Source organism: Chionomys nivalis, chromosome 7 (genome assembly GCF_950005125.1).
Source record: "Chionomys nivalis chromosome 7, mChiNiv1.1, whole genome shotgun sequence".
Lineage (NCBI taxonomy): Eukaryota > Metazoa > Chordata > Mammalia > Rodentia > Cricetidae > Chionomys > Chionomys nivalis.
Window position 1 is genome coordinate 410170 of NC_080092.1, and position 239466 is coordinate 649635.

Below are 239466 nucleotides of genomic sequence, written 5' to 3' on the forward strand. Positions count from 1 at the left end.
AAGTTCGTCCTCAGGGTTAGGGACATCACTTAGGTGTTGATTATAATTGTATAGGGTTGGGGGTTGGAAGGGAAATTTTATAGGTTTGGTAATCTCTTTGAAATAAAGGGGGGAATTGGATGGGATAATAAATTAGTATGAGCTTACTCACACTAATAATAATAGTGAGTAATAGAGTGAATACTTGTGAGTTATTTATAGGCAATAACATTGGTATAGATTCTTGTATATTGATGCAAAGTTAAATTATATTGAATATTGTATGCATGCATGCTTCTACCTCTGCTTAAAACATTTTCATATATTGATACATATTTATCATATTGCAATGTACATTTCTACCTCTGATCAAGATACTTATACATTGTTTGCAATGTGAGATCATTGTTCTCACTTGTTGCACATTTGTTTATTGTATAATATTCTAATATGAAGTCCTAGTCTTTAAGTTATATAGGTATTAAGAATTATAGATCAATAGTCATCTATGTTTGTCATACTTAAAGTTAGACTAATCAGGTTCTTTAGATACATAGAGATTATATTCTGCATAAATAAGTAATCTTCAACCACTCCAAAGAGCTGTAGAATATGGCATTTAAAAAACTTACGGTTCTGTTGAAGTGAGACAGGGTTGCTCCTGGCAGCACCGATCTATTCCCAAGAGAATGTTGAGCACCAAAGACACTCCACTTGGTGCTTGTTTTCTTCTTGGCAAAACTGGCGTTTGGGCAAAGAACTGCCCATGCCTCAACCACTGACAAGATATATAGTATCCGGAAGTGTATAAGCAGCACTGTCAAATCTTGCCAAGACAGGGTAAGATGGTTTTGAAAAATGTCCTGCCTCTATCAGTTATTCTAGTCCTTAACCAAAGTTGGTTGCTTCAATGTTGCAAATGAGTCTTTGGGTGATTGCCCAGGTAGCCAGTTGTCTCTGTCACTTGTTGCACATTTGGGAAGTTGCTTGATTGCACTTCCTACTCACCCATGTAATATTATTTTCCTTCTCGGATCTTCCATGGGGTTGAAGACTAGATAGTTGTAGTTACTTTCCTCTCATGACTTAGCAAAGTTATTTATTTATACAAAACTTAAACTAGTTAGGATAGGATATTATTGTATATAATTTTGTATTAGGTGTAGAACTCTCTTATTTAAACAAAATGGGAGGTGCTGTAGGAAGTCTTACAGCCAGTGGTTACCCACCCACTGGGGCATGGCCTCATATACTATATAAACTGATGTAGAACATGCGTCTACTCTCTTTTTCCAGTTGCTGGATTCAGTTTCTGTTCTCCATTCAAGCAGATGATTCTGATTTGTGAGTTTACCCCTAAATAAAAAGCCATCTATTTCTCAATTCTGAGCTAGTGTGGAATTTCTTTTAAGCATCCTTCCACATAGATTAAAGGAGTAAAGATAATAAAATAACTATTAAAAATAATAGAGTAAAAAAGATAAGTCACATAAAAATGGAAAATACAGAGTCTGGATTATGTGTATTATTATATTTTCTTGGATTTTTTTACTGTTAATGGGTTAACTCCTGAAAAACATTTGATTCTGGGGGCTGCTAAGCTAAAAAACATTCTAAAGGTATCTTGACTTCAAAATTTGAGTCTAAGGATATGTTACTTTGGAAAAGAAGTTATGTTTTTGTTTTCCCAGAGGATGGGAACCTGTGGATTCCTTCCAGACTAATGTGGTTTAATGGAACAAGATCCCCCTGAAAGGTCTCCATGAACCCTAAAATACTTTACCCAAAAAATAGAAAGCGGTTGGAACAAAACTATGCCCAAATTCCCAAAATGATTGCTTATAAATTTTCTTTCATTTAAAAGGGATTGGGTATAAATGATTAATGATCACAGTTAATGTCTTTCTTTAAAATGCGGGGATGACTATGATACAAAAATGAATATTTTACATTAGTATGGATCTTGGTTTCTGGATAAAAACTTAAGGTCAATTTTGTTATATGTATATTTCTACTCTTGTTTGAGGTATTATGTTTATACAGCTCATTTAAAATGTAATGCATAAGCCAGGCGGTGGTGGCACATGCCTTTAATCCCAGCACTCGGGAGGCAGAGGCAGGCAGATCTCCAGGAGTTCGAGGCCAGCCTGGTCTACAAGAGCTAGTTCCGGGATGGGCACCAAAGCTACAGAGAAACCCTGTCTTGAAAAACCAAAAAAAAAATGTAATGCATAGTTAAAATTACAAATTAATAGATTGTCATAATAGTCAAACTTACACTAGTTATTTTAGTTAGCTTTTATAGATATACGGAGATATATTTCAATACTTCAAAGACCTACAGAATATGGCATTTTAAAGGTTTTAAGAACTTAGACTTTTCTTGACAGTGAGACATGTCTGCTTCTGGCAACATCAAATACTTTAGAGAGGTTGATGGGAATTGAAGAAACTCATTATGGAATTTGCCTTCAATGTAACAAGGCTAGTCATTCAGGTGAGAAACTGCTCTTGACTTGATGTTTGATGGTATGCTGTATAAACTGGACATGCAGGACCCACAGAAAAATGACTGCTGAACCTGTCAAAAGAAGGGTTCCTGCTTCATGAAAGAATCTGCCAGACATTCTGCAGGACACAGAAGAAAGTGACTGACAAACTGCCAATAGAGGCAAAACAGTCTTTCAAATTTCCTGCTTCAAGGAAAAGTTTGCCAGATACTATGGGCCTGTAGGCTGAAGATGGATGCCCAACAGTACAGAAGAACTTTGGGTGACTATACAGGCAGTGAGATGTCTTTGTCAATTCTAGAGTTTTGGAAGTTGCTTACAATGCACTTCCTGTTTACTTAAGTAATATTATATCCTTCTGGGGTCGTTGATGGAGTTGAAGATAGTTATATTTTTCCTTAGTTATGATAAAAGATAAATTATATATGAAAGTTTAGACTCACAAAGATAAAATAGATGATAGACTATTTCTTTAATATTGCCAGATACAAATAAGACTAAATATTGTCACTGTAATTCTTGATTGGTTCCTGTTTTGTTATATGTAATTTTACTATGTTAATGTTAAAACCTTCCTTTTTATTTAGACAGAAAAGGGGAGATGATATGGAATTCTCCTCTGTATGCCGTGAATATGGTTTATTACCATTGGTTAGTAAAGAAGCTGCTTTGGCCTATCACAGGGCAGAATAGAGCTAAGTGGGAAACCTAAACTGAATACAGGGAGAAAGAAGGCAGAGTCAAGCAGATGTCGTGTAGTCACCTAAGAATCAAGATGTGAGGTAACAAACCACAAGCCTCATGGTTACTTTTAGATTTAAGAGTTAGGAAGAAATACGCCTGAGCTGTTGACTGATCATTATTGTAATTAATATAGTTTTTTTGTGATGATTTGAGTCTGGGTGGTCAGAAAACAAAAGTGCAGTCTCCATTTACACACTATCAAGAGAGTAACATGGTAAACACAGAATGGGAGGAAATAGTTACAAATTATTGATAATGTGATCATGGTGGCACTTGGGAAGCTAAGGCAGGAGGATCAAGCATTTGAGGCCGTCCTTGACTATGGTGAGTTTGAGATCAGTCTGGACTTTTTGAGACACTATACACAATATACAAACAGGTAAATAAAATCTGATAATCATAGCCCCAATTTTTAAAAAAAGTGGTGCTCATCTTTCCAGCAAGATAGAAATGGATATTTACATGCAGTTAGTGCCTTGAATAAATGCTCCATTGGATAGGAAGTAAGTGACTGAGCTCCTCCTATGCTGCCATGGCACTGGGAGTGCCTTCTCAGGAAGGGAGATGTTTATTTAAAATTGAATGTCTGGAGGGACCTGTTTCTCTGCTCTGCTTACTGTTCCCATAGAGACAAGCTGGGGCAAGCCATGAAAGTGTAGAGGGAAACAGCTGTGGGCACAGACAAGACGCTGAGCCTTGAGTCCACCAAATATTTGGTCACCCAATGATAACCAGTGTTTTTAACAGAATGACTGTTATATAGAGAAAAAGGAAGAAAGAAAACAAAAGCAGAAGGAAGGAAGGAAGGAAGGAAGGAAGGAAGGAAGGAAGGAAGGAAGGAAGGAAGGAAGGAAGGAAGGGCTGACCTAACCAGTTTTGCTTTACTTTGGTAGGAAAATAAAGAATGGAATGAGGTGGGCATGGTGGTACATGCCTCTAATTCCAGCACTTAGAAGTTGGAGGCAGGAGGATCAGGAGAAAAAGAAGAAATGAAGATAAATCCGACAATTAAGTGCAGATTTGGCATGATCACTCTGCCCAGTATGTCCAAGATCCAATCATCCTCTGTAAGGCATTGAAGGAGACCTTTGGTTTGGATGAAATACTTAAGAATATAATACTCCAACTTGTAGAACATTTAAATTTTAATTGTGTTGCACATGCCTTAGCCTGTGTATGGAAGTCAGAGGATAATTTTCTGGAGACAGTTCTCTCCTTCTACCATGTGGGTGCCAGGATCAAAGATCAAACTCAAATCTTTCCATAAACTGTCACTTATTTTCTATCCATTTTAGTTAATCATTAGAACCCATGTTTGTGTATGTCATTTTTGCCTGGGGAATGGCTAGTTCTTATAAATGTGCTGTTTATACTTGAGCCTCAGATTTAATTTAACATCTGTTCAAGAGAACCAATAAGCAGACAATATTGAAAACATATAGGTAGAGGGAGGGAGGGAGGAAGGGAGGGAGGGAGGGAGGGAGGGAGGGAGGGAGGGAGGGAGGGAGGGAGGGAGGAAGGGAGGGAAAACATGGAGAGGCCCAGAGATGTGCTGGAGGCATCCAAATGGCAACAGATGTTAAGAATTTTGGGTGCCACTCTTTAATCCCTGCACTGGGAAGGCAGAGGCAGGGGGACTATCTAAGTTCAAGGATAGCCTAGTCTTCAGAGTGAGTTCCAGGACAGCCAGAGCTACGCAGAAAACCAATGGGGGGAAAGGAATCTTGAGTGCAAGATACAGAAATTCAAATCAACCTAATTTATTTCCTGGCTCTAACATATCTGGTGGCAGAGGCGACTTTAGTCACAAGCCAAGGACTCAAAGGCCTCCAGCATTCCATTCTCCTTTTGCCTCTGTTAGGTGAAATCTAGAAAGGAACTTGGTTTTGTTTCTGTGGCTTTTGCTATTGTTGTTTTGTTTTGTTATTTGAGACAGGCATCTGTGAGCTGCCCTGAGGAACAAGCACTGAATGATGGTTTTCTGCAAGAGGACAGACTGTTCCCAACCACAGCTCCATCTTCTCAGCTCCAGTTCATTTATTTATTTATTTTGTTTCTTTATTTACGTTCTCAATTAAGGAACCCAGGACATTGCATTTAAGGAAAGTGCTCTGCCTCTGAGCTACATTTCCAGTTCCTCAGCAAAGTTTATTAGCACATCAGTTTGAGCTGATGTCTTGGATGTATTACTACCTCCCTCCCACAATGCTGACCTTTTATGGCAACTTGACACAAGTTATAGTCACTTGGGGAGGAAAAAACTCAATTGAGAAACTTTCCACACAAATTTGGCCAGCCTGTGGAGGCATTTTCTTAACTGATGTGATAGGACCAGCTCATTGTGTACCCGTAGACAGGCATCCCTGTGTGGTATATGTTAGTATTCAGGCATTTGCACTGGCCTGCTTTTGGGGCCTGAAGGTTACATCCTCAGGGCAGCCACTAAGAGCATCTTCTGTGCACACTCACCATGCTCTCTTTTAATAGGTGGGCCTTGCCCACCTCCAGTTTCTTTCTTTATCTCTCCCTTGTTGTGATGAGCTGTGGGCAGGCCTGCTTTTTGTCCCGCCTAGCTCCCGCATGCTGGCTAGCTTTACCCAAAATAATTACATGGAAACTGTATTCATTTAAACACTGCCTGGCCCATTATATCTAGCCTCTTCTTGGCTAACTCTCATATCTTGATTAACCCATTTCTATTAATGTGTGTAGCACCATGAGGTGGTGGCTTACCAGGAAGATTCTAACCTGCATCCATCTTGGAGAGAAGAGTTATGGCATCTGACTCTGCCTTCTACCCAGCATCCTGTTCTGTTTATTCCACCTATTTCATTTTCTGTCCTGTCAAAGGGCCAAGGCAGTCTCTTTATTAACCAATGAAAATAACACATAGACAGAAGGCCCACCTATATCACTCCCTGTATCTTCTCTGCCTGTCTCTCTGTTTCTCCCTCTTTCCCTCTTTCTCCCTCTCTGCCACTCCTGTCCCCAGATGCCAGTCTCCCCTCTCCCCTCCCACCCTTTTCCATTCCCTTTCCCTTAATATTTAAAAAAAAAAAAAGCCTCCATGTCTTTCTCTCTCATGCCACTTTTTGGTGAATTACAACATTGGTTTCCTGACCAGGAAAGACTCTCTTGGCACTTCCTCCCACCAGCCGGTAGTTTGAGACACACCAGGACCCTGGAACCTGGTCCACATAAGACAGCCTTGCTTCTCCAATTGGATCTAACACTGGCATGACTTTTCTCCACCTCTGGCCATTTTTCATGAGTGAGGACTTTTCTCTCCAGTATGGTTTCTCACCTTTTGGTCTTGTCAAGTCGTAATACCAGGCAACCACGCTCTCTCAGGCTCAGAGTCTTTTGCCCCAGATCTGTAAGTTTGATGAAGAAAACACAAAGCAGCCTGCACCTTCTCAAAATTGACCCTCTCTTGTAAACAGAGACTGCTCATTTGTTCCCTGACTTCCCAGACCCGAATAATCCCAGAGAAACTATATTAATTACTCTATCTGGCCTATTAGCTCAGGCTTCTTATTAACTAACTCTTACATCTTAAATTAACCCATTTCTTTTAATCTGTGTATTGCCACAATACTGTGGCCTACCGGTAAGATTTTTTGAAGTCTTTCTCCTTCGCCTACTCTCTCTATATATCTCTTCCATGGCTTTACTCTCCCAAGCCATTGACCCAAAAAGTTTTATTCATCAACCAACAAAAGCAACACATATACAGAAGGATATCCCACACAATTCTCTGAATTCCGGGGACACTACGAATCACAGACCTTTGGGTCTCACTTATCTGCCTCACTCATGGGAACTTTGGCATCGTCTATACCTCCAGCTTTTGCACTCAGTGCCCAACTTAAGGGCTTCTAAACTCATCTGCCTCTGTAGTAAGATCTGACCCAAATATCCCTTACATATTACTTTTTGATCTGCTCTCTTCCACCTGCAACAAATCTGCTTTCTCATTTACTGGCAGCTTTGCCTTCCATTCAATACTGGCAATTAGGTCTCTGGCCGGGTTATCCACCTCTGATCGTTCCCCTGGTCTCTCTCTCTCTCTCTCTCTCTCTCTCTCCCTCCCTCCCCCCCCCCCGCCTTTTTCTTCTCTTCTGCCCCTCCTGTCCCCAGAGGCCAAGTCCCCTCCCAGTCCCACCCTTTTCCATTCCCTTTTCCTTAAAAGAAAAACCCTCCACATGCGCTCTGTCACATGTGCTCTGTCACATGGTGTCTTTCCCTCTCTCACTGCCTTTTTACAATTACAGCAGTATAAGAATGAAGACTGAGCAAGCCATGCGTGGCAAGCTAGTAAGCCTTATTCCTTTATTCTTCCATGGCTACTGATTGCATCAGTTCTTGCCTCCAGGTTACCTGGAAGTGTAGGATGAAATAAATCCTCTCCTACCTAAGAGGTTATAGCTTTTGGTTATGACCTTCACAACAACAGTAGAAACCCTAACTCAGCCAGTCTGTGAGCTCTGTGTGAGTAGAGACCCTGACTGTTTTTACTCCAGTATTCTTTTTGTCTAAAAACACTGCTAATCCAGGAAGGCTGGTCCCAGAGAGAGAGAGAGAGAGAGAGAGACATGGACAGTAGAGTAGTGAAGGATGGGGGAGTTGCTGTCACTCAGTGTGTGTCCTGGGTACCAAGCTAAGTGTTGTTCATGCACTGACCAACTTGATACCATGTCATCATCCCAAGAGGTAAATAATTAAGTATATTAAGCCTCTCCAGCATTAGGATTAAAGGTATACATTTCATTCCTGACTTTGAATAGTTGTTGATATCAAAGTTTAGTGGAAAGACCATTTGCCAAAAACCACAGAATGATCAGGATTCTCACTCAGCCTTGTGTATTACAGAGCTTATACAGAAAAGGGCTCCACCTGTGGGTTCTAGTGGGAAGCCAGAGCTCCAGGGGTTCAGAAATGTGTTTGGAAAAATTCTGTACAGAGCTAGAGAGATAGCACTTGCATCAGGCAACTTACAACTGTCTTTAACCTCAGTTCCAGGGGTTCTAATACTCCTTAATTCTGAGAACATCCCTCAATTCTGAGGACACCCACACTCATGTGCACCTATGCACACGTGTGTGCATGTACACACACACAAAATTCAAAATATTTTTTTCTTAAGACAAAAGAGCATTCTAGAAAGCTAGTGATGCAGTGAGGTTCCAGGCAGGGATCCAGCCACTACATTGTGTGCTGGGTTCAAGGTTGGTATTGCCACAAAACATTGTGAAACCTTGACTAAGTCTTTCTTAGCCTCTGATGCACCATCTCTCTCTCTCTCTCTCTCTCTCTCTCTCTCTCTCTCTCTCTCTCTAATATATAATATAGATATAATCTATATATATAAAATATAGATATAATCTATCTATCTCACAAGTATAACTGACCCAGGAACAAAAAAGGGAAGTTCTTTTGCTGTTCAGAGACAGGCTTTCAGGCAGCCCACCCAGGTGAAAACAAGCATGAACCTGAAGTCCTGGTCCTCCAGCTTCCACTTCTGAAGTGGAAGATAAAACATCACAGGTCTGTATATGTCTCCACCATCACACTTTTAGAGAGTGTTGAGGATCAAACCCAGGGCTTCTGGTAGGCTGCAGAAGTTCTTTCCCCACCTACCTTACCCCCAGCACAAGAAAGAAAAACTCTTACTGGGTAACAGGCTAGGAAAGCTTGTATAAATTTTGAAGAAGAAGGGTAAATCAACTTTACCCACCATGGAAAAGTCCTTATTCTGTGAATCTGGTAGTTCATTCCAACCACTACACAGGTAGAAGTCAATAGAGGTATGTAGGAAGGAACCAATAGGGAATTACCCTTCCCAGAACTTTAAGGAGAGTTACAGGCCTATCATAGATAAGCAGCCTTGACTAAGATCTCAGAGCAGACTAGTGTTAGGAGACATAGCTCTGTGTACAGCATCACAGGAGGTTCTGAAGAGAACAGACCATTTAATTCCCAAAATATCAGGAGAGATATCATATCATAGCCACTGGCTACCACACTGATTGGGGCTTTGAAGAGAGTGTACCTTCCCTTCAATTCCAGAGGACAAAGGGAGTTTCTGAGTCTTACAGTTTTTGAGGGACACAAGGACAAGCTTTGTACCATGTAAGCTATCTAGCCCAGCCCTATGTGCTAGGAATCACAAGGCAGGAAGGCATTAGATAAGCCAAGTTGTAGTTCAAGGCTGTCCTTGTTCTAGGTATCAGGGAGGTTGGAAAGTTCACAGCTGCCAGCAGGAGGGTGCGAACTGAACCCTTTTATAAGACTCATGAGACCACAGCTTACTTTATTAACTGTGTCCAGAAAAAAAGGCTGCAGAGGGCCTGGCCTGATTTCTGGGAAGGGAGAAAGGTAGTCAGAGTCTGCAGTCTAACACAAAGGGCATAGATGTGCGTAGTCTAGCTGGCATCATCACACTGTCTGGGTCCAGTTGTGTGGCCTTGGGCAGGCCATCCTCCCCTCCTGAAGCTTGTTGTCCTCTTCTTTCCCATAAGTCTCCTGGGCTCTTGTGAGGATCAAGTGGAATGCTCTCCACGAAATGCTTCCTAGGAGCCATCTTCAAACCTAATAGCCACTCCTTTTCCAGCGTGACCAATAACGTCGGTGGCTATTTTCTTCCTCAATAAGTCTAGGAAGAATGTGAAATTCTCAGGATTCTGGATAATCCCTTTGAATCAGCAATCACTTTACCTACAGAGTCCTCCCTCCCTGACCCTGCACTGTGCCACCTTTGCAAAAGTTGCACATGTCCTCAGAAAAGTTGCTACTTCCAAAAGCTGCTGCCCATCCTTGTAAATTTCCACCTACAGGAGGATTTTCCCCGTTCTCAAGCCTCTACCGGAAAGGAAACCACTAAGCCTTGGCTAGAGGACATTAAACTCCTTTGAGCCCAGCCCACAGCTCTGTTGGGCTGTTTTCCTCTAACAGCTAGCATTTCAGCAAGAGTTACCACAAGAATTCCTTAATCTCTAATTCACTTGATAAGTAAGGCTTTAAATGAGTTTCTTGCTCATCTAGCTGAAAACGGCTAGAGGAAAAGTCGCGGGGATCATTTTACCTGGAGGACCCATTTGTCTCCTCTGAAGGATTAATACAAATATCTACCTTAAAAATAAATAAAACCAACACCTAAACAGAACAAAATCCAAGTGCACTCTAAACATCCTTCTTGACATTTAAATGTTCTCTATTCTGGATGGGGAGTGAAGAGTTCCCAGGCAGTACTACCAAGCAGTCCCTCATGGCACGATGCAGGTGAGCTCAGCCTTTCTTGGGGCCAGGTATAATACCAACCTTCCTCTGTGGTGACATGACTAATCCATGTGGTGGCCATGACTAATCACCTGGAACACCTCAGGATCAGGGGTCCCTGGTCCCTGGGAGAGAGTCCCAGATTCCTTGAGAAGCTCCAGAGAGTGCTTGTATGTGTAAGAGGCTTGAGGAAGGACTCTTGGAATCAACATTGCAGGAAAGGAGGAAGATGGACTTCTAAGAAGCCTCAACAGAGCCTTCACCATCCCTGGGAAGTTCCATGTTAAGAAAATCCTATATAACTGACCCAAGTGCCAACTGACTCCAAGAGGAACCAGGCACCGAGAGGAGATGTCCCTAAGAAGCTGACATGACATTGGCCTTAGGGGTGGACCAGGATGATGTATCTCTGTTTGGAAGCTTTCTTTCCCCCTTCTCAACTCCCCCAAGATAGAGGAGGAGTCCAATCTGACCCCAGAAGGTTTAAGAATTGACGAAGTGGCCATGAACTAGCCCTAAAAAATTGTCCAGACAAGGGACTGCACCAAGAAGGGGAAGGAAGGGAGAGGGAGGGAATGTGATGTGGAAGGGGTACACAAAGAAGAAAATTTGGGAGAGGAAAGAGGAAAGAAGAAAAGAAGGAAAGGAGGGAAGAAGGGAGGAAAGGAGGGACGAGGGAAAGGAGGCAGGAAGAGAGGAAGACAGAAAACAAAGAGAGGAAAAGGAGAGCTAGAGAAAAAGAGATGGGGATGAGAGGAAGAAAGAAAGAGAGAGAGGGGGGTTCAGGGTGTCTAGGTGTGGTCAGTGGCCTTGGCTCAGTCAATTGTTCCCAGTGCCTCACACCTCCAGGCTCACTCTTCTTTCTTCATGGCTGTCCATCACTCAGCTGTGTTATGGATCAGGAATATGTGCACACCAGAGAGGGCCCCAATCCACATATCTTGCTTTTCTTTTTATTACTTTTGTCATATTGGCTAGAAAAAATAATAATCGCTGAGTAATTATTGTATGTATTTTTCCTAGAAAAACCATATAACCAGAAGGTAGGCATCAACAAACATTTTAAAGTGCAGGACAAAGCACCTCATGTGTCTGAACTTAGGTGGAGCCTCTCAACTCTTGATTTGGCTCTATTTCCAGATATGGGTGTCAATGACATCTGTTGACACTGAAATAAGCTGTCACACCCATAGACACATCAGGTCCCACATGAATGAAACTTCCTTTCTCTTGCTTGGAGTGTTCTGGTACACACAGTTTTATACCCATAAGTATATAGCTGGATGACTTAGGCTACTGCGTGACAATAAAGCAAAAGATAAGAGACCAATCATAAAATTCTCATGAGCCCACGGACTCAGGTTCCATGAAATTCACTGTCATTTCTTCCATCTGAAATTATCAGTGGCCATGATCTTCTACTGGTGTCTGAAGATCATAATTCCAGTAGTAAGGAATCACACCAGTTTGACTTCATTTCAACACCATCTCTGTCCTGCCTTAGTTGGAATAAAGCTGATGGACTATGAAAGAATGTGTTCATACAGTTGATGCTTCATATATGCAACTAACATCCATGGATTCAAACAATTATTGCAAATATTGGAAAATATAGTAACATCTAAACTCAATATGCAAAAACTTATTCCTTAGATAATATAATATAACTATTTATGGGACTGGATAGATGGCTCCATGGTTAAGAGTTCACACTGCTCTTGCAAGGGCTTGAGTTTGGCTCCCGGCACCCATATCAAGTTGTTAACAACCACCTGTAACTCCAGTTCCACAGGATATAATGCCCTTTTATGGCCTCCATGGGTACCCACATGCATGTGCATGCTCAGGGGTGGGGGTGCCATTTACATGTCATCAACCATTTTGAGCATTAGAAGTTATGTAGAGATGGCTTAAGTAGGCCCTGTCTAACCCAGGGTCCACCAGCCTCATGCATACCAGGATAGCTATGGCTGTCACCTGACACTCTGTGCATAGTAGTGACATATAGCAATGTCAAAAGATTAGACAGGGCTTCAGAGATGGCTCAGGGGTAGAGTGTTTGCTTCATAAGCATGAGGACTGGAGTTTCAGCCCCAGCACCCGTGTAAAAAGCCAGGTGTGGTAGGAGGTGCTTGGCACTGGGGAGGATAAAACAGTTGGACCCTGGGTTTGTTGACCAGTTGGCCTAGTCTACTTGGTAAGTTCCAAGCCAGTGGGAGACTCTGTCTCAAAAAACAACTGGATGTTTCCTGAGGAACAATACCTGAGGTTGATCTCAGTCCTCCACATGAATACAGGTGCACCTCTGCATACGAGAATATGTACCTCTGCCCCCACAAAGCTGGGTACCCTTGAAAAGTATCTGCGGATGTGGGTAGGCTTTACATAAATGCTTTTTTATGGTTTACACATAAGACACTTTTAGTGTCCTTGGACATTGTTTTCTGTAAGGACCTACCAGGTAGATGAAGAGGGACACTATATACTAATATAACTGTCCCAGCTTAGTCTGACCTAAAGAACAGTTCCAGGAAACTAGAGTCAGGGGACTATGGAGGGAGAATAAATACATTGGCAAACTTATGGAAGCTATGCTACCACATCTTGGACAGCTAGGACTGGGTCTCACCAGAGTGCCCTGGGAACTATGCAGAACAGAATACGCCTTCAGTGTGTCCACAGCAGACGTGGGTAATCCACTGCTCCCACCACTCACTGGCCAAGGGCTAAAACATCCCCATTTCCAGAAATGGGTGTGCACATAGCTGAGACGACTCTTACAAAGATCTTCACGGACCCAACGACAGGGAGTAAGAGATGTCCCTGGCAATATGAAAGGCATTGTTTCGTGGCACCTCCTCCTAGCTGCCCATTCACAGCAGCACAGATGCTTAGTTAAAAATGTCAGTCATGGGTTGGAGAGATGGCTCAACAGATTAAAGCACTGGCTGCTCTTCCAGAGGACCAGAGTTCAATTCCCAGCACCCACATGGCAGCTCACAACTGTCTGTAACTCCAGTTCCAGGGAATGTTACACCCTTACATGGACACACATGCAAATAAAATAAAAATAAACGAATCATTTAAAACTTCTTTTTATGTCAATCTTGATACCTGTCTTATTTCGGGTTTCCACTGCTGTGAAGAGACACCATGACCATGGGAACTATAAGGAAAAGACTTCATTGGGGCTCGCTTACAGTTTCAGAAGTTCAGTCCTTTATCATCATAGTGGGGAGCATGGAGGCATGCAGGGAAACATGATGCTGGAGAAGTGGCTGAGAATCCTACATCTTGCAGGCAACAGGAAATGGTGTAAAAGTCACACTGTGGGAAGGTTAAGAAAAAGAAACCTCAAAGCCGCTCTCACAGTGACACACTTCCTCCAACAAGGCCACACCTCCTAACAGTGCCACTTCCGTTGGGGGCCATTTTCTTTCAAACCACCACAGTGCACAATCCTGAAGAACTGAGTTAGATCCCTACAACCCACATAAAGGAGGAAGGAGACAAGGGACTCCACAAAGTTATCCTCTGCCCTCCACATGTTCACCATGGAGTACCAACAGTTCTCTATCTGTGGGCTGCATAGCAATAATCCTGTATAGCAGATATTTACATTACAATTAACAGTAGCAAAATTGTAGTTATGAAGTAGCAACAAAATAATTTTATGGTTGGGGTTCACCACAACATTCGGAACTATATTAAAAGGTCACAGTATTAGAAGGTTGGGAACCACTGGCATACATCCATATCATGTGCACACACACAAGTACTAATTTTAAAAAAACATAAATCAACTCAACACCAGGGAATGGAGGCAGAGTCAGAAGTTCAAGGTCATCCTTAGCTACATGGTAAGTTTCAGGTCAGCCTGAACTAATTTCTTTGAAAGAACATATGTGTTTGAGAGTAAGACATGTGGCATGTCTCAAAAACCTCAGCTCCTTTTCAATACTCCGTGGGAAGAGACACCATTGTTCATTTGTCTTGGACAAACTCCTAGGATTGGGTGACAGCACCAGAGACATAAATATGTGACTGGATAAGCATTGCAGAGCTGTGTTCAAAAGCAGCCCTACCAGGCCACACAGTGGCTTGCTCACAGTATCCTTGACAACACTTAGGATTGTTGGCCTTTCCTCCTCGACATTTATTTATTCTGAGAGGGAGCATGTGCCCATGTCACAGTGTGCACATGGGCATCAGAGGATAATATCTAAGGATTTGTTCTCTCTTCCCACCACATGGATGGGATCTAGAGTCCAAACTCAGGTTCTCAGGCTTGGTGGCAAACGCCATCACACACTGAGCCATCTCATCAGCTGCTTTTATTTGAGTATTTCTGATCCTGTGCAGTTTTTGTCTAGTGCAAACAAAGCCACAAGAAATGTCTTCATAAATAAATTCTTTTGTATTAGCTACTAATAGCTCTATAACATACACTGAGGACAAGAGCAAATAAGTTAAAGGGCGAGGAAGGTTTATTTGCTCTCATCTAACAGTCTCTGGGAGGTGGTGCCAGTTTGCTCACCTGCCAGTTAGCTTTGGCGTTGCCTGACTTCTACATCCTCACCAACAGTGCTCAATGTGAACGAATGCTTTACCTGCCTATGTTCAAGTTCTTATTATTTAAAGTGTAACTTTCCTAAGGAGATGTAAAAGAAATGTCTATTCAGCCCAAAGAGTGAAGAAGGCAGACCAGTTTGTTGAGTCACTGAGTTTACTAGGGTCACTCACAGGAGCGTGGGTGACTCAAGGCAGCTGCACAACCGCCAAGTCCCACCCCTCTGTCACGTTTTTTAACCTTTGATATATTTTAGCAGTTTCAAGATTCATTGTAGCGGGAGAAGATATAACTGCTTATTTTGTTGCCATGGCTGCAGTCTTCTGTAATAGGGCCCTGTTTCATGATGGTGATAATCATGACATACCCACAGGAAACAGTCACACTATGATTGTCCTGGATGGCTCTGAGCTCCTGGCTCGGGATTACCTGATTACTTAGAGCATATGATTACATACAGAGTAGTTGGTACTACAGACATGCTACCACATTCAACAAAATGTGGAAAATTTGAGCTGTATCTATTTTTGGTGAGCATAGTGATGGATGTCAATTGATGCATGATAATTACAATCCGTCCATTCTGCTTTGCTCTGGATTCCTCACTAGTACACTCAGGAGTGTCGTTATCACCTTCAGAATGCAGTTAGTCCTCTAGTGTTCAGAGCTGCTCACCAGGCATTCAGGTACCATGGTTTCACAGAATAGAAAGGCCTGACTGAAAGGGACCTTTCTAAGGTTACAGAACAGATCTACCCAATGTACTCTAAAATGAGAATAGACTCCTCTAAAGTTTCGATTCTAAGTGTCTTCCTCCATTGTTTTCTACCTTTTATATTGTGGCAAAGTTTCTCACTTGAACTCAGAGCTTGTTGATTTGGCTGGTCTAGTTAGACACATTGCCCCAGGGATCCTCCTAGTCAAGTGTTGAGATTAGGGAAAGCCCAAACCAGCATTTACATGGGTGATGAGATTCTAAACTCAGCTCTTCAGACATCTGCGGCAAGCATTTTACTTTTGAGCCATTCCTCTACGTTGATTTCAAACCTTTGAAACTGCTACTCACTTAAGAAATATCTGGAGAGCATTTACCTTGATGCACAACTGTCACCCCAGCATTTAGGAGGTTAAAGAAAGGAACACTAATTCAAAGTCACCCTGTGTCCTACAGAGAAACTTTTAAAAAGGAACAAAGCCAACCTTAGGAAGAACATACATGTATCTTCCTTTAGACACATTTAATAGAAAACAAAACAGAATTCGACCAGTATGGTAGCACTCATTGGTAAAATCCCAGCACTCTGACACAGAGGAAGGAAGACTGTTAGGTCAATGCTAGCCTGGGCTACAGAATGAATGTCCAGCCGGGCGGTGGTGGCGCACGCCTTTAATCCCAGCACTCGGGAGGCAGAGGCAGGCGGATCTCTGTGAATTCGAGACCAGCCTGGTCTACAAGAGCTAGTTCCAGGACAGGCTCCAAAACCACAGAGAAACCCTGTCTCGAAAAACCAAAAAAAAAAAAAAAAAGAATGTCCAGACAACCTGAACTACACAATGAGGCTGAAAAACAAACCAATGATTTCTTTTTAATAAAATCTATACTTCTTATTACATTTCAATTCCTTGAAAATATGCTGACTGGCATCCACTAATAAATAGACTTGCGTTATTGGATTGTCCATAATTTTAAGGGTCCAGTTTTAGAATCTAGGTCAAGATTGCTTCTTATTTAACAGTGTCTTTGGCCTTCCTGGAGAGCCAGCTGCAGGCATACTACCTCACACCGTTTTGAACGTATTATTCCCATGTTCTTTTTTCTACTTATAACACCACATGTTATTCCTTTATCCGTTATTTCCAGGAATAGCTCGGGGACTCCAAATGTACTTGGTATTAATGCTAGTGTAGAGAGCAGGCTTTGAAGAAACACGGCCTGGGTTTAGGTATCACCTCCACCATCTGCAGGTCATCTTAACGAAAGCTTGTTCACCATTGAAAACTCAAGTTTCCTCCTCTGTAAAATGGGCACCTGAGCGTGTAAAGTTCCTAGTGAGTGTCCTTAGACTACCAGCAGCCAATCATAGCATCCGGGAACACGATAGAAAAACCAACTTTCTGTCCTCGACTCAAAAAGACCCAAGAGTGGGTCAGAGCCATCTGTTCTAACTCTACTTCCAGGTAACTCTGATGGGAGCAGAGAAGCCAGCACCTTAACCTCCGGGACCGCAGCAGCTCCCGCGGGCAACGCTCAGGAACTGACTCGGCCCTGGCTCCGCCCTCTTTCCCTATGCAGGGCCCGCCTCATACGCTCGTTGATTGGTGAATTCTCTGGTGGCGATTCGCCAATCACCCGACCTCAGACACAGAAACAGTTGAGGTTGCGCCTGAAGAGAGCAGTGCTCCTATTGGTTAGAAGTCTCGCCGCCGCGCCGGGCGTAAGCACGGCAGACGCGTGACGCCGGTAGCAGTTGAAAAATGGCGAGTGTTACTGAACTGAAAGCTGGTGAGTTCGCCGAGGGGACGCTCGCCAGCGGGAAGCGTCGCGCCTTCCGTCTGTGATAGGGATGGGACGGAAGGAGAGCGCGCGGGACACCGGCTCGGCCTTTCCGGGATCGTTCTGAGGTGGCGGGGCCCGCCGGGGGGCGGGGAGGCGGAATCGACCGCTGCGCATGTGCTGTGGGAGGGCCAGGCGACCTGGAGGAAGGAACTGAATCTTTCTTTAGTCCCCGAGAGGGCTGCAGGTCTGTTCCTACGGACGCCTGGACATCCATCTGAACCCCGCTGAGCCGCCAGCGCCAAGTCAAGGCCTTGTGTTCAGGGCTGACCATTGACAACACCACAGTCACGTTTGGTAACACAGTTCTTAACGATTTGTACATAGGTCCTCCTGGTCCTTCGAGATAAACCTGAGGCAGAGTTGCCCATCCTGGCTGTTCTTCGGGATTTTTCCGAAGAGCTTTTCCAAAGTGGTTATGTGCAGGACCCTGGGTTCCATCCCCAGGACTGCAAAAAACAAAGAGTAAGCATCAATAACACGTGTATCCTATCAGCTCTGGTAGTTACAGTTATTGTTTGCGTTGTAATTGTAGTTAAGGCTTAGGGTGTGATCCTCTCTTTCAGACACAACTCATCCATGTTGATTCCATCTAACAAACCCCGTTCTCTATATTGGGAATTTGAGGTGCCGAGAGGTAAAATATTTCATCCAAGATAATTTAGGTAGAAATAGACTGGCGTGGAACTCCCATAAGGTGCAGTAGCATCTTAATCACCGAGCCATTCTGCTTCACAATGAATAAAACCAGTCCTGAGTTTCAAATAATTCAGAGACAAAGCCAGTGATAGTGGAAATTTGGAGATGACCAAGTAGAGTAGCTTGGAGACTATAATTTAGTAACCATTGGCAAAATATGTGTTGGTGGCATTGTGCAAAACTAGACATGCCTCAGGCCCCAGGAGGATATATAACGCGTGTGATATTGTATAAACTTCTCAAAGGACTTGAAGATAATCCGGTGGGAAATAAGTAAGATTAAGACCAGCTCCCAACATGGGGAGATGGTCCAGAGGTTAAGAGCACTGGCTGTTCTTCCAGAGGTCCAAGTTCAATTCCCAGCAACCACATGGTGGCTCACAACCATCTCTGGTGCCCTCTTCTGGCCTGCAGGGATACCTGCAGGCAGAACACTGAATACATAATAAATAAATAAATAAATAATCTTTAAAAAAAAAAAAAAGACCGGCAGCCGAGCAGTGGTGGCGCACACCTTTAATCCCAGCACTTGGGAGGCAGAGGCAGGCAGCTCTCTGTGAGTTCAAGGCCAGCCTGGTCTACAAGAACTAGTTCTAGGACGGTGGCCTCTATAGACTTGGGGTTTCTTCTTTATGTTTGTTTTTCTGTATTCTCGAGCTCTTGATATGCTTTGTGTCCAAGAGAAATGTAATGAAAACTTGGTCCCTAATCGATGATCTTATATTTTATGGGCCTTTTACTCATGTAAAACACTCTTCCATCTCACCTAGATCTTCTTTCTGAGAGGTAGAGTTCATTACCACCGAGAAGGCAACCAAGGCATGAGTTAGGAATCTGCCACCAAGTCATGAAGGACATGCTAAGTTTTCCAGTGCCAGCTTCATTACTTTTTATTTTCTGCTGAGTATGAGGCTGTACTGTGTGTTCTTCATAGTAATTGGAACAGGATGCTTGCCAGTAGAAAAGAATCTCTCCATTTAATTTCCAAAGATGGAACTAGAGAACAGGGGTTGTCTTACGATCTTAAGAGTATGATAAAGCTTTCCTTTTATGGGCCTGTTACAAAGTAAATTTGTTGATAACTGCAGTTAGTGCACCTGTAGAAAGGCTGAAGGAATGAATGCATTAAAAAAAAGAGAGAAGGAAGATGGAAAGTCTATCAGTGTGTATCTTTAAATCACAAAACAAAAGAGAAGAAAGATGGAAAGTCTATCAGTGCATATCTTTAAATCACAAAACAAAAGAGAAGGAAGATGGAAAGTCTATCAGTGTATATCTTTAAATCACAAAAGAGAAGGAAGATGGAAAGTCTATCAGTGTGTATCTTTAAACAAAAGAGAAGGAAGATGGAAAGTCTATCAGTGTGTATCTTTAAATCACAAAACAAAAGAGAAGGAAGATGGAGAGTCTATCAGTGTGTATCTTTAAATCACATGACCAAGGATGTTGCTATTTACCAGAGCTTAGGAATAATACTGATTGGACCTAAATGGATAAGCTGTCTTATGAATTTTTATTGTTGTGGCATAATAATGCTTTTGCCACTGGCAGAGCATAGTGTTCTGTTAAACTACACTTTTTAGCTGGATGGTGATGACACACACCTATAATCCCAGCACTTAGGAGGCAGAGGCAGGCAGATCTCTATGAATTGGAGGCCAGCCTGGTCTACAAAGGGAATTCCAGGACAGCCAGGGCTACACAGAGAAGCTGTATCTCAAAAAATAAAACAGAAAACGAACTACCTTTTTTTTCACCAATAGTGTAAGGCACTATAGATATTATACATTTGTAACATTTAGTGAGCTCTTGTTATATTCTAGGTATTATATTGATTCTTCAGAACTGTCATGTAGTCACAAAAGACTGTTTGAAATGGGAAGGATCTGGATGGTAACATTTTTTTAAAATTGATTCTTTGTGGTTTCACATCATGCATCCTGATCCCATTCATCTCCACATCCCTTCACATCCACTCTCTGCCACTGCAACCTTCCCCTCCCCCCAACATAATATTTAAAAGAAAAACAAACTAATAATACCAAAAAAAAAAAGTCTTGGCATACATCTTTACTTGTAAGTGTTCATTGCAGTGAATCATTGGTCTGGTTCTAAGCCCCTGGTTTGGCTACTTTTGGTACTGAACCCTCACTGGAACTCCTCTTTAGTATCCTGTTGTTATCCTGTGTCATGGAGATCCTGTAGCTTTGGATCTGCAGGTCCGGCCCCTTCACATGTTCCAGCAGTTTATAGATGGGGGGGATGTTGGGTTAAGTCATGTTGGGTTAGCCCTGGTTCTGGGCTGGGTGGTAGCAGGGTTGACTCTGACTCCTTAAGTTAACAGTGGTATGTAGTGGGAGCTGCGGGCTGCGTTCCTGCCACCTGGCTCCCGGCCGCCTGGCTAGCTTATGCCCCGAAATAACAACAGACAAACTGTATTCTTTTAAACACTGCTTGGCCCATTAGCTCTAGCCTTTACTGGCTAATTTTCATATCCCGATCAACCCATCTCTAATAATCTGTGTAGCACCAGTCTTACCGGGAAAGATTCAGCATGTCTGACCTGGCGACTTGCTTCATCGCTTCTGCCCTGGAGAGCAGCGGCAGGGCGTCTGTCTGAGGTGTCTTACCTCACTTCCTTTTCCTTCCAGCATTCTGTTCTGTTTACTCCACCCACCTAAAGGCTGGCCTATCAAATGGGCCAAGGCAATTTCTTTATTAGCCAATGACCTTCCTCCATCAGTGGTATAGCCCCTTATTAGAGTCTCATTACATTTCCTTTTTTTAAGATTTATTTTTTTGTGTGCGTCTTTCTCTGTCTCTCTCTCTCTCTCTCTGTGTACATGTATACAGGAGTGCAGTTGCCTGTGGAGGCCAGCAGAAGAGGGCATCAAATGGTTGTGGGTACTCATATGGGTACCAGGAAGTAAACTGAAGTCCTCTGCAAGAACAATATGCATTCTTAACTACTAAGCCATCTCTTCAGCACCTTGTATTACATTTCTAACCAGACTTGAAATTTTAAAATCCTACTGTTGGGCTAGGGATGTTGGTTCCCTGTCATGCGTGAGGCCCTGGGTATGATCCCCAGCAACACATACGTTGGGGCTGGTCGTGTACATCTGTAATCTCAGCACAGCCCACAGGAGGATCAGAAATTTAGGGTCATGTTCAGCCTACATCAGAGTTTAAAGTTAGCTTGGGTTATAGTCTAGGTATGAGGCCTAAGCTGGTCTGACTTCCCAGCCTCCCAAGTACTGGAATTACAGGAATGTGCAACATTCCCAGTTCTAGTTCCCTTAAAGCAGAACAGAACCAAAACCCACAACACTTTTTTTTTTATTAAGAATCAACTGTGATTCTAAGACAGCCAAGGTTACAGAGAAACCATGTCTGGAAACAAACAAAAGTCAGTTATGGATTTCAGTCAGCTGGATGTGTGGTGGCATACTCGAGAAAGGCAGGCGGATCTCTGTTAGTTCCAGGCCAGCCAGGGCTGCATAGAGAGACCCTATCATGGAAAACAAAACCAAGTCAGCTATGGATGTCAGAAGTTTTTCTCTGTCGACAATAATGATATATTCCTTCTTTCTCTGGAGGATAGTTGTTTTCCATAGTCATCTTTCCCGACTAAAGGTCATAGTAGTGTCTGTTTCCCCTATAAATAGACAAACACTTGAACATCTGTGGGAGACTCAGGTAAACAAACTTTATTCTGTTCACTCTTTCCCCCCCATCAAACTCAGTCCCTAACTAAAGATGCATCATGAGTAAACTTGAATTTGCACAAATACATTGAGAGTGGATTATACTTTGAGGACTTTAATCTTTACAAATAGAGCTTATGATATTGAAATTGTTTATCTTTCTCTTTAAGAGCTATATTTGTGTCCTTTTTATTCTTTAACACATACCTGAATTTTCAACAGTTTGTAACAGAACCATTTATATTTTCCATTTAACAGTTTTAAAGGACACCTTGGAAAAAAGGGGAGTGTTAGGACATTTAAAAGCAAGGATCCGTGCTGAAGTTTTCAGTGCCTTGGATGATGATCATGAACCCCGACCATCATTGTCTCATGAAAACCTTCTAATTAATGAATTAATTAGAGAGTATTTGGAATTCAACAAATATAAGTACACAGCCTCTGTCCTCATAGCAGGTAAGTGGTTATTCATCCTTGAGGAAAACCTCTGCTTTATCCTTTTCTAATTCTCAGAAAACAGCCTGAATACACACACACACACACACACACACACACACACACATAATTTTATTACTCTGTCATGCAAGTGACTGAACACATAGCATCCTGTGGTTTCTTGTCATAGCATTAGCAAGTTTTGGTGAGCTTTATGCTGTCGGGGAAAGTAAGAGCTAGGACCTTCTACTGCAGGTTCTCCATGTAATATTATGCATACATGCTCATAGAGGATATGATTTTGATATGTTGAAGGTTCTCTAAAGATCTAGTATCAGTTTCTATTTCTCTCAGATTATCATAGCTGGCTGTATAATACCATCAACTCTCCAGAGGGGAATTTTTTTTTTTTTTTTTTTTTTTTTGAAAATGCCATCACCTAGGTGTGTATCATCCCTAGGATGAAATAGTAACAGTGCTGTCTTTGATATCGAGTGTTTTAGATTGGTTTTGTTGCTAATGCGTATAATCGCAGAAACTCAAGGAGCTGAAGCAGGAGGACACTGCTTCAAAATGAAAACCAGAAGAACACTGGGGCTGCAGCTCAGTGTGAGGCCAGAGGCTGATTCCCAGCACCGGGGAGGGGGGAGAAAAGAAGAGAGACCGGGTTTCTGCTCATTAGGTTTGCCTTTTCCATCATGCCATACAAGTGAAGGCCTATGGGACTTGCCTTTTGATGCTGCCTCACGTCACCTGGTACAACACACGAGAGCTTCAGTCATGTTGACTTCTACCCTGCAAATGGGGTAATGCTGTGGCTGTGCCATTTTTTTCTGCTCTCATAGACAGTTTGGTTGTTTATACTTTCTGGCAGAAGTGAATCAAATCCTCAAAAACATTTATATGAAGTTTTTGTGTGACCTTCATTTTATTTTTGTAAATAAATAACTAAAGATGAAACTTCCATGTAGTCTGGGAAGTGAGTGCTTCCCTCCAGGTAATAACTGCCACTGCTTTTGTGTGACTATTGTCCACTGTCTATCAGGGAGGTGGTGGCTCACATGTGTAGTCCCAGCGATCAGGAAGCAAGGGCAGAAGAATTAAGGCCAGTCTAGGTCCCATAGTGAATTTGAGACCAGTCTGTGCTAGAGTAAGACTCAGTCTAATAGTTTTTAATTTTAATTTTAGAATTACTGTCCCTAAGTGGATATCTATTTTTATGAGCTATTTATTATTATCTTGTGTTTAATGTATAGGCATCTTAGGAAACTTACTGAAGTCCAGCATTGTAATTTTAGATTCAGAAACCATATTACCAATCACAAATTGGGGATATAAAAAGTGAGTATGTGTTAGCTTTAATTAAGTTCTACATTTCCTTGCATTGGAGTTTGTTGACATAAAGTCATATGCAGTTTGATCTGTGTTGGTATGTGCTGTCAGCATTCTACCAAAGTCTGAGAAATGTATGTACCTAGGAGATATGGTTATTATCAAAATTAAGTTTGCCTTTTAGATTAATAGACTCAGTGCTTTTCTGAATTCTTTTCCCTCCAGAATCTGGTCAACCTGTAGTTCCATTGGACAGACAGTTTCTCATCCGTGAACTGAATGCCTTTGAAGAATCAAAGGATAACTCAATGTAAGAAGTTTTTAAAAGAGGTTTGCAGATGTTGCATTCAGTGCTACCTATGATTCATTTTAATCCAGCAGGAACTTATTGGGGTTTACTGTAAGTTACACACTATATGAGGTCCAAGCAGTATGGCAGCAGGTCAGTCACCTGAGGTCTCTGCTGCAGCTGAGCTTTTTGTGTCTTCAGAGAACTGAATACCTAGCCAATCACCATGCCTGCCTGCCTGCCTGCCTCTCTTCCTTCTTTCTTTTCTTTTTCTTTCTTTCTTTCTTGAGGGCTTTTTCCTCAATTTGTTTCTTTTGGTGGTGGTAATTAAACCAGAGCCTTACCTGCTCATGGTGCAGCACACCCTGTACCCTGAGCAGTCTCCTTGGCCTGACCCTCTGTTTTCTGTTTAAACTTAAAAAAAAGTGTGTTTATGTGGATGGGTGTTTTGTCTGCATGCATGCTGCTTACCACATACATGTGGCCTTGGAGCTGGACTTACAGGTGGCTGTAAGCCACCAAGTGAATGCTGGGCATTGAGACTGGTCCTCCGGAAGAACAGCCAGTGCTCGTAATTGCTAAGCACGCCACCTCTCCAGCTCCCCCTTCAGCCTTCTTACTTCTAAGGATGATTTTTCTTGGCCTCCTGATCTTTTTTCTTCTTCCTGAGGCTTTGTTCTTTAAGTTGCTTTCTTCTTCATATTTAACTCTTTCTCATTGCTTTTGTCACTCCAATGTAGAAACAGACTCGGATCTCTTCTCTAAAAATGAAAAAAAGAAGAAAAAACAAAGCCTTCCTATCAACTTCCTCTCACCCTACTACTGCATTATATTCTTTAATTGCGAGGTCTGCCCTCTGCGTTCATGTTACCATCCCTCTCTCTTCTGCTATCTTCAGTGCTCCTTCTCATTTATACTCATCATTTCTTAGTTCTTTCCCTGTGTTTAATACTTTCTACATTTTACCATAGAGTCCCTAACTGGCTTATTAGTTTGTACCTAGTGCCAGAGTACATGGCTCAACACAACTTTACTAGCTGGAAATTTCTTTGAAAACTCATGTTTTCTTTCTAAAAGCTTGTTGAATTTTTTCATTTGTTTTTATGGTATAATTATGTTTGTTTTACCATAAGTGGTTTTATATAATATGCCATTTAAACTAACACTCCCTCAGTGTTGTCCTACCCCTAGAGCCAAGTGTATGCCTGTTTTTGCAACATGTAATACTGACTTCTCCACGCTGTTTCCTGTCCTGTTTCTTGTGCTTCTTCACTGTTGTAAGGGTTCCCGGTGGTAGTCTTGCTTTCTTCATTGACTCCTTTAAATCATCAAGTATTCAGCAGTTTCTGTCTTCTGCTTTTATTTCTACACCCCTCCCCACCATATTCTTGAGTCTCTAGGGAGGTCTGTATGGGGCAAATGTGCTAATTTTCCTGAGTTGGGGCTCATGTGGTGTCCAGAAGACAAGGGCACTCTTTGTGCTTTCTCACACCTTCCTCATAAGCTGCTCATGAGCTGCTCAGGTTTTGTTGGTTTTTTGTTTTCGTTTTCTTTTTTCTCAAGACAGGTTTTCTCTTTGTAACAGCCCTGGCTGTTCTGGAACTTGGCTTGTAGACCAGTCTGCCCTTGAACTCACTGACTTCTGAGTGCCTGGCTGCTGCTCAGATTTTAAAGGCAGAGTCCACAGGCAGTTTAAAGGGAACTCTTTCTCTGGCTAGTCCTTCACCCGTACTATTGATTCTGCCTCTGGGTATCACTGCCCTGTGCCATGCTGTTCACATTGTTAAGGAGCCACCTGACTAGTTTATCACCAGTCGCTTTTTCTTTTTTTTTTTTTTTTTTTTTTTTTTTTTTTTTTTTGGTTTTTCGAGACAGGGTTTCTCTGTGTTTTTGGAGCCTGTCCTGGAACTAGCTCTTGTAGACCAGGCTGGTCTCGAACTCACAGAGATCCGCCTGCCTCTGCCTCCCGAGTGCTGGGATTAAAGGCGTGCGCCACCACCGCCCGGCCTCACCAGTCGCTTTTTCAAGCTGATTTTATCCTGCCCTCTATCTTTCTTTCTTTCTTTCTTTCTTTCTTTCTTTCTTTCTTTCTTTCTTTCTTTCTTTTTTTTTTTTAATGGAGAGAACAAACTGTTTAATGAACAATGGCCATTTTAGGAAAATATTACCTCTTGATATGCAGAAAACAGGAAGTGATCTCTAACCTCTATCCTAAGGCAGCTACTGCATCATTTAAAGACACTTAATAAACATCCATTATATACATGAGCAAGTCACAACCTGTAGCATGGCTTCCAGCTCCAGTGGCTTTACCCACCTCACTGGCACACAGCTCATTGCAGCTTCATGGTTCTTTGCCTTGGCAGCAATTGTTCCCTCTTCTGGAAGCTGGAGATCTCTCTTCTTTCTCAACTTCTGTGGGATCACCTTTCATCTTCTTGGCCCTGTTTAGATGCTCCCGCAGGAGTTGGGAAGGAGAAAGAAGTTACCCACAGGTTTTTGACTGTATTTTGTTCTCATTGCAATGGATTTCAGTTACCAAGAAAACTGAGGCGGGCGGTGGTGGCGCACACCTTTAATCCCAGCACTCGGGAGGCAGAGGCAGTTGGATCTCTGTGAGTTGGAGGCCAGCTTGGTCTACAAGAGCTAGTTCCAGGACAGGAACCAAAAAGCTACGGAGAAACCCTGTCTCGAAATTAAAAAAAAAAAAAAGAAAGAAAGAAAGAAAGAAAGAAAGAAAGAAAGAAAGAAAGAAAGAAAGAAAGAAAACTGATTATCTGCATAAAATCCAGGTGACCTGGAGAAGGAGAAAAGAAAGTATTTCGTAGTTCTACAGTTTCATGTTTTCTTCTCTTTATACTTGTCTTTGTGCTGATATGATATGACTACGAAGGGTTTCAACAGCAATCTTAAACAGACTACAAAGGAATATAATGGTTGTTATACTACATGTTAAATAAATGATTCAAGTAAGTGCAGAGTATTACTATAGTGGACTGTTACTATAATATTGTATATTTAGAAACTTCCAATTGCACTTTGATGTGTTTTGCATTGAGCATCCAAATGCTGTGTTGCTTTGAGCTGGACAGGTGAGCCAGGCTGGCCTTGAACTCAGAGATTATTGCCTCTGCCTCCCAATTGCTGGGATTAAAGGCATGTGCCACCACCACCCGGCCTTGAAGGGAAAGCTTTAAGGCACTAAGTGTGAGTGATGACAGCAAGCTGACTGCTTGCATATACTTAGTTTGTGTCTTAACATCAAGTGGCATGAGCCCTTAGAGAGGAACAATGGCCTGAGTGAGGTGAAATCTCTTAAGGTGTCATGGTGAAAGTATTGGTGTTTTGCTACGAAACGTGTAGATGGCAGAGAAAACTGTAATGTTGTCTCCATCTGCCCACTGACACCTCTCCCCAAAGGGGACCCAGTGAACATTTTTCCCTTGCATTATTCAGATCCAAGCTCACCACTTAGAGCACAACTGTGTGTATTTTCCTCCACTTAATGAGAGAATGTATTGAATATATACATCTCTTTTTCGAACACATTCCTCTTATTTGGGGGGTATTTTGTTTTTGGGTTTTTGTTGTTGTTGTCGCTGTTGTTGTTATCTACACAGAATATGAAGGTGTCTATTGAAGGCTGTCTCCCTCTGCTTCCTTTTCTTATCATGTCTTCCCCTTTTGTTGTAAACAACTCTCATGTTCTTGGGTCACTGTGGATTCCTGCATCCATGAGGTATTTTCCAGCATTTTACTATTCTGCCAAAACCTATCTGACACCTGCTATCATGTGGGATACTGCTGGAGATGTGGCGGCACACTGTTTTCTGAAGTGTTCCCAGATGCTCACAAAAGACCCTCTTGGTCATTCTTGATGTACATATACAAAGCATGTGCCCCAAGAAATCCTGCCACAGAAAAGAGCCTTTGTCATCTAACCTGGTAACCAGATTTATTGGGTGAAGAAATCTTTAAGGGGGCATAGTCCTCCTTTTTCCAGAGATAGTGGCCATGGGTGCAATAATCACTGTATTTGAGTGTTAAGCAAAACAGTGGGCAATGCTTTATACATTTGGACAGTTTTTGAAATGTGTGAAAAAAGTCTCTAAGAGTAGCTTAGTCAGTGTTCTATTGCTTTGAAGAGGCATACAGCAACTCTTACAAAGGGAAGCATTTAATTGGGGCTGAATTACCATTCCAGAGGTTTAGTCCATTTTCATCATGGTAGGAAGCATGGCAGACATGGCGCTGGAGAGGTAGCTGAAAGTTCTATATCTGGATCTGCAGGTAGCAGGAAGTGAGGAGACACTGGAACTGGCTTGGTTTTTGGAACCCCAAAGCCTATCCCCAGTGACATACTTCCTCCAACATGGCCATACCTCCTAATGTCTCTCATGTGTCACCACCCCCTAATTACCGAACATTCAATTATATGAGCCTATGGGGGCCATTCCTTTTTAGACTACCACAATAGCAAAGGGTGGTGAGCAGTTGGGTAGGAGGTCATTCAAGCAGAAGGCATTGTTTGCAGTTAGCAGTGTTGGGAGCTCTTAGATTTTTCCTAGCCTTTTAGTAGCCTCTGAGACAGTTGCCTCAGATGAGCTAGTTAAAGAGGAAACTGATGACCAGCTTTATTTCCAGAATGGAGCGTCTTGCTGCTGTTGGACTCTAGCATCCAAACACCAGAAGGAGTCGCCCCCAGAGACCACTTCATACACCACAGCCGATGCAAAAACATGAGGATTTTATTAATTCTGTCATGACAGGGTCCCCCAGCATTCAGGAAGCCGAGGGACCTCAAATAGCTGGTACAGTCTACTTTTAAAGGGGCCGCAGAAGCAAGGGGGGTTGTTCTTTGACTATTATGATTGGCTTATTTGTAAGGGCTATTACCAATAATTGACTGAAGAGCTGTTGCCAGATCAGGTGAGGTAAGAGGTCATTTTGACCCCGTTTCCCAGGGGACTGAACCAAAACATACGTGTATGGGTAATTGTTCAGGAACTGAGTACGTGCTAGTGTAGCTGTTAGGTCCTTGGTTCCCAGGGGAGGAGGGGAAGCACTATGGCACAGAGGCTGAGAGGATTCAGAATTGTCAAAATGGCTTCAGAATTGTCTTAAAGTCTTACATTCCCTTCTCTTATTTGGTCAAATATCTCAATCTTGAGATATTAGTAAATTTGGGGGACTAATTGGATCTGTACACAGAAATTAACAAACCAATGTTATAGGCCCATCATAGATCAATAGAGGGCATCAGGTCCTGTTGTTCTGGGACTTGGGAGAGTTAGGTTTGTCCCCAATTACAAGACGTATGAGAGCTGATATGGTTGAAACTGCCAGATGAGGCTATTTCCTCGTACTAGGGAGGTCCTGCTGACAGGCATAGCCAGCAAGATTGTGTCAAGATGGGGTCAGTACTATTCAGCAGAGAAAAGGTTCCCACTATCAGATTAAACAGTCGCTGACCTGTATTAGCTTGCCAGCAGTGAAGCAGGGGTTGCAGAAGGGTTCTTAGCACTAGGAGTGGGGCCTAGGGCCCTGGCAAGGGGAACTACCTCAGCAGGGGCTGGCTGGCCCTGGTCAGGAATACCGGGTTGGGCCCTAGTACTATGGCCATTGGAGGTGCTACAGCAACTCACAGGGCAGACAGAATCCCTATGTCTTTTCTTCCTGAATCATACAACCATAAACCCCAAGTATTGCCTGTCCTCAGTGAAAGTGATTGTGATTTCAGATTTTTTTCTGGTGTGGTACGGGTGAGAGAGACTAAGTTCTTTTTGTTAACCCTCAACCAGGAGACATTGACGTTGGTTTTACATCCCCAGGCAGCACAGTAAAATACTTTAGGCCCCCCATACTGCAGAGTTTGCTTTTTCCCTCAGACAAATATTCAGAATATTTGCATACAGGATAAAGGTTTCCGGGGCTTTGCTCAGTATCCTCCCAAGAGTCTTTTGCTAAAACACACAGGTCAAAAGTTAGCTGGGGGAACCAGGTATTTAGGGGATGAACTCCATAAGGCTCGCCCAGTATCAAAGTTAGTCAGGGTCCAGGTTAAGTCCTGAGGTATAAACATCAGGGCAAAGATCAGCAAGCCTGGCAGAATCAGGCCTCCTTGAGAGGATTTTGGGTATGCTGAAACTTTTATTTGAAAGGTCCTGGGTCATCCTGTGGAGGTGCAGGCTTGACGTGAGATGCATGGATCCAGGCTGCAATACCGTCCACTTTGAGGGCAGTAGGTGTAGGGTCCCTTTCAGCGAGGTTCAAGGTTTTGGGACCGGTGTCTCCGAACGTACACAGAATCGCCAACCTGGAACAGGTGTGAGATTTCCGGGTGCCCGGGCTGGTTTTGGGAGGTGCCAGCAAGGAAGCAGGGAGAGTAGCTTAGTCCAGCGGGCAGCAGCAGAGATAGCTAGGGCCCCTTTAGGGAGGGTCAAGTCCGGCTGGCAGCAGCAGGCTCGGGTCAACTAAATACTATTTCATGCCCCAAGTCCTTCCCGACACCCGTGGAGACAGTCCCGCTGTTTGCCCCTGGGAGACAAGTGGGGGAGATGTCACAGGTCCCTGTGCTCCACATGGAGCATTGTTTTGGGGAAGTATCTATGTTCTGAACCCCCGTGTCCAAATATTTTCTCCAGGGGAAAATCTTCTGCCAGCCTCCAGGGGCAGCTGTGGGGGATCTCGGATATCCCAGGAGGCTAGCCCTGCCACTAGTTGACAGAAATCAGGGGTGAGGGCAGGGGTATCAAAGCAAGGGCTTGAGGAGGCGTGGATTGCAGGTCTGAGCAGGCAGCTGCTGTTCTGGCTGTGGGGTGCTGCAGCTTTCCTCATGTCCCTCCGGATATACCCCAGGCGTCAATTCTGGAACGACTGCGAGATTTCCAGGTGTCAGGGTGGCCAGGGGTCTCTATGCCTGGGCTCGGAGATCTGGAGAGCGTTTAACCGCGCATGCAGATCGGGTTTGGGAGCAAATGGGTCATGAGGGGCCTTAGAAAACCAAGGGGGGGAGGTCCCCTATATTGGATCTTATAGGGGGTTAGTCCAAGCTGAGGCGGGATGTTTCGCACACAGAACAGGGCTAGGGGAAGGAGCTGTACCCAGTCTCTAGTGCCAGATTCCAAAGGCTAATCTGGTTTTATTTATCCTTTTTACCTGTCCTGAACTCTGGGGTCTGTATGCACAATGTAATTTTCCCCAGTCTTACCTATGCCCTGACTTTTCTGAGCAACAAGGCAGTTTTACCATCAACCTCGATTACCTTGAGCAGGCCAAACCTCGAGAAGATTTTTTTCTGCCATCCGACTGCTGTCCCTTTAAGTAGGCTGCCCAGCTCATTCACCATTGCTGCCCTGCCTTCTTACCAGCGTGTGCCACCAAAACCGGCTCTGCTTGGGCATTGCTGTACCCCAAGTTTCCCACAGCTGCGGTCTGGGAGCTGGGGGCAGTTGTTCTCTGAAACTTGCAAGCAGCTCGGGAAGGCTGTTTGGAATTGGACTCCGGCATCTCCAGGGCCCTCCTCGCTTCAGTCAGTCGCTACCTGCCAGGGCAGGCGGCTGTAAGCAGAGTTCCCAGGCTTGGGCTGTGACCAAGGCAGCAGGAAGGAGGATTCAGCTGGCAGTGGCTGCAAAGCCTTCCTCAGCAAGGTGGACATGGCAAAGGCAGAGAGCAGCCTGCTATTTATTACAGCCCTGGAGAACAGTAGGGGAAGTCAAAGTCTCCAACAGGTCTTTTTTTAATAAGAACGTGGGACACTCAGTCCTTGTGTCCATGGTCAAATGCTTTAGACATAGCGAGGGGGAACTCTTCCCCATTTCCCCCGTATACCCCAGAATCAGACACTTGGGTGCACAGCGTAAGGTGGGCAGAGCGCTGCTTCAGTACCCGGATGTGCTCGGCGCCGTTCTACCCGCTTCTGCTCAGCAGCTGCTTTGGGAAGTGTCTCGAGCCCAAAGTCCTGTAGGTCCACTCCTCCTCACTAAAGTCCGCATTTGGCCACTCAGGGGCTGCTCTGTCTGAGGTGCGCAGTCTCTGCAGCTGTCGTCTTCTGTTGCCTCCCTAAAATTACCCTTTACTAAGTCCTGGAGGGAGCATCTCTGCAGCCCCTCCATTCTCTGCAACTTGCTGTCTGATGCAGACTGGCCTATAAAAGACATCACTACATCGGCTTGGCGATCTGCTGCCGTGGGATCAAAATGGGTGTACATCCTGTACCCCTCCAATAGTCTTTCTAAAAATCCTGTAGGAGTACTATCAGACCTTTGTACTATTGCTCTTAACTTAGCCAAATTAGCAAATTAGTGGGGTGCTTTGCAACCCCCCCCCTTTTTTTAGACCCGCCAATTGGACTCTGGCAGTAAAGACGGAGCTGCTCCCTACCAGCTGGAGTATTGAAGTCCAATCCTCTATCTTGTCCGGTGATTGGGTTGGCCTGCTGTCAGCTCCTGGGACATTCTTTTGAGCTTCAAAGAGAACTCACTGCTTTTCCTCTGTGGTTAGGAGCACCTGTAAAAGCTGCTGGCAATCACCCAAGTGGGCTGATGGGTAACCAGAACAGATTCTATAAACCCGGTCCGGCCTGAGGGTCCCGAGAAAAGGAAGGGTTGTAAGTAAAGATTAGAGGCAGAAAAAGGCAGTATTGTAATTGGCCTGCTACTGAGCGAAGAGGAAATGCTTGGGAAGTCACTCTCATCCTTCCCCTGTCCCAGCATAGACGCTGAGTACTGAAGTTTTCAGGGCTAGGGCCCGACCAGCAGGGCTCCTCAGGAATGAAGTGCTTCCTCCGGGGAAGGAGAAGGGAGAAGTCTGCCATGCTTGGCTGAATATCAGGAAGAACCTGGATTCTGGGTTTCTTTCACTCCTATACAGAAAAGAGAGAAGACAAAGGGCTCAGGGAGGGGCAGCCACTGCCTCCTCCAGCAGTGGGGCTGCTTTTGGAATCAAGGGAACTGATGATGGCCAGGGGGTCGGTGCCAGGTTCTGAATTCCTGCAGGTGGATTTTAACAAAGACAAAGCAACATACAAAAATACAAAGAGACAGACATAAACTCAAAACCAGAAGCTGGTGCTCTCACCACCACTCTGATGTAGAACTGAAAATACATAAGAACAAAAAGACAGACATAGCAGAAGCCACGCGGTAGCAGATCCAAAAATACTAATGGAGGATCACATCTCCCCTGGAGATTAGGGCAACCTGGTCGCCCCTCCCTCCAAAAAACGCCCATGAAACGTCTTTCAGGGCTAAGGCAAGGGATCTCAGGACAAGTCTGCCTCCTCCCTTAGCCCCGTTTCAATACAGACCCTGCGGAAGTACAATTTTCAGATTACTAATTTACAATTACACAGAAACAGAAACACAATACACAAACAGACAGACATAAAAATGAGCTCGTTTCTTTATACCTCCAACTGGGTCTAGAGCGTGTCTGGGAGTGATTCGATTCCCGGTCAGGGAACCAAATGTTGGACTCTAGCGTCCAAACACCAGAAGGAGTCGCCCCCAGAGACCACTTCATACACCACAGCCGATGCAAAAACATGAGGATTTTATTAATTCTGTCATGACAGGGTCCCCCAGCATTCAGGAAGCCGAGGGACCTCGAATAGCTGGTATAGTCTACTTTTAAAGGGGCCGCAGAAGCAAGGGGGGTTGTTCTTTGACTATTATGATTGGCTTATTTGTAAGGGCTATTACCAATAATTGACTGGAGAGCTGTTGCCAGATCAGGTGAGGTAAGAGGTCATTTTGACCCCATTTCCCAGGGGACTGAACCAAAACATACGTATTTGGGTAATTGTTCAGGAACTGAGTATGTGCGAGTGTAGCTGTCAGGTCCTTGGTTCCCAGGGGAGGAGGGGAAGCACTATGGCACAGAGGCTGAGAGGATTCAGAATTGTCAAAATGGCTTCAGAATTGTCTTAAAGTCTTACATCGCTCTTTGGGAATTGGGGGGTATACGTGCTGAAGATCAGACTTGGGGTTTTGCACATGATACGTGAGTGCTTTCCCACTTGGCAACAACCCTTGCTATACTTTTCTGTATATGACCTTTTAAAGCTTATTTTTGCAAAGACACTTTACTGTCTATGAAATTGTAGGCTAGATGTGCTAATTATGTATTATCTAAAGCAGTTTAAGATATCTGACACTTAAAATTTCCTAAATCTCGAGCCTTTAGCAGTCTTTCAAACAAGTTGACTGTAAGGGACAGGCATGAAGTGTATCCTGATATGATTTCCTACAGCACTCCACTGAGCCTGTGCTGCTCCTTGGCCTGGAGGAGCTGCTGAAATTCTCAGTCATGTGCTCCTGTCCCACACATTACTCCAGAACTCACTGTATCAGGAGTATTGGGAACTGTACTCACCTGAGTGTTTACCCAGATTTCTTGAGATTTCAGGCTTCTAGAGCCTTAACTGAGGCCATGGGATCTGCTTCAGACTGTCTAAGCGCTTCACACATGTGCCTGTCTGTGGGACTGCCTGAACGTTCTTAGGCTGTGCCTCCCACAGGAAGTGATACAAGAAAGCAAGTAAGGGCTAGAGAGATGGCTCAGTGGTTAAGAGTATTACCTGCTCTTCCAAAGGTCCTGAGTTCAATTCCCAGCAACCACATGGTGGCTCACAACCATCTGTAATGAGATCTGGTGCCCTCTTCTGGCCTGCAGGCATACATGTAGACAGAATATTGTATATATAATAAACAAATAAATATTAAAAGAAAGGAAGAAAGAAAGAAAGAAAGTAATAGGCCCTTGTCCTTACCACCTGTCCCATTGGTAGAAGTAAGTGAGGTTCAGTAAACTATAAGGGGTTTAGACTCTGTTTTCAATAGGCATACCATACTTTGAACCATTATACCAATTGGGCAGGAGATGGATATCTCAAAAGTAAATGTATTTACTTGTATTTTCAGGGGTGAGATTGGAAGCAAAGGGACTTTGACTTCTGTGCTGTCAGCAGACCAGCCTTCAGGATTAACAGGACTCTAGGTGACATATTTTAAGGAAAAGCACAAAAAGGAGTTGGTTATGTGTGTAAATGTCGTTTACACACATAACCCCTGAGAGACACTAGCACATTACTGAGGCCTGGTTTTCTCATTAATAAGTTGGTTGTAGTAGAGTGATGGGTAAGAGGGAACCACAAAGCAACCTTTTAGATATTAGTTACTGCGCAGCTCACCTATAACCAAAATTTAATGTGCCTTTTACTGTGTGCAAGGTGCACAGCTAGAAGCTTGACATTGTGAACTCATTCACAGCATACCAAAGGGACTGCTCAAACCCTTTGAGGGAGAGAAACATCTGTGAGGTTCAGGAAACTTAAGATCTTCCAAGGTCTGCAGCTGGCTGTTGGCAAAGCAGGAAATCAATTTTAGGTTCTAGGAAGGTTTTAGGCTGGATTTGGAGTTGACAAGGAGAATTCCAGTGGGTTGATTGTAATTTTATTTCAATTTAGATGATTTTAATGGTATTAATGTGTTTTCTGGGGGTTTACAAATTCTCAAGAGCCATGCGGTTACTGAAGTGGTGCACATCTTTAATCTCAGCACTCAGGAGACAAAGGCAGATGGATGTCTTAAATTTAGGGCCAATCTGGTCTAAGAGTTCCAGGGTATCCAGAGAAACTCCATCTCGAAAACAAAAACTTCTCAATTTAATTGGTAGTTTTAAACTGAGAGTGACCATTTGCCACTTGGATAATAATCCTGTGTCTTTTGCGATCTAGTGAGTTAAAGGGGGCAGCTTCAGTGTCAGAGTTACCTTTAAAGCAAATGTCTTAAGCTTTTTCTACTTATGGGAAATGAATTGATTTTGGTTTTGCCTTCTTCCTGAAATAGTCCTCTGTTATATGGAATTTTAGCCCATTTCTTGCGTGGTCCTCCAGATGGCATCCAGAATGTGCTTCTGACTGAGTCGACACTCCAGCCTCCAAACAGGCATCCCAGCTGGAAGCCCAGCAGAAAACCAAAGGGTAGGTGTTTCCAACGTTCTCCCTTAACTTCATTGACTTTGTTCTCCTCTGGAGCCTTTGAGTCCTAACTTAATTACACTATGTCTAGTCCAGTGTTCGCCTGTAATACTTAGCCTCCAGAGAGCTACCTGCTTTGGGGAAAGAAAATCTTGACTAGGCAAAGTGATACAATTTCAAAGCCAAGGTCTTGAAAGAAACCCCGACTTTCACATCAGTGGGATCTTTGGAACTGCCTGGCTTACCACACTGTATAGTTTTCCTTGAAATCAAGAAGTCTTTCCCCCCACACACACACACCTCCCACCTTTCCCAGACTGAAAAATAGAAGGCAAGATTACTACTGTGCAGAGAAGCCATGTCTGTGTGTGCCATTACATTTTCAGGGACTTTCTGTGGTAGATAAGTTACCTACAGATAACAGATTATTTTTCAAAATACTTTTGGTACAGGCTCTCACTCTAGTTCTGGCTGTCCCTGAGCTTACATCAGTCTTTTTCTTTAACCTCTTAATACCAGGATTAAGTGCAAAAGCCTCCATACCTTGCTCAGAATGCTCACCTTTAAAATGAGCTTTCAGAGTAAAGCATGTGATTCGGGCTTGTAATCTAGGCAGTGAAGATATTGAATTCAAGGCCAGCCTGGACTACATAGCAAGACCCTGTCTTCAAAAGTAAAACATAAAGAAGATAGGAATAATAAAGCTAAATGAATTTTTGGTTGATTTGATCACATTGATAGCAGGTTCTGAGTTGGTTGTTTGAACTGAGTGCATTGTAACTGGGTGTTTTCCCATGTGGTAGAGTTGACACTCTTTCTCAAAGGGTAGTGGTTACAAGTGGGGTTTAGGCCATTATATGAGAGTTGAAATAAATTCATAAGGAGTGCCCAGGATGCAAATTGCTCTGTGAAGTTTTTCTTTTTTCTTTTCCTTTGTTTAGCTTTTTTCCTGATCATTGTCCATAACAACTTGTAACCAACATTCTAAACAAAAGAAAATATCCATAGTCCATTTTTTGGGAATGTGGTCATAGTTTTTCAGGCTACTCCCTGCTGAATTGGGGTGCTGATAATATTATGGGGACCTAAAGAAAATTTAGAATTATAATCAAGTCGTGACTGGAGTGTCCTGCGAGGCTTAGTCATTTCAGCCAGCGGTCTGACTCCTCTCAACAGTCTTGACTGTTCTGGATGTAGGACTCAGGCATCTGGGCCATCTGGTCCTATTAGAGATTTCTCAGGGGGTTGTCCTTGATCAAACCTTATTTTTCTTAGCCCAGAATAAATCTATAGGCTCTCATTTTCTGTAGAAACAAAAACAAAACCTCTTCTCCAAAGAAACATATCTTTTGACTTTTTCGGTGAGGAGCCACATCTTGCTTGCCTTCCTGTGAAGTTATTTCTAAGTCTCTGTGACCAACACTGCCATGTGAGTGACTTGCTGCCTCTTAGCTTCTGAAAGCGACATACTTGTGAATCAGAATAAGGTTATCTGTGCCTTGACTAGTTCTGTTCTCTCTGTTGTGAAACTGAGCTGACTGGGTTGGACAGACAATCGTTCTACTAACTTCCAGAGACTCAAGGTTAGGAGAATAGTTACTCAGTGCAGGCCAAGGTTGAGCACAAGGCTACCATCCAGGCACAGCCAGAGCATGAGTGTAGGAGCTTTCCATGCTCATGCTAGAAATCGCTAAGGCTCAGACACTAGGGCAGAATACTATTTTACAAATACTTAGAATGCAGAATAAGCAACTAACCATGTCAGTGCATGTAGAAACCTCTGAAATTCTCCATTTCCCTTTAACAGTCTCTCTATCCTGCCCATCCTAACTTCCCAGATTCCCTCTCTTCCATGGAAGATGGTCCTGTTGACCTTTTATTAGTCTTTAGGGACTAATTCTGTGTGTTTAAGAATCTGCATGTGTGTTACCTTGCAGTGTGCTTATGGGATGGGGGTTGAGTCTCTGTAGTGTGGTATTGCCACAGATGTATTTTTACTGATGAACTGGGCTAAGGTTTTGTTTTTAAATTGTGTAAGGTTGTGTCTTTGTCCGTACATACAAGTATCTCTCCTGTGGAAGTTCCTAAATCAGAATTCCTGGTTCACAGACAACATGGGTGTATTTAAACATATAATCCATATTATTTAGTCCCCTAAAAAGGCTTTACTAGTTTTTACACTTAAAGAATGCATGACAGTACTCAGTTCTTGTCCCTGGTGGTTACTGATGACACATTAATACCTGTTAACATAATAACCACAAGATACTGAATTAGTCTCTTGAAGAAAAATAATGTTTTGAGAAGTAACTTCTGGTTTTTAAATGTGTTAGAACTTCCTTAATACTAATGTAATGGTAGTAGAGAGTTGAAAGTGAGGAGAGGAGTCATTAACCAGGCTCGGTTCTTCTGGTCACCTTCCTCTACTGGGAGGGAGGGAGGAGGCAGGCAAGCTGGGAATCGAGACATGCTTTGATGTGTAATAGTGTAGCTACAGTTGGTAAAGTGGCTTTGGGCACCTGCTCTGTATAGAAAGCTCCAGAGGAAGCTCTTGAGTGAGGGGAGCTACAGAGCTACAGGGACAGTGATTTTATGATTTCTTTCTTTCTTTCTTTCTTTTTTTTTTGTTGTTGTTGTTGATTGTTTTTTGAGATGGGTTCTCAGTGTAACCCAAGCTGGCCTGGAACTAGCTCTGTAGCCCAGGCTGGCCTTGAACTCAGAAATCCACCTGGCTCTGCCTCCAAAGTGCTAGGATTAAAGACTTGTATCACCATTTCTGGTTTGCAAATTATTTTCTTTTCTTTTTTTTTTTTTAAATATTTTATTTATTTATTATGAATACAATTTTTGTCTGTGTGTATGCCTGCAAGCCAGAAGAGGGCATCAGACCTCATTACAGATAGCTGTGAGCCACCATGTGGTTGCTGGGAATTGAACTCAGGACCTTTGGAAGAACAGGCAATGCTCTTAACCGCTGAGCCATCTCTCCAGCCCCCTGCAAATTATTTTCTTAACACATTGACCTTTGTGTTCAATGCCTTGAGACGAGCCCTCAGCCGTAGATCATCTGTAACATGGTTGCTCTCTAAGTCCAACCTGACTGCACTTGACAGCTCCTCTTGCTTAAATGGAGGGTAAGATGTTGTCGAGGCTCACATAGGTACCCACCCTCAGAGGAGAGCCCGTCACCTAGTCCTGTGGTAAGTAGATGTGATCTTTGAGACAGAGTAGGTTTCGTTCTAAATAAAAGTTGAAGTTTTTATGACAGAAAAGCCATCTCAGTTCTGCTTTAATGTACATCTGTCAGTGTACTTTAAAGTGCAAAAATAACATAGTTTGGACCAAGGAGGTGGCTTAGTAGGTGGGAGACATTTACTGTCAAACCCAACAACCTGACAGCTTCAGACCCTCACAACAGAAAAAAGGAACCAACTTCTAAAAGTTGTCCATTGAAGCCAGCACTGGTGGCGCACGCCTTTAGTCCCAGCATTCGGGAGGCAGAGGCAGGCGGATCTCTGTGAGTTGGAGTCCAGCCTGGTCTACAGAGTGAGTTCCAGGACAGCCAGGACTGTTACACAGAGAAACCCTGTCTCCAAAAGCCAAAAAAAAAAAGTTGTCTTTTGATTTCCATGTATACTTTTGATTTCCATGTATACCTGCGTTGGCCTGTGTGTACACACTCACATGTATGCATATGTGCACACGCACACAAAGAAAGAAATTTAATTTTAAAAGGCCCTTCATTTTTTAATTTAAATTTTAATTTTATCTGTTTTTTTTCTTTTTTTTTTTTTTAAGACGGTGTTTTTCCATGTAGTCCAGGCTGGCCTCACACTGGTGACAATCCTCTTGCCTCAGCTGGGATTATAGGCATATGCCACTACACATGACTCAGACATTTTTTTTTTAAATAAAGTTTTATTTTATTTTTATTTATTTATTTATTGTGGGGGTATTTGCCTGCTGTGTGTCTATGTATCATGTACATGCCTGGTACCCAAGGAGGCCAGAAGAGGACATCAGATTTCCTTGAATTAGACTTACAGACCAGTTCATTGTGCGCTGCCATGTGGGTGCTAGAAACTGAACCTGGTTCCTCTACAAGAGCAGTAATTGCTATTAACTACTGAACCATCTCTGTAACTTGGCATGTGTGCCTCTAGCTCCAGCATTGGTGGAGCAGAGACAGACAGATCTCCATGTTGATCAGAGTGGCCCTGACTTGTATTTATCCTTCTACCCCAGCCTCCCAAGTTCTGGGATTACAGGTGTGTCTCCCTATACCTAGTTTATCTTTGGATTTTATTTTATTTAGTTATCATTTATTACACTTATATGTATGTTTGTGCACACATGGACCATAGTACATATGTGGACATCAGAGAGCAACTGATAGGAGTCAGTTCTGTAAATTTCAGGGATCAAAGTTGGAGATCAGACTTTGTGGCAAGCCTCTTCACCCACTGAGCCATCTTGCGGGCTTTAAAAGCACTTTCCACAATTCCCTGAATAGTGTTACAGTGTTGATACAAAGATATAAACTGTACTCCTTTTTTGTTCCACATGAGGGCTTAGCTAGCAGGCAGTCACAGTAGCTTTGTTCAGTCGCTGGGACACACATGGTGGAAGGAGAGAACTGCGTCCCTCAAGTTGTCCTCTGACCTGCACACACATGCCTGTCAGTCCTCACCCCCACAAGTCAATATATGTTATAAGAAAAACTCATAAAATACTAATATATTGCCCTAAAATAGATAGAGGTGTGTTTGCCTGTCTGCCTGTTTTGGAGTATTAACACCGATATATTCTCTCTAGATGACTACCCGAGGAAGGACACGGTCCTGAGCACCACGACTGAAGAGCTGCATGCTGCTGCACAAGCAGTCAGTAGATGACTCTGATCTCAGCTGTGTATGCGGAGAAGTCAACTTATTATTCCCAGTACCGTTAATTAGACCACCAGTGTTTGTAAACGTTTGAGCTTCTACAAACATTCAGCCTCAAATTTTACTGTATCTGTGAAAAGCTAATCCGTGCTAAAATCCACTGGAGAAAAATATGTATTGTTTTTAGGATTGTTTTTTGTTTTGTTTTTTTACTTTTTTGTTTTTTTGAGTCAGGGTTTTTTTTTTTGTTTTTTTGTTTTTTTTTTTTGTATAGCCTTGGCTGTCCTAGAACTTACACTATAGCCCAGGCTGTCCTCAAACTCACAGAGATCTGCCTGCCAAGTGCTGGAATTAAAGGTGTGCACCACTACTGCCAGGGCAGGATGTATTTTTTATAGTTCTTAAGTTTGAGAAAACTGAAAGGTACTTTGTTCTTTATTCTTTGTCCCTTTTCCCTTTTTTAAAGGCCATCACCAAGGGCTGTGGATGTGCTTCCAGGGAAGCACTTGCCTCGCATGTGTAAGGTCCTGAGTTTAGTCCTCACACTGAGAAAAAGAAAACACAAGTACAGATCTTTGTCTGTATGCTCTGTTCATTAAACTTCCTTCAGTTAGAATTATATAGACCTGTGGAAAAACTCATGTTTTTGAAAAAATATTTAAAGGACATAAAACCAAAATTTACTCCTTTAAAGTTTGATATTTAAGAAATATCTGAATCACTGTCTGCCCCAGCTAGTTTTGTCTCAGCTTGACACAAGTTAGAGTCATCTGGGAAGAGGAACTCTCAGTTGAGAAATCTTCCTTCATCAGATTGGCTTATGGGCAAGCCCGTAGTCCATTTTATCAATGATCGATGTGAGAGGGTCCAGCCCATTGTGGGTGGTTGGTCCTGGGTTCAGTAAGAAAGGCCGAGCAGGCCTTGTTGAGCAAGTGTCTGTGGTGTTCTACCCTGACTTCTTCAGTGGTAGCTTGTGATATGGAACTGTATGCTGAAATAAACCCTCTCCTTCCCAAGTTGCTTATGGTCCTGGTCTTTACAATATTAATGAAAACCCTGAGACACTTTAATATTGATCTTTAAATTAACAATGTTCTTTTCCCAAGAACAGTGTGGCTTCTACTAGGGAATTTAATGAAAAGGTAACAGGGGAAATAATTCTTTTAATTTTGTTTTAGTGAAACAGGGTTATTTTATTCTATAAAGAATGTAAGGACAAGGCTTTGGGAGAATTGCCATGTAGGAACTTTAATGGAGCTGTTACCAGAGCTCCCTGTGCAACTTCCTCCTGCACACAGTGACGGTAGAGACTATCTTTTGCTTACATGGACTCTTGAGAGACTTAGTAAACAGGAATTTTGATTCTTAAGATAGGAAGATCATAAGAACTGCTACTGTTCTGCCTCTGCTGTTTATCAAGGAGATTTTTCTAGTGTAGGTAGCTACAGCCTTATTTCATGGAACACAGTTGTCCCATCAATGGTTCCTTACTGTCAAGAATCACACAGCATAGAGTTGCACAGTTTTATTACAGATAAACTAGCATGGGGGACAGAACTTAACAATGCATAGCCAAGTATGTGCCACAGGAAGAGAGCTGAGGGTTACTGTCAGTGGCATTGGAGACTTGGAATGTTACCAGTTTGAGTTGTATTTGGTGATACTAGTCATGCACTGCTCAAAGATGGATTCATAACATTCCTGTTAATGCAGAACATGATGAAGGAAACCCCTTTAAATGGTCTTCACCACTCTAAAGTTCTTAGAAGCCCTGTTGGATAAAGGGGATCCATAAATGCAGTTTTACAAGAACCCATTTCCATTTTTTCTTTTCAGTGTAAAAATAGAAATGTATTTAAAGTACATTTCCTGTTGATCATTCTTACTGTACTTTGAACAGAGAGAATAAGCTGATATTGTACTTGTAAGCACAGTAAAAAAGAACAGCCTGTTAACATTGGCAAGCTAAGGGTGGATTGCTGGCACATAAAGGCTGCCTGCTCCTATAATGTGTGTATCAAAAAGGGATCTAGAGCAGTACAGAGCCATGCAGACAGCAGCCCAGGACTAGTGCTGACCCCCATTCCTGATGCGGACTTTGTTTCTCTCTTGTTTTATCAGAGAACATGGGACACAGTTCTGTTTTAGAGTAGCAGAGTAGGCACCGTCACCAAAAACTGATGACTTCCAGTGATCATTTAATATACTGACAGTTGAAATCTAAAATGCATGAAATACCTGGTGTTAAAAGTAATGGCTTTGTGGGAGCCCAGGTAGTTTGGATGCTCACCTTAATAGACCTGGATGGAGGTGGGTGGTCCTTGGACCTCTCACAGGGCAGAGAAACCTGCTTGCTTTGGGCTGAGGAGGGAGGAAGACTTGATTGGGGGAGGGGGAGGGAATGGGAGGTGGTAGCGGGGAAGAGGCAGAAATCTTTAATAATTAAATAAATTAATTAATATAAAAAAATTAGAGTCCTTTAAATTGGAGTGTGTTATGTCCATATTCTGTTGAATTGGCTGAATCAAGGCTTACAATGGCTGGGTCTTCTGTTTTGTTGTCTTTGTCAATTTTACAGCCTTGAAATGCCATTTCTATGGTGCCTGTTCTGCAGTTTTGGTTTTCCAAGAAGATAATTATTTCAGTGGTAACTTGGAGATTTTCCTTGGTTGCATGAATCACCTCCAGTATTTCTCACAAATTCACTGTTTTTCTCTTTTTAAGGTTTTATTTTTATGTAAAGGGGTTTTTCCTACTTGTATATCTGTGTACCGTGTGCATACAGTGCCCTCAGAGGCCAGAAGAGGGTGTCATATCCCCTGGAACTGTAATAACAGGAAGTTGTAAGCCAACATGTGGTACTGGGAACTGAACCCAAGTCCTCTGCAAGAGCATCCAGTTTTCTTAACCTCTGAGCCATCTCTCCAGCCCCAAAATTAACTCTTCCTTAACACTTCACTGTTAGAATATGTGCTTGTGTGTACCATTTCTTCCATAGACTGAGTCTTGCAAGCACAGCCTTCTTAGAGATTTAGAGAATGTTTTCAATAGGATTTGTGGTCAATTCAGTATGGGCAAGACAGAACATTTAACAAGTGTTTTGGCAACTGTAGCTTTTGTTAGCAGGTCAGACCGGGTTCTTACAGTTCTTGGGGCAGCCCTTACTAATCAGGCTGGTAGAACTGCCAGGGGTTCTGTGGAGGCCTTATTTCTGGGTATGTGCATGTTACTATGGTGATTGTTGTAGTCAAGGTCATAGCTGAGTCTGTAACCCTTCTGCTGTTTATACAGACCAAGGCTTTGCAGCTTTGGAGATAGTAGAACTTTATTTATTGTAGAGTTCTTCTCTGTCTTACAGAGAGTTTCTGAATGAATTAATCTTAGACCCAACAATGTAGCTGTGACCAAAGCTGCATGGGCTTCTTGGTCTTCCTGCGGTCACTTGTCTCTGTTACTCTCGGGGGAGAGATTAAACATTGTATCTGACTTTTGAAATCATATTTAATTGGTAGGGAGTGCAGTATGTCATCCTCAAAGTTATTTCTAAATTGGTTAATTTATTAGAAGATTTTACAGAAATACGGGTTGTGTTATTTTTGCTCTTTATAGGATTTTTTTTTTTTTTTTAGGTTTTTTGAGGCAGGGTTTCTCTGTAGCTTTGGAGCCTGTCCTTTGGAGCTCTTGTAGACCAGGATGACCTCGAACTCACAGAGATCTGCCTGCCTACCTCTGCCTTCTGAGTGTGGAGACCAAAGGCATGCACCACCATCATCTGACAAGGATTTTTGATATTTCTTTTAAAAATACTTTTTAGGTGTGCATGTGTGTACACGTGTGTGTGTGTATAGGTGTTCATGTATGTAGGTAGGCATGTGTATGCATGTGTGTGCACATGTGTGTGTATAGGTGTTCATGTATGTAGGTAGGCATGTGTATGCATGTGTGTAGGTGCAGGGGTGCTGGGTCCCCCTGGAGCTTGAGGCACAGGTAATTGTGAGCAGCAACCAATCCTGAGCTTTCTTTCCAATCCCTCAGTATTTTCTTCTCTCTCTGTCTTTGGCTATCTCTGTCTCTCTCTCTTTCTTTGGATAGGATGTCTCTGTTGGCTCTGGCTGTCCTGGAACCCACTTTGTAGACTGGCCTCAGACTCACAGAGATCCTCCTGCTCCTGCCTCCCATGTGCTAGGAGTAAACCCTGTGTCAGAACACCAGGCTCCTCTGCATTTTTTTTTTTTTTTTTTTTTTTTTTTTTTTTTTTTTTGGTTTTTCGAGACAGGGTTTCTCTGTGGTTTTGGAGCCTGTCCTGGAACTAGCTCTGTAGACCAGGCTGGTCTCGAACTCACAGAGATCCGCCTGCCTCTGCCTCCCGAGTGCTGGGATTAAAGGCGTGCTCCACCACCGCCCGGCCCTCTGCATTTTCTTTATCAGCAGTTTTTGTTTTGTGTTTTAGAATTGTTTTCCCTCTTTGGATCTGGTCTTCAAGTGTCGTCACTCTGACCTCTGGATAGCTGTTTTTCCTGTTCGTATACACACGGTTTCTCCTCTTAGCAGTCTTTGTTATCTTTGCTCTCAGAAAGTGTGGGCTGTGCTTTCCACATGGGAGCAGGTGCAGGTCTCTGGACTCCAGGTGTTGATCACAACCTGTGTTCAGAGTGCATCTTCCTCAGCTAGAAGCACTGCAAGCTCATTTAGGCCACCAATGCCTGAAGCTGCACACACCCTCATTTCCGCTTCTAAATCTGCACTGACTATAGTTATGAATTTCATTATGTTCTGTGTGTGAATGCTCCCAGAGGACTTGGTTAATATTCAGAGGTGTCAGCTATGAATGCTGTACTGCCTCAGGAATTGCAGTTATGTAGGGCCAGACTAAGGGAAAATGTTGGTGTTTATAATTTTGGATATTGATGTAAAATTATCAAAATGGAAGATAAACAGAATTGTCACATGCATTCCTATGTTTTATTCTAACCGGTCTATGCCAAGGCAATGTTTTAATCTCAGTGACTGCTTAGTGAGAGTCAGCTTAGCTCTGTAGAGGCTTCATGTCACCATCTTGTCATCCAGAGGGACCCTGAAACAAGGGTAACTGGAGCTGGCTCACTGGGCAGCTGGGGACTAAAGGCAGGACTGGCGCATGTGTGCACTTGGTATGCCACTATGGGGGTCAGTGTCACAGCCTGGAGGACCTGATATGTTTGAAAAAAAAGGAAAACTGTCGATTTTTAATATTTTTCTTTCCATATATATTTAAAATGTATTACCATTTTTGTTTTTTAATTATCCAAATAAAGATTTTGTATTTCCTTTTTTATGTATATGAGTGCTCTATCGACTTTATGCCAGAAGAGGGCATCAGATTTCACTATAGATAGTTGTGAACCACCATCTGGTTGCTGGGAATTGAACTCAGGACCTCTGGAAGAGTAGCCAGTGCTCTTAACCACTAAGCCATATATATATATATATATATATATATATATATATATTTCCCCCCCAAATCAGGGTTTCTGTAGCTTTGGAACCTGTCCTAGAACTACCTCTTATAGACCAGGCTGGCCTCGAACTCACAGAGATCCACTTACCTCCCAAGTGCTGGGAGTAAAGGCGTGCGCCGCCACCACCACCTGACCAGGTTCTTAAAAGCTAAGGAAGAGCCAGGTCATGGTGAGGTATACCTGTATGATGTGGGATTCCCCTCTCTATGCTTTGACTACCATTGGTTAATCTGTCTTGGGCCTGGCAGGGCAAAATAGAGGTAGGCGGGGAAAACTAAACTGAATGCTGGGAGAAAGAAGGCAGAGTCAGAGAGACACCATGGAGCCACCAGAAGGGAAAAGACGTGAACTGACAACTGGAACCTTGCCAGTAGGCCATGAACCTCATAGTAAAATATGATAGAAGTGGGTTAACTAAAGCTTTAAGAGCTAGCTAGCAATATGCTTAAGTGATTGGCCAAGCAGTGGTTTAAGTAATATAGTTTCTGAGTGATTATTTTGTGGTATGGGCAGCTGGGAACAAACAAGCAGCCTCCTACTACAGACAAGCAGCCTCTGCTCAACACCTGTAATCCAGCCAAGTACTTGGTGGCCCACGCAGGAAGATTGGTAATTCTAGGCCAGCCCCTGGCTGTGTAGCCAGACCCTGTGTCCAAAAGAGAATCAAGGGGCTAGAAAGATGGCTAAGTGCTTAGCAGTTTTTGATCCTTTAGAGGATCTGATGCCCTCCTCTGAGCTCTCTGAGCACCTGCACTCACAGACTCATACCCATACATGCATATAATTGAAAATAAACTAAAGGTCTCTAAAGCAAACAAACAGCAAGAAGCAACAAACAAAGAATTGAAGACAATCTACTGTTGCCGTCTCTTCACGTGGGATTTATGAACACTATCAGTTGATTACTTCTGTGGCTTTTTAATATATTTTGTAGGCTGGAACATTTCAAGACAAGGTGTCACCATGTAGACCAGGCTTGCCTAGAACTTTTGGATGTGCCTCTGCCTTCCAGAGTGCCTTGCTAAGCTGGGACATTTAAAACTCCCAAGAAAGGAAAAGCAGAATAAATCACAAGCCCAGAAGACCCATCAGGCTGCCCTTAGAAACAGTAGGGACACCTCACTTGGTGTTGGGAGAAGTTACCTTCTAGAAATACAAGAGAGGTTTATGGGAAAATTTGAATTCACACAAAAATTGGATGGTAACAGAACCAGATGGCTATAGGAGACTTGGTTATCCAAAATTTGGGTGAACAAAAGTACCTATCAAGTCCGGGGCTGGCTTCTGAAGATTGTAAATTTAAGCCTCGCATGTATGTTTGTGTAGAGTAAACAGATAGCTTTATAATTATGTGCAAGAACACGTTTGTATATGACTTGCATGTCTGGCTGATTATGTAAACTCGATAGTTCCTTTAGGAAAAAGCCAAGTGTCTGGAGTTCTGACAGTTGAGAATGTGCCTTTAAAGGCATCTGGAAGACTGCTTCCCAGACACTTGGCATTTGATGTTTGTAGCAATCATCCTGTGCATGAAATGCTTCGAATAAAGTGAAACCAAACTTCCTGGAGATGGCTCAGTCTGGGAAAGTGCTTCCTATGCAAGCATGAAGACCCGGAATTCAGGTTCCCAGATACCCAGCATCTACATAAAGAACTGGACACAGCTGCAGGTTCCTGCTATCACAAAGATGTAGAGGTGGAGACAAACATGAGCCTCATTGGCCAATTAGGTGAGCTCTGGGTTCAATGAGGGACCCTGTATCAAAAAGTGAGATTCTGAGTGTGGTGGCATATACTTCTGTCCTAGTACTCTGGAGGTTAGAGACAGGCAGATACCTAAGTTTGAGCCCAGCCTGCTCTGCGTAGCAACTTCTAAGCCAGTCAGGGCTAGTAGTGAAACCTTGTCTCAAAAAAAAAAAAAAAAAAAAAATGTTTTGTTATGTACAGCTTTTAAGTGCCTGGCTAAATGAAATGAAACCCCCACTGTCTGAGTGTGTATTGGAGCTGCAATTGTTAGAGAGGAAGAGCCTGCTCTGGCACCCAACAAAGCATGGTGATGCGAGTTTGCCATAGCAGTACAGGAGAGCAGCTGCTGTGCCCGACACCTGCCCCATCCTTTTCCCTGGGCACCACATGGCTTGAGTCATTTGCACCTTGTAGGATTGGCAGTGTGCCGTGAAGTTTCTCCCACATCTTTCTGTCTTGTTAGCTCTTTATAATGCAGAATCCCGCCTCTTTTAGTTACTTGTCTACCTATTAGAAAGTGGCCTGGCTTCCTGGTACTCGCAGTTAATAAAGCTGCTGAACCTGACACACGATCAGTTTTAAAGGTGTGGGCTACTTGGTGAGACCCTGTCTCAAAAGCACAATAACAAAATGCCCTGGAAATGCCATGTGTAGGAAGGACTGTGTGGAGGTAAGTTCGTCTCCTTTGGGTAAATTCCCAAGAAGAATTTGCTGGTGAGTGTCTTAGTTACTTTTTTATTGCTGTGACAAAATATCATTACTAAGATATTACTAACATAACATAATAAAGAACTTATTGGGCCCTTACAGTTATAGAGGGCTAGCTAGAATCCATAACTGTCATGTTGGGGAGCATGGTACCATGCAGGCAGGCGTGGTTCTGGAGCAGTAACTGAAATCACAAGCATGAGACAAAGAGTACTGATTGGAAATGGCCTGAGCTGCAGAAACCTCAAAGCCTACCCCGGTAACACACGTCCTCCAACAAGGCCACAGCTCCTAAAGCTTCCTAGTTCTACCATCTGGGAACCAAGCCTGTGGGGGCATTCTTATTCAAATCACCGTACAGATTAGTTTTATAAAAATACTAAAACTACTGAGAATTATGAATTCCCAATAGAGACATCTATAGTTACAGGACGTGAGTAAGAGGGAGCGGCACAGGGGGTGCAGTCTTGTGTCTGGAGACTCAGTGGGTCATCTCAAGGACCAGTACTTGTGCATGTGACAGTTCCCACTGTTCTGTGCTTGTGAGTAAAGATGGTTCTTCATGAGGAGGCACATCTTACGTCACACTGATCTATTTCTGTGTGCCTGTCTGTGTGCACACGTGTGCATGCATGCCTGTTCACTTGTGCATTTGAGGCCAGAGGAGATATCAGGTGTCCTGTCACTGCTTTATTCCCTTGAGATAGGCTCGCAGTGAACTTGCTGGAGCTAGGCTGGTAGCCAGCAAGTCCCAGTGAGTCTCCTGTCTCCATCTCCCACAACACAGATGTTATGGGTATGTGTGGCCGTGCCCAGCCTTTTTACGTGAATGCTGAGGACTCAGACTCTGGTCCTCATACTTGTGCAGTGAGCCATATCCTCAGCCCTGCTGCTGTACTTTTAAATAATTAAGTCTTGAAGCACATACAGGAGTCAGCCACGCTTGCATATAATTCCTAAAGCCAGAGGCTTTTAGAAGCCAGTAGCTATTTAAAACCAATCCCAACACTCATGAGGCAGAGGCAGGTGGATCTGTATGAGTTTGAGGCCAGGATGGCCTACATAGTGAGTTCCAAACCAGCCAGGGCTAGCTACACAGTAAGACCCTGTCTATAAAAAACGACTCCAAAGAGAAACTTCTCCTCTGTCATCTTGTCTTGTGAGTTTATGGAAACTCCCATTAAACTGCCCTTCACAGAGAAACTTACAATTTATTTGATATCACCCAGTCAAAGGAGCATTTTGTAAAGTGACTTTTCTCCTCTTCTTAAAATAAGTGACCTTTTCAACCACAAGAAACAAAACATAAGCCTCTACAGTTACTCCTAGAACAGGGTCCTTCCAAAAACTTCAGATATCTGAACTTCTCACAGTGGACAGATATTTATTGAGTGACTGTTAAATGAACATATTGTCCCTGGGTACTGCTCAAGCCTGCCAGGAGGGCATGGATGGTTTATACAAGGCCAGCACTGTCGTTAACAACCCAGCAGGATAGAGAAGGAGAGAGCTTGGTGTTTGCCTTTCCTGAAGCAATGGAATGTAAGGACGTGGGTCACCCCAGAGGTTCTTGGTTAGTACTTAGCAGAGCTGAGATCAGGCTTCTGGGCCTCAGTGGCAGAGTACTTGCCTAGTGTGGGCAAGACTTGGGATTTAAACTCCACCCCTGCGGGAAAGACATAAATGGAGCTGGGGAGATGGCTCAGTCAATAAAGTACTTGCCACTCAAGCATGAAGACCTGATCTCCAGCACCCGTATAAAAAGCTGAATATGGCAGTGCACACCTTTAATCCCAGCACTTGGGAGGCAGAGAAAGGGGAATCCGTGGGCTTGCTGGCTCTCTGGCCTAGCAGTGTAGCAGAATCAACACACTCCAGGCTCAATGAGGGACGCCAGCTCAAAAGCTAAAATGAAGATGTGACTGGTGAGAACACCCAATGTTGACTTTCAGCCTCCACACACAAGAACATGTGTTTACACAGACAGGCACCGCCACCACCACTTCTTGCTATGAATGGACTCAGCCAGCCCAGATGTGAATCTCAGCTCTTCCATTAACCTTGCTACATTGGCCAGATGACTTGCCTTTCTCAAACCTATATCCTCAGCAGCAGATCCTGGGGAGCCTACTTCATGCCATCATTCTGGTCACTATGTGTGAAGAAGACAGTGAAATTTCCATTTCCTTTGGCAGAGGTGGTGAGACAAGAATGAGGGCCTGAATTCCATCTCTAGCACTGATGGAAAGAGACAAGGGTGCCCTGAGTGCCTGTCACAGCAAGCTACAGCTGAGCAGCCAAGCCTATCTCAAAAACACAGTAAAAATAACAGCAAAAACAATGTCAGAGGTGGTGGTGCACACGCTGAACCCCAGCACTTGGAAGGCAGGCTGATTTCTGTGAGTTTGCTGCCAGATCAACCAGATCTACATAGACCCTGTGGCGGATGGCTCCTGAGAACTGACATCTGTGATTGAATTGTGCACACATACCACATACACAACACAGTGTGCAGTTTTAAAACCCTTTTTATTACATGTACTAACTTATCAGGGGTGGAGTTGTGCCAGTGTTACACATGAAAGTCAGAATATTGTGTCCCAGTCAGTTGGTTCTCTCCTCCCACCATGCAGGTCCTAAGGGTGGAACTCAAGTGGTCAGGCTTAGGCAGCAAATACTTTACCCATACAGCCATTTTATTGGCCCAGTCTCTCCTTAATAATGAAATAATTTTCATTTCAAAATTGGCACAGTCCTTTAAAAATCAGCTGTGCCCCTTGGAAGTGACTGTTGGGGTCTGCTGCAGAACAGCCAGCTCTGGACTGGTTCCAGAGTGGGTAGGTGCAGGTGGGCCCCGGGCTTTCCCTTCCATTCCTCCTGAGCTCAGCGCAGGGACCGTTTCCATTCCTTTTACAGCAGCTGTAAAGAGCTTTGGGGAAGCAGCCTCGTCCATCATCCCGAGGGCTCCTCCCCCACCTCCACAGAGGGCCAGCCAAGCAGCTGTTCTTGGCTCTGTTCTATGTAGCCCTACAGGGCAGGGGGATAGCGGTGGGGATGGGGAAGACCAGGATCCAGATGTTTTCAAGGACGAGAAGCAGATGGACTGGTGTTGAAGGTATGCAGAAGGGGTCTAGAGGGACTGAGACACAGATCACTGTGCAAAGCCAATGGGAGGCTGCCTGGCCTTCTGTATCCCACAGCCAGCTCCCTGCTACTTTGCTGGGCTTCCTAGGCCCACAAAGTTGCAGTGTGTTAATTTCACACTGTTTCAAGGACTGCTTATGAAAAATAGGAAGGAACTGGCATTCTCCCTTTTTTACAGACAGGGACCCTGAGACAGAGAAGGTTCAGTTACTTGCCCTTGGTCCTGCTGCTATTAGGAGGCTCAGCAGACGTCCATGAAAACAACGCTGCCCAGAGGCCTCTCTTGGCCTTGTGGCCAGTTCCCTGATTGTTCCCCAGAGTAGACATTGATATTAAAAGGTCCTGAGCGTGCTGTGGACCCTCAGGGGACTCAGTCTTTTGGCCTGCAAAATGGGGCCACTGAGCACCGAGGGACTGGAGTAGGCTTGGCAAGGGTCATCCTCCAGTTCGAAGCACCGACTGCACGCGGGCCTGAAGCTCATTGTCTGAGAACTGGGGTTCCCCAGCGCCCCGCGGACTCAGCAGGCATCTTCACTGGACCATATTTAGTCAGGGGGAGCCAGAGCCCCGCTGGTATGCCGCGCTGGGAATTCCTCCGCGAGAATCGCGCCTTCCCTTTTTGGGTTGTCCGCCCAGCCCGGCCCCGGAGGGAGGACTAGCCTGGGACCTAGAGGGTCCGCACGCAGGGAGCTAGGCGTCCCCAGTTTGGAGTGGGGCCAGTCCTGCCTCGACTTCCTTTTATGGCCTGAGTGTGTGTGCATGTGGCAGGAGAGAGGAGAGAGAGGAGAGAGAGGAGAGAGAGAGAGAGAGAGAGAGAGAGAGAGAGAGAGAGAGAGAGAGAGAGAGAGAGAGAGAGAGAGAGAGAGAGAGAGATAGTTTAGGGGCATACAAGAGACAGAAGAAAAACTGGTCAGATAAAAGAGACAGGGGCCTAGATCCACACAGGACCAAGGGAGAAAGATTGTGACCTCTGAGTGGAAAGACCCCTTGGTGAAGGGGGGACAGCTGGGAACTTACAGGATCCAGAAAGTCCCCCACATTCTCTTAGGAGCATAACACAACTCTTCTAAATGCCATTATTCACCCTTCCCCAGCAGCACCCCACTTTTCGGCTGCGGACAGTAGGGCGTTGTCGGTTCCAAGCACCCCGGGGTTATATTTAATTTTGGTTATAGCGTGAATGGAGTTGCAGAGAACAAGTTATGAAAAGCAAAAGTTTCCCCTTTCCACACATTCCTAGCAGTCACAAGAGGGTGTGCCTTGCACTTCGAGGAGTTCAAAAAGTCCCCTTTCCCTGCCGGCCCAGTGGCGGGTGAAAGAAGTGGGGATGAGGGAGAGAGGGAAGTGTCAGGTTCCCAGTATGATCAGGAAAAGGTTAAAGTACAGCTGGAATGGACCTAGTGGAGAAATTCTCAAATTTCCCTACAGACGCTGCGTACCCGATCCCTTTTTTCTAGGGACCCAGGATCTGGGTGACTGCTGGGAGCCTGGGTTGAGGCTGCAGGCCAGTGCGCTGGCAGCGCCGCTGCACCCCTGCCAGGTGGTTCCCGGCGGCTCTGTTCCTCACCTGCAGGGGGCGCCGCGAAGGGCAGAGGACTCTAGGACTCTCCCACCCCTCCCGGCGGCCGCCTCCCCTTTTCACCCTCGGGGAGAGCCGGCTCTATAAAGCCAGGCGTCAGAGGCACACAGGGAGATTTGGACCGCCCCAGCCTGGGACCAGCGCCAGATCCGAGCTCTCCATCCTGTCCTACCGGTAGCCCCCAGTAACAGATCTGTAAGTAGAACTGGTCCCATGGGGGCAAGTCTGGGTGGTGGTCTTGAGTGGCCTCTAGAACATCCTGGGAGTGGGAATGGGAAGTGGGAAGAAACAAGGCACTGGGTCATCCTAGACCTTCCATGATTTCTCTCGGAAACCAGCATCCCTAAGGCTGCTGATGAGCGGTACCACATGGGCAAGTGGGGGTACCAATTAAAGGTCTGGTGGCTAGGCCCAATTCCAGGTATGCTAGAGTCTAAAAAATAAAATAGCCTCCTTTAGCACCAGTGGTGATAGAGCTCTGTGGTTCCTGGGTTCAAACCAGGAAGCAGACCCCCAGGTTATTTTGACTAAGAAGGTCATGAGATGGATAACCCGCTGACCATTGTACAAAGTAACCCAGAAATATTGGTGAGAGTTTTGGGCACAGGCTGTATGCAAAGTGTTTTCCATCCACTTAGGTGGGTGGCTGATGGTAGTCCGTGGCTAGACAAGGCAGCTTGTTGTAAGTTAAGGTTCATTTCTTTCAGCTCTGATCCCTTCCAGAACCCAGACCCTAGACCCTGAGAATTAATAAAGGAGTTCTTCCAGGTTGATGTTAGGGCCCCAGATGCCCAGGTGCATGCTGAGGCTCCATTCACAGCTGCCACCCACAGGTGCGCCAAGTGAGCTGGCACTGGGGTTTGGGGCTTCTCAATGGGAAGGCGGAGGAACTTGCAGGAGAAATTTCAGCTGTTCAGGTTCAGAATTGGAGGGTCTTGCCATGTGCGGAAAGCACCCTTCAAAGCTATGCCTGTCAGATAACAAGAGAAGGGTTAGAAAGCCAGCGCTAGGCTGCTTTGGTTCTGCCACTAAGAACTGAGAGTTGCCGCTGTGCTTGTTGGGAAAGAAGGGAAGTTGGGCTGTGTTTAGTGAACGGCCGGTCTGCCTCTGACTCGCTTTGCTTCCTTTGGTGAAGGTTCTTGTTTACTTCAAGATGCTATTTTCGACTTGGCTTAAAGAAAAAGAGCTTGACCATGCAGGTCTGAAAGTCCGTGCAGGTGGCAGGGAACACTTTCCGTTCTATGCTATTGCTGATGGCACACTTACAAGTCAGGTACTTTTAACAGTATTTAAATGGAATTGAGTTCTTTTAATCATTACATGCACCTCATCACAAAGACACTGTGAGCCTGTTTAGTATATAACACAGCTGAAACTCCGTGAGGTTAAATAATTTCCTCAGGGTCACACAACCAGTCAGTACTTGTGAGCCCATTTCCTAGTTTGTCTGATGCCAAGTTCATACCTTGACCCTGGCATCTTTTCTCTTTACTGAAACAAAAATTTGTTGATTTCATGTTTCTGGTGGATCCATTACTTTAAGCAAAAGAAACACTTAGGACTCTTCGAAGAAGACTTAAAATGACGTTTTACAAATTTAAAGACTGCTCCCGAGTGGGATAAGGTTGTGGTGGGAGTCCCTAAGGCTGGGGGTGCTTCCATTCCAAGATCCCAGAACATATGCCTGTGCTGAGCCACCCTGGAGAAACCTGTGGGTTTGCTTCATAAACATCATGGATTTTATTATCATATCTGAAATAGAGCCGCTTTTCCGTACAAGGTAGTCACTATGGATTTATCATTGCTTTTCTGTGGAGGCTGGGCTGGAAGCAGACATGCCCATGTATGGTAGTGTTTTCCATGAGGCCATCGCCAGCCCCCCTGGCCGTCGCTCAGCCTTGCATTGCAGCCTGGCTAACTTGGGCTCTGGGGACTTCTCTGCCTTTCCCCTGCAGGGAATAGGGGACACTTGGAAGGCACTGAGGGTTTTTTTCCCTATCCCTTCTTATGTGGAAGTTTAATTTTCTGGTGGAAATTATCTCCTTTCTTCCATGCATCTAAGCAGAAACTTAATGAATCACAAAGTAATTTTGAAACAAGATATAGATTATACTTTTAGAAAACTATGTCCCATGTCAAATAATCAAAGTCAGAAGGTACATTATTGTGCTCGGTATGGTGGCTCATGTCTCCAATACTAGCACTTGGGAGGCTGAGGCAAGAGAATTAAAGAGAGTTTGAGGCTAGCCTGGGCTACATAGGAAGTTCAGGCCATCCTGGACTACACTGGGAAACACTGTCTCAGAAAAAGGAGAAAAGAATAAGATCCAGCCTAAATGGTGCATAATTGTGATCCCAGCATCTGGGAGGTAAGTCAGGAGGATCAGAAGTTCAAGGTCATCCTCACCTACACAGCCTGGGTTACCCGGAGATCTTATCTAAAAAAAAAATTTTGTTGCTCATGGTCTTCCTGATTGTTTTCCCATCTGCAAAGTGGGACTGGTAAAAATAGCCAGTGTGTTACAGTGTGTTAACCCTTTGTAGCACTTGCCTGGTCCTCACAGAAGTAGAAGATCACTTTGCTAGCATACACGAGGACCTGGTTCAGTCTCCAGGGTTGCAACAAAAGAGAAAGAAAAAAAAAAAAAACAAATTTGAGTCTTCACAGTAGCCGTTGGAACAAATACTAATAGTCTTCATTTCATTCTATAAATGTGGGCTTTGAAAATCTTGCTCTATCTATAAAAGATGGGAGCCTACAAACCAAGATTCTTGTGACTCCAGACCCTAAGGGTTACCCTTTTGGGAGCATTGATAGATGCTTCATTTGAAGGGTTTAACTCAAGGCTGACTCTTGCAAATTTAAGCAGCTGGTCATTTATAACAATATGACTGGAGATATTTCGGAGTGTGCTCTGTGTGCCACAGCTGGTATCAATAAACCAGAAAGTCCTAAGTGTGGTCTGTCCCTACAGCAGAAACTGACCTATAATTTCCCTTTGTGTAAATCTTTTGCAAACCCAGTTCCTCGTTGATCTCTGAGCAGTGACTGGGAACCTGTGCGGTCACCAGCACACTGCTGACCACTTCTACTAGCTCATCTGTGATCGCTCTTCACCTTTAGAGTCTCCTTGGATTCCCGTACCCAGGAGAAGGCTGCCTGTCTCTCACAGTGGCCGCTTTGCTTCCTGATTCTCTTTCTGTCACCATGACATTTAGTCACATTGACCTCAAGACCTCGAGGACCAGGGAGCACAGAGTCATAGAAAGGCAGGCAAGATTTTTTTTTGGATTTTTTTTTTTTCCGAGACAGGGTTTCTCCGTAGCTTTTGGTTCCTGTCCTGGAACTAGCTCTTGTAGACCAGGCTGGCCTCAAACTCACAGAGATCCGCCTGCCTCTGCCTCCCGAGTGCTGGGATTAAAGGCGTGCGCCACCACCGCCTGGCTAGGCAAGAATTTTGTTGTTGTTTTTGTTTTTAGTTTTTAGTTTTTGAGACAGGGTTTCTCAGTAGCTATGGAGTCAGTCTAGGAACTCGCTCTGTAGACCAGGTTGACCTTGAACTCACAAAGATCCTCCTGCCTCTGCCTCCCAAGTGCTGGGATTAAAGGCGTGTGCCACCACTGCCTGTGAGCAAGCAAGAATTTGAAGGCATTTCTGTCTCTGTCAAACCACAGAGGAAACCACCCAGTATTCTAGCAGGGGCGAGTCACCCTGCTGTGGCTTACTGGAGCTTCAGAGACTCAGCTTCATCAGAATGGCTGACAGAGGGTAAGGGCCTGGCCTGTTCCACTCATACCCATTTGAACTTGCCCTCTGTGCTATGAGTCCCTACAGATGAATCCAGGGCACTGTGAACTGAATGTTTGTTTTTAACAGCATCCGTACTAAACACAGGCCTTCTTTCCTGTCACTATCCCTAAGTCACGCAGCACAAGGACTATCTCATCTCTTTGGAAGACACCTGGGGGGTTGCTCAAGGTACTATGCAAACAGTACATCTTTCTATGGCAGAGACTTCAGCGTCTGTGAATTGTAATATCCAAAGAAGTTCTGAAACGGAGCAGCATGCAGTCAATGACAGAGAGCCTCAGAAGTGTCTGAGACACCAACGGGCATCCTAGCCATTCCTCTGACTCCAGATAACCCTCTGTACCACTCTCCATTCTGCCTATCTCTACATGCACCCCTAAGAAATAGTCTTACTTGTCATTCTAAAATTATTCTAAGTCACATTTCCCTTTTTGTTCAAATCCTGGAATTCTACAAAACATTTTTCACCTTATCACAAATCTTCACTATCTTTTCTATATCCTTATATCATTGTATGCTTTTTATCTGCTGCATAGTATTCTGTTATATAGATGAACATCTTACCAAGTATATACTCTTACTAAAATATGCTGGCTCCATTCCACCATGTATAAACCCATGTATGGGTTGGCTGTTGCTTATCAGAAATGCCTAGAACCAGAATGTTCCAGATTTTTATTTTTGATTTTGGATATTTACATATACATAATGAGATATTCTGGAAATGAGACCCAACTCTGAGCACTAATCTTTTTATTTTTGTTTTGGGTTTTTTGTTCTTGTTTTTAGACAAGGTCTCTCTATGTAGTCCTGACTTTCCTAGAACTCTCTGTAGATCAGGCTGCCTTTGAACTAGCAGCGATCCTCCTGCTTCTGCCTCCCACATGCTGAGATTGAAGGTGTGTGCCACTACATCCAGCTGTGAGCACAAATCTTGATGTTTCATCTTTGTTTTATGCAGATGACTGGACAGTCATTGTATGCGATGGGATTTTGTTGTTGTTGCTTTGTTTTGTTTTGTATTTTGAGACAGAGTTTCTCTGTGTAACAGCTCTGGCTGTCCTGGAACTCTCTTTGTAAACCAGGCTGGCCTCAAACTCAGAGATCGTCCTGCCTCTGCCTTCTGAGTGCTGGGATTAAAGATGCGCTCCACAACTGCCCAGGTTGTATGTGGTGTTTTTTAATTCATTTTAATTGTGGCCTTTTAAATGAAGTCACATGTGAACTTTCCCAATTATATAATATTGACCCTAAAAAAGCTGTGAGCTTTGGAATCTTTGGGGTTATATTCTTGGCTTGTACACTCTCTTTCTGGATAATCATATGAGTTTGCAGCAAAGAAGTGAATAGACAGCACACTGGGAATCAACAGCCGTCTCTAAATGGTCCTGGAAAGGGACTGCAGATGTCTGCCAGGACCAGCTAGGCCTGTGTCTCAACATCTATTTTAAGCATTTTTTTTTATAGTTTAATGTATTTTAATATCAAACTTACAGGAACAGCACAGAAGACAGACAACATTAAAAACATGTACTTGCATGTAGGACAACTCAGTTAGAAAAGTATAGTGAATGATGGTATCTACTGTATGATAAAAATGCTACAAACACCATTTAGTTGCCGTCAATAAGAAATTTACTTATTTTAAAAAAATCCAAATGCTGGCATTGTCCAGAAAATTTTAACAGGTTTATTTATAATTGTTATAAAGTTGAACTGTTGAAATGTGTTCACTGAAACATTTTGCTTGCATTAATGCTTTACATCTTGCATATATATTAAAAATTCACACACAAATGAAAATGGAAAAACTGCCAATACCTGATTTCTGTCCCCTATTTTTCCACTCGCAATCATATACTTAGGTACCTTTTGACCCCATGGAAAAGATATCTAACATTCAGAACTACTGATAACAGGAAGAAGAGGAAAAAAATTTTTTTGAGAATGAAATGTTTCCCCTCATAGTGGACTCTTAAGCACGTTCTCCGCGTATGCGGCGTGCTAGCTGGATATCTTTTGGCATAATTGTTACACGTTTGGCATGGAAAGCACACAGGTTGGTATCTTCAAAAAGGCCAACCAGATAGGCCTCACTTGCCTCCTGCAAAGCACCAATAGCTGCACTCTGGAAGCGCAGATCTGTTTTGAAGTCCTGAGCAATTTCTCGCACCAGACGCTGGAAGGGGAGTTTGCGGATCAGAAGTTCAGTGGATTTCTGATAGCGTCTGATTTCACGGAGTGCCACAGTACCAGGCCTGTAACGATGAGGTTTCTTCACCCCTCCAGTAGAGGGCGCACTCTTGCGAGCGGCTTTTGTAGCCAGTTGTTTCCTGGGTGCTTTACCACCGGTGGATTTACGGGCAGTCTGCTTTGTACGAGCCATGGTATGGGCACCTCCTTACTTACCCCCCTTCTCCTTCGGCTGGAGCTCAGCAAGCGAGAGGCGGCGCTGGGCTGGCGTTAGAGAGCGGCACGGTGGCGAATTTTAAGCATTTTTCTACTTAAGTTGTGAGATGCAAAGCACAGCGGGGACTCCGCGGGCCTAAAGGCCCTGAATAGGAGTAACCTCAGTTGTGAGTGTGTGTGTTGAGGGGAAACAGGAAAGAAGGGAGGGAGGGAGGGAGGGAGGGAGGGAGGGAGGGAGAGAGAGAGAGAGAGAGAGAGAGAGAGAGAGAGAGAGAGAGAGAGAGAGAGAGAGAGAGAGGTTCATGGTGGGTGTGTGTGCGCGCGCGCGTGCATGTAGAAGCCACAATGACTGACTGTTGTCCCTCAGGTACCATCCACCTGGCTTTTTTTTTTCTTTATTAAAGATTTCTGCCTCCTCCTCACTACCGCCTCCCATTTCCCTCCCCCTTCCCCAATCAAGTCCCCCTTCCTTGTCAGCCCTAAGATCAATCAGGGTTCCCTGCCCTGTGGGAAGTCCAAGGACCACCCACCTCCATCCCGGTCTAGTAAGGTGAGCATCCAAAGTGCCTAGGCTCCCACAAAGCCAGTACGTAGAGTAGGATCAAAAACCCATTGCCATTGTTCTTGAGTTCTCAGTAGTCCTCATTGTCCGCTATGTTCAGCGAGTTCGGTTTTATCCCATGCTTTTTCAGACCCAGGCCAGCAGGCCTTGGTGAGTTCCCGATAGAGCATCCCCACTGTCTCAGTTCCACCTGGCTTTGGAAACAGAGGCCCTCACAGCCTGGAACTTGCCAAGTAGGCTAGACTGGTGGGTCCCTGAACCCCCAGGATGTGTTTTTCCCCTCCACCCCACAGGCTAGATTATGAGTACATGCTACCACGTATAGCTTTTTCTTTCTTTTAAAGCATGGTCTCTAGAACTCTAAGTTTTCTTGTCTACACAGCAAGCCCTTTGCTCTCTCCCCAGACTTTTCTTCCCTTTCCTTCCCTCAGTCACTAAGCTCTCTGGAGGAAGAGATAGGTTCATTTCCCCTTAGCTATTGGAAAGAGCTTCTTTCTGAAGCAGGTTGAAAAGCAGTTTGGATTTCCAGGAGATGGAAGTGTCACCAAGCCTCTGTGAAGGACAGGTTCTTATTCTCTTTTTCCCTGGGGGGCTGATGGTGGGAACTGGGTGGCACTGGGACCAGGGAGAGAGGAAGAATGATGGCTAGATTTGGGGTCAATCCTTTTTTTTTTTTTTTAACTTTTTATGACCTTGGTTGTGGTAACAGGAAAATGGGGATATAAGTGATGTCCACTTCACAGAACCTTCATAAGATATCCAAAAGATGGATGTGGAACACACCTGGTCTGCTGGGCGGGAGATGTAATTCAGTAGATAGTGTGCTTGCCTAGCGTGTCCAAAGCTCTGCATTCCATCCTCAGAACCACATGAACCAGACATGGAAACACCTGGGACCCCCATCATTCAGTGGGAGGATCAAGAGTTGAAGGCTATCTTGGATTACATGAGTTTGAGGTTAGCCTGGGCTACATAAGACCCTATCTCAAGAAAAGGATGAGAGGGCTAAGTGATGATGATCACAACAGACTGCCACCCCAAAGGCCTCCTGGGACAGCACAGGCTTGAAGAATGAGTGTGCAGAGGACTCTCTCCCCTCTCTTGCTCACTGAGTGATTTCCTGGCCCCAAATGTGGCTTTGAACTAGAACTGACTGGCTTGCTGGAGCTGTTGTTCAGACTCCAAGAACTTACGTAAGAAATAATAATGCCTGTGGTGTTTAAAATCCAGGCAATATGTGGGACGGGGCAGGCATAGTGATTACACCTATACTCCCAGCACTTGGGAGGCTGAAGCAGGAGGATTGTTACTTTAAGACCGGCCTAGGCCAGAGTGGATGTAGCTCAATGGTAGAGCACTTACTGAGCATGTGCGAGTTCTGAGTTTGATCTCCAGCACCTCAAGCATCCACCAACTAAAAGGAATAATTGTAATACCTGGAATATAGCTCAGTTGGTAGAGTGCTTGCCTGGCATGCACAAACCCCCAAGTTTGATTCCCCAGCACCCCAGAACCTGAGTGTGATAACACACACCTGTAATGCCTGTACTCAGGAAAATTTTAAAATTATTTTCAGCTACATAATGATGAGACCAGCTTGGGCTACATGAGATCTTGTCTCCATAAAAAGATTTTGTTTATAACTGGGGATAGTTTCTCCTCTGGGACTGATATCTGGCAATCTCTGAACCTCCTTTTGATGTCATACCTGGGAGAGGGTGGATACCAGTATAGAGTGGGCCCTACTGAACTCTCTGTACAGGGCCAGAGAACCGGTCAGTGCCAAGGCCAATAGCAAAGAGGCTGAGAAAAATCACTCTAAATCACTAGTCAGAGCAGGGACAGGTCAAATGTCACTTCAGTCCCTCTTGCGGGGTCTCTGCTGCCATTGTGCTCCCTGGTCCCAGCTGTCATCTTGGTACTGGGATTTGAGCTAGGGCCTTGAGCATGCTAAGCAAGTGTTCCATCACTGTGCCACATCCCATCCATCACTGTACCACATTCCATCCATCACTGTACCACATCCCATCCATCACTGTACCACATCCCATCCATCACTGTGCCACATCCCATCCACCATCACTGTGCCACATCCCATCCATCACTGTGCCACATCCCATCCACCATCACTGTGCCACATCCCATTCATCACTGTACCACATCCCATCCATCACTGTGCCACATCCCATCCACCATCACTGTGCCACATCCCATTCATCACTGTACCACATCCCATCCATCACTGTGCCACATCCCATCCATCACTGTGCCACATCCCATCCATCATCACTGTACCACATCCCATCCATCACTGTACCACATCTCATCCATCATCACTGTACCACATCCCATTCATCATCACTGTGCCACATCCCATCCATCACTGTGCCACATCCCATCTGTCACTGTGCCACATCCCAGTCTCTTTGTTTGTTTTGAGACAGTCTCTCTTTGTAGCCCAGGCTTCCCTCAAATCTGCCTCCTCCATCATGGAACTACAGGTGTGTGCCCCTGTGCCTGGCTGGCAAGTCCTTCTGACAATAAATTGAGTTACCCTGAACTTCTAAGAACAGAGGCAGGATATGTTGTCTGCATGCTTGGAATTCTTTCTGCCTTCAGGTTCTCTGCCTACCTCCTCAAATTTCTAAACACACACACACACCACACACACACACACCAAACAAAAACTTTTTCTTCAGAGGCCACAACAACCAGCTAAAAGGACGGAAACCAACTTTGCCTCTGTGTGCCTCAGTTTCCTCGTTTGTAAACAAGTGTTTCTGATGCTAGGGATAAACCTAGGGTCTAGGGCATATTAGGCAAGTGTTCTGCCTTTAAATTGTCCTCTCTCACCTTAAATGTGTTTTTTGTATTGTGTTTTAGATGCTGGTGATGGGAACCCAGGGCCTGGAGCATACTAGGCAAGCACTCTGCCTCTAGGCTATATCCTAGCCATATCCTAGGGTTCTGTTTTTTTTTTTTTTTTTTTTTTTTTTGGTTTTTCGAGACAGGGTTTCTCTGTGGTTTTGGAGCCTGTCCTGGCACTAGCTCTTGTAGACCAGGCTGGTCTCGAACTCACAGAGATCCGCCTGCCTCTGCCTCCCAAGTGCTGGGATTAAAGGCGTGTGCCACCACCACCCGGCCTATCCTAGGGTTCTGTTATTTATTTATTTATTTACTTATGGGATTAAATGAGAGAGTAACTATCACTCCATATGGTTAGCAGATATTACTGGATCACTGGGGGCGTAGTGAACTCTTTCCATGGCTGTCCAGTGTTGATCTGGGAGCTCCTCTCTCCCCACAAGTTTTCTGATTATAAAATCTGCCATGAACTGGGATGTCCTCTCTAGACTCTGCTTTTTTTAGTGAAGGGCAAGGAATTTGTGGCACATACCTCTGTGTGTGTGTGTGTGTATGTGTGTGTGTTGTGGGGTTGCATGCAGGTGGGTGTGTGAGTATGTACACTGCAGCCCTGAAACAGGCTCTGACTGAACTGGAAGCTCCCTGTTTCTGTCGTCAAGCTGTCTGGACTTGCATGTCTCCCACCCCCTCAGGTACTGGGGTCATAATCACACATGGCAAGCCTTGCTTTTCATGTCAGTTAGGGAGATTCAAACTCAGGTCTGAGTGTTGTCAACTGTGCCCTGCCTGCTGGCTTCATCATTACTGCTGTTTGAAAAGCATCCTTGATCCTGTCTCGCCCCTCCTCCAACACCAAATATTCCTGGGCATCAGGATTCCAGGCTAGAAATCAGAATTTCAGCATCCCTGGCTTGGACCAAAGCAGTCTTGTGCTTCACACTGGCAAGGGCAACAAAACCTCAGGGAGCAGCCAGCTGCCCTCTCTCCTTTTTTGGCCAGAGACTCAATCTTTGCAGTTAATATTGTTTGCGCTTCTGAACCCTGGTTTAAATGATATCTCCATGTCTTTTCAATTTTTTTTGTTGAATGTTTTGTGATTTTTTTTAACTTTGATGCAATTTAAAAAGAGCTTGCTGCAGTTGAGGAAGAATGACACCCTACTCCTGCATACTACTGAGTGACTGGAACTCCTTTCAAAAGGGTCCTCATCTATTATAGCAAATGTGAAATACACTTCACACTGTTGAACCTTGTGCTTAATGTAAGTTTTGTTTTATTTTATTCTTCTTTTTTAAAATTAACAATGAACATTTATTTATGGGTGTATATGTGTATGTGCTCACACATGCCGGGGTGCATGTGTAGAAGCCAGGACAGCTTGCAAGAGTTGGTTTGCTCTTTTCTCTCTCTATATTACATATACAATATTCTGTCTGCGTGTATGCCTGCAGGCCAGAAGAGGGCACCAGACCTCAGTACAGATGGTTGTGAGCCACCATGTGGTTGCTGGGAATTGAACTCAGGACCTTTGGAAGAGCAGGCAGTGCTCTTAACCGCTGAGCCATCTCTCCAGCCCCGGTTTGCTCTTTCCGCCGCGTGGACCCTGAGGAGTGAACTCAGGTCGTCAGGTTTTGCGGCAACCACTTACTCCATGAACCATCTCTCAAGACCACCCTCCCTCAAGTGTTTTATTACTTTTTTATTTAAAAAACAAGACAAAAAACCACAAAACAACAGCAAAAAGATCTCATGTAGCCAAGGATGGCTTTGAACTTCCCAAGTAGCTGAGGATGACTTTGTTTTCATGGATTTACCTATTCTGGACATTTCTAATAATGTGTTCTTTCTTTAGCGTTGTCTTCAAATTCAGACGCACTGTAGCAGGTGCAACATCCTGTTCCTTTTTATGGCCTATTCCACTGCCTAGAGCTACCACATTTCATCTATTCTTCCGTCCGCTCTTGGGCATTGTGCTGTTCCTACTGTGGGGCTATTATAAACCTGCTAGGAGCATTTAGGACCACATTCTTAGATGCATTGATACATTCATTTATCTTACAAATGAAATTCCTGGATCATATGGTAGTTCTGTGTTTAATTATCAGAGGACCTGCCTTTTATTTTGTAGCAGGCAGTTAAGATTTAGTTACCTGTTAGCAAGGTGGTGATGGTGCACATATTTTATCCCAGCACCTGTGAGACAGAAGCAGGTGGATCTCTGAGTTCAAAGCCAGCCTGGTATACAGAGTCAGTTCCAGGGCAGTCAGGGCCACACAAACCCTACCTCAAAAAAACCAAAACGAAATAAAAAGAAAGTTTACATATCTTCCCATGCCAGCACTTTCAGACAAACTTCTTTTTTTTTATTGATTTTATTAAGCTATATATTTTTCTCTGCTCCTCTCCATTCCTCTCCCCTCCCCTTTTACCCTCTTCCATGGTCCCCATGCTCCCAATTTACTCAAGAGGTCTTGTCTTTTTCTATGTCCCATGTAGATTAGATCCATGTATGTCTCTCTTACGTTCCTCATTGTTGTCTAGGTTCTCTGGGGTCGTGATTTGTGGGTTGGTTTTCTTTGCTTTATGTCTAAAAGCCAACTATGAATGAGTACATATGATAATTGTCTTTCTGGGTCTGGGTTACCTCACTCAATATGATGTTTTCTAGATCCATCCATTTGCCTGCAAATTTCAAGATGTCATTATTTTTTGTGCTGTGTAGTATTCCATTGTTTAAATGTTCCACATTTTCCTTATCCATTCTTTGGTTGAGGGGCATTTAGGTTGTTTCCAGGTTCTGGCTATGACAAACAAAGCTGCTATAAACATAGTTGAGCACATGTCCTTGTGGTATGATTGAACATTGTTTGAGTATATATCCAAAAGTGGTATTGCTGGGTCTTGAGGAAGGTTGTTTCCTACTTTTCTGAGAAATCACCACACTGATATCCAAAGGGGTTGTACCAGTTTGTTTACATTCCCACCAGCAATGGAGGAGTGTTCCCTTTACCTCATGACCTCTCTAGCATAAGTTACCATCAGTGTTTTTTATCTTGGCCATTTTTACAGGTGTAAGATGGAATCTCAGAGTTGTTTTGATTTGCATTTCTCTAATGGCTAAGGATGTTGAGCTTTTCCTTAAGTGTCTTTCAGTCATTTTAGATTCCTCTGTTGAGAGTTCTCTGTGTAGGTCTGTACTCCATTTTTTTTATTGGATTATGTGATCTTTTGGTTTCCAATTTCTTGAGTCCTTTGTATATTTTGGAGAGTCTGATATGGGGTTAGTGAAGATCTTTTCCCATTCTGTAGGCTGTCGCTTTGTCTTGTTGACTGTATCCTTTGCTTTACAGAAGCTTCTCAGTTTCAGGCAGTCCCATTTATTAATTGTTTCTTCCAGTGTCTGTGCTGCTGGGGTTATATTTAGGAAGTGGTCATACAAACTTCTTAAGCACCAAGAAGCAGTTCACTGTGAAAAAAATGCCCTGGTTCACATATCTAGTCCCACACAGGTGGACATTTGAGATTCTTAGGTCATTCCTTCACTGAAGGGCCTTGGGCTTATCACCCTCTTTAATAACATCACCAATACTACAGGGAGGATTCTTAATATTTTGTGAGTATTTCCATACCCTTCACCCCTAGATGGGTGAGGTGAGGGCCTACTTGTCTCTAGGCTTTACTCTGACTTCATCTCTCCACTCGACAGGGGACCGTCAGCCACCATGGCACAGAAAGGACAACTCAGCGACGATGAGAAGTTCCTCTTTGTGGACAAAAACTTCATTAACAGCCCAATGGCCCAGGCCGACTGGGTGGCCAAGAAGCTGGTATGGGTCCCTTCAGAGAAGCAGGGCTTTGAGGCTGCCAGCGTCAAGGAGGAGAAAGGTGATGAGGTGATTGTGGAGCTGGTGGAAAATGGAAAGAAGATCACAGTGGGCAAAGATGACATCCAAAAAATGAATCCACCCAAGTTCTCCAAGGTAGAAGACATGGCGGAGCTGACGTGCCTCAATGAGGCCTCTGTGCTGCACAACTTGAGGGAGCGATACTTCTCGGGCCTAATCTATGTGAGTATCGTGGGGTCTGTGGAAGGAAGGGAGTTAGAACTGTGTTTGTGGGAGCTGGATGTGGTGCACATCTGTAATCATAGCGTCTGGGAGGCTGATGTGGAAGATTGGGAGTTCAAGGCCAGCCTGGGCTATATAGTGAGGCCCTGTCTCCAAAAACAGTGTTTGTTATGTGTGTATGAGGATCTGAGTTTGGATCCCCAGCACCCATGAAGTTGGGCTTGACAGCACTTGCCTGTAACCCCAGTGCTGGGAGGTACAGACTAGGGTTGCCAGGCAGTCAGGCTAGCTGAATTAATAAGGTCATTTAGTGGAAAAATAAGGCAGAAGAGCTGGAGAGATGGCTCAGAGGTTAAGAACACTGGCTGCTGCTCTTCCAGAGGACCTGAGTTCAATTCCCAGCAACCACATGGTGGCTCACAACCATCTATGATGAGATCTGGTGCCCTCTTCTAGTGTGTGTAAACTAAATAAATAAATCTTTAAAAAAAAAGGCAGAGAAGAAATGAGGAAGCCACCCATCATTAACCTCTGCATGAACACGCATGTTCATGCACAGGCATGTACATCATTAACCTCTGCATGAACATATACACACGTGTGCACCACATAAACACAAATGTTGTACTTAGGATGTAGGTCAAAATTCTACATATTTGACTACAAGCAGGGTTTACACTACAAAGTGGAGTCCCTCAGACTTGTTCACATCTCTTGTCCTTCCCTGCCTGGTTCAAGGTAAAGAACAGACTGTTGTAATCCAGAAGCCTCAGTTTTCCTGTCTTTAACATGGGAACTATCACCTTCCCCAAGAGTCCACATGGTCACACGCTCAGAGTGCTAAGGCACATGGCAGCACACCACGGGTGGTGAGGGTGTCGTTCCTGACCCTTTCTCCATCTTGGAATTAGGAAAAACTCCTTAGAAAGACTGGTGCCTCCCTGCCCTGATAACTAGATAGGGCACATGAGGATCTAAACAGGTTTTACGGAGGCCTCCGTGTCAGATGGGACTTAGGACTCTGAGGACACACTTGTAGTCACACTCTCCAACACGGCTGCCTCTGGGGACTTACCTCTTAACTATATTGAAATATGAGTTAATTTATTTATTGTTTATTTATTGGCTCATTGATTTTTTTTTTGAGACAGTTTTTTTGGTTTTTTTTTTTTTTTTGTATCCCAGGCTGTCCTGGAACTTGTCCAGTAGACTAGGCTGGCCTCAAACTCAGAGATCCACCTACCTCTGCCTCCCAAGTGATGGGATTCATTTTAAACATGAATATTTATGAGATTATTTTTTCTGCTATATCTTGGCCACATGTCATGAATTTAACAGCTCTTCTACCAGATGGCATAATTCTAAAATATTCTCACTATCACGTTCTAGCCTTAACTACCTAATGGGGGTGGTACCCGGAGGACCCAGGTTCCTTGTGGGCTGGACCAGATCCTCAGTACACAAAGGACTAGTTACTGCCTGGCAGTCAAAGACTCTTTTGTTCACCTTCATCTCTGAAGGTGCTGGTGAATCCTTTGGGATTCTCTGTTTCTCCAAATGTTCTTTTCTTCTCTGGACGGTGAAGGATCATGGAAGTCTGTACTGAGGCTCTTTCTAGAACGAGATCATGGATACTTAATGGCAGATGCCAGCAGTCTTGTTCTTGCTTTTGTGTCTGCTGTAACTGGCTATCACTGGTCATTTGTTGGGTCCCTCTCACATCCTCTGAAAAAGGATACTCCCATGACCTCAGCATCTCACTTCACCCCTTCAAGGCATCCAACCTTTCGCAATGTGGCAAAATATTGTCGCCTACAGATATGTTGGGCCAAGTTCATATCTGTTCTGGGACTCACATGGCCCATGGACTGCAAGTTAGGCATACCTATTACTGTTTGCCTCTTGAAATGACAAAAAGCTCCCTGTGGTCTGTAAAATAAATACCCTACATTTTTTTTTCTAAATTAGGGGTACTTGCTGAACAGAGCATTGGGCTCTAGGACTCCCCTCAAGATGTGTCCCCACTATGTGGGGACAGACATGGGCCTGCATGCTTCCTTCACCTCTCAGTCTTATGACATGGTGGAAATCAGGAGGCAACGGGCCTTGGGAAATTCCCGAGAGAAACAGATTAAAACCGACTGGATGCTTCAGAACCCTGTCACACTTCTTTGGGAGGATTAGATTCAATCCTCTTGACCGAAGAATGATACTGCTGCCAAGTATCATTCTGCTCAAATGAACCACTTCATAGAAACTTCTGTCTAGGATAAAATAAAAACAGTATGGGTCTGAGAGCCAGGAGTGACCGGACTCCTGCTGACTGGGTGTGCTCAGGAGGCTGTCTGATTTTTTTCCTTAATGATAGAGTTCTTCTACTGGACTCATCCTAACCAAGGGGCCTTTCAGAAGGCATTTAGAAGGTTCTAAGGGCTGGCCTGCCTCTTCTGAGACGGGTTCCTTGCACGACGGCTGCAGGGTGTAGAGCCTACCTGCTACATAGCTCTGCCTACTGGTCTGTCTCAGGCACCCTGGCTCTTCTGTACATTGTCACTGGCCGAGACCTCTCTGTAATTTCTCACAGAGGACATAGTCAGCTCTGTTCCAGGCATGGCGCTGGGGGATATGCGGGAGGGGGGTACAGGAGAGGCGGGACTCAACTGTGGGCCTATCATGTGCCAGGGACTTTCCTGAGTAGGAACGCTGGAAGAAGTCACTCCACAGTGCCTCAGAGCATTAAAGAAAAATGACGACTGCAGGCCACCTCTTGGGGAGCCTCATGAATTAATTCTTACAACCTTATGGCTTTAAAGATGATGCAAGGCTATCTACTCAAAACTTTATTGAAAACATGTATGTTGAGGCTGGGCAGGTAGCTTAGTGGGAAAAGTGCTTGCCACGCAAGCATGAGAACTTGAGTTCGGATCCTCAGTGCCCACATAAGAGGCTAGGTATGGCGGTGTACCTCTGCAACCCTAGCACAGGGTGGATAGAGACAGGTGGATCCCAGGACCTCACCGGGCTCCAGCCAGTGAGTCCCAGGCTCAACATTGATCTCTAGCCCTTACATACATGCACATATGTGTACACATGCACTCATACACATATGTTGCATACACCCCAAAAGAAAGGCATTTCAAAAAGCAAGAACCCTTCCCCACTTTTAACTCCCAATCCTTTATCTTGGGACAAATGTGATTGGCAGGGTCATCTGTGCAGATCGAGAGTCTAACAAACCAACTGTCCCACTCCCTGAACCTTACGCATCTTGCCCCCTTTGCCGGGCTGCATTGTGGTCTTCTACCTCTGTCAGTACCTCAGGCCTACCGATAGCTGAGGCCCACCGCTATTACAAAAGCTGTGGGAGGGACAGAGAGCCTTCCCTTTCATTCCAGTTTCTTATCCTTCACCCCCACCCTCAGAGAAACTGGCCCACCATTTGCTTGGAGACAGGATCTCACTACTTAGCTCAGGCTAGCCTCAAATTTGATTTCCTTCCATCTCACCATCTCAGTTTTCCCAGCTCTGGGATTATAGGTGTGATCCCACTATTTTTAATTTCTGGTTGTTTTGTTGTTGTTGTTATTTTTTAACAAGTCCTGGACACATTTTATACATTTTAGATAAATGCAGAACACACTCTGTTCCCTCAATGTGGCAGCACAGGCCATATTCTGCATATCCTTGTATCTGAGTGTGTACTCTTCATAGCAGAGTAGGGCCTCCTGTTGTGGCCCTGAACTGTACCAGCAAGACTACCCCCACTAACAGACTGCCCAGCAAGACTACCCCCACTAACACACTGCCCAGCTGTCATTGGCTCCAGCCACAGTAGAAGTACATTCTCGTGAAGTGTCTGTCTTCAGCATAGCTACTCAGAAAGTGCGGATGCCACAGAGAACCTTGTAGAAAATACAGGGTTCCAATTAGTCTCTGGAGGGAAGAAGAGGTTCACGGTTAGGCCATGCACACATCTAATGGGTTATGAGGCAAAGCTGAGATTGCCCCCTGGCATATGTCCGTCCCTCAGCTTCTTCCCCATCACTCCCAATCCTCTTTTCCTGAGGCCAAGGCTTTGGGAGCAGCTTCTGCTCTGTGCTCTGTGACTGACCATATAAAGCATGAGGAGCAGCCAGGCCTGCTTCCTAATACGGTCACAAAAAGGAGATCCTACTCCAGCTGGGACCTGCTGGTGGCATTGAGCTTTGAGATGCCTGACTGGGACACGGGAAGGGAGGTTATGTTAGGACCTCTGAACTCAAGCAAGCATCAGGAGAGGGACTATCCTGGACATGAGACCCTGGTTTGCGCTAGAGGATTTGCCAGCTGAGCAGTGAATTAAGTGCTTGCTGTGCAGTTGGGCTCCAAGCAGGAAATTGTTAGGTCTCAGACTCAGGACAACTGACTAGCCAAGGTGTGTATTTAACATATCAAGGCAGCCACTGTCCCTAGGCTCTCCCAGCATCTCCTGCTAAAGGGTCATCCCGGCTGGCTGGCCTGGAGTGCCTCCCCTACCCTAAACTCTCTAGCCCCTGAGCTTTGCTGCCCTTCCCCCGCCTGCTCTTTCCAAATGACCTAGACATTTTGGCTCCACGTACTTTTTGCCTCAAGGTCTCCTGGCTTCTTGCCTCCTCGTTCCTCTCTCTTGCTCCCCACTACCCTCTCACAGCCCAGTTCAGTCTGGACCCTTCCAGATTCCTCTGTCTGTTTTCTCCCTTGTACCTACAATAAACTACCTCAAACATACCCAGGAGCGGTCAGAATGATGTCATTTATGCCTGGGGTTTAGACTGGGGTAGGAGATGGTGGTAGTGTCCCATACATAAATGATGTCATTCTGTGGGCCTAGCTGATGATTTTCATTAAGATGATTAATTACTGACACTACTCTTTGAGAGCCTGGGTATGTCGGGGATAAGAAGGAACAGCCATGGCACAGAAGGCCCACTGAACACCTAGTGTGCAGTTCAAGGTCTCTAGGACGTACAGCAAAGGCAAGCTGCATCTACCCTTGGGGAGGCTTCAACTTAACCTTGGCAGTCATTTAGTAAGCATTTAATTAGTACCTACTACCTGCAAAGTCTTAGGTTGGGGCTGAAGAGGACAGAACAGGAGCTCAGGTGTGTAGAGGTGACTGCAGCTGGCCTTTTCAGGTCAGAGAATGCCCTGACCTGGGAGCCACTGAGCAGATCTCCCACTGTAAGCTGGAGGCTGTCCTGGCCCCTGCTGACCTCCACAGATGCCTCCTCCCTCTGACTGTTCCAGCTACAGCCCACATGCTGCTTGCCGCCTCCCCTCTGCCCTGATCCTTTAAGAGTCAGCACCCCAGGAATCGCTATGGTCACCCCAGCACTCCTCTTGCTCGGTGCAGGTCTCCTCTCACTGCTCTACTCTCTCCTGACCGGGAAGCACTTGGGCCTTTGAGGCCACTGTAGCCCCAGTAGTCTTTCCCTTCTCCTCACCGATCGTGCAACTGTGAAGAGCAGCACATGTCATTTGCTTTTGATTTTTGTTGTTATTTCTCACATTTATTCCTTGTCATTTCACCACCGCCTTTTCTTTTTTAAAGACAGGATCTCATGTAGCCCTGGTTGGCCTCAAAATTGCTTTATAGTTGAGGATGACTTTGAACTCCTGATGCTCTGAGTACTTTATGTGGGCTTTGAGCATTCTAGGAAAACACTCTATCATTGCCACGCCCCCAGCCTTTGTTCCCCTTCACTGTTGAACACGCGTATATAGTGAGATGCCTCCTCCCTACGCGGGTCAGCACCCATTGCTGCTGTTTGCAGTGGCTCCTCTGCTTTGAGATATGTGCCTCTCACTTGTCATTATTAAATTCCTAAATTATTAAATTACTTCTAAGACTTCTTCAATAAATAATAGCATCATTCAGTCACATTGCCCCCTTTTTATATAAGTTTAGGACAGTCCTACTGCCCACACGTTACTTCCTTCTCCTCAGGCTTTTGTGGTTAGCTATTTCACCACTGACTCTTTATGTTATAAATTAAAAACCACATTATCATTATTATTCATTTTGTTTTGTTTTATTGTTTGAGACAGGGTTTCTCTGTTTAGCCCTGGCTGTCCTGGAACTCACTCTATAGGCCAGGCTGGCCTTGAACTCAGAGAGCCACCTGCCTCTGCTCCTGAGTACTGGGATTAAAGGCATGTGCTACCATTGCCCACTGGTACTCTGTAAGTAGCAGTCTATATTTTAATCAAATAAAAAATAAAAATGAGATAGATAAAAAAGGAATTTGGGGATTGCTGGGAAGATGGCTCAGTTGGTAAAGTGCTTGCTATTCATTTATGAGGACCTGAGTTGAGTTCCCAGCACCCATGGAGAAAAGTTGGGTGTAGTGACCACACTCCTGTCACCCTGATGCTAGGAGGGCAGAGGCGGGAATCCTTGAGCTTATTGTTAGCCAGCCTAATCAAACTGGTGCGAGATCCCGTCGTAAACATTAAAGAGGAGGGAATTGGAGAAGATGCCCCATGTTGACTTGTGGCCTCCACATGCCTGCACACATGTACATGTGTACCCCACACATGAGCATGTGCAGACTGACATACAAGTTAAGTTCCTGAGGCTTAATGAGATAGAGGACAGTGGTGGGTTTGGGAGCCTAAAACTGGTTTAACTCAACCACACGTGGCTGGGAAACAACTCAATCTTGCTTTTTTCTTCCTTTTCCACAAGACTCCTGCTGAGTTTCTGAGAAGCCTCAGTTTCCCCCACTATGGCATGGGGCTGCTGACTGGGTGTGGGAGTTCTCCCACCCATCCAAAAGTCCAGAACTGAGCCTGGCTCTCTTTTGCAGACCTACTCCGGCCTCTTCTGTGTGGTGATCAACCCCTACAAGCAACTACCCATCTACTCTGAAAAGATCGTGGACATGTACAAGGGCAAGAAGAGGCACGAGATGCCACCCCACATCTACGCCATTGCTGACACAGCCTACAGAAGCATGCTACAAGGTGAGCCTGCCAGGCCTGAGAACCACCTCAGGGCTCAGCCTCAGTCCCCACCCCCACCTGTCTGAGTCCTCATCAGGAATGCGGAGTTTGGCAGGCAGGGCCATGACTAAAAAAGGGCAAAAACAAAAGGAACATCAGTCTACAGCAAGGAGGGGCGGGAATGCAGGGCTTGAGCAAATACGGGCATTGCCCTCTCTGACTTCTGCCATCCCCATGACTGTTCCAAGGCCCTGGCCTAGCCAGCTGCCAGAGAGGAAGAAGCTGGGGACAGGCTGTAGATAAGCTGTGGACCAGTCTCTATCCCTGGGGTTGTACTCAGATGTCTTCTGCACAGTCCCAACTTCCTTGTATGTGAAAGGGGCTAAGAGTCTCTGTGGCACTTCTTGTGTGAGCCTTGCTGTGCTGGCTTTACCAATGGAGGCCCTTTGTACACACACTCCGAGCTCAGCTGTGGCAGCTTGTGAGCCCTTTATCTGAAATGTTCTGGACCAGAGCCGCCTGTTCTTATCCCTCCCCCGATTTAGGAATATTTTCATGTATGTATGATGAGAATTTATGGGACTGGAATTCAATTCTAAAAACAATATTCATTCATGTTTCATTTCTACTTTATATAGTTTCAAGGTAATTTTTGACATTATTTTAAATAATTTTGTACATGAAGCAACATTTTGTCAAATGAAATTTCCCTTTGTGACTTTATGTATGGACTAAAGAAGTTTCAGATTTGGGGTTTTGGGGTTTGGGATTCTCAACCCAGTTGACACTTTTGAATGAGTGTTTCTGTTATGCCCAAATCCGCGAAGTCCCCCAAAAGCCAACAAGAAGACCAAGTCCCTATGTAAAAGCAAAGAGCCTTTATTTTATGCAAGTTTGCAAACTCAGTCGGTAGACCATGAGACTCTTAATCTCAGGGTCGTGGGTTCGAGCCCCACGTTGGGCGCCAAAATGTGGCGGCGTGAATGAATGCAGACAGATTATATAGATATATACAGCTTTAATAAGGAAATAGACTTACAGGACCACAGGTTCCCGCGGAGAACAGGAAAAGTGGAGCAAAAGAAAAAGGGCTGCTGGGATCACGCCCGGCAGATTTATCCGTAAACATTAGCCCGAGGCGAACACGCCCCCAATGGGTGGGGCTATATCCCTACATCAAGGTATGCATCCAAATAGACTAGGATCTCAAAAAGCCAGTATATGCAGTAAAGACAAACATATCCCAGTGCCATTATCATTGGCTTCTCTGTTCCGCCCTCATTGTCAGCCACGTTCAGAGAATTCAGTTTGATCACATGGTCGTTCAGTCCCAGTCCAGCTGGATTTGATGAGCTCCCATTAGATCAGGCACACTGTCTCAGTGGGTGGAACAACCCCTCGTGGTCCTGACTTACTAATAAATAAAATATTTGAAAATTCAGATAGTATCTAGAAGACGTATGTGAAACTTGGCTCCCAGGTTCATGCTACCTCATTATGAATTTGCAAATATTCTCAAATCTGAGCACACTGTCCTAAGCCTTTCATATGGATAGTACTAGGAGTGGTTCATGGACAGGAGGACAAGATGGAGAACACTTGTGCAGGCTAATAGCTGGAGACCACAGTTAACACAAGCAGGTGCAGCAACCGGGTAGGGCCTCATGGAACAGGACTGTGGAAGGACTGTCAACTCAAAGGGACACAGGTCTGAACTGAGGATTGAGAAGAGTTCTGTTGGCAATACTTAAAGGCAGGAATCCAAGAGTGCCTAGAAGATGGAGCTACCAGGTGGAAGCACCCCAGGCTATCAACAGTTTGCCAGACCTCAGCTGTAATAGGAACTTCACGTCCAGACATGAGCCTGCCATTCCCCCAAGGACCAGCAGGGGGAGCCCTGCAAATGATGGTGCTATCCAAAGTGGGAAAATCCCCACTAGGTCTTGGAGTTAGAATTCAGTCTGTGTTGTTTGTGGTCCCCTGGATGAAAGTGTATTTGGAAAGCAGCTCAAAAGCCTCTTTGGTGAACTGTACCGAGATTTGGTGTTCAGATTATTGGGCATGATTTTGGTTGAAAGTGACTCAACTAATTGAGTGGCTTAGCCATAGCAGTTTATGCGTCACATGATAATAAACCGCACTTCAATGGTCTCACGGCTGTTTGAATCAGGAACTTTCCTTAAGCCCCTGAGGGAACTGAGGCCCTTATCCTTGGGAAAGGACTTCCTTGGGGACCAGACACTCCACTACAATTTTTTTTGGAAGAGGGGGGATTGAGACAGGGTTTCTCTGATGTGTAGCCCTGGCTGATCTGACCTCGAACTCATGAAGAGCCACCTATCTCTGCCTTCAGAGTGCTAGGATTAAAGGCCTGTGCCACCATGCCTGCCCACTTCACTACATTTAAGAGTAATTTTCATTCCTCAAGGGACATGATGCATGTGCCACGTAGCATAATAACCTGCTTCCTAGTTGTATCCCTTTGTGTCTTGGTCTCACTATATGAGCCTGCTCCCCTCATATGCTCCTAAAAGGGAAGGTCCTGGTCTTTTACACTGTATCATTCTGATTTCTCTATACTTATTAACTGAATCTTGCCATTAATAGCCTCAGGCTCTAGATCTGGATTGTATGCTTTTCATCTTTGGGGTCAGATGTGTCCAGTTAGTAAATCTTTGGCCTTCCTGGATTTGGTGTAATCAGGACGGGACAATGGGATTCCCGTGTGCAGAGACATCAAGCTATGTGGTTCTACAGTGGTGGGGATTTTTTCCCAAAGAATTATTTTGTTTTGGGGGTGTGGTGCTGAGTATCAAACCCAGGGCCTCAGCTATGTCGGGCCAGTACTCTTAGCCCCGAGCTACACCCCCAGCCCTCTTCTCACTTTTCCTTTGAGATAAGGCCTCTCCAAGTTGCCCAACTGACCTTAAACACTCTGTATCCTAGACAGGCCCTGAACTTATAATCTTCCTGCCTTAGCCTTCTAAGTAACTGAGATTACAGGCCTATGTCACCAGGACCAGCACCTTAAAGATTTATAATTAAATTTTTTTAAAATATTTATTATGTATACAATATTCTGTCTTTGTGTATGCCTGCAGACCAGAAGAGGGCACCAGACCCCATTACAGATGGTTGTGAGCCACCATGTGGTTGCTGGGAATTAAACTCAGGACCTCTAGGAAGAGAGGCAATGCTCTTAACCTCTGAGCCACCTCTCCAGCCCCTATAATTAAAAACTTTAATTTATGTGTTTATTTGTGTGGTTTGTGCACGTGAGGGCAGGTGTCCATGGAGGCCAGAAGAGAGCGTCAGATCCCCTGGGGTTGGAGTTAGAAGTGCTTGGGAGCTGTGGGACGTGGTGATAGGAACTGAGCTTGGATCCTCAGCAAGAGCAGCAAATGCACAGTGATGAGCAATTTTTCAGGCCCCACTTGAAAGACTTTTTAAAGCTGCAAAGTACTCCATCAATACCCAAGTCTCCTCTACCAGTTAGCTTTTATTTATTCTGTTAGCCAAAAAAAACATGCTTCATGAACCTCCCTAAACCCCGGAAAAAACTCAGACCAGGCTGATCTCAAACCACAGAGATCCACCTGCCTCTTCCTCCCTCGTGCTGGGATTAAAGGCGTGTGCCACCACCATCCAGCTCTTGATGCTTTCTTTAGGGTCTTTTGCATGGGCTTCAAGAGGGACACTGAAATGGATTGTTGGATGTAAGAAGTTTACTTAAAGATATATTAGCACATGGACAAACAGACAGACAGCAGCATGACAAGGGCTCTGAGGAAACTTAAACCTCACCACTAGAGACGGTAGCATGGCAGGGGTTCTGGAGATGTATCTTCTTACAGGTCTCTGGAGAAGGTGAAGGGGGAGATTTTATAACTTGAGCAGGGAATTGAGTAAGGAAGCTAGCTACCATGACCTTTGGTATGTCTTGACATTGCAAACTCATCTCCAGAATGAAAAATCCAGGCATCTGAATTCTGGTAGCTAGACAGTCAGACAGGAAGGCTGTGTTGTGGCCTAAGCAGCTGTCTGGCCTAGATTCTAACATTTATTGTTGCTGTGGGCTTTTCCCCCTTCCAGTGCTGGGCTTTGAACCTGGATCTTATGCATGCTAGGTCAGTACTCTGTAACTGAGCCACATCCCAGCTCCATGGGGATGGTTGCTTCCTGCTTTTTATATGCAAGGTGTGTTCTCAATCTTTTATCAGAAACCTGGGGCAGACAGGACTCACTTATATTTAAAATTCAGTCCTGAAATTTTATGATGCATATACCATAATTTTATGCTAAATGAAAACAAAATTAAAATTTAAAGGGACATGTACCTTGTTGGTCTTGAGGAAACAGCAAATTTTACCTCATGGGTGTGTGTGTGTGTGTGTGTGCATGAGTGTGTATATGTGCATGTGTGTGCTTGCACAAGTGTCCCCTGATCATACATGCAAGGGGCAGGCACTATTGTCAACCCCCTTTTAGAGATGGGGCTTGAGATTCAGAGAAGTGAAGAACTTTCCAAAGACAGATAGTGTCAGACTGTTGAGCCTGGTGCCTGTGATTCCTAGGACCTCTAGAACTTGCCTGATCCAACAGTGGCACTGAGCTGTGCTTGGCCCCAGCTCAGAAAGGCCTTTTGTCCCTGTGGGTCTTGTTTCTTATCTAAGTGTTGAAGGCTGAACACTTAGGAGCCCAGAGTTGGACTCAGCAAATTACAGGTGAAGTGTGAGAAGGGTACACTAAGCCTTCTGACAGGACCCTGTGGGTGGTCACCAAGGGTCCCTGGGCTGAAGTAGGGGAGCTGTGAAAGGCAGATAAGATTTGACTCTAATATGATGAGTCTCAGGCCTCAGGAGGTGTGGAGCTGGCTTGTGTCATCACAAGTACCCTGTTCTCACTTCATCAGCACCAAGAGGACCCTGTCAAAGACTGAAAATAAAACAGCTGGGGCTCCCAGCTTAGCCCTCTCCAGGACTAAGATACGTCTGGACAGTAGGTGGGAAGCAGGTCTCTCTGTTCTGTGGTTGGTATGCCTTAGGGGAACTGGCCCATGCCTACCTGATCCCCACAGGCTGGTCTGTAGATGAGAGGAGAAAAGAACAGGCACTACCAAACCTGGGCCTGGACAGCTGGTAACAGCCTCTACGTGTGATAATTTTTAGGGCCTTTACATAACAAAAGACTTGCCTTAGAGCTGAGAGTGAAGCTTGGCGACTCAAGGCCATGTAATAGGTGATGCGCCAAAGAAGAAACTGGGCATTGAGGCAAAAGGGACAGGCATAGGTCATAGTCTTGGTTGTTATTTGTAAAAATTTTTAAAAACGTGTATGGGTGTTTTGCCTGAGTATATATCCATGTACCATATGCCTGGTGTTCACTAAATCCAGAATAAGGCACCAGAAACCTGGAACTGAAGTTACAGATAGTTGTAAACCACCATGTGGGTCCTGGGAGCTGAACAGGTCCTCTACAAGAGCAGCCAGTGCACTTAACTACGGAACCATCTCTCCAGGCCTATTTTTATTTTTGAGACACAATCTAGCTATAAGACTCTCTTGGCAATCAGAGTCTGCCTCAGCCTCCTTGGATACCCATTTGGGGTTTTAGATTTAATCTGTCCAGGATACTATAACAAAATGCCATTATGAGCAAAAGAAATTTACTTCCTGCAGTTCTGGAAGCTGGAAACCCAGATGAAGGCACACACAGGCTCATATTCCGGCGAGGGCCCATTTTCCATTCAGTCTGGTGAAGGCCTATTTTCTCTTCAAAGATGGCATCCCTGCTGTTGTGTCCAAGGGGAAATAAATTCCATTGAGCTTTTTTATTTTATAAAGATGACAGTCTCATCAGTGACCTCCCAAGGGCCCCACCTCACCTTAAGGTGGAGATTTGTAGGGAGACACAGAGACTCCAGCTATGGCACCTGATTAGAAGGGGTTGGCCATGGCCATGTACTCTGACCTCCTGATTCAGAGTCACTGCTGTCCATTAATACTTCTCTGGGTTACTAGTTTCATTCATTTACTCGCTCTTGCATGCATTCATGACAGAGTCACACTACGTAACCCAGAATGACCTAGAATGTAAAATCTCCCTGCCCTAGCCTCTCAAGGGCTAGAATTACAGACAGACATGGCCATGTCTGGCTCCAGATTCCTGTGCTCAGTGATGAAGATAGGGGAGTGGGAGGTAGCTCAGCCAGTACAGCAAGGACCTGAGTTTGAACTCCAGAGCACAGTGTGAAAAAAAGCAAGTGTGAGACCGTGTAATACCAGAGCTAGAGCAGGGCAGACAGGAGGATTTGTGATAGCCGGATCAGTGAGCTCCTCTTAAGGGTTTGTGAGAGACCCTGAGATAGACAGCACCTGAGGTTCAACAGCTCTGAGCCTTGCTGTGGGAAGCTTCAAGGCTTTCTCAATCTAGTCTCATAGAGGAGCTTTTCGTGCTTCTGAAAAGTCTAGGTTTGAATCTGTTTCTCCCATAAAGAAAGAGCTGTGCCTCACAGAGGCTGTTCAGGCTGCAGACCCTCCAGTGTCCGGCTGTTTGACTCAGAGTCAGCACCCCACAAACATGTCTCCAAGACAGGACCAGCTTCCAGGAAGGTTTGTGGCTATGCTTGGTTCTGTCTGGTTTGGACTGGCTAGTAGAATAAGGTGCTATAAAGAGACTGCGCTTTTGTTTCCCAGCCACCCAGACCTGAAACTATATTAATTACAACAGTGTTTGGCCTGTTAACTCAGGTTAATAAACTAGCTCTTACAACTTAAATTAACTTATAATTCTTGTCTGTGTTTAGCCACGTGACTTGGTGCCTTTTCTCAGTGCAGCATTCTCATCTTGCTTCCTCTGCATCTGGGTGACGACTGACTCTCTTTCTCTTCCCAGAATCCTCCTTGTCTGATTGCCTCGCCTACACTTCCTGCCTAGCTACTGGCCAATCAGTGTCTTATTAAACCAATATGAGTGACAAATCTTTACAGTTTACAAAAGCATTATCCCACAGCAGGGTACAGTGTCTGGTTGACTGAGTCTCTGAGCACAATTGCTCTTCACCTATCTAACTGCTTCCATAAACAAAGCAATATAATTTGTTGATTTACTCTATCCATCCCTCCTTCCATCCTTCTTTCCTTCTCCACCTCCATCCATCTTTGGTATATTGAGACAGGATCTCATTGTAATCCGGGTTGAAATTGTGATGTGTAACTTAGGTTAGCCTCCTGGGTGAGTTAGAGGTGACAAGAAAGAACTATTCAATGGAGGCTGGGAATTACAGCACCAGGGAGCCGGCAAGATCAGATTTTGGCAAGGAACTATGAGGGAAGACTTAGTGACTAGATTTCCCCATATAAGCAGAGATGGGACAAACTTTGCTGTCTGTAGCTTCTTATTGGGACAGGAGGCAGTTAAGACTCTTAAATTTATGAATAAATAGCAAATTCTGAATTGGAGAAGCAGGCTTGCCCAGGAGAGTAGCTTTGAGGTGCCCATACTGGTGTGTGGCAACATGTTCCTCATCCAGGGAGTTTGAAAAGTTTGTGGTCTGCCAGCTAATCATCTCAGCAGAGTTGCCTGAGGGCTTACCATGTGCCATAGCCCTTCCACACATACAGTCTAGTTGAGGGGCACCAGTCAACTAGTCCCACAGCGCCAAGAAGGGAGGTTCAGGAGCTGAATGATGCTACTAGCCTGGGGCCTCTCTCCTAAGCTAGGAGACAGTGGATGACTCCTGGGAAGTGACTGTGAACTTGAGCTGGGAGTGGCTCCTAGGGCTGGAGGCAGGAGATTGGGGTAAGAAATAGTTGCACCCCAAGAGGTCACTAGAGTCCCCTGCCCCAGGTGAGCCTCAATGGTTCGGTTCCAAGGGTTAGAAAATGCCTCCCTGGGCCCAATGCAAACCTATAGCCTACCTGAGTCTGCCAGAGAAAATGTGGAAGAGGGGAAGGCCAGGTCCACAGGGATCTAGGGTACAGTCAGGACTCTGAAGCTGTGGTTGAGTCCATATCTGGGTCTTAGGGTCTTTGTTGTCTGCTCCAGGTGGTATGAGGCTCACTCTGAGCCATGTCTGAAGCTTAGCTGCCAGCTGCCCTTGCGTCAGGGGAGACTCAGGACTGACAAGTTTGCACTAGTCTCACAAGAGTGTGTAGAACCTTCTGGAAGCCAACTTCTTAGAAGATATGAAGTAGAGAGTCACTTTCTTTGGGCCTGGAGTCCCCTCCCTCTCACATATCTACAGCAGGCTGGTACAAAAAGAAAGAGAGGCATGGAGCCTGGGATGCCTTTCCAGCTATTCTTGGCTTCCTCCTTTTATTGGTAGCCTGCAGGCTCAGTCTCAGCAATCAGCCAGCCAGAACTCCAGCTGGGAATCAACTGAAACAGTCTGGGTGGCTGGGAACCTCCAGGGAGTCCTGCCTGGCCTGCTATGCCTCACTGGGGGTGATCCAAGGGCCGTTATCCCATTCCCAAGCACATCCAAAGGCAAACCCCCAGCTCAGGTAGGAAAGGTAGACCAGGACAGACTGATGATGGGGGTGAGGTCCCATGTTGTAAGGAGGCCTCTAGTTAGTTCCTGGCTGCTTAGCCCCAAAATAATCACACAGAAATCATATTATTTGCAATACTGTTTGGTCAATAGCTTAAGCATATTTCTGGCTAACTCATATCCTAAACTAACCCGTTTCTATTAATTTGTGTATTGCTACGTGGCTGTGGCTTACCAGCTAAAGTTCTGGTGTCTTTCTCTGGCTGGGCTACATAACTTCTCCCTCACTCCGCCTCCTTTCTCCCAGAATTCAGTTTAGTTTTTCCTGCCTAGCTAAGTTCTGCCCTGCTATAGGTCCAAAGCAGTTTCTTTCTTTATTTTTTTTAAATAATTTATTTTATTTAACTTTATTTTATGTGCATGGGTGTGAAGTGTCAGATCCCTTGCAACTGGATCTTCAGACAGTTGTGAGCTGCCATGTGGGTGCTAGGAATTGAACCCAGGTCCTCTGGAAGAGCAGTCAGTGCTCTTAACCACTGAGCCATCTCTCCAGCCCCAGCAGTTTCTTTATTAACCAATGATATCCACAGCATACAGAGGGAACTCCCACATCAGTTCTAGGACCCAAAGCCCTCAGTTAGAAGCTGAGTTACAGTAAGGCTGTCATTGCCCACAGGTGCCAAGGCTATCTTCTTCCTGCCACTGAGCTATTTAAGTCAGGCCAGGGATGCTCTGCTCATCCCCATGTGACCTCCATCCCTTCTGCATGCCTACATACCCTAGATATAGTCCAATTGAAAACAAAGTCTAGAAAGTTTCTTGTCATTCTGGGGAGCCATGGTCCTGGGGTCTGTGCACTGGTGTTTGTCTTGGCTATAGGTGTGGCTATAGTCCTCAGTTAATTCTCTGCCCATCTGACTCTAGTCAGTCTTAGTCAGTGTTCTGACTACAGTAACTCTTATAAAACAAAGCATTTGAATGGGGCTTGTTTATAGTTTCAGAGGGTGAATCCATGATCATCATGGTGGGAAGCAGACAGGCATGGTGCTGGAATAGCAGCTGAGAACTTTACAGCCTGATCTGCAGGCAGAGAGAGACATTTGCCCTGGTATGAGCTTTTGAAACTTTAAAGCTACCCCCCCCCATACACTTCCTCCAACAAGACTACACTGACTGAAATCAGGTCACACCCACTCAAAAAAGGTCACACCCCCTAATCCTTCCCAAACAGTTCTACTAACTGGGGACTAAGCATTCAAATATATGAGCCTATAGGGACCATATTCATTAAAACTACCACAGATCCCACATTCTGCCGTTAGCTATATAGAAGCAAGGAACAGAGGCTTTCGTTGGCTTGTGTTTCCAGGGTCTAGTGTACAGCAGAGTTTAGACCTGGGGGTATAAGAAGTGTGGTGGCAGCGCCTGAAATCCCAACTCACAGGAGGTAAAAGCAGGAAGATTGTGAGTTTGAGGTCAGCCTGGGCTACATAACTGTCTCAAAAACAAACAAAAAGGAGGGGGTACAAAGTTAATTGTGTTTTTTAAAAGCTTTATTCTGGGGAGGGGGAAGGTGGCGCACGCCTTTAATCCCAGCACTTGGGAGGCAGAGACAAGTGGATCTCTGTGAGCCTGGTCTACAGAGAGAGTTCTAAGACAGCCAAGAATATGCACAGAGTAACCCTGTCTTGAAAAACCAAAGTAGATAAATGAATATGCAAGTCACAGGTCGTTAGTGCAGAATATGGAGCTGTCAGTATAACTTAGTTAGAATTTGTTATCCTTCTCCCCCCAAATCTTGTGCTCATTGAGGTAACTCCACATTCTCACCCAGCCCCAGGCAAGCAGTCAAGTTTGCCTGTTATGGACAAGTAAGGTGAAAAAGAAGAAAAAAAAAAAAAACGTGAATGAGTCACCTTCTGAGACCAGCTTCTTTCCCTTGGTGTAGTTGTCTCAAGATTCACGCCTGCTGGAGCATGTGTCCGTACTTCCCCTTTCATGGCTGGAGACTAGCCCATTGAGTGGACAGACCACATCTTCAAATCCAGCTATCAGACCATGGATATCTCCTTTGCCTCCTCTTTGAAGTGAATGTGAATATAATGCTATTTGTATATATATATTTTTTACCAACTTGGAAAAAAAAAGGACAACACTGTATGTCATATATGTTTTTCCAAAAATGTACTGAAAAACTAACAGGTTAAACAATGATCATGGGGAGGTTAGTTTCTACATTAGGGAGCCAGGGAGAACATGAAGCCTTTGCAGAATTAGGAAAAAACACTTCTTTCTCAAGATGCTTTTCTTCAATCTGCGGGCCATTTATTTTCATGAACATACAAATGTCCAATAATTTCCCCCTGTAGTCAGACAATGTGAAACTGGTACACTGTCCAGGGCAGCCCTGCAGGTGAGGTGTGCAATAGACAGACACTGCCCCAGCCATAGAGAGGTGTGGAGGCAGAGGTGGTACATACCTCCATGATCTGCTCAGAGTGCTGACTCTCAGATAAGATTTGAAAAGCTGATAGCAAGTACTCAAGTAAAAACTAGTATGTGAAAGTCCAGAGTAGCATTCCAAAGGTAGGAACAATCCACACTTTCGTCTGTGGATGAAGAAAATGTAGTCTATTATACAAGGGAGTATTACTTGGCTGCGAACAGAATAAAGTTGCAATATAATTACAAATCAGATAACCCTCCCAAACATGAAAGAAGCCAGGCACGAGAGGAGGTGCTGTGTGTCTCCACCTGTGTGAAATACCCAGAGTAGGTCAACATGTATGTGCGCACAGACACAGACTGAGCTCATGGGTACCGAGAGAGTGGGAATGGCTGATGGATGGTGATGGCTTGATGGGCACAGGGTTTTATTGGGGAATGACAGAATGTTCTGGAACTCTATAGAGGTGGTACTCATATGATGTGAACATCCTAAGTACCAAAAGGTACTTGTTTTGAGTTAGTTGTCTGTGAATTTCACAGCCGTGAATAACAAGGACCCAAGTGGACAAGGAGGTGTGTGGTGGGGCAAAAGGCCTTGCTCTCCCTCTAAAAATTTATAAATTACATTTATTGACTTCAAAGGACAACTTGTGGGAGTCAGTTCTCTCCTTCCACCATTTGGACCCCAAGTTTACTTAGGTCTTCAGGTTTGACACAAGCACCTTCACCCTCTGAGCCATCCCACCAAGCCCTCCCTGGTTCTCTCAAAGACTGGGCTTAGGGAGGAAACAGAAAGCCCCAGCCATGGAAAGTTCAGGCAACCTCCCTGGGTCAGTTGTGGAACTGACGCAAAGGAGCACTTCTTTTGCCCAGAGCTGTGCTTCCCACGCTTCTGGTTCCTATGGGAACATCCTGGGCCAGAGAGCTGCCAGCGGCCCACAGCACTAAGACTGCTCCTCCTCCTGGGAGCCTAGGAGCCTCTGACCTATAAATCTCTCCTGCTCAGGGCCTAGCTCTTGCCGGGTTGCTGAGAAAGCCTGGCTCCCTCCTCAGGTCAGATGGAAGAAGAGAACCCTGGTCTGCCATTGCTTGCTTAAAATAATGGAGGTCAGGGCTGGCTGGGCCACAGCTCTGAGAACAAAGTGGCTGCCTAGTGTATATGAGGCCCCATCCCCAGCGCTGCATAAATGGTGAGTGCTGGAGACCTGGAGTCTCAGAACTGAGGAGGTAGAGACAAGGGATCAGATATTCAGAGTCATCCTAGCTACACTGTGAATTTGAAGTTAACCTGGGTTATATGAGACCCTGTCAGGTCATCAGGTTGCAGAGACATTCTTGCTGTCTGGGTTCTAGTCACAGGGCTCTGGTTCCTCCAACCCTCACCTCAATCAGAATGTGTTGGGCTTCTTTCTTTTCCCTCGCTTCCTCCCCCCTCCCTCCCTTCTTTCTTTCTTTCTTTCTTTCTTTCTTTCTTTCTTTCTTTCCTTCTTTCTTTCTTTCTTTCTTTCTTTCTTTCTTTTATTATTTCTTTCTTTTCCTCCCTTTCCTCCCTCCCGCCCCCCGCTTTCTTTCAGACAGGTCTCACTGTGTAGCCCTAACTGGCCTGGCCTGGTACTCACTATGTAGCTAAGGATGGTCTTAAATTCCTGATTTCCTGCTCCCGTTATCCATCTATCCATCGTCTTATCTGTCCTCTGATCTGTCCATCTGTCTGTCCATCTATCCCATGATTCATTCAAAAAATATAACAGGGCATCAACTGTTTTGCTGGCAATGGAGGCATGGTGTCCCACAAACCAGCAGCTCTGTGGTAAACTGAGGCTGAGGGCCGCGGTGCAAGGAAGAGATGTGAGAGATGTTACCTCTGGCATTTCCCATCAGGTGTGACACTTAGATGTCTCTGCTCTTGGCTGTTGGTTACAGTGTTGGTTGCTGTTCCCATGTTCCTCATAGGTAGGGACAGCCGGGCCTTGGCTGGCTCTCTGGAACACTTTCTGAGTAGAAGCTGTCAACCATGCCTGCTTGATCTTTGGTCCATGATGTCCTCTGTATCAGAGGGTGGGGGTCTCTGGTACTACACACCAGGCACTGACCTTCAACTTCCAGAGAGCAGAGCCTACACAGGAGCTTACAGACATGTGGGGGAGGCAGAAGGACAGAAATCAGGGCTTAGAGGGAAGGGAGGGAGGCCTCTGTGCTACCCTCGCCCTAACCAAGTAGAAACTCTGTCTTACTAGGGCTGCTGTTGCTGTGATGACACATTCTGACCGAAACAACACGGGGAGGAACGTGTTTATCTGCTTATGCTTCCACATCGCTAAAGGAAGTCAGGGCAGGAATCTGCAGGCAGGAGCTGATGCAGAGACCATGGGGGGTGCTACTTGCTGGCTCACTCCTCATAGCTTGCTCAGGCTGCTCTCTTATATAGAATCCAGGACCATCAGCCTGGGTATGGGACCACCCAGAATGGGCCGGACCCTCCCACATCAATCATTAGTTAAGAAAATGTCTTACAGCTAAATCTTAGAGGCTTTTCCTCAATTGAGGTTCCCTCCTTTCTGATGAGTCTAGCTTGTGTCGAGTTGACATAAAAACAGCTAGCACAGCTTCCTAGGATGGCAGGGGTGACATGGAGACAGATGTCCCCCACCCCAGAAAAAGAGAGATGAGCTCTGGTACTTACAATCCAGGTCTGTCTTCCACAACACATCCCAGCTGATGGAGCTGATACGGCAAGCTCAGACACATACCCCAGGCCTCGGAGCAAAAAGACCTGTGGCCACAAGGGCACTTGGTCAGCATGAACTCAAAGTGTGCCCAGTCTATAACCTAATAAGGGCAGGGGAAGCTCTGGGTCTCCCAGAGTTGGTGTGACTGGGGGTGGGGGGGCGGTCCTGTGGCCTCCTAGGTGCATCAGGCTCAAGACTCTTTCAAGGCCCACTTCAGGGACTGTATCTGTCCTCATGGGTTCACTTTGGCCCCTGTGTTCTGAGCATCCAGTATAGCTGGCCTCTGGCCACCTCCAGTCTGGCCAGTGTGGAGGAGCTTGAGTCAGGTCCAGACCCTTAGATCCAGGGCTCAATCTAATTCACACTGTTTTCTCTCTATTTGCAGATCGTGAAGATCAGTCCATTCTGTGCACGTAAGTGAGGCTGCTCTTCCTTTGTTGTTTACTGAAGACAAAGATCACCAGCGTGGGGCCTTTGATGGTCACAGCTGAACGACCCAGTTCTACCCTGTCACAGGGCACACGTGCTGGAAACAAGTACACTTGAATGCTTAAGGGTGTCTGGAGTCATTCTATGTTTAATTATAATTCATTTAGTTCTTGTGCATGTGGGGGGTGCACAAGTGTTGAGGTACAGGTAGAGGTCAGAGGACAGCTTGCCGGAGTCATTTCTCTCCAACCATGTGGGTCCTGGGGATGGAATGCAAGGTATCAGGGTTGATTGCAGGTGCCTTTACCTTCTGGGCCAGCTCACCAGCCTGAGTAATAGTTACTTTTACTAGCACCGGGACTTAACGTCTCGTATAACCAACTGGAAACAGGAAAGATTTTTTGATGTGTTATGGTTTCAGAAGGTTTTGCTCACAGCCATTCAACCTCAAGTGCTAAGGGCAGAACATCAAAGTGGTTGGAGGGGGATGTGGGAGGTTCTTCTCTTGTCTTATTTTGTAACATTTATTTGTATAAGTGGTGTGTGTATGTGTGTGTGAGAGAGAGAGAACAACAGACCTTAGAGAGAACAAGAGAGAAAGGTGTCAGGAGACCTCTTTCTGAGGGATGAGGACGTAGGAAGCTCACACTGTGAAATCAATAGACACTTTGTATTTTGTAAATTAAGTTTTATTGAAGTACATCTGCAATCCACTTGCTTCCATAGCTGCTTTCTCATTGGAGTAGCCATGCCAAGTAGTTATAATGAGGCACCATAGGCTATCTTAACTTGCTTTCTAGTGCTGTGATAAAACACCATGCCAAAAGCAACATGAGAAAAATGGGTGTGTGTGTTTAGTTTATATCACACTCCATATCATAGTCCATCACCAGAGAAAATCAGGGCAGGAACCTAAGACAGGGACTGTTGCAGGCAGAGACCATAACCTAGCATGGCTTGCTCACTGCTTTCTTACCACCAGGACCACCGTCCTATCATGGCACCACCCACAATGGACTGGACCTTCCCACATCAGTTACCACTTAAGACAAGAATTAAGGAGACATTTTTTTCTCAGTCAAGAGTCCCTCTACCCAGATATATCTAGATTTGTGTCAAGTTGACAAAAACCAACCAGGATGCCCACAAAGCCTGAAATGACTGCTTTCTAGCCCTGTACAGAAGTGACTTGCCTACTCCACACCTAAATGGGGAGAAATATGGCAGGGCTTGTGGGTTAGTGTAAGGAGCAGTGATGGAGAACATGGTATAGATAGAGTGTGCAAGGGAGGGAGCGGCCATGGAGGAAAACCAGCTATGGCTGTGACAGTCACCATTCTGTGTGTTATGTCCTCTTGCTTAGCCTTCACAGTGGTCATATGGAGTGCTTGACTTATACCCATTTTGTAGGTAAAGGAGCAGAGGTACAGGAGGTTAAGTGACTTACCATAGGCCATGCAGATGACTGGTTGAGTGGGTATTTGAACTCAGACTGTCTGACCATGGAGCTCCTGTGACACTTAGCTAATGAGGGCTATAGGGGGAAAATACTTTGAGTCCAGGCAATATTTAAATAGGTACTGCCTAACTGGGCTTTCCGGGTTGTGTAGGAGCTGGACATGAATACCAGAGAACACAGCCAGCTTGCATTAGGGGTGGAACTTAGGAGGGGCTGTGAGTATACAGTCAATTTGGCTCCTTGTTGAGGCCAATAATAGCCTGGGATAACTCAGAGAGACATGACTGCCCTATAGTGTTAAAATCATGTAAGTGAGAATGTACAGTTCCATGATGAGAAGTCACTAAGAATTTCCAGAACATTCTGTCAGCACAGGGATTTTCTTAAAGTGGTTCCCATGAGCCTCTGCAGGTCACACACACCAAGGGTCATGACAAACCCAGTTCCATCTGGCTAAGCCAAGGGCCTCCAGAACCAGGGTAGGGGCTTAGATGGGGATAGCATTGTCACCCAGAGTTCCAGGGTCACCAAAGCAGAGAAAGGCATGTTTCTGGAGCCACCCAGAGCCTGCCAACTTCAGATGCCTGGAGCCTGTGACTTGGGCGTATTCTTTGGCAAAGCCATCTAAGAATTTATTTTTATCAGAGAAACTTGGAAATAGCTGAGCCTCGAGGACCACAGGAAGGGACGGGTTCCCAGAGTCTGTGCAGCTGGTACCCTCCTGATGTCAAAAGCAGAGAATGAAGGCCAGATGGGGAAGCATGAGGTGGTAGGACATGGACCTAAGATAGAATCGCGAGATCTGTGTTCTGGTCTCAGAATTTTCCCTCCCTGCCCTAACCAAGATCCTTCTCCTTCAGTTGAAAGGGAAGTTCATGCACTATTTTACAATTAGCTCCAATGAAGTAATTTGTACTATGGTGTACACAACTGAGTGGTTTAGTTCTTTGATTCATGACTTCAGTTTCAGAGTCCAAGGCTGGAATGTGCCTCTATCTTTCCCTTTCTCGTTTATCAAAATAAAAGAGTGGGAGGTGGGAAAATATGGGTTGTCTTATTATTTAGACCCGAGTTCAAATTTTATTACTCTTCTATTTTCTGTTCAGAGGGGTACCTAGAACTAGAGTACTTTACTTCAATGTCTCTACACCTCAGTTTCCCCAGGAAGATGAGAATAATCAGGAAGTTCTTTATTGGATGGCTGGGAGGATTAAAGGCCCTGAAGTGCGGGTACAAGTGAGCCCAGAGCAGGCGCTTAGTACACACCAGGGCCCTGGCTGCCCCTTGTCTGGCGCCAAAATATTAGTTCTCTTCTGTCCTTCCTGAGACAAAACAGCTGGTAAAAGAAACTCACTGATGCAAGGGTTTGCCAAGGCCCCAGCGTGAGGCTCTGACCTTTGTAGTGTGGTGACGTGGGGTGTGAGCCGGCTCCTCGAGTGGCACCCAAGGTCGGGAAGGCTACCTTGTTCTTTGTATGCTGTCCAGGACCCTCACCTAGATTCAGGTGCCACCCACACTCCGCGTGGGCCTTCTTCCCACCTCAATCAGCCTGGTCTATGCCAGGTGGCCCCAGATCCTGTCAACAATCAGTACTACTAGAGAGCAGAGCCTGTGTGGGAGAGCAGCAAGGCTGTGGGTGGCTCTTGAGCCAGGGACTCATGCGGACCTGACTTTCCCACAGTAACACAGATGCCATGGTTCCTGCCTCCATAAATAGAGGTGGTGGTGCCGAGAGGAAGATAAAGATTTGAGCACCCCAACCACATACATAATGTCAGTTCTGTTTTCCAAAGTTTAGGAAAATCAATAAGTTTGTCCTTTGGGAAAGGAGAGGGCAGCATGGACCCCACACCACTGTAACCATGCAGTTCATCTTGTCAGCTACACTGGGTCAGTCCTTGGCAGTGGGAACCTGCACCAATCATTTCTCATCTGCCACCAACAGGGAGAGCTCGAGCAAGCTAGTAGGCTGTGATTGTCAAAGGCCCGCCTCCTCGGACCCGCCTCCACCTGATAGGGACCACACCCAGACACACTACCAATGCATAACAGTTCTCATTCAAACTGTGCCCAGTTCAGGGGACAACAGGAAGCTGGCATGAGACATCATTTCTGGACAGCAGACTCTGTGGAGCCAGGCCAGATGCTCAGAGCAAGTGGTGGCTCTTTCTGCTCTCTTCTCTCCAGCCTGAGTGAAGCCACTGAGGCTCCCTTAGCAGAGAAAACCAATTTCTTTCCTTCTATTTAGGGAGAAGAGCAGAACTGTGCTCATCCGGGTCATTGGCTCTGCCCAGAGAATCCCCAAGCTGACTTTTGCATGGCTGAATTTTTTTCCAGACTTAAAAAGTCTGTCTTATATCATGAAGTATGAAGTGAGCTCAGAAAATGGGAGCATTTAAGCAAAGAAAGGAAAAATAAAATATCTGGATGGGAGATGACGTGGAAGAAAAGCGAACAGAGACCAGTTCTTTCTTCTCAGCAGACGTGGGGAGCCAGGCAGGGTACTGGAGTTTGTGGATGGAGAAGTCACTCTGCAGTGATCTGGTGGCTCAAGATGGCAGCCCTCACACTCTAAAGAGTCTTCCCTAGGCTAACAGTACCCCCCTCAACAGTGGGAAGTTATCAGCTATATACACGTTAGTATACATTATTCCAACCAAAGAAACCCTTTGGTACATGCCTAAGATTACCAGCGAGCTGCCTGGTATTCAAAGGATTCTGCTGAGGATAGAGGGCCTTGCTTTGGCTCAGTGACTCACTGGATAAGGAATCCTTTTTCTAGAATTTCTGCCATAGGCTGGAAGGTACTCTCTTTCTTCCTTGGAAGCCTCTTTCTTGTCCAATTCGCTAACAAAGTCTCTTAGCAACAGGGCTAAACAGACCAGAGTTTGACCTTTGTAGCAGAGTTCAGGTTCCTCTTTCTTCCTCTTCTGGGCTCTTCCTTGCAGTATTTCTAGAGGAGCACACTGGTTTGTAGGCCTGGGTCTACCTGGGTTCATTTGCTCAGGCGAAAAACCCAAGCTCAAGGCTGGAGAGGTGGCTCAGTGGGTAAGTGTTTGCTGTGCAAACTTGAGGACCCAAGCTCTCATTCCCAGGACCCATGTTAAAAACATTTAAGCAGAATAAATGCGCTTGTAAGCTCACAATGGGGGGACAGATAGGTGGAGCCTTGGGGTTCACTGCCCAGTCTAACTGGTGAGTTCCATTCAGAGGGAGACCTGTTTTTTTGTTTTTCTTTTCTTTTTTAAAGATGCTGGTAACTGAGGTTGATCTTTGGCTTCTATACATATGTGTGTAAACTTTCACCCAAAATATATGTGCACCTGCACACACAAACAGCCAGTTACTGCCCCTTGCAGGAGGAGCCTCAGTTTTCCCACTCCGGGAGTGGCGGTGATGACCATGAGGGTCCTGCCTGGCTTGTAGGGTCATCATACTCTTGTCTTTCAGAGGTGAGTCTGGAGCTGGGAAAACAGAGAACACGAAGAAAGTAATCCAGTACCTGGCTGTGGTGGCATCTTCCCACAAGGGCAAGAAAGACAGTAGCATCACGGTGAGTGACAAGTGCTTCAAGGCTGCACATTAGCTGACTTAGGAGAACATAACACCAGAGTGAGAATTCAGCCCCTGCACCCGGGCTGATCCTGCTGGGTGGGGCAAGCTGGTTCTGGGCCCCTCCCTTTGCCATGGCTACATGGTCCCAGCAGTCTCGCCTCCTCCGCTGAGATCTTCCATGAATACTTCTTAGCAGTGACCATGCTTTTGTGGGACTATCTTACAAACTCCAGTGTTCCTGGTCCCTGACCTTTGTCCCTATATGCCACAGCATATTTGGAGCCAGCAAATATGCCCTACACACTGTCCCTAGAGGGTAGGACTCGGTCTCAAATTAGAACAACCCCATATCCCACCTCCAGGTGACAAGAATGCTGGGGGTTGTCAGCATGGGTCCCTTGTCCATTATTGGCTGAGCCTCTCGCTGTGAGCCACACACCACAACACCACAAGGATGAGGCCCTGCAAGGACACGTGGTTACACTGAAGGGGGCAGAACCGAACCAAACCAAATCAAAACAAAACAAAATGAAAACCAACAACAACAAAATACTGAGCCCCCAGTAGGAAGGAAAAAGGTTTACAAAGAAAGGCAGAGGGAGTTTCTAGAATTTTCCATTGCTTCCCTTCCTCTCTTCCATTTGCATTTCTCATCTGTCCCCTATGGGACCCTGGGTCCTATCAGTACCTCTGTACGGACAGGGAGATGATGGGAAAGGCTTCTACCACACTGCATCTTGCTTCCTGTTCTTAGGGGATAACAGACTGTACAGCGGCCAGTGAACGTGGAGATCTCAGGGACCTGGGCTGGGTGCTGGCTATAGCCTGGGAACCTTTTCCCCTTAAACAAGCACAGGGCTATAGCCTGTTAGGGTTATGTGTAGGGAACACTGACCCAAGCTTGTGTGATAGAGAGAATCCCCCTTCTCCCCCACCTAGCCTTTTTCTATATAATAAAAACAAGACATAATAGTCAGGATGACTCAGCTTTATGAGGGCTGGACACCCTCTCCCTGTATATGCAGACACATATCTTCCCCCATCAGATCAGAGGCCAGTGCTTGGTCTCATAAACCAGATGTGGTGGTGCACACTATTATCCACTTGGGAGGTGAATGCAGGAGAACCAGAAGTCCAAGTTCATCTTCAGCTATCTAATAAGTTTGACACCAGCCTGGAATACATGATACCCTGTCAAAAAAAGGGAGGAGAGAGAGACGGAGAGAGGAAGGAGGGGAAAAAGAGGGAGGGATGGATGAAGGGAGGGAGGGAGGGAGGGAGGGAGGGAGGGAGGGAGGGAGGGAGGGAGGGAGGGAGGGAGACATCCACTGAGGCCAGCGATTAGGAAATGATGTCTGGCAGTTGTGATGGCGTGCTGTGAGTCTGTGATCCCAGAACTCGACAGAAGGATCTTGAGTTCAGAATTAGCCTGGCTATACAGTGTCTCAAAAGTACCAAGGGGACAAGGGAGGGAGAAAGGAGAGAAGGAGAGAGAGGAGAGAGCACAGTTGAAGTGAAGGAGCTGATCACTGTTGGCTAGGGCTGGTAGCAAGGAGAAGGAACCCAGCTCAGGGCTCCCATTGTGGGGTGGGCTTGGATGTGAAGGCAGAAGCACTGACGTCTGTTTCATGCTGTGCTGTCCCACTGCAGCAAGGCCCGTCTTTTGCCTACGTGAGTAACAGAGTTTTCCTGGTGTGATGGGAGGCACCGAGTGGATTAAGACCTGCATGCATCTGTTGCACCCACGGGCCCCCTAGTGGATGCAGGAGCAGGGCAAACCCCTGAGTTCCCAGGCCCAGACTGGTAGAGGCACCAAAATATCATGAGGTGCATGGGTAGGGGTGGGGGTGATGCTAGAGTGCAGAGTGGGGCATGTTAACTGCCCAGGGCTCCTGACAGAATCCCCAGGGCTGTACGCCAGCCTGGATGGATTGCCCAGTTCAGAATAAACCTCATCCCTTCCCCACAATGTGCCCGCCATCAGTCTCCTAACACACTGGAATGACCCATCCCATCTGTTGAGGATCTGACCGTTAGGTTCCAGAGTGGCCCTAGCTTGGTCAGTGGGAAACCCAGCCAGGGCAAAGCTACCTTCCCTGCTTTCCTGCACCTGTGTGTATTTGTGCATGTGTGTGCCGTGCGTGTTTCTTCTCCTGCATGCCAGTTGCCTCACCCAAGACATTTGAAACCATCTTGGGTTTGTGATGCACCAGCTTTGGTGGCTTGGTAAGGCCCCAGCTGTGCCACACACAACCTGGCCCTGCATGGACCTCTGCGTATGCGAACTGGACTTTGATGCAGAGCTTGTGGGGCTGGCAATGGGTCCCAGCCTAGAAAAGAATCTCCAGGATGTTCCATATCACCTAGTCTGTTGCAGGTAGATGCTGGGCCATACACTACTTTGTCTTGGACAAGAAGTTGGTTGTTATTTGACATAGGCTGTGTAACCTTTGCCAAGTCACCTAACGGTTCTAGGCCACAGTCTCATCATCAATTGGATGAGGTCTCTATGTTCGAAGCTCTCCTTGGAGAACTAGAAACCTCTTTGCAGAAGAGGGAGCTTTGTGTAGAACCTTTGTATCCCAAGTCTGCATAAGTAGATGCAATTACTCCAAGTTTCTTCCTACTAGCCAAGGAAAGTAGATGACTTTTCTTATCAATTTCTCCAGTGGGCCAGGTCCACTTGGTGCTGGGGTTTCCGTGGATATCAGACCTTCTACATCTTGTTTTGCAAGCTGCATTGCGGGGTGATGGTCAGGCAGCAGCAGCAGCCACTGCCTTCTGTGGCTTGGCGTCTTTTGCTTTCCTGGCATGGCTTACTTTGTCAGCCCTTTCCTTACCTCCATTAATCACATGACTGCATTTGCACACGGGAGTCTTGCAGAGGGGCCTGGCAGGCTGCACTCAGTCTCGGCTGCGTTTAATCTGCTAGACAGAGCTCGTGTAGTTTTGAGGCTTCATTCTGCAGTTGCTTAAAAGGATTTCTGGTGGGTTTTGAGCCTTCCAAAGTATCTTCCATAGGAAACATCAGAAGTCCAGGCCTGCCAGGTGAAATGCTGCAACTTTTAAAAGTTGGGCTTAAGCAGTTGGGAAGGTTGTAGTAGCTTAGCTTGCAGAAGGCAAGCCTGAACTGTGGTATTACCTGGACAGCAGGCAGGTTGTACACTGCGTGCTCCTAGGGGTGGCTTCATGGGGTTGTAAATATCCCAGCACTGTATGATATGACTTTTGTCTCTGGGGAGCAGACGTGTTCTCTGTCAGAAAACTTTTCTGAACAGATCCTGTACATCTGGAAGAGACATTTGGGGCCTAGGAGGGGCCGAGAACAAGACAAAGCCCATGACCAAAGGGCAGAGATTTGTGTCAGGCCTAGGCTGTGTTCCCCCATAACTAGATTAAATGAATTTTAGGGGGAGCTGGAAAAGCAGCTTCTACAGGCGAACCCAATCCTGGAGGCTTTCGGCAATGCAAAAACCGTCAAGAATGACAACTCCTCTCGTTTTGTAAGTAGCAGAGCGAATGGGATTTCCTGGGGCTGCTGTGGGTACCCTGATGTCACATATCCCCCAAGAACACAGACTGTAAGAGTTCAAAGGCCTTCTGGAACTAAAGGACTAGAGACAGTAGAGAATAACCACATCTGTTCCCACATCTGTTCCCCGCCTTTCTGTCCCACTCAATAATAACTGAGCATCCATTCTCAGTTAGCCATTAATTAACATCTGTGACTTATCTAACATTTACTGAGTAACTACTACATATTAGATACATGAAATACTCATTCATTCATTCAACAAAGTATGAATTGGACACCTACCTTATAACATACATCTGTCCTCTATCAAATACTGACTGGGCACTTATTGCATACAATCATTCTGTGGACACTTTTATGCAGACCATGCTCCCCTTTTCCATTTATTAAGCACATAGTATATATCTGGCACTGACCTAGGCACCAAGAATCACAGTGAATATTCTTGGTGTGACTCCAGACACAGGAAGGGGACCAGCAGTCAGTGATGTGGAGATGTCACTGTCTCGCGTACACTTTCCCGGGTCCCAAGGTTGTCTCCTTCCTTGCTCAAGACTAATGGGTTGAAGGATGCAGAGGAAGTATGGTAGAAGTCACAACAGACCAGAATTGTCCTAATCAACAAGGAAGCTGGGCCTCCATTAGGCAGTTTCCTTAGTGAGGGCAACGGAGGATGAGCCTGTCAAACAGAGTGATGGGGTACTCTGGGACAAGGACCCCTGGAAAGGTCCCTGAAGGGACCTCTAGAGAAGACTCAGCGGTCACAAGCACTTCATGTTCTTTCAGAGGACCAGAGTTCAGTTCCCAGAGTTCACATGGCAGCTCACAACTGCCAGTAACTCTAGCTCCAGAGGATTCAAGCCCCCAGGAGTACCCCCACATACTTCACATGTAGGTCCTTGGAGACATTTCCCTGCCCACCCAGAAGCTCCCCATGAACCTCACTGTGCCCCATTTTCATTGCAGCTGCTCATGCAATGCCAAGTAACTCTTACTGTCTCAGATTCTCATAAAACATCTTGTTGTCCTCCCTCTAATATGAAGGAGGAAGAAGAAGGCATCCAGAGTCAGGCCTGGTGGTACATGTCTGTAATCTCAGCACGAGTGACGTTAACCTGGGCTACCTAGCAAGACCCTGACTTGTTCATAAAACAAGTGGGGAGCCAGGAGGAGTTTCTCAGGGAGGGCTCTGGCTTAGCATCTATGAGGCCAGGGCTTCCGCTCACAGCATTAGCAGGAGCTCAGATAGCCCCTGCAAACAGTAGGACCTGAACCCACAAGAAAAATCAAGACATGGTAGCGTATGCTCATAGTCCCAACAGTGGGGAAGCAGAGAGTCCCTAGGACTGACTGAGCAGCCATCCTAGCCTGCTTGAAGAGCTCCAGGCTAGTGAGACACTCTGTCTGAGCAAACAAGGTGGACAGTAACTGAGAAATATAACACTTGATGTTGTCCCCTGGCATGTGCATCCAATCCCCCAGCCCCATACACATATACACAAAAAGCATTTCAGCCTAGTCCACTTAGTGTAGAAAAGCCTGTGACTGACAGCCACCTCTGGAAGCAGTGTTATGCCAGGCCACTTAACCTATGTCAGCCTCAGTTTCTCTTCCCCCTTGGGGACAGCCATGAGGAACTTACTTGTTTCATGAATAAATGATGTTCCCTGCATGGACTTGATTGGCCTGGGGGTGCTGCTTGCTGTGGCCCAGCAGCACTGTGGTGTGAGGTCTGTAGTGAGTCTGGGCCACTCCATCAACTTGTTCTCCTCTCGGCAGGGTAAGTTCATCCGCATCAACTTTGATGTTACTGGTTACATCGTGGGTGCCAACATCGAGACATGTATCCTTTGCTGAGCTGGGACCTCAAGAGGGTGAGGGGGCCCAGGAAAAAACACAAAATCTCCTCCCTCTCTGCAGATTTTTGAGTGCCTTCTGGAACAATCCTTCTTGTGTTTATCAGGAGGTGCTGTGGGATAGGGTTACATGTAAACCCTCAATGGCCTGTGTTGTACTCTTGACTGATCTCTCCTTCCCTGGGCCTGGTTACTCAGTTCTCTGAACCTTGTGGATGAGACAGAGGTGGTGTCTGGAGAATAGAATTAGAATAGATTATGTTCATCATGTTTTGGGCATGTGCTAGGACAGACTAGGGCCAGCTTGACGTCAGCTGTCATGCAGCCTTCCTCACCTCTTTGCTTGCCCAAGGCCAAACCCCTTGTCATTAGAGTTTATCTGAGATCAGCTACCCTGCACAGGCTCATGAGTCAGAAATAGCAGCCAACTCTGACAGCTCTTTGGTCTCATAACTTTCCAGGGAGCCTCTCTGGTCCTGGGGACACCTGCAGCAGCTGACTTGCCAAGGTGGGTTAGGGGTTAGGTTTTGGAAGCTTACACCCTGGCTAGCCCCAGAGCCCTTAACTCCTCCCCAACCAGATCTTTTGGAAAAGTCCCGGGCAATTCGTCAGGCCAGGGATGAGAGAACATTCCATATCTTTTACTATCTGATCGCTGGAGCCAAGGAAAAGATGAGAAGTAAGTGTTTACTTACCCCTGTGGTAGATTCAGGGTTAGGAACTGGGAAAGATCTGCTGCTGGGGAGGCAGGTATACAGTTCCTCACCTCCTTTGGTGTATTCAGTTGTCCGCACTAACTCTATAAAGTGGGAGACAGTTAAGCTGTCAGTCACACATGGGACCATTAACTGTTTAGGTCTAGTTACAATCTGTGATGACAATGACTTTGATGCCCATTTAGAAAACTTGCCAGGTGCCTGGTAGGGTGACACATTCCTTTAATCCCAACACTCAAGAGGCAGAGGCCAAGAGATTTTTATGGGTTTGAAGCCAGCCCAGTCTACATAATGAGACCCTGCCTTTAAAAAAACAAACAAAACAAAATAAAACAAAACTTTCAATTATATTTAGTTGTCATCTTTGGTTTGGTTTGGTTTTGAGATCAGTTCTTACTTTGTAGTCTAGGTGACCTAGAAATTGCTAAATTAACTAAATTCCAATTTAGTCTTGAATTTGTAATCCTTCTGCCTCAACTTCTCAAGTTCTGAGTTTATAGGCATGGGCCCAAAGCCTAGATTGTATTTTGAGTTTAGAAGGAATTTGAAGGGTCAGTGAATTCAGGGCTTTTTCTGTTTTGAGACAGGGTCTTATGTGGCCCAGGCTAGCCTCAAACTCACTGCATACCCAAGGTTAACCTTGAACTGATCTCCCTGGTCCACCCCACAAGTGTTGTGTTTACCTGCACACAACCTCCTCCACTCCCTCCTTCCTCATCCTTTCTTTTGACTCTGGGGATGGAGCCCAGGCTTTACACATACCAGGCAAGTTCTGTAAGTTGAGCTTCACCCCAACTAAACAGACTTTTTCTTTTTCTTTAAAAGGCCAAATAGCATATGCATCCTGTTGAACTCTGCCATTGCGCAGAGACAGCCACAGCAATGCATAAACCAGCAGAATAAATATGTTTCAATAAAAACTTTATATTTACAAGAACAGGAAACATACTTTAATTTGCCAACTTCTATTGTAAATTAATTTTTAGGAAAGAAAGAAAAAGATGCCAAGTTCAATTTATGTTGCCCATATACTCGTTGGAGCATGGTCAAATTCCCAGTGACCACCTACTTAAAGAAAACTAAGTCTTCCCCACCCTGTCCCCTACCAAAAGTCATCAACTGTGAAGAGCTACACTTCAGAATTCCTATCACAGGTTCCTAAGGGCTTCCTGTCTAGACTGTTTCTTTTCCTTTTGGGGGGGGTAGAGTAGGGTAGTTGTCACAGAAGCCTCAGAGTTGAGGAATCAAATTCTTAAAGAAACATCAAAAGTATAGCCAGAAAAGGGACACGTTGTGAATACATGTGGCTAGTGGAATCCACATTCTATGATTGGGATTAGGATTAGGTTAGAAAACTGATGGCAACAACAGAAACTTGTTTCCATCATGTTTTTGCCCCTTAGTTACTTTCGTTAAGATTAGCAAAAGGACTGGGGTGTGACACATGTCTGTCCTTTCAGCACTGGGAGGTGGAAGCAGTTTAGCTAGGCCAAGCCAGCATGGAGCCCTGAAAGAGGGAGGGAGGGAGAGAGGGAGGGAGGGAGGGAGGGAGGGAAGGAGGGAGGAGAGATGAAGGAAAGAGAAAAAGAAGAAGGAAGATAGGAGGAGGGAAAAGAAAATGAGAGGAGAAAGGAAAGGAAGTTGTGAAAGGGTTTCAGCCACTATAGGCGTTTGCACAGCCCTGTAATAGGGGATGTCGCCCTCATTCCCTTGTTTGTGAAGCTTGGCCTTCTGGAGCACCCACACCCCTATCTGTGACTCCTTTCCTTCCTTAAGGAGGTAAAACAGCCTAGAGAAATCATTGTTTCCCCAGTGTGAACTTTGGTGAATCGTGCGTCTGTGGCTGGGAGGTTAGGAGAAGGGATGGATATTGCTGTGTATTCCCTAGGAAGGAAGTTTAGCAACAGTGCCAAAGAAAAGAAAGGCCTCTTTCTCTCTGTCTGTCTCTCTGTCTCTCTGTCTCTCTCCCTCCCCCCCTCCATGCTTACAGTGCATACATGTGTCCTCATGTGTATGGAAGTGAGTGGTGGGTGGCACACCAGTAAACAGTGGGGGCCCTTGGCAGGGAGCTTGCCCAAGTTGTTTACCCTTCCTCCCTCTGGATCCCAGCTGCACTTTGCTCCATGCCCTGCCACAGGCTTTCCCACAGCTGGGGCCAGGGCAGCTGCGCCAGGGGCAGCTGGGCCAGGGAACAGGGGACAGTCTGGGGCCAACTGCATTTTTGTTTGTTTGTTTGTTTGTTATGCTTTATTTGAGTCAGGATCTTACTAAGTATCCCAGGCTAGGCGGAAGCTTACTTATAGCAACCCCCTGCTTTGGACTCTGAAGTACTAAGATTATAGGCATGCATACCACACCCAGCCGATTTGTATTATTGATGGCAGAGCTGGGGAGAAGGAAAGTTTAAGAGGTTGAAATGTTTATGAATCTCTCCAAACCATGGATAATGGTGTTGGCTAAGACCCAAGTCCTTGTGACCAGTCCCGTGTTTCTCTGAACCCGGAAACTTGAGTTACCTTGGCCTTGAGTACATTCAACTTTGGGCTCATCAAGTGACTTCAAGGTGACCTGACCCATAAAAGACTTTGGCTTAAAAAGAGAGCATCTCCCTGATTTTACTCCAAGTATCTTTAATTGTCTTGGCAAGGAACAGACATGTTGGAAGAGTAACAATGAGAAAAGAAAAAGAAAGGAAGAAAGTAAGGAGAGAGAGAGAGAGAGAGAAGCTAAAAATGGGCAGGATGAAAACCAAGTGGCAGCAAAGGAAATAGAGCAACTGAGTGTAACTGGGGTCAGAGAGATGGTGCACTGGGTAAAGCATTTGTATATGCGTCAAGACCCGAGTTCCAGATCTGTTGAACCCATGTAAAGGTTGGGAGTGTTTGGCAGTTACCTGTAATCCCAGTACTCACAGGGTGGAGACAAGATCCCCAGACTAGTTAGTCTAGCTGAATTTGTGAAGTCTAGGCTCAATAAGAGACCTTGCCTCAAACAATAAGGTGTGGGGGAGGGGTGAGAAAGACTTGATGTCAAAATTAGGCCTCTACATGCACACTCTACAAGCACACACACTCACTTCCATACACATGAGGACACATGTATGCACTGTAAGCATGGAGGGGGGGAGGGAGAGAGACAGAGAGACAGACAGAGAGAAAGAGGCCTTTCTTTTCTTTGGCACTGTTGCTAAACTTCCTTCCTAGGGAATACACAGCAATATCCATCCCTTCTCCTAACCTCCCAGCCACAGACGCACGATTCACCAAAGTTCACACTGGGGAAACAATGATTTCTCTAGGCTGTTTTACCTCCTTAAGGAAGGAAAGGAGTCACAGATAGGGGTGTGGGTGCTCCAGACCACCCCTGGAAAGCCTTCACCAGCAGGGTAACAGCTCCTCTCTCTTAGTCTTCCCTGGCCTATGTACTATAGTATGGTTCAGAGGATGCTCACTCCTAACAGTCTTAGACCAGCCTTGAACTTGAGATTGCTTGTCTTGACCTTCAGAATACTGGGCCTGTAGGCCTGTACAGACAGGCATGTACCAGCAAGCCTGGTTGGCACAAACAATTTTTTTAATGTAATAATATAAACAAGGGATTATAAAATAGGTTCACTAAAGGACAAGATGATAATCATCCTAAGCTTTGAGGGCCATAGTGTTTTTGTTAACAGCTGCTTATTATTACAGTGGGAGAGTTCACAAGGAAATTGAGGCAAACCTGTTTCAATAAAACTTTATTCGCAAAGGCAACCAGTGGGCCAGATTTGTTAACCTCTGATAAAAGGCTTGTCTACTGATTCAATTAGAAATAATTGGGAAAAAAAATGAGGAAGGGTGAGAGCTAAACCTTTATCTAACCAGAGCAGGAATTCAGCATATAAGACTCAATTTTGATGTCTTAAAATAGCTTGTTATACACAGGGAAGTACATAATATACTATTTAGGATATATAAATCTGTTATTGCTTTAGTTTACTCTATTGTTTTATGTAGTAATTTATTTTTAAAATGAATGTACTCATGTTACTTTTGATATAAACATAACACACAGGTGAGATGGGCATGGTAGTGCATGTCTATGATCCCAGCACTGAGAAGGCAGTCAATACCAGCCTGGGTTACATAGGAAGAACCTGTTTCAAAACAACAAAAAACCTCTGTATGTGTGTGTATGTGTGTGCATATGTGTGTATGTGTGCTCATGTTTGTGTTCATGTGCATGTGTGTATGTACATACATACATACATACATGCAAGTAAGTAAGACAAGATCATCTAGCTCTTTAACCTTGTTCCTGGAGTAAAAAAGGCTTTGGGAAATTCAGAGCAGACACATTCCTCCCTGAGTAGAAGCAACCCCATGTTAAGGACTGTGGTTGAGCAGTGGAGATCAGGCTGATTTTAGCTGTCTGGTATCCCGGCACAGTATATAACCTACACAATCATATAAAACCAGTGCCAGGCCTCCTTAGCCTTACTTCCCAAGGAAAGGTGAGTGCGCTATCTGTCCGTTCAGCAGCCCCATGATGCAGGATAATCAGATGTAATAAGGAGTCAAGTCAAAGCAGGAACTCAGTTTATTACTGTGAACATCAACTTATATAGGTTAAGTGACATCTTGTGATGTGGGGGTACCTCCAGCCAATGAGAGATGACCAAGCCCTCCCTTTGGCTAGAGGGGTGTCTACCTAGATTTTGCTGTCTCATCCCTACTCGATAGCTTTGAGACTATCCTTCAGACTCGAGCCAGGCTTTTTTCTGTCCTACAGGCCTCGAGGTACAGGCCCTGAGATAATTTTGGCCCAACAAACCAGCACCGGCTGGTGAGGACTGTACATGAAGACATATAAGAAGGGTTTTAACTGCCCAAACTTTGAGAGAGCAAGAAAAATGGTGATGGCCCAGACTGTTCTTGGGTCCCTGTGTCATGTCTCCTCATTCACTCCTCTCTTCCTCTCTTTGAGGTGACCTGCTTTTGGAGAGCTTCAATAGCTATACGTTTTTATCCAATGGCTTCGTGCCCATCCCAGCTGCTCAGGATGATGAGATGTTCCAGGAGACGCTGGAGGCCATGTCCATCATGGGCTTCAACGAAGAGGAACAGCTGGGTGAGTTTCATGCCATGGCCTAGGAGACTGGATTTGCATCTGTGGTGCTGAGGCCTGTGTTTTGCCAACTAAAGAGTGGCAAAAGCATCTGTCCTCTAGGGTTGATTGTCACAGGGTTCAATAGCCCAGAGCCTAATGCAGTCCGAGCACAGTAGTTCAGCACTGTTTTAGACTTTATTACAGAGAGACTGATATCTCATTTGAGGTCACACAACCGCTGAGAACAGGGATGTGAGCCCTTAATTTGGTTCTAGAATTACTGTGCACATCCTTTCAGGGATTATAAAGAATTGTGATCTGACTTCAGCCATTTGCACTGATGCCACTCTGCATCCCATCTGCATTAATGCTGCCTGAATATCTTAATGTGTAGGATAGAACGTGACAGCCATATTTGTTGTGATCTTTGTCACAAGCACCAATCTATCAAAACACCAAGTTTATGCCCGGATTATATTGGTTTTAATAAATTAGAATGACTACCTAGCAAGAAAGAGGATATCTTTATAACATATTATTTAGTTTAATTTTTTAAACAGTACCTTGCAGAGTTGTCCACGCAGTCCTGGAACTCACAATGTTCTGCTTCCACCTCCCAGTGCTAGGATTTTAGGGGTGTGCCAACACACCCAGTGAAAAGCTAAAACAAAAACCATTTTAATCACTTATTTGCTGGGGTGGGCCATGCCATAACGCGAGTATAGAGGTCGGCGGACAATCAGGCCGTCAGGCTTGAGCTTCTGAGTCATCTGTAAGATCCTAAACTTGCTTTTTAAAATTGGCTCCCAATGTGGGTAGATTTCATGTTTAAATTTTGGTTTCTACCATACTAGGAAAAATCAGTCCTGATAACTCTGGGCACCTTTCCCTTGGTAAAAAGATGATTGATAGAGTATCTATCGCTACTATAAGTGGGGTTCCTGTCCCCGTGATCCTCCTGGCTCGTCAGTCTATCACAATCACTGTGACGGAAGATTTTCAAGGAAGGGAGGCTTGACTCCCCCTTCATTTCAGGGGACACTTAGCAAGGTCTAGAGACTTTTTTTTTGGCTGCCCTAGCTCTAGAGGAGAGTGTTACTGCAATCTACTGGTAAGTGATGGGGTGCTGCTAACTATCCCATGGATGCACCAAGAATTTCTGCCCTAAGTTCAGCAAGGCTGAGCTGGAGTTAGATGGCTCGCCCTCACTCTGCAGGTCAATACTGGCTTAGACTGGTACTTTTGAGAACCATGAAGCCAGCATGTCCTAGTTTGCAAAGTTCTTTTTGTGGGTGTCGGTATAAAAGAGAACACCCTTAGCAATGCCCTGCCCATAGCAACTTTGCAGTGGGAAGGAGTGGGTGTGTGGGTGAGTTGGCAGTTAGCAACTGTATCTTCGTCCTCCTGAAGGGGTCTGGCCCTTGTGGTATGAGAACAACTGCTGTGAAGGAGCTAAAACCCATGGTTTAGCCTGGGGACGGAAGAAAGTTAGGGTTTCTAGTTTTTATTCTTAGGACATGGTAACTTCTTGGTAACTGATTGCACAGTTCAGTTAGGACCTCTGTTGGCACTGGTCAGTGACACACCCTGCACTCACCCAGTCTTTCTTTCCCCACACATCTCCATCCATCCTTCATCTGTCTAGTCATCTACATTCCATCCATTTATGCATCCTTCCTCCACATCCATTCATTCATGATAGTCAGTGAACACATTTGGTCCATGGATGGAGCTTGCAAAAGTCCCATCAGCATAGAGAAATCCCATGCGATCTAAAGTTTTCAACAACTCGCTGACAATACTCAGCTCCCACATTCAGGCATCTTCCCCTGCAAGCTAATTTGACTCTTGTCAAGATGCAATAACTCAGAACTTGGTCTACAGAGGGATGACACTGGTTGACTCTGGGTGTTCAGTGATGATCAGATTGCCAACCTTCAGAATATTTTGGGTTGTTACTGTCTGATCCACTGTTCTCTCCCTTCTTCAGCTATGTTGAAGGTGGTATCCTCTGTCCTTCAGCTGGGAAACATCGTCTTCAAGAAGGAACGAAACACAGACCAGGCATCTATGCCTGACAATACAGGTACTTGTTACTTGACCCAGTGATAATAGTTTTAGGGATGGGAGGGCAGGGCCCACTCAGGCCTTGGTGATATAGATGTCCTCTTATCTATGACTGCACATGGCAGTCAGATGTCATCTAAAAGAGACAACACAGGGAGGGAGTTTGAGAAAGGCAGCCTACATGTGACTTTTATCATAATACACTGTTATTATATCATTCAATGTTATTGTCACTGTTACTTTATAAGTACTAGTATATTTTTTTTGACAAGGCCTCACTGTAGCCCATGCTGGCCTGGAATTCCAAGTTCTCCTGCCTCAGCCTCCAAGTGCTGGAATGGAGGTGTGCACACCACGCTGACTCCCTGACTTACTACTATCCGCTGTTATTAGCTCGTTTTGGTGCTTTCTGTGTAAGTTAAACTTTATTAGAGGTGTGTCTGCATAGGAAGGCACTAACATGCCCAGAGCCGGCACCATCTGCTGTCTCAGGTCTTGAGCATGTGCCCCATGGCTCTGGGGCTTTTTGCTGTCACTGGCTCTTCCTTCAAGTGTTTCATGGCTGGCAGATCACAGAGCACAAAGTCAGAAGTTCAGTGTTTCGGGTCAGACAGGTCCTCATGGTCATCTCTTCTGAACCCTCCAATGGTTTGTTTATTGAATAAGCATTTCCTAAGCAGTTACACTCTGCCAGGTAGAAAAAGTTAACTCAGCCCTTCTTATGGTACACAGTCTTGCTGAGGAGACAGGGCTCATGTTCCCAGCAAATGAGGGATGGCAGATAAAATACAGGTGGCACAGTTGAATCTAGATTTCAGATAAGCTGTAACACTTTCCGTCACAAGAATGTTCGTTGGAGTTGCAGAGATGGCTGAGAGATTAAGAGCACTTGCTGCTCTTCCAGAGGATCCCAATGTGATTCTCAGCACCTGAGTCAGCTGTCTCACAACTGCCTGTAACTTCAGCTCTAGGCTATCCGTCACCCTTTTCAGTACTCACATACATATACATAAATAAAAACAAAACCTTTAAAAAGAGGTTCTACTACAAAGTTTTGTTTATTTGGAAATCATAGTTAACTCAGAACCCTGGTTCCCCTTCTCTGGTTTTCTCCACTGATTCTGGCAACTTTTTTGAAAATATTCAACATTTTGTGCTTTTGAAAGATCACACTTTTGGTGGTAGCTGAGCATAAGGCTTCTAGTTCTGGGGCCACCGAAGACTATGTATTGTATTGCTTTCCACCCTATTGGACATGGATTGTTGAGTACTCTCCAAATGTAGCACATGAACAGGATCCAATTCCCCAGAAGTGTTCACTGAAAAAGACTTGAGCAGAGAGAGAGCTTATGAAGCAGTGGAGGAATCCTAAGCTTATGACTCTCTGCTGGGCATGTGTACACACACATGGGCACACACCCCATGGGATAGAGAAGGCTTTGTGTATAGGAAGCAGCTGAGTATATGATTCTGTGTGGTTTTGAAAGTAAGTTTATAAATGCAAAAATATACACAGTAATATGACAAACCACAAGCTTATGACCAGAATAGACATCTATAAATACATTCTAGTTTCCTTTTTCTTTTGCAGTTGTTTTTATTTGTTTGGCTTTTAATTTTTGAGTCAGGGTTGTACATAGCCCATGCAAGGCTCAAACTCACTGTGTGAGCAGAGATGCTTGCACTTCTGATACTCCTGTCTCCATCTCCCAAGAGTTGGGGTGGCAGATGTGCACCTCTATATAAGTGGTGACTAGCATTTCTTTTTCTTTAAAGGGAAATAAACAGTGTAGATGACAGTGACATCTCCCTCTGGTCCCAATGGCACCTACCTATTCTCTTTGGTGGCTTAGCTAAGATGCTTCTTTCCTCACACAGCTGCTCAGAAAGTTTGCCACCTTGTGGGGATTAATGTGACAGATTTCACCAGAGCCATCCTGACCCCACGTATCAAAGTTGGACGGGATGTGGTACAGAAAGCTCAAACCAAAGAACAGGTAATGATGCTGTTTATGCTGCAGAATCCAGTTGTTTACCCATCCAGGCACCTGTCATTCCATATCATGTCGTCTACTCATCCACCCACCAGCCGTCCATTTATCTACCAACATGTTCATCTATCCACCCAATCATCAACCACCCACCCACCCACCCATCCACACATTAGCTCAACCATCCATCATCCACTCACCTGCCCACCCACTCTCCTTTCCATCCATTTATTTTATCCATTAACCCTTCTACCAGTCTACTCATCCACCAGCCAGTCATCTCCCATTCCTCTATCTATCCATCTGTTCCTCTCTTCATCCATTCACCCCTACATCTTTCATTTATCCAATACTAAAATATTTTCAGTCATATGCCAACTTTGAGGATACTGTGGACTGAGAGCTGAGTCCCTCACACATCAGTGGTTCTTAGAGACCTGACCTAGCAGGGCTAGTAGTCTCTAATTGATCCTGGGTGGGGACAGGCTCCGCAGGCTTCTCATGGGTGGTATTTCATTATCCATCCAGCCATTCCTTAAGTCTAATCACTCTTTCTTTCCTGTTGGCAATACCTGTGTTTCCTTCACTGTCCTGCAGGCTGACTTTGCCATTGAGGCCTTAGCCAAGGCCACCTATGAACGCCTTTTCCGGTGGATCCTCAGCCGTGTGAACAAAGCTTTGGATAAGACCCATCGGCAGGGGGCTTCCTTCCTGGGCATTCTGGATATTGCTGGGTTTGAGATCTTTGAGGTATATCAATGGTCTTGGTCCTCTGGGATGGGCTTTGAAACACTTATTTTGTAGAAAATTATACAGATAGGTACGATAGGTAGCAAACTATCTGGTTAAGGTTATACTTGAGTGTGTGTAAGAGACATAAATTTATGTATTGGTTTGTATAAATTAGCTGGCAGTCAAGCTGGTTGCAATAGTCAGGATCTACCTGCTCTGCTTTCTACCACATTGGCTTCCCCTCCAATAACTCTCCTCTCATGGTGCCAAGATAGCACCAGAGATCTAGATTGCCACTTAGTAATCTTAAAAAAGAGGATCTCATTTCTAAGAGCTTCAACCCAAATCTTGACGTAGAAGTCACAATGGTTCCTGCTCACTTGAGTTGAGGCAGTGGGTTAACTCCCAGCCAATCACTGAGCTCAAGTTCTTCCTATATTCCATATAGGATATGCAGAGTGCCTGGGTCCCACTCACATGAGTTAGAGGGAATTTCTCAGAGAAAAAGAAGCTCTAGAGGGTGACAGATCTATCCAAGAGCTCTACTGTGGGATCATCCTGTCTTTGAGCCTCAGTTTCCCTGTTTGTAAATTGGTGAGGAGAACATGCCTTATATGGTTAGTTCATCTATATATTGATCATATGAGATAAGTGCTCTGTGATAGGGGTGTGGACCACTTTTGCCAGGCATCCTGGGCTATACACAGTCTTATTTGAGTCTTGTACCTCTCTGGGTGCCAGGTGGCAGGAAGAGCTCTTCAGGAAGCCAGGTCCAGGCCACCGGGCTTCCTGCAACCTGAACTCCCTGCCCTATGATCTCACCCAGCTCAGCTGCCCTCCCTCTCTCTATATGTGTGTAGGTAAACTCCTTCGAGCAGCTGTGCATCAACTACACCAATGAGAAGCTGCAGCAGCTGTTCAACCACACCATGTTCATCCTGGAGCAGGAAGAGTACCAACGAGAGGGCATTGAGTGGAACTTCATTGACTTTGGCCTGGACCTGCAGCCCTGTATTGAGCTGATTGAGCGGCCGGTGAGAGGCTGGCATTGTGCATGCTGGACCATTTGTACACACCTAGTCAGAGCTTGTTTCCGTGTGTGGTGTCTCTGGGCAAGTCCTGAAAGGCTGTCAATGGAGTTTTGGGAACTAGGCTATGCTGTCTATGTTTACAATCAAAGTTGCTTTGTTTTATGCTACCCCTCCACTGTTTTGAGCCAACTCACTTGGAACTTCGTATGTAGACCAGGCTAGCCTCAAACCTAAAAGTCTTCCTGCCTCAGCACCGTGAGTCATGAGATTAGTCACACTGATCCTCAACAAAACAATTATTTTAGCAATTCTGCAGTTGCAGCTCAGGACCTTGCCCATGCTAGAGAAATTTAAAGATATTTTTATTAGCATATATAAGTTTTTTTGAGACAAGGTCTTACTGTAGCCCCAGCTGGCCTCAAACTCACTTTGTCGCTGAGGATGAGCTTGAACCTGTGATCTTCTGCCTCTAACTCCCAGGTGCTGGAATTTCAAGCATTCACCACCACACCTGGTCGAATTATGACAATTCTTCTGTTTCAAGCTTCCTGTGCTAGGATTAGAGCATACACCACCAGAATGCAATTCCCTCAGTCTTTCTCTTCCTCTCCTTGGCTCTTTCATTCCCAAAGAGTCTGTGATTTGTCTACTACTGTATCCCAAACTTCTAGAGTCATAGCAGGCAAACAGTTGCTACAGGTAAGCCTCTTCTTTAAGGATTGGGGTTATAACTATGAACAAGATAGGTATAGACCCTCACCTCCTGGAAGAGTTGGTGGTGAAACCAAACCAACACTTCACCAAGGCACTATGGAGGGCAATCAGGAAATAGTTCTGTGAGCTGGGATCATCAACGTGGAGACAGTTCTCCCAGGGTGAACGGTACAGACCAACACCTTCATTTACCTTCTCAGACATAGGAAAAACTTTGCTGAAAGGGATCCTGGGTAAATTTATAAGGAAGTAAAGCAACAGATTCTTTTGAAATTCTTGTGTAATCTTACTGGGTGTGTGGCTCACTCCTAATCCCAGCACTCAAGAGGCTGAGGCAGCAAGAGTGCTGGAGGTTTGAGTCTAGTGTTTGTAGGCGAAGACTGTTTATTTGTTTCCCAGCCACCCAGACCCAAAATAATCACACAGAAACTGTATTAATTAAAACACTGCTTGGTCTATTAGCTTATGCATATTTCTAGCTAGCTCTTACATCTTAAATTAGCCCATCTCTATTAATCTGTGCATCACCATGAGGTTATGGCCTACCGGCAAAGTTTGGCCAACAAGGCAGGTGTCTTTCTCCTTCTGCGGCTAGTTGGCTTCTTTTTGCCTTTACCTACTCTCTCTCTCTACATCTCTGTTTGGATTTTCCCCTGGCTTTACTCTGTTAAAACAGCTTCTTTATTAATCAATAGCAATAAAACATTTTCATAGCCTACAGAGGGGAATCCCACATCAAGTGTTGACTGATTATAGCAGCTTGGGTTATAGTATCTCAAACTGTCTGAGAACCTAGGATGCTGTGTCTCAAACCAAACCAAACCAATATAGTTGGAAATATAGCTCAGTGATGGAGTCTTGCCTAGCAGGCTTTAGCCTGAGTTCTGTCCCCACTCAAAGTGGGAGAGGGGAATGCCATCTTTGTGGTGTTTGTGTATTGCCCAGCATAAGCAGCAGCAAGCATTGTGTCCTGGTAGTTCTTGCTCTTAATCCCTCATGGGGTTGAAGAAAGAGGACATGCATTGACCTTTGACATAAGCAAAACAAAGGAGCAGTGTCTCTCCTCTGTGTGACCTCTATCTTTTTGGAGAGGGAAATAATTTTTTGAGATAGTGTCCAATGTAGTTCAAGTTCAAGCCTGGCCTTGAACTTGTTTTCACACTTTTGCCAGGATTCCAGTCCTGTGCCACCACACCTGACTGTGTGTGTGGCATCTGGATGGTTGTCCCTTCCCAGTGAGCCCGCTAGTGACCCTGCCTGGTGATGACCCAGCCTGGTAGTGATCCTACCCTCCTGTGTTCCAGAACAACCCTCCAGGTGTGCTGGCCTTACTGGATGAAGAGTGCTGGTTCCCCAAAGCCACAGACAAGTCTTTTGTGGAGAAGCTGTGCTCGGAGCAGGGCAACCACCCCAAATTTCAGAAGCCCAAGCAGTTAAAGGACAAAACTGAATTCTCCATCATCCACTATGCTGGGAAGGTACTGGTCAAGGTTCTTGAGGGGTGCTCTGTCCTGAGGGTGGGCATTTACACAAAGATGCTTTGACAAAGGCTGTACTCTCCAGAGACGTATAGCAAGTCAGTTCCCAGCTAGAGGCTCATTGTCTAAGCCTCCGTCAGTAGTGAGAGTGAGCGTCTCTGAGGTATGTCAACTGTCCTAACCAGGATAGTCTTCCCTGGGAAGACTTCAAGTACTGCTTGCTCCATGGCAAACCCCATAGGCAAGGCCCCTGAAGTGAGGGGCCAGTGGATCTTCTCTAGTTCACAAGAACCCCTGGCATCACCATTGTGTTCCATCTGTGGAAGTCTTTACCATTGTTGTCAACATTGTCACCATCACCACCACCATCATCTTGGATATTAGTGTGTCCTGAATAGCATATACAAGCCGCCGCTGGCCTCTGCTGGCACTGTACACACACAGCACACAGGGTCACACAGGGAAAACATCCATACTTATAAATAAGTATTTAAAGAAAGAAAAGAGAAGCCATAGCTTGTTCTGGCTTATAGAATTGTTTCGTCACCCTTCTAGTATCCCCCATTGCATCATGGGAACAGGCACTGCCCCATTCACACAATCTAGGCTGCTGGCCAAGATTGGAGCACAGCCAGGCCCATTTGTTTCCATAAGATCTCTGGTTTCTTTGATGTTACAAGGGCAGAGTTGAGCATTGTGGCAGACTGTATAGCCCACCAAGCTGGAAATATTTGTACTGTGGCCTCTTTGCCTCCTACTTTATACTCTCAGTAAAGCTTATGCTCCTTTAAGCATTTGCCAGTAGCACTTTGCCCAGGTTCCTATGTGGTTGTTTTTCAGTCTTGTCAGCACATCATCATAGAAACCGCATCCCATTACAACGCACCAGAGCTGTGCTGTCGGTCCACACTGTGCTGTAGTCACCACATCATCATAAAAACCACATCCCATTACAATGCACCAGAGCTGTGCTGTCGGTCCACACTGTGCTGTAGTCACAGGCGTTAAAGTTGGACATTAAGCAAGTCAGGGATCTTCAGAAGCCTTCAGTGTCCGTTTCCATACATCCATGTATAAAGACCTCTGAGCTAGCAGCCTAGGGCTGTCGGTGCTGGAGCACTTGCCTACATAAAGGTTACTCTCAAATCTTGAATCATTTGGAAGAGAATCTCAACTGAGGAATTACCTATGTCAGGTTGGCCTGTGGGCATGTTGGGCTGGGGATAATTGTGTTGATTATTAATTAAGGTGCAAAGACCTGCCCTGAAGGTGGTTGGCACCCCTTCCTGAGCAACAGGAGAAAGCTAGGTGCAGAAACAGGCAGCATAGGCACATTTGCTTCTGTGCCCTTCTCAGTGGATGTGGCACTTTGAGTCCCTGCCCTGACAGATCCTGGTGATGGACTATAGCTTGGAATTGTGAGCCAATAAACTGATTGACTTCCTAGGTTCAATCCCCTGTGCTATGATGAAGTCCAGTAGAACCAACCCTATTCTTCAGACAGTGGGAAAGACGTCCCTGGCTGACTTTAACACTGAGGAGTCCTGTCCAGTTGCCCTGGAATAGGAGAAACACAAAGTGTCTAGGACAACTTTTGTCACCATTATCTTCCTCGGACATTTTCGGGGCTTAGTGTGAGACTATGGCAAAAGGCAGCTCCTCTGGGGCTCTGTGGACAGAACAGCAAGAGTTTCTCCTGGCACTGATTTGCCACTGGTGAATGCCCTACTATGTGTAGGGTCCCTGAAGATTCTGACCTATTTGTCTCTTCCTTGATGTCAGTGGAGACCCATCATGGCAACCTAAAAAATACCATTTCCCATTTAAGGTCTAGAGATGTGAAAAGAACATGGAGGATTTGGGCTTTGTGGTGGGTTTCAGAGGCAGGCAGCCTGATGTCAGCGTGGCTTTTGGCAGGTGGACTATAATGCAGCTGCCTGGCTGACCAAGAACATGGACCCGCTAAATGACAATGTGACCTCACTCCTCAATGCCTCCTCTGACAAGTTTGTTGCTGACCTGTGGAAGGATGGTAAGTTCTTCCTGCCCTGGAGGCAGCTGTGATCTAGAAGGTTGAACACCTCAGACCTACTGCCCTAGTGCCTACATGTGCCACAAACTGGGAGGCCTCGTGTGGGGCCTGGGAGAGAAGCAGACTGTCACATGCTAATGCTACCACACTGAAACAGCCTTGTCTGCACAGCACACACTTCCCCCTGGAAAGGAAGTAAGAATCTATCCTAAGCTGAGTATGAGTGGCTGTGGCTGGCGATCACAGGCTCAGGATACCCCAAATGGCTGGCCTCAATGTGGACATGGCTTCATGAGGGTTTAATGTTCTAGAATAAAAGAAAGTCATAAATCAAGGTAATCTTTAAAGGACTCTTGTGGGGACCTGGTGACATTCTTAGCTTTGGGGTCAGTGGAGACTGGTGGTCTGTTAAGACAGCCCCAACCTGTCTGTGATAGATAAATATTAGGTCAGGCATGGATGTAGACAATAAATGGCCAGTTAGGGGCTAAAGATGGCCCAAGATGATTAAACCCTGCATCTCTAACATTTCAGTTCTCCATAATTACCAATCTGTTAGCCCTTTAGAATCTTTAACACAGATCTGCCCATCTTTCCCTGGAAAATTCAGTTCATAGCTTCTTCTTAAATGAGGGACACTGAGCTACCCAATCCCATTCCTGGATTCACCAAGAAGGTCCTGTGTCAGGGTCCAGGAAGAGGGTTAACTAGACATAGTGAAGTCAGAAGGACTTCACATCTTGTCTATGAGCTGTGACTTTGGACATACAGCCTAACTATTAAACTTGGATGTCCTCATTTGTAAACTGGGTCTCTACCACGTCTTGCTTACTTTAGGAGTTGCATGAGGTTGGCTCTCATTGCTGGTATGCAGCCTTGCACCAGGGTCTCCCTATTAAATCCCAGGCTGTGGCTGGAGCTTGGACATATAGGAGGCTCTGGCTCCATCCAGTGCTACATCAACTGGCCATGATGGTGGCACCTGCTGTACCAGTGGGCACTTCTTATTCCATTCTAAAAAGAAACGGGAAGCTATGGCTGTGTGGCAGAGCACCTGCCCAAAGCAAAGCTCCTCTGTGGTGGTAATATTGCCCACTAGTGTCTGGGCTGTTGAGCACTTACATCTGCTCAGTCCTCCTCAGAGCACTTGTAGCTTATACCAAGAATGTTCTTTCATTGAACACGTATGCATTTGTGGAAAGATGGTGGACCACCATATCTGTGTGATCACTGCTTGGTTCTGTATCTGCTCAAAGATCAGCTTCTTAGACAGACACTTCCTATCACCCTATCTCAGGAAGTCACTCCTTCTCTCCCTCTTGTTCCCCCATCCTCTTCTCCTCTCCCTTTTTCTCTCTTCTCACTCCTTTTCCTCTCCCCCTCCCTTTATCCTTAACTTTTCTAAGCATACCTGCCCACATGCTACATTGCATTGTCTGCCTCCTCCTGTCAGAGATGAGTAACCTATGAGCTGAAGTGGACAGGGCCTTTGTTGTGTGCTAACGCCATCCATAGTCAGTTCTCAGCAAACTCCCTAGGGTTCCGTTACTATGGAGGTCAGGGCTTTCTAGACCTTGGGGTCATATTCCATCCTTAGGAATTAGATGCTGCTATTGCTGCCATTGCGGAGAAGGGAACTGAAGCACAGCATGGTCCAGGGCCAGGCTACCCAGGGAGTTAGCACCAAGAACGAAACTGACTCCTTAGGTCTCTGTGATCCTCAAGAGGACACTGGTTCATCTGCCACTCAGGTGCTCTCAGGGATGTCCAAATTGACCCTACTTCGAGGCCCTTACCTCAGCTAGAGGTGGAAACACCTGACCATCACAGAGAAAAATGGGAACGGTACCCCCAGATGGGGTCTAGGAACACCTCCCTTGACCACCATCTTCACAGTCTGGTCCTCTGGTTTGTGGCAAGAGTGCAGGACCCCTGAAGGGGCCCAGAGGCTGATGTCATCCTTCATGTGCCCCACAGTGGACCGCATTGTGGGCCTGGACCAGATGGCCAAGATGACCGAGAGCTCGCTGCCTAGTGCCTCCAAGACCAAGAAAGGCATGTTCCGCACTGTGGGCCAGCTCTACAAAGAACAGCTAGGGAAGCTGATGACTACGTTGCACAACACCACGCCTAACTTTGTGCGCTGCATCATCCCCAATCACGAGAAGAGGGTGAGGTACCCCCCCAGCCTGGAGCTCCTGCCCACGAGGTAGTGTCAGAGGACTGCAGAGAGGCACCCGGGAGGCAACAAGGCAGACTAACGAGGTGGAGGGGCAGGAAAAGAGGTCTGACCTTGGTCCCTGTCCTGAGCAGCCTCAAGGACAGTGGACAGTTGTCTGGATTTGGGGCCTACTCCCCATGCCCAAAAGCAACAGAAATCAAGAAAGGAAGGAAGGGACTCTTTCCAGAGACTGTTCATCTAGGTAGTGGCATGGGGTGTGAGGCCACCAACCCTTCCATTCTTCTAGTAAACGCTTGCCAAGCTGCTATTTGTGACTAACACTTAGGATGCAGTGTTGGAGAAATTACTGGGTACACATTTGCTTGTCACAAGTGGAAGGGGATTGCTATAGCATCCAGTAGAGAGAGGCGAGGAAGGCTGCTGGACATCTCATTATGTGCCCCATTTCTCCCCAAAATATCAGGAGACCAGGGACCTTAACACACAGGCTAGAGTCACAATGGTAAATTAGGAAAACAACAGAAAGCTGGAGTATCTACCTCTGCAAGAACTTTAAGAATGGATAGATGGGTTGGGGAGATGGCTCAATGGGTAATTGATGTCAATCAAGGCTAATAACCTGAGTTCCATCCCTGGGACCCACATAGGAAAAAACTGCTACAGGATTTCCTCTGACCTCCACATATGCACTGCAGCACACTTGTGCCCACACCAATCCCACATACACACATATACACCATAAATAAATAAATAAATAAAAAACAAACAAATGTCATTTTAAAAGACATGGGTAGGCATCAACTTGGTGACGTGCATAGTGAGGTATGAGTGTGTTTGGAGGCCTTTAGGCCAAGGACTGGGGGTAAGAAAATGAGTCTAGGCAAGAAAACTGTAGCCAGCTCATTTTGCATTGTTTTTGTTTTGTGTGCATGTGTGTGTTTATGCCTATGGGTATAGGGTACACATACACAGTGTACTGTAGAGGTCAGAAGACAAGCTCTGGTGTGGTCCTTAGGCACCTTCCACTTCCATGTGGGACAGCTTTCTCATTGGCCTGAAGCTTTACCACACAGGACAGTTTAGTTGGCTTACTAGCTTTTTGAAATCATCTATCCCTGCCATCCTTACAATTCTAGGATTACAGGCACATGGCATTATGCTTGGCTTTACATGGGTCCTGAGGATTTGAACTCAGAGTCTCATGCTTACAGAGTGGTCACTTTATGGAGTGAGCCATCGTCCAGCCCCCTTGTTTCTTAGTTGCTACACGATGGCATGAGGTAGGGATGGGACTGGACTGGATTATGGAGTTCCTTTTGTGATGGCCTCCTGTCTATAGGACGCCACTGAAGGAGTTTATACAGTGGGTCATGATCAAAATTATGTTTTAGACCAAATGAGGAGCTAGGAGGAATAAGCAGGACGACCAAGTTGGAAGGTGCTTCAGTTGTCTGGGTAAAAGACATGGACAATGGCATACAAAAGTAGGTTGGGAGAGATGGCTCAACCATTTAAAATGCTTGCCACACAAGTATGACTTGGAACCCCAGAAGCCCACATAAATACTAGGTGGGTATGGTGGCCTGCTTGTAATTTTAATTTCCAAAGACAGAGACAAGGAATTTCCAAAACAATTCAGCTAAGAGACTAGCAGGACTGGTGAACTTTGAGTTTGGATGAATGAGTCAATGAATACAATGGAAGATTTCTGACACCAACTTTCGGCCTCCAAATGAATACACACACACGAATATACACATTTCACATGCATACATATCACATACACAGGCACATACACACATACATAGTACACACACATCACACATGTCCACACATGTATGCTCTCATAGACATGCAAGAACATTAATACATACACTTGCACACTACAGCTGGTTTTTTTTTTCGGGGGGGTTCTTCAATAGAGGATTTCTCTGTGTAGCTTTAAAGCCTGTCCTAGAACTTGCTCTGTAGACCAAGCTGGCCTCTAACTCACATAGATCTGCCTGTCTCTGCCTCCCAAGGTTTTTTTTTTTTTTTTAAAGAAACTTACTGGACTCACTCATAAGTGGCTTTTAGACATAAATCAAAGAAAAAAAACAGCCTATAATTCACAACCCCAGAGAACCTAGACAACAAAGAAGACCCAAAGAGAGACATACATAGATCTAATCTACATGGGAAGTAGAAAGAGACAAGATCTCCTGAGTAAATTGGGAGCATGGGGACCATGGGAGAGGGTTGAAGGGGAGGAGAGAGGAAGGGAGGGAAGCAGAGAAAAATGTAGAGCTCAGTAAAATCAATTTTAAAAAACGGAAAATTTAAAAAAGGAAAAAAGAAAATTACTGGGAGAGACTTAGGAGGTAAGAGTTATGGATTAACAGAGATCAGGAGTGAGGGAGAGGATAATGAAGGGGAAACAGACCCAGTTTCTAGCCAGGGGTGCTAGCACCACCAAGTACAATGGGGATTATGGGACAAATAAGGCCAAAGAAAATATAGAAACCCAGAGATGGCAACAAGGGACATTGTACCTCAGCTAAACCCTGTGAAGACCCCCACAGACTTCAGGTTAGTTTTCTGGCCCTGGGGTCTTGGCCTTGCTGCTCGAGTGGTCACTGGCCTCTTCCACTTCCATAGTCTGGCAAGTTGGACGCATTTCTGGTGCTGGAGCAGCTGCGGTGTAATGGCGTGTTGGAGGGCATCCGCATCTGCCGTCAGGGCTTCCCCAACAGGATTGTCTTCCAAGAGTTCCGGCAACGGTAAGCCTGCTGTGGTTGGTGGGGCAGTTGGGAGCAAGCCCCGAAGAAAGCATGAATCATGGAGATGAGTGAGTAACTTCTGTCCTGTGTTTTAAGCTATGAGATCCTGGCAGCGAACGCCATCCCCAAAGGCTTTATGGATGGAAAGCAAGCTTGCATTCTCATGGTAAGCTTAACCTTGGACCCTCCAATTGTGACCTCCCAGCTCTGAGTCATATTTCCAGTTGCTGATCTGGGTGGAATGGTTCCTAAATACATGGCAGCACTGAACAAACAGAGCAGTTGGAAATAGCAGCCTTTCTCTTCCTCTCTCCTCAGATCAAAGCCCTGGAACTTGACCCCAACCTGTACAGGATTGGGCAGAGCAAAATCTTCTTCCGAACGGGAGTCCTGGCCCACCTGGAGGAGGAACGAGACCTGAAGATTACTGATGTGATCATGGCCTTCCAGGCGATGTGCCGTGGCTACCTGGCCAGAAAGTAAATACAATTTCCTGTATCCTAAAGCTTCCCCCAAATTCAGAGTAGAAACCTAAAGTCCAGAGAAGGGGATTTCCAGTCCTGTATTGGGATTCCCTGATTCCAAGAAGCTATCTATTGTAAGACACTCCCGTAATCAACAGCTTCTATTTGAGAGGAAGCAGAAGCTACCACCTGAAATGCGTATGTGTGAGGATGATGGATACAGAAAGGGCAGAACGACAGTCAGTGGGTTGAGAGTTTTAGACCTGGGTTCTCATTCTCAATTTCTCATTTTATGTGCTCAGATTTCTCCTGAGTGCAATCATTTCTGCCTCATACAATTGTTGAAGAGGAGTTAATGAAATATGCTTAGAGAGGGCTTGGAAGTGTGGCTGGTTCATTTCAGAAGTCTTAGACTATAGGACCATATCAGAGGAAAGATTATTTGGCTGTATCTCTAGCCCCATGTTCAAATAGGATTCATAAAGGGAGATACTAGAAGTTGCAATGCTTCATCAGTTCTGCTTGGTGTTGAGGTGAAAACTCAAGTTCCGCAAGGAAAGATGCCCCCTGCTGGGCATGGTGACCTTTAATCCCAGCATTTGGGAGGCAGAGGCAGGCTGATCTCTGTGAGTGACTGTCTACAGAGCAAGTTCCAGGACAGCCAGGGCAACACAGAGAAACCATGTCTGAAAAGAAAGAAAAAAAGACAGACAGACAGAAAGAAAAGGAAGGAAGGAAAGGAAAGAAGGAAGGAGGGAGGGAGGGAGGGAGGGAGGGAGGGAGGGAGGGAGGGAGGAAGGAAGGAAGGAAGGAAGGAAGGAAGGAAGGAAGGAAGGAAGGAAACAACCTAGAGCGATCTTTCAGGTGCTGAAGACTGGAATGTGCGCTATTATCAGATATAGTCCAAACCACATCTGCAGAGCCCTGATTGTGTCAAAGAGACTCAATATGGTTACGTCCAGATACTGGGGAGCCCTTAGTGCAACAGCAGCCCTAATTTATTAAATTTTATCATTAAATTCTCTGTTGCCATTGTTCCTGTTCCCTAAATAATTGGTACTCTTAATAATTGGTGTTCTTATATGTACCCACAGCCCACAAGGCTCCTAACATGGCAGAATGGGTTTTTTGTCATCATTCCATAGTTTTTCAAACTCAGAAGCTCCTAAGAAACATAGTGCTTGTCTGGTATTAAGGTTTCAGAATTCTGAAATACTACCAAGGAATAAAGAAGTCTGTCCGAACTCAGTGGGCACAGCTAGGGTGTGAAGGATCCCTGTAGAAACAGAGCATAGGAATTTTCCTTAGATATCATTTCTAGCCTTGATTCGGAGGCATTTGGGAGCCTGAAGTTTCCCTTACCTACTGAGAAAGGCTCTGGGAGCCAGCTTAAGTGGCTTGATCAGATAATATGCCGGTTAATATTCTGATTATATTCTGATGCTCAGAAAGATTGGCTGGAGCAAATGGGGGGTGTCCTATACAGGGAATGATGCCGTGAACCATGAGGAAAGAACCTCATGGCTCCCTGCCTTCCTCTGCACAGGGCCTTCACAAAGAGGCAGCAACAGTTGACAGCCATGAAAGTGATCCAGAGGAACTGTGCTGCCTACCTCAAGCTCCGCAACTGGCAATGGTGGAGGCTCTTCACGAAAGTGAGTGATTGACTCTGCACCTTTCCAGAAGTCACTTGACCAACCCCAAGCCCTATTGGGGTCTCTAGAGATGGGAATGGGAGGTGGTCCAAAGTGACTCTGGAATTGGAGGTCTGAAGTCAGGCCTCACATGCAGGTCTGTAAGGTTCTCCCCTTGGTTTTTAGGTGACAGCCATGCACTACTGTGACAGTGACTGTGACAGGGAAACAGCAATGCAGGATCTTTTTCCTGCAAAGATGCATAACTACATCCAACTCCCTTGGCTCTTTCTCCTTTCATTTTGTTCTAATAAATGGATCTAATAAGAGGCCCAGTGGGTAAAGCACACAGCCCTGGGTTCAATCCCCAGAACTACAAAAAACTAACAATGAAAGGTCCCTCATCTTTGAGTTTAGGCTCAGCAATTCTGTCTTGTGGGAGAGGTTCCTAGAAATTGTTCTTAAATGTAAGCCCATACCTCTTGCCTCTACCTACTGATGCCAATAGAATCTTTCATCCCTGTTTCAACTGCTGATTATGTCCCTGACATTGCCCAGTGTCACCTAGACAAAATCATCTATAGCTGAGAACCAATCCAATATTTGATGAAAATGGCTCCCTATGTGTGTCTATGCAGGTAAAGCCGTTGCTCCAGGTGACACGGCAGGAGGAGGAGATGCAGGCCAAGGAGGAGGAGATGCAGAAGATCAAGGAGCGGCAGCAAAAGGCAGAGACTGAGCTAAAGGAGCTGGAGCAGAAGCACACACAGGTATAAACAAGTGTACAGTGGGGTGTGGGGGCTGCACAGTGAGGACTCAGCCCGTAGTGAGACTTGGATCACCTCATGGCCACCTCCTGGTCCTGCATCCTAATCCTGCATGCAGCTGGCTGAGGAGAAGAGTCTGCTGCAAGAGCAGCTGCAGGCAGAAACAGAGCTGTATGCTGAGGCCGAGGAGATGCGGGTCCGGCTGGCAGCCAAAAAGCAGGAATTGGAAGAGATCCTACATGAGATGGAGGCCCGCCTGGAGGAAGAGGAGGACCGGGGCCAGCAACTGCAGGCTGAGAGGAAGAAGATGGCTCAGCAGATGCTGGTAAGACATTGCAGGGGCACCTTATGATGGGAACAGATTCACTGGACCCTCGTGAAGACATCTGATGATGGACAATGGAGGCACACACCCTTAGAGAACAATGGTTATCTGCCCAACACCACAGAGCCAAGGCAGGGATTGAACACAAGTCACCAGAGCCTGTCTGTCTAGTGCCTTGTATTCTGTATGCTGACCCCCTTCCTGTTAGCAACTTGGTGTGAGGATAACACTGTAATGAACAGCCTGAACATAGTAGCTTCAAATCGTTCATATTTATCTTAGTAGTCAGCAACTGGGGCTCAGTTGAGTGATTCTGACTTATGGCCACTCGTGAGGTTAGCAATCAAGATCCCAACCAGTCATCTGAAGGCTTAAACAGGCTAGAAGATCAATTCCTTTGTGGCCTATTCTCATGGCTGTTAGCAGGAGGTGCCAATTCCTTAGCCACTTCATGGGGGCTGCTTGGGCTTCTCCTGTCATGGCTGTGGACTGCCCCCCAGAAGAAGGAGGGAGGAAGCCATGATGCCTTCCATGGCCCAGACTTCTGAGGTTACAATCTATCACTTCCTTCCAATTGTGTTGAGAATTCTCAGCACCCCTGCCACCCCCACACACATACACACGCTCGTGGGGCCTAATTGCTTGCCTCTGGAAGGAATGACAGAAAGAATGTCTGGAGTATGGTACATACACCCTAGTAAAGACATGTCACCAACACTGAGCAAGGCAGAGTAGCCTACATGGATGTCCATCTCCTCCTTTCTGGAGGAGACAACAGCATGCGGGAATCCTCAGCCCCAGATCTCCTCTAGTGACTTTGTTCCAGCAAGGCTGTGATGCTTGTCTCTCTTCCAACCGAGGACCTGGAGGAGCAGCTGGAGGAAGAGGAGGCTGCCAGACAGAAACTACAGCTTGAGAAGGTCACAGCTGAGGCCAAGATCAAGAAACTGGAGGATGACATCTTGGTCATGGATGATCAGAACAACAAACTTTCAAAAGTGAGTTAGATGTGCCCGGCTTGCCTGGGACTCACGCCCAGCACCCTATAAAAATGGGGGAGCACTGGTCACTTCAGTTAGTAATTCCAAGCTAGCTGACTCCATTAATTCAAACTGGGCATCAGCTAGGCCCCTGTGGGCTAGGGTCTGTGTGGATCAGGGCACTCATGGAGTAGGAGGCCAGTATCCTACACTGGGGCTTACACTCTGGCAAGATAGAAGTAATTATTACCACTGTGACCAGGGTCTGAAGATACTCACCCTATTAGGAGTGGAACACTAGGGGATGAAGGGGGATCTCCAAGGAGACTTTCTGGAGGAGGGGGCATGAATGTAGATTGGAAAATAGCTAGGAATAGAAGACTGATCTGCATTGAAAAGGTTCTGAGGCAGAGCCAAGCTGTCGTGTGGCAGGAATGGGGAAGTCCCTTAGCTGAACACTGAGTGTGCAGGACACACTGGCCTAAGGTAGGTAGTGAGCAGCCTGGGAAGTTCCTGATGAACTTCTGCCATCTGGAACTCCTGGTGCTGTGATTAGGAAGGGGGTTCTTTTTAAACCGTTCATATAGAAGCTGCCAGAAATAAAACAGATCATGTAGGGAAAATAAGAAAACCACGGCAATGATTGCTTTCCCCTTGGCCCCAAAGGAACGAAAACTCCTAGAAGAGAGGGTCAGCGACTTGACAACCAATCTAGCAGAAGAGGAAGAAAAGGCTAAAAACCTCACAAAGCTGAAGAGCAAGCATGAGTCCATGATCTCAGAATTAGAGGGTGAGTGGACAAATAGTGGAACCAGAAGTTAAGTGAAATGAAACTGTACTCAAATGAACTGTACCCAAAGACACATATTTTGTCCAGATTTTAATATTTTATTTGATGTTTTTATTATTTTCCATTTTCTTTAAAAATTCATTACTTATTGATCGAGTGTGTATGTATGTATGTCATATATATGTGTAGTGTGTGTGGTCCTGCATGTCACAGCATGCACATGGAAGTCACAGACAGTTTTGTAGAATTGGTTCTTTCCTTCTGCTGTACAGCTCCTGGGGATTGAACTTAGATTGTTAAACTTGGCTGCAAATGCCTTTACCTGCTGAGTCATCCTGCTACATTTATTTTACTTTATTTTTGGAGGCAGGGTTTCATGTAGCCTAGGCTAGCCTGAAACTTACTTATGTAGTCAAAGCTAGCTGTGAGCTGCTGATCCTCCTGATACCTCCCAAATGCTGGTATTACAGGTGTGCCTCTGTGCTGGGCTTATGCAGTGCTGGAAATGGAACCCAAAGTCTTGTGCATGCAAGGCATGCACTGTGTCAGCTGAACTATGTCCCCAGTGTAGAGTTCTGATTTTAAATGAGTGCATAGGCAGAGCACACAAAGGTTGAAGGGGGTCTATAGAAAGAAAGGGGTATTAAGGTAGGGCATGTGGCTGGACAAGACCGGGAGATGGGGAGAGAAAAAAGGAAAATGTCTTTGCTCTCATATGGAATCAGGTCTTAAAAAAGAAAAACCATAAAAGCAGAAAGAGGAACTGTTTGATGAAGAAAGGGGACCAGAAGGAGAGGGGAGGAGGGACAAGAGAGTAATTGAGGTAAATACAAGCAAAGTCCCATCATGTGTGTCTATGAAATGGCCTCACAAAATCCACTATTCTATAGAGCCACTTTAAAAACTAACGCACAGGGACTGGAGAGATGGCCTAGATTTCTCCAGTGCTAAATCATGAGGACAGAGTTTGGCTCTAGACCCACAGTAGGTGGCTCACAGATGCTGTAACTCCAGCTACATGGGTTCCAACAGCCTCTTCTGCCCTCCAAACGCCTCACACACAGGTGCACACACACTTGCACAGATACCCCCACACAGAGATACTCACACATGAACACGAACAGCCATACACACACACACACACACAGAGAGCTATACATGGACACAGACACTCATACTCACACACACAGAGATAAAATAAATATTTCTTTAAAAAAACTAATAAACCAGAAAAATCAGAAAGGAACCTTTAGAAAGACAGATTATCATGGGAAAGAGATGCTGTCTGGGCTCCACACTGTGTGAGACCCTGGGGGGGAGGTCTTTCCCCAAACTTGACGCTCCCTTTACCCGAGAAGGGTCTAGGGCGGAATGAGCAATGTCTACAGCCCAGACAGAAAGGCATAGGCCTCTTCCTGGTGTCGTCCCCCTGCTGAAGTAGCCCTGGCCCTGGCTCTCTTGCAGTGAAGCTGAAGAAAGAGGAGAAGAGCCGGCAAGAGCTGGAGAAACTAAAGAGGAAACTGGAGGGTGAGGCCAGTGATTACCACGAGCAGATCGCGGACCTGCAGGCGCAGATTGCGGAGCTCAAGATGCAGCTGGCAAAGAAAGAGGAGGAGCTGCAAGCAGCCCTGGCCAGGTGCAGGGTGTGTGTGTGTGTGTGTGTGTGTGTGTGTGTGTGTGTGTGTCCAGAGACCCTCTGGTTTTTGAGGTGGCTTCAGGCCCTTGGGATGGATGTTGTTTCTCAGACCAGGTCTCCTGTAAGCCTTCTCAACTATGCTCTTACCCCTAAACCTCACATTTGACTTCTCTTCCCTCCAAGCTTATCCTCTCTGCTGTCCCTCTACTCCAATGGGATTGCAGCATCTGGGGTGCCCAGAATTTGTCATCTGAGGCTTTCATCCTCCCCATCCTACTCTCTGTGCAGGCGGCTTCCCCCAGCTTCTGGCCACACAGCCTGAGTCACCTGCCCTCCTACTCCCTCTGCTTTTCCTTTATCCTGGCATTTGACTGGCTTCAGGCTGCACATATAGCAGCAGCAAATGATGATCTGTGTAGTGTGTTGTGTGTTCAGTTCATTCCCAGAAGCACCCTTGGACACAACTATTGTACCACACTTACACTCACTTCTCTGAGGACACAACTACCTGCCCACACTGCTTGTAAAAGGCAGAGCTGGGGCTCGAACCCCAGGCTTTTTGATTAGTCTCCTGGCTCATCTCTCTTTTCTAACTTGGAGTGCATGGCAGAACTTGGGTAACTAATGAAAAATGTGACTCCAGTGTATTAGTCTGTGCTGGAGCAGTAGCCTGTCCCCAGAAAGACCCTGATCTCTTTGGAAGCCACTGGGCTGTAAGCACATCAGAGCACCTGCCTAACCCTCATCCCGGACCTTCCCATTCATCATAGTCAAGTTGGACAGCAAAGCTGAATGTGATGATTTATACATGTAACCCTAACACTCAGGAGACTGGAGCAGGAGGATCACAGCTTTATGGACAGCCTGGATTCCATAAGCCAGTTTTTGTCTTAGAAATAAAGAGATGTTTACCATGCAACAGGACCAGAGCTCAGCACTAGGCCTCCAGAAGGATCTATGATGAGCATAGGGATAGATTTTATTGATTGAGGATGTAAAGTACGAGGGGCCTCTTTCATAGGGATGGGTTCTATTCACTGCGGGATCAGGGCCTAAACGATACTCAGGATATTGGGGAATTCAGATAGAGGCTGGCTCCTATTAGAAGAGCAAAGAATCACCAGGTTAATGGACCACTTTTCACTGTGGCATTTCAGGTGATTAGGTGTCATTCATTTCCTTCCATTGAAGGAAACAGGCCCATGGATTGACACTGCTTTCTTTAAGCTAAGCCTCCTACACTTTGAGACACAGGAGCCAACCCCAGAACAGTTTTTGGTGGCATTGGATAGCCTTGGCTGTGGGGTCTTAATCTGGGTTCTTCATCCCGGGCAGGCTTGATGAAGAGATTGCCCAGAAAAACAATGCCCTAAAGAAGATTCGAGAGCTGGAGGGCCATGTCTCAGACCTACAGGAGGACTTGGACTCAGAGCGAGCTGCCAGGAACAAGGCTGAGAAGCAGAAGCGAGACCTGGGGGAGGAGCTGGAAGCCCTGAAGACGGAGCTGGAGGATACACTGGACAGCACAGCCACACAACAGGAGCTCCGGTACGGGGCTGGGCCCCAGAGGCTGTGGGCTCCGAGCAAACCTGTTTGTGTCTAGAACATGAGTATGCTTAGTTTTATCTGCAAGAGAACAGTAGTGCAGAATTGAAGAACAACTTTAAAATGATAGAGCAGATGTCAAAAGGAAATTTCTCCCAGTTCCACCCATAGTTAGGGTTGTTAAGTAATTTCTTTCACTGTATGTGTGCATGTATATATGTTTTATGTTAAATTTTAAAAATAATATTCATTATATTGGTCTCTAATTTAAGATTGACTACAAGTAAATAGAGGAAACAAACCATATGCCAGACAATATTCTGTCTCTGTGAACAGAGGACATCTGTTCATTTAATGAGCATGTCCTACAGTAGGGATTCCCCACACTTAGGGTTTTATATGTGTACAAAGGTTAGTCCCACCTTTTGTTTCCCTCCCACCTGGCTAGAGATGCAGAAAAGCCCAGAGCAGCAGCTAAAACTCCAGGTCAGGCTGGCTTCATCTTGTAGCTCTGCCACACGGTAGTTGTGACCCTGTGGGAAATGACACCACGGCTTTGTAGAGTTTCCGTGAGAATAAAATGCTGTGTATAGAAAAATCATGTCCAGCTGGGCCTGGTGGTTCATGCTTATAATCTTAGTACTCAGAAGTAGAGGCAGAAGGATTGTGAATTTGAGGCCAGCCTAGGCTACGTAGTGAGTGAAATTCTACTTCAAGGAAAAAAATCTTAGCTCAGGGCCTGGCATACAGTAAGTGCATACTAAGTGCTGGATAAATATTTAAGGGAGATACTCTTACTTATATTTTCTATGCTGGTCTGCCAGCCTTAAGAGGTTCTGCGAGCAACTAACATGCTCCCCATTGCACAGCTAATGCAACACTACAGGTTAGCGAGGTTAGACAAGTCACTCTGGCTCACACGGTGAAGGACTTCAGCTCTGGGTACCAGGAGACCTCTTGTCCCCTTGCACAGTATTGTCATCCACCGTGTTCGTTTCCCCTAGAGCCAAGAGGGAGCAGGAGGTGACAATGCTGAAGAAGACCCTGGATGAGGAGACGCGTTCGCATGAGGCCCAGGTCCAGGAGATGAGGCAGAAGCACACACAAGCTATGGAGGAACTCACGGAGCAGCTGGAGCAGTTCAAAAGGGTGCGTGCTCAGGAAACACCCCAGAAACCACATCAGGACGGCTGATTTCACCTATTCTTGTCTAGAACTTTGAATCTTGAAATGTTCCTAAAACCCAGAAGTTTCTGTGCACAAGTGAAAAACTCTACCCTAGACCTCATGGGATGGGTCATAATCAGAATGCAGGTGTGCCAAGATACTTGATATAAAGATCTTTAGGCTACGTGGACATAGTCTGTGAGAAGTAGGCAAATCACGTTCAGCCTGAGCCATCCCCCAAGGTGCTTCTCTATGTACACATACAAATATCCTACAACCCAAAAAGCTATGAGATTTGTGATTCTCAGACTTAAGAAGTTGTGCAGCCCAGATATGTTGTAGGAGATCTAGAAGCCGGGTGGTTTGCCTGGACTCAGGAGCTGCAAAGCATCCTCCTCACTAGCTGAAGCCCCCTCCTGTTTCCTGCTTTTAACACTTCCTTAGGTGACCCACATATGTACAGGAGCTGGCCGGTAAAATAAATTGATCACAGAGATAGCAGGGAGATTAGACAATCTGTGATAGATAACAGGCAGTCAGAGTCAAGTGGAGTGGGCCTGCCCCACTAACAGAGCAGGCAACTGCTACGTCGACTGGTTTTTGCCTTGAGGAAAGGTAAGACCAGGTCTTTAGTTTGCTCTTTGGGAGTCAGAATTATTGAAATATGTAAACAAGCTCCCCACACCCCACACTTTTCTTATTTTTAGATAGGGTCTCATTCTGTACCTCAGGCTGTCTTGGAACTCATGATAATCCACCTGCTTCAGTTGGAGTGCTGGCATTCCGGGCATAAACCACCATGGCCTGCCCTCCTTTCTTTCTCTACCCTCTGTTTCTTCTTTGGAGACAGGGTCTTATTAGATAACTCTAGTCTCACATCCAGGGTTTGCCTCCTAAGTGCTGGGATTACAGGTGTGTGTTACCACACCTGGCTAAACTCACCAATTTTTATTTTGGGTTTTTTTTTTTTTTTTTTTTTTTGAGACAGGATTTCTCGGGTAGCCTTGGCTGTCCTCAAACTCTCTCTGTAGAGCAGGCTGGCCTTGAACTCACAGAGACAAACCTGTCTTTGCCTCTCAAGTGCTGGGATTAAAGGCGTGCACCATCACTCACCCAGTTTAAATTCACCAACTTTAAATGTACCTTTCAACACATTTTGACAAGTGTGGCCATCTGAATAAAGAGTCCCACAGTCACAAGATAGAACATGAAGTTGTTAAAAATAAAAAAGAACTGGGAATTCATATTTTCCTGGGAAATGTCCTAAAATTTTGTAACCCATACAGAGCAGGCCTGAAGGATATGAAAGCAGTTATGGGGTTAGGGTTAAGAAACTGGAATCCCAGAAGCACTATAGAAGTTCTGTGCTCCCTTTGCCCCTTCCCTTGGATGAGATGGACTAGAAAGAGGGACAGAGAGGACAAGTACACCTCTCTCTGCTTCCCTCTGCAGGCCAAGGCAAATCTAGACAAAAACAAGCAGACATTGGAGAAAGAAAATGCGGATCTGGCCGGGGAGCTGCGTGTCCTGGGCCAAGCAAAGCAGGAGGTGGAGCACAAGAAGAAGAAGCTGGAGGTGCAGCTGCAGGAGGTGCTATCCAAGTGCAGCGACGGGGAGCGTGCCAGGGCTGAGCTCAATGACAAGGTTCACAAGCTACAGGTGAGGCCAGCATCCCCAGGCTGCGACTGTCCAGCCTCCTAAGTCCCTGTGGCTGCCAGCAAGTTGGCTTCCTCAAGGTGCATCCTTGCATTCCCTTGTGTGAATTCTTCTTGTCAAAACCTCATGTTCTGTGGCTCCTTCTAGAACCCATCAGCTACAAGTCGGGAATCCTAGCCCTAGAACTCTGCAGTTCTAAGATCCTACCAGAGCCCCATTGTATTGACTGGGTCCAGTTAGGATCCACCTTATTGGATTCCAAATCCCCACCAAAGCTGGCAGAGATGAGCTGCAGATCTGAGAGTCCCAGTGTTGAAAGTCAGTCCTGATTTGTTCACTCCTTAGCACTGGGGAGGAAACTGTAGGGCCTGCTCTCTCTCCTACCCACTGCTCCTCCATTATCTTTATGGCCATTACCAAAGAGGTTCTGTGCTCCCTTCCCACAAAGGTGTGTGATGTACTCTGAGTAAGAAGGGCTCTTGTTGTTCTGTGACTATGACTTTCAACTCACCAGTCTCTCACCCCCTCAGAATGAAGTGGAGAGTGTCACAAGCATGCTCAATGATGCAGAGGGCAAGGCCATCAAACTGGCCAAGGATGTGGCGTCCCTTGGATCCCAGCTTCAAGATACTCAAGTGAGTACCATCTGGGAGACCTGGAGTGCCTACTTCCTTGGGGGCATCCCTGGACCCGCCATGCATGCCTTCCCTTGTAGGAGCTACTACAAGAAGAAACCCGGCAGAAACTCAATGTGTCCACCAAGCTGCGTCAGTTGGAAGATGAGAGGAACAGCCTCCAGGACCAGCTAGATGAGGAGACGGAGGCCAAGCAAAACCTGGAACGCCACGTCTCCACCCTGAACATTCAGGTGTGGACATCATGCTGGGGCCTGCCACGTATCCTCTCCTCCTCTCCTCACCTCCAGGGTCCTCTGTGACTCCTCTTCTCTGGGGTCCTTCCAGGTCCTCTCTTCTCCTCTGGGTCTGTGTGGTTTGTTTGCTCACTAGCTCTCTCTGCTGTTGGATTTCCTCAGTGAGGAGAAAGAAAGTTCCCTTCTCAGAGCCCAACTTTTGGCCATTCCAGCTCTCAGACTCTAAGAAGAAGCTGCAGGACTTTGCAAGCACCCTGGAGGCCATGGAGGAGGGGAAGAAGAGGTTGCAGAAGGAGATGGAGGGTCTCAACCAGCAGTATGAAGAAAAGGCTGCCGCCTATGACAAACTGGAGAAGACTAAGAACAGGCTTCAGCAGGAGCTGGATGACTTGGTCGTGGACTTGGACAACCAGCGGCAACTGGTATCCAATCTGGAGAAGAAGCAGAAGAAATTTGATCAGGTAGGTCTAAGAGCTCACCGCCCTGTCCTTGAATGTGGGGGGAGGTTATTTCTGTGTGGCACTGTGGTGGCACTGGAAGTCTGATCTCATCTGGACTTTGCTGGAAGCAGTGGAAGGCTATCTTGTCTCATCTTAGGTGACCATGACATATGAGGGCCACTTGGTCAGGGCATGAACACATCGGAATGCTTAACACTGAGATTCTTCTAAGCACAAACACTGTAACAGTTGTCCACATACATAGCCACAGGGCTGGTACAAGCCCTAAAAAAATGAGGGTCATTTATCCCATGCTCTCAGTGACTACTCAGAAGCACTGCTGTGTGTTATAAGTAGTTGTAAGCATCTCTTCTCCAGAGCACGTCATTTAATTTCCACTTTCTTTGAGGCAGTCTCCTGTTGGCCAGGCTAGTCTTGAACTCACTATGTAGCTATACTTAACTTTGAGTTTCTGAACTTCTAATCCTCCTGCCCCTACCTTTGGAGCTCTGGGGTCACTGGTGTGCCATACTCAGTTTTATGCAGTACTGAGGACTGAACCCAGGACTTCCTGAATGGTAGGCAAACGTTCTATCCACTGAGGCATAGCCCCTTCCCTCAGAGTGTATACTAGTCAATCCCACTTTCCCCAAATGCCTCATTATGTGAAAGTTAAGGCAATTGTGTAGTCACTGCCAGAGTCATCCATTAATACTGTGCTGCATGCCTTTAACCTACTTTGGGGGGCTAAGAGGGGGAGAGGATCTTACTATGCATCCCTGGTTGGCCTGGAACTCACAGTGTAGACCAGGCTGGCCTTAGACTCACAGACATCTGCCTGTCTCTGCCTCCTGGGTTCTTAGATTAAAGGTGTATGCCACCATACCTAGCTCTATCCTAGTTATTTATAATGAAGATCAACCACAACTAACATATTTAATATTTTGGGTACATTTTAAAGCAGATCACAGACATCTATGCTCTTCTCCCTTAGCATGTCACATTGCATATTAAAAGATACTCAGGCTCAACTTGTAAAGTACTTGCTGCCAAGATTCATGACCTAAATTCAGCCCCTAAAATCAAATCTACTTAGTGGAAGGAGAGACCAGCTTCCACAAATTGTCCTCTGGTTATCCTGTGGCACACGTGCGCACCCACATGTGCGCGCCCTCCCCCCACACACAAATAAACAAACAAATGTAAATAAATGTTAAAAAAACATTAAAAAGTAGTTTTGCAGCCAAACATGGTGGCACAGTGTTGAAGGAGCTGCGGGCTGTGTTCCTGCCGCCCCAGCTCCTGGTCTCCTGGCTAGCTTATGCCCCGAAATAACAACACACAAACTGTATTCTTTTAAACACTGCTTGGCCCATTAGCTCTAGCCCTTACTGGCTAATTCTCATATCCCGATCAACCCATCTCTAATAATTTGTGTAGCACCAGTCTTACCGGGAAAGATTCAGCATGTCTGACCTGGCGGCTGGTTGCATCGCGTTTGGCTCTGAGAGGAGCTGCCCTGCATCTGAGCTCACTTCCTCTTCCTCCCAGCATTCTGTTCTGTTTACTCCACCTACCTATGTGCTAACCTATGAGGGCCAAGCAGTTTCTTTATTTTTTAACCAATGACCTTCCTCCATCAGCACAGGCCTGAAATTCTGACTCTCAGGAATATGAAGCAGAAGGATTGTAGATTAAGGTGAGCCCAGGCTAGGCTACATAGCAAGACTGTCTCAAAACACTAACATTATTATTATTTTATATCTTTAGGTAAATTTACATATGCTTCAATGCATACATCCTTTAAGTGTGCAGTCACATTGTTCTGATAAATGCACCTGTTATGACCCAAACTCCTAAATACTAGCTCTAATATGTGTTACCTATATTTATTAAAGATGATTTTAGCTGCACGTTGGTGGAGCACGCCTTTAATCCCCGCACACAGGAGGCAGAAGCAGGCAGACCTTTGTGCGTTCGAGTCCAGCCTGGTCTACAGAGCTAGTTCTCCAAAGCTACAGAGAAACCCTGTCTTGAAAAAACAAAAAGAGAAAAGAAGATGATTTTATATGTGACATGGGGTTGTTTTTACAGATTGTGCTGTAAGTCCAAATGCTCGGAGTTCAGGGGACAGTGCTCCCTGACAGACCTCATTGTGCTGAGCTCGTGCAGGACGCCCTGGTTTCTTGCTTTCCCAGCAGTCACTACCCACAGTCTCATTAGAGGGCCAGAGGTTCTCACTGCCTTCCCGTCCATATTCTGTGGGGTTTGGTGTCACCGTCTGTAACACACTGCTCTCTCCTCCATCAGATGAGAGTTGTGTGAAGTTGGAACAGAGTCATCTTTGACTTTTCTCCAAGCATGTGCATGACCATACACCTTCAGGATGGTACATGAGTTAATTCTGTAAGAAATATACTTGTGGTCATGCAACAGAAACATCATTCAATGTTATTTTGTCCCCAGGAGCCAAGATGTGCTAACCCAATGGGCGGTTTGTTCTAGCAGTGAGAAAGATTATCTTAACTGGCTTACACTTGCACTGGGCACATTCAGTGTGACAGGGCTTCTTCATATCTGGGCTTCAGTGAGCTTCAGGTATACTGAGGATGCCTCTGAGTTTTCTGTTCTTTCAGTTGTTAGCCGAGGAGAAGAACATCTCTTCCAAGTATGCGGATGAGAGGGACCGAGCTGAAGCGGAGGCCAGGGAGAAGGAAACAAAAGCTTTGTCCCTAGCCCGGTCCCTGGAGGAGGCCCTGGAGGCCAAAGAGGAGCTGGAGAGGACCAACAAGATGCTCAAAGCTGAGATGGAAGACCTGGTCAGCTCCAAGGACGACGTGGGCAAGAATGTAAGTGGTGCGGAATCTCACCAGCTAGTGCCTCAGTGAGGTGTATCAGTCTGGTGTGGGCACAGGAGATCAGGGAACAGCCGCTAAGGCTAAGCCATCAGGAATCATGTCAGACCCTAGTGGCCTGGGCCACCGCTCTGGTATCATGAGCCTCCATTCTGTGAGGGTGAAGTCTCATCTAAGCAAATGCCCTGCCCACTCTGCCTGCCAGGTGCATGAACTAGAGAAGTCCAAACGTGCCTTGGAGACCCAGATGGAAGAGATGAAAACCCAGCTGGAGGAGCTGGAGGATGAGCTGCAGGCCACTGAGGATGCCAAGTTGCGGCTGGAGGTCAACATGCAGGCCCTTAAGGGCCAGTTTGAACGAGATCTCCAGGCTCGAGATGAACAAAATGAGGAGAAGCGGAGGCAGCTACAGCGGCAGGTGAGCCAGCTCTCATCTGTGACTGGGGACACCTGTATCCTCCACCCCACTTGATGCCAAGATTTGTGACCTAAATTCAGCCCCTAAAATCTACTAGGTAGAGGTAGGTGGATCCCCCTCCCCCCCAGCAACATAAACCACGTACAGGGATTGTTCTAAGTCCCCGGGAGCTGAGGGAGCAGCCAAGTGAGCCCCGGCTCTGGGGGGCATCCCTGTAGCCTGTACCTCTCTCCCTGGCTTAGCTGCATGAGTATGAAACAGAACTGGAAGATGAGCGGAAGCAGAGGGCTCTGGCAGCAGCAGCCAAGAAGAAGCTGGAAGGGGACCTGAAAGACCTGGAGCTCCAGGCTGACTCAGCCATCAAAGGGAGGGAGGAAGCCATCAAGCAGCTTCGGAAACTGCAGGTGGGTGGGACTGTGTTCGGTAACCTCGGGAAGCAGCCTGCCTCTGTCTGAGGGGCAGGCCGGTGACTGACTCTGCCACTAGAGGCACCATTGCTGGTTCTTGTCCACTCTCCTCAGTTCACATGGAGGATTCGGCCCTTGGAGGCCTGGGGCCCAAGCACACATCAGGGACTCACCAACATAAACTGGAAATTCCAAGGGGTTGGCACCCAAAGATAAACATCCTTGTGAGAGCCAGGTGAGTGGAAGTGGATCTTGCTTGTCCTGTTGACTCATTCAGGCTCAGATGAAGGACTTCCAGAGAGAGCTGGACGATGCCCGTGCCTCCAGAGATGAAATCTTTGCCACCTCAAAGGAGAACGAGAAGAAAGCCAAGAGCCTGGAGGCAGACCTCATGCAGCTCCAGGAGGTAGAGGCTCCCCCTGCTGGTAACAGCCTCGCATGGCGCTGTGTGGGACTGGCACGGCTCCCCCAGGCCTAGGCACGGATTTCCTTCCCTTGGCTTCCCTCCCACAAAGGGCTCCGAAGGGGAACTGTACTTCAGCTGTGTGGGACAGATGATGGGAGCAAGGTAGCTAGAGCCTCTCTCTCCTGCCTCAGGACCTGGCAGCAGCTGAGAGAGCTCGCAAGCAAGCTGACCTGGAAAAGGAAGAACTGGCTGAGGAACTGGCTAGCAGCCTGTCGGGAAGGTAAGGCTGCAGGGGAGGCCATTGGACCTGGGGTAAGAGAGTGTGCCTTGGGATCCTCACTTCAGCGACAGCAAACCCAGTGCTCACCAGGGCCCTGACAGGTCAGACCCGGGCTTGGAAAGGTTCTACCTGATGGTCTTCCCACCTACGGATTTGGGAATGTGGCATTTCATTCATTCTGGGTGAGTAGTATCAGGGACAAAGATAGACGTTGTTCCTACCCCATTCTGGCTTTGCTGGTGCTGGTCAGTGTGTGAATCCTGGCCCACCACTTCCTAGCAGGTTGCATCTAATTTTGCTCTGCTGTGGCTCAAATATTCAAGAGGCCATTTAAAGGAGAAAGGACTTATTTTGGTTCAGGTTTCAGAGGATTCAGTCCAAAGTCTTCCATTCTGCTGATTCTGGACTCAGACTAGTGAAGAACACCATGGCACAGGAGCCTGTTCAAGAGGCTGTACCCCAACTAGCCTCCACTTCCAGCTTCTTAACATCCAGGAATTCCATCATGTTCTGAATCCATCAAGAAATTAACCCATTTATTAAGCCGGAGCCTCAGGATCTAGTCACTTATCTGAGGCCACCAGTTGGTAAACAAGTCCATGAGTTAGCGAGGGACATTTCATATTCAAACCATGACACAGGTAATCTTGGATGACTTCAGACTACCCTGAGCTTGAAGTTAGAGAATGAGGGCCACCTGAGAGCACCTTTCCAGGGACAGTCCTATGACTGGGTGGCCCGTGGGTCCCCAAGGCAGCTGCATTCCCCTCAGGAATACACTGCAGGATGAGAAGCGTCGCCTGGAGACGAGGATTGCGCAGCTGGAGGAGGAGCTGGAGGAAGAACAGGGCAACATGGAAGCCATGAGTGACAGGGTCCGCAAGGCCACTTTGCAGGTAGGCGATACTAAGGTTAGGGTAAGGGGAAAGGGAGGGAAACTCAGGCCATTTATGTTAGCGCAGTGGGCTCAGTGAGCAACCTGTCCCTGTCTGGTGCCCTACCCATTTAGTTCTGGGTGGCTGCTTCTGCCCTACACAAAACACATACACTGGACACTCAGCCACTAGACTCAAAATAGCAGACCACTTTGGGGCTACAGTGAGGCAAAACCGCTTGGCCACATTCCCCACACAGGAGCAAAGTTGATCACTAAATGAAAAAATGCCCTATAGCTGGATCTCATGGCTTTTCCTTACCTGAGGCTGCTTCCTCTGATGACTCTAACTTGTGTCAAGTTCACCCACAAAGCCAGTCAGTGTATTCCTTGTCCACTAGTATCATGCCTGCACTGTCTGCTCTCTTCAGAAATCTCTGAACAGACCCGCGGGGTCGAATCTAGTTCCCTCCACTACATGGCCACGGTGAACGGCGTTGCTGTTTTCCCTCACTGTTCTTTGCCCAGTCCCAAGGGTCCTTGGAGCCTCTGTGGAGTGGAGGCTTCCTGAGCACCCCTATGTGATGCATGCCTGGACCATCCTGCAGTCCATCAGTGTCTGGGCTAGGGAGCATTGGCGGAACTGAACAGAAGGCCCCTGGCTCAGTCTAGGTGACACAGGAGGCTTCTGAGCTGAGTCTTGGGGTGGGGGGGGGCAACAAGGAATAGAGTGGATAGAGAGAGAATGCAGGTACACTATGGCAGTAGACTTGCTCTGATACCCACCCCAGCTCGATGCTTTCTGACTCACGGCATTCCTCTTCTCCAGGCTGAGCAACTGAGCAATGAGCTGGCCACAGAGCGCAGTGCTGCTCAGAAGAATGAGAGTGCACGGCAGCAGTTGGAGCGCCAGAACAAGGAACTCCGGAGCAAGTTGCAGGAGGTAGAGGGCGCTGTCAAAGCCAAGCTCAAATCTACTGTCGCAGCACTGGAGGCTAAGATTGCACAGCTGGAGGAGCAGCTGGAGCAGGAGGCCAGGTATGGGACATTTGGCGTTCCAGTCCCAGCTTTCTGGAGACCAAAAGGGAGCACCGGGGAATCATTTACTCTAAGAGGCTCATTTCTGGTGAGTGACAATAGGGTTTAGTGGTGGCCACACGGCAGTGATGTACTGAGGACAGAATGGAGACACCAAGTACTGTGTGTTATTAGGATGGTGATAGTCCTCCAGACGTGAGCGTCCTTAGTGACATGTCTAGCCACCAGCCCACAGATACGAGAAGGCTTCCCTGCTTAGTTATGACCACAGTATCTTTCAGCCTAGTGTTTTAAGGGTTCTGAGCCACTTATACCAGCTTTCTGGATGATCCACATACTTCTGCGGTTTTTAGTTCACTTGCAGGTGTGTAGAACGATCACAATTTTAGAACATTTGTCTCACCTCAGGGAAAAAAAAAAAAACCCGACCACAACAACAAAACATTCTTTGTCCTTCCTTCCCACCACCCCCAACTTTAACCACCTACTTTGGAAAGGCTTATGTGGAATGTATTGGTCACTTTTCTCATTGTTGTGACAAGCTGCCTGCCAGAAGCAACTTCAGATGGGAAGGGTTTGTTTTGGCTCATCATGTGAGAAAGGCATTGTGGAGCATCTTGGTTTGGGGTCAGCTCACCTGCAGCTCCTGCTTCTCACATCTTTTTTTTTTTTTTTAATATTTTTTATGGTTTATATTACTTTATTTTTTTATGTGCATTGGTGTGAAGGTGTCAGATCCCCTACAACGGGATTTTCAGACAGTTGTGAGCTGCCATGTGGGTGCTGGGAATTGAACCTAGGTCCTCTAAAAGAGCAGTCAGTGCTCTTGACCACTGAGCCATCACTCCAGCCCCTTAAACAGTTTTTTGTTTTTTTTTTTTTTTTTTTTTTTTTTTTAGTTTTTCGAGACAAGGTTTCTCTGTAGCTTTGGAGCCTGTCCTGGCACTAGCTCTTGTAGACCAGGCTGGCCTCGAACTCACAGAGATCCACCTGCCTCTGCCTCCCGAGTGCTGGGATTAAAGGCGTGCGCCACCACCGCCCGGCCCTTAAACAGTTTTTTTTGTTGTTGTTGTTTGGGTTTTTTTTCTTCGGTTTTTTGAGACAGGGTTTCTCTGTAGCTTTGGAGCCTGTCCTGGAACTTGTTCTGTAGACCAGGCTGGCCTCGAACTCACAGAGATCTGCCTGCCTTTGCCTTCTGAGTGCTGGGATTAAAGGCGTGTGCCACCGACGCCCCTGCTTCTTACATCTTGGTGGATCAGAGAGTCTGATCTGAACCTTTGAGTCCTGCCTCTGTTGACCCATTCTGCTAGCTAAGCCATTTGGCCCACAACTAAGTTACGTTCCACAACCTTGCCAGCCTGTCCTGCTGGGGATCCAACATTTGCCTGTGGGGCATCTCACATCAATGGAAACCCTTTGTGACTGCCTCATTTCTTCAAAAGAGGTTCATTTGTGCTATAGCATGCCTCGATACCTCACCTCTCTCTATTCTACATCTGCCTGATCTTTGGGATGGCTCTTGATTTGGGGCTTGAGGAAGCTGGGATGCTATGTCTGGTTAACATGCCAGCCACAAGGATGCCATCTCAGTCTGAAACTACATTTCCTTTCCTCCCTATGACAGAGAGAAACAGGCAGCTACCAAGTCACTGAAACAAAAGGACAAGAAGCTGAAGGAGGTCCTGCTGCAGGTGGAGGATGAGCGCAAGATGGCCGAACAGTATAAGGAGCAGGTAGCCATAGCTGCGGCCCCTCCTCAGGTCCTGGCTTCACAGTGCTTTGGGGCTCCGCATGTGCAGCCTTGCTTACTCACGATCCTTTCCCTGGCAGGCAGAGAAAGGAAACGCCAAGGTCAAGCAGCTGAAGAGGCAGCTGGAAGAGGCAGAGGAGGAGTCCCAGCGCATCAATGCCAACCGCAGGAAGCTGCAGCGGGAGCTAGATGAGGCCACTGAGAGTAATGAGGCCATGGGCCGAGAGGTGAATGCCCTCAAGAGCAAGCTCAGGTGAGGAGCTGGGGGGAGGGTAGCTGGGAAAGGGGTTTGCAGCCTAAAGTGCCTGCTCTGCACCCATGCATCACTCCCCTGCATCCCTGTACCCAACAACACCCTCAACTCCCTCCACCATTTTTCTTAGTCCAGCGCTGAGACAGGCATAGAGCTGCCCAGGACATGGCCTCTGAGAAACTCATCTTCTATTCTTTAACCCACATGTCCCACCCTCTGCTGTGTGGAGGAAGAGTCCATCTCTTGGAGCCCATCCTTCATTGCAGGGTAGACAACTATCAACCCTCACTTCTTATCTTATTTCTTGAACCTTCTATCTCAGGTTCTCACCCTCAGCACACTGCCATGTTGGGTAGGGTTGGGCTGTGCTATGCCTATAAGGTGTTTAGCAGGTCCACCTACCCAGCACCGTAACAGCTACAAATGTCTCCAGAAGTTGCCAGGTGGCCCCTCATGAAGATGCCCTGCCCACACTATTGTGGGGGCTGGGTTCGGTCCTCTTGCTCAAGTCTGCCTCCCACTCTGTACCATGTCATTCTGGACACTCTGGCCTTCCAACCTCTCTTCATTCCACTGTTCTCTGTGATTTTAATATCCCAGGAGATCTTGTACTCTGGGATGTAATGAGAGGCTCTAACTGCACTGTGGGCATCCTACGTATCTAGCTCTGTGCTCTTTGCTCCCTCCATGTTTTCTTCCATGACCCCCAGTGGCCCCAGCTTCTTTTCCATGGTCAACTATGCACCTGCACCTTTATGCCTGTAACCCTTTCTTGCTTTGCTGGCTTCATTTGACTAGTGCCCAACCCAGCCCTAGCATAACACCTTCTGCACAGCCAAGACACAAACCGTATGACACCCCGCTGCTACTTCCACTCTGAGTATGCGACAGCCGCGTTCATCTCCTCCACAAGTGCACTTCCCATCTCCACTCTCACTATCCGTTCATGACCTCACTTCTGCCTTAACTGGAAAACAGAAGTAATAGTTAAATACACAGCAGCTTTCCCCTATTCCTGCCCTGACATCTGTGCTGATCTATGTGGCAGAGCCGAGGCCTTGCTAAACCTGGCCCTCATCAGTTTTGCATCCCCAGCATGCACCTGGGTGCTAGCTCACTCTCCTTCCGTTATTCCACTGGGTGCTTTTTCTGCCACGCCTTTCCCCATGCGATATGCAGGGAGCATCAATCAAAGGCCTTCGTTAGGCCACAAATAGCCCCGGGAAGAGTGACCGTCACAGGACCTCTTGTTGGATACACTCTCTCCCCTGGACCTCACAGGGGTCACCCCCCGATTGCCCTTCTCTCTCCATCACAAAGCTACCATGCATTGAACTATCCAGGTTCCATCTTGGTCCCTTTTTCATCTTTCTACTTTCAGTGATCTGTTTTGAAAGGCGCCTCCAGTCCCTTAAGATTAGAGTGTTATGGCTCCTACTTGACGGGCTAGACACCATCCTTCCCCATTTCTCCAATCTAGTAGAGGTGTAAGAGATGCTCCAGTGTCGAAGGCTCAGTACACAAGAGCTGTTTCCACAGTGACCCAAAAGAATGTGCCCTAGTGGGGACTGGGCCCTCTGCCCTAGAGGACAGTCACCTCAGCTATCTGTCCCTGTACTGATATGTCTCTTCTCTCTTGGGCTTAATGGTTCTTTGAGGTCATTTGGCCATCTCTGTGGGTTCTGCCCACTTACTTAACCTGTGGTAGTACAGACCCAAGACAGAACCAAATCATTTTGTTATACCAGTATGTACCACATTCTCTAAGTCTAGGTGTACAGAAACATGAGCTCACACCCTAAAGCTGTGTGAGATTGTTAAACCCCACCAGCAGATCAGAAATCACTAAGCAAGTTTTGCAGTGTTGGCCGAATAAATAACCTACATGCCTGAAAACACTTGCCATGCTGCTAGTCACCTTCCGCTTAGCTGCCAAAGCCAACAGAGACCAGAGCTCAGACACTGGCTCACTTGATAAAGTGCTTATTTTTCAAGCACAAGGACCAAGTTCAATCCCATAAAACAAGCTGGGCTGGTGGCACATTCTGTAATCCCAATTCTAGGGAGGCAGAGACAGGATTCCTGGGACTTTCCAGCCAGCTAGCCTAGCCCAATTGGTGAACTCTGGGTTAGTGAAACCCTGTCTGAAAAGACAAGGTAGGCAGTGCTCATGAAGATAGATGACATCCACACACGGCATACACCGCTGCACAGACATCTGGTCCAACACTGACCTTTCAGACTGACCTTTTCAGATGTTCTTACTTTGTACAATGCTCAAGTGACTCAGGAGGACAGAACCAGAGAACCAAGCTGGCTCTCTGGTTCATGTTGACTTAAAAGTACCTTTCATTATTCAGTTGAAGTTAGTACCTTTAGCATACTTAACTGGCTCCCTCCCAAGTGTGGATGGTAACTTCTGGGGACTCTCTCTGTTTCAGAGGGCCCCCCCCACAGGAAACTTCGCAGTGAGCCACCAGGTATCTTGTGCCTCCAGCTTTGCAGCTCCTGTGTGTCATGTTGTCCCTATTCCTCTGTGCCCAGCACCCCTTCCTTATCCCCATTCCTGTGCCCAGCACCCCTTCCTTATCCCCATTCCTGTGCCCAGCACCCCTTCCTTATCTCCATTCGTCTGTGCCCAGCACCCCTTCCTTATCCCCATTCCTTGTACCCAGCACCCCTTCCCTGTGTCCTCTTTTTTTCCAAGTCCTTGCAAATTTCTGTGAGATCCCCCAAATGCGAAGGCCTGAATTAGTTCAGAACCATGAGTGTAAGGAGCAGACCTCCTCTCTGGAGTTACTGCCCTTCCTTCTGGCATTTTGTCAAACATGACTTCTGGCAAAACACCTTGATCACATCTCTATTAGATTTTAAAAGTCTGCATGATTTGTTTTGTTTGTTCATTTGTTTGGTTTTTGCTTTTGTTGTTTTGAGACAGGGTCTCATGTAACCTTGTCTGGCCTTGAACTCACTATGTAGACAAGGGTGACCTAAAGCTAGAAACCTGTTTCTGTCTCTCAAGTGCTGCAGTCACAGGCATGCACCACCGCGCTGTTATGTAATAATGAGAATGGAACCCAGGGCTTCATGCGTGGTAGACAAGCACTTACTAACTGAGCTACAGCCCCAGCCCTTGCCGGAATTGTTCTTAGCTACAAGCTGCTGAGGTTGCTCACGCAGTGGGGATGCTCAGCAGTGCACTCTCCTTGAATAGGTAAGGTGCCTTCCCCTTGGCACAACCCCTAGAGAATAGACCTGGCTTCTATCTGGCTGGCCTGAGTCACGGTTCAGAAAAAAAGAAACACAGGGCCACAGTAACCACAGTCCATGGTTAAATTTGTCCTGTCCAAAGGACATGAGCACTCCCCGCCACAGCAAAGATGCCAGGACTTCAGGTGGCTTGAAGCAGGGCGCTATCCTTACTGCATTTTCAGTGCATGAGCGTGGGAATTGGACGATACCTGTAGGGGCCTTTCTTGAGGCCTCATGGGCTCCCACATGTTCACGGACAGGGGAATGGACTTAAAGTTCATGGGGTCTCTGCTTCTCTGGGATTTTAGGTACTTTTTTTTGTGTGTGGGGGGCTGGTGTAAGAAGGCAACAAAGGCTTGATGGAGTCCCCAGACCCCCATAATGAGGCCAAAGACACCCTTGCTTGTATTTTCCTGTTCTTCGTAGAACTTAATTTTGCTCTTGTTGCCAAATACTTAAAGCTGGTTGGTTTTGCAGAGAGCATCCCCAAGGATACGAGGGGGAACAGAAGAGCCTTCTCCAGTCAATAGGAGACAAAACTTTGGCAAAATAGCAGAAGCTTCCACTCTAAGTAAGCCTGTTCTGCTCACAGGGCCTAGACTAAACTCCAAGTATCTGGAAATACCCACAATTCTCCAGGATGAGACCCTCTAAGAAAACCTTTGGCAGGGTCCCCCTATTTCCTATGATTGGTAATTGGTATCAACCTGTTTTTGTTTTTATTTTTCCCAAGATAGGGCTTCTCTGTGTAGCCCTGGCTGTCCTGGAATTAGCTCTCACTCTGTAGACCAGGCTGGTCTCAAACTCAGAGATCCACCTGCCTCTGCCTCCCAAGTGTTGGGATAAAGAAATGTATCACCACTTCCTGGCTGATATCAACCTTTTGTCTAGAATTTGGAAACACTTATTCCAGTAGTGATCCTTGCACTGGAACCATGACACACTTGATAACTAGGGTATGACTTGTTTCTGAGATCAAGGGACAAACCTTTTGAGTCAGCAAATATAGACTGTCCCAAAAACCACAAAGTAACTAAAGCCTTGATGTAGACTTAACCATGGTTTCTAGCCCCAGTGGGTTCTAGTTCTGAAGTAAAGTATAGTTGTGTGAAGAAAGGGCCACTGACAGTCACCTCTCCACACTGCACTCCAGGCTTCTCTCTGACTGACCCACAGCACTGGAAAGAAACGGGCACAGGCTGTTCATCCTCTAACAAGGAAGTAGCCTTTCTACAGTGGCCCCTGAAGCTGGCCAGGGTGTCTGTCTTACTTTGGAAGATTTTATTCCTGATTGCTGTATTGGGAAACCCCAAAAGGTTCACACTGAGAGATCCCCTACCTGCTGACAATAAGCTTTGGGCCTGCTTATGCCTCTGGCATGTCACCTGTCTGAGCTGATCCTTTTGGACTAAAGAATGGGTCACTGGGTGGGCACAACCTCATGGCTTTTCCCTCCAGCCTTCATATGGCCAGCAAGTTGCTTTTATTACCCAACATCAGCTTTCTTAACTGTACAAAAATGGGTTAGCACCTGTTTTCAAATTCAGGTCAAATAGGGCTGGCTGGTAGGGGCCCAACAAGATCACATGTTACGTCACTGAAAGTCCACACATAACCTTTTGTGAAATAGCAAAGGGTATTTGTGAGTACACTTACCTTTCCCCTTTTTCCCACTTGCCCCTCTCGCCCCAGACCAGAGTCTGAGGACAGTTGTGAAGACTCAGGGCCGCCCTGCCCTGAGTAAACGTGCACCTCAGAATAACAATTTCCAAATACTCAGTGGGCATTCACTTGTCCCATCATGCATGAGTGAGGAAAATACACACTCAAGGTAGACACCATCTCCCCACCATGGTAGATCTGAGGGCAGGGAGTCCCACATCAGGGGAGAGTGCTTTGTCACCTCCTTCAACTAAGGAATGTCCTCTGTGTAACTCCACTCTGCTTTTAGAGTCATTCTGAAAACCTAAAACCATGCCTTTTTATTCCCACAAGACAGAAATCTGTAGATAAAACAGCACATTTTCTTATCAGGCCTGTGTGTGCAACTCTCCACCCGTCTTGTCCTTTTTCTCTTTCCAATCCAATGCTCTGGCACAGCAGAATCCTAAGTGTCATGAAATGACCAAACCAGACATATTTAAAGCCAATAATCTCATGCCAACTGAATAAATAAAACCATTCAGACTTTTAAGACTGGCTGGGACTCACCATGAATTTGTTTGTGACTCATTCATGCTGAGTGTGTGTTTGGTCTCAGCCCTTGATAAACACTTCTTCCGATCTCCTGGGAGATTTCCTTACTAAAGACGTGTATTTTCTGTTTTAAATCCATAGGCGAGGAAACGAGGCCTCATTTGTTCCTTCCAGAAGGGCTGGAGGCCGCAGAGTTATTGAAAACACAGATGGTTCTGAAGAAGAAATGGACGCTCGGGACTCAGACTTCAATGGAACCAAAGCCAATGAATAAATTCAGAACTATACACCGTGGCGGGAAACAGAACACTGAGGGCAGCAGAATCTAGCGGACTGTGCTTAGCGTTCGGCTCCATTCATTCTCAAGTCGCAGACATCACCTCACCCCTCACGACAGTCGGCCCACAGCCCACACAAAGGGTGTGAATTCATGTTTTAGGATGTGCTATCAAAGAAGATGCAGGCCAGACCTTGCGCTGGGGGGGAGGGGGGGGGTACGGACCTGTGCAGACAGGTTTTAGGAAAACAGCCCCAGTCACCATCAACTCTGTTTACATGAAATGAGTAAGTTACCTAATGGGTGCCACTGTCCCCAGTCCACTCCCAAATCATTCCCTGACCAACCAGTTGCTCCAGCTTGGGAAGGAAGCCCTTGTTTGAAAACTCCCTTCCCCTCCCTGGCTGCCACACCTCAGACACACACAGTTCATTCACCAGGACCAAGTGAACTAAGAAGGAAACACTGCTCCGAGGGCTGAGTCCTGAGACCGCACTGTCTTACTTGCACCCAGGCTGTACCCATGGACACTTTCACTAATAAAACATAAGTCACGAAAATGGAGTTGGCTCTTCTGTCAAGCTGTATGTGGTCTAGTGCAGGGCGGGGCAGGACACCCGTCACCCTGTGAACATTTGAGTTAGTCCATAAACTGGACAAACAATCACGGAGGGATTAGCATGCACAAGGGAGGCTTTATGGACATGAAGCTAGAAGGCTGTGCAACTGTCCTGCTTGAGCATCTATCTGGTCTGAAAATTCCAATGTCCCCAACACCTTTGAAGACCCTTTTCCACCAACACTGAAAAATCCCAAATGGAATGGGTCATAACCAAAACTCAGACACACTAAAATTACCGTATAAAATTACTTTCAGGTGTCAGGCACAGGGGTGTTATGCCTGTACTCCCAGCACTTAAGAGGGGAAGTAGGATGATTGAAAACTTAAGGTCAGCCTGGGCTACCTAGTTCTGGGATGGCATGATTTATATAATGAGACCCTGTCTCAAATAAATGCATAAATAAAAGTAAAAAACCTTCAGACTACATGTAGAAGACATACATGGGACTGAAGAGCCCTGGCTGCTCTTCTAGAGGACCCGGGTTCAATTCCAAGCACTCAACTGTCTGTAACTCCAGTTCCATGGCATGTGACACCTTCACACCAATGCACACAAAATAAAGTTTAAAAAAAAGAAGGCATACATGGAAGACCAGTGAATTCTGTGTTTAGAACTGGGTCCTGCCTCCAGGCTGCACAAATATCACAACGTCCTAAAGACACCAAGTCCTAGGTACTTCTGGTCCCAAGTCTTTCAAGGGCAGCACAGTCAATATTTTAAGCACAAGGTTTCTTGATCTCTTTAAATTACAATATTTTTGTTCAGCAGAGCAGGTCAGCAAAATCCCTCAGAAAGCTGGACACATAGTATTTATGGCGGGTGCTCACCACATGACAGTGTGAGCCCGATGACCTGAGTTTAATCCTTGGCACTCACACCACGTGAGTGTGGTGGCATATACTCCCTCATACACCTAATACATCAGACTTGTAGGCCACATCTGTCTCTACAACACATTCATCTTTGAGCAAAACTGTTTAAAAAATAAAACCCCAAACACCTAAAGCCCATGCCTATAGTCCTTGATTTGGAAGCCGTCTAAGGCTATCTCACCCCACCCCCAAAAAACATTTAAGAAATCATTCTTAGCATGAAGACTCTACAGAAGCACACCAGGGACCTTTAATTCCCAATTACTGTAAAAGTTCTAGTCCACACAAACTTTTCCAAAGCCCAACTCAACAGACTTTAAAATAAAAGAGACAGGAAATAGATACTAAAATGCTGAAAAAGCCAGTCCTCCCACGAGTGCTGATATAACATAGAGACTGAAATACTGAAAGCCAGTCCTCCCATGAGTGCTGATATAACATAGATACTGAAATACTGAAAAGCCAGTCCTCCCACGAGTGCTGATATAACTGGAATGACATATAAACATTTCCCCAAAATCACTGCTGAAAAGTTGACTTTAATAGAAAAATTTTAAAAACAGATCTAATGAGTAAGGTGCTTTGCAAATACGAGGCCCTGAGTCCAGATCCTCAGCACCCTTGTGTAACTCCACCTGGCAGGGCGGAGAAAGTCATTCTTGAAGCTTGTTGGCCAGCCTAGCTTAATGAACTGGGGTCTAATAAGAGACCCCACCTCAAAAAGTAAGACACCAAACGTCGACCTCTGTGCACACGTGCCCACACACCCATAGACATCACCCATAGAACTGAAGATAACAGACATTGACTTCTGATTCCCAAACATGTGCACACACACGCCTCCAAATCCACACAAGCAACTACATATACTCACACACAAAATGTTTTTCCTCCATTATTTTATTACTTGGCTAAACAAAAAAATGAACTTTAGGGCCATGTGCAAACACGGAAGGACAAACACACAGCAGTAAAGCAGGCATTTCTTTTTTGATTTTATTATTTAATATAAAAAAATAAAGGCCACCTTTTCCCAGGCTATAATGTCTGAGGGGAACAAATGGCCACACAGCTTAAAACCACCTTGTGAATGTCAGCAGCACTCAGAAAGTTCTAGGTTCAGTTCAAGGCCAGGTTTGCCCCATCTTTAAAAAATGCATTAGTAGCGAAGTGAAGGGTGCTAAGCTCTGGGAATCAGTGTGCATTTCTCATTGTGGACCGAAGCAGGAGGTGGTGCTTCACCCCAGACAGACCAGAAAAGGCTCTAGCGTTGCAGTTCTGTGCTGATTTCTCTACATCCCAAGGGAGCGACCACCAGTGATCGAGAATCTGATGTTTTAGTCACCCTTGTTATTCTATAGACATAGAATGATGAAGTCTTGTTCTTAGGGATGGCATGACAAAGCCCAGTCCAACTCCAAGTTGTTCATGGTCGTGATGCAGAAGTCGCCCCAACATCAAGGCAAGAGCTCAGGAGAGATGGGAAGCTGGGTTTATCTACAGAGAATAATCTCCCACTGACCAGAGGAGTCAGACACACCTCTGAAAATCTTCATGAGGCAAATTAGAAGTGTCAAAGGGCTGGGCAGTGGTGGTGCATACTTGAGAGGCAGAGGCAGGCAGATCTCTGAGTTCAAGGCCAGCCTGCTTTACATAGTGAGTTCCAGTACAGTCAGGGCTATACAGAGAAACCCCATCTCAAAAAAAAAAAAAAAAAAAAAAAATTGTAAAGGTACATGGTCATGGTCATAGTTTAAAACAGCCCCATACTTCTGTAATCTCTCAGATCTAGACACAATTTAATCATGCTGTAATGCTGTAAAGCACTGGCAAGATGTTCCAGAAGACAGTCTCAGCTGGAAGTAGGCTGCGGGAGAGAGCTCCTGAGCTAGCTGGGCTCTAGTTCCCCCTGAAGATTAGGCATATTCAAAACACCTCTGGAGGCCATTAAAACTCTAGGTAGCCAATGACAGGGTGGCCCCATCATCCAGATCTTAGAGCTGGAGGGCGGTGGGGTGGGGAACCAGCTCATCTCTATGACGCATACTGCCAGGGGCTGGGCCACATCACAGCAATGATGCTGAGTCCACAGCCAACAGCCTTAGTCAGCTTGGGCTGCGTGGCACAATCAAAAGCTAAATATAAAGAGGGTAGGACAGGTGAGGGCGCAGTTCCCATTGGTCTTAAAGCAAAAGCTTGACCACACCCTGGGTGGACGGTGGTGCCGGTGATGAGAGCTGTGAGGCTGGCTTCCCAAACTCCAAGCGTTTTCCTGACCTTCAGACAGAGCAAACACATTTAACAGACGTGACAGGAATTTGCCATGGCTAGCACAGGGACCCCAGGGTTCTAAGGGTGAATGTCTCACAGGGTCTCAGCTTTCTCTCCTGTGAAATGAAGAAAAGGATACTGGCTATCTGGTTCCCCGATTCCAAAGGCTACAGAAAAAGCACCCTATCTCAGAAGATCCCACAAAAAAGTTACTTCTTGGTCACTTAATTTAGAGTGGGTGGGGAATGCTTAAATTTGAACCCAGGGACTTACGTCTACTGAGCAACATTTCTTAATTTTTAATTCAATTCCTTGAATTAAAAAAAAATTAAGGGCTGGAGAGATGGCTCAGTGGTTAAGAGCACTGCCTGCTCTTCCAAAGGTCCTGAGTTCAATTCCCAGAAACCACATGGTAGCTCATAACCATCTGTAATGAGATCTGGTGCCTTCTTCTGGCGTGTGGGCATACATGCAGACAGAATACTGAGGATACTGTACACATAATAAATAAATAAATCAAAAAAAAATTAAGGTTGACGAGATGGCTCAACAGGTAAAGATGTTTGGTTACGGTAACCTAAAAATCTGAACCCCAGAACCCACACAGTAGAAAAAACTGACTTTTGCCAGTTGTCCCCTGACCTTCACACATGCACTATGGAAAACAGACTTGTGCACATATGTACACAAAATAATTTAAAATTTTTATTTTAAATGAAAATTTGATTGGGCATGGTGGTATGCATGCTTTTAATCCCAGCACACAGAAGGCAGAGATAGGCAGCTCTTTGGTCTGCACAGCCCTTCAAGTCCCAGGCCAGTTGAGGATACACAGTGAAGACTGGTTTAAAAAATAAATACATACACTTTAAAAAAAAAATCTGTATTTAAAGGTCCAGAAGCTAAGTGTGCAGCTGTGGATGAACTCACTTCCCTCACGTGCTGCCTCACACCTGGGCCCCAAGGCCAGGCAGGTTTCTTTTGATGAATTCCAAGATCTAGGGCTTCCCTTAGGCAAGAAAAGAAAAGAAGTGCTGGCACTTAGTGCTGTGTCCATTCCTGTGGCTGTTTCCAGGAATCTGGTCCAGCTGGACTGATTCAGTGCCTTTAGTTTCTTGAAGATTCTACAAATTTAAAAGTAAGAGCTGGGCGATAGCTCAGTTGGCAAAAGTGCTGCCTTGCAGCATCAGGACCTGAATTTGATCCCCAACACCTATGTAAAAAGCCAGACATGAGGATGCTTTTGACCTTAGCACCGAGGAAGCAGAGGCAGGTGGATCCATGGGGCTTTTAGCCTACTTGACGAGTTCCACGCCAGTTAGACTCTTGTCTCAAAAATCAAGTGGCCAGCACGCGAGGAACATCACTTAAAGCTGACCTCTGGCCTCTGCATACACAAGTACACAGTGTAGCCGAACTCACAGAATGCTCTAGAAGTACAACTCCCCACAAAGGATCCGGACAGCCCTCTTCACAGTGCAAAATCACACTACAAACACTGCTCTCTCCTCGTCTGCTGGCCCAAATTCAGGTATTATCTAATTTGGCCTTAAGCAAAGGGCTTATTCAAGGCTAGTCTGGAAGCAGAGGCTAAGGTTTTCTGCAATAATCCTATAGCCTTAAAACTAGAGACCAAGTGGGGCTGGGGCTGGGGCTGGTGTCTGATCTGAGTTCATCAAAGGCACTGACCCTTTATCTCCGACACTGGTGCTGCTCGGCCATCTGTCACCACCATCTCGGCCTTTGGTTCCTTGCCCTGAGGCTGGTCCACTTGCCCGGCTTGGGGACTGATCATACACCAAGTTCCTGCATGATGCTAGTTTGGACTCCAGCGCCTGGGAAGAAACACACTTTCATGAGTCAAGGTGTAGACGGAGGTTGGAGAAATAGCCAGCTGGGGGAGCGGGTGCTTGCCAAGTGTGCATGAAACACAGGGTTTGATCCCCAGCAGTATATAAACAAGGTACAACATTACCTGTAACCTCAGTACTCAGGAGGAAGAGACAGGAGGATCAGAACTTAAAAGTTATCTTCAGTTACTTAGCAAATTTGAGGCCAGCCTGGGCCGCAACGTTCCCCACCCCTCAAGGAAACAAAAAAGACAGAAACGGAAAAGTCTGAGAACCACTGGGCATGATGGCACACACCTTTGACCCCAGCCCTCAGGAGGCAGGAGCAGGCAGATCTGTGTGAGTCCAGGCAGAGCAGATTTCAGATGCCTTGCCAGTCTGGATCACACAGTGAGCTCCAGGACAGCCAGGGTTACAGAAAGATGCTCTTGAAAAAAACCAAGTAGAAGGTGGGAGTCAGGGAAGAGAAAACCACTTAAATTGTGTTCCCAAGATTCTGAGGAGTCCTCAGTGGAACCCAGTGTGTCTACAAGGACTAAAACTACCCACCTAAAATATTCAGAAGCTTCCCAGAAAATCATTAACTCCACCTAGTAAAATATGAGATAGGCGTGGTGTACACCTATAATCTTAGCACTCAAGGGACTGAGGCAGGAGAATTACTATAAGTTCTAGGCCAGCCTAGGTGACATAGAAAGACCCTATCTCAAAAAACAACAAGAAACTAAACAAACAAAAAAGAACTACCCTCACCAAATACTAAGAATAGTAATAATCATCTTCTGGAACCGTTCTCTTTTTTACCTCATCAAACCTGCAAAGAGAGTCATCTAAGGTCTTGAACTTGGAGGAAACAAACCTAAAAATTCACAGAGGTACAAACCTTCAGCGTGCGTGTGCATGCATGCGTGCGTGCGTGAGTGTGTGTGTTCTCTTTCTGCCTCAGGCCAGGCTGACATTAAATGGCCTTCAGGCATAGTTTCTAAAACTGAAAGAACAGCTACAAGAATTCTGTGTGGCTGCCTGAGGACAAAAGCTCCTCCCTGTGACTAACAGAAAGCCAGGAAGGCCAAGGCTGTTTCTTTGCTCTGCTTCTTAAGATGTTCTATAGACAGAGAGAGTGAGGAAAAAGGACTGACCCATTTTTAAATAGCTCTTGGACTTTTTTTTTCAAATTAAGAAAGAACTTCCAGTTTAGCATGGAAGCCCACAACTACAGTCTCAGAATTTGGGGACTGTGAGGCAGGAAGAAGGCTGCTAGTGTGGGGCCTGAGAGACAGACAAACTACTTGGGAGGAAAAATGGAAGATGCCTGGATTCAGAGCACCTGATCCCTCTACAATGGAACTCTCACGAGCTAACGATGTAAGGTCTAGCCACATCTAAAACTCAGGTCTCTGTGAAAGTGGGAAGAGAGGCTCTGTCTAGAAAACCTTCAAACAAAAAAACCCCCACAAAGGCTGGAGCTTACCCCAACTTTCCGAAGCAGGTCCCCAACGATGTTTAGGGCTGATATTCGGGCTGCAGGTGTGAGTGGGGTCCCACTGTTAGAGCTGTCCAGACCTGGGTGTACAAGAAGCATGAGTCACACAGTACTATACAGTCTGTGTACCAATGTCACCAAACTCCAACTGTGGGGTGGGGACGAAAGCTGACACCTTCCCTTTGAGTCTGGTCACTATCTTATCTGGGCGACTTGTCAAGAGTCTACCAGTCTATTTTTTGAGTTCTTGGTAAGATTATGTTAAATTCTATTTTCACAGGTTAATCTTTTTTAACCAAGTCAAGGCACTCTAAGAACTCCACGGAGCTCGTTAATAACATTGAAAATGATTAGGCATGGTGAAAAAAATTGGGGAGCGAAAGGCAGGGTCCCTCCCATCAGTGTGGCCACTGGGGTTGCAGCCGTGCACCACCACAGCCAGCTGCGATCCACATGAAACTGCTCCACTCGTGGCCAGTGATGGCTCCGTGGCTAAAAATACTTGCTGCTGAGCCCAACTTCCACATGCACACCGTGGCAGCTCTTCATAATTAAAAAGAAATTCTTTTTCTTTTTATGAGCCCCTCCCCCAACACAGCCGTACAACTGTAGGCCCCACTGAGACCAGCTGAGCCTGAACCAAGCTCATCCCCAGTAGTTTGAACCCCAATAGGCTCCTATATTTGAATGCTTGGTCACCAGGGAGTAAAACTGTTTGAAGGGATTATAAGGATTAGGAGGTGCGGCCTTGTTGGAGGAAGTTTTCCTAGGTTTCAAAAGTCCATGCCAGGCCCAGGCCCAGGCCTGGTCTACTTGTGGACCAGGAAGTGCCTGCCTGCCATCATATTCTTTGCCATGATTAAAATGAACTAAATCTCTAAAACTGTAAGCAAGCCTTCAGTTAAGTACTTTCTTTTATAAGACTGCCTTAGTCATGATGTCTACGCAGCAATACAACAGCGATTAAGACACCAAGTGAGTCATGTGAACCCTAAAACACAGGAAACTGCTCTGGACTGAGACCCCAGAGGCCACACCAGTCTTCATCAGCAAGGTTCACACTGTGAACTGAGGCTTATACCCTTGAACCAGCCCATGTGGCTGTGAACCTCAACTCTGCCACTGATCTGTTAGGTGACGTCGGGGACACTGGCATACACATCTGAAAGATGGGACTACCACCGGTACTGAGACTGTGAGGAGGCTCTGTGCAGCCCTACTATGAAGTGTGGCAAACTGTGAGGAGGCTCTGTGCGGCCCTACTATGAAGTGTGGTAAACTGTGAGGAGGTTCTGTGCAGTCCTACTATGAAGTGTGGTAAACTGTGAGGAGGTTCTGTGCAGTCCTACTATGAAGTGTGGTAAACTGTGAGGAGGTTCTGTGCAGTCCTACTATGAAGTATGGTAAACAAGATGTTGACTATATAATGAGCATTTGATAACTGTCTATTTGCCTACGGGCCTGATTCATCAGCTGAGAGGCTGGGGGCAGAACTCAAAGTTTTCAGTTTTAAGCACACCAATTACTTTGGGCCCATTTCCAAGCAGATCTATTGCAGAGCTCCTCCTCCCCCTCATAAGTATGTGTTTATGAGATAGTCACTCACTACGTAGACCAGGCTAGCCTTGAACGTTCAATCCTATTGCTTCTGCTCAAGAACACAGAGGTTACAGATATGTACTATCATGTCCAACCCATGATGCTTTTAACTTTTATTTGTATGTGACTGGAGTGGTCAGCTAGGACGGACCCACATCCTTCTGTTCTTTACCACAGGATGTGCTACGCCCTGTGTCACTCAAGACCCCCCTGTCATTTATCATGACAGCCTGCCTCACTGATCGCCACACTACTCCCTAACCCTGAGCTAGATTCACACCACCTTACCCAGGACCCACACTAGGTTCTCACCAGGACAAATCTTTAATTTATTCACTCATTCATTTTGAGTCAGGGTCTCTCTACAAAGCCCTAGCTATCCTGGAACTCACTACGTAGACTGGCCTTGAACTCAGATCTCCACCCGCTTCTGCCTCTCAAGTACTGGGCTTAGAGGTCTGCATCACCATGTCTGGCCTCTTTGAATCAAGGAAAAATTTTCCCTTTGCCCCATCTCCTTACCACGTCTGAATATTCCTGGTGTGTTTAAACCAGAGCTGGGTCCTCGGTGAGCTATGGGAGTGGACGGCATAGAGCCTGTAGCCTGTACAGCCATGTCTGCCCTCTCGGTTTCCCCAGAGCCTGGCAAGGCTGTCCGGGGCTTGTCTTGCTTCTGCTGCACAGCCAATTCCTGCCGCAGATCTATGCCGGGAAAGGAGCCAGAATGTGAGCCCTTTCTTCTGGATGAGGATGGAGCCAAAACAGGAGGGCTACAACCCAGAAATCAACCTTGAAACCCTGACTAGCGGGACACCCACATGTCTTCCTAACAGTTATACAAAACAACACACTTCCTTTCTGCAGGATACAGAATACGAAACAATGGTACATGCTTCGCCATGCTAATGCTCAGAAAGACTTCACATCGCAGTGCAGACAGAATCCCAGGGGAAACTACCCGCTCTCCACCCCCCAGGGCCCTTCCCTCTGGAACATGTGACCAAGTTTTGCTTTTTTTCTGTGTGCTGTTGTTTTTTCTTTTCTTTTTGAAACTTGGGAACAGTTTTATTCGACTTTAAAAGAGAAACCCAAGCAGGCAAGCTTGAAATCTTAGCAGCTACCAGAAGGAAGTTAAGAGAAAAGGAAGAGAGAAAGCCACATCTTTAAGTCAGACTAGTGTACTCAGCAATGGCGGGGAGTGAGGAGGTACAAGGGAAAGTAATTCAGAAAGTAGGGTAAACACAGAGCAGCAGACTATAGGCCCCAGCCCTGGCAAGCGCAGCAGAGGCCCAAGTCTCAGTAGTTTACCCTAAGGCAATACCTGATTTCAAGAAAGGCCACAAACTGTGACCACCCACGCATCACCCAGGAACAGACCATCCAAAGGAAATTCCTAACGTTCCAAAAATAGTAGATAGGATCACCTGCCAGCACCCCTAGACAAATATCAGCCAATCAGGGGTCCTGAACCTTAGAAATCCTTCACCCCCACCTTTGCTACTATAAAAACCTAACCCCAACTGAGCTGGGGGTTGGTCTCCGATCACTCCAACATGTGGAACACGTGGAGACTGAGTTCGCAAGCGTGTGTAAGAATAAAGCTCTTTGCTTTACACTCAGGACGCGGTCTCCTAGTTGGTTTCTGTGATTTGGGCAGAACACAGATGACTGTCTTTTTGCTAAGTATCCAGGACGGGCTCAAATACTTGATCCTCCTGAGTCAGCCTCCTGAGCACTAGACTCCGTGTGTCCACCCAACCTTTGCAGACCTCCTCTGCATAGTTCACATGTGCTGTGAGCTCCTATTGCATGTAAAGCATTAGCCATGGATACACCACTTCCTGCCTCTGACTAATTCCCTCCCCTTCCATGAAGGGTCTGGCCCACCTTCCCCAAGACAACAGGTCTACCAATGCCCACTCATTTTAATAACTGTTTAACACTCCACAAAATAAATTCCTGTGACTTATTGGCATCTCATTACTGATGGCTCTTACCTGTTTGGACCAGATGTGCTTCAGATTTCAGCGCTCTTTAAATTTTGTGATATTTGATTGACTTTACCAATCAATTGAGAATTTTCCCATTCAGGGCTTTTTTGCTTGGTTGTTTATGGTTTTTTTTTTTGTTTTGCTTTATTTTGTTTTTTGAGACAGGGTCTCTGAAGAACAGGCTGGTCTTGAATTTGCTATATAGCCATGGATGACCTTAAATAACTGATTCTCCTCCCTAGTGCAGGGATCACAAGTATGCACCAACATGCCCAGCTCCACTGAGTACTCCTAATGGAATCCAACATGTTCTGAAATCTAAAACTATTTAAACTTGACTGTTACTTTTTTCTTATTTTTTAAAATTAATTTTTTTTTATGTATACAGTGTTTTGCCTGCATGTATGCCTACAGACCAGAAGAGGGCACCATATCTCATTACAGATGGTTGTGAGACACCATGCAGTTGCTGGGAATTGAACTCAAGACCTCTAGAAGAGCAGCCAGTGCTCTTAACCAATGAACCATCTCTCCAGCCCTGACTGCTGCTTTTAAAACCTTATCTAGTAACTACACCATTGGAAATCAAATTTCTGTAGAAAGAAGAACGAAAGAAAGAAAGAAAGAAAGAAAGAAAGAAAGAAAGAAAGAAAGAAAGAAAGAAAGGAAGGAAGGAAGAATGGATGGACAGGCATGATGGTGCAAACCTTTAATACCAGTACTCAGGAGCCAGAAGCAGGTGGACTTTTATGAGTTCAAGGTCAGCCTGGTCTACAAAAGGAGTTCCAAGACAGCCATGACTATTACACAGTAAACCCTGTCTTGAAAAACAAAAATAAATAAACAAGAAATTAGGACTTGGAACAAACTCTCTTAAGCACTCAGCTTGGACGGGTCACCAGTGAAGTTCTCATTAGTGTGAAAACTTCATGCCTGGAACAACAGTCAAAAGTTGGCCTGCAATATAATGACATTTTTATCCCCCAAGAAACCCTTGTGCTTCTGCCAGGCCTCAAGCCTGCCTGGTATGGGTGGGATCATTCCCCAAGGGGTCATTTCTGAACCAAAGAGGACAAACCCAAGAACAAAGCTGGATCTGTCAACCCCAAGGCTTTTCCTGAAACCATGAGGTTTCTGAGTCATCCCAGGAATCCCCGTCAGCAGCTGACAATTCCGAGCACCCATCCTGGCAAGCTGCGCCTCTGCTCTGTGAGGCCCAGTTATGTACAGAACAGATCCAGATTAACTGGAAAGGCAGTGCTAGGCAAAGACAAGGACAGTATTGTCTTGGATGGAGCGGTACCATGCTGGGGGAAAGACAGGGAAAGTCTCTGACCTCTTGCTTCATCCTTCAACCTCTGCACGGATTCTAGAAGATTTTCTTTCTCGTCCAGCTCACTCTCCAGGAAGGCATTTCTTTCGATTGCTTGATTCAAGCGCTGTTCAAAGTCTTCCAGAGACATGATTGTGGCTCTGGGTAAAAGAAACACAAAGTTATCCAAGATAGCAATGGCAGCATGTGTTGGTATTTGCAGGCCTGGAAAATGTGACAAAAGGCACACCTGGGCGGTCCTAAATACCATAGGCCTGGTCAAGTCAGCTTCCTGGACCTCAAGTTCTTCACCAACAAAATATGGGATCATTAGAGCTGAGAACAAGTTGTCTTGTGGGTCAGGTCTAATGATTTCCATATGGCCCTTACTGATGATCTAAGGCCCTGTCCGTCAGCACCACATGCTCTGCCCCATCATTGACAGCAACCAGCTCTAGCTTGTCTAGGAATGCTAATTAGCATTCAAAACAGTCCAACACACACACACACATGCACGCACGCGCGCGCACACACAAGTCCAGCACTAATCCCTTAGTGACTTTAAAGTCAAGAAAGTGTTACTGCAGATGTGGCAGTCAATAAGTGCTTGAACATCTATATGAGCTAAGATCCCCCAACACCCACACAAAAAGCTGGGAACACAACATGAGCCTATTAGCCCAGTATCAGGAGGTTTTCTAGCCATCCAGCCAGCCTATCCAGAATAGGGAGCTCTAGGTTCACCTAGAGACGCTGTCTCAAAAATACGACGGGTGACTGAGAATACCTGCTGCTGACCTCTGCCACCCTGCCCTCTATGTGCACACACTTGTGATGAGAAAAACTGAAGCTTCCAAAGCTCTGGGCATTCGGTCCCCCATCCAGCTGCCCCCCAACAGACACTGCTTGGTGAACAGGGTAGGTATTTCACTAGAACACAGTGATAAATCGTGGTAAAGGTACCAAGAAGGGCTGTAACTTCAAAACAACAATAATAAGAATCCATTCAGTGTTTAACTCAGGCCCAGAACTTTCTCTGAATCTGTTTCCTCACACAGAAAGCAGGGGCAGTAAGCACATCTCTGTGACGTGAGGCAGGAGTAAAGTGGTCCAAACAGTAAACCATGGGCTTTTCAAGCTCATGTTGACACTTTTTTTTTTTTTTTTGGCTTCTCAAGACAGGGTTTCTCTGTAGCTTTGGAGACTGTCCTGGAATTAGCTCTGTAGACCAGAGCTCTGGCCTCGAACTCACAGTGATCCACCTGCTTCTGCCTCCTGAGTGCTGGGATTAAAGGTGCGCCACCGCCCGGTTCATGATGGCACTTGAAGGCCTCTGGGGAGCTGTAGTGCAACTGCCTTTTCTGCAGCAGGAAGCAGTTTGGATCCTCCGTGTAAGCTGGGGTCTTCAACTGTAGTGGAGCCTGAATTTGTTAACTTATTCAACATTACCTATTAACATCACGTTAGAGGGGCTGGAGAGATGGCTCAGAGGTTAAGAGCACTGGAGGCTCTTCCAGAGGAACCTGAGTTCAATTTCCAGCAACCACATGGTGGCTCGCAACCATCTGTAATGAGATCTGGTGCTCTCTTCTGGTATGGAGGTATACAGGCAGAAGGAACACTGTATATATAATAAGTAAATAAATTTTTTTGGAGGGGGGGGTTTTCGAGACAAGGTTTCTCTGTAGCTTTGGAGCCTGTCCTGGAACTCCCTTTGTAGACCAGGCTGGTCTCGAACTCACAGAGATCCACCTGCCTCTGCCTCCCGAGTGCTGGGATTAAAGGTGTATGCCACCACCGCCCGGCTATAAGTAAATAAATTTAAAAAATAAAACAAAACAAAGCACCATGTTAGCACCTGTTTGTTCAAGTTACCTAAGGTGCCTATCTAGTGACAAGAGGAAAGCATTCAATTAGAGAATAGGGATCGAGATGGAGGACATGAATGCTTCTGGGAAAACAAACGTGTGATCAAGACTCAGGAGGCCCAAGAGGTAAAGAAACTGGTCCCCTAGGCTAGGGGAGATGGGTCAATAGTTAAAGCAACTGCTACACGTACAAGGACCAGCGTTGGGATCCTGAGATGCCCTATAAATACCAGGTGAGCATGGTGGCACCTGGCGCCCTCTCCTGGCAAGTATAATTTTCTTTTGTTTGTTAGAAAGAGACAGACTTGAAAGATCAATGGTAAAGAATCATTACAGGTAGGAAGCTCACACCTCTCTATGGAGTCTCAAAAACAAAACAGGTCAGGTGTAATGATATATCTTTGTAATCCTAACACTTGGGAAGCTAACATATGAAGGTTACAAGTTCAAGGCTAGCCTGGACTAAATAAAGAAACCCTGTCTCAATCCCTGCCCAAACTAGGAAAAAAAAACAATTAAAACATATGCCAAGTGTCTTATTTATGTATTTGCCTTCCTCTGCCTCCTGAGTGCTGGGATAAAGGCATGTGCCATCACACCTAATTCAAGCCAAGTGTTTTAAAAGACTAGAGAACAAAAGGCCCTCCTAACTGTGACTGTCTTGAATACACAAAAGTCAAATAACCCATGCACACTAACTAAAGCATACATTAGACAAAACCAAAAGAACCTCCAGATACTTTATTTAGACTCATGTCAAAGACAAACAGATGAAAGTCTCTTAGAAGCAATGAAAATACCCACACAAATCCAGTTTCAACATACTAGGTAGGGTGACAAATTTTGAATTCTAACACTTAGGAGGTAGATGCAGAAGGACCAGAATCTCAAGGCTATCCTTGGTTACGGAGTGAGAACAAGGCCATCTAGGCTACATAAAACTCTGTCTACTGTCCCCAAAACTCTAACTTCAAAATGTGTAAACTAGTGTGAGATGTAGCTCGGTGGTAGAGCACTTGCCAGTGTGCTTTTTGTTTGTTTGTTTTGTTTTTGTTTTATTTCGAGACAGGGTTTCTCTGTAGCTTTGAAGCCTATCCTGGAACTAGCTCTAATAGACCAGGCTGGCCTCAAACTCACAGAGATCCACCTTGGTTCTGGATTTGATTCCAAATACTGAATTAGAAGAGAGAAAAAGAGGGAGGAAGGGAGGGAAATAGGCTGAGAGAAAAAGAATGAGAATGTAGCTCAGAAAATGAATACCATAGCTATAGGTCTTCTAGAATTCAAAGCTGAGGTGAACCCATTTCTCATCTATTTGGCAGGAACTCTAAGCCTAAAAATCACTGTGTTAAGGAGGCAAATTGGAAAGCGAGGATTTGGTAAAGAGTCACTGGGAATATAAACTGGTCCTATCCAAGTCACAAAGGCATGTGTCCTCAGATAGGATCTCACTGCTCAGGTGCACATCATAGGAGAGGCTTATTACAGAGGCACTGATCAGTAAAGACATGCAGCCCCAAGAGCCTGGATAAGTCAGTCATCATGGTATCAGCCAATGTCAGCTGCTCAGTAGATGAACAAGGGTGTTCTGTTGTCCTTCAATAGACAGATATCTTCAGCGCCCATTGTTAAGTGAAAAAGCAAGATGTTCAACTCTGAGTACAAAATGTTCTGTTATGGGGGACTGGTGGTGGAGGAATAACAATGCCTTTTGTTTTATTCTATCAGCCTATGTTAATTATACATAAAGATTTCTTTATAACATTTTCATACCTGAACATCATTTTGATCATGTTTGCCATGACCACTCATTACCCTATTCTGTCCCCCACTCCCTCCTGTGTTATTCTATTTGTTTTTATGTCTTTAGCGTGTGTGATCAATGAGCCAATGTGGATTGCTTCCAGGAGCATGTATATTGCAGAGTGCTGCCTCGCTGAAGGGAAGCCTCAGCTGTAGCCATTAACTACCTGTCAATCTTTGGGAAGGTGAAGAGGTCTCATGAGCCCCTGCCACTTTCATGACAGAGTATTTGTTTTTTGTTTGTTTGAATTTCCATTAAAAACAAATAAACAAACAAAAACTCCTAGAGATAGCTCAGCAGTTAAGACTATATACCGCACTGCTCCTGCAGAGGACCCCCATTCAGTTCCCAGGACCCATATCAGGTGGCTCACAAACTCCAGCTCCAGAGGATCCATACCTCTGACATCCATTGACACCTACATATACATATACAGAGATAAAATTAAAATCTCTTTAAAAGGGTCTGTAGAGATCGCTCAGTGTTTAAAAGCACTGCTTGTTCTTCCAGAAGACCAGGGTTCAATTCCCAGAACCCACACGGCAACTCAGAATTTCTGTAAATCTAATTTTAGGAGATCAATGTCCTTTAATGACCTCTATAAGCACTGTAACAAGGTGCACAAAAAAGTTTTAAACCTCTTAAAAATTCAAAGAAACTGGGCTGGAGAGATGGCTCAGCAGTTAAGAGCACTGGCTGCTCTTCCAAAGGTCCTGAGTTCAATTCCCAGCAACCACATGGTGGCTGTAATGAAGTTTGGTGCCCTCTTCTGGCCTTCAGGCATACATGCAGACAGAATATTGTATAATAAATAAATAAGTATTTGAAAAAAAAATTCAAAGAAACAAGCCAGGCATGGTGGCACATGCCTTTAATCCCAGCACTCCAGAGGTTTAATCCCAGCACTCCAGAGGCAGAGAAATCCTGTCCTGAAAACAAAACAAAAGAGAAAAGAAAGAAAACAAACAAACAAAAAACTACCTTGAGGATAATTCAGTGGTTAAAAGTGCTAAAGTACTTGCTCTTCTTGCAAAGAACTGAGTTTGGTTCCCAGCACCCACAGCAGGCAGCTCACCCTCTCCTGTGACCCCCAGTTCCAGGGGATCTGAAGCCTCTTCGGTTTTTGCAGGTAACCACACACAGGTGCATTTATACATACACATAATTAAGAATAATAAGACAGGGCTGGAAAGATGACTCAGTGGTTAAGAGCACTGACTGTTCTCCCAGAGGTCCCGGGTTCAATTCCCAGCACCTACATGCAGCTCATAACTGTCTCTAACTACAGTTCCAGGGACCTAACACCCTTACACAGACAAAAAACACCAATGCACAATAAATAAATAATTTTAAAAAATAAGACTAAGTCTGGGAATTCTCTACTCCCTCCTATATTAGTTTTGAACTGTGCAAATATACTAACTTCTTGTGGAAAACTGTATTATTTATTTATTGATCGATTGATTGGTTAATTTTTCAAGATAGGGTTTCTCTGTGTAGCCTGGGCTATCCTGGAACTCGACTAGACCAGACTGGCCTCAAACTCACAGATCCACCTGCCTCTGCCTCTCGAGTGCTGGATTAAAGGCATGCATCACCACCGTCCAGCATGGACACTGCATTACTGGTCCCAATTTCTCATCTGTCCCTTCATCACCAAAACCCTTGCTGAAGCCTCACTGTGGGTGGAATCAGTGTGACCAAGTGATTTATTTGCTTTTGATCAAGGATGTCTGTGTGTTTTAGAATGTGGCTTCACAGATTGTCTTAGTTAGGGCTACTACTACTGTATAAACGCCATGACCAAAGCAGTTTGGAGAGGAAGGGCCAATTTGGCATACATTTCCACATCACTGTTCATCACTAAAGAAAGCTGGGGCAGGAACTCAAGCAAGGCAGGATCCGATGTGGAGGCCAAGGAGGAGATCTGCTTACTGGCTTGTTTCCCACAACTTGCTCAGCCTGCTTTCTTATAGGACCTAGGACCAGCAGGCCAGAGATGGCACCACCCACATGGGCTAGGACCTCCCCACCATTAAGAAAATGCCCTACCAGCTTGCCTACAGCCTTTTTGGAGGTATTTTCTTAACTGAGGCTCCCTCTTCTCAAATGACTCTCACTTGTGTCAAGTTGACATAAAACTATCCAAGACACATACCACAAACTATAGACTGAACCAAATATAAATCCACAAATGGATGCCAGGATTAAAAAGAAATTAACATGCAATGGAACTGAGTTTAATACCCTAGGGGAAAAGATGAAAGGTCGAATAAACTGAACAAATCAAACTGGACTGGCACCGTGTCCCAACATAAGGAGAAATAAGTAGGCATGATAAAGGTGAAAAGCAGCTGGGCAGTGGTGGCGCACGCCTTCAATCCCAGCACTTGGGAGGCGGAGGCAGACAAATCTCTGTGAGTCTGAGGCCAGCCTGGTCTACAAAGTGAGTTCCAGTACAGCCAGAGCACAGAACCAGAGCAGACAGAGAAACCCTGTCTCAAATAAACAGATAAATAAGTAAAGAGACCCTGAGTCTAAGATGGAAGGTAAGAACCTCGAACACTTTGACACACATGGATGCACACACGCATTCAAGAATGGAGGCAAAGATAAAGACATTTTCAGGTAAGCAAAAGTCCTACCGCACCCTATAAAAAACCCCAAGGGTAGTCTTTCAAGCTGGAGGAGTAAGAGAACAGACAGAAACTCACATCTTCAGGAAGGTGGGAAGACACCAGAAACAGTAAACATGTTCCATCTTGCCCTGCGATTAGGGCTTTGTTTTGCTCACCACCAAGGTCATCTACTCAGTTCTGTACTTGTCGCCTCCCAGACCTTCCCTCACCCACCGTTTGTTTGGCTCACAGACCTTTCCTCCCAGACCTTTCCTCCCAGACCTTCCCTCACCCACCGTTTGGCTCTCTCCAGGTCATCATTGGCTTGTTCCAGTTCCCGGATATATTTCTGCAATTGATCTTTAATGGCTTTCGTCTGAGCCAGATCATCCTCCAAGGCTGAGATCTGCCGGTAGCCTTCTGAATGCTGCATTTCAAACTTCTCCTGCAGGACAGAACGGAAGGCAGGTCGGTGACTGAAGCCTTTGACAAACCATGTTTACACCCAGTACAACAAATGTGGGAGGGCACTCCTGGACTGGACAGTGCCATCTACCTGCAGAGGACATTTGATGGCTTCAGGCACCTCCTCCCACCTTAGCAACAATATCTTATCTTCTTTCCTTGAGAAAGTGTCTCCTGTGTACCAAACTGGTCAAACCAGCTAAGTACCCAAGAAGCGAAGGACGTCTTGTCCTCATCTTCCTGCCTCCACCTCCCAAGTGCTAGGGCTATGGGCATGAGCTTCCATGCCCAGTTATGCAGTGCTGGGGATTAAACCCAGGGCCTCATGTGTGCTAGGTGATGGTTCTCAGTCTACAACTGAGGCACATCCTCAACATGACCCCAACATCCTAAGGAATATCTCTCCCTTCATTTTCAGTTCCCTGAGTTATGCTTCACACCACTCCTGCAAGGCTGCTTTACGCTTCCTCCCCCAACCTCCCCTACTCAGTCAACAGAATCTTCTTTCCTCAGACCTGAAATTTCAGGTGAGAAGCAGCTGTCCTATTGCTGTGATGAAATACCACAGTCAAAGCAACTCGGGGAGGAAAGGGTTTATTTGGCTTACACTTCCATATCACTGTTCATCATCAAAAGAGGTCAGAACAATAACTAAAACAGGGCAGGAACCTGGAGGAGGAGCTGAGGCAGAGATCATGGAGGAGTGCTGCATACTGGCTTGCTCCTCATAAGGCTTGCTCAGTCTGCACACTTTTTTCCAAGACAGGGTTTCTCTGTAGCTTTGGAACTCGCTGTAGTCCTGGAGCTCACTCTGTAGACCAGGCTGGCCTTGAACTCACAGGATCTGCCTGCGTCTGTCTCCCAAGTGCTGGGTTTAAAGGCACGCGCCACCATTGTCAGGCTCAGTCTGTGTTTTATAGAACCTAGAACCTGTCCAGTGATGGCACCACTCACAATGAGCTGAGCCCTCCTCCATCATTCGCTCATTAAAAAATACCCTACAGTCAGATCTTACAGTGACATTTTCTTGAGGTTCCCTCCTTTCAGATGACTCTAGCTTGTATGAAGGTGACATAAAACTAGCTGGGACAACATAAGATGGTGGGGGTAAGTGACAGTCATTCAAAGTATGTACGCCTTGACTTTCCCAACCATGTGCCTGTTAATCCTCTTAGCACCTGCCATCCTGTCCTCTCTCACCTGGTCCCTTCAGTGCCCAACAACCCTCATTTAAGGCGTCCACAGCCAAAGGAAGTCGTGTGTACTTGCCCAGGCCTCAGCTACAATTCAAAGTGGCCCTGCTTTACACACGACCGCTGTACTTAAGAAAAGTGGCGGGAATGATATGGGTTGCGCGTACCTCCAAAAAGGAGACATCGGATACTTAGTGTGACAACCATCCTAACTTTTTGATCCATGACACTCCCTAGTGTAAGGGAAGGGAAGCTCAGTTTGACTGGAAAGCTCAGTACTTTCCAAGACCAAGGACTAGTCAGGGTCACACCTTACTGGTTAGCTCGCGCTGACTGTGTACCGGCCTTTGGGCTGGTATGTGTTAACTTATCTGATCCTACGTGAGAGATATGGAAACTAAGATTCAGTTACCTGCCTGGCCCAAGGTTGAGCTGCAACAAATAACTTAGCCAAGATCAGGGCCACTAGAGCATGTATTGTTAAAGCAAGAAGAATACCAAGCAATTTCCATGCAGGCCACTAAGAAAGGAGAGAGAGAGAGAGAGAGAGAGAGAGAGAGAGAGAGAGAGAGAGAGAGAGAGAGACTGAGATTAGTTCCTCTTCCTGACTAGATTCAAGAAACAAAACTGTTATGAGAATCAGTCGGACATGCCAGGAAATGACATCATGGTGCCCATGCCTGAGAGAGGGATGAGGTCACAAAAGAATAACAAAAGTGTCTGTGAAATGACTTGCAAGATGACAAGAAAGAGCCTTAACATCCTAAAGTTGCTGGGGTCTCCTGGCAAGGATCAGTGAGCAAGTATCTGCATTTAAGCAAAAAGAAACTGGATCCTAGATCATTTACCTTGATCCCAGGAAGATGTGGAGACTCGGATCCTCTGCCTGCATAGATTCAGACAGCTTGAATTTGGGACATGAAAACTGCTGTCTCACTGAGCTTTCATCTGAGATTTATTGTGAAAAGCTGTCAGCTGATGGAGGCCTCGGTAAGTGTTGTTTGATGCCTCACAGGCAGCAGCTGACATACCTGCCATAGGTGACTGGCAGGCAATTACAGGTGGCAGGCTTTCTCCACAGTATTTCCCTCAGTCTGTGTGCTGAGCCTCATGCCTCTGGCCAGAAGAGGTTTTCTGCGAGCTCAAGGTTCCACCTTGAAGCATACAATTACTCAGTAACTGAAGGGTGTGTATGCAGCTCTATGGAAGGTCCCTGAGCCATTGTTCATGCCACAAACCTTTCTCCCCACTGCCTCCAGCCCTGGGGCCCCTTCAATGTGAGAATTGGAAGGATTCCTCATGGCCTGTTTCAAGGGTCAAATGAAAATACATCCAGGGCCAACAAGAAATTTGGACTCTTGGGGCTGGAGATATGGCTCAGCGCTTAAGAGCATTGCCTGCTCTTCCAAAGGTCCTGAGTTCAATTCCCAGCAACCACATGGTGGCTCACAACCATCTGAATGAGGTCTGGTGCCCTCTTCTGGCCTTCAGGCATACACACAGACAGAATATCGTATACATAATAAATAAATAAATAAATAAATAAATGTTTTTTTTTTTTTTAAAAAAAGAAATTTGGACTCTGCATAGGACAAGGAGCAAGAGACAGTCCTTGGTATCAGGATACAGTGACCAGGACAGGCTGAGCTCACCCATTCACTGGTGTGGACAATGGAGACCTTATGATGCCAGGTCTCCATCTCTCAAAGGAAGTTAGAAATTCTGATTTTTCTGAGAAGCTTCATAAATTTTAGCTTTTGGTAATAAGTAATATGTATATATTACTTATTAATTATGCATACAGTGTTCTGCCTGCATGACAGAAGAGGGCGCCAGATCTCATTCCAGATGGTTGTGAGCCACCAAGTGGTTATTGGGAATTGAACTCAGGTTCTCTGGAAGAATAGTCAGTGCTCTTAACCTCTGAGCCATCTTTCCAGCCCCCTTAAATACATAATTTTAAACTTTGAAACTGAGCTGGGGAGATAGCAACTGCTGCTAAGCTTGATGACCTGAGCTAGATCCCTGGGACCCACACAATGGAAGGAGAGAACCTACTCCTGTGGATACAGAGGCCAGAGAACAACTTGCAGGCCTCAGCTCTCTCCCTCCACCGCGTGAATCTCAGGAATCAGACTCAGGGCATCAGGCTTGGCGGCAGGCACCTTTACCAGCTGAGCCATCTCGACAGCTCAGAAGTATTTTTGACTGTCCCACGCTCAGGAGTTAGGAGTGCTATTTGTTTCTGGACGATGAAATGAAAACCAGAAGCATTTCTCACTGTCTTACAGTGTAAAGCTTGGCCCCTTACAACAATGTCCAGTCTTTAGCAACATAGTGCCTGCCTCCTCTTTATCTGAGAGGACACATTCCAAGACATTCTGCAGCATCCTCCAAAACTTCAGACACCACCAAACCCTATATATGCTTTGTTATTCCCATGTTTGCCATGTTTTCCTATAAAGCTTAGCTTACAAACTAAAAAATTAACAATAGCCAGGTGGTGGTGGTGGTGCACCCCTTTAATCCCAGCACTTAGGAGACAAAAGCAGACAGATCAGTGAGTTCAAAGCCAGCCTGGTCTACAGAATGAGTTCCAGAACAGTCAACACTACACAGAGAAACCCTGTCTCAAACAAACAAACAAAAAAGTTAACAATTACAAAATAGAATGATTATAACATTACACCATAATAAAAGTTATTTAAAATGTATAAATTGGCTGGGCGGTGGTGGCGCACGCCTTTAATCCCAGCACTTGGGAGGCAGAGGCAGGCGGATCTCTGTGAGTTCGAGACCAGCCTGGTCTACAAGAGCTAGTTCCAGGACAGGCTCCAAAACCACAGAGAAACCCTGTCTCGAAAAACCAAAAAAAAAAAAAAAAAAAGTATAAATTGTTTATGCCTGTAATTTCCCATTTAATATTTTTGGATGTTGTTTGGTCACTGGTAACTAAAACCATAAAAACAAAACCACAGACAAGGGGTTCAAGCAGAACTACTGCAGTGCCCAGTTAATAAACTGGCTTATGACCGGCATGGTCCAAGAAAATGTTCTACAAGATATTTTGTGATTCATGTGTCCAGAAGGGAAACCCATGAGTTGCAAGTGGCTATAGAGCATTTGGCCTGTGGCCAGTGTTAGTAGAAGAATTAATTTTTTACTTGTCCACTCTCAGCTACACAGTAAGTTGAGGGTTGGTCATTAGCTGGGCTACCTGACTGAGTCAAGAATCTGCAATTCTAATGACACTGTAGCCTCTGATAAGTTCTCCTTGCCACGTGCCTCTTCAGCCATGCAACAGACATCCCTATCTGTAGACATGTCTCCTGTGCTCCTCACCCTCACAGTCTCCAACTCCATTCGAAGGCGGTTATTCTCTGACAGGAGATCCCGGTTCCTGGTCTCAGTTTGCTGCAGCTGAGTCTCCAATTCAGCTTCATATTCCCGGCTTCCTTCCTGGAATTCTCGGAGCTCCTCCTGTGTATTTTCGGCCCTGTAGTAGGATTGCAAATAAATTTATCACAGAATGATGCTGGGTATTTGTGCTGCAGCAGAGTGCGTGGATCAAGACTTTATTCAGGCACTGTTCTTCCCATTTTATGGACAAGAAGATAGGTGATTAGAGCTGGAGTTGAAGCACACAACTGTAATTTTAACATTCAGAAGGCAGAGACAAGAGGCTCAAGAATTCAAGGTTAGCCTGAACCGCACAGTGCTAAACCCAACACACACACACACACACACACACCACTCTTAGACATGTACACTGAAACACCAGCTTCAAATTTTAAAATGAGCCTACCCTTTTCCAATTATATTTTATGTGTATGAGTGTCTTGTCTGCATGCCTGGTGCTCAAGGAGGTCAGAAGAAGGTATCAGATCCCCTGAAATTGGAGTTAAGGATGGTTGTGAAGCACCATGTGGGCGCTGGGAACTAAGCCTAGATCCTCTGCAAGAACAAGTGCTCTTAACCTTGAGCCATCTCAAGGCACAGGTAAATTTCTCCCCTACAAAAAACCTGACATCTAGGAATAGATAAAGACCCATCCAGAAACCACAATGAGATGTTAGGATGGTTAGGTTCTTCAGGTATTTGTGGTTCAAATCCCAACTCTGCCTCTCCCAGCTGTGGTCTTAGGCAGACTGTCTGCCTTCCCTAAGGCTCAGGGGCCTCTGTAGAGCAAGGTGATCCTAGTTTCTTCATGGGTCAGTAATGTCAGCTTCAGAGCATCATGATAGACCCATAGAAGAGGCAGCCACCATCCTCCCAGGAGGAATTAGTGAGGGGCACTGCAGGACTGACCTCTGCTTGTAGGTCATGGCCAGGTCTCTCCAATAGTTTGCTTCTTCCTCCTCTGATCCAAAAGTCTTTCCCGAGTCCTCCATGGTAGAAAGGGCAAGAGCTCACTCTTCCTGTGACATGATGTCTGGAGAAAAGTTTAGAAATCATTAGTGACTTCTGGGTAAACAGACAGTCTTTAATAAAAAAAAAAATTAAAGTTTAAAAGCCCTGAACTTCATATTAGATCAAATGGGAGGGGTACTTTCTCAAAAACTAAAGCTAAATAAAAAGTAGGTCCTACCTCTAGTTACAGTCCAGGACTTCTGTGTATGTCCCCACATTTACTGCCTAGTATAAGACCCTCAGCTCCAAATAAGATATCATCTAGATTCCTGCTCCTCTGATGAGACTTATGGGGGGAAGAAGATGCAAATTACATGTAAATTACTACAAAGCCCTCAGTGAGCACAGGGACAGAGCTCTGCCCAGGAGGTGACCTACAACAAATGGGTAGGTGTGCAGAGTATACCCTGTTGAGTTTGGACATAGGTGTGTCCCTGAGAAGCCACCAGCAGCACTGTGATATGCATTCCTGCAGTATCTGAGAACTCGGAGTGCAAAATCCAACCTGGAAGTCAAGGCTGAGTTCCTAAAAAGTTGACCCCTGAGGACCATGTGAAATGGGAAAGTGATGATGTACTCCTGACTCAGGAAGCAGGGGCAAGAAGGTTGCAAGTTCAAGGCCAGCCTGGAACTCTGTTTTAAAGAAAACCAGAATAGGAAAGTAGGTGGAGGAGAAAAAAGGACACTGAATACATAGGTACTAGAGAAGTAGCTAGGCTTGGGGGGGTGAGGTGGCAGGAGGTGAGGAAGTCCAGGAAGGCTGACAGCAGAGGAGGGGAAAGAGCAGTGCAGATGAAAACCCAGGGGCTAAAACCCACAGGAGACTTTTCAAACCCATTAACAAATTTACTGCCCACTGTGTGTGGTGGTAGACTCCTGTAATCCCAGCAACTGAGAAGCTGAGGCAGGAAGATGGAGAGATCCTAAGCTAACCTGGGCCACAGAGAAAGACGCCACATGGAGCCACTGGGGCACCAAGGATACTGACAGGTGGACTCTCCAACTCACAAGTTCAGCCTGGTGGTACGGCTGGCTGCGGAGGGCCAAGGTGTAAAATGGGGATCTTCTGCAAGGTGAAGGGAGAAGAACAGAGTCCAGGGATCCTAAGAAAGCAACAGGAGTCTGGTGCAGTGGTGCCATTTGGGAGACCAAGAAAGGAGGTCTGCAGCCCAAGTCAGAGGCTTAAAACCAACCTGGGCAACACAGTGAGACCTAGTAAAAGAGGGAGAGGGTCAGCAGTGGGTAGGAAGAGGGCTCGGTGGGTATAGTTCCTGCCATACAGCATGAGGACCTGTGTTTCAACCCCCAACACTCATGTAAAAAGCTAGGCTATACCCCCAGTGCTGAAGGGTTGTGTGGTAGAAACAGGAGGATCCTCAGAGCATGCTGGCCAGTCAGTCTAGCCAAATCAGTGAGCTCAGATTCACTGAGAGACCATGTTTCAAAAAAAGAAGGTGGAGACTGAATTGGCCCTGGTAAATCACAAAGCAAAAGCAAAACCAAAACAAGACATGAAAGTTGAATGATCGAGAGAGTGCAGGGGTGAGTATGACACTTGTATAAAATTGTCAAAAAAGCAAGTGGAGGGTGACCATGGCTTTAATACCAGCACTTGGGAGCAGAGGCAGATCTCTGAGTTCGAGGCCAGCTTGGTCTACAGAGCGAGTTCCAGGACAACACAGAGAAATTCAGGGATACACAGAGATACCCTGTCTCAAACCAAACAAACAGAAACGCTGAAAGGGAGAGGCAGGGACGAGAAAGGAGCCAAATATTCACATATAAACCTGTATGATGATGGAAACACAGTGTGCACTTACAGAAGAGATGCCATTGTTGCGAAACACACCAAGAGTCAGTAAACCTAGCTTGTCTTCAAGCTCCTCAAGTACGGAGACATGCAAGGACATGTCCTCACCATTCTCTAACATGGAGAACTATCAGCAGTCAACTGGAAAACGGTGGTGCCGTTAAATAGGAACTATATACACTGCAGTAGAAGGGCAGTCTAGTCTCCTCGGCAACAGGGATAGACAGTGCCAGAGCGCGGCTAGAACGGGCACTGCGCTTGCATACTTGTACCTGACACACTTCTTTACAACGGACTTTTTGGTAAAAAGAAACTAAAAAAAAAAAAAAATACAATTTACAATAAACATTGTGAACTCAAGTTTCCATAAGGGAGGAAGTCAGGCTGGCTGCACCTTGTTACAGATTCTACAAACCAAATAACTGAACTTCAAAATAATGTAAAATTAAATGTTGCAGATCAGAGCTGAATTGTGTTGTGCTATTTTCAGCACCTTTGAAAGCTATTCACTGCCCATCCCAGTATCTGACTTGTAAGTATCAAACCTAAAACTTGTTCTAAGCAGACTTCCAGTAGCTTCCACTAATCCAAATCTACAGGGTTTTCCCTGCTGTGACCCTAGCACTGAATTTGGTAAACACCTTAACTTTTTACTTTATTTGTTCTGTAACCAGTAAGATCTCAAGTAACCAAGAGTAACCGAATCTGTGCTGTGGGGCCACTGTCATTTATACTGGTTTCTAAAAAAAAACTGTATTATTCTGTTGAGGTGAGAACTGTGTTTTTGAACTGAAAATTGGTTGCATCTGAAATTTTAAAAGGGTTACACTTGGTAGGCTAAGGGTGTAGTCCAGAAACTGAGCCCTGCCTGAATGCACTCTCCATACTGGGGGCGGGGCGGGGGGGGGGGGAGCTTATATTTGAATAAGAATAAAAACAGAGTAACTGTTGTTTGGAGGTCATTTTATTCTACTGATCAAGGTGCCATGGAATCTTCCTACTGTGGTATGGGCCCCCTCCATGTCTTTTCAAACATTTCAAACATTTCTTTAACACCCACAGAGAGGTGGGCTATATCCCAAGCTCCTCCATCCTCCGGTGCAACCCTAGTGCAGGCTGTAGAGGTTCACAGTAGGAAATGCCCGCTGAAGGAACGGGGCTTTAATCTCACTAGACTCACAGGTTCTACGGCAGAACATACTTTGGAAGAAAAAACAATATCTACAAGATGTCTACAAGAAAGCAAACTGTTATCCAAGTCGAGGTAAAATATAAAAATCGGAGACCCTACGACTTCAAGGGGGTTGGCTGGCCACAGATATTTAACTCCACATGGAACGCTGTAAAAGGAATTACTTAAATCTCAAAACTGTTTGAATGCCAGTGTGTGGGGGAGGAGTGGTGCATGCTCGATAACCTTAGGTTTGGAGAGTAGTTTGTGTCAGACTGCCAGTCCTAAGAGGTTATCCTAGCACACAATACACGAAACAGCAGGCAGCGAAAATTACAAACCTCCACCCTGCCTCAAAAGACTTCTTTATCAGGGAAGTTTAGGAAGGTTCCGGGTAAAAAGCAGGAGCATGCACAGCCTGGCACAAAACCGAGATGACTTGGTGAAAAGATAAAGTCGCTCCGGAGTCATCCCACGACCTCAAAGAGGTTAGAGAGCTGGGCCAACATCCAAGGTGTGGGGTAAGCACTCTCACCCTTTATCGGATAAAGTTTATCCGATCCAAAGTGATGTCTACAGAAATATGAAACGTCCGGAGGCCGAGACCCAAGAGGCACTGTGGGGGAAGTTGGTACCCGTGAGGCAGCAGTTGGGGACCCAGCGACTGTGGGATGAAGGGGCTGGCGAAGCGCCGGGCTTGAGGAAGGGAAGGGGCGGGCAGAAGAGGAACAGAGTTGGCCAGAGCGAGCGGCGGAGCTCACGGATGGAAGGCGGAAAGCTGGGGGTCAGGTTTGGGGGACGCGTCCGCCGGGTGCTGCGGACGTGGGAGGCCCCGGCCGCAACCTGGCTTCACTTACCCCGCCCGGGCGACGACGATCCCGACAAGGCGCGGGCCAGCAGGGCCTGACCGCGGTCCCAGCCCCGTCCGCACCTTGCTGCCCGCGTCTCCCATTGGCTGCCGCGCCCGGGACGCGTCTGGCTCGGCCAATCAGCGCCGAGAAGCGAGGTTTGGAAACTTTTTCCCCCTAGGCCCGGGCGCGTCGCCGCCAAGCTACGGTGGTGCCGGGCGGGAGGGGGTGCGGGAGATGCGGGCTGCTGGCCCGGAAGACGGGTGTGGAGAGGGCCTGCAGGCGGCTCCGTGCACGCGGTGCCACGCACCCAGGAACACCCGCACGCCTCTCCTTTACACTGGTGGCATTTATCCGCTCTTGCTCTTGCCCAAGAAGAGACAAAGGTGCAGTTGGTCGAAGAACCCCGGGCTTTAGGAATACCTGGTTTCGGGTTTCACTTGAAAGCGCCCTACCCAAGTCCAGAAATGCTATATATACTACCGTACTGAGACAAAACTGGCATAGAAAACAGCAAACTTTTGCCCAGCCCGCAGGGCCCTTGTTCGTCCCACAATTTTACACCCTAAATAGAATCTTTAACAATAACTTCTTAGACAGCTTAATTTAGTGTAGAAGAACATGTCTTTGAATTCTATCCCTCCCCCTTATTAACTGTGAGATATTGGGACAAGGTATTTAATTGCTCGTGGATAAAACGGGTTTTGCTCATGGCTAAACAAGTTGTAAAACAATTGTGGGGTGCTTTGTAAATAGTAAGTACAATATGTTATTTAGTTAAACGACCATGCGTCTCAGGCACAATGCTAAGTTTTTTTGTGGGGAGGTGACGGTGGCGCTGGTCTTTTGAGCCTGTCTCATATTGTCCAGACTGGCCTCTAACTTCTTGTATGGCTAACCTTGAACTTTTGATAGTCTTGCCCACGTCCCGAGTTGGAATTATGGGTGTGGGTGTGTGCCAACTGGAGAATTTTATGAGGTGCTGGTGATGGAAGCATGGTTCCAGGCATGTTAGGCAAGTGCTCCTCCAACTGAATTGTCTTAGCCCTCTGTTGGTTTTGTTTGTGTGTTCGTTTTTTGTTTTTTTTCATATGTAGCCTAGGCTAGCCTCAAATTCCTGAGCATCTTGCTTCAGCCTTATTTTTTGCTGCGATCTTAGGCCTACCTAATTCTTGACAGCAAACAACCTAATTGTTCACTAATATATTTATTGAGTACTATTAGGTACAAGGTAATCTTACAACCCGGTGAATAAACCAAAAAATCTGATCTCAAAGGCTTAACACAGTAAAGATATACACAATTTCAGATGCCAAACTTTATTGCTTGATAGACTGGTGAGTCACAGAAAAGCATAATGATCTTACATTTTGGGGCAATGCTGGTCTTGAACCTAGAGCCTTGGCCATGTTAGGCAAGCACTGTACCAGTGAGCTATATCCCAGCCTCCTGTAGTTGTTTAAAAGATGAGAAAATAAAGCTACAGGAAATCCAGTAAGTTGCCAATGGTATTTTGATTTGTAGCTAACAAAAGGAGCTTTAGACTGCGGTGTTCTTTTGGTTTTGTTGTTGTTGTTGTACCCTTACAATGTTCTGCCCATTACACAAGTAAAGCTTCCTGTCTCCTATTAGGGTGACCTGTCTCTTAATTCTTTTGTGACTCCGCCATAGTTCCTTAAAAGAACTCAAAGGCACACACAGGAACCCCAGTGCCTATATCAAACAAACTGAAGAAGTGTGTTCTCGTTTATTTATTAACTTATGTGTGTGGATGTATGTATACCACATGCATGCCTGATGACTGCAGAAACCAGAGGAAACTAGGTTATGGGCCTCCATGTAGGTGCTGGGAACTGAACTTGGGTCTTCTGGAAGAGTAGGTAGTGCTCTTAACAGCTGAGCCATCTTTCCAGTAGCCCCACTCCCACCCCTCCCTCAGTGGTTTTCAGGAAACAATCAAATACCAATCATCTATCAAAGTGTTAAAGTTCAACAATCAGAAGTCCTCTTTGGATCACCTAACTAACATGCCCAATCAAAATATACTACGGCATCCTAGCCCATTCTAACACAGACTGCCCTTTTTCTCTTCTTAAAAACCACACATGCAGCCGGGCGGTGGTGGCGCACGCCTTTAATCCCAGCACTCGGGAGGCAGAGGCAAGCGGATCTCTGTGAGTTCGAGACCAGCCTGGTCTACAAGAGCTAGTTCCAGGACAGGCTCCAAAGCCACAGAGAAACCCTGTCTCGAAAAAAAAAAAAAAAAAAAAAAAAAACCCACACATGCAAGGCCATTTGCTGCCGTTTTTCTGCCTATAAAGGACCTTGCCGTGAAAACAAGTGTTTGGATGTGGTTTGTGCTTAATTTGAGGTCAGGGAGGGAACCCTTGATGTACGGAGGGGTGTGGTCTCCTTCTTGTGCTATGTGTGTGCAGTGCCCAGGGAGGACAAAAAAGGTGTCAGATCACCCTGGACTGGACTGGACACTCAGAATGAAATCACCACCAACACCCCATCCTTCAGAAGAGCTGTTGGCTATTTTTTCAGTCCTTGGCCTAGTTTGTAGAGAAAGTAGAGTCTTTTTGGTTGTGAAGCTCTCCAGCCCCAAATTGTGTGCTTTAAAAAGTACTTATGATTCTCATTTTATTAGGCCTTTCATTTAGTCTACCTGAGTGACTTGATTTCTTACAATACTTATTGACACTAGCCTACTTCTTGACTAGAAAACAATGTCAAGGGGCTGAAGAGATGGCTCAGCGGTTAAGAGTACTGACTGCTCTTCCAGAGGTCCTGAGTTCAATTCCCAGCAACCACATGATCTGGCCTACAGGCAGGATACTGTATAAATAAATAAATAAATAAATAAATAGAAAAAAATGTCAAGCAAAGTCAAGGAAAATGTCTTCCCTCTTTTATGTTTTGTGGCTAAAACTTGTTCAAATAATTAAACATCACAATTACTTTTTTCCCTTTTTTATATTTTTAGTTAATATTGTCAGTATTCAGAAATAGCTAGAATAAAATGGAGGCAAAAGAAACACCTACAAAAGAAACACCTACTTGTTTGAGACTTTGAAAATAAAAGCTATTCGGGCAGTGGTGGCGCATGCCTTTAATCCCAGCACTTGGGAGGCAGAGGCAGGCGGATCTCTGTGAGTTCGAGACCAGCCTGGTCTACAAGAGCTAGTTCCAGGACAGGCTCCAAAGCCACAGAGAAACCCTGTCTCGGAAATAAAAAAAAAAAAACAATAAATAAATAACTAAAAGCAAAACAAACAGCAACTAGAATCCTTTTTTATCAGTTTTAATTTTCCCTTGGAAAAATTCTGCCTACACACAGACACAATGTTGTTCTTAGCAATACAAACACCTTGGGTGTGCCTTCTGGAGAGTGCAGTAGAAATAAAGGATTCTTCAGTTACATGTCTGAACTCGCTCTCCTGAGCCAGGTTTACGGAAAGCTACATGGTCTTCATCCTACTTCAAGTAGAGCAGCGAAAGCATGGCATACCTGGAGACTCGGGAAGAAAAATGTTCCTGGCAATTATGCTTCCTAATTAGTTAGCAAATTTCATTTGTTGCTGGATTAAAGGCATCCGTTACCACACCCGGCTCCCTGGCAGACTTAAGTAGAAACTATTTAAAAGTACTACTCAGCCACCACATTCTAAACTGTGTCTACATTTAGTTAATAAATTTTTAACCTAATTTGCAACAGGAAATAGTAAACAGCTGGTGATTTCAGAAATTTCCCCCTCCTGAAAACATTAAACCAGGCATTGTGGCTCACACCTTTAAAGCTAGCAATTAGGAGGCAGAGGCAGGCAGATCTCTGAGTTCAAGACCAGCCTGGCCTACCGAGTGAGTTCCAGGACAGCCAGTGCTACCCAGAGAAACCCTGTTTCAAAAAGCAAAGAATAACAAAAAGCTCCAACTTATATTTAGGCCAAGTAAAAGTGAAGACTGTGAGGCTCAATTGGGAAGGGGAGCCAATACAGGGCATGGTTTAACCATTTAAAACTGAAAGTGTTGGGGCTGGAGAGATGACTTAGCGGTTAAGAGCACTTACTGCTCTTTCCGGTTGATCCTGGTTCATATTCCCAGCACCCATATGGTAGTTCACAATTTGGTTTTACCAAGTTTTTATAACTTTCATGTCTTCTTTTTCGTTCCCAACCTGTCACCTAAAAAGTGTTCATTTGAAACAAAGCACCAGGTTTATCCAAATGAAAAGTTTGCCAAACGAGACAAACGCCTCTACTCCTAGCACTGAGAAGGCAAGGGAACCCGACATCGAGGCCAGCTTGGTCTGAATGGCAAGTTCCAGGCCAACCAGGTTATACAAGTGAGATGCTATCTCCAAAAAGAAAAAAAAAATGGGTAGGTCATCATGTACTCTGTCGTTGGTGACAATATTCGGCAGTCTTGGCATGCAGTTTATCGACACCAGTTGGACGGACACTCGGTAGGAAGGACCTTGCAGAGCTCATTTGACAGGTTTTACTGTTCTTTCCCCAGTCGCCACTAGGTTGCACTATAAGATGTATTCTGCAACATACACAATTTAATTACTGCAAATAAAACAGGACTATCACGTGACGAGCCAGAACGTTAGAAAAGCCACCACAACGCTGTATTTCACAGAACTCTTGTCTCCTTCGTCTTACCCTCCAAGACCTTAAGAGCTGGACCCTAGCAAACCCCATTTGGCAGACTTTTCTCGTCTCCATCACATAAGTTCCCCAATTCTTCGCCTGGAGGCTCCATTCGACCTGGCATCATCAAGCCAGCGGGGAGGACTCCTAAACTAGGTGTTCGTGATAAAAAAAACCGGAGCCGTCCCGGGGAAAGACCCTATTTAGAGGTTTATCGGGAGGGGACTGAGCCTGACGAGGCTGCAGGGCCGCGAGGCCCCGCCCCCCCCAATTCCCATCGTGCCTCGCGCGAAGAAGACGGGAGGCGAGGGCGGGGCGGAAGAAAAGGGGAGAGACGAGGGAAGAGGTGGAGCTAAACCGAGGAATGGAAAAGCGGGAGGGGGGATGGGCGGGGCTAGAGGAACAAGGAACAGGGCTAGACGGGGCGGGAATGGGCGGGAAAGGGGCGTGGTTATAGGAGCGGAGCAGAGGAAGGACGTGGTAATTGGAAGACGGGGGGGGAGGGACGGAAAAAGGGGCGGGGCTAGTGGTCGAGAATCGTATGGGTTTTGCGACAGAGGAGGGGCGAAGCGGAAGCGGAAGTGGAGGGTGCGCTTGGCGGCGGCGGCGGGAGCTGCGGAGTCGGGAATCAAAACAAAGGGCCTGGGGGGCGGGGGGGGAAGGCGGCGGGGTCGGAATGTGAACGGAGAAGGAGCTGGCGGCTGAGGTGAGTCCTCTGTCAGTTCCGGGACTCTATTCGGGCGCTCGGGTTGTTCGGCCAGCAGCGCAGCTGGCCCGGGGACAGCGCTCTTTTCCCCAGACTGACGCTGCTGGGGTCCGGGACCCGCCAAAGGAACCGCGCGAAAAGATCGGTCTCCCAAACCATCCCGATGTCTTCCGGGGCGTTCGGCTCCCCGCCGGCGCCTGCTTCCCTGCTCGCTCCCTGGCCCTCCAGGTGTCAGCAACAACCTTTGCAGTCTGTGCAAAGTTAGAAAGTTGAGAGAAAAGGGACAGTGATGGAGTTGGGTCCCTTAGCTTGTTTGTTTTTTGTGTTTTGCAGCCCTCCAGAGCGGTCCGTCTCTTAGCAGCCTCTTTGGATTCAGCTTCAGTATCAGCCACTCCTCCCGTTAATTCTAGCACGAACGTGTTTGCCTTTAGAGTTTGCCAAACACTCTTTTGGTGTAACGAAGAGCTTTCTAGCTGTACTAGCCGTATCTTTTGGACTTTCCAGGATCCTCCTGTTTTGTATACAAGGAAACGATCAGCTAAATGGTCTTCCTTCACATTTAGTGAGCTCTACATTTGACCAGCGGTCATTTGTTAATAACTTGCGAGGCACAGTGGAGTGCTAGGTTCAGGGGATACAGCAGTGAATAAGAAAATAACAGTCAATATAGTCGTGGAATTTATATTCTAATGGGGGAGAAAAATAATAAAACACCAAATAAATAATGCCATTTTAGATAAAAGGTAGAAAAACAAAATGCACAGAACTGGTAAAATGGATTAACACAGTATGGGAGTTTGTGGCAGGGGGAGGCCATTTGAGAAATAATTCATCTCTTGTCACCAAACCACAAACCTTGGGTTAAAAAAGATAAGTTGCCCATAGCTACACAGATGGGGAGGTTGCCTTGGGGCCCAATGTGCATGCAGTGCGTTCTCAGCCTGTATCTAAGTTGCTCAAAGATAAAGAGAGTGGCAGAAGGGAAGACTCTCACATCAGGGCTTCCTTTGGCTAGCTCAGATATCTAATGGAACTAGGAATATCTGGGCAAATTTTAGAGTACAGGTCACTAATATTTTTCCTTATATTTATTTGTACTGAGAGTAATCTATCTATCTATATATATATCCTTTTATGTTGTGGAATATTAGTTGAAGATGTGTTTCATTTGTTTATGCTGTGGAACAGTTGTTTAATGATGCAAAGATATGATGCATTCTTTTATATTGCATTTGTTTAACTCTGTGAAGCTGTGTTACTTTGCCTGTCTGAAACACCTGATTGGTCTAAAAGAGAGCTGAATGGCCAATAGAAAGAGAGGAGAAAGGAAAGGTGGGGCTGGCAGACAGAATAAATAGGAAGAGAAATCTGGGGAGGGAGGCTGAAGGTGCAAGAGAATGAGAGGAGGACTTCAGGGGCCAGGTATACAGCAAGCCACAGAGTAAGAAGTAAAGAAAAGATATACAGAAATAGAGGTAGGTAAAGGTCAAAAGGTAGACTGGATAATTTAAGAAAAGCTGGCTAGAAATAAGCCAGGCTGAGGCCGGGCATTCATAAGAAAGAATAAGATTCCCTGTGTTTATTTGGGAGCTGGGTAGCCCCCAAAGTAAGAGTTAAAAAAAGTACTGACACCTATATATATTAATTTTAAACTTTTTTTGAGACAAAGTCTATGTAGCCCAGGCTGCTCTTCAACTTGCCAATATCTTCCTGTCTCTGCCTCCTGAGTGTTGGAATTGTAGATGTGTGCCAGTACTACTGATTCTTTGAGCATGTTGATGGCACCTTGGTGTAGTAGTAGAAAGAGGTAGGTGAGCCTTTTGACCTTAAGCTAGCTATGAGACTATTAAGTTTCTTGTTTCTCAGTGAATTGTTAGAAGTTGTAGTTCACTTGGCTTTGAAAAGGTCTGAGCATTCGAGGCCAGCCTGGTCTACAAGAGCTAGTTCCAGGACAGGCTCCAAAACCACAGAGAAACCCTGTCTCAAAAAACCAAAAAAAAAAAAAAAAAAGGTCTGAGCATGCTGAAATTATGAACAATGTGGGCATCAGAAGTTCTTATGAATAGGAGAGGGGCTTTTTGGATGATATACATCTTGGGTTTTTTGTTTGTTTGTTTGGTTTTGGTTTTTCTAGATAGGGTTTCTCTGTGTAGCTTTGGCTGTCCTGGAGATTGCTCTGTAGACCAAGCTGGCCTCGAACTCAAAGAGATCTGCCTGCCTCTGCCTCCTAAGTGCTGGGGTTGAAGGTGTGCATCACCACCACCTGGCACAACCTGGATTTAGTAATAAAAACACGTATTGTAATTCAAACAATGATAGCAGTTAACTTTGTCTCCAAATTATTTTCAACTGTGTACTAGGTTAATTCTGCTAATTCTGTCATTCAACAAATAATTATTTTGTGATTACCATAGAATAGGCCTCGGACTGGCACAAGATACAGTGGTGAAAATGGGCAGTGTGTGCATTTTTTAATTCATTTTCTATAATGCTGTGGCAGATAGAGACAGTGTACAAAGAAACAAACATCTTTTTCTTTCTTCCTACTTTCTCTTTCTTCTTTTCTCCCTCCCTCCCCCTCTTTTTGTCTGGGATTGAATCCAGAACCTTCCATATGCCACTAAGTTCCATACACCCCCCCAGCCTACAAACAGAAACTTAAATTTTATAGTTTCAGCACACTGGCTAAATAGTAAATATAAGAATATTGGGCTTTGTAACCAGATTATGCGGCAAAGACTCAAGTCTCAATTACAGTTCAAGTCAACCATAGATAATATTTAAATGAAGGCATATAGCTGTGCTCTAGTAAAACTTTATGGATACTAAAGTTTGAATTTCGTGTTTAAGAACACTTTTTCAGGAATTTAAAATATCCAAAATATATTTTTAGTTCACAGAACATTTCAATACAGGTGTGTAATCTCAGCATTTAAAAGACTGAGGTAAAAAAAAAAAGTTGTTAAAAGTTTGAGGCCAGCCTTCAAGATTACAGAATCATATCCTGTCCAAGAATCACTAGGTAGACATACACAAACATACACATGCATATAGGCAGCAAGCTGGCTTTGACTGGCAGACCATAGTTTAGTTCTTTATGTGATCAGTCCACCCAGACTTGACATACATTTTGAACCATTCTCCCCTCACCCTGTCACAGAGATGTAAAATCTCTTAGAAGCGTCTTATCGGAGATACAGCTGAAAGAAATTATTTTCTACATGCACAGATGAAATTTCTGCTAATCACTGAAAATGGCTACTGTGGTGAGGACTTACAATAAGGTTTGGTTGTTCTTACATTGCTAGCTTCATCTCTGCCCAATAAGTGTGCATTGGCTTTGCCTTTGTGTGCTAGGACCCTGAGTGTAGTCGTGTTGGGGTCAAGTACATCTGTGAGTTGTGTCTTTCTTAATTGCTGGATGTTTGGCGACCCAGTCTGTTACACTGCATTTTCATTATAAACAAACCAAAAAATCGATTGGATGACTTCTCTGGTACAATAGAATTCAAAGTCCTCAGAGGTCATTTAACTTGTCCTTTCTTTGCTCATACCAGGGGTATAGGAAAGTTAATACTGTGTTTTTTCTTTTTACTTACATTAGGTTCTCCTTACTGCTAACGTCTCTGCTTTCCTAAGCAGAATTTATAGGAAGAGATAGGAAAATTAAGAAAAACTGTAGGCCAGGTATGATGGTCCACACCTTAATCCCAATACTAGGGAGGCAGAGGCAGGCAGATAGATCTCTTGAGTTCAAGTCCAGCCTAAACTACATAGTTTAGGGACAGTCAGTGCTACAAGGAGGAGCATTGACTTGAAAAAACAAAGCAAATAGAGAAAAACTATAGAAAAAGTCTGCTTAGAGCCTAGAGGCTTATTTTGCCTGAGTGAAGAGGGGGAGTTCTACCGAGAGATGTGCAGAGGCCATGATTTGTCTCAAAAATAAATAAATCTATAGTCTATCTTCATGTATGAAGCTCTAGTGACTGAGGAGGTGGCTCAGTAGGTAAAGTGCTTGTTGCACAGGCACGAGGGCCTAAGTTCAGTCCTCAGCACCTCTGTTTTTAAAAGCTGGGTGAGGTAATAACATGTATTTGTAATCCCAGAGCTGGGGAGGGAGAGACAGGAGGATCTCCGTGTTCGCTGGACAGCCAGTCTAGCCAAACTGGTGTGCTCCAGGCCCAATGAGAACCCCTGTTCTAAAAAAAGGAGGAGGAAGAAGAAAAGGTAGTAGATTAGGGAAAACTCGAGACTGAGCTCTGACCTATACACACATGTAAGAGGATCCCTTTGACCTCCCTAATTTGCACACACAGAAAAAAAAAACTGGGATATGAGGAATGGCAGATAATAAATGGTTTGTGTGGTACATGTACATGTTCATGTAGGAGTGTATGCAGTTGCACATATGTAGATATATGTATAGAGTTGTATGCTGGGTATCTTCCTCATCGTTCTTTATTTAATTTTTAAAAAAAGATTTGTTTGTGTATTTTATGTATATGAGTACCCTATTTGTATGTACCTGCATACAAGGAAAGGGCATCAACTCCCATTATAGATGGTTGTCAGCCACCATATGGTTGCTGGGAATTGAACTCAGAACCTCTGGAAGAACTGCTGAGCCATCTTTCTAGCCCTCCTTTATTTAATTTTTTAAAAATTACATTTATTCATTGTGTGTGTATGTGTATATATGCATACATACCATAGCATAAATGTGGAGGTGTGAAGATAGCTGTGGGAGTCAGTTCTCTCTGATATGTTGGAGTGGAACTAAGGTTGGCAGGTTTGGAGGCAATCAATCACCTTTACTGATCTCTGTCACTGGCCCCTCTACCTTATTTTTTGAGGTAGTCTCAGTGAATCTGGAGTTGACTGATTTTTGCTGGGCAGAGTAGCCATTGAACTCTAGGGATCTGCCTGTTTCTGCCTCTCCCATGCTGGAGTTATGGTTGTATGCCTGTCTTTTATAAGAGTGCGATCTGAATTCTCATCCTTGTGTAGCAAATACTTTTCTTAGCTATCTCCCAGCCTCAGATCATAGATTTTATTTCTAAATCAATTTGTTTTGTTTTGTTTGTTTTTCGAGACAGTGTTTCTCTGTGTAACAGCCCTAGCAGTCCTGGAACTAGCTTTGTAGATGTCTCAGGCTGGCCTTGAACTCACAGAGATCCACCTGCCTCTGCTTCCTGACTGCTGGGATCAAAGGTGTGTGCCACCACTCTAAATCAAATTTAAATAGATAGAATTCAACCAAGTTTACCAAATTTTAGTATCCTGTAGTGAGCTGTGATATCCATGCTGCTTTTGTTCTTTAAGGTCTGAACATGAGAGCCATTGATTGTATTGTGAATACAGTTGTGATCTCATATATTAACATTATAAAATGTGTGCTTGTGTAAGAAGTAACATAGATGTTGACTTATGCACTTCCTGGTTTTGTATGTCAACTTGACACAAGGCAAAGTCATCAGAGGAAGGAGCCTTAGCTGAGGAAATGCCGCTGTGAGATCCACCTGTAAGGCATTTTCTCATTTAGTGATCAGTGGTGGAGGACCCAGCCCATGGTGGGTGGTTCCTTCACTGTGCTGCTGGTTCTGGGTTCTATAAGAAGGTAGGCTAAGCAAGGCATGGGAAGCAAGCCAGTAAGCAGCTTTCCTCTATGGCCTGCACATCACTTCCTACCTCTGGAATCCCGCCTTGTTTAAGTTCCTGTCCTGATTTATTTCAGCGATGAACAACAATGCTGAAGTGTAAACATTGCTTTTACTATGCAAGCTTTAGAATTTGGGGCTTTAATAAGAAATTTCCTCCCTAACTTGACTTTTGGTCATGGTATTTTGTCACAGCAATAGAAACCCTAACTAAGACAACTTTTTTAACAGGGTGGAAGAATGACGGAAAAGAAAGATGAAAGAATGTTGAACCACATTGTCTGGCTATGTGATGGAAGGGAACAGAACTGAGAACCCTTGCAGCAGAACACTTGGATGGCTTCACCAAGATAAGGATGCTAAGCCTTGGCTTTGGAAATTCTCTGGTTGCTTTTCTCGTCCGGATCAGACGTTGCCTCTTAATCCCCAAACGGTAACTATGTTCAAGATACAGCACGTTGTGAATAGATGATGGGTACATGTGACCTGAGGCAGTCTTTCTCCTGGCTGTATCACCTATGCACTATTATAGAATATTATAGATGATGGGTGCTGGTGACCTGGGGAGTCTTTCTCCTGCCTGTATCACCTATGCACTATTATGCACCATATCTGCACATTTTTATGATCACCTGCTGAACTCTGTATTTCTCTCTGGGTAACAGAAATTTTAATCATTTAAAATGGGGAGAAATTTGGTGTCTTCTTTTGTTTTTTTTGAGAGTGGTTTTCTCTGTAGCTTTGGAGCTCTTGTAGACCAGGTTGACCTCGAACTCACAGAGATCCACCTGCCTCTGCCTCCCGAGTGCTAGGATTAAAGGCATGCGCCACCACCACCTGGCTGGAAATTTGGTTTCTTATTAAAGCCCCAAATTCTAAAGCTTGCATATTAAAAACAATGAAAAGTTTAAAATAAATTGTATTTATAGCTTTCTTGAGTGAATTTGGCCTATGGCCTTGGAGGTAAGTTTTTCTTATATAGTCCAGGCTGGCTTTGAATTTGTAATCCTTCTGCCTTGGCCTCCCAAGTACAGAGTTACAGACAGGTGTGACCATTGTCCCTGACTCACCCTCTGGTTTTAAGTCTTGTAAATTAGAAAAGATTGACAATACCTTTTGTTCAGGATTTCTTATAGATGTTAAGTATATTCTTTCTTTTCATTTTTAGTGGTGCTGGCTGGGTTTTGAACCGAGAGTGGATAGTTCTAATCATTGTATCTTTGCACTGGCCACAGTATAAAGACTCCATGAAGGCTCTCAGCAGCACAGCTCAGTCACTTTGGGCAGGTGGCTAGCCTCATTCATGGTGTTTGGAATATCACTCTCCTCCTTTAAGGAGAACCCCACTAAAACCCTTTACTCACCACCTACAGGAATAAATAAAGGAAGCTGCTTGCTTATAAGCCCCCTTCCTTGAGTACTGTGACATCTTTGCATATCCCAGTTTTCTTTAGACAGCGCTTTGAAGCAAGAGAAAGTTATAATCCCTGAGGTATGAGTGGTTAACCTGGCTTGCTGAGCCATCTTAAGATTTTGACAGAAATAGCATTAATCTTAGTTGTATGTTTCTCTGTTCCCTTCCTGCAAGATCTCTAAAGATTGTCCCTGGTCTTAGCTGGATGTTGTTATATTATTTCAGTTATGATTGAGTGATGTAAAAAGAGTTGGGTTTGGAGAGATGGTTCAGAGGTAAGAGCACTGGCTGTTCTTCCAGAGGTTCAGAATTCAATTCCCAGTAACCACATGGTGACTCACAAACATCTATAATGAGATCTGATGCCCTCTTGTGGTGTCAGGTGTACAGGCAGGAGGAATATTGTATACATAGTAAATAAATAAATCTTTAAAAAAAGAAGTTAAATTTTATTTATTTAAAAAAAAAGAACATTGTTTTCTATTTTTTTAACACAGTAGTATATGAGAGAAAAAATACAGTAGTCTCCAAAAATTGACTTGTGTTTTGATCTCTCCTCAGAAAGAGTACATGGAGAACAGGAACGCTGCTGTGGAGTTAAAGGATATACCATCTCCTCTTCATGTTGGCTCTAAACTTTTCCCAGCAGTCCCACTTCCTGATATTCATTCCCTTCAGCAACCAAAAGTACAGCTCTCAGCTGTTCCCAAAGTAAGCTGCTGTGTTCATTGCCCTAATGAACCCCCCACTTCGCCCATGCGTTTTGGTGGTGGTGGTGGCAGTAGTGGAGGCTCTGGGAGCTTGATTCACACGGGCTCACTCTTAGACTCACCAAGCACCAGGACAGTCACGTGTCAAGTAGGGTCAGGGTTTGCTTTCCAGTCTGTGTCTTCACTGCAGAATGCCTCTGCTAGGAACAACTTGGTGGGCCTTGCGAATGACTTTCCCAGCATGTGTGTAGAGAGTAGCCTACCTTCCTGCAAGCATCTACCATGTTGTGGGAAGGTCCATTTTCAGTCGTGTCATAGTAACATACACAAGCTGCATCAGTTCCCGACTCTCCAGGGCTGCACCTCTGCTGGCTATTTCCCCTGTTCTGATTTCCCGAGTGGGGCTCGTGGGCGTTTGGAAGATCGCCTTTCCCAGTCAGAGCTTACACCTCACTTGTGCACCAACTCTCTTCACCTAAATGTGGCACCTCCAGTCTGTTTAAAGGGCTCACTTTACTGTGAAGACTGTCTAAACAAGGTATGTATCTTTTATTCTTTATCTTGGGGCCAGATAATAAGGTTTGAGGTTCTATTTATTTTTTTTTTAATTTTATTTATTTATTTATTTTTTGGTTTTTCGAGGCAGGGTTTCTCTGTGGCTTTGGAGCCTGTCCTGGAACTAGCTCTGTAGACCAGGCTGGTCTCGAACTCACAGAGATCCGCCTGCCTCTGCCTCCCAAGTGCTGGGATTAAAGGCGTGCGCCACCATCGCCCGGCCCTGAGGTTCTATTTAGAAATGGCTTTATCTTGCCATGTCTTTACTGTGCATAGTGTTGAAGATTCTTATGGTGTAGATCACGCTCCATTCATCTGATACTGAAAGATGCAAAGGGTAAAATGGGAGAGCATCCAGAAAAGTGCAGTGGAGTTAGGTGTGCAGCTTGTGCCTTTAGAGCCTCTGGTCATGAGAAAGCCATGTCCTACAGGACAGTTTTTTTTTTTTTTTTTTTTGGTTTTTCGAGACAGGGTTTCTCTGTGGCTTTGGAGCCTGTCCTGGAACTAGCTCTGTAGACCAGGCTGGTCTCGAACTCACAGAGATCCGCCTGCCTCTGCCTCCCGAGTGCTGGGATTAAAGGCGTGCGCCACCATCGCCCGGCTTCCTACAGGACAGTTTTGTTTGCAGAGTCTGTTACCTGTTTCGTTTTTCTCTAGGACAGAGTTGGTCGAGTTCTTATAACTTAAACTCAGCTTCTACACTCACCCTTTCATGGCAGAACAGTAACTATACATTGTTTCTTTGTAATATGAGGAACGTGAAACCTGGTCTCTTTCACACAAATGTTCAAAGGAAGGTTTTTCTGCCATTTATGGGAGCTGCATTCAAGGTCTCCTTCATAGCATATGCATGTCCAGGTTGAAAGGACTCAGGTCTCTGATCATTTCAAGTTGCTTTTCAGTTGAGACTGGGTTGGTAGCTGGTAGTTCTGCTAAAGATTATTTGAAAATACAATTTATCAGAGGCTATTGGGTAGGAGGATAAAAAGCTTAGGATGGTGTTTTCAGTTATATCTGAGTTATTTATTGATGTGCCTAAAACGTCTTCGTTTACAAAACAGCCAGGAAGAAATAGTATAGTTGATGCTGCTAAAATCTGGCCGAATATACCACCTCCAAGTACTCAGTCTGCACCTGGAGCTATCCCTCTGTGTAATGGCTGTGGAACAAAAGGGATGGAGAAGGAGACCTCACTGTTGTCAACCAGTCTAGGCAAAGCTGCTTCAAAATTTGGTAAATGATGTAACATAAAAGAGTGTATTTAAGTCTTTTTTTCCAACGTTTATTTCTATTTTATGTGTATGAGTGTTTTGTATGCATGTATGTAAGTGTACTTATGTGTGCCTGGTGTTTGTAGAGGCCAGAAGAGGGCACTGGATCCCCTGGAAGTGGAGTTACTGAAGGTTGTCAGCCATCATGTGTATGCTAGGGACTGAATGAACCCTTGTCCTCTGCAAGAGCAGCAGAGTGTTCTTTACTGCTTGAGCCATCTATAGCTTCCATTTGAGTTGTTTTCAATATCTGACACAAATGTATTTACTTGCCTATAAAAATTTCCTTGTGATACTAGGGGTGCATTTGCATTTCGAAGTGTATGTGAGTCCTCTTTTCCCTCTCTTGGCAAGAATCTTTGTGATTATAGGCCTTCATGTTAAACTGATGCTGTTTGAGACCAGAATCTGTATAGGAAGAGGAATGTATCGGAGAGATTAAGTGCTGTAGGAGACTTGGACTCACTTAGGTTTGTGTTTAATGTTTTTGAGACGGTCTTTCTATGTAGCCCTGACTGTTCACTCTGGTGGTCTCTTTAATGTTCTTTCATACTCAGCAGGCAGACAAGCCTGCACTGAGGTAGAGGCAGGTCAAGGGTCCTCAGCATCCACTCAGTTTCTGGTCATCATTGCACCACTTATTTTTTTATTATTTTTTTATTGTTTTTATTGAGCTAGATATTTTTCTCCACTCCCCTTTCTCTCCCCTCCCCTTTTACCCTTTCCCATGGTCCCCATGCTCCCAATTTACTCAGGAGGTCTTGTCTTTTTCTATGTCCCATGTAGATTATATCTATGTATGTCTCTCTTAGGGTCCTCATTGTTGTCTAGGTTCTCTGGGATTGTGATTTGTGGGCTGGTTTTTCTTTGCTTTATGTCTAAAAGCCACTTATGAGTGAGTACATATGATATTTGTCTTTCTGAGTCTGGGTTACCTCACTCAATATGATGTTTTCTAGCTCCATCCATTTTCCTGCAAAATTCAAGGTGTCGTTATTTTTTTCTGCTGTGTAGTACTCCATTGTGTAAATATACCACATTTTCCTTATCCACTCTTTGGTTGAGGGGCATCTAGGTTGTTTCCAGGTTCTGGCTATGACAAACAATGCTGCTATGAACATAGTTGAGCACATGTCCTTGTGGCACGATTGAGCATCCTTTGGATATATACCCAAAAGTGGTATTACTGGGTCTTGAGGAAGGTTGTTTCCTACTTTTCTGAGAAATTGCCACACTGATATCCAAAGGGACTGTTTGCACTCCCACCAGCAATGGAGGGGTGTCCCCTTTACCCTACAACCTCTCCAGCATAAGTTGTCATCAGTTTTGATCTTGGCCATTTTTACAGGTGTAAGATGGAATCTCAGAGTTGCTTTGATTTGCATTTCTCTGATGGCTAAGAATGTTGAGCATTTCCTTAAGTGTCTTTCAGCCATTTTAGATTCCTCTGTTGAGAATTCTCTGTTTAAGTTTGTACCCAATTTTTTTTTATTGGATTATTTGTTCTTTTGATAACCAATATCTTGAGTTCTTTGTATATTTTGCTCTGTCTGATGTGGGGTTGGTGAAGATCTCCTCAGTTTCAGGAGGTCCCAGTTATTGTTTCTGTCAGTGTCAGTTGGCACCACCTATTTGTGGCTTTGTTGTTACTGAAAGTAGGAGTGGCCAGGCAGTGGTGGTGCACGCCTTTAATTCCAGCACTCAGAAAGCAGAGATGACTGATCTCTGAGTTCGAAGCCAGCCTGGTTTAAAATCAAGTTGTGGACAGCCAAGGCTGCACAAAGAAACCCTGTCTCGGAAGAAAAAAAGTAGAAATGATCTCAGTATGTCGCTGGATATTGTGGTTGCTTCTTAGGCTGGTCAGTGGGAAGTTGTTATCCTTAAACTTAACGTTCTGCTGTTTAGAATGATGGGTAGTTACCTATTGTGCTTTAGCTCACTGTTTTCTTTTTCACTATGTGTAACTGGAAGTATTAATATTTCTTAAGGGTCACCAGAAGTTGCAGTCGCTGGACAGGTGCTGGAGACCCTACCCCCCATTGGCGTTTTCTGGGATATTGAAAATTGCTCAGTCCCCTCTGGCCGGTCAGCAACGACTGTTGTACAGAGAATCCGTGAGAAGTTTTTTAGAGGACACAGAGAAGCAGAGTTTATCTGTGTGTGTGACATCAGTAAAGAAAACAAGGAAGTTATTCAGGAACTAAATAATTGCCAGGTAAAATTATGTATGTATGTATGTATGTATGTATGTATGCATGCATGTATGTATGTATGCATGTATGTTAGAAATTGCAATCTTTGGAGTGGTGGCTCTTTGCTTAAGAGCACTGACTGCTTCTCCAGAGGTCCTGAGTCTAATTCCCGGCAACCATAGCGGTTCACAACCATCCATAATGAGATCTGGTGCCTTCTGGCATGCAGGTGTACATGCAGACAGAGCACTCATATATGTAAATACATAAATCTTAAAAAAAAACAAAAGAATTATAAAAAAAAGAAGGTGGAAGAGGAGAAAAGAGGAGGAAGGAAAAGAAAGACTTGTAGTCTGCTGAGGGCTGAAGCAGTAACTGCTCTTCTAGAGTATTAGAGTTCAGTTCCCAGAACCCACATAGTGGCTAACAGGCATCCGTAACTGCAGTTCCAGGCATCTGACGCCCTCTCTGTTCTCTGCAGGTGACAAGCATGTATGTGGTATACAGACATACATGCAGGCAAAGCACCCACTCACATAATTTTTTGTAAGGATTTATTTTTTTATATAGTGTTCTTCTTGCATGTTTGCCTGCAGGCCAGAAGAGGGCACCAGATCTCATTACAGATGGTTGTGAGCCATCATGTGGTTGCTGGGAATTGAACTCATAAGCTTTGGAAGAGCAGGCAGCACTCTTAACTGCTGAGCCATCTCTCCTGTCCCCGCCCCCCTTTTAAAGGCAGTGTTTATCTGTGTAGCCCAGGTTAGCCTGGAACTTTCTCTGTAGACCAGGCTTTAAGTCACAGAGATCCTCCTGCCTTTGCCTCTTGAGTGCTGGGATTAAAGGCGTGTGTCATCACAGTTGGCCTGATTACTTGGAGTGTTTTGTTTAAAATTCCAATTTCAGATTGGTTTAGTGATATTATTGTTTTTATGCTGTTTTTAAATGAGAGAAAGCCACACAGTTTTTCCTAGAATGCTGAAATTTAAACATTTGATCTTTCAGTAAGTTGTTTGTACCTTGGTGCACTGTAGTGACTGTGTGCTGTCTGTGTCAGTCCATGGATGTGGTATTTCGAATTTACAGATGAAATTGAGGCTCTAAGAAGGGAAACTACTTTCTTATGGTTATATGGCCAATAAAGGAAAGAACTGGAATAACTATTTATGTGGAGACAGAGTTTCACCAGATAGCCCTGGCTGGCCTAAAACTTAGTATGTAGATGAGGCTAGTCTTAATTTCACAGAGATCTGCCTACCTCATGTCTCCTGAGTGTTGAGATTAAAGACATGACCATGCACAGTGTTTTGAACTAATATTTAAGTCAAGGCTGTCTGACCGCAAGGTCTGCTGTAAATCTAAAGATAGAATCCAAATGTTTTGACTCTTAGGTAAATAGTATCATTGACATTCCATATTTCTGCCTAGAATTATATATTTATGTTTAACATACAGATATATATTATGTAATTTTATACACACACACATTGTCTGTAATCCAAATGAAAATTACATGTGGTTGAGGCACTTTGCTTTGGGTAAGTCTAATCTTTTAACAGTAGTCAGTGTGTTTGACTTTTTTAGGAATGTTATTTCGTCTTCCATCTGCCATGCATCCCCAGATCCTATAGGCTCCAGACAGTGGATGGCATAGATGGGTGATAAACCCCACACTGTACCTTAACTGTACCTCATGCACATTGTGGACAAAATGTATCATTGAAAGCCTGATGACTTGAATTTTACTTTCTTTTCCTCTTTTTAAGAAGAGGGATAAAAGAAGTGCAAAAGCAATTAGAAATGAGACTTGGGATAATAATTTTTTCTCTTTTCATATGGAGAACCAGTTCTGAAATTATTGAGATCCGGTTGTAACAGAAATTGGAGAGATTTTTTTCCTGTGTGTTATCTGCTAGGTGCCAGGTATTGTGGTGCATTTCTCTAGTCTCAGCACTCTGGAGGCTGAGGCAGAAGGATCAAGAATTTAAGGCTAGCCTGGGCTACCCAGTGAGACCTTGTTTAAAAAAAAAAAAAAGAGTAGACCAAGTGTGGCAGTTTTCTAACCCCAGATCTTGTTCAATGATCTTTTTGATAAATAATCACAGGTAACTGTTGCTCACATAAACGCTACTGCAAAGAATGCTGCTGATGACAAACTCCGTCAGAGTCTTCGAAGGTTTGCAAATACACATACTGCTCCTGCTACTGTGGTTCTTGTATCAAGTAAGTGTCAAAGCATCTGTTGGTTTCAGCCACAATCACTGCATGGGAATTACCAGAAATGTGCAAGCTAAAGAACTACAGAGAGGTGAAAACAGGGCATGCAGTGATGATGTTGACAGCTGTTTAGGGAAACAGCTGAGTCTATAGCCTGGTGTGGTGGCTCTCCCCTCTAATCCCAACGTGTAGGAGGCTAAGGCAGGAGGATGAGTTCAGCACCAGCCTGGGCTACATAGTGAGCACTTGTCTGAAAGGGAGAAGAAAAAGGCATCTGACTCTTTTATGTTCTCTATGAGATAATTGCAGGGTCAATTTATTCAAGAAAATCTTTCTTGGGTGGTAAGGGTTCCCCCTCCCTCAGTATTAAACTTTAAAAAATGCAAGATAAATTTTCAGATTCACATCTCCCCAGTGTGTTGCTCCCTGCTCCCTGTTAATACTATATGGAAGCTGCCAGGTGGTAGTGGTGGCGCACGCCTTTAATCCCGGCACTCAGGAGGTAGAGGCAGGCCAGGCTGGTCTACAGAGCGAGTTCCAGAACAGGCTCCCCAAACTACAGAGAAACTCTGTCTTGAAAAAGGAAAGAAAAAAAAAAAACCTGAAGAAGGTGTGTTAGGTATGATTACCCTGTCAACGTTAATTCTTTACAAGAAAATGTGCTCCTATTCAAAAGTGGAAAGTGGCTGAGCCTCCTCCTGCCTCCTTGTCGTGCCACTCGCTGCCCGGGCTGCTTCTGTTGATGTTTCTAATAATTTGTATTGTCTTTCAGCTGATGTCAATTTTGCATTGGAACTCAGTGACCTGAGGCATAGGCACGGTTTCCACATCATTTTGGTGCATAAAAACCAAGCCTCTGAAGCCTTGCTGCATCATGCTAACGAGCTGATCAGATTTGAAGAATTCATTTCTGATTTACCCCCCAGGTTACCACTGAAGATCCCTGTGAGTGGGTTTATGTTGCCTTTGCTGGTTTTTACTGGTAGATTTTAGAAGCTGAGACACAGCCCTCAGCCAGGGGTCACCAGGTGTGGGATAGTGTTCTTTGTAAAAGGCTGATCAGAGTTTGAAATAAGCTTGGAAACTTTAAATTCTTGTCTTGAATAGATACAGATGGATTTTCTTTTAATGCTTTTCAAACTTGTTTAGAGAACCAACTTGTGACTTTATCTCAGAGATAGACACGTGATACTGTCCCCAAGGCTAAAGGCACTTTATATCAAATGGATGAAACAGGGAAAGGAGTTTAAGTGGTTTTGGTCTCAGGTATTATGGGTAGAGAGCTCACATGTACTTGTTTGGCTACAGATAAGCAGAGCAGTTATGCATTTTGGATGATTTCTTCCCAAACTGCAGCCGGTGCAGAGGCTGTGCTTTTTACAGTGTGTTTCTTGTCATGCATGGGTGTGACATTGGATGTTGTAGGCCATACATACTAGGAGAGTGTGAGCACATGATCAGGAACAGTTTGGGATAAATATGATTGCCACAGTGCTGAGCCATGCGTGGAACTGTTAGGGGAATGCATGCGTAACTCTGGAAGAAATTCTAACCATGGTGGAAAGGACCTCCGGTATGGGTATTCCAGAAGGATGGCATTCCCATACATTAAGTGGATTTTAATGCATAATTTAATAACTTCACAGTTGCAAGTGTGTATTATAAATGACCCTGTCCAACCCAGTACATATGATATATGTCTGTAATCTCAGCATTTAGGAGTTAGCAGCAGGGATATCACAAATTCCAGGTCAACCTGTGTTGCATAGCTTCTATCCAGCTAGGGCTGCATTAGTGAAACCCTATCAAAAACAGGGAGAAAGAATGGCATCCAGCATCCTCACAGGAAGAAGGTAGAAATTAGTGCTTAAAGGAAGCAGGTTGGCAACCACAGCAAAGCAGAGGCTGGACTCAGGTCCACCAGCCCACCTGCTAGTCCCAGTTGCCAGCAAACCCAGAGTCTGTCCTAGTCGAAATCATGTGAGGGATGATTCCCGGTGTTTACAGTTTAGCATTATTTTCCAGATGGTGAAAATAGATAAAAAAAAATTTTAATCATGTCTTTTTTTAAAATAAATAAATATTTATTTATTTATTACATATACAGTGTTCTACTTGCGTGTATACTTTCAGGTCAGAGGAGGGCACCAGATCTCATTACAGATGGTTATGAGCCACCATGTGGTTGCTGGGAATTTAACTCGGGACCTCTGGAAAAGCAGTCAGTGCTCTTAACCTCTGAGCCAACTCTCCAGCCCATCTCATTTATTTATTTATTTATTTATTTATTTATTTATTTATAACTTAGTATCAAAACTTGGGTGTATTTCCATGCCCACATAAAATACTGGTATAAATTGCCCATCTTGGGTGTATTTCCATGCCCACATAAAATACTGGTATAAATTGCCCATATTTTTAGCCACTGGAATGCTAACTGACAAGCCAGGTGGTGGTGGCGGCATACCTTTAATCCCAGGAGGCAGAGGCGGGAAGATCTGTGAGTCTAAGGCCAGCCTGGTCTACAGAGTGAGTTCAGGACTGCCAGGGCTACACAGAGAAGCCCTGTCTCAAAACACAACAAATAAACAAAAACGAGTGCCGACTGCCAGCTGGTCTGTGGCTGGCCTTTGATTTGTTTAAGAAGTCTGCCTGTTATTGGGCATGTTTTCTTACCTAGTTTTTATCATCTCCAGCAGCTCACCCAGGGTGTCTTGAGAGTACATTCTCAGGTATGGTAGCTCTGGGCAGAAGCACTGGCACGGTCTTCCTTGACCTCCAAGAAGGTGACATTGGTTCCTACTCTTATCAATGAGAAGCATCTCTTCCTATTCTTATCAATGAGAATGTGTTTTAAACGTTTGCTGGTGTGATAGGTAAAAAGTGCTGTCTGTGGTTGGCCTTCTTATGAAACTTTTTTTTTTTTAACAAATCTCCTTTTCTTTTGCTATTGCCCTTGAATATTTTTTCCTGTGGCTCCCAGATTTAGCCCTCTCCACAATTATCTTCATTTTCCTAGCATTTTCACAGTTCTATTTCTTTTTTTGGAACTGAGGACTAAACCCAGAGCCTTGTACTTTTTAGGTAAGCACTCTACCACAGAGCTAAATCCCCAACCCCTGTTCTATTTTTCTTTCTTTCTTTCTTTCTTTCTTTCTTTCTTTCTTTCTTTCTTTCTTTCTTTCTTTCTTTCTTTCTTTCTATCTGTCTTCCTATTTATCTTAGTTTTTTGAGACAGGGTTTCTCTGTAGCCCTGGCTGTCTTGGAACTCGCCCCATAGACCAGGCTGACCTCGAACTCAGAGATCTACTTGCCTCTGCTTCCTTAGTGCTGGGATTAAAGATTTACACAGCCGCCAGCTGGCCTATTTCTTTTTCTTTTTCTAAAGATTTATTTATTTATTATATATACTGTATTCTGTACCAGATCTCATTACAGATGGTTGTGAGCCACCTTGTGGTTGCTGGGAATTGAACTCAGGACCTTTGGAAGAACAGGCAGTGCTCCTAACCTCTGGGCCATCTCTCCAGCCCTGGCCTATTTCTTGATACACATTTCAGGATATCTGGAAGGCTTCTGACCTCTTACCTGACATGTACAGCTCATTAGTTTTCAACATTTACTGAGATGCACTTGCAGTTTGACATGGTTCCCATGTGGTGTCTGCCAATTGGTGGTGATTCCCTTTTCATCCAGGCAGCTAGTCACTGGACTCTAGGTTGGTCTTTTCTGGATGTTGTATAGAGACAGAATCACTCAGTATATCTGTACCTAGCTGATTATTGGAAATACCATTCAGTTACTGAATGAATTTACCTTTTCCCGTCAAAGTTGCTGTCCCTACCTCTTCAGTGAATTAAGTGAAGACAGCACTTGTTCTTGTTTTGACTGAAGTAACCCTTTCCCCCTGTGTTTGCAGTGCCACACTCTGCTCTATGTTTATAACCTACCAGCAAATAAAGACGGCAAGAGCATCAGCAACAGGCTTAGGCGCCTGTCTGATAATTGCGGTGGCAAAGTGCTGAGTATCTCAGGCTGCAGTGCAATTCTCCGCTTCATGAACCAGGACAGTGCAGAGCGGGCCCAGAAGCGGATGGAAAACGAGGATGTCTTTGGTAACAGGATCATTGTGTCGCTTGCTCCGAAACACAGAGAGTTCCTTGAAACCAAGAACTCAAATGCAATTGCCGATAAAGCAAAGTCTCCCAAAAAAGTTAAGAACTCAAAATTGTGCCTCGTCAAAGACACAAGTGAACAGTCACCCAGTGCCAAAGCCATGCCTGGCAAAGGGTTGCAGGCAAATTCTGGATCTGCTACAAAAAACACGAGCATTAAAAGTTTACAGGTAACTTTGATATTGCTTGCCTTTTGACGTTTATGGTAGGTTTGGTTTCTTTCTGTGTGTCCTGCGCCTGCCAGCTCCTGTTGTGTCCTTTTACTTTGTTTTTTGCTGAGACTCAGTGACTTTACAGTTTGTATAGGATCTAACTCATCTGCGATTTTAGGGTTCAAGACCATTGCACTTGTGACTTGTGTCTTTAAAGGAGCTGTGCCGAATGGAGTCAAAGACTGGCAGCAGAAACGGTGAGCACCAGCAAGGCCATGGGAGGTTGGCAGCACTGCCTAATGGTGGCCTAAGCACTTCAGTGCCCACCCTGAAGAACACAGGCATGATGGAGCCACTTTACAGAAGCAACCAAAAGTATGTCCAGTTTTCTTGTAGCTGCTTCTATGAAATCATGGGAGACCTGTGACGTTTACTGTCAAATTCTCCTTCCTGTTAGAAAAGAGAACGTCAGTTCCCAGAGTGCTGCCAGCTCTCCTGTAGAGAAGAAGGAGAGAGAGGAGACTGTCTTCCAAGTGAGCTACCCGTCTGCATTCAGCAAGCTGATCGCCTCAAGGCAAGTCAGCCCTCTGCTCACCTCTCAGTCTTGGTCTCCCAGGTAAGTCCAGCTTGCTCACCCGTGGGTGGATAAGCAACCGGAAGGTTACAGGTCACTACATTAGTTATTGAGACTGTGCACACTGAGGCAGGTCTGCCATCTTCCCTGCCAGACCCATTTACTGGTTACCGTAGCTAACATTCAGAGGCATTGCTTTCCTCCATTGTTCCTTCCTCCATTTGGAAATCTAGGTGATTCCGTATCAACAGGGAAGGATGTTAAGATGTCCTTATGGTCAGGTGCATGCCTATGTTCCCAGCATTTGGGAATCTGAGGCAGGAGGATCATGTGCCTGTGTTACATAATGAGTTCAAGGCCAACCTGTGTTAACTTCGCAAGACCTTAAATAAAAACAGTCAACTAGACAAACAGCGTCTTGCTCTCTTTGTGTTGAGGGAAGCCAAAATGAGATGAGCATTGGCTGCTCTTAATATGTTACTTTGTAGGAAGCTGCTGTGAGACTTGGCAGACAGGGCTGCCATAAAGGCCTGTTTTTACACGCATTTGCTGTGCAGAACTGGTTAAGAATCACTCTGGAAAAGCCAAGCCCAGTGGCACACGCCTTTAATCCCAACACTTGGGAGGTTTAGATTTCTATGAGGTTGAGTCCAGCTGGTCTATTAGTGAGTTTCAGCACAGCAAGAGCTATGTAGTGAGACCTTGTCTTAGAAAAAAAATCTGAAAAAAATCACTGCGGAAAGGGAATGTACAATTTCATGTAACAATTGACCCCTTGTTATTTGTGGTGGTAGACCTTGTAAGTCAGAGGAGGTTAAACCCTACATAAGCATTAGATGCTAAGTTTGTAAGACTAAATGCCCAGAGTGGAATTTTAATTTAGCAAGGCTTCCTATATTTTCTCTGTTTTGCTTTAAATATTTCTGTGAAATAAATTTGATACTGAATGATTTTTTTTATTGAGTCCAATTCATAGTACTTTAGACAATAAGCCTAAATCAGCATAGGCTTAAGATAAATCCACTGCAAAACCAAGTAGGAAAGTCTCTATTATCTCTAGTTTCAGACAAAGCTGAACTGGCAGAACCCGGTACATAGAACTGTTCACATCTTGTGTGTTTTCTGCAGGAGTATGTCTCCAAACCTTTTAAACAGAGCTTCGCCACTTGCTTTCAATGTTGCCAATCCCAGCAACAGTGCTGACTGCCCAGACCCATTTGCAAATGGTGTTGACATCCAGGTCAGCAATGTGGACTATAGGCTGTCCCGGAAGGAGCTGCAGCAGCTCCTCCAGGAGGCCTTTTCCAGGCATGGCCAGGTACCTTCACTCTTGTTATTAGGGTAATTGGTTTGGGTTTTGGGGAGTGTGTGGCATTTTTAAGGCAGGATCTCATCTCAGCTAGTCTCAACTATGGGAGAGTCCTTCTGCCTCAGCCTCTCAGTTGATGTGATTAAAAGCATAAGCCACAATGCTCAGCTTCACTCTTTCATTGTTTTAAAGATATATTTTAAATTAGTTATATGGATGTGTGTATCTGTGTGAGGGTATGTGCACATGGATGTGGGTGCCAGAGGTGTCAGGTCTTTTGGAGCTAGAGTTACAGTAGGTTTTAAGTTCACCAGCATGGATGCTTTGACTGAACTTTGGTCCTCTGAAAGAGTAATATATGTAGGCTCTTATCTGCTGAGCCATTTGTTCTCCAGCTGCCCCTCCCAGCCCCCCCACCCCTTTCACTCCTGTCCTTGCTTGTTTTACCCCTGGTAGAGTTTAATACCAGAGGGCCTAATGGGACACACAGAGCCACAGCTAGGACATGGGTATGACTGGACAGATTGGAACTTCTTTTCCCTTCTCTGTGCTAAAAGAAGTATAAAACACTTAAGAGAAAATGAAGCTAGCCACGAGAAGTGCCTGTCATGGATAGAGGAACTTACTAAGAACTACATCCAGAAATACAGAAAATCTAAAGCAGTGGTTCTCCACCTTCCTAATGCTGCTACCCTTTGAAACAGTTCCTCATGTTGTGGTAATCCCCAACCATAAAATGACTTTCATTGCTTCTTCATAACTGTAATTTTGCTACTGTTATGAATGTAATGTAAATATCTGGTATGCAGCCCCTGTGAAAGGGTCACTCGACCCCCAAAGCGGTTGTGACCCACAGGTTGAGAACCACTAGTCTAAAGGACTATTGGCTAGTTCTTATTGTATTTTAATTTACCCAGCCCAGTGTTTAGGTGCAGTTTTTTTTTTTTTTTTTTTTTTTTTAAAAATGCACCTTTTATAGACCTGGTATTTTGCAGAGTCAGAGAAACCCTGTTCTCTGAGTCTACCTCTGAGTGACATATGCCAGAGCACACAGGCAGACTGGCCAGGCCAGCTTCTCTGAAGATCATCTACACTCTGGTCACCTGCAGTACCTTATTCAGACAAGTCACCTCATGCAGGCCCTGACATCTAGTAGCATATTCTTCCACAGTTCATTCTCGTTTTTGAAGACGACAGGCTCTGGGTAGATATTGGTAGTGCTCTGCTTCATTTTGTCCTTTTGTAGGTCAAGAGTATTGAGCTCAGTCCTCACACCGATTACCAGCTCAAGGCCATTGTGCAGATGGGAAACCTGCAAGAAGCAATCTGTGCAGTGAACAGCCTCCACAGGCACAAGATTGGCAGCAAGAAGATTCTGGTTTCACTCTCCACGGGAGCTGCCAACAAATCACTTTCTTTGCTAAGGTAAAAACAGTATCCAAGCCAGGCCGTGGTGGTGCGTGCCTTTAATCACAGCACTTGGGATGAAAGAGGCAGGCAGATCTCTGAGTTTGAGGCCTGCCTGGACTACGAGAGCTAGTTCCAGGACAGCTAGGACTGTTAACACAGAAAAAGCCTGTTTAGAAAAACAAAACAAACAAAAAATACAGTATCCAAGCCATTCACTTCAGGACATAACAAACTGAGCCACAAATGGTTTGGAAAATAATAAATAGATTTTATCACATTTCCAATCCTCCTGTATACAATAAAAGTTATTGTGAATTAATAGGGTTTGAAATCTGCCCTCTGGCTTTTGTTCAAGTTATTAATCAAAAGCCAAAGATTGAACTTGGCAGCCCTTTGAGAGTGAAGTGGCATATTGCTTACCCAGAACAGGTTCTAAGACTAACAGACCACTACAGTAACACACAGAAGCCTGAAAAGGGTAAAGTCCAGGCTGGAGTCCTAGTGCAGTGTGGGCTCTTCATAGCAGGTCTGTGGGAGCTAGTGAGATGGGATTCACTCTGAGTATTGGAATATCAAGGACCTTCTGTGGTTCGTACTTAGACAGTATTTGAAGTTGTGGGCATGTTATTTTTTTTTCCTTAGAATAAAAATAATACTCAGATTTTTGCAGTGTTTGGGCCTCTGTTTCTGTGGCATCAGTACCTTTTTTGTGACGAGTAATGAGGATGTTACTGTGTGCAGTTACATGTTACTATGTGCAGTAATGAGGATGTTACTGTGTGCAGTTACATGTCCAGCCACATGCAGGAATTCTAGCCCCATGTATCTAACACATAAGCCACACGTGGCAGGAGATAATGCAAGCTATTCTGCTTTCACTTGGACTTAAAACCCAATGTGTATGTCCGTCCGTCCATCCGTGTCCCCGCCCCCGTCCTTAGGAGACCTCATGTCTTTCTACTGCACTGATGTGGGAAGTCCCAGGGAATCCCAGGCAATGACTTGATAATCTTTCTTTGGCTTGATCCTAAAATCTTTTTTGGTTTTCTTTTTAACTTTTCTGAAAAGTAAACTCTTGACATATCAAATTCGGAAGTTTACTTTGCATGTACATTGTGTTAATTTTATAAACCTTTTAAAAATACACTTTGGCTGGGTGGTGATGGCACACACCTTTAATCCCAGCACTAGGGAGGTAGAGGCAGGTGGATCTCTGTGAGTTTGAGGCCAGCCTGGTCTGCAGAGTGAGTTCCAGGACAACCAGGGCTGCACAGAGAAATCCTATCTCTTGAAAATCCAGGGAGAAAAAAAAAGAAGAAAATGTATATATAATATGTAATATACAGGAATAGGCCCTTCTCTAACTTGTGGCTTTTGTCCTACAGTGCAGAAACAATCTCTATTCTTCAGGATGCTCCCGCCTGTTGTTTGCCTCTCTTTAAATTTATAGACATCTATGAAAAGAAGTAAGTTTTGTTTGTCGTTCTATTGATATAGTCAGTATGATTGGTGACTTCATCCAAAAAATTATTATGCTCACCCTTAAGGAACGTCTCACAGAGAAGGTTCTGATCAGATTGGAAATTTGAATCTAACACTTTTTAAAAAATTTTTTTAAATCATTTTATTCTTAATTTTTACTTTTTTTAAAAAAAATTTCCTGTGTATATAGATGTTTTGTCATGGGTGTCAGGTGCCCTGGAACCGTAATTACAGACAGGCAGTTTTGAGCTGCCATGTGGGTGCTGGTAATTGAACCCGGGTCCTCTGAAGAGCAGTCGCTACTCTTAACCACTGAGCCATCTCTCCAGCCCTAAACTTTTATTTTTAACAAAATTATACTCAAGTTTCTGTTTTATTGCTGTGAAGCTATGGCCATGGAAACTATTCTAAAAGGAAACCTTTAATTGGGTCTGGATTACTGTTTCAGAGGTTTAGTCCATTATCCTCATGGTGGGAAGCATGATGTTACACGGGTAGGCATGGTGCTGGGAAAGGAGCGTGTGAGTTCTACATTCAGATCCACAGACAGCAGGAAGAGAGACTGGGCCTGGCTTAAGCTTCTGATACTTTAAAGCCCACCTGCAGTGACATATTTCCTCAGACAAGGCCACATCTCCCAATAGTGCCACTCCCTATGAGCCTATGGGGACCATTTTCATTCAGACCACCACAGTTCTGAAAGCTAAGCTTTTTTATTTTGTTTTACCAACTAGTTTTTATTACTCTTGGGATGGCATTTGTGAACTTGCTCTATACTTTAGACAGGGACTGGAATGTTCAGTGTCCAGTGTGCGATGCACAGCAGGTGTTACAAAAGCTGAGGCACTGCAGAAAATGCAGATTTGCAAGCGGCGTGGTTCTGTACCCAAAGAAGGAAAGAGAATATATCACAAATTCTTTATGAATCAAAGAGAAATGTCAGTGAAAAGGAGGTTCATAGAAGAGAGAATGCTTCAGAGATCCAAAGGAAGGCATCACAGAGGTGTGGCAGTTACTCCATAAGTAATGAACCATTGCATGAGTGGGGGAATGGAGGACAGAGAAGTATGACGGTGGTCAGAGCCATCTTCAAGAATAGGAAAAAAGAGGGAACGTTCTGCACCAGGCCCAAATCTGTCTGATGCCATTGGACTACAAGGACTATGTGCCACAGAAGTTTTAAGTCTCCCTGAGACCTGGTGGCATGTATTGATAATTCCAGCATTTGGGAGTTCAAGACATACTTAGCTGTGCAAATGCCAGACACAGATACTGTCTCAAAAACCAAATAAATGGATGGAGGAATGGGTAGGCGGGCTAGAGCAGAGGTTCTCAACTTGTGGGTAGCAATCCCTTTAGAGGTCAAACAACCACCCTTTGACAGTGGTCAAATATTAGATATCCTGCATATGAGATATTTACATTATGATTAGCAACAGTAGAAAATTTTTATTTATGAAGTAGCAACAAAAGTAACTTATGCTGGGGTGGAACACTGTAAGACGAGAAACTGTATTAGAGCTTCACAGAGCTAGGAAGGCTGGGAAGCACTGTCTAGAGATGGCCCAGCATGTAGAGGCAGCACCGGCCGTTCTTGCAGTGGACCCAGTCTCACTTCCCAGCGCCTGCAGGGGGGCGCACACCCTACCAGTCTGTCTCTAGTGGATAGGATGCTGTTTTCTGACCTCCAAGGGCATTGCACGCATGTGCTGCACAGACATATATATAGGCAAAACATGTATACATGTCAAATAATAAAATTTTTTTGAAAGAGAAAGGAGATTCAAGTTCCTATGAATCAGGATCAGATAACTGATGTCGGATAGGAAACAAGATGGCAAAATTAAAGGTAGAAAACATTTGACCTGGGAACATGGTGGGGACAGTTAAACAGGAAACGGGCATGAAGTTTGAATGGGATCACAGTAAGTGTTAGGTCTTGGACATAAAAGTTTGGAGCACTATTGGAGTCTTGATACCGAGAGTTGGAGTGCTATTTTGGAGGCTCTGTGAGAGACATGTTGGCTCTGAATTTCCTGGCTGCTATTTGTTCAGTAGGCATTGTGGTGGGCAGGGAGCAGATAGGGCCAGAAGAGGTGGGGGAGGGGAGGTAGAACTGGATGGAAGATCAGGGAAACAAGCAATGTCCCAGGGGTGAGGGTGATGGGGTAAGGAAAGTATGTGAGAAAGAACATGCCAGACTGGGAAGTTTCTGGGCTGAGGAAGCAGAGTGAGGTTTGGGGACAACTGGTGACATACAGCCAGGAGGGAAGAGGTTTAGAGCCTGAGCAGATGTCAGTCCTGAGAGATCAGTTATTTTTACTCTCAAGGATCAGAGCGCTTATGACTAAGAATGAGAGGACAGAGATAATGTGTATCTCCCCGTGTGGGGAGACCCCATGGATGCTGTTGGTAGGAAGGAAGCCTGATGGGTGTAGGGAACTGGCAGTAGAACCTGGAGAGATTGGAAGGGATTGCCAGACCAGGCCCCACCCATTAGCTCACACTAACCTCATTCAGCACCATGAGGTACAAGTTACCTCAGCATTTTAAAGACAGCAAAATTAAGATTCAAATTGGTTGAATATTTTTACTTAAGTTTACAAAGGCTGAAGTAGAGTCTGCATGTGAGGAGCCACATGACGGCAGGACTGGATGAGTTCAGTCACGGGGCAGCCATTCTGTGTTGGCTTTATTTAGACAGGTCAGGTATTTCTACAGAAGAAAAACATTCTAGGGCTAGGGAGATGGCTCAGAGGTTAACAGCACTTACTATTTACTACTCTTCCAGAAGTTTTGAGTTCAATTCCCAGCAACCACATGGTGGCTCACAACCATCTGTGATGAGATCTGGTGCCCTCTTCTGGTCTTCAGGCAGACATGCAAGCAGAACACTGTATACATAATAAATACATAAATCTTTTTTTTTTAAAAAAACAAAAAAAAGATATTCTAAGACAATATCTCTTTCCTGTTCTTAGGTATGGACACAAGTTAAATGTGTCTGATTTATATAAATTAACAGACACAATTGCAATCCGTGAGCAGGGAAACGGGCGGCTGGTGTGTCTCTTACCCAGCAGCCAGGCCCGCCAGAGCCCCCTGGGCTCTTCCCAGTCACATGATGGCTCCTCCACGAACTGCAGCCCAGTTCTTTTTGAAGAGTTGGAATATCATGAACCTGTCTGCAGGCAGCACTGCTCTAACAAGGACTTCAGGTACATCAGCACCCTCCAGAGAGTGTGAGCAGGGAATGCTTTCCACTCCTGAGAAGCGCCAGCTCACTGCTTGCTGTCTTTCCTGCAGTGAACATGAATTTGATCCAGACTCTTACAAGATCCCCTTTGTGGTCCTTTCTTTGAAAGCGTTTGCGCCTCAAGTTCATAGTCTTCTCCAGACCCATGAGGGCACTGTGCCTTTGCTAAGGTGAGCGATGTTAGCCGTTGGGAGTAGAGTATTGAGTGTCATTCCTGCAGTCTGCCTACTGACTGAACCAAGGATTAGAAATAGGGCTCTGTCCTGGGGCTGAAGCTTTAAGAAGTGGATCCATGCACTTAGTATTTCAACAAGAAACTGGGCTTACATTGAATTTCACAAACATAAACATGAGGGCAGTCTCTTCTCTGCAGGAAGGAGGTGCGTCCAGACTGAAAGCTGCACAAGCCGGTAGAGTGCGTCATTCCGTCTGTGGTCAGGTTCCACAAAGACCACCTCCAGACTCGGGGGCCTTGGAGCCAGTGTGCTTTATCTCACTTCCTAGTGAGCACTGCCCCGGGATTTCTAGAGCTGTTAGAATAGCACAGAGACTCTTAGCACATACAGATTAAAGCCTGCTGTGGAGCTTGCACTGCCTTTTCCATTATTTTCATTTAACCCTTCCCCCCACTTCAGCTTTCCAGATTGCTATGCTGCGGAGTTTGGTGATCTAGAAATCGTGCAAGACAGCCCCAGGGGTGTCCCTTTAGAGCACTTCATCACCTGCATTCCAGGAGTGAACATAGCCAGTGCTCAGAATGGTGTCAAAGTAGTGAAGTGGATTCACAACAAGCCCCCACCTCCCAACACTGGTAGGTGGGCAGGTATCAGCGATTAAGGCCTAAGCTCCCTCCTGTCTACGAGGAGGCCAGGAGAAAGTTGTGGCTTTGATTTTAAACAGCAGCACCGTTTTTATCACAATGTCTCCTCTGATCTTAAGACTCCCCAGATGCTAAGGGGTTGGTAGAGTCTGACTTTTGAAGATATCAGCATTGGGCCAGCAAGATAGCTCAGAAAATAAAGGAGCCTACCATGAAGACTGACAACCTGAGTTTGAGCACCAGGATCCACATGGTGGAAGGAGATAGCCAGCTTCCACAAGTTGTGCCATGCCATATGTGTGCACAGTTGCACGCGCAAACTCACGCACGTTCACGCACGTGCATGCTTGCGCTCTCTTCCTACTCTTTAGCCCTAATGTGTCTTCTTCCTAGGTTTGTACCTCTGTTTCCTGTACAGGAAAGGTGAGAGGGTAACTGGGAGCCTGAGCCATCAGCTCTGGGGGAGCTCTGAGAAGCTCCTTCCTGAACATGTCCTCTCCCTCAGTTTCAAGCTGCGCAGGATCCATGAAAGGCTCACGCTCTGTCTTGTGCCATGAACTCACAAATCTCTTCCACTTCTATAAAGGTTTTTGTCTGATTTTTTTTTTTTAGGTTTTATTTTTTGATTTTTAACTTCTGTATTATTATTGGAGATAATGTCTCACTTAATTAACCCAGACTTCTCTTGAACTCATGGATCCTCTTGCTTCATCCTGCCTTGCCCCAGTACTGAGATTAAGGGCACTTGGCATTATTTTAGCTCAGCCTAGGTTTTGTTTTTTTGTTTTTTATTTAAAGCTTTTATGAGATATGAGTCCTTGAGATAGTGCTTAACCCTGATGGTGCAGACCTGTTTATATCATAGCATGTAGGAGACAGAAGAGGCTTAGTTTGAGTTTGGTCTTCATGGGGTGGTCCATCCTGCTAGGCTTCATCGTGAGACTGTCTCAGGAAGGAAGTAGGTAGATAGATCTGTTTCTTAGTCTGTTTTCCAACCTGCTCCAGGTACTGCCTCCCATATCTTTGTGGGTAATATTTCAACTCTATTATTGGTTAATTGCATTTTCGTGGATCATCTGCCTGGGCCCATCTATACTGTGTCTGTGGGAGAAATACTGTCCAAATGGCCAAGTTACAGATATTTGAAATATTGCCAATGTAGTCTGGGAAATCCTTGTTCATCTTCACTTCTGCCATTACCCCAGAATGCTCTGCTTTCCTTCGATACCTTTTGAGAATTATGGGCACTGGTTTGCCTGCCTATAGTAAGATAGCCTGGTTGTTTGATTCTGTGGCTCCTGTGTGTACAAGCTGAAACTTGAAACAGTGGCTTGCTGTGTAGTGAACACACTATGTGTGTTTACTGTGTCGGTGAAATCATGCCTAAGGTCTTCTGTGTTTTTTTCCTTCTCTAGACCCTTGGCTTCTGCGTTCTAAAAGTCCTGTGGGTAATCCCCAGCTGATCCAGTTCAGCAGAGAAGTAATTGATTTACTGAAGAACCAGCCGTCTTGTATACTACCAATTAGCAATTTCATCCCTTCATACCATCACCATTTTGCAAAGCAGTGTCGAGTTTCAGATTATGGATATTCCAAGCTGATTGAACTATTAGAAGCAGTGCCTCATGTGTTACAGGTAAAGGGTACAAGGGGTTATTTGTTCAAAGAAAGGAGTGTTCTTCCATGACTTCAGCAGCCACATCCAAAGACAGACAAATGGTACCTCATTTCTCAGAAAGCCATACTGAGCTAAACATCCTGTTAGAACTTGTTTCAAAATGCAGCTGCCCTCTCAAGTGTTCAGGGAACTACAGATTTCCAACCTGGAACAATTCCCTAGAGGCCTGTGAGCATTTTGCTCCCAGTGTCTGTGGGCTGACACCTTTCTTGCAGTGTTCTCTAGGATGCTCGTTACAAGGGGCTGCTGCGAGCAGCATTTCTTACATGTTGATGCCTACCAAGGAGTCGAGGGCTCTACCCTTCATGATTTGGACATTAGTCACTGAACTAGAGTTTAGCCTTGGATTATTATCTAGGCTGCCTATAACTTCCCCTGAAGACAGTGTTTTCATAATTTCCCACTTGTTAAAGAGGCTTGAAAAACTTCAGCTGTCTTTTCAAGACAGGGTTTCTCTGTAGCTTTGAAGCCTGTCCTGGAACTCGCCCTGTAGACTGAGCTGGTTTCAAACTCACAGAGATCCACCTGTCTCTGCCTCCCAAGTGCTGGGATTAAAAGCGTTTGCTACCACCACCCGGTGACTACTTTAGCTATCTTTTACAGCTGAAATTAGTCATCCAGACTGAGCACATGCTCTTCCTCTTTGTGCTCATGATCATTTGAGAAAATAGCACTTTGAAAACAAATGAACCTGGCCCCAGACAACTGGACCATTGTTCTTTTCAACTGTATATGTTGAATTTTGTCCATTGCAGACATTGTACATAGAGGGAGATAGTCTGAGAGTAACAAGAGCAAGAAAGATAGAGATGTGGTTGACACAACATATCTTTTGAGTTCTTCAGTACAAATAATGAGAACATTTCATTTTCAGATTCTTGGAATGGGCTCCAAACGTCTGCTGACCCTCACTCATAGGGCCCAGGTGAAGCGCTTTACTCAGGATTTACTAAAACTTCTCAAGTCCCAGGCCAGCAAGCAGGTCATTGTGAGAGAATTCTCACAGGCTTACCATTGGTGAGTTGATGGGAAGCTTTTAGAAAAAAAAAATTAACATTCTTTTTTCCTACAAGTTTCAAACAGTCCTCTCACGCTACCATTAGGCAGAGTTTTGTAAAGCTTGTTACTGTGGCAATGAGTTTTACTCATTTTTCATCCTTTTCCCATTTTAAAACATAGGTGTTTCTCAAGGGACTGGGATATCACAGAATATGGTGTATGTGAGTTGATTGATATCATATCAGAGATCCCAGACACAACCATCTGCTTGTCCCAACAAGATGATGACATGGTCATTTATATCCGTAAAAGAGGTATGCGGAGGGGTGTAGCCTATCTCAGTAGTGCCTTTGGTTTTTTTGTTTTGTACTTTTGAGGCCCAACTTCACTGTGTAGCCCAGGCTGGTTTGAACTTAGAGTATTACTCTGACCTCAGCCTCCCAAAGTATTGGGATTGCAGACATGATTCTAGTTACCGATTACTTTTAAATGAAATAGGTTTTTTGTTTGTTTGTTTGTTTGTTTGTTTTGGGGGGTTGCCCTTTTCCCTCCTTTTCCATGGTTCTTAATGGTTCCCTTGGAATTATGGTTTGTAAAACTGCCTGATACACAGAACCTGTGTTGTTTGTGTTGTTTGGAGGAAGGGAAACCATGTATCCTGCAGGAAAGAACACTGGTCTTTCAGAACGGACTCAGAGATGAGAAGAAACTGTAGCCCAGCTGTGTGCAGCAGTTTCTAATGACCGTGTCACTTGATGGAGACTGTTACACAGTGCATACTTTGAAAGGAAACAAGCTCATAGAAATGTGGCATCTGTCTTGCCAGTCCTGTCAACTCTGGGAGAGAGACCTGTTAAATATCATATTCCCCCCTTACCAGTGAGAGTGTCTCTGTGTCCCAGAGTTAAAATTTGTGGTGTCTGTCTTTTCCCAGTTCTCGTCCAATCAATTTAAAATTAATAGAAATGAAGATCAGTGTTTAAGTACTTTTTCTCTTTAATTTTGTTGAAATTTTGATACTCTTTTCTGATGGCAATTTTGAACTGAAGATCAAATAAATAAAAGTGTGAATGTTCTGTAGAAATAACACTGTATTGCTTGAAGCACCAGACCTCTGTCTGTCTTGTTCACATAGGTGTAGTGGACAGGATTTATAGAAATTGTTCCTGTCTTGTAGGTGATGACACGTGTGTCTCTCACCTCCCACAGTAGTAGCCTCACGGAGCTGACCTCTGTGACTCCAGCAGTGCCCTGCAGGTTGGGACTAAACACAGTGGATGGGAGCCTGATGTGTAATATTCTTTGTCTTTTAAAGAACGAACTCAGGATGAGATAGAAAGGACAAAGCAGTTCTCCAAGGATGTTGTGGACTTGCTGCGCCACCAGCCCCACTTCCGGATGCCGTTTAACAAGTTCATTCCCTCTTACCACCACCACTTTGGCCGACAGTGCAAGCTTGCATACTATGGATTTACCAAGCTGCTTGAACTTTTGGAAGCCATACCTGAGATTTTACAAGTAAGTGCAGAGATTATCTTATTCTTTAAGTGTTTTTCTGAGCAGTGTATAGAGAGGTGTTGTTACTGTTTCTCATCAGCAAAACTGTGTTTTGACCTGTTGGTAATTTTATGTAATGGAGGATTTGTTTGTATCCCAGAATTTATGAGGTTAAAGCCAGCCTGGATTAAACAGCAAGATTCCACCTCAAAAATATCTTCAACTTGTGTTAAGATAATCATTAAAAATAGGATGAGATGGTTCAAATGTTAAACTGGCTATTTTTTGGCGGCACCATGCTTCCCAAATACCTTTGGTTAGAGGTGGGGTGAAAGAATTCATGCCAAGCTTTTCCAAGTGGAGTTGGATTTCTGTTATTAATTTTATTAACATGATATTTGATTCCAGATGTGTTGTTAAAACTTTTTATTGTTGTGAAATATACATACTAGAATTTACTACCAGGAAAAGGAACATCCTACATATGTGTTTGCATGCCCAGGGAGGAGCTCTCTGACCTTGCAGAACTGTGCCTCCATAACCGCACTCCCATCTTAAGTGACCAGTGTGTAGGTTTTCATGTCGTTTAGCTCTGCATACAATCATGTGTTCAGACCCTTCTTTCCTCCCTATGTGTTTGTTAAGGTACTGGAATGTGGAGAAGAGAAAATCCTGACTTTGACCGAAGTGGAGCGATTTAAAGCTCTAGCTGCCCAGTTTGTTAAGCTTCTGCGGTCCCAAAAGGATAACTGCCTTATGATGACAGATCTGCTCACAGAATATGCTAAAACTTTTGGTTACACATTTCGTCTGCAAGACTACGATGTCAGTTCGGTCTCTGCTTTGACACAAAAACTCTGCCATGTTGTAAAGGTAAGCCGATGTCCTGCTGAGTAGGCTGTGGCATGGCCCATGTGGGGTGTTGTGTGTATTGCAGCATTTCTGTTCCCTGTGTGTACTGCTGTTGCTTTACAGCTGTGTGTCAGCGAGACCTTACTAGGTAATAGGAGGTGGCTTGATGTGATACTTTAGACTCATGGTCTTCCTTGTATATCTTTATGACCTTTCTGAACTGATAAGGTCACTTTTTATCCTAGGGTACGAGTGCTCAGGTAAAGTTGAATCCTTCCAAAGAGTTCTCGGGATATGGTGTCATGTATCTTCTATGGGTCCTGACTCATTTAGGAGTCATCCTAAGAATAAACACTAGCTTAGAGTTGCCCTTGTGACTGCAAAACCCTTTTAGAAGGCACGTTCCTACCTCTTCCCTACACCCTCTTACATTGAGCTGACCCTCCCACTTACAGATAGAGCAGCTGGACAGTTTCTAGAATATCTATTGCACAGGATTAGGGAACATAGAGCCGCTGGACAGTTTTTAGAATATCTATTGCACAGGATTAGGGAACATAGAGCCGCTGGACAGTTGCTAGAATATCTATTGCACAGGATTAGGGAACATAGAGCCGCTGGACAGTTTTTAGAATATCTATTGCACAGGATTAGGGAACATAGAGCCGCTGGACAGTTGCTAGAACATCTATAGCACAGGACTAGGGAAAATTGCCAGGAGGAAGAAATGGAAAGGGAAGCAAGAAGTGGTGGCACCATCAGCCACACTGAGGGAATCTGGTTATATACTGATTACTGATAGGTTAGAAGAAACAGGAAGGGAGTGACCAGTTGCATTCTGAGACTTCGGTGGGTGGTGGTGACTGGCGTGCTCCTGAGAACAGTACTTAAGAGTAGGCCCAGCAATGTCAGGATGTCAAGGGAGAGTGGTAGAAGTATATGCCACAGCTTTTGGCTAGCTTGATTGTAAGAGGAAGTGTCTGAGGGCCACAGCTGGACACAGGATGAAAAGAACTAATGGGCTACTGGCCTGATATGCATGTGCTGTAGTTGAGTTTGGGAGTGCCAAAGAAGGATGACTTGAGAAATGAGCAGACAAAGGCAAGAAGGGCTTCTGGGAAATGAACACAAGAAAGGCTTCTGGGGTAGAATGAGGAGGTGGACCAGAAGGACAGATTGCCTTAACACAACAATGAGGGCTGTTGGGTTGGCCCTAGTAAAGTTAATTCTGGTATTTGTCACCATGAAAATAATGCTATGTTGCCATTAAATGGAAGGTTACAATGGCTGTTTAAAGAGAAGGGGTCAAGGCTTAAGGTAGAAGAGCTCAGAGAAGGTCTGATGTGTGGCCTCAAGGGTGAGGAGCAGCATTGTGCACGTGGGGAGCTCATGCTCATGGATGGTAGAGACAGCCACCGTTGGCGTGTCACCCAGATGCAGGTCCAGAGGCTGATGGCTGGGCTCATGGTGAGAGCTGGCCAGATGACCATGACTGAAATGACTTAGGGGTAAAAAAACTTAAATTGACACAAATACCAGTGTTGCTAAGATGGACAGTAACATGAGAAGCAGAAACCTGGCCTGCAGTTGCAGGACCTCAGGAGGCTAAAGCAGGAAAACTTGAATTTCAGGTTCAGGCTGGGAAATTTAACAAGACCCCATCTCCACATTTAGAAAAGTAGAAAGACTGGAGTTATAGCTCAGTGTAGAGGGCTTGTCCAGCTTTCAGAGTACTGGGTTCATCCTCAGTACTGGGGATGGGGAAAACAGAACCAAGTGAGGAAAGGACTCCGAGATTTGAGAGAGAGCAGGGAATTGGAGAGAGTAATGTTGTCTAGACGTGTGGGGCAACCCAGCTTCTCCTTTGTTGTGTCATTACAAGGCAGGCAAGGAGTATTGCCAGAAACCCCTGAAGAGTCCAGCAGAGCCAGTGCTGATACCCAAAACATAGGAAATCTGAGTTTCTTCTTGGGATTTTTAGTCTCATTGATGAAAAATCTAAAAACAGACTCAAAATGGAGCTTGAGGTCAGTTTACTAAAGTTTTAAAGAAAAAAACCCAGGCAGACAGGCTATAAATCTTGCTGTACCTAGAGGAGAAGAGTAAAGAAGAGAGGAGGCAAAGTCATGCTATTTGAAAAGCTGGCACAGAGGTCAGCAGGGGAGTTTTACAGAAAGCAAGGAAGCCCAGAATATAAGGGAACGTGTGCCGAGGCTCTGGTTTATCTGAAAGGAAAGATAGAAGAGAAGAAGAAATAGTTAGGGCTTTCCAAGTCAGTTTTCCGAAAGGTGGGCAGTCCCAACCAAGCCTCATGGTGGCTTGTGGGTGGAGGTTGGGAATGCTGGGAAGGAACGTTGTCTTATGATGAACCCATGCATCATTTAGCCAGATCTTTTTCTTGCCCAACTGAATTAACTATTTCTAAAGAGCATTTCTTTGTTATTTTTTATGCATATGGGTGTTTTGCTTATGTGTATGTCTGTGCACCACATGTATGCAGAGCCTGTGGAGCCCAGAAGAGGGCATTGGATCCCCTGGGACTGGAGTTGCAAATGGCTGTGACCTGTCATGCTGGAATTGAAACCTGGTCCTCTGGAAGAGCAGAGGTTCTTAACTAAGGAACCATCGCTCCAGCCCTTTTCTTAACCTAGAGATGGATTCCATTCCTTAACAAAGGATGAGAAGGGCTGAACAGTGGAACTGCTTTTGTCTTCCATTCCATGTAGAAGTGGGTAGAAGCAAGAAGAATCATGAATTCAAGGTTGCTCCTGCCTGCCTGCAGAGGCCCGTCTGGGCTATATGAGACTCTATCTCAAAATAACAAAAACTCAGTGCTCTGAGCCAGGGCCAAAGATTAATTAATAGGAGGTTTGATATAGCTTTCATTGGTTCCTTCCCTTAAGTTCTTTATTTCCTTGAGAATCTGAAATGATCGATTAGATGCATAGCAGATGAAAACATCAGGTTAAAATTAGTTGTAGGCCTCAGAAAAGTGTGGTTCTCCCTGTGATCAGCAGCCTCGTCAGTAGCTTGGCCATGTGAGCTCACCTGCTGTCTGTCTTTGAGGAAAACAGCAAGGAAGAAAGGACATAAAAGAGAGAACCACAACAGTGTCTCCAGTTTACTCCATGAAAGATGAGTGGGTGGAGTTTGGGCTTATGGGCTGAGCTGTAGGGAGAGCAAAAGCAGTTTCTGCTCCAGTCTCCTTCCAAGTGCTGGTCGCTGTCACAAAGAGACTCGCTCGCTCTGTGTGTGTGTAAGTGCCTCTTTTCGTTAGCCAGAATGAGGTGATCTGAAGTGGGTTTGCATTCTCCTCTCCTTAGGTTGCTGACCTGGAGTCTGGCAAACAGATCCAGCTGATCAACAGGAAGTCTCTGCGGTCTCTCACTGCCCAGTTGCTGGTGTTGTTGATGTCTTGGGAAGGAGATGCCTATCTTTCTGTTGATGAGCTCAGGAGACATTACGAAACCACCCACAGTACTCCTCTCAACCCCTGTGAATATGGATTCATGACCTTGACTGAGCTACTGAAGAGTCTGCCTTACTTAGTGGAGGTACATGTGTGAGAGGGCTTTAAGCCATCGTATTGGAAGCTTCTCCATCCAGCACTTCTGGAGTCCTGTTAGTCTTCATTAGTGTGTGTAAAACTGGAGGGACACGAGAGGTCCTGAACTTGGTTGGCTATTTTTCTTTCTTTCTTTTAGTAATTTTTTATCTTTTGAAATTTAAATATAATCAATATTATTTCCCCCTTCCATTTCCTCTCCCATCCCCTATCATATACCACCTCTTTGCTCTCTCTCAAATTCATAGCCTCTTTTCTTTTTAAAAAATTGTGTTTACTTATTTACTGTTAGATCAATTTATTTTATTTATTTATTTATTTTGGTTTTTTTGAGGCAGGGTTTCTCTGTAGCTTTGGTGCCTGTCCCGGAACTAGCTCTTATAGACCAGGCTGGCCTCGAACTCACAGAGATCCGCCTGCCTCTGCCTCCCGAGTGCTGGGATTAAAGGCGTGCGCCACCACCACCCGGCTTAATTTATTTTATGTGTATGAATGTTTTGCTTGCATTTATGTATGTGCATCAAATGCATGCCTGGTGCCAACAGAAGTCAGAAAAAGACTTCGAAATTCATGGAACTGGAGTTACAGATGGTGGTGATCTATCATGTAGGTGCTGGGAATTTAACCTAGATCTTCTGCAAGAGCAGCAAGTGTTCTTCACTGCTGAACAATGTCTCTCCATGCCACTTTTTCTTTGTTCGTGTGTGTGTGTGTGTGTTGTTGAGGGGGTGTTGTTTGGTTGTGTGCAATGTCTCTCCGTGCCACTTTTTCTTTGTTTGGGGTGTGTGTGTGTGTTGTTGTTGTTCGGGGGGCATTGTTTGGGGTGTGTGGGCTATGTCTCTCCATGCCACTTTTTCTTTGGGGTGTGTGTGTGAGTTCCTAACACTAAACATGGCCTGCACAGTCCGTATGTTATCTGTGTGTATGATGTCAGGGTTAATTCCTGGAAAACGCTGTGTCTCCTACTCTTCAGCTTTCCTTAGTTGCCTGTACTTCTTTGCTTAGGGTTGGGGGCCTTGTGAAATTTATCCCTTGTCCTTGTTTAGGTAGCCTTGTTGATGGGATTTTGTGGGTGTGCCTTGCCTGTCATTTCTAGAAGACACATCTCAGCAGACTTCTAGTTCCTCCGGTTCTTGGAATCTTTCTGTCCCCTCTTTTGTGATGTTTCATAGGTGTAGGAGTTGGATCTGCTGGAGCTAGTCACTGCATTATCATTTTTTCTCTGCATTTGGATCAGGTGTAGTCCTCTATAACGATTGCCATGTGTTGCAAAAGAAGCTTCTTCGGTGATGCATGAGAGGTACACTTATCTGTGGTTGGATAGCCATTTTTCAGATAGATAGCCATTTTCAGGTACTGAGGCCCAGAAAGTGAGGAAACCCTGCTGAAAATGAGCGGGAAAGTCAGGAAGAGAGTCTAATGCTGATGCCTCCACTGGCCTATGTGACAGTTTCAGGTGACAGCAGTGGATGTTAAAAAGGAAGGTTAACTCAGGCATGTTTTCAGAAATGGCTCTTGTTGCTGGAAAAGAAACAAATGAGAAGACTCTGCCACTTGGCAGCACAGAGAAAAACCCAAGACAAGTGATAGAGCTCTTCTCCAAGAAAAAGCCAGTTAACAGAGGAGCTACCCATGGGGGCCATGCCTTTAGTTCTAGGATGGGGAGTCGCAGATGGTATCTCTGAGTTCCAGGACAGCCAGGGCTATGTAGAAACAAAAGAAAGGAACTAGGCAGTGGTGGTGCACACCTTTAATCCCAGCACTCTAGAGGCAGAGGGAGGTGGATCTCTGTGAGTTTAAAGCTAGCCAGGGCTACACAGAAAGACCATGTCTTGAAGAAAGAAAAAGAAAGAGAGGAAAGTCAGTCTAGAGCAGTTACCACAAGACCATAAGCTTGTTTACACCTCACTACTGATAACAGGTGTCAAGACCTAATTGGTTAACAGCCAGTCTTCAGATAACTCAGTGGGTAAAGGCACCTTCTAGCAAACCTAATTAATGTGAGTGAGTTCATCCCTCAGATCTGCCGAGTAGAAGAGAATCGACCCCTGCTGGTTGTCCTCTGACGTTATATGCTTGCTGAGGCATTTGAAGTTATGTACAATACAAACACGCGTGTGCGCGCACACACAATGTAAAAAACTAAAAAAAGTTAAGTCTTTCCATTAATCCTGGGGGCGGAAAACCCAGATAACATTCAGGCATTTTTTAAATTTTTTTAAATTGATATTTATTGAGCTCTACATTTTTCTCTGCTCCCTTCCCTGCCTCTCCCCTTCCTCCTTCAACCCTCCCCCAAGGTCCCCGTGCTCCCAATTTACTCAGGAGATCTTGTCTTTTTCTACTTTCTACTTCCCATGTAGATTATATCTATGTAAGTCTCTCTTAGTGTCCTCATTGTTGTCTAAGTTCTCTGGGATTGTGGTTTGAAGACTGGCTTTCTTTGCTTTATGTTTAAAAACCACCTATGAGTGAGTACATGTGATAATTGTCTTTCTGGGTCGGGGTTTCCTCACTCAAAATAATGTTTTCTAGCTCCATCCATTTTCCTGCAAAATTCAAGATGTCATTTTTTTTCTGCTGTGTAGTACTCCATTGTGTAAATGTACCACATTTTCTTTATCCGTTCTTCAGTCGGGAGGCATTTAGGTTGTATCTAGGTTCTGATTATGACAAACAAAACTGCTATGAACATGATTGAGCACATGTCCTTGTGGCACAATTGAACATCCTTTGGATATATACCCAAAAGTGGTATTACTGGGTCTTGAGGAAGGGTGTTTCCTAATTTTCTGAGATATCGCCACACTGACATCCAAAGGCTCTATACCAGCTTGCATTCCCACCAGCAATGCAGAAGTGTTTCCTTTTCCCCACAACCTCTCCAGCATAAGTTGTCGTCAGTGTTTTTGATCTTGGTCATTTTTATAGGTGTAAAATGGAATCTCAGAGTTGTTTTGATTTGCATTTCTCTGCTGACTAAGGATGTTGAACATTTCCTTAAGTGTCTTTCAGCCATTTTAGATTCCTCTGTTGAGAGTTTTCTGTTTAGGTCTGTACTCCACTTTTTTTTTTTTAATTGGATTATGTGTTCTTTTGATGATCAATTTCTTGAGTTCTTTGTATATTTTGGAGATCAGACCTCTGTCTGTTGTGGGGTTAGTGAAGATCTTTTCCCATTCTAGGCTGTCATTTGGTCTTATTGACTGTGTCCTTTGCTTTACAGAAGCTTCTCAGTTTCAGGCAGTCCACTTACTAATTGTTTCTTTCAGTGTCTGTGCTACTGGGGTTATATTTAGGAAGTAGTTCCCTGTGCCAATGCGTTCAAGTGTACTTCCCACTTTTTCTTCTATGAGGTTCATTGTGGCTGGCTTTATGTTGAGGTCTTTGATCCATTTGGAGTTGAGTTTTATGCATGGTGATAGATATGGGTCTATTTTCATCCTTCTATATGTTGATATCCAGTTATGCCAGCACCATTTGTTAAATATGCTTTCTCTTTTGCATTTTATATTTTTTTTCTTCTTTTTTTTTTTTAAAGATTTTTATTTATTATGTATATAGGTTTCTTCCTTCATGTATCCTGCAGTACAGAAGAGGACACCAGATCTTATTACAGATGGTTGTGAGCCACCATGTGGTTGCTGGAAATTGAACTCAGGACCTCTGGAAGAGCAGCCAGTGCTCTATTCCTCTGAGCCGTCTCTCCAGCCACCTATTTTTTTCTTCTTTGTCAAAAATCAGGTGTTTGAAGGTGTGTTGGATTAATATCTAGGTCTTCTATTCGGTTCCATTGGTCCTCCTGTCTGTTTTTATGCCAATACCAGGCTGTTTTCAGTACTGTAGCTCTGTAGTAGAGTTTGAAGTCAGGAATTGTGATGCCTTTAGAAGTTCTTTTATTGTATAGGATTGTTTTGGCTATTCTGGGTTTTTTGCTTTTTCATATGAATTTGAGTACCGTTCTTTCAAGGTTATTGAAGAATTTTGCTGGGCTTTTGATGGGCATTGCATTGAATCTGTAGATTGCTTTTGGTAAGATTGCCATATTTACTATGTTAATTCTACCTACCCAAGAGCATGGGAGATCTTTCCACTTTCTGGTGTCTTTTTCAATTTTCTTTCCTCAAAGATTTAAAGTTCTTGTCATACAAGTCTTCTGCTTGTTTGGTTAGAGTTACTCTGAGTACTTTTATGCTATTTGTGGCTATTGTGAAGGGAAATGTTTCTCTGATTTCTTTCTCAGCCCACTTATCTGCGTAAAGGAGGGCTACTGATTTGTTTGAGTAATCTTGTATCCTGCTACATTACTGAAAGTGTTTATGAGTTATAGAAGTTCCTTGGTAGAATTTTTGGGGTCACTTATGTAAACTATCATAGCATCAGCAAACAGTGAGGGTTTGACTTCATCTTTTCCTATTTGTATCCCGTTGATCTCCCTTTGGTGTCTTATTGCTCTAGGTGGGACCTCAAGAACTGTATTGAATAGATACGGAGAGAGTGGACAACCTTGTCTTGTCCCTGATTTCAGTGGGATTACTGGGAATTTATCACCATTTAAGTTTGGTGTTGGCTGTTGACTTGCAGTATATTGCCTTTATTATGTTTAGGTATGTTCCTTGTATCTCTGCTCTCTCCAAGACCTTTATCATGACAGGATGTTGTATTTTGTTGAAAGCTTTTTCGGTATCTAATGAGATGATCATGTGGTTTTTATTTTTCAGTTTGTTTATATGGTAGATTATGTTGACAGATTTTCGTATGTTGAACCATCCCTGGGTCTGTTGGATGAAGCCGACTTGATCATGGTGGATAATTTTTCCAATTTATTCTTGGATTCGGTTTGCTAGTATTTTATTGAGTATTTTTGCATCAATGTTCATGAGTGAGATTGGTCTGTAATTCTTTTTCTTAGTAATGTCTTTATGTGGTTTGGATATTAGGGTAGTTGTAGCCTCATAAAGAGTTTGGCAATGTTCCTTTTGTTTCTATGGTATGGAACAATTTGAGGAGTATTGGTATTAGTTCTTCTTTGAAAATCTTGTAGAATTCTGAGCTAAAACCATCAGATTCTGGGGTTTGTTTTTTTTTTTTTTTTGGGTTGGGAGACTTTTGATAACTGTTTCTATTTCTTCAGCAGTAATAGGTCTGTTTAATTTGTTTATCTGGTCTTGATTTAATTTTGGTAAGTGATATTTATCCAGAAAGTTGTCCGTTTTCTTTAAGTTTTCCAATTTTGTGGAGTACAGGTTTTTGAAATATGACCTGGTGATTCTCTGGATTTCCTCCATGTTTGTTGTTATGTCTCCCTTTTCATTTCTGATTTTGTTAATTTGGATATTCTTTCCCTGCCTTTTGGTTAGTTTAGATAAAGGTTTGTCCATTTTGTTGATTTTTCTCGAAGAACCAACTCTTTGTCTCATTCAGTCTTTTATTGTTTTCTTTGTTTCTATTTTGTTGATTTCAGCTCTCAATTTGATTATTTCCTGATGTCTAGTTCTCTTGGGTGAGGTGTCTTCTTTTTGGTCTAAAGTTTTCAGATGTTAATCCACTGTGAGGGATTTTTCCAGCTTCTTTATGTAGGCATTTAGTGCTGTGAACTTGCCTCTTAACACTGTTTTCATTGTGTCCCATAAATTTGGGTATGTTGTGTGGTCATTTTCGTTAAATTTTAGGAAGTCTTTAGTTTCTCCCGTTATTTCTTCTTTGACCCGTTGATGATGAGTGAACATTGTTTAATTTCCATGTGTTTGTGGGCTTTCTGGAATTAGTATTACTGTTGAATTCTAATTTAAGCCATGGTGATCTGATAAGATACATGGGGCTATCCCATTTTTTTTTTTTATTTGTTGAGGTTTGTTTTGTTACCGACTATGTGGGGTGCTGAGAAGAATATATATTCTTTTATGTTTGGATGGAATATTCTGTAGTTGTCTGTTAAGTCCATTTGAGTCATAACATCTGTTAGTTCCCTTATTTCTCTGTTAATTTTTTTTCTGACTGACCTGTCCAGTGGTGAGAGTGGAGTGTTGAAGTCTCCCACTATTAATGTGTGTGGTTTAATGTATGATTTAAGCTTTAGAAGTGTTTCTTTTACATATGAGGGTGCCCTTGTATTTGGGGCATAGATGTTCAGTATTGAGATTTCCTCCTGATGGATTTTTCCTGTGACTAATAGGAAATGTCCTTCTTTGTCTCTTTTGATTGAGTATAGTTTGAAGTCTATTTTGTTAGATATTAGATAGCTACACCAGCTTGTTTCTTAGGTCCATTTGATTGGAAAAATTTTTCCAACCCTTTACTCTGAGACGATGTCTGTCTTTGAGGTTGAGATGTGTTTCTTGTGTACAGAAGAAGGATGGATTCTGTTTTCGTATCCAATCTATTAGCCTGTGTCTTTTTATAGGTGAGTTGAGTTCATTTATATTAAGGGATATTAATGACCCGTGATTGCTATCTCCTGTTTTCGTTGTTAGTGATGCTAATTTGTGTGTTTTACCCTTCTTTGAAATTTGCTGCTGTGAGACCATCAAATGTCTGTGTTTTTTGTTGATGCAGGCAACTTCTTTGTGTGGGAGTTTTCCTTCTAGTATTTTGTGTAGGGCTAGGTATTGGTTAAATCTGGTTTTGTCATGGAATATCTTGTTTTGTCCGTTTATGGTGATTGAAAGTTTTGGTTGGTATAATATTCTGTGCTGACATCTGCGGTCTCCTAATGTCTGAATTCTGGCTTTCATTGTCTCATGAGAAGTCAGGTGTAATTCTAATAGGTCTGCCATTATATGTTACTTGGCCTTTTTTCTTTGTTGCTCTTGATATTCCTTCTTTATTCTGTATGTTTAGTGTTTTAATTATTATGTGGCAGGGGGACTTTTTTTGATCCAGTCTGTTTGGTGTTCTGTAAGCTTCTTGTATCTTCATAGGCATATCTTTCTTTAGGTTGGGAAAGTTTTCTTCTATGGTTTTGTTAAGTATATTTTCAGTGCTTTTTAGTTGAACTTCTCCTTCTGTACCTATTTACTGGATATTTTGTGTTAAGCTTTTGTGAGAGTTAATGTTTTCTTTGACTGATGAGTCTATTTTCTCTATTGTATCCTCAGCACTTGAGGTTCTCTCTCTTTCATTTCTTGTATTCTGCTGTTTATGCTTGCATTTGTAGTTCCTGATCATTTTTCTCACAATTTCTGTTTCTATAATTCCCTCAGCTTATGTTTTCTTTACTGTCTCTATTTCAGTTTTCAAGTCTTGAATAGTTTCTTTCATATGTTTGACTGCTTTTCTTGGTTTTCTTTAAGGGATTTGTTGATTTCTTCCAGTTTTTTTTTTTTTTTGTCTTTTCCTCCATTTCTTTGAGGGAATTTTTCATTTCCTCTTTAAGAGTTTCAAACATTCACCTGAAGTTATTTTTTAGGTCATTTTCTTCTGCTTCAACTATATTTGTTTGTTCAAGTCTTGCTGTTGTAGGGTCTCTAGATTTTACTGGTGTCTTGCTCTTTGTGGTGTTGCGTGTGTTCTTACCTTATCTACTCATCTTTTTCTCTAATTTGTGTGGTCGGGGTTGTCTGTGACTCTGGTGATTAATCTTCTAGGTGCCAATGGATCCAAGGTTCAGATGGTTGTTCCTCATGGTGCAGTCATTGCCACGGTTCTAGTTACCCTGGTGGTCACTCCATGTTCCTGGAGGTTGCTCAGCACTCCCGGGCTTTATTCCACTCCCATGGAGTTTCCTGTCTCAGGCCTGCTTTGGTCTAGGTTGTCAGCTCTGACCTGTTTCTGTAAACGTTCCTGGTCTGAATCTGCTCCTGCAGGCCCTGACTTGGGTTCGTCCTGCAAAGGTCTCTGGCTCTGATCAGTAAAGGTCCCAGACTCGGGTACACCCAGACCCACAGAGGACCTGGCTCAGGCCACTCCCTCAGAGGTCCCAGACTAATGCCCGGACCCACATAGTTTTCTGGTTCCTGTCTAACTTTCAGGCCTTTTAAAAAAGAGTTTTAAAAAATGTTATGTATACATGGTTTGTATGTATGCACATTGTATGTGTGTCTGGTTGCCCCTGGAGACCAGAAGAGGGTGTTGAGTCCTCTGGAACTGGAGTTACAGATGATTGTGAACTGCCATGTAGGTGCTGGGATCCAAATCCAGGTCCTCTGGAAGAGCAGTAGTTACTGTTACTGCTGAACCATCTTTCCAGCACCAACTTAAGCTTTAAAAAACAAAAAAAAAATGTTCATTCTAGGGCATGAAAAGAAATGTGGTAAAGAGTATAATTTACTTTTTTTTTTTTAAAAAAAAAATTGCTTTTGCTGGTTTGTTGTGTTGGGAATCAAATGCATGCCAGTCAAGCATCTTGCCACTCACTGACATATAACCCTAGCACATCATTTATTTTTATTTTAATCTTAATGTTCTCTCTCCCCCTCCCTCCCTCCCTCCCTCCCTCCCTCCCTCCCTCCCTCCCTCTCTCTCTCTCTCTCTTTCTTATATTTCACCGAGATAGGGATTCACTGTGTAGTCCTGACTGTCCTGGAAATCGCTCTGTAGACTAGCCTGGCCTTGGACTCAGCGATTAACCCACCTGCCTCTGCTTCCCAAGTGCTAGAATTAAAGGCATGTGCCACCATACCTGGTTTAATATAGTCTTTTAAAAGAAAATGATTCTATAGAAGATGTCAATGGATAAAATCCGGCCGTGGAGGGAATGAAAGATTCAGTTATCACCATGTGACCATGTGCTGGATAAATAATGAAAAGAATTCAAGTTCTTGTTTCTATGGTCCTAGGAACTTAACTCAGGGCCTCACTCACTAAGCTAACAGCCCAGCCCCAAGTCTGGCATTTTACTGTTTTTACTGTTAATTACATTCTACCAATCTAAGCAGTGCTGTCAGACCTTCAAGATAAACAGCTTGTCATGCTCGGTGACACGGAGATGCCCCTTCTCTTGGTGATGCTGCCACATCTGATGGAGTAGAACAGTGCTGCTTAAGTTTTTCCCAATTCAACCCTCCTTTTGCCCAATAACTTCTTATGCAACCCTGGATATATCACTATATCAAATAGGTGTACAGAGCAAGTATTTGTTTGATGATAAACAATAAGAAAATTTGTTTTTAAAAGATTAATTGGTATGCATGCAATTTTACCATTTACAAAAGAAAAACAGAGATTTGCATGCTGAGGTAGATGTACTTTTGTTTTCATGTAAAAGAGTCTTGGCTGAATATTGACACTGTAGGACCTGGAGCATCTTCACTGTTTTTCAGAGTTAAATAACAGCAGATTGGTGTGAGTAGTAAAAGTGCTGTATTAATAGCGTATTGTAGATGCAAATCTGAGGTCACTCAGGCAGCATTTGTTGTGTGATGCTGAGATGAGATACAGTGTTGAGAACTGCCACAGAAATACCTTGGGTTCATGAGGAGTTTGGCTTTCCAACTAATTATTGATTATTGGGATTCAGAAACATTTTTATACTTCCAGATTTTTGCAGTCTCCACACACAGTTTCAAAAGCTGGGTGCTAGAAGACGTGCGTGTTTGCAGGAATAGCCACTGTTCTGCCTCACATTATTTCTGGGAGATTGAGATCTAGTGGCCATAGCCACTGTGTGTGTCTATCAGAGTTGCCCCCCCTTTCCTTGTGCTTGCTTTGAGACTGCAGGTTCCCTGCTTACTTTCCTTGCTTACACAGTTTCTTTGAACTTGTCAGGATCACACTGCAGAGACACCAAGTTGCCCTGAGTTGTTTAGCCTCCCTGGAAGACCTTGCATGAACCCCTCCTAGGGCTCTGGGAGACTCTTCTGTGAACCCCTCCTAAAGTTCCTTGAGAACTTTGGGGCCTTCAGAGTGTTCTTGGGAGAAGCCCTTAGCCAGAGGGGATAGGACCGGTCACTCATGAAATTTCTAATCCTTCTCTTTGTTTCTTCTGGGCCAGGTGTTTATGAATGATAAGGCAGAAGAGTATGTGAAGCTCACAAGCCTGTACTTGTTTGCAAAGAATGTACGGTCTTTGCTTCACACCTATCACTACCAGCAGATTTTCCTTCATGAATTTTCCATGGCTTATACCAAGTATGTTGGAGAAACACTGCAGCCCAAAACATATGGCTACAATAGTGTGGAGGAGCTATTGGGAGCCATCCCACAGGTAGGTATCTTCCTGAAGAACCATCGCTGACCCCTGGTTAGAGATGTCAGGTGCTGCCAGATAAGATGAATGATGCTAGTGTTTCTCAGTGGCTTTTCTAAACCTTTATTCCTGTGTGTCAGGTAAGTAAATTGCAGGCCTTCCCCCCAGAAATATGCTCAGTGGTCTCCTAACCGGATAGGACACTAAAGCAGATGTCCTACATAGAATGCCCTCCTCTCTGCTCAGTGAGTATGGACAGTGGCCCAGGCAGGGCCCATTTGATGAACATGGGAATCCTGGAGGGGCAGCATCACAGATGAGTTACCATGTGGCAAGGAGCACGCATAATCCCCTGTGGTCGGTAGGGGCACGCAATGTGAGAGGAGTGAATCTGCTGTGAGAGCGCCTGTCTGGCTGCATGGCAAGACTTTGAGTTGATTCTCAGTGCAGCAAAAGAAGAAAAATGAAGAAATGCATGCATGGTAGAGCCTCTGTTAGGGTAGGAACTGTTCTGAGGGCCTTGCTCCTCCGGGTAAGAGCTTCCTTTTGCTGTGGAGAAGGCAGGGAAGCCTAGCTTTACCTTTGGAAAACATCCCTGCTGTCTCTAGAAGAGCTAAGGGAAATTGGAGTGGAGGAAGGAGCTTATGCAGGGTCCTGACTATTGCCCAGACCCCAGAAGGTGTCAGTGAAGGAGTTGAGCTGAGTTAAAAATACATGTGAGCACTTGTAGTCAGATTCTAACCCACAGTATTTCAAAACTTCTGGAAGCGACATGACACCACAGTTGACTACCTTGATGAATTATGTCAACACACTAAAATGCATCTAACGTGCCTTCAGGCTATGCGTATACAATGCTTATGTGATAAGATGAATTTCTAGTAAGTGCACCCAGACCCCAAATTATCTCATTAGGTATATGCAAATACTCCCAAATCCAAAATCCCTCTGATTGAAAGCATTTGAGACAGAGGGTGCTCAGCCTCTGATGAAATGGTACAAAATACCTGGGAGTAAGTACTCGGATGTGGGAAGTTTCTGGATTTAAGTCCTAAAGCTACAGTAGACATTATTGAAGTGATAAGTACTTTTAATCCTGTCTTGTGAGTTCTGAGTGCTCAGCTTTGGTGGAAGTGCAGGAGTTCTACCCTGCTGTCTGTGGCGCTGAAGAAAGCACATAGAAAGCCTGTTGACACTCACTGAGTTTTGAGTCTGGTGTGTGAGAAGCAGCACAGGAGCCCCACTCTCCTGAACGTTAGGGTATTTTCTCTTCCTTTCCACTACTTAACCGGGTGTATGTTTTTGCATAGGTGGTCTGGATTAAAGGACATGGTCATAAGAGAATTGTAGTATTAAAAAATGACATGAAAAGTAAGTAAGCCCCCATTACCCTCCCTTGACTCCATTGTGATTCTCTCACTGACCTTTCTCTCTGATTAGTGCTCTTTTCTTGTAGACCGGCTAAGCTCCCTTGGCCTGTTCCCTGCCAGTCATGAAGATCAGCCTGCAGTCAGCATGCAGATCCTGGAGGTGCCAGAATCCTGTGTAGCATCAGAACTCCAGCTCAGAACAGGTACTGGGTACAGGAAGAAAAGCAACAAAGTAGGCAAAGCCTTAAAGTTCCAGGAGGAGGATTGGGGTGAGACATCTGGAGGAAAGAGGATGGTGGGCAATTTCATCAAGGTTAAGAATTCATTAAAAAGGCCGGGCGGTGGTGGCACACGCCTTTAATCCCAGCACTCGGGAGTTAGAGGTAGGCGGATCTCTGTGAGTTCGAGGCCAGCCTGGTCTACAAGAGCTAGTTCCAGGACAGGAACCAAAAACTACGGAGAAACCCTGTCTCGAAAATCAAAAAAAAAAAAAAAAAAAAAAATTAGATGTATTTTATTTTTATGTGTATCAGCATTTTGCCTGCATGTACCATGTGTGCACCTGCCTGGTAACTGAGGAGGTCAGAAGAACAGGAATTATGGATGGCTGTGAGCCACTTTGTGGGTGCTAGAAACTAAATTCAGGTCCTTTGCAAGAGCAACAAGTGCTCTTAACTGATGAACAATCTCTCCAGACCTAAATACTCATTTTTTTCTAATGCAGTTTGGTGTGTAGTTAACAACAGGTCTACAGGTAGCATTGAATGATTGGCTAAAGTACAATCCTTACAAAGAATATCCCAATTCAAGTGTTTTTTTTTTTTTTTTTTTTTTGATGTTTACTAAAGTGACTGTTTAAAACTGTTGTGTAGAAGGAAAGAGAGCCGAGCCCGGAAGACCTGGGACAGTTCCAGGAAGGGTACACAGAGGTGGGTGGAGGAGTAGGTGAGTTTGTACTGATAGTCTAATAGAATTTTGCTAAATCTTGTTGAGGGTGAGAAGCCCAAGGTAGGTGGCTATGCTGAGCTGGGTCATCAGGGTTCTTTCTAGACTACATTTGGAAAGGACGCAGCACACATGCTTCATGAGGAAAAGGGCTCAGGGCAAGGCACGCCATGGGGTGTGACATAGTGGTACAAAAGTGCCTCTCCAGGTAACTGAGTCATAGGCTTTATGTAGAGCTAGCTCTGTATTGACAGACGCCACTCCAGAATCCTGTAGATTGAACTCCACCATTAACTGTGAGAGAGACCTTCATACATCATGAGTAGATAGAAGGATTACTATGCCTTGTGCTTAGAGAAAAGATATTTCCAACATCTGACATTGCTGAAGCTTCTTGCCCTGGCTCCTTCACTGCCCCCAATCTTCACCAGTTGTGTTTCTCCTCCAAAGGCCCTTTTCCTTTTTGGGCCTCTTGAGAGACCAATGTTCTTAAGAACACAAGTCTTCAGCAGACTGTTGCCTTTGGTATATTGTTTTCCAATAGTGACTTTGTTATTGTTTATTTTACACATACACACACACACACACACACAGAGTGCTTGAGTCCTACGTGATGATGTCTGGGGCTGAGCAAAGCCTCAGGAGGGGACATTTGTGCATTGCTGAATGCAGTTGCTTGCCTTCTCTGCAGGGCCCAGCCAGATGGAGCAGGAGCTTCTGCACTTGGCCAACAGCTCCCCTGTTGACCTCCTCTGTGCTCCTGTCCCTTCCTGCCTGCCGTCCCCTCAGCTAAGACCAGATCCTGTCATCCTGCAGCCCGCTGATCTCATTCAGTTTGAGGAACGTCCTCAAGAGCCTCTGGGTAGGTTACGCTGTATATGTTGGGCACTTGTATGTCAGTGGAGAGGGTGTCTGGTGGACAAAGAGAAAATGGCACTGTTATAAAATATTGTGCTGATTATTCAGGCTCTTCCTTTCCTTGTTTGGGTATTGACTAATAGAATTTATAAATCAAGTCTAATCAGAAGTTGAGGGCCAGTGTCACTGGGCTGTGGAGAGCCTTTGAGTAATGAGTCCTGTCTCAGGTCCTCTGGTACCTCTGACCTTCCCACCGTGTCTGAAGCTCAGCTGATCCTTAGGCAGCACCTGCCACCTGCTACACAACCTTTGCTTTGGGTCCAGTGGATACTAGGGCTTTTAGGAAGCTGGTGTGAGCAAGGCACCTATGGTTTGAGGCCCTGGACTCTATATCCTGTGACCTGAAAGCTGAACAAAAAATTGTTCTTGTTTGGATTTTTGGTTTTTTTCAAAACAGAGTCTTGCTGTAACTCTGCCTGTCCTGGAACTTGTTTTGTAGGCAAGGCTAACTTTGAACTCACAGAGATCCACCTGCCTCTGCCTCCTGAGTGCTGGGATTAAAGGTGTGTGCCACCACTGCCTGGCTGAAAGCTGACCTCTTATAACATCCTAACTTAGTGCTAACCTGGTGTGAGGTCCATTCAGTTTTCTTACCTTTATCCGGTGCTGGAGTGATGGCCAGTGGAACTCGGGCTGTGCAAGCAGTGGAGTCCACAGGTTAAGTGACTGAGGCCTCTCGACTGTCAGTCTGCAGTTCTGCCTTCTTTGAGGACCCAGATGCCCTTCAGAGACCTTTCGCTTTCCCTCTATGTCACTTTAATCCGACTCTTCCTTTTCCTGCCCATACTTCCTTCTCTGCTCTAGGCTCTAGTCTTTTTAAGGCAGTATTTGACTATCTGTGTGTTACATATGCTCTAAGACAAGTGACCTTCTAAAGTAGCCGTGGTTCCGTGTTCCTGGTGTCAACACTGTGGTGAGTGAGCATGTGGCCTCTGTAAGAATGGACAGGTACTCACTCACACTAAGGTCCCTGTTGCCTCAGAAAGTTCACATGAGGCCTCAGAGTCTTTGGTCACCAGACAGAGGAGTAAAGAGTCTAAGTAAGAAAAATTAGCCTTTGATAGGGAGCTAAACATGATCTGTCTAAAATTTGTAATCCAAAAGGTGATCTGTCATTTATAAGTAATAGACTTTTGTGACATATTATTTTGTAACTCATATCTAAATTAACATAAGTATGACATTTTGATGGCTGGTTTTGTTTGGTTAGTTTTTTGTTTTCTCAAGACAGGGTTTCTCTGTATCCCTGGCTGTCCTGGAACTTGATTTGTAGACCAGGCTGACCTCAAACTCAGAGAAACGCCTGCCTCTGCCTCTGGAGTTTTGGGATCACAGGTGTGCTCCACTATGACTACCTTGTTTTGTTGTTTTTTGAGACAGTGTCTTGACATGTTGCCAAGGCTGGCCAGCCCTGTGGTAATCCTGCCTCAGCTTTCTGAGGGCTGGAATAACAAGCTACCTGGTTCTGGTAGGGTTTTATAAGCTTGTTTGTTTTGTTTTAAATACAGAGGAACTTAAAACCAGTACATCTTCTAAGCCCTAGCACTAAATCTGTTTACTTTTCTGTCTTTCTAGAAACTGTAGTTTTAAGCCAAGAAGAAAAAGCTGAGATTCCAGCACCAGTGAAGAAGGGGGGGCTACCGCCCTGTGACTCCTGCCTGCCCTGCAGCCGAGCATCTGTCCCCACTCCTCCAAGTCCCTCTTTGGAAGTCCATGAGCCACTGTTCAGCAAGGACACAGTGGAAAGCCCAGCCAAAAAGCAACCCAAAAATAGAGTCAAATTGGCAGCCAACTTTTCTTTTGCACGTATAACCAAACTTTAACTCCCGTTTGAACACAGAATCACGTTAGGATGGAAACCTGTGGGACTCTACACACAAAAATGGGCTTAAAAACCTCATTTTCTTTCTTGACCCCAGAAGCCACTTTTCTAGACAGTCCGTAGGATGATGTTCCTTTTGAACTTTCAGATGAACTTTTTCTTTATTTCTCCAAGTTATTTGAAAGAACTCTGGCCTTCGTTAAGGAATCCATCATATATTTACCAATGTTCCTAAACTGTAGTGAAAGGCGGGGGGAGGAGGAAGCAGCGATTACTCAGCAGGAAGTGGATCAACTCTCACTGAGCAGCCTCTGTCTTCTGGCTTTGTGGCTGTTGGAGAAGCCAAGCATGTCCATGAGCTGTGGGTCACACACTGGGGGACAAATGAGTGGTAGGAGAGCCATTTTCAGGCTGACATGGGAAGGTTCCTGGTTTCCGGGTGACTTCTTGGTGTGCCTTGTTTTTTATTTAACTATGTCTGTGGTTGACCAGTGTGGCTTCATCCCAATTTTTTAATGTTTCCATTTGAGAATTCCATTTAGGAGCTTTCTAGAAAGTTGTTTCACGCTTCCCTTTTATGTCCCAGTTTGCTAAGGATCAGGTTTAGGAAAGGAGATGGTCTTGGTGTCATGCATTTAAAGTCAGCATTTGAATGACCGCACACGTTACTATGTGTTGAGAGGTGGTGTTGGAAAGAGTCTGATTTTTTTAAACTATGCATCAGATGCATAAATTGTAAATCAGCCGAGTAGTGAGGTGCTGCAAAAGGAGTGGGGTTGATACTATCTCCTCTAGAAAGAGACTGGAGTTCTATCTGTAATGTGAAGGCCAAGGTTGATCAGCCTAACCTTGTTTTTGTGATTTTAAAGTCAGCTGTAAAGCTGGGAAGCTCTCCATGTGAAGATGTGTGTCCATGTTAGTTCGTCTTGTCTTTTAATAGTGTCTGTTTTACTGTTACTTCTCGCTATTGGAAGCATGTTTGGGGTTTTTGTTTTTGTTTTTTGTTTGTTTGTTTTTGTGGTGTCTGATGTTGGCATTTGGGAAAAGCCAGCCTTTGTGGGCACCGCCCTGCAGAATGACCTTCTCTCTGGGTGCCTGAGGTGTCCGCTCATGAGTGGCCTCTCACCCCTGCTGGAGAGACCTGACATTTACAATGGATTGTATTTGTTGGGCAAAAAAGGCGGATCCATTCATAGAACAGAAAGAACCTGTTGGCACACAGTCTTCCTCTAGTTAGATCATTTGTTTAGTGGGAAATGTTCATATTTTGTTTTTTTTCTAGAAAGCCAGAAAATGGATTCTGATTCATAACCAGCAGTTTGATAAAATGTCACAAAATTAAAAGCTCTAGAGAATTTTTTTTTTTAACCAATTGGATTTTTGTTGCCAAAATCTTTTAAATGAAGCCACTGATTCCCAGTTCTCAGCACAAGATGGAACTGCACTAGAAATGCTCTCTCCAGGCTTGCCACACTCTGTGCAAAGCCTCAAGGTCCTTCCCGCGCGGGCCTGGCCTGGCAGCACTTCTCTGCAGCTCTAGCACACGGAAGTACAGTGGCACATGTGCGATTTCTTTATGGCTTTTAAGCAATGTAATAAAGCTAGTGTCGAGAACATGGGCTCCCTTAGTCACAGACATCCTAAGAATAAGCTTGCCTGCTCAAACTTCAGGTTTGCAAGTGTAGAAGGGATCAGGGACATTGAAAACACCAGGTGTCACTAAAGTCACTTGGAGCCATCTCAGCTCAGTTTGTTCTGTGGGCAACAAAGAATAATTGTGCACAGTAAATGGGTGTTTCTTTGCCGTTTGCTGGAGTTGCCCATGCGTCTGGGATGAGTGTAACGAACCACTGCTGCTTAAAGATGTGAAAACTCAATGGAAGCGCATTGAGTCTGATGTGCCAACCCACAGTGGCCAAGCCAGTCACCATTTCTTTATCCAGAGGCTTAGATGCTGCTGCTGTGATGTATGGAGATGACGAGACGCTCTGGGTGGAAAGATGTACCAGATTAGATTTACCTGTTAAGAAAAAAGTTACCACCAAAATCCCCTTTTCCACCCTGCACTGTTTGCTTTCGATCAGACTTCGGGGCAAGATGTTTTCCTCAACTGTCTACTTTGTTTGACCCCCCCCCCCCCGCCCCCATGGTTCAAGTGCTGTTTGTGTGTTGGGACCAAACAGTTGTCAATAAACTTTATGAGCAAGCATCTGTAATGAGTGCTTTTGTTTTGGGGGGCTGAATTAAAAAACAGTTCTGTTGTAAACATTATGGTTTGGATGGGAAAGTATCCTGGCAGTTGAGAATCACGGAATACCACAAAGTCACACCACACAACAAACCTCACACAGGAGATTTATTGGGAGGGGAATAGAAACAGGAGGGAGCTGCCTCTGCTCAGGTGAGAAACAGCAGCACACTGAACAGGATACAGGGCTTCCATAGCCTTTCTCAGGGAGGGTGATGGGTGGGACTTTTCAGGGTAGAGCTTTCTCAGATAGAGGGTGATTGGTGGGATTTCACATCCAGATACTGGGCTTTTTACTCTGTAGGGTGGGGGCTGGGACCCACACTTAAAGTGTCCTGTGGGTGGAACCTAGCAGTTAGAGGGCTTCAGAGGAGGGGCTTATACCAGTCACCTCTCATTTTGGATGGCCTCAGCTTTTCGCCCCTCCTGAAATGTTAAGTGTTTAAGCTAGAGATGTGGGTGTCCCAGTTGGTAGAATGCTCGCTGAGCATTCATGAAACCCTGGGTTAAATTCCTAGCACCATATAAATCATTTGTCATTTTAGCACTCTGGAGGTGGAGGATAGGAAAGTGTCAGCTGCAGAGCAAACTGTAGTCCAGTCTGGAGTGTGTGGGGTGAGAGGGATGCTGGGGTCAGAGGCAGGTGGCGGAGCTGTTGGCCCCTTGTGAATACAATCTGTATTTTCCAGCCCTGCATCCTGTTCCTGGTGTGGAGCAGATCCTCTCAGAGCCAGGATGGATTCTAGGTTCTTCCTTGGAGACATATGTACTTCCTGTGTGTTTAGTTTGTGCTTCCTGAAGTTTGCTTTCCCACTAAGTCTGGGAAGGAAGGACTTCTTTGCAGGTTCAGCTGTGGAGTCCCCACCCCATCCCCACTTCTACCCCTTTGGGAAGAAAGAGACAAGTCGCTGCTTCTTAGTAGGTGTAGTGGTTGGGAAAGTCAGTGTTACAAGCTCCAAAAGATCCTGGGCAGAGCCTTCAAAACATGTTTCACCATAGCAAAGTTTACAGAAGAAGCTGAGGGAGTTGGAGAGATGGCTTGGTGGATCTGGTGCTGACTGCACAAGCATGGGAACCTGATTTCAGTCCCCAGCACACACCTGAAACACTAGGCATGGCAGACAGAGCTATGATCCTAGCACTGATGGACTGAGACAGGCAGAGCCCTAGGTCTCACTAGCCTGCCAGCCTGGCCATGGGTAAGGTCCAGGTTCACTGAGACATGTCTCAAAAACCAAGGTGGAGAGTGGTTAGACACCCAATTTTGGCCTCTGGCCTGTGTGTGCATGTGCATGTGTGTGTGTATACACAAAGTGCCCACTCCCAGCTTTTCATTCCTGTGATTCTTTTCTCAGAAAATGTGAACTCTAGATTTTGAGGTCTCCTTCCACGTTTCTGCAACCCCTGAACCTTCTAGTTCCACAACAGGAACAGGAAAACAAGTCATGATACTTCAAACAGTACACAGCTCTATGTCCATAAGGAGGACTCTCCTTCCCTGAAGAACCTGCTTGGTGAGAACTGGTAGGACCTGGAACTGATTGGCTGTCCCTGAGACTTTTCAATATGAGGGGGAGCCTTGAGTTGTTTGTCAGAGTGGAGAGGACCTAGAGTGGTGTTCTCAACCTGTAGGTTTCAACTCTTTGGGGACCACAGATATTTACATTATGATTCATAATAGTAGCCAGATTACAGTTATGAAGTAGCAGGGAAATAACTTTATGCTTGACGGTCACCACAGCATGAAGGAGTATATTAAGAGTCACAGCATCAGGAAGGGTGAGAACCACCACCCTAGAGTGTTCGAATTCAGCAGGAAGGAAATGGATGAGGACATGGAGGGTGGCAGAACTGTTGGGTGGCGCACACCTTTAATCCCAGCACTCGGGAGGCAGAGGCAGGTGGATCTCTGTGAGTTCGAGACCAGCCTGGTCTACAAGAGCTAGTTCCAGGACAGGCTCCAAAACCACAGAGAAACCCTGTCTCGAAAAACCAAAAAAAAAAAAAAAAAAGAAAATCTCATTCATGGTCAATCTCCTCCCATGTAGGAGGCTGTAGCATGAATAATAAAATCCCAGAGACAGATATTGGGGTTCAACCTGAAGATCAGAAAAGCAAAGCAGCCAAGCCACTAGAGAGCTCTTGCCTCCATGAATTCTTCAGATTGAAAGAGAGCAAATTCCTGTCTCATCCCAATTTATATTCCTCTCTAGTGCTGGGATTAAAGGTGTGCACCACCACCACCACCTGGCCTCTATGGCTAACTAGTGTGGCTTCTAGGATTAAAGGTGTGTGCCACCATTAAATGGCCGGTGTGGCTGACTAGTATGGCTGTTCTGCACTGTAATCTTCAGGCGGACTATTTATTAAAGTACAAATGACACATCACTACAGGTGGCCATGGCAGCAACCCTTCTACTTTCATGTACATTCTGGAAGATTTGCTTTCTTTAGTGAACCCTGTGTTAGTTCATGCTCGGGACAGGAACCTAGATGTGACAAATCTTCGCCAGCAGATGCTAAGGTTCAGAGATTATCATAGTGTAACGCACAATGTCCACCCTACGCCTGTAGTGCCCATGCCTCTACAGGTTGGTATGCGAGCCGGAAACTGGGTCTGGAGACTTAAAAACACAGGGACAGACAGAGAGACACACAGACACAGGTCATCCTTGACACAAGAATGCCAAGTTTATTGTGCTCCAGGGAAACTTATATAGGGATCCTTAGCCACGCCCGCCTCTTGGGATTTTTCAACTGCAGGCCTCAGCAGAACCAACTCCCCTGCCATCAAGGTCTTGTGCCCAGAGCAGCTGCAGGCACAGGTGTTTTGCTCAGTTCACGCCAGCAGGCAAAGGGTCTGAGGCAAGGCAAAGAAAGTCAAGGGGCCAGGAATCTGCAGCTCCCAACATCATGGGACCTGCCCTGGGGCTGTGCAGGAATCTTGGGAAAGTGCATGGCATGGGGCCTTGACTGGTATCAGAGCTGTATCATTTGTGGTCCCTTGCAGCATCCCTCCTGCTCACCTTGTGAGAACCACAGCAAAGCTCAGCAGCCTTCTCATTTCTAGCTTCCTGTCTGCAGGCTTCCTGGTGGCAGCTTCCTTTATCACATGCCTAAGCTCCCCTGGTCCTCATGTGCCTTCCTGTATCTTACAACTGGAAGTGTAGAGAAGTGAAGACAGTGTCCTGGGGGAGCGCCACTGGGGTTTTATTCTAAGCAGTGTAGCTCCACAGTGAAGCTTCAGTCTCGTTGACTAGCCCCACTATTCATGGAGATTCAGTTCGGATTCCAAGCTCCCCGTTGGCTTCTGTCTTTCTCACCAGGACACAAGGTGCACACAATCCGTTTCCCAGCACCTGTCAAGGACTACACTGACCAATGGCATTACCTCACCATCTACAAATTGAAACATGCCTGATGTCTGTTCCTTAAGCCAGCTGACCTCAGCACTCTGGGCCCAGCCATGATACTTGCTGTCTTATGAGTAACAACAGGTAGCTTGAGTCCTGATTTGTGGTGTCTCACAGCTTCCCACGTTTTGCATGAGCTGAGTCATACCCTGAGGGTCAGGGATATGGAGGCTTGACTACTGACATGACCATGAGTTAATTCCCTTTGGTCCATCACAGCCAGGGCATTGCTGCTGCTGCTGCTGCTGCTGGAATCACATGTATACAATGAACACCAGGTCTGATAGACTCTCACATAGATAGCTCAAGACTTCTGGTCCCTGAACCCAACTCTATCACTCACTTAGATGCTATGTGACTTTGAGTTTATCACTTCCCCACTCTGAACCTCACTTTCCCTATCTACCAACTGGGGATGGTGGCCCCACTGCCCTGCAGTGTTGCAGTGAGAGGGGCTTCCCTGTTTGATGCAACGATTTCTACTCCAGAACTTTCCTGGGCGCCGTACAGCATCCCCTCCTCCTCCTGGACACACTCTGCAGTCTTCCTTCTTCCTGGTAGTTCCTTTTCAATTTGTTTCCATTCCCTTAAGTCAGTATGAACCAAGGCACTGATCTGGAGGGACTGGGAAGAGGGTAGAGAGAAGGATTAGATTGTGTGGGCCTGATGAAGCTGGTCCAGGACCCTGGACTCTCCCTCTAAGGCCTATGGGAAGGTCCAGGAGGCCTCAAGCAGCAGCCCTGGTTACATCTATGCTTTGCAAAGATCGCTTCAGCTGTAGGGCTCAGCATGATCCATATGGAGGCAGAGCTGCAGGAAGAGGGACTGGCGAGGAACCCGAGATGTCCTTGGCAGAGGGGACAGTATGTGAAGATCTAGGAAACAAGTCAACAGAGAGGGTGGTAAGAAGAGCCAAGGAGCGTCTGGTCTGTAGTCTAGCATCAGGAGGTAAGGCTTGGGGTACAGGAAGGGTGGTAAGTCGCATGGAATTCCGTGCACCACTTTTGTTCTTTCACCATAAAAATGTCTGAGGAAAAATCAGCCTAACTGCTGTGGAATGAGTGTTAATGAAGGGTTAATGAGTAGTTGTAGTTGACAAAAATTGATGAAGTAATGACAGTGGCTACCATAGGAGAGACCACATTCTAGAAGTACTTATGGAGTAGATGCTAAATACGTAGCAATTGACTAGAAATGTGTGATAGAGAAGTCAAAGGCAAGAGGGCAAGTCCTAGGATGACCTCGGGCAGATGGGAACGGGGGTCCCTTCCCAACATGGAAATACTTAGAAGAAACTTACTACTAAGTTAGACCAACTCAACTGCTTTTTTCAAGGTATTTTTTTAGTGTGTAGGGCACGGATGGGGGCTGGGAGACTCCTGTGCCCTACACACTGATAATATGCATGTGGCGGTCTAAGGAGAATTTTCAAGAGTCAGTTCTCTCCTTCCACACAGGACCTACCTCATCAGGCTTGTGTGGCAAGCACCTTACCTGCTGAGCCATCTTGTCAGCCTGAAGTTGACCAATTTCGTCTTAAGGCTCAGAGAGGAAATTTGTGGCTCGTGTGTTCTTTACCACGCAGCTCTCCATTTAGCACAGAGGCACCAAAGCTGATCCGTAATGAGTGACAGTGATGTTTTTATAATAAACTTTTTTTAAAAAATAGGGGCAAGAGATGTGGTTCAATGGTTAAGAGCACTGGCTGCTCTTTCAGAGGACCTGGCTCACTCGATTCCCTGCACCCTGTGACAGCCTGAGTCCAGGAAATCTAATTGGTCTCTGTAGGCACTTCATGCAGTGGTGTACAAACATACGTACAGGCCAAACACCCATATACACAAAATCAAGATAAACGTGGGGTTTTTTTTTGTTTCTTTGTTTGTTTGTTTGTTTGTTTGAGACAGGGTTTCTCTGTAGCTTTGGAGCCTGTCCTGGGACTAGTTCTTGTAGACCAGGCTGGCCTTGAACTCACAGAGATCTGCCTGCCTCTGCCTCCCAGAGCTGGGATTAAAGGCACACACCACCATGGCCTGGCCAAGATAAGGGTTTTTAGAGCTTTATTTACAAAGACACAAGGCAGCTTGCCCGTCCTTGTTTTAGGGTGTCTTAGGTTAGAGTACATGTTGTAGTCCAGTGCAGATTCAGGAAGAATTTGAGCTTAGGAAACAGATGCTTCCTGAGTGTAGCTGACTATCCAAAATGCTTGAGAAGTGGAAGAGAGAAAAGAGCAGACTACTGAGGGTCCCTGAGGACCAGGAAGCTTTAGAGGAGTCTAGGAGATTGGGCTATACCGTTGGCATTTGAAAGGCATGAACAGGATGCTTGCACGTCTGAGACAGCCTGTGGCCAAGCTGGTCTAGGTATTGAGTTCACCTGACCAGAGCTACATAGCATGACGCCATGTAATAAGAGACCAGAAAGATGGCTCAGCAGTTTAAAGTGTTGATCGTTTTGTAGAGGACTACAGTTCAATTCCCAGCTTACACCCTCATGTAACTCCAGTTCCATGGCCTCTGACACCATCTTCTAGCTCCGCAGGTACCTGCACACGTGTGGCACATGCACATATGCACATACAAAGCTATAAATAAAAAGTTCAAAAACAAGTAAAATAAAAGGGACTGGAGAGAGGTCCTCCTGGGAGGTAGGAAGACCCTGGAGATTGGGCACCACACTGGTGATGGAAACATATGTCTATACACAGGCATAGAGCTTAGGCTGGCTGGTGTGCTCCAGCCAGATGTAACCTCATGACTGTATTCCTGGTGAGAGGGGAGTATAAAACAAACAGATTAAATCTACTCAAGAGGTTTGGCAGTAGCTCCATGGTAGAGCACTAACACATACAAGTCCCAGCCCCAAGACAAACAAGTAGACCTAAGAGGCTAGTAAAATGAAGATGGCAAGGCTAGAGCCACCTCAAAAATGTACGGCTGTGAAGATGCTGAGAAAGACAGCAATGACGGGAGAGTTCTTTGCTTAAATGGGAGATGTGTCTAAATGCAGTAAGAAGAGAATGGGCTGTCAGGGATATGGGAGCATGAGCAATGAAAGATGATCTCCACTAACTGCCATGAACTTGGGCCATGGAGTCCTGCCATTTCCTCAGCTGCACAGCGGAAGTAGTAACAGGACCTGCCCCACTGACCAATATGACACACAAACAAGTGGATTTGTGTATGTTACTCGGTGCAATGAATGGGATTTCTATTGCCACCTGCGCCCTGATTGCCATCCACATGGGTATTGAGGATTCCATGGTCTTCAAGGTTCCCCAGCTTTGTGGTAGCCCTGGTAGTCTGAGAGCATCGTCTCTCAATTTCATCTGGTCCTGTCCTGCTAAACCACAAATAAATGTTTGTTTTACAACTTTTTTTTTAATATTTATTTATTATGTAT

At 45.1% G+C, this 239466-nt stretch overlaps 5 protein-coding genes across 12 annotated transcripts; 3 read left to right on the forward strand and 2 right to left on the reverse strand.

Moving 5' to 3' along the window:
• Positions 1–17504: 17504 nt before the first annotated feature.
• Cep20 (centrosomal protein 20) lies at positions 17505–42364 on the forward strand. 3 transcript variants are annotated; one of them, XR_009057415.1, is made up of 5 exons: positions 17505–17584; positions 22300–22497; positions 24034–24118; positions 35970–36080; positions 40893–42364. XR_009057415.1 is itself a non-coding variant. In XM_057775398.1 (5 exons), the coding sequence occupies exons 1-5, from the start codon at positions 17557–17559 to the stop codon at positions 40970–40972; spliced, it is 525 nt and encodes a 174-aa protein (XP_057631381.1). In that variant the 5' UTR covers positions 17505–17556; the 3' UTR covers positions 40973–42364. The 3 variants fall into 3 exon arrangements, 2 of the variants coding, with proteins under 2 accessions (XP_057631381.1, XP_057631382.1); XM_057775398.1 differs by having other exon boundaries at positions 35947–36080; XM_057775399.1 differs by lacking the exons at positions 35970–36080; positions 40893–42364 and having other exon boundaries at positions 24034–24122.
• Positions 42365–53726: 11362 nt separating this feature from the next.
• Myh11 (myosin heavy chain 11) lies at positions 53727–146438 on the forward strand. 4 transcript variants are annotated; one of them, XM_057773733.1, is made up of 43 exons: positions 53727–53833; positions 66992–67352; positions 74180–74336; positions 88369–88396; positions 93322–93424; positions 95077–95097; positions 96837–96929; positions 98741–98804; positions 99398–99496; positions 104499–104642; positions 106612–106707; positions 108567–108685; positions 109277–109429; positions 110272–110445; positions 112461–112634; positions 114552–114666; positions 116644–116837; positions 119486–119607; positions 119704–119773; positions 119926–120086; positions 121618–121726; positions 122344–122475; positions 122591–122797; positions 123658–123795; positions 124444–124567; positions 126032–126203; positions 127539–127751; positions 128753–128897; positions 130368–130574; positions 131102–131206; positions 131287–131439; positions 131655–131903; positions 134519–134731; positions 134943–135155; positions 135398–135559; positions 135840–135968; positions 136160–136248; positions 137021–137144; positions 137952–138160; positions 139785–139893; positions 139991–140163; positions 142605–142643; positions 145753–145889. In XM_057773733.1, the coding sequence occupies exons 2-42, from the start codon at positions 67008–67010 to the stop codon at positions 142633–142635; spliced, it is 5838 nt and encodes a 1945-aa protein (XP_057629716.1). In that variant the 5' UTR covers positions 53727–53833; positions 66992–67007; the 3' UTR covers positions 142636–142643; positions 145753–145889. The 4 variants fall into 4 exon arrangements, with proteins under 4 accessions (XP_057629716.1, XP_057629714.1, XP_057629717.1 ...); XM_057773731.1 differs by lacking the exon at positions 142605–142643 and having other exon boundaries at positions 145753–146438; XM_057773734.1 differs by lacking the exon at positions 95077–95097.
• On the reverse strand, positions 58941–59877 carry LOC130876932 (histone H3.3A-like). The gene has a single exon (XM_057773735.1). The coding sequence runs from the start codon at positions 59833–59835 to the stop codon at positions 59425–59427; it is 411 nt and encodes a 136-aa protein (XP_057629718.1). The 5' UTR covers positions 59836–59877; the 3' UTR covers positions 58941–59424.
• A 1884-nt stretch (positions 146439–148322) lies between the features above and the next one.
• Positions 148323–174166, reverse strand: Nde1 (nudE neurodevelopment protein 1). 3 transcript variants are annotated; one of them, XM_057776210.1, is made up of 9 exons: positions 174086–174166; positions 170146–170269; positions 169180–169333; positions 164476–164624; positions 157914–158050; positions 155109–155288; positions 152976–153067; positions 151344–151489; positions 148323–149660 (listed from the first exon to the last, which is right to left on the reverse strand). In XM_057776210.1, exons 2-9 carry the CDS (start codon positions 170226–170228, stop codon positions 149567–149569), a joined length of 1035 nt encoding a protein of 344 aa, XP_057632193.1. In that variant the 5' UTR covers positions 170229–170269; positions 174086–174166; the 3' UTR covers positions 148323–149566. The 3 variants fall into 3 exon arrangements, with proteins under 3 accessions (XP_057632193.1, XP_057632194.1, XP_057632192.1); XM_057776211.1 differs by having other exon boundaries at positions 148323–149770; XM_057776209.1 differs by lacking the exon at positions 148323–149660 and adding an exon at positions 149780–150778.
• A 5154-nt stretch (positions 174167–179320) lies between these two features.
• Marf1 (meiosis regulator and mRNA stability factor 1) lies at positions 179321–232605 on the forward strand. Its single transcript, XM_057773816.1, has 27 exons — positions 179321–179437; positions 185326–185527; positions 187070–187756; positions 188835–189006; positions 191033–191259; positions 193342–193459; positions 194226–194398; positions 197373–197798; positions 197998–198155; positions 198238–198396; positions 199483–199672; positions 200910–201088; positions 202459–202539; positions 205537–205773; positions 205862–205981; positions 206447–206622; positions 208047–208267; positions 209184–209326; positions 209489–209622; positions 210624–210826; positions 211451–211678; positions 214981–215211; positions 225154–225366; positions 226659–226719; positions 226805–226921; positions 228355–228525; positions 230157–232605. Exons 2-27 carry the CDS (start codon positions 185387–185389, stop codon positions 230402–230404), a joined length of 5214 nt encoding a protein of 1737 aa, XP_057629799.1. The 5' UTR covers positions 179321–179437; positions 185326–185386; the 3' UTR covers positions 230405–232605.
• Positions 232606–239466: the final 6861 nt, after the last annotated feature.

Coding starts and splice junctions, on each gene's coding strand:
- Cep20 (XM_057775398.1), top strand. CDS start 17,557: ATGGCGAGTGTTACTGAACTGAAAGCTG. Junction 22,498..24,033: donor AGCCTCTGTCCTCATAGCAG/GTAAGTGGTTAT, acceptor TTTTCCCTCCAG/AATCTGGTCAACCTGTAGTT. Junction 36,081..40,892: donor GCCCAGCAGAAAACCAAAGG/GTAGGTGTTTCC, acceptor TATTCTCTCTAG/ATGACTACCCGAGGAAGGAC.
- LOC130876932 (XM_057773735.1), bottom strand. CDS start 59,835: ATGGCTCGTACAAAGCAGACTGCCCGTAAATCCACCGGTGGTAAAGCA.
- Myh11 (XM_057773731.1), top strand. CDS start 67,008: ATGGCACAGAAAGGACAACTCAGCGACGATGAGAAGTTCCTCTTTGTG. Junction 119,608..119,703: donor TTCCAAGAGTTCCGGCAACG/GTAAGCCTGCTG, acceptor CTGTGTTTTAAG/CTATGAGATCCTGGCAGCGA. Junction 134,732..134,942: donor AGGACGACGTGGGCAAGAAT/GTAAGTGGTGCG, acceptor TCTGCCTGCCAG/GTGCATGAACTAGAGAAGTC.
- Nde1 (XM_057776209.1), bottom strand. CDS start 170,228: ATGGAGGACTCGGGAAAGACTTTTGGATCAGAGGAGGAAGAAGCAAAC. Junction 164,625..169,179: donor TGGAGTTGGAGACTGTGAGG/GTGAGGAGCACA, acceptor TCTGTCCTGCAG/GAGAAGTTTGAAATGCAGCA. Junction 151,490..152,975: donor ACCTGCTTCGGAAAGTTGGG/GTAAGCTCCAGC, acceptor GTTTCTTCCCAG/GCGCTGGAGTCCAAACTAGC.
- Marf1 (XM_057773816.1), top strand. CDS start 185,387: ATGGAAGGGAACAGAACTGAGAACCCTTGCAGCAGAACACTTGGATGG. Junction 193,460..194,225: donor TACTGTGGTTCTTGTATCAA/GTAAGTGTCAAA, acceptor ATTGTCTTTCAG/CTGATGTCAATTTTGCATTG. Junction 198,156..198,237: donor CTTTACAGAAGCAACCAAAA/GTATGTCCAGTT, acceptor CCTTCCTGTTAG/AAAAGAGAACGTCAGTTCCC.